The 214121-nt window shown below is 41.6% G+C and overlaps 2 protein-coding genes across 8 annotated transcripts; one reads left to right on the plus strand and one right to left on the minus strand.

Moving 5' to 3' along the window:
- Positions 1 to 8556: 8556 nt before the first annotated feature.
- On the minus strand, positions 8557 to 53940 carry zcrb1 (zinc finger CCHC-type and RNA binding motif 1). Of its 4 annotated transcripts, XM_052030500.1 has the most exons (10): positions 53764 to 53900; positions 44339 to 44496; positions 37891 to 38009; positions 33221 to 33249; positions 21467 to 21578; positions 21250 to 21357; positions 18949 to 19058; positions 18783 to 18864; positions 10048 to 10175; positions 8557 to 8639 (listed from the first exon to the last, which is right to left on the minus strand). In XM_052030500.1, the coding sequence occupies exons 3-10, from the start codon at positions 37972 to 37974 to the stop codon at positions 8612 to 8614; spliced, it is 681 nt and encodes a 226-aa protein (XP_051886460.1). In that variant the 5' UTR covers positions 37975 to 38009; positions 44339 to 44496; positions 53764 to 53900; the 3' UTR covers positions 8557 to 8611. The 4 variants fall into 4 exon arrangements, with proteins under 4 accessions (XP_051886460.1, XP_051886459.1, XP_051886462.1 ...); XM_052030499.1 differs by lacking the exon at positions 44339 to 44496 and having other exon boundaries at positions 53809 to 53913; XM_052030502.1 differs by lacking the exon at positions 53764 to 53900 and having other exon boundaries at positions 44339 to 44504.
- Positions 53935 to 179491, plus strand: pphln1 (periphilin 1). Of its 4 annotated transcripts, none has more exons than XM_052030497.1 (10): positions 53935 to 54059; positions 56443 to 56543; positions 60118 to 60315; positions 75382 to 75443; positions 100599 to 100637; positions 115826 to 116013; positions 132197 to 132276; positions 133001 to 133120; positions 135498 to 135635; positions 177722 to 179491. In XM_052030497.1, exons 2-10 carry the CDS (start codon positions 56466 to 56468, stop codon positions 177914 to 177916), a joined length of 1098 nt encoding a protein of 365 aa, XP_051886457.1. In that variant the 5' UTR covers positions 53935 to 54059; positions 56443 to 56465; the 3' UTR covers positions 177917 to 179491. The 4 variants fall into 4 exon arrangements, with proteins under 4 accessions (XP_051886457.1, XP_051886455.1, XP_051886458.1 ...); XM_052030495.1 differs by lacking the exon at positions 53935 to 54059 and adding an exon at positions 54384 to 54460; XM_052030496.1 differs by lacking the exon at positions 53935 to 54059 and adding an exon at positions 54438 to 54516.
- The last annotated feature ends 34630 nt before the right edge of the window (positions 179492 to 214121 follow it).

Consider the following 214121-nt stretch of genomic DNA (forward strand, 5'->3'; position numbering starts at 1 on the left):
GTATAAGATGCTGGGACACTGGACTCACTATAAAGTATTGAAGAGAGGGGGCACTGAGCAGCTGCCCCCCAGTGGTATGTCAGTTAGGGCTGGCAAATAAATCGCAACTGCATTATTTGAATAAGCTCATGATGGAAAAAGCTAAGTGATTGTATTTTTATACTTTATTGTGAGGTGATATTTTAATTGATTTATTTCTTTGAGTACAATTACACTTCAAGTATTTGAGGTATTTAAATATATTTAAAGAGTTTTTAAAAACCTCTGCACTAGGGAGTTTTACAAAAACTTGAAAACCCTTTGACATGGATGAGCTTGCAAAGGCCATCAGAGCATTCAGGGATGGGGCCTTGCAGTACACTGCCCGAGGCTGACTCTCAGCTCAGAACCCATGCTGCCTCATGGGATGCTTCTTGGGTTCAGAGGGTCAGCTCATTCCTCCTTTGCATTCCAGAAAACTAAGCTTGGGGCTGGGGGGAATAAGGGTGGTGGGGAGGAGCTCTGTTGTCATTGCGTCTGGGCAGTAGGCCAGGTTTAGGATGACCTGGACCAGTTGAAAAGAATACCCAAGTTCTGATCAGTAAAAGGGAAGTAATCGTGAAAGGTAGTGGCTGCAGAGACCCAGAGTTCACTCTGCAAAAAGAATTTTAATCTTGCACATCTCTAGCTAATGCATAGGAGTATTTTTTAGCTTCTACATATTTACATATTTGACTGTTGCATGAGGAACACTGACTTGTACATCACATCTCATTTTACAAATCAATTTGAGATAGAGATTTTTGTTTTCAAACAGCATAGTGTAGAAGAGCTGACAGCTTACTTGCTGAGTAACATAATGAATCAGAGATTTTGCCCAGAGCAACATGGCAGCTGGCAATTCACAGAGATATGACTTAACTAATGATTCAGAAGTCTGTTTTCCACAAAAATGAAGCTAAAATATGCGTCTAATAGATTATAATGCATTACAGAACAGGTTGTCAAATCAGATTTATAAAGGCTAATGTGTCAATGCATGAACAAATAGAAAAACCTTTTTATTAATTTATGGTAACAAAAACATTACTGGCAACTAAATATTGCATGTCTTCAGAAACAGGAAGGGCAATAGAGGCGGAGGAGTGTTGGAGAGATCCAGTAGTTGGAGATGACAATGGGAAAATGGGCATAATTAACGAAGATAGAATTATTCCAATTGAAAAAGCACATTAATAGGTATACACAACAAACCACCACCTAATATTGGAAATGAGTTGGATGAATATGCAAATTTAACAAACACCCAGAGGGTATAAAATAATGAAATGTGATTTCAACTAAACCGCAAAAGAGGTAGGAGAGAAGTTACAGGGAATGGAGTAGTTGCAATATGTGCAGGATTCCCTCCTTCCGGAGTCTATAAGCATATATTCACCAGAGTTTAGAAGAATGAGAGGGGATCTCATAGAGATGCCCGAGTTTTAACAAACTAGAAATACTAAATGCAGGAAGATATTCCAAATGGCAGGAAAGACCAGGACCAGGGGTTACAATCCAAGTACAAAGGAGACACATGAGACTGTACATGCTGGGATCTGGGGAAGTTTCTTCTTCCAGACAATGAACCCGTGGAATTCTTTACTATGAAAAGCAGTGAAAGCATATTAAGAAGTCACACACAACAGAAAAAAAGACAAGGAATATGGAAAGAAGATGCAAAACAGAAAATGGCGAAGAGTGGCCACAAAATGATCATAAAATAGAAAATATGGTAGAGAAATACAAATTAAAAGAAAGTTAGCTTGAGGATAGTATACAGTGGGATGTACATTATAAAACTCAAGTGACAACTGCATATAAAAAATAGAAATATAAAAGAATGTTCCAAATCTTATTGATCTGGGCCCACTGCCTTCCTCAATCTGTATCTATCTGGTGTGGACAGGGTGTTGCCAGGTTGAATTGTCCAGGATTACACAAGTGTGGCCCGAGTGACAGCAGGCTTCCAACTGCTGTGGCACCTCACCAAACCAGAGTTCCACCGCTGCGGAACGAGCTGTCAGTAAGTTTGGTAGTTCAACGTTTGATAAGATATTTACAGAGGTCTACGGCTCGTTTCCATTTACTAGCAACTTATTTTTCTTAGTATTTGCCAGGAAGACTACGATGGTGTACATGAGATTCAAAGAGATTAAAAAGATATGGATTATATACATGCGCTTTAGAATTAGGCAAGACACAGCACAGATGGTATTATATAAATAAAATTTCAATGGAGAAGGGAATTTGAATGGCAGGCAGCTCATGTGGTTGCCAGATTTAAAAGGGACATGAATAAGTCAATTTTCCTAACATCTGGGGCAGGAAAAAAAATGTAATGTTCACTCAAATGCAAAAGCATTCAAGAAAATATAATAGCACGGATTTCAAAAGGGCAGATCATGCTTGACAAACACTAAGTTCAATGCAATTATTCAATATTTAAATTTTTAAATGGCCATTGATAGAGAGACTACATCACAAGATCACAAGACAAGGGAGCAGAAGTAGGCCATTCGGCCCATCGAGTCTACTCCAAAGAAAAGGGGAAAAAGAAAAAAAGAAATGAGAAAGAAATGAGAAGTGGGGGGAAAAGTCTGCTCCATGAACAAAAAAAACTATTCTAACCCCAATTTCCGGCCTTATCCCCATATCCCTTGATACCTTGACTAATTAGATATCTATCTCCTCCTTAAACACCTCCAATGATCTGGCCTCCACTGCTGTACGTGGCAAGGAATTCCATAAATTCACTACCCTCAGGCTAAAGACATTTCTCATCTCTGTTTTAAACCTGTACCCTTTAGTTCTAAGATTGTGCCCTCTGGTCCTGGACTCATCCACCGAGGGAAACAGCTTGGCCACATCTACTCTGTCCAGTCCTTTCAACATTTTAAATGTTTCTATGAGGTCTCCTCTCATTCTTCTGTACTCCAGTGAGTACAGTCCAAGAGCCAACAAATGCTCATCATATGTAAGCCCTCTCATTCCTGGAATCATCCTCGTAAATCTCCTCTGAACCCTCTCCAACATCAGCACATCCTTCCTAAGATATGGGGCCCAAAACTGTACACAATATTCCAAATGAGGCCTCACTTAGTGCCCCGTAGAGCCTCATCAACACTTCCTTACTTTTATACACTATACCTCTCGAAATGAATGCCAACATAGCATTTGCTTTCCTTACCGCCGATCCGACCTGGTGGTTAACCTTTAGGGTATCCTGCACGAGTACCCCCAAGTCCCTTTGTACTTCTGTACTTTGAATTTTCTCCCCTTCTAGATAACAATCTGCCCGTTTGTTTCTGTTTCCAAAGTGTACGACTGCACATTTCTTAACATTGAATCTTGTCTGCCCATTCTCCTAAACTATCTAGGTCTCTCTGCAACCTTCCTGTCTCCTCAATACTCCCTACTCCTCCACGTATCTTGGTGTCATCTGCAAACTTAGCCATAAAACCATTTACTCCATCATCCAAATCGTTAATGTACAGAGTAAAAAGAAGTGGCCCCAACACCCACCCTTGAGGAACACTAGTAACAAGTAGCCAACCAGAACAGGATCCTTTTATTCCCACCCTTTGCTTTCTGCCAACCAGCCAATGCTCCTCCCGTTCTGTTATCCTACCTGTACTTCCATGACCTCTCATGGCCTCTTGTGCGGCACCTTTGCCGAAGGCCTTTTGAAAGTCTAAGTACACAACATCTACCACCTCTCCCTTATCCACCCTGCCTGAGAGTTCCTCAAAAAACTCTAATAGGTTGGTCAGGCAGGATCTTCCCTTCATGAAACCATGTTGGCTTGGACCTATCTTGCCTTGCACCTCTAGGTATTCCATAACCTCATCCTTGAGGATCAATTCTAATAACTTTCCCACCACTGATGTCAGACTAATAGGTCTGTAATTTCCTTTATGCTGCCTCCCACCTTTCTTATACAGCGGAACTACATTTGCAACTCTCCAGTTCTCCGGAACCATGCAGGAGTATATCGATTCCTGGAAAATTATCACCAGTGCCTCTGCAATCTCTAAAGCCACCTCCTTCAGAACCCGGGGATGCACCTCATCCAGTCCGGGAGACTTATCAGTCTTTAGTCCATTTAGCTTTCCTAGCACCTTCTCTCTAGTAATCTTAACTGAACTCAGTTCCATTCCTTGAGACCCCTGACTATCCAGTATATTGCTGATGTCCTCCACAGTGAAGACTGATGCAAAATACTCATTTAGTTCCTCTGCCATCTCTTTATCATCCATTATAATCTCTCCCGCACCATTATCAATTGGTCCTATATCAACCCATGTCTCTCTTTTACTCCTCATATATTTAAAAAACTCTTAGTATCCTTTCAAATGTTATCTGCCAACTTCCTTTCATAATTCATCTTTTCTTTCCTAATGACCTTCTTAGTTTCTTTCTGCAGGTCTTTAAAAGTTTCCCAGTCTTCTGTTTTCCCACTAATTCTTGCTTTCTTGTACGCCCTCCCTTTTGCTCTTATTTTAGCCTTAACCTCTCTCATTATCCACATTTGTGCCTTTTTTCCATTCAAAACCTTTTTTCTTGGAATATATCCATCCTGCATTTTCCTTATTTCTTGTAGAAATTCCATCCATTTCTGCTCTGCCATCCCTCCAGCCAGCTTACTCTTCCAATCAATTTGGGCCAGCTCCTCTCTCATACCACTGTAATTTCCTTTGTTCTACTGAAATATCGATACACCAGTTATCAGCTTCTCCTCAAATTTGAAACTGAACTCAATCATATTGTGATCACTAGTTCTTAATGGTTCCTTTACCTTTAGTTCCCCAATCACTCCTGGTTCGTTACACAGCACCCAATCCAAAACAGCCGATCCCCTGGTGGGCTCATCAACAAGTTGCTCCAAAAAGCCGTCCCGCAGACATTCCACAAACTCATTCTCCTGAGATCTACTGCCTTGCTGGATTTCCCAGTCCACCTTCATGTTAAAATCTCCCATAATTATCTTAATGTTGTCACTCTGACATGCTTTTTCTATTTCTAACTGCAACTTGTAGTCCACATTCTGACTGCTGTTAGGGGGCCTATATATAACTGCTACTATTGTCCTTTTACCCTTGCTATTTCTTGGCTCCACCCATAAGGATTCCACCTCTTCTGACCCAATGTCCTTCCTTTCTATTGATTTTATATCATTACTAACCATCATGGCCACACCACCCCCTCTGCCTACCCGCCTATCCTTCCTGTACAGTGTACCCCTGGACATTTAGTTCCCAATCACATCCATCATAAAGCCATGACTCGGTGATTGCCACAGTGTCGTATTTATTAATCTGTAGTTGTGCCTCTAGGTCATCCACTTTATTCCTAAAGCTACGTGCATTTAAATATAGTACATTTAGTTCAGTATCTGCTACTGATTTTATTGTACTTCTATTGATCAGCAAATTATCCTGACTTTTCACCTGCCTGTCCTTCTTGCCATCCTCACTGCACGCTGTCTTGGACTTGTTTCTATAAACCTCCTTCCTTACCCCAACATCTTGTATCCTAACATCCTGGTTTCCATCCCCCATAACAAACACATGACCAAGGTCAGAGTACATGGAGAGAGAGGACAGGGAAAAAAAGACTTGATAAAACAGAAATGGGGATTAGGGGTTAAAGGTCGTTAAACTGCTTAAGTTGCAAAGTGATCTTCCACATGCATCAGTGCTGGAACCACCAATGTTCATTAACAACAGAATTTGGACGTGAAACAGGAAACACCATTTGCGGACTACTTCAAACTGAGGTGGTGGGTGGCTTAGATTACAATAATCAATGCAAAGGAGCACTACAACAGAACAGAAAGATGTTGATAAACTTGCAGAATGGCCAAGTGAACTTCAATGTAGTTAAGTGTGAGGTGGTACATTTAAGCAAGAAGAAACAGAAAACTACTTAAGTGTTTAAATGATAGAGAAACATGGGGGGGAGGTGGTTACAGGTTCTCAAATCATGAGCGGTGAAGTAGAGAGACTAAAAAATGAAGGCACTGAGGCTTGTTACTAGTGTGATACAATTGAGAAACAATGTTATGCCAAATTTGCACAAAATGTTGGTTAGAACAGATCTGATTCATTTTATAAAAAAATAGTTTTGGAGAAGATGCAAACAATTTACATGACGCCACCATATCAAAATTAAACCTATAAGAAAGATGGAATACAAAGGAGGTCGCTTCTACAAAGAGGGAAAACTGAGGGGAGACCTGATGTTACAATTCAGTTTGATAGGGTAAATTTAGAGATCTGTTTTCATTTTCAGGAGCGACCAGAACTACAGAACAAGAGTATAATTGATCTAAACGATGGATAGAATGTGGAAATCACTGTCATGAATGGAGGAGGAAAAATAATAGCAAAAAAAAACTGCTGGAAGAACTCAGCAGGTCAAGTAGCATCTGTGGAGGCAGAGATGGTCAATGTTTTGGATTGAGACCCTGCATCAGGACTGAGAGTGAAGAGGGAAGATGGCCAGTAGATAGTACTGAGAAAGAGGGGTGTGACAGAGGCTGATAGGTGGGGTGGGGGGGGGGGGGGTGGTTGGAAACATGATGGGTAGATGGAACCAAGTGGGGATGTGGGAGGGGGAGTGCGGAAACAGGCTAGTAGGCGATAGCTGGAAGCATGAAAAGCTGGGTGGGGGGAGGATAGAGACAGAGGCTGGTAGGTAACAGGTGGAACCAGTTGAGAGAGAAATGATGGGCAGATACAACCAGGTGGGGGAGGGTGATGATTCTAGGTAAGGGGGGGGGGGTGGGGGATGAGATGTGAAAAGTGAACAGAGAACCCAAGTGGATTGGTGGGAGAGTGAAAGGAACATGGGGAAGTGGGCTACCTGAAATTTGAAAATTCAATTTTCAGACCATTGGTTTGTAGGCTACCCAAGTGGATGTGAGGTGTTGTTTGTCTAGTTTGCATTTGGCCTCACCATGGCAGTGGAGAAGGCCATGGACTGACGGGTTGGTGTGGGAATGGGAAGGAGAGCTGAAATGACATGTAACCAGAAGCCCAAGATGGCCGTCTGCAAAACAGTCACCCATTCTATGCTCGGTCTTACCATGGTACAGAAGGCTGCATCACAAGCACCAAATGCCTTAGACCAGATCAGAGGTGGTGCATGTGAATCTCTGCCTTGCCTTTTATGTCCATGGAAGGTGGTGAGGGAGCAGGGTCAAGTGTTGCACCTCCTGTGGTTGCAGGGGAAAGTGCCGGGGGTGGGGAGCAGTGGTTGAAGGGATTAGCAGACCAGGGAGTCATGGAAAGAGTGGTTCCTGCCGAAAGTCGAAAGAGGCAGGGAAAAGAGGGGAGGATGTGGCTGGTGGTGGGATCCCATTAGAGCTGGTAGAAGTGGCGAAAGACGGTATGCTGGATGCAGGGGCAGGTGGGGTGAAAGGTGAGGACCAGGGAAACTCTCTCTTTGCTTAGTCTCGGTAGAGAGGGTACAAGAACAGATGTGTGCTAATGGAAGAAGTGCGCTAGTGGAAGAAGTGCATGTGAGGGTTCCATCAACTGTGGCAGAGGGGAAGCCATGTCCCCTGATGAAGAAAAATAAGATATTATTGGAGTGAGATAAACAAGTGTGGGATGAGGCACGTGTTCAATGTGAACATTGAGCATTGATCTCATGGGTCAAATGACAGGTTACTGCAAATATTATGTACTACATCCAAGGTACTCGGGTTATAGCCAGATCATGAAGATCGATGTCAGGCTTTTCCAATCTCTGTTAATCTAAGTGCTAATCTCTGCTAAACTAACACCTCTGCAATGACAGAATCAAACTCAATGTCCAATCCCTTGTACAAATTCTGACCAGCCAGAGCAACAGCAACGTGGACACTCTAAGAGACTGATGTATAAACAACAGATAATTCAGTAACACAAGAAACAAAATGCTCAAAACACACCATCTCAGGATTTTACCCACAAGTGCACAAAATGTTACACATGTACCTTGCATGTAAATATGATAAATGTAATTGGAGACTCAACAATGGTGTCTTTTATTCATTTTTGATTCACGAATCAGATAGAAGCATCTGGAAATTTACTACACTTGGCTAATTTATTGGACACACATGCCCAGGCTCATTTCAGTGAATGATCAAAACAGACCTGCTCTGTGCTAAATTGTTAACTTTTTTTTTGTTCATTTCTTCTAATTACATCTGGAGTTCTGAAAATGGTAAAACTATAAACCGAGTGGTTCAGAACACCAGGTGAAGATTACAACAGAAGCTTAAGAGAGTCAGTGGAATTTGGAGTAGCTGCCAAAAGGAGGCTGGAGAGGTCAAATTCAGAGCCCATCTGCTCTGAAGATAAAGGCATGACCTGGACCCTGAGGATTAAGACATAGGTTTAAGACCACCAGATAGTAAATTCTGCAAATTATTGGTCCTTGCTAAATACATATTAAATGACAAATTGTGAAAAGATAGACACCATCAGTGACAGTTGCACAAGACAATTAAGATGTCACTTAAATTGAACAACAGACAAAATAAAGTCATTTACCAGTTCTGTTTATTCTTTATTCACATATACTAGTTGATCTTCCACACCTAAGCTCTTGGGAACTTGGATGATGCACTGTTTAACAAAGACAGAATCAGTACATCAAGTGATACATTTTGTTTTTGTGCTGCTGAGATATGTTTAAACCAGTATGTCCCTTTAAGACCAGAGGATCAAGGCTCATGTCCTTCTGGGCTGCTTAAATGCACACGAGATCATTGCTGGGATCTTGTAAAGTTGAAATTACTATTACCATTAATTAGCATACATGTCCAGCTTCAGATACAAATGGCTATTGCAGGTAAAGTAACAACAAACAATTTTTTTGAAAAATTAAACACTGAAAATTAAAATAGGAAAAACCACTAAATAAGAATACATGTGCAAATAAAATAGCTTTTAGGGACAGCCTGAGGGCTTATGAGGTGTAAGTGTTCAATACACAGTTATTCAAACACCACTGATTTAAGTCCACAAGGCTCAATTGATACAAGACATTGGGTGAGGTTAGAATTTAATGACCGATGGAGGTTGCATGCAACTTTCCAGTACCTGGTCCGAAACAGGACAGAAGAGCTTTTCTTTTGCAATTCTAATTAAAATCAAAAGGTCTCAAAGCTTTCTTATGAGATAGTTGCACCAGACATGCAACGAAAATGAAAGTTGCCATTAAATAAAACAATATGAACAACTTCTTACAGGTTCAAAGAAATGAATATTAAAAAAGGAAAAATTTTCAATGAACCTGAGTTCACTGTGTGATCTTTTGAAATGAAATTACAATGACCTCAGACATTACAGTTATTGATAACTGCACACCAGACTGAATGAACTATTCACATGGTAAGAGGCTTTGAAGTTGCTTTTACCGACCCTTATATAACATTTATGATGCAAGCAAGATTTTAGGCTAATAAACTATTATTGGACAACAATACCTTTCTGCACAATTTTTTTAAAAAACTGCCATTTCAAATGTGAATTAATTCCCACTTTTATTTCTGAAGTGGGAATGATGTCATGTCTGAAACAACTCTGTTTCATTCACATTGGCAGAATTTTGTAAAGTGTATTCTTAGAGGGAATAAACAACAATTTTGCATTAGACAGCAACAAAGGCTTCCATGATTGTGATCTTTACAATGAGATTCAACCCATAAAAGTGACATTACTATTAACATTTGGCTACCACACACAAAAACATGTTCGTTTATCTGTACTTGCTGTGAAGCATTAAGATATGGAAGCTGTTGGCATGCTTCATAATAATCTTCTCACTATGAATATAGGAAGTATTAAAAAGAAAAAAAAATCAAAAATTCCAAAATGCATCAAAATATTCAGTCCATATATTTGCGATGGTCGCAAGTACCCAAGAAGCCTTGAATTCTGGTCTAATTAACCTGGACCATTTAAACACCCTTTCTCCATTTAAATATGTGTCTAACCCTCACTGTAATGAAAAACAATCTAGTCACTCAACTCCTCTTCATCGCTGAAGTATGCACTTTTTTTTATCCGTGGGCGCTTTGACAGTTCAGATGTTGAACATTCACTTGCGTCACCAGCTGTCTGTTTACGTCTGAGTTCTTCCTCCTCAATTTTTGCTTGCTGTTGAGAACAAGTATTAATATATTATTAGGATACTTACATTACTCACTTATTTAGTGGCACTACCTTGCAAGACATGGATATGCTCTAATTCAAGACACTTATATTGTGAGTCAAGCACTAAATATTACACAGTATCTGTTGTCAGTGAGTGTACCCTTAACTCACCGTAAACCAACATGAATTAAAAATTGACCAAAATGTTTCACCAGAGCATGCCTTGAGGAACCAAGGAGCTCTACAACAAACTTTTAAAAGTGACAGTAATTGGACTGCATTGTCCAGGAAGCAGCCGTGTGAACAGATTTTCCAATGCTGATCTCTTGTCTGAACTTAATTTTACAACAGGCTAATGAGCTAATCCATTGCGTGGGCAGCCCTGTAGTGTAGCGGTTAGCGTGATGCTATTACAGCGCCAGCAACCCGGGTTCAACTCCGGCTGCTGTCTGTAAGGAGCTTGTACGTTCTCTCTGTGTGTCTGCATGGGTTTCCTCCGGGAGCTCCAGTTTCCTCCCACATTCCAAAGATGTACGGGTTAGGAAGTTGTGGGCATGCTATGTTGGCGCCAGAAGAGTGGCAACACTTGCGGGCTGCCCCAGAACACTCTACGCAAAAGATGCATTTCACTGTGTTTCGATGTACATGTGACTAATAAATATCTACGTACTGTATCTAACAGTAAGGCTCAGACAGCACATCTCAAGTCCTTCCTCTCAGAATATAGCGACAATCTTTGTAAGCTCTTTCATAAAGACACCAAAAATAATTAAAAGGGGATTTAAATAATTAAAAAACACATTAATTTAAAACTCTAATGAAACAATTAAAAACAAGCAAACAAAATAAGTCAAACAGTTAACTTTTTCCACTGGTTCAATGATCTGCTTCAAATGGATAGGATTATCATTCCTTCACTTGTTCTCTCTAGCATTAGGATGAAGGCCTGGACCCCCTCTTCAGTGAGTTACTTCTCCATGACAAGTCTCAATATAAAGACCGGCAATGGAGCAGCCAGTCAGATGTGACAGCTTACTTCACTCACTGTAATCATAGAATAATGTGCTCAAGCCTGAATGGAAAAAACTGACAACATCTCAGTCCCGATGTATGGTCTTGACCCAAAATGCCGACTATCCCTCTACCTCCACAGATGCTGCCTGGCCTGCCATGTTCCTCCAACAGTGTGTCTTTTTTGCTCCAGATTCCAGCCTCTTGTGTCTCCAATATCTCAGTCAGAACGTCTATGACTCATTCATCAGCTCTTAAGCCAAGGCATTTCAACCCAATTATAAAACTGGCATTTACCACATAAATATGGCATGTTGCCTGCAGACATTTTGTCCACAAAAAGCATGCTAAACCTATCTGATTACTGCCCAACAGTCTCATCCAGGCAACAGAATATTGGAATGAAGGATCAGAGTATTTGTCTTCAGCCAAGAAAAAAAATCTTGGGAGCTGGTAGACATAGCTTTGCACAAATTAGCTGCCACATATCTGACAATGGATTGAAAAAATCCATTGTTTTTATTATTAGCAGCATGTTTATTATTATTATTAGCATATTATTAGCAACATGTTGAGAGAACTCTTCATCAATATCTATTTTAGCAACTTTCATTTCAGGTTCTGTCAGAACAATTTCTGAGACAATACGTCAAAACATAAACAGATGAGAAACCAACAGGACTTGTGGATTAGGATGCCAGTATGCAGACAGTGCAAAAGAAATTCACTAGGACATTGCCTGGAATGGAGGGCTGTAGTTAGAAGGAGAGATTGGATAGGTTGAGTTTATTCTCACTGGAATATAGGAGGCTGAGGGATGACTTTGTTGAGGTTTATAAAATTATGAGCAGCATGGATGTGATAGTCAGAATCTTTTTCCCAGTATGGGGGAATCTAGAAGTGGAGGACACAGGTTTGAGATGAGAGGGGTGAAACCTAATGGAGATCTGGGAGTAAGTTTTTCACACAGAGGGTGGTGAATATCTGGAATGAACTGTAAAAGGAAGTAGCGAAGGCAGGTATAATTACAAAGTTTAAAAGGCATTTGGACAGGTACTTGGATAGGAAAAGCATAGATGGATACAGCTCTAATGAGAGCAAAAGGGATTAGTGTAGATAGGCATCATGGTTGGCATGGACAAGGTGGGCTGAGGGGCCCCGTTTCTGTAGTGTGTGTTTCTATGATTCAATGAATTGATTATCCTTGTTGTATATTTTATTTCCACCTACATGGAGAAAAGACCAAAAATGTATTCCAAAAAAAATGACCAAATAAACCCGTTCATTTGCTATTTTCTTGCTGAAGAATTTGCACATGAATAAAATGTAGATTTATATAAGCCAGTCAGTGCCAACGTAAGGAAAGGAAACAAGAATTGATCATCTGGCCTCAAGTACCAGCTCTGCCACTCAACAAGATCACTGTCGACCTTTTACTGACACACGCTACTTTTCTACACTGAACCGATTCTTTAAGATCCAAAAATCTATCAATCTTTGTCTTCCGAAGCCTTCTTAGGTACTCTCTGGTTGAAGAAATTTCTTCTCATCTGTGTTAAATGGCCAGCTGTTATTTTGAGACTAAGTCTTGATGTAATAAAACGCAACCAGGGGAAATGTTATTCTTGCATCACCTTATCAAGCCCTGTAAAGATTTTCTGTGGTTTCGAGAAAGTGTGACATCTGAAGTGTGATGTGGGCTACAGGCCATAAATATTTCCCTTCTGTTACAAATTTATGGAAGTAGATTACTTTAATAAAGTTAGATGTATCAAAAGGAAGTGTTATAGCTTTGGAAAACTGATGTACTAAGTGGGATTGGGCGGGATGGGGAGGTTAGTAGAATTTAATTAATTAGAATAAGGAATATATAGTAGCAACACATTTTAAAACTAAATTTCAATAAGATCAAAATGTACAGAAAGATGATGACAAAGAATTATCTCAAGTAATCATGCAAGCACTCTCTGTTGAAATAACAAAGTAAGCAGCAAAGAGAGGGAGGATGTGTACATGGACTTTCCTGATTAGTAGTTTACCAGCACAGCCAGGAAGTGAGCAGCCTGGGCAATGAACTTAAGGTGAGGTGGTTCTAGTGCAGCAGGATACCCAGCGTCTGACCTGCTCTTGCATTCATTGTGATTATGTGGCTGCTACAATTAAGTTTCTAGTTAATGGTCAATGCTTCACCACTGCCCCCCCTCCTCAAAATGCTCAGTGATGGGAAACCCATTGAATGTCAAGAAATTGATGGATAAACTCTCTTTTACTGGAGATGGCCATTGCCTGGCACGTAAACAGTGAATGTTATTTTTCATTTATTAGCCCATGACTGAATGTTACCTTGGTGTTACTGTATGCAAGTACAGACAGCTTCAGTTTCTGAAAAGTTGCAAATACAATCAAACATTGTGCAATAAGCTAACATCATGACTCCTAACACTGTGATGGAAGATGTAGCAAATTATGAAGCAGCTGAAGATGACTGCCCTGAGCAACTCCTGCGGTATCATCCTGGGGTTATGATTATTGGCCACAAACACCCACAGCCCTCTTTCATTGTGCAATGTACAACTTCACAGTGGAGTGTTTCCCTTTAATGTCTTCACTGACTTGCTCTACCAATGCTTCACTTCTGCATTCAACTCCTCTTGTAATAATGGCCAGCATACCATTTGGCTTCCCAATTGCTGGCATTATCTGCATAATAACAACAATATTGCTCAATCTTGCACAATTTTAAAAAATACCTGCTTTTCTGTATGTGCACCAAAGTGGATAACTTCAGATTTTTCCCACATTGATATCAGATTTGCCATGTTCTTGTTTGTTTACTCAACTTGTATTATCCCCTTAAAACCTTTGTACATCTTCCTGCACATTCAAAATTTCACCTAGTTATGTATTATCAACAGACTTGGAAGTACAATGTTTGGTCCCCTCAGCAGAGGGTTGATATATCCTGTGAACAGCTGGAGTCCAAGCATTGATCTCTACAATACCCCACTCATCACACCCAGCCAACCAGAGAAAGATCCATTTATTCTCAACCACGTCTGCAGTTTTCTCCAGTTCCATTTATTCCCAATCTTTGCTTTCTATCTTATAACCAGTTTTCAAAGTCAGTATATTACCCTCAATTACCTCAGTTCTAATCTTCTTGACCAACTTCCTGTGTGAAACCTCTATTGAAAACCTTTTGAAAATCTAAATACCCCATTTTCATTGATTCCTCCTTATACATTCCAACAGTTGCACTCTCAAAGAATTCCAGTAGATCAGTTAAACATGACTTTTCTTTCATAAATCCATGTTGACTCTGCTCAATTATTCTTTTCAAGGTGCTCTATTAATTCATCCTTTTCCTGGACTCTCATACCACCCCACCACTGACACTGGCTAACAAGTTAGTAGTTTCTTACTCTCTCCCTCCCTTCCTTCCTTCCTAAAGTGGGGTGATATTTGCCTCCAATCTACGGAGACAATTTCAGAATATGTACAATTTTGTATGATGATAAGCAGAGTATTCACCATTGCTATAGCCACTTCTGTGATATAGGTCATTGGGTCCTTAGGATTCATTTGCTTTTAGTTTCACCAATTTCTCTAGTTATGTTTCCTTACTTATTGCCTTCAGTACTTTGTTCTCACTAGATTCTTGTTTTCTCATGCTTCTGGAAGGTTTTTGAAATGTTAGCTCTATTTCTGACCTACTCAGCATTTCCAGTATTTTCTCTTTTTAACTTCAGATGTCCAACATCTACAGTTTTCTTTGCTTTTTACGTAGTGGTAAAAGGCTGATTTTAGAGGAAACGATGAAGGCAAATAACAGAAAATTTGAAAATATAGTGAAGGTGGATAGTATTAAACTTCAGGAAGGCAACCTAGAGAATAGGAAAATAGTGCAGCAAATGCTATTTAATGTAGTAAAGTAAGAAGTGATGCATTTTGGCATGAAAACTAAAATGGCATAATTTTCAAGGAGGTACAGAAGCAGAGACAACTCAGTGATACAGATATGAATCTTTGAAGGTTTACAGGACAATTTCATAAGGGTGTTAAAAAAGTAAACTTGGCTCATAAAAGGCCCTGAATAAATAAGGAAGGAAGTTATGCTAAGCCTTTATAATTTACTGGTTAGATCCCAACTGGACAACTATATCCAATTATGGACCACTGAAGGGGTATGGAGAAGATTTATTCGAATGGTACCAGGTATGTGAGACTTCAGTTATATAGAGAGAATAGAAAATCAGCAGCTGTTTTCTTCAAAATTGATTAAAAAGTACTTTCAAACTGTGCTTAGTAACAACGTTCAATTTGGGTTCCACATTTCATTACAGCCTTCCAAATGAATTAAAAATAAATCTGAATTCAGAATATACCCCAACACATTACTGGCAGACCTTACTCATTATTATCACTAAATTGGCCATCTAAAACACACTAGTCAGTGCCTTAGTGCACACCAAGTCCCATTCACTCAAGACCCTGTTATTGCTGACTTTAACTGGGTCATGACAAACAAAGTCTTGGCGCAAAGACTTGCACCTCCCTCTCACTAATCTTCTCTAACCTTTCAAACGTAATCTCCAATTCTGGCATCTTCAGTATCCTGGATTTTAATTTCTCCATTAACTATGGGACTAAACTCTCGATTTCACTTCTTAAAGATCTGTCATTTCCTTATGTGACCAAGTGTCAACTCTGTTTGATATAGCTGAATGATATACTGTAGGCACCAGAAGCTCAGCAGGTAAAATCAAGGTTGCACTGAAGTCCAGAACTGGAGAGGAGAGATCTGGGAGGCTCCTGGAGGTTTGAAATGAGAGGGAGGTGCAAGACCATGGAGGGATTTGTTATCTCAAAACTGAGCCAAAGCTGTTGTAGGTCAGGATGCATAGCACTGAGGAGTGAACAGTTGTATCAATGATGTAAATTAGGCTGTTTTGGTTCACTGAGGAGTAAGAAGGCTGACCAAGGAAACATGGGAGAAAAATAATCTGGGAAATAGCAGAAGCATGTACGAGTTTCATTTGCAGTTGAGGAGGTGCAAGGGTAATGTTACAGATGTGGCAGAAGGATATCTCAGAGCCAGAAGCAGCTCAGATCAAATTCAAGTTTCTAATTATCTGTTTTGTCCTCAATTGTCGGGAAAGGGAGTGGTTGGTGGCCCATGGAAAGAATTCATGGCAGAAAGCCAACTATACCTAAAATCTTCCCAATATTTTATTTAGAGATATTTCTGCTCACAGTACTGAATGAATCAAAGCAGCAGATAGCAGACAGACCACATCCTTACATTCCATTGATGCATATGCTCCCATCCTTGCCTCTTCCCAATTGAACAGAAATGCCACAGAAAAAAAACAATTCAGGAAGAATCTAGATTGTGATTACCCACAGCGAAAACTCAAACACTCAAATACATTTTATTGCCCAGCCCAGCCCAACCTCGCCTCACCTCATCACTCTGAGAATTTTAGCTTTGCCCAAGCCTGTTATTTTCAGGGTATGACCATTCCTAACATTTATTAAGCATTCTTGAAATAATAATGACTACTTTCTTGAACTGAAGTTGTCATTTCTGGTGAAGGTACAGCCACAGGGCTGTTGAGGTATGGAGTTGCAGTATTTTGACACAGTGATTAAGTGACGGCAAAATATTTCCAAGGCAGAATGAGATTTGTAGAATCTGCAGCTGGTGGCATTACAATGGGTTTGCTGCCCTTGCCCTTGTATGCTTGAGATCAAGACTTTAGAATATGTTGTTGGTGTGAATGCAGTTAATGTTTAGGGGAGAGGATGAGATGCCAATCAAGCCAGCTGTTTTTACCCTCGATGGTATCGAGTGTCTGGAGAGTTGTTGCAGCTGCATTCATCCAGACAAGTCGAGATTTCATCCCCTCTTGACTCTGCCTATTAGATGGTGTTTCATTTGCTACCTTCCAATCTGTGGGAACTATTCTACAAGCCATTGAATTTTGGAAGATGACAATCAGTGCATCCAGTACCTCCACAGCCACCTCTTTCAGAACCTAAACATGTAGATCATCAGGTCCTGTGGGTTTATCACCTTTCAGTGTCATTGATTTCTCCAACATTTCTTTTTTAACTAACACTAATTTCTCTGAGAACCCCACAGACTCCAGAACTGCAATCCTCCACTATTCTCAGGAAGCTTTCTGTGTCTTCCATCAATTCAGACTCAAAATATTTCTTTAATTCCTTGACAAATTTCCTCATCCCCCCAATATAATTTCTCCACAACCATAAAATATCATAATATGAATTAGGAAGAGGAGGTGGCAACTCAGCCATTTGCGTCTGCTACATCATTTATAAAGATCTGATCTGCATTCCAGTCTATCCACAGTAACCTTTCACTCATTACTTATTAAAATCTATCAACCGCTGCCTTAAGAATAGACTTTGCTTCCACTGCCCTCTGCAGAAGAAGGTTTGAAAGATTCATGACCCTCAGAAAAAAAACGGCACCTCCTTTCGGACTTAAATGAGCGACCCCTTATTTTTAATCACTGATTCCCCTAGTTATAGATTCTCCCATGAGGAAAATATCTTGCCATGTTCATCTTGTTAAAACCCTTTATAATCTTGTATGTTTCAATCACATCCCCTCTCCCTCTTCTAAACTCCAATAGATACAAGTATTTAACTTTTCCTCAAAAGACAGCAGCCCATTCTATTAGTTCAGAGAACCTCCTCTGAACTGCTTCCATTGCATTAACATCCTTTCTCAAATAAGGAAACCAGTACAATGCACAATATCCCAGGTGAGATCTCACCAATGCCCAATATAACGAAATCAGAACTTCAGCTAGCACTAAATAACATTCTGTTAGCTTTCCTAATTACAGCAAAAAATTGTGGAAATGAAGCCCTGGTTTGTATAAAGTGGGGGTGGGAAAAGAGGTGGGGGATGGGAAGGCAGCTGTGGTCGGGGGGGGGGGTGGGGGGGTGGAAGTGAGGCAGGCAGCAGAGAAGTATTGTGGGGGACACAGGGTAACAAGGGAGAGGAGAGGCAAAGGCACAAGAGGCGAGGATGTGAGAGGCAAGAGCAATGTGAGAAAGAAGGGGCGAAAAGGCCTCTCCATTTGTTCTTGTCCTAAACCTTAGTCAGCAGTGATTTAGTGTTAGGGAAGGAACCACGAGAAGACCCTAAATCAAAAAAAAAACTTGTGGCTAAATTCAGTTCATATTTTAACAGAGCTTCAGTTAGTGTTTAATTTCCTTATCAATCTTTAATAAAGAACAAACCACTAAATAGGACTGTATGAGCTTTATGACTTATGACATTTCATTTTTGCTACAACTATCTTGCAAAGTATATCCAATTAATCTTGCATCATAGCACTATGGGAATCAATACTGCATCCTGAACACAAAGAGATCAATAACAACATAATTCAATTACAAACAGTGGCAGAACAATAGTGCTCCAAAAGCTTTTATGTCAAGCTGGAAAATGATAAACCTATTCACCAAGAATGAAACAAATGTTTACAATCTTAATTTTAGGAGCCACTGTACCTTCTTCAAAACATTTTATAATTAGAGTGAATTCTCAGAATGTAATACCTGGACAGCAATGGCTTGGCTTAAGCTGTCAAGAGCAGGGTCTTCTCCTTCATCTTCACTTTCTTCCTCCTCTTCCTCTTCACTGAAATGCAGAAATATCCTTTGAGGCTGTCATCCTTAAACTAGGCAGTTTTTTGAAAAGCAGTCAATAACATGAAATACGCACATTTCTTCTGGTTCACTGACTTTTTTCTTTTTCTTCTTCTCTTTCTTTTTGGGGGGCTCTCGCTCTCCAAGCATATTTTTTGGACAAGCATAGCTCAAATGACCATATTCCTGTAGTTAGAAAAAATAAAATTACAAGTTAAGAGTTATGACAACTGTTTGACTCTACTCTTCAACATTTTAATATTCTATAGGTGCTTTTGTTCAATGCTCATAGCGAAGAAAATTTGGTTCATTACTTCTTTTTGCCACTGGATCAAAGCTACGTTGGCTAGTTCACTTTATAAGCCACTGCCCAATGCCAACTCATTTCATTTAATCAGATTTCACTGCTGAGATTTTGGATATTTGAGATTGCTAAATTAAAAAAGCACATTAAATTTTCTACTTTTGCTGCAACTCTAGTTGATCTGGTTAAGAAGAATGCATATTGCTCAACAATAGGAGGCTATAATAATGTAGCTGTTGGAGGGAAGCTGAGGATCAAGCTCAATGTAAATAATAATAAATGTCAAGTAGGGGGATGTTCATCCATGTGAATATTAAAAAAGCCCTGTGTATTTTCTACAGAAGATGCAAGTACGACTATAATGCACTACATCAATTTTGCAAACTATCCCAATTATTTTTAATTGGTATTTTATTTGCAGTGGAGATTAAATAAATGGTTACATTAACTTATCCTCCCACCCAAAGCCCAAACTTTTTTCATTATTTGATTTAAATATTTAAATTATCTAAGGGATCACTAGCAGAACTAACTGAAAATGTTCAGATATTTTAAGCTAAAATAGCTCATTTAAAAAAAAGATCTTGCTGAATGCCTCATTCAAAAGTTCCCATGTAAGAAGAAAAGTACTTCATTGTGATTAAAGAACTCAGGGGGCAACAAAATTAGTGCAGGAAATCTTGGAGTGGAAGATGCAATAGTCCAGACTAGTTTAGGTTATTGGTGTTCACATAGTGGAGGAAAACAAGACAGTAGTTTCCAGGTGCAATTCTAATTTGCCCTGTTTCTCCTGAGCTTTGCTTCACTAGTACCTTGGTGACAGTTGGCATCAAGATACATAAAAAGGTACAAATCTTTGCATATTTATTTACTAGTTATGTACCGATCAAAAGTTAGGATCTGTATATTTAGGTGCAGGTGAATTTTCAAGCTCTGTGATGAGTCTCAATTACTTCTGAACACCAATGGATGTGTATTTAATTTTACAAATGTTGGATTGTCAATTCTAAAGAATTCAATTCTTACTGGAAATTAATTTTAAACATTTTCCTTTTAAATCATGTCCCTCAACCCCAACCTCCCTTTTATTTTGCTTTCATTACTTTACATTGAATAGTTAACAGTTCCTCCTTTAAACTCTGCCACAATAAAAATTCTTCATTGTAACCTTGCTTGCCTATAAATGCTGCAGTTCTCCTGCATAGATTATGCTATAAATGAAACTCTAGTGACCCAAAAGCCCACAAGAAGTCTGTGGGAAGCTGTATGATTAATCAATGATGAGAACGATCCTTCTGCTGCTGCCTGAAAACTGGGGCAATGCATCTTGCAGAACATGACATTTTTTTTTGCTGTTTCACATCAGATCTGATTTTTCTGTGTACTTCTCTCTGCTCCTCTGTGCAACCACACAATTCCCCACTCATAGTTATGATCATTGAAAAAAATTCATTTTTATTACTGTACCTTTCCTTCAACTTTATCACTAACAACTCCCCCTCATCCCTCTTCCCCCCCCACACACACACCCCTGAGCAATTGCCCACAAGATTGGAATACCAGGACTTGGGTTTAAAAAATATTCTGAAACCAATAGCGAGAAATGACAAGGTTGTGGCTATTGCCATCATGAGCAGGATCAGTGAACTTAACCTTGAAGGTGAATTTTTTTTACATTGCCTTTTGAACTTTTGATGGCAATTATTTTTGGACTATTTGGCATTGACATAGATTACGTATATAATGTAGATCATGTAGTGCAGCATAAATGGGACAATGCAGTAATGAGTGAATTTCAGGAAGAGGTTGGAAATGTTTTTGCTTTAGGACAGATTAATGGTAGCAATGGGTTTGGGTTTTAGGTTTCTCAGTAAATTGTGCCTGGAATTCATGTGGTTCAACCAAAGATTTAATAAAAGCTTTTTTTTAAAGATTTCATTTTATGATGACGGATCTGGGTAATTTAATAGCTTTTTCCTAAGGTTTTTTTTGTGGTGATACAATCCTATCAGCAGAACCTAGGAAATATTAACATTTATTGCATATTTTTCATTCAAAATATTTTGTACTCACTCCACATTCGTAACATCTGGATTTGTCAGTATAATTGCGCCTTCTGATGAATTCAGATGCTCTGCCATTGTCGACTGCAATGCTCGCCTTCACTGTTCTGCCAAACAACTGCAGTACAATAAAAAAAAACTTGAAAAGTTGTGTTGAAGACAAGCAACTTATTGTTCATTGAAAATGAAACAAAAAAGAATTGATTAAAAAAAAGTTTCCAGCTCACTTGCTTGTTATTCAATGCCCTAGTACAGTTATATGCTGATTCTCTGTCGAGGAACAGAACAAATGCCACACCTTTGCTTTTCCTGGAATCCTTGTCCCTCAGTACTGTAACTCTGCAAAAATAAAGAAAGCAATTGTCAACCTAAATAAAATCTAAGCCAACTGTTACTAAATTTGAAAATTCTTCACATAAGGCAATATAAATGATAAAAATGCATCACAGTGGGCATCACAGACATAACCAACACTTAATCACAGTTCCTAAAAGGCCTAAATGGTGGTGTTGCATCATCTTTTGCTGACGTCCTTCAGGTAAAGGAATCTAACCTTTGTTAGGTAAGAAGTTCCAAGATTTGGATTTAGTGACAATGAAAAAATGGCAAATGCCCTTCACGGTGGCTGCAGGTTTGTGAAATGCAGTCAGAGTAGCTGAGACGAGTAACTGCTGCGTATTTTGTCAAACATGCAAACTGCAGCCACAGAACACTGATGGTGAAGGAATGAGGTTTAGGATGGTGGATGGGTTGTGCAGGGTTAATTTGTCCTACATGTTGTCATGCTTCAAATTATTCGAGGCACGGTCAGCTAGACAAGTGGAGGGTATTCCATCATGTTCCTGACATGCCTTGTAGATGGAGGAAAAAAAATGGAGTGCCAGGATACGAGTCACTCACTGCACCATACCCAGCTTCTGACCTGCTCTTATTGCTGTACTATTGTGTGGCCTGTCAAGTTAACTTGGCCTCTTTTCTGGTCAACAGCAAACCCCAGGATGATGTCAGCAGGAGACTTGGCAGGGGAAGGCGATAAGACTCTCTCGTTTGAGATATCATTGCCTGGAACTCGCATGGCCCAAATGTTATTTGCCTGGAACCTGTCTTCAGGTCCTGCTGCAAGGAGGGATGGATTACTTTATTTTCTTGGTTCCTAAATAAAATGGAACATTGTCCATTAGCAGGATCATAGAGATATACAGCATAGAAACAGGCCCTTAGGCCATCGAGCCTGCACCAACCATTAACCACCGATTTAGACTAATTCAAAACGACTTTCATTTTTTAAGTTCTCCCTACGTTCTCAGTTGAGAATAATCCCACTTATTACCCGAGGGTGGAAGGAGATTGTTAATGAAGTAGCTGAAGATTACAGGGACCAGGACTCTGCCTCCAAATATTGTTGCAGCAATACCCTGGGACTGGGAGAATTGATATCCAAGAAATACGATTTATTTTTATGCAACATGCGACCACAATCGCTGAAATCTTTTAGCCCTAGTACAAATTGATTTCCATTTCACCAGCACAGCTTGGTGGCCTGTCAAATTCTCCCTAAGTATTGATTCTTCTCACTTCACCTCTGGAATTCAGCTCTTTGGTTTACTGATGTCCTTCTGGGAAGGAAATCTGTCATTGTTACCTGGTTGAACCTATTTCAGAGTATAGTTCCACAGCAAAGTTGTTGAACTCTTAATTGTTCTCTGAAATGGCCTAGAATGTCATTAAATTGTTTCAAAAATCAATGAAACCACCCAGCACTGACAAGGGCATGGCAAAGTCAGTCCCAGGATATTGCTGCAGCAATATTTGGGGCAGACTCCTGGGCTGAGTAATCTTCAGCTGCTTCATTAACACTATATCTTCATGATTCCATGAATGAACACTTGTAAAGTCTTCCTCATGAATGTCTGAAGACTCTTGTCTAAATCAGGAGAGTGATCCCACATAGTCATAACTTACTCACAGAATCAAACATTACAGCAAGTGTGCTACAGTCTTAGCCATGTGCTGTCTCACCAGATGAAGTGGAATGCACAATTGCATTCTAACAGCTTATAACCTTGTGGCCTAATGTTATAACCAAGCCAGAGGACCAATCCTGGTTGAAGGGCTGCCTGCAAAGAACACCATGTGTTCTTAAAAATGTAGTGTCGGGCTGGTGAAGCTGCAACATGGGACTACATACATGGTGAGCTCATCAACCCTACATTCAACACATTGGGTCGTAGATCTCAAGTCACCTCACTTCAATTCGTGAATGATGGTGGACAATTAAACAGCTAATAGGAGGTGGAGGATCCAACCTCCCATACTGATGGTGCAGCTAGCACATGAGGACTAAAGACACTGCTGAAGCATTTGCAGTCACCATCAGCCAAAAGTAGAAGATTCATTTCTACTTCCAAGGTCCCCACCATCAGAAAAGCTAGCCTTTAGCCAATTTGATTCAATCCTTGTGACTGAGAAATGTCTGAGAGCACGGAATACAGCAAAAGCTATAGGGTCATGTATTAAAGAGCATGTGCGCTTGAACCAGCTCTAGACAAGCTTTCCTAAACAGCTGGCAGTAAACCACCAATGGGGAAAATTGTCTAAATGTGTCCTGTCCACAAAAAGGCAAAAGAAGTTCAATCAAACTTCTTCTCAATCATCGGGATGATAGAATGTGTCATCAACTGTGTTATTGAGCAGCACTTACCAAAATCTCCTAATACTTAGTGTGTTTTTTTTTGCCAGTACCATTCAGTTACCAACATCAAATGTTAGAGAGCTCTGAGTGGCTGATATAGTATAAGCATATCCTATACCTCAGGGGGCTGTATTAATACAATATGACATACAATTAATTCATAAATCTAGAAATAATAACTGAGCAGATCCAAAAATCACATCTCTTTCCTGTTACATGCATATTTCATCTCTCACAAGCCGGGCCTAGTAAGTTCACATTCCGTGCAGGGAAATCATTGAGCTGTGGGGAGATCAAAAGTGTTGCATGGTCTCTCTCTCACCACAGTACCAGACCAAGGGTTTGGCAGAATATTCTTGATCTGCTGTTTTAGGTATGGAGGTAATTTAATACCTTTAAGGTAATTTATCAGTTCTCCACAGCCCTAGAAAGTTGCTCAATCGTCCTAATGTTCCTGTTGACCAGCTCCAAGGTTTTACCTGCCACATTTCCCGTTGGATGACCATTGTTGCAGATGCCGTCATGAGGGGACTACAGCTTGAATTAAGTTGCATCAGTACTGGCAAGGTCATCAATATGTAATGTTAACTCCACCTTTCTCTCCATAGATGCTGCCCATGCTGCTGAATATTTCCAGCATTCTCTTATACTTCAGATTTCCAGCGATTTTGCTCTCATGGTTCCAGCATTGTTTCTTTTCTCTACTCTGTTCTCATTCGTCTTCTATTTACACATCCAGACAGATCTGATGCAAATTAACAAGCCTCTCTCAGTTGGCACCATCACCATTTGTGTCATTCAGCCGCACTGTCACCCTCCATGCAGATATTCTCTTTGTTCGCTCCACCCTCCCCATTTTCTTTCTCACAGTTTCTCCATTCTGTTATATCTACTCTGATGATGAGACTTTTCATACTAGCACCTGAGGTGCCTTCTCCCTTAACCAGTTTTCTCCATACCATAAATGACAGGGTTCTCAACCGTAACAACTAATTTTCTGCACACCTGCTCTCAAACCTTTTCCTTCCACCCAGAAGAACGATGGGACTGCCCTAGTCCTCCACTGCCACGCCAATAGCCTTCACATTCACTGGATCATCCTGTGTAATTTCAGGCCACGTCCAACAGAATTCCATCACCAGATGTCTGATGCAGGGTTTCAACCCAAAATTTCGACAATTCATTGATGGAGGACCTTTATAACTCTCAGCCTTAGAGATCAGTGGAGGCTACAATCACTGAATTATTTTCAAAGCTGAGATCTACAGATTTTTCATCTACTGAAGAGTCAAGGATTATGGGGAACAGGCTGGAAAGTGGAGCTCAGGACAAGATTAGCTCAGCCATGATCTTAGATAGGTTGAGCACACTCAAGGGGCCATATGCCAACTGCTGCTTCTATTTCTTACTTCATGTTCTCGTCTGAGAGCATTTTCGCCTGAGATTATTGGTTGAAGCTTCACTTTTGACACTACAGTGTGGTTTAAGGGATTGCTCCATAGTTTAGTTCAAAATTAGGAAAGAACTGCACAGTAAACCCTTGATATTCTGGATAACACATTGCCTCAAGTACGAACAGAAGTTTAGCCAACTGTTTGTACTTGAGGCACTTGGCTAATCAAATCTGGATATGCAACAGAAAGCTTTTGTATTAATATAACACTTTGAGCAATCCCAGTGTCTGACAGTTAATCAAGTACTTTTGATGAATAGCATGTGATGCAATTTAGGTAACAGGCATAATTCTACAAAAACCCTTTTCATTTTAATGTCTTTGCAGCAAGAAAGTCCACTGCCCTTTTGCCAAGTCAAAAGGAGGAAGATAGGCTACCTAACAATTTGGCCGATGAATGGAAACCACAAATCGAACTCAAGTCAATTGGTGCATGGCAGTGGAGTCAGAAAACAGCCCAGTGCATAAGCAACAAATGTTGCCACAGTCGTTCCACGTCCACGCACCAAAAGTACCATGCAGCATAATCTACTTCCTGTGGGCCTCAGCCTGTGCACTCCTGTAGCTCCTCCTGTGCAACATCCATGACTTGCCTTCTCTGGACTGTTGGCAGAATTCTCCCAGTGGTTTAAGAGAATGCTGAATTCCTTGTTGGACCACATCACCACATTAAACACATTAAAAACAAAACCAGACAGACCACCTGGCATCAGCCTCAGCACCAGATTTAGATTTGGCAAAGTTCGTCTTGGCCCGCTCAACCACATAGTCCTCTTCAAAAGCATTTGGAGGAACAAGTGAAGTAACAGTCATATTTGACAAATCATCCCAATCATACCTCAAAAATACTGATATATTGTGTTTCAAGGTCAAAATAATCCACTGAAATGGTGGCAGAGTGGCACATATTTGGGGTGGGAATGGCTCTGGGATTCTTCAACATTGATTGTGGACTCTATGAAGCCTCATTCTACTCAAACACTGACAAAAGAACCTCCTCCTGATCAACAGCAACAACTATTGATCAGCTGACAAATCAGCATTCCTAAGATGCAGGCAGCAGATAGTTGGGTGATCACCAGGAAAGGTAGAGGGAGCAGGCAGACAAGGCAAGATTGCCCTGTGGCTATTCGCCTCAGCAACGAGTATACCTCTTTGGATACTGCTGGGGGGGGTGGGTGGGGGAGGCGAAATGACCTATCAGGACACAGCAGCAGCAGCAGCAGCCAGGTCAGTGGCACTGTGACTGGCTCTGAGGCTCAGCGGGGAAAGATGAAGTCAGGCAGAGCAATAGTGATAAGACTCGACAGTTAGGGGGACAGACAGGAGATTCTGTGGCTGTAAAAGAGACGCCAGGACAGCGTGTTGCCTCCAAGGTGCCAGGGTCAAAGATGTCTTGGAGCAGCTGTAGAATATTCTCAAGGGGGAGCAGCCAGAGCTCATGGTGCACGTTGGCACCAGCGATATAGGTAGAATGGGGGATGAGGTCCTGCACTGGCTGAAAAGCAGGACCTCAAAGTTAGTAATCTCTGGATTACTCCTGGGTCCAAGGTTCCCTGACCTTGCCATCCTTGTCCTTCCTTCTTACTGGAAGATTCTGGTCCTGTACTCTGTGCAGTTGGTCTTTAAACACCTTCCACATGTCAGACGTGGACTTGCTCTTGCTAACCCATGTTAGTTAGGGCAGGAATAGAAGGATGGAACAGATGAATGCATCACTTAGGAGCTGGGGCAGGGTTTCAGGTTCTTGAATCATTGGAACCTCTTCTGAGGCACGGGTTGCACCTTAACTGGAGGGGAACTAATATCCCACTTGGGAGGGTTTAAACCAGTTTGGCAGGGGGATAGCACTGGGTCAGAAAGTGGAAGGTAGATATTATGACCAGTAAGTCAGTAAAGGAGGACAGGCAGAAACAAGGAAATAGACACGATGGAATGGACGGATTGAAGTGTGTTTATTTTGATGCAAGGAGTATTAAAGGTAAGGGTGATGAACATGGAGCATTGATCATAGTACATGAAACTATGATGTTGTGACCATTAGAGACTTGGTTGAGAGAAGGATGGGACTGGATGCTTAATGTTCCAGGGTTGCACTCAGAGAGGACATAATGGAGGGCTCGTCCACTGAATCTATATAACTGAAAAACAAGAAAGGTGCAGTCACTCTGATGGGATTATACTACAGACTCCCTGCCCCCCTGCCAGTAGCCACAGGGACACTGAGGGACAGATATGGAGACAGATTAAGGAAAGGTGCAAAAAACAACAGGGTTGTTGTGGGTGACTTCAACTTCCCCAATTTAGACTGGGACCTTCTTAGTGCAAGTGGTGTAGACAGGGCAGAATTTGTTAGGTGCATCCAGGAGGGTTATAGTCCAATGAGAGGAGGGGCCATACTGGACCTGGTGTTGGGAAATGAGCCTGGCCAGGTGACTGATCTTTCAGTGGGAGAACACTTAGGAAATAGTGATCTCAGTTCGTAAAGTTTTAAGATAGCTACAAGGATAAGTATGGACTTTGCAGGAGAGTATTAAATTAGGGCAGGGCAAATTACGAGAGTATTAGGCAGGAACTAGGGAAGTCCACATCTGACATGTGGAAGGTGTTTAAAGACCAACTGCACAGAGTACAGGACCCGTATGTTCCAGTAAGGAGGAAGGAAAAGGGTGGCAAGATCAGGGAACCTTGGATTATGAGAGAAGGTGAATTTGTTAAGAAGAAAAAGTATTCAAGGTTTAGGAAGCTAAAATCCTACAGGGCCCTTGAGGATTATAAAGCTAGAAAATAACTCAAGAAGGGAATTAGGAGATCCAAGAGGGACAATGAAAAGTCCTTGGCAAGTAAGATTAAAAAGAGTTCCAAGGCATACATATATCAAGAGCAAGAGGATAACTAGGGAGATGGTTGGACCACTCAAGGACAAAAGAAGGAACATGTGCTTGGAGGCAGATGATGTGGGCGAGGTCCTAAATGAGTACTTTGCTTTGGTACTTACCAAGTAGAAGGACATAGAGGATAGGGGGATCAGTACAGGGCATGCTGATATGCCAGGGCATTTTGAGATAAAGAAACAGGTAGTGTTGGGTCTCTTGAAGAATGATAAGGTGGATATGTCTCCAGATCCTGATGGTATATACCCCAGATTATTGAGAGAGGCAAGCGATGAGATTGCTGGGGCCTTGACCAAGACCTTTGGGTCCTCTCTAGCTACAGGTGAGATTCCAGAAGATTGGTGAGTGGCTAATGTTGTTCCATTGCTCAAGAAGGGAAATAGGGATAATCCTGGAAACTCTAGACCAGTGAGTCTCACATCAGTGGTAGGGAAACTACTAGAGAGGATTCTTAGGGATAGGATTTCTGAGAATTTGGAAAAACATGGCCTAATTAGAACAGTCAGAATGGCTTTGTGCAGGGCAGGTCAGGTCAGGTCTTACTAACTTGATTGAGCTTTTCGAGGAGGTGATGAAGGTGATTGATGAAGGCAGAGCAGTGGATGTTGTCTTCATGGATTTTAGTAAGGTGTTTGACAAGATCCCATGGTAGGCTCATCCAGAAGATTCAGATGCATGGGATCCATGGTGATTTGGCCATTTGGATTCGGAATTGGCTTGCCCATAGAATACAGAGGGTAATGGTCAATTGGACTTATTCTGGTTGGAGGTCTGTGACCAGTGGTGTTCTGCAGGGATCCGTTCTGGGGCCTCTGCTGTTTGTGACATACATAAATGACTTGGATGAAACCGTGTATGGGTGGGTTAGTAAGTTCGCAGACGATACAAAGATCAGTGGCGTTGTGGATTGTGTAGAAAATTGCCAAAGGATACAGTGGGATATAGGTCCATTGCAGATATGGGCGGAGAAATGGCAGATGAAGTTTAATTCAGCCAAGTGAGGTGTCGCACTTTGGGAAATCAAATGTAAGGGAACAGTACACTGATAATGGTAGCACCCTGAACAGTGTTGATGTACAGAGGGATCTTTGGGGTCCTCCAAGTCCATAGCTCCCTGAAAGCGGCTGCACAAGTTGATCACAAGACAAGGGAGCAGCAGAAGCAGGCCATTCGGCCCATCGAGTCTGCTCCAAGGAAAGGGAAATAGAAATGAGAAATGGGGAATGGGGGAAGAAAAAAAAACTATTCTAATCCCAATTTCCAGCCTTATCCCCATATCCCTTGATATCCTGACTATTTTGATATCTATCTATCTCCTCCTTGAGCGCCCCCACTGATCTGGCCTCCACTGCTGTATGTGGCAAGGAGTTCCACAAATTCACCACCCTCTGGCTAAAGAAATTTTTCCTCATCTCTGTTTTGAAACTGTACCCTCTAAATAGGGTGGTAAAGGCGGCAAATGGCATGTTTGCCTTTATTAGTCAAGGCACTTATGTTGCAGCTTTATAAAACTCTGGTAAGGCCACATCTGGAGTATTGCATTCAATTCTAGTCACCTCATTTTCAGAAGAATGTGGAGGCTTTGGAGAGGGTGCAGAAGAGGTTATCCAGGATGCTGCCTGGTTTAGAGCACACGTGCTATAAGAGAGGCTGGACAAACTTGGTTTTGTTTTCTCTGGAGCAGCAGCAGCTGAGGGGCGACCTGACAGAAGTATATAACATTATGAGAGGCATAGATAGACAGCTGGTATCTTTTTCCCAGGGTTGAAATGTCTAACGCTAGAGGGCATGCATTTGAAGTGAGTGGGGGTAAGTTCAAAGGAGACGTGCAAGGCAAGTTTTTTTCTTACACAAAGAGTGGTGGGTGCCTGGAATGCACTGCCAGGGGTGGTAGTGGAGGCAGATAAAATAGTGAGGTTAAAGAGGCTCTTAGATAAGCACATGAATATGCAGAGGATGGGGGGATATGAACCTTGTGTAGGCAGTAGGATTAGTTTAATTAGGCATTTAATTACTAGATTAATTAGTTCAGCACAACGTCGTGGGCTGAAGGGCTTGTTCCTGTGCTGTACTGCTCTATGTTCTAAAAAGCCCTTGGAAGAAACAAACAAGAAAGCAAGGGCAAAAAATGCATTCTGGTAGGGAGACTTCTGTGTCCATCACCAAGGGTGCCTCTGTATCACCACTACTAAGATCTGAAGGACAATTTTCAGATTAAGTTGAGAACCAACACAAGGAATAAATCTACTTCATCTCATTCTCATCAATCTACCCGTGACAGGTGCATCTGTTAATGACAGTGTTGGAAGCAGTGAGCCCTACTCTTGAAGGAATCAAATCTTCACAATGAATACAGTCTCTGTTATGTTTTGAAACCCTATCATTGTGTGAAATGGGAAAGCAGCTCAAAACTGGGCACTTGTTGTAAGACAAGTTCGTAAGGTCTTTAAGGGCAAGGACTCTGGACACAGTCTTTGGAGTTAAAATGATTTATTTTAATGGGACAGGATGAATGGGAACAGTCGCACACTTACACACATGCACACGGGTGACCGCAGACGTGGGGGAAATCGCAACAAGGGTGAGATGCACACACACACACGACAAACTGGTTACAAATGATCAAGGAGAAAACAATACAATGCCTGACCCCTCGACCTCAGTGCAAGCATCAGCTCTACGCCACCGGGAATCTACTTAGGACGCTCCTAACCCTTGTGGAAGTGCACACTCTTACCGATGGTCTCTTCAGCGTTGTTTCACGATTCCTGGAGCAATCAAAAGAGAGAGAGCCACGCACATGTGGCATTCTTTATAGTGCTGGAGGGCTGGGTGGTCCAGCCTAGGTAATTCAAACAAGCCAATAGCTCAGGGTCAGGTACAAAGGTGTTTACAAAGGCCAATGGTCAAGTATGCACGCTAATGGGTGGGTGGGGCCAGACCTTGATTGACAGTGGTGTGGCTTTTGACCATGTGGTCAATGGTGTCACGTGACAGCCATGACCCTTCACAGTACAGCACCTTGATGTGTTGTGGGCAGCATAATTCTATTCCAACACAATGTTACCTCTTGGTCCAGCACATCCTTCATCTACCATTCCCTTCAAACCTGGAAACCAGTACCCCTTGGGCAAAGAAATTTTCTCAATAGCAATTTCATTTCCTTTATAGAATGAAACTGATTTCGCCTCCCTCAATGTTAAATTCCAATTTTTCATAAAGCCATCCCTGTAGAAATGATAAACATCTGCAGGCTATGTGCAAATCAGCAGTGGTCCACTAACAATACCAGCCCACTGTGGCTTATCTGCCATTGTTGAGAGTGTTAGAAATATGACTTTACAGTGTCTGAATGCATGATATATTTGAGGTGAATCTGCTCAAACAAAAATTGGGAGTTTTTTTGGGTTATATATTTGTCCCAATGATACAATGAATAAAACTTTTAGACATCACACTTAACCTGTAAGCTTGAAATGTAGGTTATTCTTTAGGCTAAATAATTTTATTCTAAATTAAATTATATAAATTTATGTCACGGACGGAAGCCATTAGATCTTCACCAGTGAAAGAGCTATTCTGGTTAATCCCACTTTCCAGTCACAAGCTCTCTGGGTTACACCATCTCAAATGCTTAAAAACAGAAAATGCCGATTCCAGCATTTTTTGTTTTTGCTTTATATTTCCAATATCTGTATTTTTAAATTTTTATTTACTTCAAATGCTTACTCTTGTTTTTTAAAAAAATCTGACATACAGTATATACCTCCACCAGCCTTTCAAAGAGCAAACTCTAACACCCCACCCCCTCCCATGAACCTGGTGAAAAAAGTTATTTCTCAGATCTCATCAAATCCTCCTACCTTAAATTTATGTTCCCTACTTACTGACCTCTCTGATAAACAAAACATGTCTTTTTTGTTCATCGCTGCAAGGTGACTCAATTTTAGATAGATGAATTAAGTTTCTACTCAGCCCCCTAACCAATCTTTCTTCATAAATAAACTTTTTGATCCTGGCAACCTTTTTGTCCTTTTCTGTGAATTCTCTTAAGTGCTATCATGTTCTCTCCATGTGGTAACCATAACTCTATCCAATAGGCTAACTGTGTCCTAAGAGCTTAATATAACTGTTCTATCATGTCCTCCATGACGTTAGTCTATGCCTTGGTCAAAAAAGGAAAGTATCACACAAGGAGTAATAAGACGTCCCTGGATATGCACTCATAGGTTTCTCTGCTCTTCTACACTTCTCAATATCCCATTGTGCATACCCTTCCCTGTCTGTCCTCCTTACATGTAGCACAAAAGTTGTTCAGCCTAGAAAAATCTGATACATTTTTTGCTCCCTTAATTGGTCAATCATTCTGCTCATTTTGATATAATTTGCAAACTTCTTAATAATGAGTGCAATATTTAAATTCAAGCCATTCACGTACACTGTGAATGGCAAGGGAGAGCCCTGAAGAAACACCAATTTACAGATTCATCAAATTAGTTGATTTTTCTCATGAGGCAGAATAGTTTCCAGTACTATGACATTTTTCATTGGCTTTGTCTAGTGCTGGAATGTAATACTTAACATTGAAATAACTGAGAGTATGCTAAAAATGCTTTTGGGCTGACTAATACTGAGCATGGTATTCATGGTAACAACTTCGTATCTAAAAAGTATGAACATCAGATTCCACTTAAGTAGTAGAAACTCAATTCTAAATGTAGGATCACTCTCTTCCATTGGCAGAGTTTTCTTTTAAGTATCAGTTAGATTAATTTCAGTTCAAAGTGCCAGAGTGAAGACTTTCTGAACGTCAACACCGTTTACAGACTGAGACTTTTCCATAATTTTGGTATCTCTTGTAAATATCAATCAATTTGATTTATTTTAAAATGAAAACTGAAACTTACTGCATAAAAATTTCAACAAAATTGGTTTCACTTACTTTACAACTGTGCCATACTTGGAAAAAATCTGAAAGGGAAAGGGTCATGAATTAAAATTGGATACACTCAACAAAAATAAAAGTTGTGCACATATTGGTAGGTCTAGTAATGATGCTCATGATGAAACAACAGCGACTGTTGATGTGGCAAAGTCAGAGTTTTCATCTGATTGGAACAAATAAAGCAATCAATTGTAATTTTTGGTACCCTGGCAACCCTAAACACGTAATTCTCAGGGAAACTGGGGAGCAACTATAAACATCAATTCAAGCTGATAGTTAAGAACAACCAGGAAATTCTGAATAAATATAAAATTCACGGTTGAGCAACTCTCCTTTAGGAACCTCATGTTGTCATTACTCAAGATATCAAAGGTTCTAAACCCCTGTGTGTAATAATCTTAAAGTAAGTCACATCAATTCAAAATAATTCTGATCAATGAAAACTACTGTACTTGAAATAACACAACAATTGCACAAGGTCTGCTCTGAGTCAGCTTCACTGATTCAGAATGCTCTTAATTGCCCAGTGATTATCTACTAGAGAGCAATGAATAGATATGCATGGACTTCAGGCCAGAATAACTTCAGACTTAGCTCTGTTTTCCTCCATGATTGAAAAATCTACTGACATGGGGAACAAACTTGTATTTGTCTGGTGTCTTTCATGACCTCAGATGACCCAAAGTAAAATTCAATGAGATGCTACAGGACTGTTGACTCCATTGTAATGCAGGAAATGTAGTAATGTGCACACACCAAGCACCTCTTACTAGTAATGGGATAAAGAAATGGATCATTTATTTTACTGATCCTTATTGAGACACGAGTATTAGTTCAAATTCTCCCAATTATATCTGCAGACATGTGCACTTGATAGGCAGATGGGAAGTTATCCTGACATCTTATCTGAAAGTTGACACCTTTAACAATGAAGAGTCTTTTCAGTATCACGTTTGTATGAGGAGATTGGGTTCGTTGGGCCTACAGTCTCTAGAGTATAGAAGAATGAGAGGGAGTCTTGTAGAAACCTATGAAATTTAAAGGGATCAGTCCAATGAGATATAAGGATATTCTGATGGCTGAAGAGTCCAGAATCTGGGGTCAAAGTCTCAGGATACGGTAAATGTGATTTTGTAACCAAGATCAGAGAAAATTCTTCACCCAGAGGATGGTGAACCTGTGGCATTATCTACCACAGAAGGCAATGGAGATCAAGTCACTAAATCTATTCAAGCAGAAGGTAGAGATAATTCTACCAAAGCAAATGGGATGAAGGCAGAACAGGTTACTGAAGTGGATGATTAGCCATTATCATGTTAAATGGTGTGCAGGTCTGAAGGGCCCAATGGCCTACTCCTGCTTCTTTTTTTTTAAAAAAATGTCCCTATGTTTCAACTTCTGACTGTGGCAGCACTTCAGCATCTGTGCTGGGAAAAGGTTGAACTATAGTAGGATATCCATCACATGCTAACTTCCATGAGAAATGTTGACATGGTAATCAATAACGGAAAGAACTTGCTAACGTATGTGCCCAAGTTCTAGGTATTTTTATATTTGCCTAGAAAACCATTCTAACAGTGAAATATACTCACTGGTCCAGCTATTCTTGTCATTTTAAGCAAGTTGTTTACGAAAAGAGCATTCTATTAATCAATGACTATAATAAAGTGAAGTGCTGATGGCTTCCACTTCCACCACTGGTGCATGAGATCTAATGGAAGTGATGAATCAAATGTCAAAGTACATTTGTACCAATAAGCTCAGCCTCAGATGCAGGATAGTAACATACATGATTCCTATTGTATGTTCAAGCACTTACAAAATAAGGTTATTTTTACAAACATGTGATACAGAAAATTTATTTTTACAAAAATAAAACTCACATTCCTTAAGCTCAATTTTGTCTCAAAAACAGACATTCCTGACTTACAGAGGGTTTACATTCCAGGATAACACTATATTAAGTAAAAATTCATAAATCCTAAAAGGCATTGCCCATTAGTTGCAATGGAAAAACTCTGGTTGCATTTCAGAGGTCAAGAATCAGTTAACACAATAATCTTAAATACAGAAAAGTAATTTTATTCACAATTAAATCTCAGATTACATAATAGATAAAAGGATAAAAATAATAAAATTTTAAATAATGCACCTTTTCAGGGTACCAATCAAGGAAAAGTACAAGATTTTGAGGGGTCTTGACTGGTTGGACACAGACTCTTGTGCAGGAATCTAGAACTAAAGGCTCAGCCATTTAAGATATACAAGGGCAAGACTTTTTCCCTCAGAGGGATGCAAGTTTTTAGAACTTGCTTCCATAAAGAGCAATGAAGCATGACTACCTTTGGGGCAGAAAATTGAGAAGCAAAGGAGTAAAGCGTCACTTTGAGGAGCCAAACAGTCTATACCCACTCTTAATTCAAATATTCATATTCAAACAGTAGCGGTGGCTATGCACATGGAGGTGGCAGCAGGGAACATGAGAGGCAGAGTCGGCTGGTCTACAGAGGATGATGGTGGTCGTGGTGAACCTGAACTTGCTGGAGTTTGTGATGTTGAGAACAAAAGTAACTGCTCCTAGGTGATTGCTGAATGAGATCTAAAGGAAGTGTCAGTGGATGTATGGAGTACTGTTTCTTTATCTGACAATACTCCTTAGAGCAAAACAAAGCATTCACCATCATGCGGCCACTTCTTACACTGTGTTCCTTATAGAGATTGCCATCTTGGGAAGGTGGCTTTCTCCATGTAGCAGAACCCATCCATAGTCTTTTGGCATTGAGCTGGTTTGATAGTGATGGTGATGACGCTTTGTCAATGGCTTGCTGTTCATCCTGTGGTCTCTGTTGCTCAAATTCCATCAGATACTCACTTGTGAACTCTTTGCCATGCAATTCCAGCACCTCTTCCGAATGATCCTGGTATACTTCTTCAAACGCAGCCACATTTGCCAACTTTGGAAACTCATGGGAGTCGTGCATACTTGCTGACCATTCATTCATCATTCATTGTTGTAAGGGTTACATCATCCCAAGGCTATCTTGATATTGTACCAATTCCAACCTTCCAAAATGTTGGATTTGTTATTGTTGTTCAACTCCAAAATGACAAAGAACATAGTACAGCACAAGAACAGTCCCTTCAGCCCACGATGTTGTGCCAAACTGATAAACTAATCTCTTCTGCCTACACAATGTCCATAACCCTCCATTCTCTGCATATTCATGTGCCTAAGAACTCTTAAAAGTCTCCATTGTATCTGCCTCCACCACCACCCCTAACAGTGCATTTCAGGCACCCACCACTATCTGTGAAACAAAACCTGCCCCGCACATCTCCTTTGAACTTACCCCCTCTCACCTCAAATGCATGCCCTCTAATAGACATTTTGACCCTGGGAAAAGGATATTATAGTAAGCCTCGAAAACAATAATGGCACCCTCATCCATGGTTGTAAAAATAAAGTGGTGAGGGGGTTGCAAAGCCACAACTTAGATGTTAGTCAGATGACCAGGAGCATTGTCGATGATGATCAAAGTTCTGTTGTTCAGGTTATGTGATTTGTGTCTCAAGTATTTTTTTGAAGAAGTAACCAAGAAAATTGATGAGGGTAGTGGATGTTGTCCATATGGCCTTTAGCAAGGCCTTTGACAAGATCCTGCATGGAAGGCTTGTCTGGAAGGTTGTATCACATGGGATCCCGGGACAGCTAGCTAAGTGGATGCATAAATGGCTTAATGGCAAGAAGCTGAGCGTGATGGTGGAAGGTTGTTTTTTGGTCTGGAGGCCTGTGACCGATGGTGTGCCACAGGGATCAGTGCTGGGCCCATTGTTGTTCATCATTTATATAAACAATTTAGATAAGAATATACAAGGCATGGTTATTAAGTTTGCAGATGACACTCCCAGGAAAGGGACTAGTGGGGTCTTCCGAAGTGTGAAAGTCAGCAAGTCAAATAAGTGAAAACGACAATAAAGCAATTTAAGTAGAATGCTGCTAACTAACAATTTCATCACAGAATAAGATAAAATAAACTTTCAATGCAAAACGTGCACATGCTGGAAAACTGAAATGTTGACCATTTCTCTCTCCATGGATGCTACTTAACCCAAGTATCTCCAGCCTTTTGTTTTTCTTGCCTGCTGGATGGTTCCACAAAAAAAAATGTGCCTTAAGCCAATTCCCATTAAATCAAACTGACAAAATAGTTTGAAATAAGAGTTATCTCAACCATGTGATAATCATATTCATTGAAATATATAAGTTTTTTAACCTATTTAAGAATTGGTCCCCAACCTCACATCATCTGACATGGTTCCAAGTCAGAATTCTGACCAAAATACCAGTTTGATAAACTCCATATTTGCAAATTATGCTGTCATGCTTGTTGTTGAACGCTGGCTTATCTACAAAGCTTAAATCAGAAGTATGATTGAGGGATGTAGTTATATTACTCAAGATATTAGGTTTTTGTTGATTAGCACTTCTGCCACCAAACAATACTCTTTTCATCAATAGTGCAGGGTGATTGCACAAAATATTGCAGGAGTTAAAAAGTATAATTATTTTTGCATTTGTTTAAGAAAGTATTCTTGTAGTGAAGAACACTGTTCAGTATATAACATACTTCCCAACACATCCATTCAGCAGTGATAATAAGTTTTACCTTGTGCAGATCACTATTTGTCAGTGAAAATGGCAAATTTGATACATATACTGTGCTTTTGCTTGGTGCCAGACCCCCACTCATTTTCTTTTCATTTGAAATTCTTCCTTCACATGTAACTACAAGAGAAAGAAAAATGACAATGGAAGATGTAAATTTGATTTATGTTTGATCTCATGTCAGTAGAAGAGTACAAGAGAAGAGAAATATTCAAGTGCATGCATCTATACACACATAATACTCAATATATTTAGAAGCAAGTAATTGAAGCTTTTTCACAGGATCAATGGTATGTAAAACACTGAAAACTGTCTTTAGACATGCAAAAGCTTACACAATAACGAGACAAAGTTTTGAACAGCAGCTAATACATAAATCATCTTTGTTTATTGAATGTAGAATTGAAACATACTAAAATAGAATCAAATTTAGATCAATCAGGGAATTGAATTTAGGAGCCGAGGTATTTTTGCAGCTATATAGGTCCCTGGTCAGACCCCACTTGGAGTATTGTGCTCAGTTCTGGTCACCTCACTACAGGAAAGATGTGGAAGCCATAGAGAGGGTGCAGAGGAGATTTACAAGGATGCTGCCTGGAATGCGGAGCATGCCTTATGAAAGCAGGTTGAGGGAACTCGGCCTTTTCTCCTTGGAGAGATGGAGGATGGGGGGGGGGGGGGACGACCTGATTGAGGTGTATAAGATGATGAGGTATTGATAGGGTAGATAGTCAGAGGCTTTTCCCCAGGGCTGAAGTGATGGCCACAGGAGGACATAGGTTTAAGGTGCTGGGGAGTAGATATAGAGGAGATGTCAGGGGTAAGTTTTTTACTCCCAGAGTGGTGCGTGCGTGGAATGGACTGCCGGAAACGGTGGTGGAGGCTGATATGATAGGGTCTTTCAAGAGACTGTTAAATAGGTATATGGAGCTGAGTAAAATAGAGGGCTATGGGTAAGCCTAGTAATTTCTAGGGTGGGTGGGGACATGTTCGGCACGGCTTTGTGGGCCGAAGGGCCTGAATTGTGCTGTAATTGTTCTATGTTCTTCTATGTTCTACAAAAGTGTATTAACTAGATTTTATGGATAAAACTTCTTTTATCCATAAAAGGATCTTGACTTCCTCATTCTCTCAACTAAATTAAAAATTACCCAAGGTCACAAAAAGCTTGAATTGAGACATTAGTAAAGATAAAACTTCTGCACAAAAATTTCAGGTATTCTTCATGTTTCACAGTATCACATGGAAATAAATTGTCAATACTTTGTGTTATCTTTGGAAGCATTTTTTTCCAATTATAAGGTTAAAAGCAACCAGAACCTATCTTTCAGAATTAGGATTTTTAATGATTAAAAAGGCAAAAAAGTCAGAGTCGTTCAGCAGGATTGATGGAATTGTTCTGAGATCTGACATGGACTCAATCGGTCGAATGGCCTCCTTCTATGTCATTAGCAAAATTGACAAAGTTGGTGTACCAAACATGTTAAATTTCTCCTTTCCAAACCTAACAATGAATTTACTTTTAACGTGATCACTGTCAGTAAATGCAACATTTACTCAAAAGCCTGACTTGCAGTTCTCGAACATACAATTTCAGAAAACAATCTTAAATTCAGTCAAGAAATTCTCTACTTTTCTGCCTCAAGCTCTTTACAAATCATGAAAATTAAAGTATCCTATTAAATCAAAGGTGTTTTTGCTACAATCCTTACTGGTCACTGAGTTATTGGGATAGTCAAATAAAGCCTTCAGATATCATATCTCATACACATTTTCTTTCACTTGAGTTAAAGACCCTTTCTAGATATTGTCTGACCCAATGTAAGGCATTTTGCATTCTCAACACTGAATTTGATCTGTCAGTCAAATATCTACATATCCTCCTGTAGTTTTTCTTAGTTCAGCTTTTGCTTTCAAAAATATCTTGATAAAATGATGCATATTCGGCTTGTCATGAATGAAGCCCATGGAGTACTAGATATAACAGGGAGTACAAAATATAATAGCAACATGGACAGAAAATTGGCTATATGACAAGAAACAAATTATCAATGAAAGCTTCAAAAACAAAATCAGTATAGAGAGAAGTGTAGAGTGGTGTTCTCCAGAGTTCAGCACATGGATTACTGCTTTTATTAATATATATATACACACACATATATCCATGCGTATGCATCCTACCTTCTAGTGCTTGGACCATGGCCTTCTATGCTTAGGTGATTCAAGTGCTCATCCAGATACTTCTCAAATGTTCTCAATGACTCTGCTTCCTTAACTCTCTCCAGCAGTGTATTCCAGGTGAAAAAGGTTCCCCTCAGTACCCCTCTAAATCTCTTATCCCTTTACCCTGAATTTCTGTCCGCTTTTTTTTTTCTACCTCTGACATGGGGAAAAGTTTCCTGCTGTCTACCCTATCTATACCTCTCATAATTTCATATACCTCAAACATGTCTCCTCTTAACCTCCTCCACTTCAGGGAAAACAGATTGAGCCTCTTCAGTTTCTCTCATAACTGAAACATTCCATCCTAGGCAACATCCTGGTGAATCTCCTCTGCACCCTCACCAGCGTTATCACATCTTTTCTATAGTGTGGTACCAGAACTGTATGCACTACTCCAGCCGAGCTCTGACCAATGTTTTATAAAGTTGGAGCACAACTTCCCTGTTCTGGTATTCAATGTCCTGACTAATGAAGGCCAGCTTTCCACATACCTTCTGAACAACTCTATCCACCTCGGCTGCCACATTCAAGGATCTTTGGACTTGTACATCAAGTCTCTCTGTTCCTCAATCCTCCTTTGGACCCTAACATTCATGGTGTACGTCCTGGCCTCATTAGTACTCTCAAAATCCATCACCTCACATTTATCTAGATTAACCTCCATCTGCTATTTCTCATCTCATTTCACCTACAAATTGATATCACCTTGAAGCCTCAGACTACCCTCCCCACTATCAACTCCATCAATCTTAGTGTTATTTGTGAGATTACTGACCATGACTCCTACATCCACATCATTCACATATATTTCAAACAAGGGTCCCAGCACCGATCCCTGTGGAACACACTAATCATAGGCATCCAATCACAAAAACAGCACTCTACTATCACACTCTGCCTCCTATTGCCAAGCCAATTTTGGATTCAATTTACCAACTTGTCCTGGGTCCCATGGCTCCTAACCTTTTGGACCAGCCTCTTAAGCGAGACCTTGTCAAAGGCCTTACTGAAGTCCATGTAAACCACATCTATTGCACTGTATCAATACACTTTGTTACCTCTTCAAAAAATTGAATTAAACTGATCATACAGGACCTCCCCTTGACTAAGCCATGCTGGCTATCTCTGGTTGGTCCCTGCCTTTCTACGTGATTAGTAATAGTGTCCCTCAATATTTTTCCAGTAATTTCCATACTACTGAGGTTAGGCTCACAGTTCTGTCATTACCAGGCTTTTTCCTGCTACCCTTCTTGAAAAGGGGACCACACTTGCCGACACCTGGTACCTCACTTGTGGCTAGTGAAGATTTAAAAATCTCATTCAAAACTATCCATCCTAGTAATAGATCAAGAAGATCAATAGGCTGGTCAAATGAATGGATGCATAGTAGAAGGTTTAATGCTGAGAATTGTGAAGTGTTACACTTTGTTAGGAAGAATGATGAGAGACAATTCTGAATGGGATAAAGGAGAGAGTTCTAGTGATAAGTGTGCATAAATGGTTAGAAGTGACAAAGCAGTATGGGAAAACAGTTAAAAAAGAAAGCATATGGGATGCCAAGGTTTATGAAGAGGGTCACAGGGAACTTGAGTAAGAAGTCATAAAATACTGTTATGACTTCTTATTCATTTAAACTTCAGAGAATACAGTCCTGGTCTATTCAATATCTCTCAAATGGCAAGCATACCATCCCTGGAACCATTGTTGTAAATTTTCACTGCACTCCATCTATGACAAGTGTATCCTTTCTTTGGAAAAGGAAACATAAATTGTATTTAGTACTCCACAAGTATGATCTCACCAACTTTATTTAAGTGTGTTAAGGCTTCCTTACTCCTTTATCCAGACCTTCTGCAATAAAGGCTAACACTTAGTCGTTTGTTGCATTAGCTTTCAACAACTTGTGTTCAAGCTTGTCTTCTTTGAACATCAATATGAGTCAATCTCTCATGAATTAACTTTTCTCTTTGGTGCATGAAAATGGATGACCTCCAGTTTTTCTAGATTATATTCCATCTGCATGGTTCTTGCTTATTCACTCAACCTGTCTATATCCACTTGAAGCCTCTTTGCATCCTCCTCCGTATTCACAAATCCAGCTAGTTTAGTACCATCAACAAACTTGGAATTTGACTCCCTCGGTCAAACTGTTAATATAAATTGTGAAAAGCTGGGGCCCCCAGCACCAGTTCCCATGGTACCACAGCTAGGTACATCCTGCTAATCTGAGAATAGTCTATATAACACCCACTCTTTGGTTTCTCAACAATAACCAATACGTCAGCTTGTTAACCCCAATCACATGTGCTCGAACGTCATTGATCAACCTCCTGTGTGGGATCTTGTTGAATGCCTTCCATAAATCCAAATATACCACATTCATCAATTCCCCCTTATCAATTCTACTAGTGTCATCCTCAAAGAACTTCTGCCATTTTGTCAAACATGATTTACTTTTCATCAAGAGCAAGAGGATAACTAGGGAGAGCATAGGACCAATTAAGGATAAAGAAGGGAACATGTGCTTGGAGGTGGAGGATGTGGGCAAGGTCCTACATGAGTACTTTGGGTCGGTATTCACCAAGGAGAAGAACATGGAGGATAGTGATATCAGTGTGGGCCATGCTAATACACTATAGGGCATTTTGACATAAAGGAAGAAGTGGTGTTTGGTCTCTTGAAGAACGTTAAGTTGGATAAGTCCCCAAGGCCTGATGTGATATACCCCAGGTTATTGAGAGAGGCAAGAGATGAGATTGCTGGGACTTTGACCAAGACCATCTTGTCCACTATAGCCACAGGCGAGGTCCTGGTGGACTGGTGAATAGTTAATGTTGTTCCTTTGTTCAAGAAGGGAAATAGGCGTAATGCTGGAAATTATAGACCAGTGAGTCTCACGTCAGTGTTACTGTTAGGATAACTAGGGAGAGCATAGGACCAATAAAGGATAAAGAAGGGAACATGTGCTTGGAAGCTGTAGGAGAGGATACTTAGGGCGAGGATTTATGAGATTATGGCCTAATTAGGGACTGTCAGCATGGCTTTGAGTGGGGCAGGTCACATCTTACTAACTTGATTGAGTTTGTCAATGAGGTGACGAAGGCGATTAATGAAGGTAAAGCAGTCTACATGGATTTTAGTAAGACATTCGACAAGGTCCCTTATGATTGGCTCATCCAGAAGATTCAGATGCATGGGATCCATGGTGACTTGGCCGTTTGGATTCAGAATTGGCTTGCCCATAGAAGACAGAGGGTAGCAGTTGATGGGTCTTATTCTGGCTGGAGGCCCATGACTAGTGGTGTTCCACAGGGATCCATACTGGGACTTTGTGATAAATATAAATGACTTGGATGAAAATGTGGATGGGTGGGTTAATAAGTTTGCAGATGACACAAAGATTGGTGGTGTTGTGGATAGTGTAGTAGGTTGCCAAAGGATACAGCAGGATATAAATCAATTGCAGATATAGGCGGAGAAATAGCAGATGGAGTTTAATCCGGCCAAGTGTGAGGTGTTACACATTTGGGAATCAAATGTAAATGAAAAGTACACAGTTAACGGCAGGAATCTTAACAGAGTTGATATATAGAAAGATCTTGGGGTGCAAGTCCATAACTCCCTGAAAGTGGCCGCACAAGTTGATAGAGTGGTAAAGGCGGCATATGGCTTGCTTGCCTTTATTAGTTAAGGCACTGAGTTCAAGAGTCAGGAAATTATGGTGCAGCTTTATAAAACTCTGGTTAGCTCTGTTTACATTTGATCTCCCAAAGTGCAACACCTCACACTTGGCCGGATTAAACTCCATCTGCCATTCTCTGCAACTGATCTACATCTCGCTGTATCCTTTGGCAATCTCCTACACTATCCACAATGCCACCAATCTTTGTAGCGACTGTGAACTTACCAAACCACCCATCCACATATTCATCCAAATCACTTTTATGTATCACAAACAGTAGAGGTCCCAGTATGGTTCCCTGCGGAACACCACTAATCATGGACCCCCAGGCAGAATAAATCCCATCAACCACTACTCTCTATCTTCTTTGGGCAAGCCAATTCTGAATACAAATGGCCAAGTCACCGTGGATCCCATGCATCCTATTTATTCACTTTGTTAAATGAAGATGAATAGAAGCAAGAATTGGGCCATTTATCGCCTCATGCATACTCAGTAAGATCATGGCAGCTCTTTCACCTCAGGGCAACTTTTGTACACTAACCTCATATCGCTTGATTTCCATAATATTTAAAATAGTATCAACCTCCACAGGCCTTGAATCAAAAATTCCAAAGATTCATCACCCTCTTGGTGAGGAAATTTCTTCTCATCTGTGTTCTGAATGGATGACCCCTTATTTTAAGACTGCTATCCCTGGTTCTGGATATATTAGTCAAGGAAAACATCATTTGTACATCTATCCTGAGAAGCACAAAAAGAATTTTGTACACATCAGTTTTTCATTTTCTCTTTTCATAGAACAAACCTGCCATTGTAAAGATCAATTTGGAGAATCTTCGTTGCACTCTCTTTATTGCGAAAAAAAAACTTTCTTGGGTAGGGAGACCAGAGTTAATCATAATATTCCCCATACAATCTCACCAGAGCACCAAGTAATTGGATCAGCAAGTTTTGACTCTCACTCAAATCATCTTGCAATACATGTCAACATATTGTTTGCCTTCTTACCTGCTGGCTGAATTTGCATATTAACTTTATGCCTTCTTGTACAAGGATCCCCAGGTGTCCCTGAACACCAATACCTTTAAACTTCTCACCATTTCAAAAATATCCTGCCTTTCTATTTATTTCTGAAGTGAATGACCTCAGATTCTCCACACATTATAGTCCATCTGCCATGTCCTTGTCTATTCAATTAGCCTGCCCATATCGCTCTCCCTCCCCCACACATTGTCCTCACAGCCTACATTGCCACCTAGCTTTGTATCATCTGCAAAATACTTACATTGATTCTTTCTTTATTTTCAATACAAGCCTTTTTAGAGGAACTCATGTGGTTCTTGCTATGTGTGCAATTGGCCGTTGTGTTTCCCTACATAGTAACAGTGGTCGTCTTTCAGCTGTACTTTTTTTAAAATTTACTTCACAACATGAAAAGTGCTACCTTTCTTTCATTTAGCACTCAATAGTCATTAATGCTTCACCTTCATTTGAAAAGATTATTTATGCCTCCTAAATCAGTTCAGTATTTAGCTATCCTTTTTATGAGCTCCTGACACCCTTCATCCCTTCCTCAAAAAGTTTCCAAATGTATTCATCACTGGAGCTACCAGATTCCTGTCATGGTTTAAATTAAGCTATTGTATTTGCTTGCAAAAAATACTAGAACTGAGTGAATACAAGCAATTTATATTCCCATTTTGATGAGAATGTGAAACAAAAGCTACCAGCTTTAGCAGGAAAACTTAAATTCACTATTAAAGCGCCCCTATCAATCAACGTCCACAGAAATCTCAATTGTACTCAATTATTCACTCCATATTTAAAAACAGAAAATACAGGAAAAACACCAGCATGTCAGGCAGCATCTGTGAAAATAGAAGCAAAGTTAAGGTTTCAAGTTGAAGACCATCAGAACTACTAAAGTTAGAAAACATGTTAATTTTAAGCTGCAAGGGGGTGCAGCAGGGGTGTTGGGCGAGGGCAGGGGATAGATAAAACAAAGGGAATATCTCTGATGGTAAGGTTTGGGTTACCCAGGAGAATCCTTTGTTTGCATTGCTGTCTTGTTAATAGATTAATGACAGCAGATATGAGAGAGAGAGACAGGGAGTGAACATAGAGACATGTAAAGCTGAGAAATACAGGTTGGAGCTGTTGCTAAAACTCAAAACCAAAAGGAGAATGCTGGAAAGGCAGCATCTGTGGAGAGAAAAACTGGGTTAATAATACAGATAGCTTTGCAGCAGAACTGACCAGTTCTGGTACAAACAGGCAAAGACAGTGATCTGAAAATGTTGTGTTCAAAATTGAGTAATTGAGAACTACAATGTGTCTACAAGGAAGATAAAGCTTAAATTGGGCTCCAATCATCCCAAAGGTTGCAACGTGCCACAGTAACAAATCACCCACAGCTTGGTAAGGAGAGACTGCCTATGAGGGCCTGCCTAGACCTAGTCTGTCTCATTTCCTCCTGTTGGATATGATGGAAGCTGCTCTCTTTCTCTCTGTTTTGTTGCACAGCTCTCCCAACTGTGGTAACAAGCTCAAAAGACAATAACCATCAGAAACACACCTCCTGCTGGATGTATTTTTTTTAGTGTTCAGACTGGAAGATCTAAAGTTCTATAATGAATCAGTGTTCTGTGCAGTTGCACTAAGTGGGGTAACCGTAGGTAGTTAGAATATTTTAAACCATTTTCACTAAATTTTAGGATGACATAAAAGAAGGGAAAAGATGCCCATATGACATCAGAAATAATGAAAACAATTAAAGAGTCCCAAGGAATTCAAGTCTTTTCCAGAAGAGACGAAAAGGTGAGAAGACAATACAAAAATAGGTGAAGTTGTGGAGAGTGTAGAAGGATGCCAAAGGATACAGTGGGATATAGATCAGTTGCAGATATGGGTGGAGAAATGGCAGATGGAGTTTAATCTGGGCAAGTGTGAGGTGTTGCACTTTAGGAGGTCAAATATAAGGGGAATATACACAGTAAATAGCAGGACCCTTAACAGGACAGATGTGCAAAGGGGTCTTGGGATCCAAGTCCAATGCTCCCTGAAAATGGCAACACAAGTAGATTGGGTGGTAAAGGTGGCATATGGCATTCTTGCCTTCATGAGTTGGGCCGTTGAGTACAAGATCAGGAAGTCCTGTTGCAGTTGTATAAAATTTTAGTTAGGCCACATTTGGAGCATTGTATTCAGTTCTGGTAGCCCCATTACAGGAAGGATGTGGAGGCTTTAGAAAGGGTATAGAGGAGGTTCTCCAGGATGCTGCCTGGATTAGAAAGTATTAACTATAAGGAGAGGTCGGACAGATTTGGATTGTTTTTACTGGAGCATCTGAGGCTGAGGAGAGATCTGATATAAGTTTATAAAATTATGTGAGTCTCTTTTCCGGGGTAGAAATGTCAAATAATAGATGGCATAGCTTTAAAGTGGGGGGGGGGGGAGAAGAGTTTAAGGGAGGTATGTGGGGTAATTTTCTTTTTTTTTGTTTTACACAAAGCCTGGAACACACTGCCAGGGGTTATGGTGGAAGCAGACACGATAGTGGCATTTAGACAGACACATGAACATGAAGGGAATAGAGGGATTTGGATCATGTGCAGGCAGATGGAATTAGTTTCATGTGGCATCATGGTTGGCATAGACATCGTGGGCTGAAGGGCCTGTTCCTGTGCAGTACTGTTCCATGTATGTTTTATGTTGAGGCATAGCCTGGCAAGTCTTCAACATTATAAAAAAGGACTACTCTGAATATGACTGACAACCTCTTTGCCTTGTATATTACTTTAATTATTCTACCCTCATTGTAATCTCTTCATAAAGTTATACGTTAGTCAGGTATTAAATGTCTTTAGTTAATCTACGCCTTTCTAAACTACTTATTCTTGCTATCCCTAATTTTCTTGGAATACCTTTCTCACTACTTAAGTTAGGCTAACTGACCTGCAGTTATACAGGCTTTCCCATTTAAACAGTGGTAACACATCAGAAACATTCCAGTTCTCCAGCACTTCCCTCTAGTCAAACCACTAGTTGGAGTGTGCACTATTCATTCCTTGCTTCTTTTAAACCTTGGAATCATTTCACCTGTGCCCATAAATGCATCCTCTTCTTAAAATACCAGACCCTTCAATGTGTCCTCTCTTTCCAGGTCTATCACTTCCCGCACTTGACTTTCTTCTTCATTGCTGATGCCTACATCACACTCCTCTTCTATGAACACAGCAAAGTATTCATTCAGAATGCCACAAAAGCTGAGTAAAATAGAGGGCTATGGGTAAGCCTAGTAATTTCTAGGGCAGTGACATGTTCGGCACAGCTTTGTGGGCCGAAGGGCCTGAATTGTGCTGTAATTGTTCTATGTTCTAAACATCTTTCATCCCTGTACACAGGCTTTATGTTGATCTCTAGAAGAACCTACCCCTTCCTTTATAATCCTCTTGTCAAGTATTTATAAAACATCTTTTGGCTTTCTTTGATTTTACCTGCCTTTTTTTATGCAGCCTTTTTGCTTTCCCAACTTTAAGGCTCTTCCAGGTTTTCTGTAATGCTCAGCTTTCAGCATCAATTAGTCTGTACATTTTGTGGGTTTCCTCACACATCCCAAAGATGTGTGGGTTGGTAGTTTAGTTGGCCACTGTAAATTGCCAAAGATGTGTGGGTTGGTAGTTTAGTTGGCCACTGTAAATTGCCCCTAGTGTGTGGATGAGTGTTAGAATAGGGGAGGCAGGGGAGAGGGGGTGGGTGTCAGGGGAAGTTGATAGGAAGGTAAGGAGAATACAATGGGAGAAGTGTAGGATTAACGTGAACTGTGGTTGATGGTTGCTGGGGTCTCTATGGGCCTATTCCACCATCAGTCTCCGCTTTATAAAGCGCTTCCTCCAGATTCCTGTGCATTTATGAACTTGGCATAAAGATGACAACTTTAGTTCTTGTAGCAACACAGGAGGCCATTCAATCTAACAGACCCATGCCAAGTCCTAGTGGAGTATCCCGTTCTCTTTATTTCCCCGAGCGTTTAAAAGAGGTAGATCTCAGAAACTGCTGGTGAGCTTCACTTACTGGGAGCCTAAAAGAAGCACATTTGCAAATTGTTAGTTAACAGTTGATTGGCTAATTAGCTAATTGACAGCAGCCAATAAAAAGTTAGGGTCAAGCAGAGAGGCCATTTTGGAGTGAGCCAGTGTAAGAGTAGAGAGCTGAGGCTTTGGCACGAAAGGGCAGAGCAAGTGTCCCAGGTGTTGGGAGAGTGAGCAACTTTTTAAAAAAGCTTCAGTGAGAAGACACAGGTAAGAACAGGTAAAGTTTTATTTTGTTGTTGATCCTAAGTCCTTGATTCAGTGTAGGCAGGATGGCATTGGAATGGTCCTCCTGCAAGATGTGGGAAGTCAGGGAACCTCATGGTCTCCTTGATGACTACATCTATGGGACCAGGTCAAGGAACTGGATGTTCAGTTGGATGTACTCAGGATCATCCAAGAGGCTGAGGGCTTCATAGATGAGAGCTTTAATGAGGTGGTCACACCCAAGGTACAGGCTTCAGATAGATGGGTTATCACCAGGAGAAGTGAAGGCAGTAGGCAGTCAGTGCAGGGTTCCCCTGTAGCCATTCCCCTCACTAACAGGTATACCTCTTTAGAGTCACAGAGTGCTACAGCACAGAAACAAGCCCTTTGACCCATCTAGTCCATGCTGGCCTGGTTTTCTGCCTAGTCCCATCTACCCAGACCATAGACCTCCATATCTCACTCAATCATGTACTTATCCAAACTTCTCTTAAATGTTACAATTGAACCCACATCCACCACTTCCACTGGTAGCTCGTTCCACACTCTGAGTGAAGTAGTTCCCCTTCAGATTCCCCTTAAATATTTCACTTTTCACCCTAAACCTATGACCTTTAGTTCGAGTCTCACCCAATCTGAAGGGAAAAAGCCTGCATATATTCACCCTTTCTATACCCCTTGTAATTTTGTATACCTCCAAGATCTCCCTCATTCTCCTGCACTCCAGGAAATAAAGTCCTAACCTATTCAACCTATCCCTGTAATTTAGGTCCTCAAATCCTGGCAACATCCATGTAAATTTTCTCTGCACTTTTTCAAGCTTATTGATTGTCTTTCCTGTAGGTAGGTGACCAGAACTGCACACAATACTCCAAATTCAGCCTCACCAACGTCTTATACCACTTCAACATAACATCCCAAGTTCTGTACTCATTGCCCTGATTTATGAAGGCCAATGTGCCAAAAGCTCTATTTACAACCCTATCTAACTGTGATGCCACTTTCAAGGAATTATGGATCTGCATTCCCAGGTCCCTTAGTTCTACAGCACACCTCAGTGCCCTACCATTCACTGTGTAAGTCTTAAACCTGGTTTGTCCTCCCAAAGTGCATCACCTCACACTTGTCTGCATTAAATTCCATCTATTTTTCAGCCCATTTTCCCAGCTGGTCCAGATCACTTTGCAAGCTTTGATAGCCTTCCTTATTGTCCACTACACCCCCCAATCTTGGTGTCACCCACAAATTTACTGATCCAGTTTACCACATTATCATCTAAATCATTAATATAGATAACAACAGACTCAGCATCGATCCCTGTGGCACACCACTAGTCACAGGCCTCCAGTCAGAGAGACAACCATCTACTACCACTCTCTGGCTTCTCCTGCTAAGCCAATGTTGAATCCAATTGACGACTTCATCCTGAATGCCAAGCGACTTAACCTTCTGGAATAGCCTCCCGTGCGAGACTTTGTCAAAGGCCTTACTAAAGTCCATGTAGACAACGTCCACTGCCTTCCTTTTATCAACCTTCCCAGTAACCACCTCAAAAAACTCTATTAGATTGGTTAGGCATGACCTGCCATGCACAAAGTCATGTCGACTATCCCTAATATGGCCCTGTCTATCCAAATACTTGTATATCCTGTCCCTCAGAATACCTTCCAATAAGTTACCCACGAATGATGTCAGGTTCACATGGCCTATAATTTCCCAGCTTATTCTTAGAACTTTCCTTAAACAACAGAACAACATTAGCTATCCTCCAGCCCTCTGGCACTTCACCTGTGGCTAAGGATATTTTAAATATCGCTGCCAGGGCCCCTGCAATTTCTGCACCAGCCTCCCACAAGGTCCAAGGGGACACCTCGTCAGACCCTGGGGATTTATCCACCTTAATTTGCCTCTTTGGATACTATTGAGGGGAATGTTCTTTGGGGCTAGCAGCAGTAGTTGGGTCTCTGGCACTGTGACTGGCTCTGAGGCTCAGAGGGAGAGGGCACAGACAGGAGATTCTGTGGCTGCAGAACTGATGCCAGGATGGTATGTTGCCTCCTGGGTGCCAGGTCAAGGACGTCTCTGAGCAGCTGCAGAAAATTTGAGGGGCAGGGTGAACAGCCAGGTGTTGCTGTACATGTTGGTGCAAATGACATGGGCAGAACAAGGGATGAAGTCCTGCAGAATGAGTATAGGGAGTTAGGAAGGAAATTAAAATGCAGGACCTCAATAGCGAGTCCAGGAATAGAAAGATAGGCCAGATGAATGTGTGGCTGAAGAGCTGGTGCAAGTATTCAGGTTATTGGATCATTGGGATCTCTTCTGGGACAGAGATGACTGGTACAAGAGGGAGGGCTGCTTATGTGTGGAGCCGCAGGAGGTGGCTGAGATGTTGAATGTCTAGTTCTCGTGTTCACTAAAGAGAATATCATGGGTGCCAAAGAAGTGAGGGTAATAAGTAGTAATGTCTTGGATCATATACTTATTACGAGGAAGAAGGTATTTGCAGCCTTGAAGCGCATGAAGTGGACAAATCTCCAGGATCTGACCAAGTACATGCCAGGACCTTAGGATGACAGGGAAGAAATCAGAGTCCCTTGTAGAGTTGTTTGCTTTGTCATTAGCCACCCCCCCAGTCTTCTGAAACCTCGCCAGTGCCTAATGTTCTATTGTTCGAGAAGGGTAGCAAGGATGGGCCAGGGAACTAAAGGCTAGTGAGCCTGACTCCAGTTGTAGTGAAGTTACTAGAGGGAATTCTGAGGGACCAGATCCATCATCACTTGAATAGTCGAGGCCTGATCAGGAATAGTCAGCATGTTTTTGCGCATGGGAGGTCATGTCTGATGAATCTGAGTTTTTTTTGGAGGTATTAAAAGGAATAGACAGCAGCAGATGTTGTGTATGTGGACTTTAAGGACTTTGACAAGGTCCTGCATGGCAGGCTGATCTGGAAGGTTGGGTTGCATGGGATTCAGGAGGAGCTAGTGAGGTGTATTCAGAATTGGCTCGATGGGAAGCAGAGGGTGATGGTTGAAGGTCGATTCTCTGACTGGAGGCCTGTGACTAGTGGGGTACCACGGGTCAGTGTTGGGACCTCTGCTGTTCATTAGGTAAATGATTTGGAAATTAATGTACATGGCACAATTAGCAAGTTTGCTGGTGATACCAAATTGGGGGGTTTGGTTGATAATGAAGCATGTTACAATGAATTGCAAAGAGATCTTGATCAGTTAGGGAGATGAGCTGAGGAATGGCAAATAGATTTCAACTTGGGTAAGTGTGAGGTGATGCACTTTGGACAGTCAAACCAAGGTAGAACTTGTACAGTGAATGGCAGGGCACTGATGTGTTGTGGAACAGAGGGACCTGGGAGTACAAGTGCACAGTTTGCTAAAGTGGCTGTGCAAATAGACAGTAGTGAAGAAGGCATTTAGCATGCTGGCCATCATCAGTCCGGGCATCGAGTTTCAGAGTAGGGACATTATGTTGCAGTTACAAGTTGGTGGTGAAGCTGCACCTGGAGTATTGTGTACAATTTTGATCACCCTATGGGAAAGACATTGCCAAGTGTGCAGAAGAGGTTTGAGGATGCTGCCTGGATTAAAGGGCCTGAGTTATAGGGAGAGGTTGGCCAAGTTGGATCTTTATTCCTTGGAGTGTAGGAGAATGAGGGGTGACCTCAATTTATAAAATCTTGAGGGGTTTGAATAAGGTGGACAGTCATAATCTTTTCCCCAGGGTTGGGAAATCCATAACTGGAAAGCACAGATTTTAGAGACCCCAGAGGTAACTTCTTTACACAGAGGGTAGTGGGTACCTGGAATGAACTGCAAGAGGAAGTGGTTGAGGTGGGCACAATTGCAAGATTTAAAAGGCATTTGCATAGGTACATAGCAGGGAGGGGCTTGGAGGATTATGGGCTGTATTACTTTATGAAATCCTGCAATTTATTCTGTCTCACATCCCCATCATCATCCCTTTGATTCTTTACGGAGTCTTTTACAGTTGCCAAATTAGCCTACTCATGACTTTGGAACATGAGCAGAAATCAGCAGAGAAAATCCACACGTTCGTGGAGAGAACATGCAAATTCTGCACAGATGACACCTGAGGTCAGAACTGAACACGAACTGGAACTGAGAGGAAGCAGCACTAACTGCTGCACCATTGAGCCAATCTGCCCAATAATAGATAGCACAAAAACAAATTTAATAACTTTACAACGCAAATCCACTCCCTCCCACCCCATTTCAGCTTAACCTGTATTGTGATACATTACCTAAAATACTGGAAATACTAAGCAGGGATATGAAGCATACGTGGAGGGGGAGAGACAGGATTAACGTTTCAGGTTGGTACCCTATCAAAACTATAATGATTTACGGTCACCAGTCTGAAACGTTAAACCCGTTTCTCTCCCCTGTGATGACGCCCCACCTGCTGAATATCTCTAGCGTGTTCTGCTTTTATTTCATACTTCCAACCTGTGCAGTTTGTTGTTTTGCCTTGTAATATCTGGAAATCCCTTACGAACCGTGTGTCAATATCCCGACTTGGATAATACATGGACTTTGACAATTCCTTTCTCTTAAAGTGGCCCCCGATTTCTTTCAGTATCTCCCACAACCACCACCCGGCCCCATTATAACCTCTCAGGATGGAAGGATACGGAGCGAAGTATTACACCGAGAGATACGGATTTCAGACTCCTCACCTGATCCCCGACGTTCCCGCACTAACTGGCTGCACACATCGCCGACATATCAGGACAACCGCTCGGCCGCCATGTTGTTAGCAGGATGTCCCCGCCTCCGTCCCCCCCCCCCCCCCGGTGTCCCGCGAGATTTGAAGTTGGCTTGGCAACCGCTTCAGCGGAGGAAACCCTCTCCTCCGACCGCCCGTTTCAAGCGAAGGGTGAGGCGCTGCTACCCTCACCCCCGCGCTGACTCGCACCCACAGTCGCACGTAAGTTCCAACACCCCGCCATTTTATGATTCCAACCGAGTGGCGGTGGGATGGGGCGGGAAAAGAGGGCCGGGCTTGTTCCGCTGTCACACTCAAGTGAGTCCGACCGACCGACCGTCCGGGGACGGGAAGGAAACACCAAAGGGAAACCGAGGGAAAACTGCGCCCACGGCAACCGGGCGTCCTCCCCGGCCGGCGACGCAGGGGATTGGTTGGGGCGGCTCTGCGCGGGAGGGGGCGATGACGTCAGGCGCGGGTCCGGGCGTAGGCCCCGCCCCGCCTCGCCGAGGACGGTTGAGGCGTTTGAAAAGGCGCGGAGGGAAGGTCACGCGCGAGCCGCCCCCCCCCCCCCCTCCCCGCGAGCACGCGCCCTCCCTCCCTCCCTCCCCACCCAATGCGAGGTAAGGGCGGGTGTGGTGGTTGCCCCAGCAACGGGCCGCGCTTCACTGGGCGGCCGGTGAGTGGCAAGGCCGAATAGCTGTCGGGCCGACGTGCGGTCGCGGTGGAAGGGGGGGAGGAGGGTCATTCCGTTTGCTTTTCCTCTTCCTTTGGTCAGCGCGGGTACTGGTGCTCGGGGGAGTGGAGGTGAGGTGGCGGGGGGGGGGGGGATGTCTGTTAGGGGTTGGAGGGAGCGGTGGTGCCTCTGGGTTGTTGTTTCCAGGCCGCGTCGCCTTGTTCTGTTTGACAGAACATAGAAAACCTACAGCACAATTCAGGCCCTTCGGCCCACAGAGCTGTGCCGAATATGTCCCTACCCTAGAAATTACTAGGCTTACCCATAGGCCTCTATTTTTCTCAGCTCCATGTACATATCTAACAGTCTCTTGAAAGACCCTATCGTATCCGCCTCCACCGCCGTTTCTGGCAGCTCATTTCACGCACTCACCACTCTCTGAGTAAAAAACTTACCCCTGACATCTCCTCTATATCTACTCCCCAGCACCTTAAACCTATGTCCTCTTGTGGCCACCAATTCAGCCCTGGGGAAAATCCTCTGACTATCTACCCTATCAATACCTCTCATCATCTTATATACCTCTATCAGGTTCCCCCTCATCCTCCATCACTTCAAGGAGAAAAGGCCGAGTTCCCTCAACCTGCTTTCATAAGGCATGCTCCCCAATCCTGGTAACGTCCTTGTAAATCTCCTCTGCACTCTTTCTATGGCTTCCACATCCTTCCTGTAGTGAGGTGACCAGAACTGAGCACAGTACTCCAAGTGGGGTCTGCAACAATACTTCCTGGTTCCTTAATTCAATTCCCCGATTGATGAAGGACAATACACCATATGCCGCCTTAACCACAGAGTCAACCTGCACAGCCGCTTTGAGCATCCTATGGACTCGGACCCCAAGATCCCTCTGATCCTTGCTTGTTGTATATGTCGTTGCCCGATGTTTAGAGCAGAGCGCCAGTTCCCAGGGCACCAATGCTCAAGACGAGAGGGCATGGCTTTAAGGTTATGGGTGGAAGGTTCAGGGGAGATGTCAGGGGGAGGTTTTTCACCAAGAGTGGTTGGTGCATTGGAATGCACTGTCTAGGGTGGTGGTGGAGGCAGATACACTGGACAGGTTCAAGAGTTTGTTGGATAGGCACATGGAGGAATGTGAGATAGAGGGATATGCGGGAGGAAAGAGATAGTGTGAGGGTGGTTTGATGGATGGCACAACATGGTGGGCCGAAGGGCCTGTTTTGTGCTGTATGATTCTATGGTTCAAGTTTGGCTCGCCCTCGATTGCCGGAATATAGGACAAGGGGGAAGCCAATATATAGGAGGGAAAAGCAGAGCAGTGATAGGTGGGCAAAAGGGGAGGAGGAGTGGACACAAGGTGGTAGGACATAAGAGCAGAATTAATCCATTCGGTCCATCAAGTCTGCTCTGCAATTCAATCATGGCTGATTTATTTTTCCCTCTCAGCTGCAATTTCCTGCCTTCTCCCGTAACCTTTGACGCCTTCACTCATCAAGAACCTATCAGCCCCTGCTTTAAATATACCCAATGACTTGGCCTCCATAGCCGTCTGTGGCAATGGATTCCACAGCTTCACCACCCTCTGGCTAAAGAAATTGCTCCTCATCTCTGTTCTATAGGGATGCCTTTCTATTTCTGAGGTTGTGTCCTCTGGTCCTAGACTCCTACCACTGGAAACATCCTCTCCATCTCCATTCTATGCAGGCCTTTCAATGTTTGGTAGGTTTCAATGAGATTTCTGCAATATTGCAGTTGAGTAAGGGTGAATTGATGGTACTCAACTGTCAACCTTGCAACTTCCCATCGTGTGAAAAGTCAGCATAATATTCCTGCAATAAAAAAAAAGGAAAATTAAATAATGTTTGTCAGTTGTTCAGTTCTTGCCACTGATTACCTATTTTTCTTTTGCAGTTAAGCATCACATAGAAGAGGATATGTGGTCTGAGTCACGATCACAGTGTGGTGAAAGAAATCAGCGAGGCCATTTCCATCCTGGAAGACCACACAATGCAGTATGTTTAATTCTAATTGGGCTGTCTTTTTCACCTATCTGCCTTAGGCATGTCAGCATCAAGTTTTTAGATTTGGTAAATATTGATGCATTTATTCCACAGAGGCATCAATTGAGTGCGTTATTAAATCATAGAAAATTTACAATATGATCATTTGGCACATTGTGTTCATGGCAGTTGAAAGAATACTTCCTAGCCTCATTCCACCTTCTGGCACTCGATCTGTAGCTGTGCAAGTATCCATCCAAGTACTTTCTAAATGCATTAAGGATTTCTACTTCTACTACCCTTTTTGGGCAGTAAAATCCTTTCCATGAAAATGTTTTCCTCATTTACTCTTCTACTCTTTCTACCAATTCATTTAAATCTATGCCTATTATGCTTCTACTAAGCGAAATGGGTCCTTTTTTGTTCTAGGCCTCTCATAATTTTAGTTGTGAGGGAATGCTTAACCTCAATTAAGTCTGCCGTCACCCATTCTCTGTTCCAAAAAAAAATTAACCTTAACTTGCCTTTTTTCTTTTTTAACGTCTTCAGTTTTCTCATCGTGACACATCCTAGTTTATCTCCTCTGCATCCACTCCAGTGCGTTAATGTACGAACAGAACTGAATGCAGTATTTGAGATGTAGTCTAACTGTGGTACACAGTTATAGTTTTAAACTCTCAGCTTCCACTTTCTGTGTCTTGGGTAATAAAGGAAAGCATCCCATGTGCCTTTTCAACCATCTGATTTGAATGTTACCTGCAAAAATCCACAAATACATGCTTAAAAGTTACTTTGTCCCACATCTGCTTGATATCCTCCCATGTATTTGCTTCTCTTGCCTTGCTATACTTCCCCAGATGCATATTTGATACTTGTCTGGATTATGTTCCATTTACCTATTTTGCCTATTTTATGCATCCAGATCATCCACATTGTCTTGCAAGTGTAAAGCTCTCTTGATTTCTGTCAATCACATGGCCAATTTCAGCAGAGGGAGATTGCTTGACCCTATGAACTCAATAGACTGACCTACTGACAGCCTTCTGGTCACCAAAAACCTAGGTCACACATTACCCTGTGCTTTGTTCTTGGATATTTACACTTTTTCTCCCATCTCTTCTCAGTTGTATCATTGACTTAAATTGGCCATCTTACTGAATCTGGGATCAGCTTGTTCTTATATAACCATGTTCTCAGAACAATTTCAGTTAGAGGAAGACAATAAATACCAGCCTCGTCAATGATGTTCACATTCAGAAACTATTACTTTTTCAAAAGGAATTAAGGGAACACTGCCTTGAATTTAACAATACTTAGCTGATAAATCATTATTGTTGGAGATGCTATCAATTACGGGTAATTCTATCTTTGTATTTGCAGCAGCTATCTTGGCCCCCCCAACCCCTCTCCCCCCACCCCCCCTCCCCAGTCTCAATGAACGGTTATTCTTCAAGTCTCCAAGTCATCGTATACTTAAAGGTTATATTCCTAAGACACAATTCTTCATAGAAACCTTGTTGCGGTAATGTTTTCTGTGCTGAAGTGTACTTTGAGAAGAATGCTGATCAAGAAATGACTGGAATTGGAAAAGTCTAGTGAGCAAATCCTTTGCATACATCATGGATAGAATGCAAGAAAAGAGAGGCCAAAAGCTAAGCGATGGAACTGGACAAGAGATTAAAGTTTTAAGTGAGCAACTTATAAAACTGAGAATTTATAATGAACATCAATCATTTTTTTTCTTGAAATGATATCCAAGTTTAAATATGAACAATTTGATTACAAATTGACTGAGATGCAAGGAAAACATTAATAAAAAATTAAGTGAATGAATCTATGATGTTTTACTCATCTCCAGTAGTTTTTGTCTGTGTGAGGGAGATGCTGGTTTGTTCCTTGCAAACTTGCTAGCCCTTTCTTTCGCCCCGCCCCACTGACCCCTACACCCCCTCCCTTAACCTCTAGATTTAGTGCTGCCTGTTTTAATGGGAAGGGAAGACCAAAGTCTATCACTGGGTTAGATAAATCCTTAACTTACCTATCCAGTTGTAACAAAGATGTGTGTACCTTGCAACATCTCTCAGCTTGGGACCTTCCTGTTTTCAGGTCCATGTCTGTGTTCCACCAATAATTTATTTTAAAGAATCTGTACTGCCCTTTCCAAAGCCACGGTGACATTGTTAAGATTGCTGTCCAGTACCAGGTTGTAACCCAGTGTGTAAAAAGAACTCTTCTAATAAACCATGAACTCTCAGCAAACCTTTAAAAGTCATTGCAATTTAATTGGTTAGATACCTATTCAATCTTATTTGCTCTAATATTTCTTGTAAACTAGAGATTGCAAATTGTAGACATGTATGTACAGATTTGCTCAATGCATGCTGGTGCTAAATGAAAAGTTTGACTAAACCCCAGTCACAATGATAGGCTTTTTCGGAAACTAGTCGCCAATGAAACTAATGCTGTTATAAATGACCTGATTGATCATTCTGTGTATAGCGAGGAAGATTGTCTAAGTCTATGGCAGAATGTAGATCAGTTGGAAAGTTGGGTGGAGTATTGCCAGATAGAATTTAATCCTGACAAGTGCAAGGCGATGCATTTTAGGAAGTCAAATAGGTGTAGGACATGTATAGTAAATGGTAGGGCACTAAGTAATGTTGATGATCAGAGATCTAGTGTTCTAAGTTCATAGTTCTCTGGAAGTGGGTATGTTTGCTTTGATAGGTGAGACTATAAATGTAAAAGTTGGGACATCATGTTGCAACTTCATAAAATACTGGTTAGGCTGCAGTTGATCAGATTGCACAGGAGATTCACCAGGATGTTGCCTGGATTGGAGACTGTAGTTATGGGGAGAGATTGGATAGGGTGAGCTTGTTTTTCCTGGTGTGATGGAGGAAGAAGGTGACCTGATAGAGCTGCAGAAAAATTATAAGGGGAATAGAAGGGGTTAATACTTAAAATCTTTTCCCCATGGTAGGGGGAATCAAAAGCAAGAGGGCATAGTTTTAGGCTGGGAAGTTGTTTAAGGGAGATCTGACGGGAAAGGTTTTCATACAGGTAGTGGTTGATATCTGGAACGTGCTTTCAGAGGAGGTGGTGTAATCAGATACAATTAGATATAAAAGTTTTTAAGACATTTAAGTAGGCAAGGCATACAAGGCATACAAGGCAAGCGGAATGAGCGTAGAATGACAAATAGGTTGGTATGGATGTGGTGGGTGGAAGTGTCCATTTCTGTGCGATACAATTCTATGACTCCACAGTATAGCACTAACCCATGCAGAATAGCAAAGATCCTTATTCAGTCTGTGGTATGTGAAGATTGTTTGGCAGGGAAAATAAACAGATCTTGGTTTCTGATTGCTGACCAGTAACTGTGCTTTGAAAGTAGCTGAGCAACAGGAACTGATACAGTACCATCCACTGTGGAATAGTTTGTCAGCAGTAAGTATTATTTAAAACCTTCATTCATTGCATTAATTCACGGCAAGACTGTTTTGATTAACCACTGTTCTATGAAATATTACAATACTTTTAAGCAAAAGAAACACAACTTAAGGACATTTTGGTATTCTGGCAGGAATTTCAAAGAGCAGTGCAAGTAATGCAGAGGCGGCAGGATTACGACCGTGGTGGTGGTGGTGGAGGAGGCAGAGGTGCCACCAGCCGTGATTATAATCATTACACTCATTCCGATGATTATCGAGGATATTCTGCTGACAACCGTGATTCTGGACATGGCCGACGATTTGGTCCACCACTCAAAACTGGCTCATGGGTAAAGATAACTTTTTTCAAGCAAATAAAAATCTGTGCTTAAAACGAAAGAACATTAAGAATTTAGCTTGTGCAATCTAGAATATTAGCAATATGAAACAAGATCCTTTTGGCCCATTATGTCTATGCTGACTAAGGAAGAGCAACCCAGCTGAGTTCTATGGTCCTGCACTTGAGCTGTAGCCCTGATTTGTGCTGTTCCATGCTAGTTTAACTTTTTTGTTTTGTTCTGACTGCAGACTCTTTAGTTTTGATGCAACCTATTCAGTTTGCAGAGTTACCTGTTCTAGAACCAATACTGATGACCTGGTGTTGTGAGAAAGGTTCCTTTGGTATCTTAAAGATAAAGGTCTGGACACACAGTGTTTGTAATTTAAAAATGGTTTATTGACAAAGACAAACGCAGGGACAGAATGAATGGGAACAGATGCACACTCACGCACTCTCAAGCAGGAGATCACGAATGTGGAGGGAACACGACAGAGGTGAGGTGTACACACACACACACACACACACACACACACACACACACACACACACACACACACACACACACACACACACACACACACACACACACACACACACAACTACTCTACTGTCCAGGTGCCTTACAGGGACATTCACCAAATAGCAAACTGGTCCGTAATGTCTCAAATTAATTGAAAGTGATTTCAAGTCAACAGCCCAATGGTTTGAGCTCCATTCCAATGCTAACCTTCATCTACACTCTGACCAAACGCAATCATCTACTGCATTCAGTGCTCCGAGTGTGGCCTCCTCTACATTGGTGAGACCAAATGCAGACTAGGTGACCATTTTGCAGAACACCTGGGAGCTGCCTGTAACTGCAACCTGCATCTTTCTGTTGCCAGTCACTTCAACTCCCCCTCCCACACTATCACTGATATGTCAGTCCTCGGCCTCCACTGCCAGGAGAATTCCAAGTGCAAACTGGAGGAACAGCATCTCATTTTCCGTCTTGGAACCTTGCAGCCTAACGGCATGAATACTGAATTTTCCCACTTTAGGTAATTTCCCCCCCCCCCCCCCCCCCACCAAAAACATGCTGCTTCTCTTCTTCCCTTTCTTAGCCCCTTTTTTTTCTCCCTTGTTACCTTTTACCCATCCCCCGGTGGATCTGCTTTCCCCTCCTCCCCTGCTATCTCTTACCTGCATCTACCTATCACCACTCTGTGCCCACCCTACCTCCCCTTTTTTGCCCACCTTTCACTGCTCTGCTTTTCCCTCCCATATATTGGGCTTCCCCTTTTCCTATCTTCAGTCCTGAAGAAGGGTCCTGACCTGAAACATTGACTGCCTGCTTTTCTCCACGGATGCTGCCTGGTCTGCTGAGTTCCTCCAGCGTCATCATGTTTTCATCTAAATTCCAGCATCTGCAATCCTTTGTTTCTCTTCACCTACACTCAGTTGCCCCTTGACCCTTCTGATATCAAATAAATTTAAATTATTTCTTACTTGTATGGTGTACCGCAAGCGGCTTCAATACAGGTAATAACAATAATTAAAACATGTATGCTTTTAAAACACAAACAATTCAACAAAAACATACCTGACTAAGTTGCTATTTTAGCAAGTAAGTTGGGCTAATTCATATTTGGGAAGACCATCCTCAAAATAAATAACCAGAGAAAGAGGCTTTCAATTAATTCCACCACCCTAGTATAATACTCCTACAACTTCTTTTTCTTGTATTTATCCAAATTCTTTTTGAAGGCAGCTATAAGAACATAGGGGGCCTTTTGGCCTGCCATGTTTGTGCCAACCATTATGCCAGTCTAAACTCATCCCATCAGCCTGCATGTGGTCTTATCCCTACATTCCCTGCCTGTTCATATGCCTTGTCTAAATGCTTCTTAAGTTTCTGTCTCCAACACCTCCCCTGTCAGCATGTTCCAGCTAACACTTTGTGTTTATTTTTTTAAAAAACCTTGCCTCATAAATCTCATATCTAATAAACCTCTATCAGAGCTCCCCTCAGCCTCAGATGCTCCAGAGAAAACAATCCAAGTTTGTTCAACCTATCCTTGTAGAGATAATCTTAATCCAGGCAGCATCCTGGTAAACCTCTTCTGCACTCTCCCCAAAGCTTCCTCATCCTGTAATGGGGAATCCAGAACTACACACAATACTCCAAATGCGGCCTAACCAACATTTTATACAGCTGCGACATGACTTCCTGGCTTTTATACTCAACACCCTGACTGATGAAGGCAAATGTGCCAAATGTCGTCTTCACCACTATTTAACTGTGTTGCCACTTGCAGGGTGCAATGCACTTGCAGGGTGCAATGCACTTGCACCACAAGATCCCTCTGTACATCAGTGCTCTTAAGGGTCCTGCCATTTACTGTATTCTTGTACATTTGACACCCAAAATGCTACACTTGTCTGGATTAAACTCCATCTGCCATTTCTCTGCCCATGTTTCCAGCTGGTCTATATCCTGCTGTATCCTTTGACAACCTTCCTCACTATCCATAGCTCTACCAATTTTTGTGTTGTCTGCAAATTTACTAATCAGCCCAGACAACACAAACAACAGAGGTCCTACCACTGATCCCTGCGGGATACCACTGGTCACAGACCTCCAATCAGAATAATGCCCTTCCACCACTATCCTCTCGCTTCTATGGTCAAGACAATTTTGAATCCAATCTACCAAATCTCCGTGGATCCCAACCTCAATCTGTGTGCTTGGTGGTAATCCATCAATTGCAGCCATTTGAGTGAAACTTTCTGTACCATCTATGAAGTCTTCAAGTGTGATCAGAATTGGACACAGTACTCCAGCTGAGACTGAACCAGCATCTTGTATGGCTATGATGTAACTCTTGGGTCAATCCTCCATTTATAAAGCCCAGGATTATTTTTGTGTTCCATTAGTTCTGCTCTTAGATACTTGCACATTCTGGGTTATTGGAATTATTTGCTTTTTATGTCCCCTTAAAAGATTTGCACAAACACTCACTTTTTAAAATAATGTAACTTGGCATGTATTGTCTCTGCTTTACCTGCTGTGATGTTATACCGCATGATATTCTTTTCATCTGTCAGTCTGTTCTCTTGAAGTTGTTTATTATCTTCCACGTTGTGTACTACATTGCCAAATTCTGTATTATCTCTAAGTTTCAAAATTGCACTCTATAACCACCAACCCTCATCCCTTATCTTCAACCCAGGAATGGAATCTTTAAAAAAGAACCTTAGGAGAGGTCCTCTGACTTGAGATGGAAAACAAAAACAGCCACTTGTCCTGTTTTCTATCCCTTGAACAATTTTTATATTCGTGCTGCTAGTCATTTTTCTATCAGCATTAATTTTATGAACAAATCTAATATGTGGTACTTTTTATATTGTCTTTTTTGGAATGTACTGCATGTACATCATCAATTGGACCATCTTCGTCCATTTTTTCTGTTTTCATATTCAAAATAAAATCAAGTTGGTCGAGCACTATTTGCCTTTAAAATATCCCTGCTGGTTTTCCTTTATTAATACTTGCTTGTCTATGTGGCTGTTAATATTCTTACAGGACTGATGTTAAACTGACTAGGCTTTTCCTTTTATTTTGAGCAGTAGTATAGTGTTACAACTGAGAAAGAAAGCAACTTAGTTTTTGGAGAGAAGGTGGGGGAGGGATGTAGAACAAAAGCGTCTGTGACAGGATAAGGTGAATGGGGGAAGTTATCAGCTCATTAAGCTTTTATATATGTAATTAATTTATTATAATTGCACATTATAAATTACATATAATTAATATGTAATTTATTAAGCTATTATATATGTAATAATAGATGATGCAACCTACCTGGCAGGTTTGACTTGTGCATGTAGAAGGGAGGGTGAGCATCCAGAGGTTCTGGTGTACATTGGCACCAATGACATGGCTAGAAATGACATGAAGAGGTCCTTTGCAGTGAGTATAGGGAGGTAGGAAAGAAGCTGACAAGCAGGACCTCGAAGGTAGTAATCTCTGGATTACTCCCAGTGCCATGTGCTAGTCAGGCAGGAATAAAAAGATAGGACAGATGAATGTGTAGCTGAGGAGCTGGTGCAGAAGGCAGGTTTTCAGGTTCTTGGATCATTGGAACCTCTTCTGGGACAGGGCGACCCTTATAAGAGGGATGGGTTGCACCTCAACTGGAGAGGAACTAATATCCTGGCAGGGAAGTTTGCTGGTGCAACTGTGGAGGGTTTGAATTAGTTTGGCAGGGGGATAGGACTCAGAGCATCAGGTCAGAAAGTGGAGGGATTGAGAAGAAGGTAGATGTCATGACCAGTAAATCTGTAAGGAGGAACTGGCAGGAGCAAGGTAAAATAGACACGATGAGATGGACTGGTTGAAGTGTGTTTATTTTAATGCCAGGAGTATTAATGGAGAGGTTGATGAACTTGAAGCGTGGAAGTACATGGAACTGTGATGTTTAATGTTTCAGGGGTTTGATCTTTAGAAAAGATAGAGGGAGATTTTTAAAAAAAAGGGAAAGCTGCACTATTCATTGGGGACAGTGTCACAGTTGCACAGTGGGGACATGATGGAGGGCTCATCCACTGAGTCTGTATGGTTGAACTCAGGAATAGGAGGGGTGCAGTTGCTCTGGTGGGACTGTGATGCAGCCCCCCCCCCCCCCCCCCCCCCCAATGGCCACTGGGACGTTGAGGAACATATATGGAAGCAGGTTAGGGAAAGGTGCAAAAACAAAGGGGACATCTTTGTGTGGAGCCACAGGAGATGGGCAAGGTCCTTGATGAATATTTCTCCTCTGTTTTTACTGTGGAGAAAGACATGAAGTCTTCAGAACTAGGAAAAGTAAATGGGGAGGTCTTGGGGCTAGTCAACATTACAGTAGAAGAGGTGCTGGATGTCTTAAAAGGTATGGAGGTAGACAAATCTCCAGTGCCTGACCATGTATATCCAAGAACATTGTGGGAGGCTAGAGAAGAAATTGCAGGAGCTCTTGCTGAGATATTTGCATCATCATTAGCCATGGGTGAGGTGCTGGTAGACTGGAGGGTACTGGATGTTGCGCCTTATGTAAGAAAGGTGGCAAAGAAAAACCTGGGAACTTGTAGGTCAGTAAGTCTAACATCTGTGGTAGGTAAGTTACTGGAGAGGATTCTGAGGGATAAGATAAACTTGCATCTGGAGAGACAGGGGTTAATTAAGGGTAGGCAGCATGGCTTTGTGCATAGGAGATCTTGTCTTATGAATTTGGTTGTGTTTTTTTAATGATGTGACCAAGAAAGTCAGTGAGGGCCGTAGATGTGGTTTGTATGGACTTCGGTAAGGCCCTTGGTAAGGTTCCACATAGGCTGCTCTGGAAGGTGAGAATCATGGAATCCAGGGAGAGCTGGCTAATTGGATACACAATTGGCTTGATGGTAGAAAGCAGAGGGTGATGGTGGAAGGTTATTTCTTAGACCGTGACTAATGGTGTGCCTCGGGTAGGTGTTGGGCCCATTGTTGTTTGTCATATATATATATTAATAATTTGGATAAGAATGTATAAGGCATGGTTAGTAAATTTCCAGATGACACTAAAGTAGGTGCTATAGTGGACACTGAAAAGGTTATTAAAAATTACACAGGGATCTTGATCAGCTGAGTGCTGAGGAATGGCAAATGGAATTTAATTTGGATAAGTGCAAGGTGTTGCATTTTGGAAAGACAGATCCAGGTAGAACTTGCACAGTGAGTGGCAGGGCCTTGGGGAGTGTTGTAGAACAGAGGGACCTTGGAGTACAAGTACTTGGTTCACCGAAAGTGGAATCACAGGTAAACAAAGTGATGAAGAAGGCTTTTGGCACACTGGCCTTCATAAGTCGGGGCATTGAGTATAAAAGTCAGGTGAGGCTAGTGAGGCTACACTGGAGTATTGTGTTCAGTTTTGGTCACCTTGCTATAGGAAAGAGTGCAGAAAAGATCTACAAGGATGTTGCCAGGACTTGAGCGACTGAGTTATAAAGAGAGGTTAGACAGGCTAGGACTTTATTCCTTGGAGCATAGAGACTGAGAGGTGATCTTAGAGGTGTATAAAATCATGGGGGGCACAGATAGGGTGAATGCAGGGTTGGGGAATTGAGAACTAAAAGGCATGGGTTTAAGGTGAGATGGGGAAAGATTTAATAGGAAGTTGAGGGGCAACTTTTTTTTAAACACAAAGCACGGTATGTATGTGGAATGAGCTGCTAGATGAAGTGGTTGAGGCAGGTACAATAACAACTTTTAAAAGACAATTACATGGAAAGGAAAGGTTTGGAAGGTTATGGGCCAAAAGCTGCCAAATGGGATTAGCTTGGATGGGGTATTTTAGTCGGCGTGGACCAGTTGGACCGAAGGGCCTGTTTCCATGCTGTATGACTCTATTTACAATTTTTAGTACTTTTGAGTTACCCTTGTAACAGAGGAGGATTTAAAAGATGCTGGCAGCTCTTCTAGCCTGACTTCCTCTGGCAGGTTCAGGGGAATCCTGTTTGTTCTAGTTGCCTTATCTACTAGATTATGTACTGATTATTAATTTTTAGCTTGCGCAGTATTGCAGCAGTTTCTGTACTTGTAATAGCCTTGCATTCTGCAGCCACCATAAGATCTTGATTTTGGTTCCTAATTTCTCGAGCCACTCTACTGATGTCTTTTGCTGTTTATAGGCTTGTAGAAAGTAGTAGCTAATCTATTCTCACTATCATCTTCTTGCTTTTAATTTCTCTTTTCACTCGTTTGTGCCTGAAGTCTTGAAACAGTGGTCATTAAGCAGACATCTGTCATTCCATCCCTTTTTCAATGTTTCATTCTGCTCTCATTTTTTTTCTTATCCAGGAAGCTCTGGCTTTGCCTTTCCTCCTTTTTGGCATTGTGAGAATATAGTTGGATTGATCCTAATCCATCTTCTCTGTAAAGGTGCATATTGCATGTCTGTTTGTCTCTAAGTCCAATTTGCCTAATTCTAATTTGAGATCCTCTCCAGTAGTTACCCTACCATTAATGTAAGGCTCACTGGCCTATAATTTGCTGGATTATCGCTATTGCCCTTAGACAAACAATACTAGCTACCCTCCAGTCCTCTGGGACCTTGCCTGTGGCTAGTGAGGATACAGAGATCTGTCAAGATTCCAGCAATCTCCTCTGCCTCTCTTTATAACCCAAAATAGATCCCATCAGACCCTGGGGACTTATCCACCTTAATGTTCTTCAATAGACCCAACACCTTTTTGATAGCGACATGTCCTAGAATATCAGCACACACCACACTAATCTCACTACCCTCCATGTCCTTCTGCTTCGTCAATACAATGCAAAGTACTCGTTTGGTACCTTGCCTACTTCCTCTGGCTCCAGATGTAAATTCCATCCTTTGTCCTTGAGTGGTGCTACCATCTTGTTTTTAACATCTGTATAAAGTGTCTTGAGTTTTTCTTAATCTTACTCACCAAGGACATCTCATGGCCCCTTTTGAGCCTTCCAATTCTTTGTTTGAGTTCTTTCTTTCTTCCTTTATATCCCTTTTCAAGAGGTGGTGCCTCAAGAAGGTGGCATCCATCACTAAGGACCCTCACCATCTGGGATGTGTCCTTTTCTTGTTATTTCCATCAGTGAGGATGTACAGGAGCCTGAAGACCTACACTCAACGATTCAGGAACAGCTTCTTCCCCTCCGCCATCAGATTTCTGAATGGTCCATAAACACTACTTCGTTATTCCTTTTTTTGCACTATTTACCTTGTAATTTATAGTAATTTTTGTCTTTGCACTACTGCTGCTGCTGCAAACAAACAAATTTCTCGACATACAAGTCGGTGATAATAATTCTGATTCTTAAGGGGACTGTCTGATTTCAGGCTCCTAAACCTTGCATATGTTTTTTTTCTTTTTGACTAAATTTACAACATCTGTCATCATCCAAGGTTCCTGAACCTTTCCTTCTCATTGGAACATGCTGGTTCTGAATTCTGATCAGTTGGTCTTTAAATGATGTGGATTTGCCTAATAACAGCTACTCCCAACCTACTCTCTTCAGTTCCTGCCCAATAATGTTGTAACTTGTCTTCCCCAAATTTAGCATTCCCACCCCCATCTCCACCAACCCCCACCACCCGAGGTCCAGACTTGCCTTTTTCCATAACTATCTTGAAATTTAAGGAGTTGCTCCAAAAATGCTTTCCCACTGAAACTGTATTCACCTGGCCAGGCTCATTTCCCAATAAAAAGTTCACTATGGCCCCTTCCCTGGTTGGACTATCTACATTCTGTTTCAAGAACTTGTTGGATGAACCTAATAAATTCTGCCCCATCTAAGCCTTTTGCGCCAAGGAAATCCCAGTCAATTTTGGGGAAATTAACGTCACCCATGGTGTTGCTTTTACATTTTTCCATAATCTGCCTACATATCTGTTCCTCTCTTTCCTGCTGGCTATTGGGAGGCCTGTAGTATGACACCATCATAGTGATGGCACATTTATTATTACTGAGCTCCACCCATATGCCTCAGTGTATGAGCAGTAATGCAACTCCCTCACCTCTTTTGTATCCCTCTTTATCACATCTGGAACATCGAAACCCTAGAAGTTTGAGCTGGCTGTCCTGGCACTCTCTCAACCAAGTCTCTGGAATGGCCGCAGCATTATAGTTCCATGTACTAATTCAGGCTCTTAAATTCATCTGCCTTGCCCATAATTCTCCCTGCATTGAAATAAACACATCTCTTCCCATTAGTCCCACCATGTTCATTAACTTGGCCCTGTCTGTCCTCCTTATCAGATTTACTTGTCCTTGCCCTATCTTCCCCTCAATCCCTCCACCTGCTGTCTTGCTGCTCTGGTTCCCACTTCCCTGCCATGCTATCTTAAACCCTCTAAGTGGCACTAGTAAATCTCCCTTAAAGGTTATTAGCACCCCTCTGGTTTTGGTGCAATCTGTCCTTCTACAGGTCCTACTGGCCTTGGAAGAGAGCCTAATGACCCATGTACCTGAAACCCTCCCCTTTGGCCTAGCTCCTTAACCACACATTTGACTGTACTGTCTTTCTATTTGTTGCCTCGCTAGCATGTTGCACAGGGAGTAATCCTGAGATTACAAACCTAGAGATCCTGTGTATTAACTTTCTACCTAACTCACTAAATTCTCTTTGCAGGACCTCCTCTCTCTTCCTTCCTGTGTCATTAGTACCGGTATGGACCACATCTGCTGGCTGCTCGCTCTTCCCTTTCAGAATGTCCTGTGCCTTCTCGGAGATAACCTTGACCCTGGCACCAGGGAGGCAACCCTTGATCCTGGGGTGTCACTCGTGGCCACAGAAACTCTTGTCTGTGCCCTTGACTAAAGGGTCCCCGATCACTATTGCTCACCTAGACTTTGCCCTACCTTGCTGTACAACAGAGCCAGTTGTTGTGCCACTGATCTGGCTGCTGCTGTTGTTTTCCCTGTAGAGGCTATCCCTTCCAACACTATCTAAAATGGGAGACTTGTTTGAGAAGAGGACTGCCTCTCAAGGGAAGTTTTTTTTCCCTCAGACTTTAGAATTTAATAATATAATGGAAGCTCATCAGTATGTATGAGTGTGCATAAGTTAGGCATTTGTAACCTGGGAAATAATGAAAAACTAGAGCCTGTCTTTGACCCATTAGAGAACTTCTAGCGCTTTTGTTGAAATTCCTGAATACCTTGAACAGAATATTAAACCTCCTTTGTTACCTTTTTTAATGTGAGCTGGTTTGGAATTCTCACAGTAATGCCATTTTCATAGAAACATACATCATCGAAATGGGCCCTTGTCTATGTCAACCGTGATGACTATCTATACTAATCTCATCCTCTACTTTCCTGTCCAAATGCCATTCACTGCCACCTCTGGCAGCTTGTTCCAAATATTAACCACCCACTGGAAAAACCCTACCCCTCAGATCTCCTGGGGAAGTGATATAAGCAGATATGGCAGCAACATTTAAGAGGCATTTAAATAGACACATGAACAGGCAGGGGAAAAGAGATGCAAACCATTTGGGGGCCAATGGGATTAGTTAAATTGACATGATGGCTGGTGCAGACATATTCAAATCATGATCGATGCTTGGTGTCAAGGAAGCTTCTGTAACTCGTTCATTCTGGGCAAGGTGGACACCCTAGAATCTTGATGTTGGCACTGCTCCAAGGGTTAGATATTGAAGGATAATTGGAATTGGTTTATTATTGTCACGTATACTGAGGTACAGTGGAAAAACTTGTCTTGCATACCATTCATACAGATGAACTCATTACACAGTGCATTGATGTAGTATAAGGTAAAACAATACAGAATTCAGAATAAAGTGTAACAGCTACAGAGAACATGCAGTGCAGGTAGGCAATAAGATGCAAGGTCATAACGAGGTAGATTGTGATGTCAAGAGTCCATTTTATCAGATTAGGGAACTGTTCAATAGTCTTATAACAGTGGGATAGAAGTTGTTCTTGAGCCTGGTGGTATGTGCTTTCAGGCTTTTGTATCTTCTGCCCAATGGGAGGGGGGCAAAGAGAGAATGTCTGGGGTGGGTGCGGGTCTTTGATTATGCTGGCTGCTTGTTGATTCCCTGTTGATTCAACTAGAAGAGCTGAACGCTGCAACAGTAAGAGCCATTGCACTTCAGGGTGCTAGATAAAATTTCATCTGTCTCCTCAAAATGAGATTCTACTTCATCAATCAAGGGTACTGTCTGGTAGCAAAAGGATTTCCATACTTTGTAGCCTGCTACATCCTGCATAACATAACCCAAGGGAGAATCCATCCTTACTTGAGGGACTACAACAAAAGGAGGAGGAGAAAGAAGGCGAGACCAGAGAGGAGAGAAGCAATATCAGGCACAATAAATGCCAGTGGGTGAGAACAATAAGATGTGGTATTGGAAGGAGGCCCTCCCTGGATGTGCAATAAGAGATCATGTAATTGCCTGCCAATTCTTCTGAAAACTGTGGTTTCATCCAGGCAAAGTTACTGCCATTTATTTTCAAAGGATGAAGGCCCATGGCAGCACGTCACCGCCGTGGCCACCGTTCTGTTCAACACTAGTGAACCTCTCAAATGCTGCCAGATGATATGTGACATTATTGTTATAGAACAAGTTTTCAAGAATGCCATGCAAGGCTGTATGTTACTGGCAGGGGTTTGTAATCAGTGATGGCATTATTGTGTCCTTGATGTAAAACTAAGTTGTGAAGTATAGAAATGAGCAAGTCTTACCTTCAAAGTGGTCAGTGCTGCAATTGTCTTGTTTACAAAAGGTCTTCAGGAGATTTAGCACAAGGCTCATTATAATTGACCAATGGTTGTTTCCGGTCAGCAAGAAAGTCATCATCTTGGATGCACCCACCTAAGTTGTGATCTCACCTCATGATGAGATTTACCCAGTGAATGATGTTAGTAATGAGTAAGACTTGCAGGATCATCTCATGAATGCTCTTGCGGTGGCCCAAGAAGGAGCATACCATCATGGGATTAAGTTAGTTCCTTTAACAACTCTTTAGCATTTTAGTCGATTTTATTAGATAATCAGTTCTGGAGGCATTTTCCTCGATAGATGTCTGTGCACGGCTGCAATGTCCCATGCCAATTGTTTGCCAATAAGGTGGCTCACGAGATTCCTTCCAAGCAAGTTTATTCTAGCTATAAGCATAAAAGTGATCAATTAAATGTCCAATCTCCTTACTGAATATAAGCAATAAACCAATAAATGCGATATTGATGTATGAAAAGATCTACACAAAGCCCTTTGTATCTGCCGCTGCTAGTTGTGTCTGGAAGCACCAGTCCATGCTATTGAGTTCTATACCAAGCAGTCTGGGGGTGCGGTGGGGGGGGTGGCGGTGGGTGGTGATGAACTATAGGCTGATCAAGTCACTGTGACAGTGTTACTCCTTACTGTTTGCAATGGTGAAAATAACTATTATTGTACTTTGAGCATCAGTATTTTACATGAGCCATTCTGATGTACGTTTTCAAATGAACATTGTAGTAAGTTGAATGGCATGTGCTACATGCTGGGGAAGCTACTTGATACTGCTTGGATCCATGGCAAGATTAACCATTTGCTAATCAAGCTGCAGATTGCTTTGGCTGCATTAACTGTGAAAGCTGAGATTTTTTACTTCAGCTTCATCTGTAAATATGCACGTGAAGACTTGCCAACTCTGATTAAACGACATTTCATTTTCACTGCAGGATTGGTGTGTTTCACTCACCATTCATCTACACAAATTGCCATGAGGTGCTGTGACCTTGCATCCTCAATAACAAGGGATCTTTCTTAATATTGCATTCTTCAGTACTGAAACAGGGGCCTCTCCTTGGCCAATGTGACCAACGAATGCCTAAGGGTTTGTTCCTTGACTATACAGTATCACAAATGTGCATATAAACTACCCTGATTTTGGATAAAAATGCTGCGTAGGAGAACCTCCTTGTTGCTTGAGGGTGTTGACAAGAATAAACTATTATTTGCCTTTTCCTGAATGTTGCAGCTGAAGACAAACTGGCAAAAATGTTCTGTGTATTGGACCTCTAATGTATTTGGACAGTCATGTTTTTCTAGCATTATTTATATTTTATGGACTGTAATTCCTGGATGCAGCTTGATCACCAGACTCAGCTATGGCTAGCATTATGGCCTAGGGACTCAATATCCCCATCTCTCTTACCTGTTCCTTTCCTTCTCCCTTTTCTCCCCTCTTTACCCCCCCGACACCTCCATCCATGCCATTTGTCTTACTGCGCTCTCAGCAATGCCAGCCAGAACAACACTTTTCACAACAACGTCTCACCATGAAACGAAGCCCTTTAAGATTGGAGCCCTGGGATACTTGCTGTATATCTCAATGCTGGCAGCCATACAAAATACCGTGATCTGGGCTACTTCCCTTGTAATATTGTCAAGATGAAATGCACTGTAACACTACAATCTTGATTTGAAACCATAATCCCATTGACCTGGTCCTAATGCATCAGGACAAATTGGCATAGGTGAATGCGCAATAGTTTAATTGTCAAAAATATTTTTCATCAAAAAGTATATTTGTAAACATTTAAGTTTCTCCTATTTCAAGACCCTGTGGTTCGGTATTGGAGATACCAGTTTCATTCTTTTGAGTTGTTAGTATACAATGGAGGATAGTTATCGAATCCTGGTAGTTTGTGAACCAGGGCTAGGGATCTTAAAGAGGCGTGAAATCATCCATGCTTCTGCACTGGAGAAGCATAACCAGACCTTTTAAAAAATCAATTGTATTGAGCCATAATACATCAGTGGACCCCCACCCCCCCACCACCCTCTAATATATTGTTGACTGTTCTTAATGAGTCATGCATAACAAGATTGACCATTTGGCTGCTGTATTTGAGGACCAAGTATCTGTCAGTTAATGCCATCTTTGCCTATGCAACTTTTGGGGGAGAGAAAGCAGATATTATGTTTACTTGCAATCATTGTTAGTAAAAAAAAAAGGTTCTGAATATTTCCAAATGTAGCATTGCTGCCATAAGACATTTCAGTTAGAGCCTAGAACATAGAACAATTACGGCACAATTCAGGCCCTTCGGCCCACAAAGCTGTGCCGAATATGTCCCTACCCTAGAAATTACTAGGCTTACCCATAGCCCTCTATCTTACTCAGCTCCATATACCTATCTAACAGTCTCTTGAAAGACCCTATCGTATCAGCCTCCACCACCGTTTCCGGCAGCCCATTCCACGCACTCACCACTCTCTGAGTAAAAAACTTACCCCTGACATCTCCTCTATATCTACTCCCCAGCACCTTAAACCTATGTCCTCTTGTGGCCACCAATTCAGCCCTGGTGAAAAGCCTCTGACTATCTACCCTATCAATACCTCTCATCATCTTATACACCTCTATCAGGTCCCCCCTCATCGTCCGTCTCTCCAAGGAGAAAAGGCCGAGTTCCCTCAACCTGCTTTCATAAGGCATGGTCCGCATTCCAGGCAGCATTCTTGTAAATCTCCTCTGCACCCTTTCTATGGCTTCCACATCTTTCCTGTAGTGAGGCGACCAGAACTGAGCACAATACTCCAAGTGGGGTCTGACCAGGGACGTATATAGCTGCAACAATACCTCTTGGCTCCTAAATTCAATTCCCCGATTGATGAAGGACAATACACCAAATGCCTTCTTAACCACAGGGTCAACCTGCACAGCCGCTTTGAGCGTCCTATGGACTCGGACCCCAAGATCCCTCTGATCCTCCACACTGCCAAGAGTCCTACCATTAATACTATATTCCGCCAACATATTGGTGTTTGGTGTTCTTAGATTAAAACGTAATAGTAGGTCTTGGTTATTCTGCACGTTTGTTGCACTGTCAATTTCTTAATTCTTGCCATCTATTTTTCTTCATTGTTAGGGCTCAAGCCTGTGCAGAGAAACTGCAAGTTTGTTTTACTCTTTTCTCCTCCCTGTTTAATAGTACAATCTGATTATTTTTAGAATCTGTTCCTGGGGATACTCAACCAGACTGAGAGACTGGCAGGCTATCAGGTGGTAAGCCTGATAGCCTGTGCAGTGATAGAGGAAAGAGATTGTAATTTGGCTGATAATTAGTGGCTTAGCCTATTTACGGATGGAGGAGAATGATGAAATGAACTGCTGAGGTATTCCATATATTTAAAAAATTGAGCCATCTATAAAAGCGAAATGGAAAGAAATAGGAAATTATTATTCAAGAGATGATCACATGAGTGAGAGGTTACTGGCTGGGGAAGATGTCAGATTGCAGAAGTGGTTTGCTGATGGAGTCTGACTGCTTGAAAGGTTCAAATGTTAGGAGGAAGTATACCGTCCGCTAGCTGGAAGAAAGAAAAAAGATCTTAGGGCCATGGTATCATTGAAATATTTAATGAGACATCATCCACATGAGCGGGTGATGGGTTGGATTGTGGCTTGAAACTTCCCATCTGATGAAAATTCACTTTTTGGGGATGTTGTTAGGTGCCCCTAGTTGGTATCACTCCAGAACATTCTAGATTTTTAAAATCTTTATTTTCTCTTCATAAAATTTATTCAGGGTGATGAAAATTCCAGATGGCCCAGAGATGAACATTCAGGAAGTAGGCAAGCTGACTACAGGTAGGTCAATTAAGGCAGTGGTTGTATTAATTTGTCCTGCAGTCAACAACAGAGGCTGATTTGAGAAACTGTAAATGTCAGTAATGGGTTTACATAAGCATAAAAATAGTTCTTGGTTTTGTAAGGCCCTTCTTGATGATTTGGTAGGTGTGGGAATTTCTTGCAAACAAGATATGCAGTTTGTGGGGGGAAAAAAACATGTTTCATTTTGTTGGATGATGGGGAAAAAACAGAGACATTTCAGACTGTAAATGTTAGAGACTCAAAAAAAGTGGATTTATCAAAAGTATTCAAGGTCACTAAATGACATCTCAATACTACAAATAACTTGTTTTGGTCTCTGTTCCCTAAAGGCCCCTTAACTACCAGATTAACATCATCGCACAATACTAAGACGATTTTCTCGTTGGCTCCTTAACATCCAGGTTGAGAAAACCATCTCTCCACATTCCTTAAATATGTCCTCTGCACTATTACTCTTTCTTTAGAGGTGACAGAAAGTAACAAAGGAATGCCCTGTCTGGATGTGTTGTTATTGCCACATTGCCCAATGGTTGCCTCTTGTTAAAATTGTACAAGTTGTTGCTGAGGCCACCAGGAGTACTGTGCGTAGTTTTGGTCCCCATATCTAAGAAAACACTGGAGTCAGTTAAAAAGACATTTACTGGGCTAATTCCTGGGATGATGGGATTGTACTACCAAGAGAAGTTAAAACAGGTTGGTTCTGCATTCTCTGGCGTTTAGAGTTTTGGGGTGATCTTATTTGAAGCATGTAAAATCCTAAGGGATCATGACAGGGTAGAGGACGAGATGTTTTCACTCGTGGGTGAGTCTTGAATGAGGGAATATAGTTTCAAGATAAGGGGCCATTTAAAACCAAATGTGTAGAACTGTCTTCTCAGAGGTGGTGAATCTCCAGAATTCTGCAGAGAGCTGTGGTGGTTAGCTCCTTCAGAAGTATTTAACATTGAGGTAGATCAATTTCTGAAGGTTCAGGAGATTAAGGACTCTGGCGATCTGGCACAGAGGGGGAATTGAGTCCTGAGATAGATCAACCGTGATCATACTGAATGACAGGGCAGACTTGAGGGGCACAATGGCCTACTCTTGCTACTACCTTCTTTTGTTCTCAGACTCCAACACCTGGCTTTGAGTCTGGGTGGGGAAATAGAAGCAATGACAATCCATCTTGGCATCACCTGGCTTTGCTCTTTAGTTGCTAAGATCACATGGCAAGAGGCTGCTGTGTGAATCAGGCTAGGCACTTAAACTATAAATGCTTCTGCAATGTACGCATTAGAAGCAGCATGTTTGGTATCTCTCTGGTGAAGGTGCCAAACTCTGTTCCATAGTGGGAGAGAAGAACTGAGGCACCACATTTACATACCTATCTGGAGACTGATTACTGCTGTTCACTGGCTGTTGACTTTGACTAAATTTTATAGACACTTTCGGTGTGCATGTGGTTTCTGGTAAGTAGAATTAACACAACTGGAAGAGAGAAGGACCTCGTAACTTTGAATGCTTTTACATTTTCATTTCTTCAAATGTCTACTTAGGAAATTTTTTTCCCTCAACCATTTCCATTAATTAGGTTTCAACGTTTCTATTTTTGTCTTTATTGAAATGGTTATCTGACTAAAGAAGATAAATGCCTGTAAAATTAACATTGATGAAATAGTCCAAGTGACATGTAACAGTGATGAACAAAATCAATAACAATGATAGCTTCCTTAAGATTAATGAACCAAAAAAGGCTGACTGCCATCAAGAGTCACACCATCCATCTTCTGGGCATTGTGTAGTATAAAGATTAGGTTATTGAATCTGCTTTTCACCCTCATGATATAATGAATATGGAACAAAAACAATGTTATGGAAATGCACTGTATTCTGTTAATTGAAAATTAATAGAGAGTTACTTTTAAAATTTCTTGTGTGTGGGATTTCTTGGTTTAAATGATGAGAGCGAAAAGAAAGCTTATCATTAAACTTGCAGATGCCAGACTGCTTACTCCACATCACTTTTACAGGCCTCACTGTAACCACATAGTGTTTGAAGATAAGTGCTTCCACAGGCTCTGGGTCAGTGAGGTGCTGTTACAGAGATGCACTGTGAACCTTAAAGCCAACTTCCATCCATTGGACTGTTACTGCCAATATCAACTTTGTAGTTTCCTTCAACTTTTGCAGTTTTACATCTTTATATACAAGTGATTTTGACTTGAATCTAGGAACCATGTTGCTGGTGATTTTAAAAAAGAAATGACTCTGTGGTTGACAAGAAAAAAAAAATTGGGCTGCAGACTAATATTACTTGGACAGAATAGTTAGAAATGGAATTCAGTCTGGAATTCTATATGTACTGCATTTGGTGAAGGCAAATAAGGCATGGAAATGCACAGTTAAGAGTCATGTTTTTAGAGGAACAGAATGCGCAACCATAGATCCCTGAAGCTAGTATGACAGGTAGATAAAGAGCATGAATCCCGGATGGTATGTTGCCTCCCAGGTGCCAGGGTCCGGGATGTCACTGATCAGTTCCACATGATTCTTGAGCGGGAGGGAGAACAGCCAGAAGTTGTGGTCCATATTGGCACCAATGACATAGGTAGGAAGGGGGATGAGGTCCTGAAGAGTGAGTTCAGGGAGCTAGGCAGAAAATTGAGGAACAGGACCTCAAGGGTAGCAATCTCGGGATTGCTGCCAGTGCCACGTGATAGTGAAGGCAGGAATAGGAGGAGATGGCAGATAAATGCGTGGCTGAGAAGCTGGTGCAGGAGGGAGGGTTTTAGATTTCTGGATCATTGGGATCTCGGGAAGGTGGGACCTGTACAGAGAGGACGGGTTACACCCGAACCAGAAGGGGGCCAATATCCTTGCGGCAAGATTTGCTAGGGTGGTTCGGGAGGGTTTAAACTAGTTTGTGAGGGGGAAGGGAACTGGAGGAGTAGATCAGAGGAAGAAGGGAATGGGGAAAAGTTAGATCAAACAGGTAGAGAGGCTTTGAGGAAGGAGAAGCAGAATACAGGCTATAAAAGTAGTAAGGTAGATGGACTGAAGTGTGTTTACTTAAATGCAAGAAGTGTCAGGAATAAGGGGGATGAACTGAGGGCTTGGATAAGTATGGGGGACTATGATATTGTGGCTATTACAAAGACATGGCTGTCACCAGGGCAGGAATGGATATTAAATATTCCTCATTTTCAGTGTTTTAAAAGGGATAGGGAGGGGGGGAGAAGAGGAGGAGGGGTGGCGATACTGGTCAGGGACACTCTTACAGCTGTGGAAAAGATGGATGTTGTAGAAGGATCATCTCTAGAGTCCGTATGGGTGGAATTAAGGAACAGGAAAGGAGCAGTTACTCTACTAGGAGTATTCTATAGGCCACCCGGTAGCAGTAGAGATATAGAGGAGCAGATTGGCAGGCAGTGTTTGCAGAGAAGCAAAAATAACAGGGTTGTTATAATGGGAGACTTCAACTTCCCAAATATAGACTGGAACCTGCTTAGTGCCAAAGGTTTAGATGGGACGGAATTTGTTAAATGTGTCCAGGAGGGATTCCTGACGCAGTATGTTGACAGGCCGACTAGAGGGAATGCCATGTTAGATCTAGTTTTAGGAAATGAACCGGGACAGGTGAAGGATCTATTGGTGGGTGAGCATTTGGGGGACAGTGACCATTGCTCCATAACCTTTAAAATTGTCATGGACAGGGACAGGTGCAGAGAGGACAAGAGGTTTTTCAATTGGGGAAGGGCGAACTATGAGGCTATAAGGAGAGAACTTGGGAGTGTAAATTGGGATGTCCTTTTTGAAGGAAAATGTACCATGGAGATGTGGTCGATGTTCAGGGATCTTATGCAGGATGTTAGGGATAAATATGTCCCAGTGAGGCAGAGAAGGAATGGCAGGGTGAAGGAACTGTGGGTGATGAGAGAGGTAGAATGACTAGTTAGGGAGAAGAAGGTAGCATATGTGAGGTATAAGCAGCAAGGTTCAGACAGGGCCCGTGAGGAATATAGGGTAGCGAGGAAGGAACTTAAGAAAGGGCTGAGGAGAGCTAGAAGGGGACATGAAAAGGCTTTGGCTAGTAGGGTTAAGGAAAATCCCAAGGCCCTTTTCAAGTACGTGAAGGGTAGGAGGATGGCAAGGGTAAAGGTAGGTCCGATTAAGGACAAAGATGGGAGAATTTGCCTGGAGGCGGCGGAAGTGAGAGAAGTTCTCAATGAGTACTTCTCTTCGGTATTCACCAGGGAGAGGGGTCTTGATGACGCGGAAGGGAGTGCTGGTAGGGGTAATGTTTTCGAGGTTGTTGATATCGAGAGAGGATATGTTGAAGTTGTTAAATAATATTAAGACAGATAAATCTCCAGGGCCTGACGGGATTTTCCCCAGGCTGCTTCGAGAGGCTAGGGAGGAGATTGTTGAACCGCTGGTAAGGATCTTTGAGTCCTCGTTGTCCACGGGGATGGTGCCAGAGGATTGGAGGGTTGTGAATGTTGTCCCCTTGTTCAAAAAAGGTAATAGGGATAGGCCAGGGAATTATAGACCGGTGAGTCTCACGTCTGTGATGGGTAAGCTGTTAGAAAGGATTCTAAGGGATAGGATTTATGAACACCTAGAGAATCATGGACTGATTAGGGACAGCCAGCATGGCTTTGTGAAGGGAAGATCTTGCCTCACAAGCCTGATAGAGTTCTTTGAGGAGGTGACCAGGAAGATTGATGAGGGCAGTGTGGTGGATGTGGTTTACATGGATTTTAGTAAGGTGTTTGATAAGGTTCCTCATGGTAGGCTTCTTCAGAAGGTCAGAGACCAAGGGATCCAAGGAAGCCTGGCTGTGTGGATTAGGATTTGGCTTTCATGTAGAAAGCAGAGGGTTGTGGTGGAAGGAGTGCCCTCGGATTGGAAGGCAGTGACTAGTGGTGTCCCGCAGGGATCGGTTCTGGGACCTCTACTTTTTGTGATATTTATAGATGACTTAGATGAGGGGGTGGAGGGCTGGGTTAGTAAGTTTGCGGATGACACTAAGATAGGCGGTGTTGTGGATAGTGTGGAGGGCTGTCGGAGCTTACAGAGGGATATTGATAAGAGGCAGAGCTGGGCTGACAAGTGGCAGATGGAGTTCAATCCGGAGAAGTGTGAGGTGGTACACTTTGGAAGGACAAACTCCAGGGCAGAGTACTGGGTGAATGGCAAGGTACTTGGCAGTGTGGAGGAGCAGAGGGATCTGGGGGTTCATATTCACAGTTCATTGAAAGTTGCCTCACAGGTGGAAAGAGCAGTTAAGAAGGCCAGTGGGATGTTGGCTTTCATAAGTCACGGGACTGAGTTTAAGAGCCGCGAGGTGATGATGCAGCTTCACAAAACTCTAGTTAGGCCACACTTAGAGTACTGTGTTCAGTTCTGGTCGCCTCATTATAGGAAGGATGTGGAGGCGTTGGAGAGGGTGCAGAGGAGATTTACCAGGATGCTGCCTGGATTAGAGAGTATTGAATATGAGGAGAGGCTTAAGGTGCTAGGGCTTTATTCACTGGAAAGGAGGAGGATGAGAGGAGACATGATAGAGGTATATAAAATACCGAGAGGAATAGATAGAGTAGACAGTCAGCGCCTCCTTCCCAGGGCACCAATGCTCAAGACGAGAGGGCATGGCTTTAAGGTTATGGGTGGGAGGTTCAGGGGCGATGTCAGGGGGAGGTTTTTTGCCCAGAGAGTGGTTGGTGCATGGAATGCACTGCCTGGGGTGGTGGTGGAGGCAGATACATTGAACAGGTTCAAGAGCTTGTTGGGTAGGCATATGGAGGAGTGTGGGATGGGGGGATATGCGGGAGGAAGGGGTTAGGTAGTGTGAGGGTGGTTTGATGGACAGCACAACATGGTGGGCTGAAGGGCCTGTTTTGTGCTGTATGGTTCTATGGAAATGATAAATTGGGATTCTATCTTTCATTTGAGCCATAAAGTTTGTTTGCATTGTGTTATGTGTCCTTTCTGTTGTGCTTATAGGCAAATGGCTTTGGCAAGTGAGAGGACTATATTGTTGCACCTTGTAAGCTTCCTTCCAGCACCACTCCCACATCAATGATATATTCACTTTCATTGTGACTTTTGAGACCTGCTATACACAAGAATCATGTTCTGCAAATTTCTATATTCCCACCAAATTCGCAAGCATTCATATTTGTAGTTGCCCTGAGCCTAAAGGATCCTAGCTTTTCTTCCCACTAATCTGTTTTGCATTCACCTTGGAGTTCCCAACATTTTTTCCTGCTTTGTTCCCAAAATTTTAATTGCTTCTGTAACCTGAGTCAAGATTCTAGTTGCATTTGGTGATGTTTTAACATTGGTACTATTTTCCACCAATCATCAAGGTGATACGCAAACAGCTCTTTTCAATTATGTTTATAACGTTATAAATGCTGGTACAAATTGTATCTGTACATGAAATATAAATAGCCTGTACAAGAATGCATTTGTTTGTAAAATGCAAATTACGTAAAACCTTGCAAAACAAAAACATTTTTCAAGTCAGTAAATTTAAATTGTTTACATTTTTAATCTTTTATTTTGGCCAAACAATAACACAGGAAAAGAAACCTTCAATAATGCAGTTATAAATTAATATATCATGCATTTAATCCCCTTGATAGAGGACATCATGAATAAATAAAGGCACACAATTTTTGATTTTTTTGAGAGAGTATCATAAACACCAATGAATATGAGGTTTGTCTTTTTCGCTCACCAATAGTGATATTAACCGTATCTATTATTTGAGATAAGCCAACTTCTCTTTTTAAAAATAATACCACCTCATCAGAATCAGGTTTATTATCACTGGCATATGTGCTGAAATGTGTTGTTTTGTGGCAGCAGTACAGTGCAAGTCATACAGACAAAAATTATTAAGTCACAAAACTAAATAAATAACGCAAAAGAGGAATAATGAAGTAGTGTTCATGGGTTCATGGACCATTCAGAAATCTGATAGCGGAGGGGAAGAAGGTCTTCCTGAAATATTGAGTGTGGGTCTTCAAGTTCCTGTACCACCTCCCCGATGGTAGTAACGTGAGGAGAGCATGTCCCGCGTGGTGAGGGTCCTTAATGATGGATGCCGGCTTCTCAAGGTGCTGCCTCTTGAAGATGTCCTCGATGGCGGGGGGGTTGTGCCCATGATGGAGCTGGCTGAGTCTACAACCCTCTGCAGCTTCTTTCGATCCTGCACATTGGAGCCTTCGTACCATGTGGTGATGCAACCAGTCAGTATGCTCTCCACTGTACATCTGTAGAAATTTGCAAGAGTCTTTGGTGACATACCAAATCTCCTCAAACTCCAATGAAGTAAAGCCACTGGCGTGCCTTCTTTGTGATTGCATCAATGTGTTGAACTCAAGATAAATCCTCATATGTTGATGCCCAGGAACTTGAAGCTGCTCACCCTTTCCACCGCTGACCCCTCAAATGAAGACTGGTGTGTGTTCTCCCGACTTCCCACAATCAATTCCTCGGTCTTACTGACATTGAGTGCGAGGTTGTTGTTGCGACGCCACCCAACCAGCCGGTCTACCTCACTCCTGTATGCCTCCTCATTGCCATCTGAGATTCTGCCAACAACAGTGATGTCATTGGCGAATTTATAGATGGCATTTGAGCTGTGCCTAGCCACATAGTCATGAGTGTAGAGAGAGTAGAGCAGTGGGCTAAGCACGCATCCTTGAGGTGTGCCTGTGTTGATTGCGAGGAGGAGATGTTACTACCGACCTGCATTGACTCTGATCTTCCGATAAGGAAGTCGAGGATCCAGTTGCAGAGGGGGGGTACAGAGGCCCAGGTTTTGAAGCTTGTTGATTAGTACTGAGGGGAATGATGTTGTTGAATGCCGAGCTGTAGTCGATAAACAGCAGCCTGACATTTGTCTTGCTGTTGTCTAGGTACTCATGTTTATTCATATCAGTACTTTAGCTGCACAGATGAGATCTTTCTGTTTCATTAGCATTTATCTTTTATTCATTTGCAGGATGTATACATCATTGGCAATGCCAGCATTTATTGACCATCCCTAACTAGCTCACCACCATCTTCTTAATGATAGAAATAGAGCCAGAGTTGTTGAATGACATGATACACCTAAGTTCGAATGCTGGGTGAATTGCAGAAAATCATTAAGTGGTGGAGTTCCATTGTGCCTGCTCCCTGCGTGTTTTATAGTAAGGTAGCAGATTAGAGGGATGTTACTTATGGAGTAATCTGCATTTTGTAGATGGTATGACACTATAGCCATGCCTTCATGTGATGGAAGAAGTGAATGCTTAGAAAGGCGGATTGTTTGACCTGCATTATGTTTGGGTGTATTTGGAGTTGCACTCATCCAGATAAGTGGCAAGCCTCCTGTTTTGCTAATGGTAGAAAAGAAAGGCTTTGGGGAGTCAGGAGGTGAGCCACTTGCTGAAAAATACCCAGATTGCTTTTGTGGGTCATGATATTTATGTAGTCGAGACAATTAAATTTCTTGTCAGTTGGGATCCCCAGGATGTTGATGAGGCAATTGGCTCTGGTACTGTTATTGAACATCAAGCTTATGGAATCATAGCAAATGAATGGCATGTAAAGAGGCCATTTGGCCCATTTGAGTTTCTGCCATCTAAAAAAAGCCACCTAGTTTTATCTCACTTTCCAGCAATCAGTCCATGGCCTTGCAGGTCATGGCTTTTCAAGTACACCTCCAGATGCTGATTAAATGTGATGTTTTTTGCCTCTGCTATCCTGAGTTAATGGTGCACACATGCAGGTGGAAATTGCCTTATGATTAACATCATCTCAGGAAGAATAAAGTCAAATAGTGTCCCTACTTATCTATGTATGATTAAACCTGCTGCATGCATGGAAGTCATTTGATTTAGCTTGGCTCTGATGCATTCATTTCTGCACCAAATTCCTCACCGTCTGCATTGCTTTTGATGCATCTGAAAAATCACCATATGGACAAATTATTAAGGATGTCTGGAACTGAAGGAGAGTTTAAGATGAGTAGAGTCTTGAAAGTTGGTTGATGACGAGGAGGCATACATGAGTGAGATAAACTGGCTGGTTGAGTGGTGTCGCAACAACAACCGCGCACTCAACGTCAGCAAGACCAAGGAATTGATTGTGGACTTCAGGAAGGAGAAGTTGGGAGAACAAACACCAGTCTTCATTGAGGAGTTAGTGGTGGAAAGGGTGAGCAGTTTCGAGTTCCTGGGCATCAACATCTCAGAGGACTTATCTTGGGTCCAACACATTGATGCAATCATGAAGAAGGCACGCCAGTGGCTCTACTTCATTGGGTGTTTGAGGAGATTTGGTAGACGGTTGATGTTTTGATTTTAATTTTTCAAAAGTTCATAGGTTCCATTATGTTGGGATAATGCAAATGTAACTCCTTTATTCAAAAAGGGAGGGGGACAGAAATTGGAAAACTAGAGACTAGTTAGCTTAACATCAATCATAAGAAAAATGTTAGAAGCTGTTATTAAAATCATTATAACAGAGCACTTGGGGAAAAATGCAAGGCAAAGAGGCAAAGTCATAGTGTTGTGAAAGGGAAATCGCATATGACCCATTTGTTGTAGTTATTTGACGAAGTAATATGCGTGTGGATGTAGGGGATCCAGCATACATACTTGAATTTTAGCAGACATTTGATAAGGTGTTGCAGCTAAGGTTATTGTAGAAAATAAAAGATCATGTTTTTGGAGATAACCTGTCGATATGGATTGATATTGCTGCTTGACTGTTGAGCCCTTCCAGCAGATTGTCTTTTTTTGCTCCAGGTTCCAGCATCTGCAGTGTCTTGTCTCCTATAGATTGAAGATTGGTTGGCTGTCGGGAAATGGAGTAGGCATAAAATGTGTCTTTTGTTGGTTGGCAAGATATACTGAGTGTTACAATGTACAACCACAGTAATTGGTGCTGGGTCTGCAATGTTTTACAATCAATACAATAAACTGGATGAAAATATTGAAGATATGGTTGTTAAATTTGCTGATTAAATAGAGAGTTAGAAAAGTCATTTGTAAGGAGGTCTTAAGGCAGCTATAATATGTAATGTGTGTGGCCAAAGTTCCAACAAATTAAGTTTAATGTGGGAAAATGATATTTATTTTTGCCAAAATGACAAATCAAGAAACCTGTCATCAAAATGGTGAAAAGTTGCAGACCTCTGTGATGCAGAGAGATCTATATGTCCTTGATTCACAAAACATTGAAAGTAGACTAATTAGGAAAATTGTTCTGGTTTATTGTGAGGAACATTGAATACAGAACTAGGGAGGTTATGCTTCAATTGTATAGATAAAATCTTGGTGACATCACATGTGGAGCACTGTGTACAGTATTGGTCTCAACGTATTAGAAGCAGTTCGGAGAAGTTTTACTAGAATCTGACTGGAATGGCATAGTTGTCTTATGAAAAGATTTGGACTAGCTAGACTTGTATCTGCTGGAGTGTAGAAGAGGTGGAGGCAGCTTGATTTTTGTTTTTGAGGCATCCTGCAGATTTAAGACGAGTGACAAAGGTTTTTCTCTTTTTGGAATGTTCTTCCTTTGGAGGGCAAGGGAAGAAGCAGTCTTTGAATATTTTTAAAGGCAGAGTCGGATAGAAAGGAGGGGAGGTGAAAGGTTACTGTGGTTAGATGTGAATGTTTATCTGAAAATACAACCAGAATAGCTGTGATTTTATGGAGTCAGGGAGGAAGCTCAAGGAGTTGAGTGGCACATTCCTGTTCCTTATCATATGTTCATATAAGCATTACAAAAAACCATAGTATATGTTCTTTGCTGCTTTTTCTAAGTAAGAAAGGTTATAATGCAACTTCCAGTTGATTTGAAGAGTAATTGTAAATCTCAGATTTGCTTTTGAAACTTCTGAGATCAGAGTTTACGCATGTATTCCGGTCTTTGTTTAGCACAGTGGGACCACAACCTTCACCTACTTTGACTCAACTTTGAATCCATCCTAGAGAGATGAAATAGCAGGATTTATTAAAAAGTTGTTTTTAGTAGATAGTTCTTCTCTTCCAGTCACCACCACCCCCCAAATAAAAATCAAATGCATTCTTCAGGAAAGGTCCCTATTTTAAAGTTTTTTTTTCATCCTCTGTGTCCTCTATTTCTCATTTTAATGAGAATTAGACAATCCTATCAAATCTTATCTCTATCATCTTGCTGCTGGTGTTGCAGTGCTTCCAGTGGTTTTAACTTGTAACCTGCATTGGCAGTTTCCATTATAAATGTAGGCATGAAAAGTTATTTAAACAAAAAGACAGTGCCTGTGGATATAACACCTTTAATGTTATACTTTAGTTATAAAAAACTTAATAATCTTGATTACTCATGGTCAAATAATGTGCTATGACAGCTTTCCTCTAACCTTTCTCAACGGGGGGAAGGAAACGGGGATAAAAGTATTGGTCAGAAATTCACTTATATTGTTTTTCTTTTTACACGGTAAACTGGTTGAAATTTTTTTAAACTTTCTTGAAGTAAAGCACAATATTGACCATTTCTGGGTTGGTTCATGCTGGTTGTTTAACATGTTTCATTCAGGATATTTTACCAGTCTATTTTGGAGTAGTCTTGTGTCACTGATTCCATGTTAGGACTGACTGAAATGAGGAATTTTCTTTTGGTACATCGTGGGACAACTTAGGGCAAATTAGTTCTGATGAAGGATCTTGACCCAAAACGTTGGCTGTTTATTTCCTTCCATTGATGTTGCCTGACCTGCTGAGTTCCTCCAGCATTTTGTGTGTGTTATTCCAGAACCTGCAGAATTTCTTGTGTGTTGGGGTAAATTCTCCCAATTTTTTTTTGTTGAGTATTTTGAGGATAAATGTTTCTTCTCAACATGGCATTGGATGTGTATCATTGCCTGATAAGTTCTTTGCACCCTTCTGCCTTGTGTCCCAAGAAAATCTTGCTGGTCCATCCAAGCTCTGACCTCCCAATCATTTTTGTTGACCTAGCCATCTTGGGCTGAAACTTGGATCTTCTGAGCCCTGGAACCTGGTAATCACCCATCCTCTGATCTTCTGGAACCCCATTGGAGGCTTTGATCTCTGGATTCCTTCCTCCCCCATCATTAATTATCTTTAGACCTGTTTCCTTGGATGCAATCCTGAGCCTCTCTCTGATCTAAGAGTGAGATCCTCTCCCTCCTGAGTGTAGTATGACTGACTGTCCTGGCAGCTACCCCACCCTTCCCAAACCAACCTCTCCCCAACCTTTACAAATCCAGTTTTTATTAGTGTAACAAAGGCATGTTCAATAAAATATTGAGGTGTGCCTACAATATTTTAGTCTATTCCCTATGGATCTATAGCATTAATAATATATTTAATTTTGAATTTGCATACTAGGCAAACAATATAGGACTATTTTCTGCTTTTGACCAGTTTTTTTGTTGAGAGCTAATCACATTGTTGAGCTTTCTATGTGTGAATTTTAGAAATATTTTTGTATTGATTCCCAAGAAAATATACTGAGAGTTTTTCCTGATGCTCTTTAAAATGATTGGCTGCATCTCCCAGAGCTGTCCTGTAACTGTAAGCATTTGCTGCCTTTTCCACTTGGAAGTTTGACATTCCAGCTTCATTGCCAATCTTCCAAATTGCTGGACACCAGTGATGGAGACCTTAGCTTAGTGTGTCTGTTAAAATTGGCTGCATTTGCTCAATACAAGCCCACCCCTGTTGAGGTCAAATTTGCCTATGTTGACTGGTGTAATTTTTTTTATGAATTCGAGAGCAGTTTCCCCTGTTAGCCCATGTGAAAGTTTATTTTACAAAAGATTCCTACAAGTGTCAATGACTTGGAACAGGATCAGATCCCTGCAGGCTTATCACACTACAGCACTCACCACTTTAGCTGTCTCCAGCAAGGGTTTCAATTTCAGTCACTAGAGACTTGGAGGTAAAACAGTTAATCATTTGCTGTTGGGGTGCACAAATAGCAATATAGTCTGCAGGCCAGGGATCAGTGTAATTGGCTGGGGCTTGTGAATTGAGCTTTGTTTGCTTCAGTGTCAGGATTTATAAAGGACTGATTAATACACAAGTTTTGGGTGATCGAAACAAAAGTTCTTTCTTAAAGGTGCGTGCCTGCTGCCTGTAAAATTGAGTGGCACACTATGCTTTTGCTGTAGTACAACGGAGGGTTTTGGATTGCCAGCACTGTGACAGCTTTGCAAATTGGTGAACCTAGGAGTGAGGATACCATTGTATCTCTGCTAGCTGTCAAAGCAATCCCATCTATCCCATTCCCCTGTTTCTTTCCCTGCAACATATTCTCTCACATTAACACTTGTCATTCTCCTACCACCAGCTAAACCAGGAAAGTTTACAGTAACCAATTAACCTAATAATTAGTATGACTTTGGGATGTGGGAGGAAACTGGAGCACCCAGTGGGAACCCATGCAGTCACAAAGAGAGAGTGCAAACTCCACATGGACAGTGCCAGAGGTCAGAATTGAATCTGGTTGCTGGAGCTGTTGGATAGCAGTATTATCTGCAGTCGATTGTGTAGCCCATCATCTGAGAACTGATATCCTCTTGGAAGATTATCTTGTGCTGATAGAAGTCTGGTTCAAGGGAAATCTCCAGCATATGCTCTCATTCTTCAGGTTACTTGTGATTGCTCTATAAAATGATGTAGGACCTGAATTCACCATTGGAGGGCACTGAGAACCTGGAAAGTAAATTGGATCGCAAGTGTAAAGCCTTTGATACTGATCCAAGGTTTAGTGCACTTTCCTTTCACTTCAGATGTATGTTAATTATATAAACCTACGGTATTAAAATGGGCCCTGGCTTTATTTTGCTATAGTTGTGTATTGTGATGGATTAAGTACTGAATGCATTCCAGGTATCTGTTTGATGATGTGCAGCATAATCTCTATGAAAAGTTTGAAAATGATGTTTAAAAGGCCATTTGTTTTTCATCCTTTTTAGGAAACTTTTGTGGCACCAGCAGCTATTTGATGTCAAGTGCTAATGTGTTCTGAAGCTGCATCAGTCAGAAATGACCAAAAACAGCTTGATAATTCTCCATTCCCTTCAACTTCCCAAAGATATTCACTTTTTCGTTTCAGGCAGTCAGTAGGCACTAAGTGCTTGCATGCATCTTTTCCATGTTAATTTTTATTTAGCTGTAGTCAATATGTGTATACTTGTAACTAGGACTTGCAGTCAGCGTTGGAACCCTGGTTAGATTATTGATCTCCTGCTTAAATTATATACAAGCATAGAGAATGGGAGTAGGCTATTTGGCCCTTTTGATCCTGCTCCTTCATTCAGTGTCACATGGATTTCAAACCTTTTCTCAAAATGAAATGTTGTTACTTCAAGGAACCTGCTCTTGGTTCGAGCACAGTTTGATTCTTCTTTCTACTCTGAGGCTGCAGACTATTAATTCCTAACTGAGGCAAAATTCACTTTTGGCATTGATTAAGAGAATATACAAAATGACCAGATTCATTTCTGAGATGTTGTCCTGTGATGAGAGATACTCAGAATAGTTTATAATCACTGAAAGAATGAAAGTTGAACTCATTGAATCAGACAAGGTTGGTATTGGTTTATTATTGTCACTTGTACTGAGGTACAGTGCAAAACTTGTCTTGCATACTGATTGTACAGATCAATTCATTACACAGTGCAATTACATTGAGTTAGTCAGAGTGCATTGAGGTAGTACAGGTAAAAACAATAACAGTACAGAGTAAAGTGTCACAGCTACAGAGAAAGTGTAGTGCAGGTAGACAATAAGGTGCAAGGTCATAACGAGGTAGATTGTGAGGTCAAGAGTCCATCTCACCATATAAGGGAACCGTTCAATAGTCTTATCACAGTGGGATAGAAGCTGCCCTTGAGCCTGGTGGTATGTGCACTCAGGCTCCTGTATCTTCTGCCTGATGGGAGACGAGAGGAGAGGAGACAATGATCTGGGTGGGTGAGGCCTTTGATTATGCTGGCTGCTTCATCAAGGCAGTGAGAGGTATAGACAGAGTCCATAGAGGGGAAGCTGGTTTCCGTGACATGCTGGGCTATGTCCATGATTCTCTGCAGTTTCTTGCGGTCCTGGACAGAGCAGTTGCCATACCAAACTGTGATGCATCCAAATAGGATGCTTTCTATGGTGCACCAATAAAAGTTGGTGAGTGTCAAAGGGGACATACTGAATTTCTTTAGCCTCCTGAGGAAGTAGAGGCGCTGGTGAGCTTTCTTGGCCATGGCATCCACGTGATTGGACCAGGACAGGCTATTGGTGATGATCACTCCCAGGAACTTGAAGGTCTCAACCCTCTCGACTTCAGCACCATTGATGTAGACAGGTGCATGTACACTGCCCCCTCTCCTGAAGTTTTGTTGACATTGAGGGAAAGATTGTTGTCATGACACCATGTCACTAAGCTCTCTGTCTCCTTCCTGTATCCCGAATCTTCATTATTTGAGATATGGCCTGCTATGGTGATATCACCTGCAAACTTGTAGATGAAGTTGAGCAGAATCTGGTCACGCAGTCATGAGTAGAAAGGAAGTAGTGTAGAGGGCTAAGGACGCAGCCTTGTGGGGCACCAGTGTTGAGAATAATCGTGCTGGAGATATTGCTGCCTATCCCAACTGCGGTCTGTTGGTCAGAAAGTCAAGGATCTAGTTATAGAGGGAGGTGTTGAGTCCCAGGTCTCGGAGTTTAGTGACGAGTTTGCTTAGAATTTTTGTATTGAAGGCAGACCTGTAGTCAATAAACAATAGTCTAATGTACGTAGGTGTCTTTACTGTCCAGATGCTTCAGAGCTGAGTGTAGGGCCAGGGAGCTTGAGTCCGCTGTAGACCTGTTTCGGCAATAGGTGAATTGCAGTGGATTGAGGTTGTCTGGGAGGCTGGAGTTGATGCGTGCCATGACCAGCCTCTTGATAGAGCAGATGCAAAGAAGTTGTGTTCTCTGGTTGAAGACTCTGGAATGAGGGGACCAAAGGATGATACAAAGCTGGTTGGCATTATGGGTTGAGGAGGAGGATACAGAGAGCCCGGGAGAATGTAGACAGGCAAGGGCATTATGGATAGAAAAATGAAGTCATCCATTTTGTTGGAAAAAAATGGAAACACTATTATAAGTGGTGAGAGATTGCTGTTCAAAGAGACCTGTGTGCCTTGTATGTAAATTACAGAAAATTAGTATGCTGCTACAGCAAACAATTAGCAAGGTATCCAGTATATTGGCCTTTATTGCACAAGAATTTGAGAGCAAGTAAAATTGTAATACAGCAATAGTATAGGGCCCAGATGAGACTGCACCTTGAATCCACACCAAACATCAAGCACCCATTTATGCTAATCCTACTTTATTCCCATTTTAGACTTCACACATTCTCATCAAATCCACAGATTCTACCACTCACCTACACATTGGGGGTAGGGGCCAATTAACTTACCAATCCACATGGCTTTGGGATGTGGGAGGAAATAGGAGCACCCAGAGGAAACCCACACATTTAGGGAAAACGTAGCACCAGGAGTCAGGATTGAACTTGGGTCACTGGAGCTGTGGGGGAGCAGCTCTACCTGCTGCGTCCATGTGCCACCCATTCCATTCTGGGTCTTTGTCATCGTGAGTTTTGTTGCACCAATCCAGGAAAGTGATAAAATTTGATCACATGAAGCCCAGCTTTGAATTTCTGGATTTTTTATTTCATCTTTTACATGTAGTTCAAAACATCTCTCAACAAGTAAATGGTAAAGGTTTAATAGCAGTGAAGCTGAAAGTTATACCTGATGTGGTTCAAATATAGAAGGTAGGGGAGAGGTTTCTGGTAAGGGGAAATTTAGAAAGTTAAAGAGAGAAGAAAATGGTTAATGATGACCAGGAAGCAAAGTAAAATATGTAAATGTCGGAAATCTGAAAAGAAAGCTAAATATTGGAAATACTCAATAGACTACACAGCATCTGTGGGAGAGAAATAATGTTCCTGCTAAAATAAAAACAAAATGCTGGAAATACTCAACAGGTCAGACTGCATCTGTGGGAGGGGAAACAGAGTTGATGTTTCTGGTCGAAGACCTTTCATCGGAACTAAGTAAGTTAGCTGGAGGAACTCAGCAAGTCAGGCAGCATCTGTGTGGGTGTTTGGGTTGGGTTGGGGGGGGGGTGGGGGGGAAGGTCAACTCTGGATCAGGTCAACTCTGCAAAGGGAAAGGAAATCTCGGGGATGGACCATGTAAATGTGAGAGCAGGGTGGAAATTGGCAGCAAAGGTGATAACATTTGAGTTTTCTATGCATGCAGGATGTGGCACCAATGCAGTCACCATTGTATTGTAGAGGTTGGGATAGTGGTCCCAAATACACCTGGACCAAGGACTGTTCCACGAATCCAACAAAAAGAAAGGCATCACTCGGGCCCATGCAAGTTCCCATAGCTGTGTCTTCAGTCTGAAGAAAGTCAGTGGAATTGAAGGAGAAACTGAGTGCAAGGACAAATTCTGTCAGTTGAATGAGTATAAAATGAGTTAGGGAAGGTGAATGTGAAAATAGTTGGTGTGGACTCAGTGGGCCGAAGGACCTGCTTCCATGCAGTATTTCTCTATGCCTCTATGATTATGGTAGTAGGGATTTCAACTTGCCCAGTGTTAACTATGGTTGCCTGAATGTGAAAGGCTTTGAGTGGATAGAATTTTTAAAGTCCATCCAGAACAGATTTTTAAGGGTGCAGATAGTCCTAGTAGAGAATGGGCATAACTAGTCCTAATCTTAGGGAATTTACTAGGCAAGTGGTGGAAAACTCAGTGTGAGAATGTTTTGGGAATGGTGACCATAACTGGCATTATGATCGTAACTGGCATCCTGATGGAAGTTTCTAAGATTGAGGGGCATAAATAGAGTAGACAGCCAGTATCTTTTTCCCAGGGTCGGAATGTCTAATACCAGAGGGCACGCATTTAAGGTGAGAGGAGGTATGTTCAAAGGAGATATGCAGGGCAAGTTGTTTTATTTTTAAAAGCACAGTGGGGGGTGTGTGGCATGCACTGCCAGGGGTGGTAGTGAAGGCAAGTATGATTGAGGCATTTAAGAGGTTCTTAGATAGGCACATGAATGTGCAGAGAACAGAGGGATATGGACATTGTGTGGGCAGAAAGGATTAGTTTTGTTAGGCTTTTAATTACTAATTTAATTAGTTCGGCACAACGTAATGGGCTGAAGGGCCTGTTCCTGTGTTGTGCTGTTCTGTGTTCTTATTCCAAGTTTCAACGTTGTTCTGGAAAGGGATAAGGACATTCTGGAAATTAAGCACTTAAATGAAAGTACTGGAAATACTCAGCAAGTAAGGAAGCATCTGCGAAAAGAAAAAACAGTTAACATTTCAGGTCATAGACCCTTTGTTTTCTGATTTTCATTCATTTGGAAACTAAGGTCCTGAATTGGGGTAAGGCCAATTTGAATACTGCAAGACAGAAACTGGGAAAAATAGACTGGGAGCAACTACTTGCAAGTAAGTCTACATCCAACAAGTGGGAGTCATTCAAAAGTAAAATATTGTGAGTTTTGTAATAGGGTGAAAAGCAAGGACAGCGTCCAAAAAACTCTGCATTTCAAGGGTTATAGAGAACTGAAAATGGGGGAGCTACTTCAGGAATATAGAAAGTATAGCAGGGTTCTTAAGAGATGGAGCACAAAATATCACTGGTGGACAAGGTTCAGGAAAATCCTAAAGCATTTGTATGTATACCAGGGAAAGAGCCTGTTAGGGAGCAAAGGGGCAATCTGATGCAGTGCCAGAGATGTAGGTGAGAATATTTCTCAGAGACGTGAGAGACTGCAGATGCTGGAATCTGGAGCAAAAGAAAATTGCTGGAGGAACTCAGTGGGTCAGGCAGCATCTACGGAGGGAAAGAAATGTTTGATGTTCTGGGTCAAGATTCTGCATCAAGACTGAGATTGTAGAGGGAGGATAGCCAGTATAGTGGGGAGAGGGGAAGTGGTGAGGCAGGGGCCAGTAGGGGATGTTGGACAGCTGGAGCCAGGTGGGGTGGAGTTGGATTGGGAAGATAAGTGGATATGTTGCATCTGTATTTGCTAAAGAGAAGGACATTGTAGTTGGAGAATTTAGTAAGGGGCAGGAAGAGGGATAGCGCATTCTAGAACATATCAATAAAATTCAGGATGTATTAGGTGTCTTTGCAGGCTTAAAGGTATATAAATCCCCAGGCCTTGAGATGCATCCCAGACTGCTCCAGGAGGCAAGAGAGGAGATTGCTGCGGCTCTGATAGATTTTTTTTAAATCTTCGCTGGTCACAGGTGAGGTGCCAGATGTCTGGAGGACCACAATTCTGGTATCTTTTTTCAAGAGGGGCAGCAGGAATAAGCCAGGTAATTACAGGCCCATGAATCTTAGGTCAGTGGTAAGGAAGTTTTTTTTTACAGCACAGTAACAGGCCCTTCCGGCCCAATGAGCCCGCACTGCCCAATTATACCCATGTTAACTTACTAACCCATAAGTTTTTGGAATGTGGGAGGAAACCAGAGTACCTGGAGGAAACCCACGCAGTCATGGGGAGAATGGACAAATTTACAGACAGCGGCGGAAAGTGAACCCTGATCGCTGGTGCTGTAATAAGCGTTATGCTAACCGCTACACTACTATGCTGCCCCCATTGGGGGAAAAAATCTGAGGGACTGAATTAATCTGCATTTGGAAGAGCAGGGATTAATCAAAGATAGTCAACCTGATTTTGTTAGGGAGAAATCCTGTGTAACGTATAAGTGAATTTTTCCAAGAGTTACCAAAAATCTATTGATGATGGCAGTGTGGTTGATGTACTCTCCATGAACTTCAGCAATGCCTTTGATGGGGTCCCACATGGCAAACTGGTCCAAAATGTTAAAGCTCATGGGATTCAAGGCAAGTTGGCAAATTAGATCCAAAATGGGCTACGTGATAGGAGGGAGAGGATGATGGTAGAGGGTTATGAGGTGCTGGGACCTTTACTATTTATTGCATACATAACAAAGTAATTATGAATGTAGGAGGTATGATTCAGTAAGTTTGCAGATGACAAGAAAGTTGGTAATGTTAGTCTTAGGCCAGAGGATGATATTGATCATTTGGTAAAATGGGCAGAGCAATGGCAGATGGAATTTTATCCTGATAAAATACCCACTAAATGCAACCCCTCACACTTGGCCGGATTAAACGCCATTGGCCATCTCTCCACCCATATCTGCAGCTGACCTATATCCCACTGTATCTTTTGGCAGTCTTCTACACTATCCACAATGCCACCAACCTTTGTATCATCTGCAAACTTACCCACCCATCCACATTTTCATCCAAGTCATTTATATACCTCACAAACAGCAGAGGTCCCAGTATGGATCCCTGCAGAACACTACTAGTCACAAATCTCCAGCCAGAATAAGTCCCATCGACCACTACCCTCTGTATTTTATGGGCAAGCCAATCCTGAATCTAGACGGCTAAGTCACTGTGAATCCTATGCATTTTTAATCTTCTCGATGAGCCTACCATGTGGCACCTTATCAAACGCCTTACACAAATCCATGTAGACAACATCCATTGCTCTACCTTCACCAAACACCTTTGTCACTTTCTCAAAAAAACTCAATCAAGTTAGTAAGACATGACTTGTCCTGCACAAAGCCATGCTGACTGTCCCTAATTAAGGAATGGTTTTCCAAATGCTCATAAATCCTATCCCTAAGAATCCTCTCCAATAGCTTCCCTACCACTGACATGAGATTCACCAGTCTATAGTTTCCAGGATTATCCCTATTTCCCTTCTTGAGGAATGAAACAACATTAGCTGCTCAGCAGTCCTCCGGGATCTTGCCTGTGGCTAGAGAGGACAAAATGATGTTGTTCAAGGCCTCAGCAATCTCATCTCTTGCCTCTCCCAATAACCAGTGGTATATCCCATCAGGCCCTGGGGAGTTATCAACCTTAACGTATTTTTTAGGAGACCCAACACTATCTCTTTCTTCATCTCAAAATACCCTAAAGTATTAGCACATTCCACATTGATCTCACTATCCTTCATGTCCTTCTCCTTGGTAAATACCAATGCAAAGTACTCACTTAGGACCTCGCCCACATCCTCTGATCCCAAGTACATTCCCACCTTTATCCTTGAGTGGTCCTACCTCTTGATGTATGTATAAAATGTCTTGGGATTCTCTTTAATCCTATCTGCCAAGGACTTTTCATGGACCTTCCTGGCTCTCCTAATTCCCTTGAGTTCTTTTCTAGCTTCTTTTATAATTGTTTGACTTGTAGCTTTCTAAGCCTTTACATATGCTTCTTTTTCCTTCTTGACTAAATTCACCACTTCTCTGGTAATTCAAGGTTCGGTTCCCTTACATTACCATCCTTGTCCTTCCTTACTGGAGCATACCTATCCTGTACTCTGTGCAGTTGGTCTTTAAATGTCCTCCACAAGTCAGATGTGGACTTGTCTAGAAACAGCTGTTCCCAGTTAACTCTCCCTAGTTCCTGACTAATCCTTTTGTAATTTGCCCTGCCCCCAATTTAATACTTCCCTGCAAGGTCCATACTTACTGTTATTCATTGCTATCTTAAAACTTAGGGAGTTGAGATCACAGTTTCCTAAATGTTCTCCCACTGAAAGGTCAGTCACCTGGCCAGGCTCATTTCCTAATACCAGGTCCAGTATGGCCCCTCCTTTAATTGGACCATCGACATACTGATTTAAGAAACCCTCTTGAATGCACCTAACACTTTCTGCCCCATCTAAACCTCTTGCACTAAGGATCTACTGGGGAAATTGAAGTCACCCACCACAATAACCCTGTTGTTTTTGCTCCTTTCCCTCATGGTGGCTATTGGGGGGCTCTGTAGTATAATCCCATCAGAGTAATTGCACCTTTATTTTGAGTTCTACCCTGCTCAGTGGATGAGCCCTCTGTTATGACCCTTCTGAGTGCAGCTGTGATACTGTCACTGATTAATAGACCAACTCCCCCAACCCTTTTACCTCCCTCTCCATCTTCTCTAAAATATTGAAACCCTGGAACTTTAAGCATCGAGTCCTGTCCCTCTCTCAATCAAGTCTCTGTAATGGCCACAACATCATAATTCCCTGTACTGATCCATGCTCTTAAGTTCATCACCCTTGCCCTAGTGCTTCCAGCATTAAAATAAACATACTTCAATCCGTCTGTCCCATTATGCCTATTACTCCTGTCTATCTTTCCTTACAGACTTACTGGTCATGACGTCTACCTTCCTCTCAATCCCTCCACTTTTTGACCTGGTGCTCTGGTTCCCATCCCCCTGCCAAACTAGTTCAAATTCTCCTGAGTAGCATCAGCAAACTTCCCTGCCAGGGTATTGCTTCTCTTTCAATTAAGGTGCAACATGTCCTCCTTGTATAGGTCGCCCCTGTTCCAGAAGAGGGATCACCTTAATGATCCAAGAACCTGAAACCCTGCCCACTGTACCAGTTCCTCAGCCGTGCATTCATCTGAAGTCACATATAGGCTAGACCAGGAAAGGGTAGCTGCTTTCCTCCACTGAAGCACCTGAGTGAACCACGAGTTTATACAACAAACTGGTGTTCTTTGTTTTTTACATTCCAGTTTATCATTGCTTTTAAACTCCACAGCTGCTGTGATGGGATTTGAATTCCAGTCTGTAGGTTGCTAGGTCAGTAGTTTTACTGCTGTGCCACCACTTTACTGTGGTCAACTGAGTGGCTTGCTTGACCAATTTGGAGAGCAGATAAGGGTCAACAACATCGCTGTGGGTCTGCAGTCAGACACTGCCAAACCTGGGCAGTAACAGTGGCAGAGCATTTAGTGCTCCTACCTCACAGGTCTAAAAACCCAGGTTTGATCCTGACCTCGGGTGCTGTTTGTGTGGATTTTCAACATAATCTCTATGACAGTGATAGTTTCCTTTGGATGCTCTGGCGTCCTTCTACATTCCAAAGATATGCAGATGGGTTACTTATTCAGAACTTCCCCCTTATTAATAGCAAATAGAGAGATCTCGTGGGCATGTGTGCGAGAGAACAAATTGCATGGGTACAGGGAAGTTAGAGGGGAAATGGAACTAAAGGGATCGCTCGATTGATGTTGATGAACCAGATTGGATTTCATGGGCACTGTTGCTAGTCATAACTTTTTTTTCCAATATTACTTCATTAAATATAACTTCCCCAGCTGCCATGTTGAGATGTGAGCTCTTAGAGCCGAAGAAATAAAAAGAGTATTGAAAATTTGGCCTATTGAGCCTGCTACACCATTCTACATTCATAACTTCCTTTATGTTTTCTTGTCCTGTCCCTGTATCTCTTGATTCCTCTATTCAAAAATCTATTGATCTGTTTTAATGCATTCAATGACTGAACCTCCACAGCCCTTGGGTAAAGACATCCAAAGATTCACCTTTTGAGTAATTTCTCCTCATTTCAGTTGTTAATGATGTCCAATTTATTTTCCGACTCCAAGCACTAGTTCTGGATTGCATGGAAAGGGAAACATTTTCATGTATCTGTAGAGCCCTGTAAGAATTTTGCACATTTCAATGGGGCCATCTCTCATTTTTCTGTAGTTTAAAGAGTAGCCTGGCCTGCTCTATCTCTCCTTGTACAGCAATCCTGCCATCCCAGGATCTACTCTGTGAGACCTCACTTGCATTCTTTATAAAGGAAGTATATTTGAGATGAGACAAAAAAATATACACTTCTTCAGGTTGAGATCTCACAAAGGTCCTCTTGTCATTTATACATTAGTCCTGGCATTTCTGATATTTGTCAGACTTGCCTCTTCAGTTTAATTTTGCAGTCCAAAATGGTTAATGGTGGGAGCTTGTAACATTGGGTGCCTTCGACAGATTATAAACAATCAATTTGAAGGTTTGTGAAAGGAACAGCATTTTCCGAACTAGGAAGTGTAAATTGGTAATGAATTCAGTGTCAAATTGGGTACAGAATGCAAAATAAAAAGTAAAGATTGGATTTGCAAGAGGTAATGTTTTTAAACAAGGCATTAAAAGATCTTTTGAAAGATGTCACTAATTTAATGTTGAAGCAATGATACCCCATGTCTGTAGAAGCTAGTTTTCAGTGCCAGAAATTGTTCTGCAATGAAGGCTTATAACATTTTAAAATTGAAAAGTGGACAGAAATGGTCAAGCTCTAAGTGGGTGAATGAAAGTCAAATCAAACGCAGAAGGAGAAATCTATAGAAAGAGAGACAAATGGGACAAAGGTAAAGTAATTTAAAACAAAATTATGTATCACTGCAGGGGGATGAGACCCCATACTGGAAACTTTCACCTCAATTTAGTGACAGATTTACTTATTAACAATGAAGTGTACAACAGCTGCTGTCCCTGGCCTGTCTTACCTAAATGGAGATGAATGAGTCTTAGGTGTGGATTTACTTCACTTTTATGCCATTACCTGGCAACATTTGTGAATGTAAATCAAGTACCATAACAATTCAAATTAAAATTTGCTGCTTATTAAACATACCTTTTAAGCCTTTTGTCATTTGTTGCTGGTATCAAGAACTAACTTGCTCCAGCTGGTCTCTGTTTTATTGCACAAGAATCTATAACTCTAAATGAGAGTGCCCGCAACTACAGTTCCAATTTCATTGTCGGTCACCTGAATGGCCTTCAAAAGTAAGTTGTTGATTTGGTACAAGTTCATGAATTGGGTCAGTTTTGTCTAACAGATTGAATAAGAGCTATATGCTGGCAACAACTTGCTTCTGATGCATTACCATTGGATTTAAGCATGGGTATTAGAGTTCAAAGATTAGTATCCCAGCCAAATGCTTTGACTCAAACTATCCCAATAAAGCCATCCCAATCCAGACTTTTGAGGCGAAACATTGACAATTCCTTCCCCCCACCCCACACGGCCCCATCGATGCTGCTCAGCCTGTTGAGTTCCTCCAGCAGTTTGTTTGTTGCTCTAATAAATAGCATTTGCTTTTTGATAAAATTATGCATCACCACTGTTCTTTATTAATGTATTACTAGAATCTTCCGGACGTTCACGAGTCCTGATATAGAAAATAAACAGGTTTGATGCTGGGTATTTTTTTTATTTGAACTGTGTTTCTTATAGGGGAGTCAAGACAAAGAGATGTGCTGCTGGTGGTAACAGGTAGGCTGTGGATTTTGCAATTTTAAAAGTTCTCCTCTCCATTATCCTCACTTTCAACAGCAAGTGTGAAAAAGTTGTCACTCAGACCATTTAATTAGTTGGGTCTATCTCTTCCCCCACCACATCTGTGCCCCAAATTCACCTTTCTCTAGTATCCTTCCTGTCTTCCCCCTTGCATTTTCCAAGCTTGTCCTCTTTCAGCCCAAAGTCCACTAAACTGATAACTATCTTTTCTTGATTTTGTTGGTGAGCTGATATTATTAACAACTTACATTCCTCAAGCTCTGGCCACTCCTCTTCAAATCTTGTGTCATCAGCTCATCTAAATTAATCAATCCTTGGCATCTTTCATGCAAGTTACTAATCCATTTCCCATGTCCCTTTCCTTTCCAAAGTCCTTTTATGTGGTGCCTTCTCTCAAATATTTGGCTTCCTGTCTCTTTAAGTTTCCATCCTGCTAGAGTACCAAAATTGTCCCTGCCACCGTAACTGCTGTGATACCTATATTTTGAACAGCATCCTGTGTGATTGTAATAAAGATGACGTCCCTCTTGTCCTTATTAACTGGTTTATGGCCTTTTGATTTGGTAGATCACACCATTTCCTCGAATGCCTCTCCATTACTGTCCAGCTGGGTGGGAGCAAGTACAATTGGTTCCATTCTTCTCCAGTTGCGGCCAGAGAATCACCTGCATTGTTTTCTCTGGCCACTTCTGCACTTTTTCTTGTAGGGTCTCCCAAGAATATATAGCCAGATCCTTTCTGGTCCTCATCTACATGCTGTCCCTCAGCAGCAACATACAGAAGTATTGTCAGTTTACATGATTATGGTGAAAACATTAAGTTCAACTGCCATCAGTCTAGAACTGCTCGTGTGACACTCTGTGCTGGCTGGACAGGAATTTTCTTTACCTAAATGTTGCAGAGTCTGAAACCATTTTCTGAACCCTGGTTGTCAAGTGTATCTTTCTGGCACTTGTGTGAAACTACACCAAACTGATCACAGCCTTTTGTGTTATATTTGATTACAAATCTGAAACATAACCAACTTTATTTATTTCCACCTCTTTAATTTTGTCTGTGTCTCTCCTTAACTTTGCTGATGCTGAAAGCTTAATCTCTGCTTTTGTGTACTTGAGATGACTATTTCAATACACTCCTAACTAACCTCTCTTGTTCTCTTTGCAAACTTGAGGTCATCTCAAACTACTGCCATGTCCTTTCTCTCACCCATAAACCTATGTTGGCTTCTTATAGGGAAACACATTCATTACTTCTCATTCTTCAGATCCTTCAAGGCCTTGAACCTTATTTTGGCTCTTCTCCTTTAGCCTTGATAGCTTTTGAGTGATCTGATCCCCTCTAGTTCTGGCCTCTTGATTGTTGTTGAATTTAATTGTTCCAACTACATGGCAACAAAGGACATGGCTTTAGGGTGAAAGGGGAAAAGTTTAGGTGGAACATTAGGGGGAACTTCTTCGCTCAAAGAGTGGTGGGAGTATGGAATGGGCTGCCAGCTGATGTAGTAAATGCGGGCTCACTCTTGAGTTTTAAGAATAAATTGGATAGATACATTGGACGGGAGAGGTCTGGAAGGTTATGGACTGGGTGCAGGTAAATGGGACTAGCGGAATACCGTTTCGGCACAGACTAGAAGGGCCGAATGGCCTGTTTTCGGTGCTGTAGTGTTCTATGGTTCCACCAAGCTCTTAAGTTCTGGAATTCCCTCTCAAATCTTCTCCACTCTTTTTCTTGCCTCCTTTAACACAGTGCTTAAAACTTATCAACTAATCACCTTTTATAGCTTGGTGTCAATTTCTATTTGATAACGGTCTTGTGAAGTGCTTTGGGACTTCTTTGCAAAACCACTGCTTGTTGATGTTATTTGATCGCGTAAGCAATTTTTTCCTTGTGAAATCTGCAGGCAGTAGTAGTTACCAATTTAAGTTAATTTAGTGGCCTTTTTAAGATACCGCTCTCCCTCATTATGTTACCTGTTCGTCCTTTTTCAAATGTTTGGATATGTAATTTTTTCTGCTGTTGATTGAAAATAAATGTCCAGAGGTTTTTTATTAAATTTTGTCTAGAAATTTGATCTGGTAATTGTGCCTTTTTAAGTGCTGTGTGATTGAAATTTGATTATTTTGCGTAGGAAGTCATGAAAACAGTTATTTTTAAGAGCACTTTAGGTTTGTTACCTGTTGACTAGGAGACTGCTGCTATTTAACATGACTTTGGGAGAGGTGAACTGGCATTTCTGGATTTACTACCTTTTTAGCAAGAGTGTTTCAGTAGCACTTCTACTGAATGTAATGCTTGAGCTGAATCTTCAAGACCAACATTGGAAACAGGACTGGCGTGCCCAGAAATATCAAGAGAAGTGTAGAAGGGTTCATGTCTGTGGAGTAATGCTCCTATGTCCAGCTTTCTGGATGATGATGTATCAGTGGGCTAAAGTTCATTGATTTAATGCTGAAAGAGTCCTGTGTATTTCATTCGGCAAATCTACAGCCACCCACAGCTTAGCCTGGAGAAGTCAAATTTACTAAACAGCCTGCTAGCTTCTGACAGCTGTGGCTGACCTGTGCCACATTTGTCAGTTTGCTGTGTACCTCCTCATGAAGGTGGTCACTAATGTTCTGCTTGATCAGAAGGGAGATTTTCTTCTTTGCCTTCAATAGATTGCCCTCAGGTTGAGTGAGCAAGTGACCTTGAAAGCATTGTTCATTTTCTGATGGTGCAGGTAAAAGACACGAGACATTTTTCTTATATTTAGAACTTGGACCTCCATGTCAATCATAGAACAGAGAACAGTACAGCACAGGAACAAGCCCTTTGGCCCACAATGTTGTGCAGAACTAATTAAACACCTAATTAAACTAATACCTTCTGCCTATACAATATCACTCCATTCTTTGCATATTCATGTGCCAATCTAAGAGCCTCTTAAATGTCTCTATCATATTTACCTCCACTATTATTCCTGGCAGCACATTCCAAGCACCCACCACTCTCTGTAACAAAAAAAACTTGTCCTGGACATCTCCTTTGAACCTACCCCCTCTCTATTTAAATGCATGCCCTCTAGTATTCGATATTTCGGCTCTGGGAAAAAGATACTGGCTGTCTATTTATGTCTCTCATAATTTTATAAACTTCTATCAGATCTCCCCTCAGCCTCCGCTGCTCCAGAGAAAACAACCCAAGTTTGTCCAACCTCTCTACAGCACATGCCCTCTAATCCAGGCAGCATCCTGGTAAACCTCTTCTGTACCCTTTCCAAAGCTTCCATATCCTTCCTATAATGGGGTGACTAGAATTGAATGCAATACTCCAGATGCGGCCTTACCAGAGTTTTATAAAGCTGCAACATAACCTCTTGACTCTTGAACTCAGTGCCTTGACTAATAAAGGCAAGCATGCCATATGCTGCCTTTACCACTCTATCAACCTGTGAAGCAACTTTCAGGGAGCTATGGCCTTGGACCCCAAGATCTCTCTGTACTTCAACAGTATTCAGGATCTTGCCATTAACTGTGTACTGTCCTTTTACATTTGCTGTCTCACACTTGGCCGGATTAAACTCTATCTGCCGTTTCTCTGCCCATGTCTGCAACTGATCTCTCTCCTGCTGTATCCTTTGGCAATCTCCTACACTATCCACAATGCCACCAATCTTTGTCTTGTCTTCAAACTTACTAACACACCCATCCACGTTTTGATCCAAGTCATATATATCACAAACAGCAGAGGCCCCAGTATGAATGACCTCCAGCCAGAATAAGTCCCAACGACCACTACCCTGTGTCTTCTATGGGTAAGCCAATTCTGAATCCCAATGGCCAAGTCACCGTGGATCCCATGTATCTTAATCTTCTGGATGAGCCTACCATGAGGGACCTTGTCAAATGCCTTACTAAAACCCATATAGACAATAACCACATCTCTACTTTCATCGATCACCTTCGTCATCACCTCAAAACTCAAGTTGGTAAGATATGACTTGCCCAGCACAAAACCATGCTGACTATCCCTAATTAGGCCATAGTTTTCCAAATGTTCATAAATCCTCTCCCTAAGAATCCTCTATTTCTCTCCTTGAACAACGGAATAACGTAAATTAGTTTATTATTGTCACAATGTACAGAGGTACAGTGAAAAACTTTGTTCTGCATGCCATCTGTACAGATCATTTCATCACATCAGTACATTGAGGTAGTACAAGGGAAAACAATAACCAAATGCAGAATGAAGTGTTACAGAGTGCAGTGCAGATAGACAATAAAGTGCAAGACCATAATGAGGCAGATTGTGATGTCAAGAGTCCATCTTATCATACAAGATGTCTGTTCAATAGTCTTATAACAGCGGGATAGAAACTGTCCTTGAGCCTGGTGGTACGTGCTTTCAGGATTTTGTATCTTTTGCCCAATGGGAGGAGGGAGAAGAGAGAATGTCTGGAGTAGGAAGGGTCTTTGATTATGTTGCCCGCTTTACTGAGAAGTGTAGACAGAGTCCATGGAGGGGAAGCTGATTTTTGTGATGTGCTGAGCTGTGTCCACAACTCTGCAGTTTCTTGGTGGTCTTGGGCAGAACAGTTGCCATACCAAGCTGTGATGCATCCAGATAGGATGCTTGCTATAGTGCATCGTTAAAAGTTGGTGATAATCAACGAAGTGCTGAATTTCTTTAGCCTCCTGAGTAAGTAGAGGTGCTGATGTGCTTTCTTGGCCATAGCGTCTACGTGGTTGGACCAGCAAAGGCTATTGGTGATGTTTACTCCTAGGAACTTGAAGTTCTCAACATTAGCTGCTCAAGGCCCCACGAATCTCCTTTCTTTGCTCTTGCCTCTCTCAATAACCTGGGGACTTATCCACTTAAATGAGACCCAATGCTACCTCCTTCTTTATCTCAAAATGCCCTTGGCATATTAGTACACTCCACACTGATCTTACCATCCTGCACATCCTTCTCAGTAAATACCAATGCAAAATACTTACTTAGGACCTCGGCCATGTGATCATAAGAGCTATCACTCTCTGAATCTTCAATTCATGATTGACTATAACAAGAAAATTCTCATGGTCAGTGGTGTGTAATCAGGGAGTTTGTGTGGCTCTTTTATTCTTGGTCTTTTACCATTGCAAACAAAGAGCTAGACTGGGGGTATAAGGTCTCACAAATGAACATATGAATTATGAGCAGGAGTAGACCACTCGACCCTTCAAGCCTGCTTTGTCATTTGACAAGATCATAACTGACCTATTTTTTCTTGTGTGTCTATCAACACCCCACTGATTCTCCTGCCAAGCATCTACACAAGGGGCAATTTGCAGTAGCCAATTAACCTACCTTTTAATGTGTTGGGAGGAAAAAACCAAAGTACCCTGAGGAGACTCATGCAGTCACAGGGTGAATATGCCAACTTGACACAGCAGCTGAAGTCGATGTCGAACCCTGGGTACTGGAGGTATGCAGCAGCATTCTAACATTGTTAGCTTGCCTAATTACTTGGTATACCTGCAAACCAGCCTTTTGTGCATTATACATTAGGACAGCCAGTACCCTCTGCATCACAGAGCTCTGCAGTCTCTCACTATTTAGATAATATGATAATTTCACATTTCCCACATTATGCTCCATTTGTCACATCTTTGCTTCTCAGTTAAACTATCTATATCTCTTTGTAGCTTCCTTGCGTCTCCTTGTCAACATACTTTCCAACCTATTTTCAAATTTCACAGCCATATATTGTAAGAAGTGAGGCTTCAGCACTTATCCCTAAGCCGTACCGCTCAGTACATCTTGTCACCCTCCCTCCCTTTCTTGTTAGCCAGCCAATTATACCAATCCATGCTAACATATTACCTCCTAGGCCGCTTCCTCATTAGTATAGTGGTTGGTATCCTCGCCTGTCACGCAATTCCTCGACGGGAGACGGCTTGCTGTTTCTAAAGTTAACTGGAAATACAAGAGAAATTCTAGGGCAGGCATGGTAGTGTAGCGGTTAGTATAACACTATTACATTGCCAGCGACCTGGGTTCAATTTCAGACGCTGTCTGTAAGGAGTTTGTACGTTCTCCCTGTGTCTGCGTGGGTTTCCTCCCACATTCCAAAGATGTATAGGTTAGGAAGTTGTGGGCATGCTATGTTGGTGCTGGAAGCGTGGCGACATTTGTGGGCTGCCCCTAGAACACTACGCAGAAGATGCATTTCACTGTGTTTTTTGATATACATGTGACTAATAAAGATATCTTATTTTTCACCACCTTATCAAATGCTGTCTGGAAATCCATTGCTTCCCTTTAAGCCACATGTTACTTATTCAAAGTTGTCCAGTAAATTGGTCAGACATAATTTCCTTCTCACAAAACGACATTGACTTTGCCTGATTACCATGAATTTTAGAACATCTTTAATAATGGCTTCTAACATTTTCCCTATAAATCTATAATCACACATGGATCATGATAGCAAGGTCAGACCAATGGAGCCAAAGCCTCACTAAGCAATTCTGAAAATGAGGACTGCAACTTTTTGGCCACTCAGCCATCTTTATGATTAATTTCACAACTGCAGATCAATGATGGCAGCTTCACTGAGTTTGCACCCTGATATAACAAAGGCTTGAAGATGAAACTAATGAAAAAATTAAACATTTCATCTATGCCTTGTCTTCATCAAATATACCTAATGAGCAATTATCCTCCACTTAGACAATGCATAAATATTGAGACACTGTGTTATGGAAACATATTATTTTCAAGTCATCTGATTCTTGGTTTCTTTGTGAGTTGTAGATGTTCACTTAGCCATCAGAGCACTTTCATCTCTCAATTTCCATGTAATGTTGCCATGCCTGACCCTAATCCTAAAAGATCTGCCACTGATAAAAAGGAGGGAGGAAATTTCATAGAAAATAGACAATCAGAGGAACTGCCAATATGCCAGCTCCATAGTACTGATCACATTTTGCTATGTGCCAGGTATCACATTACCTCTGCAACCTTTGTATCTCCTTGATGAACTGTAATGGAAAGATAACTTGGGAATTAGCACACATTGAAATAATGGGTAAATTCCACAGTGTGCTTACTTCAAAACACATTCAGTCAGTTAGGGAACAAAAAAAAGGTTGCTCAGAAGGAGACCACTGCAGCATCACGCTCGATCTTTTGGAAGGTGCCTCAGTCATTCAGTCTGTGCTTCCTATGGAAGTCATGATGCTGGAATAATTTAAATAAAATATTTTAATGCACATACATGGCAAGACAATAATGGCAGACTGAATGTTCTGCCCATGACTTCATTATATTTCCTGGCCCCATTGCTTGGCTTTTGTGAGCACTTTCCAGCAAGGTTTGCCAGTCCTATTGCTAATGAAGTATTTACCCCTGCCCCTGTAACTGCAACCAGGATGGTGGAAGCCTACTGCCTTAGAGTTGTGTGGAGTATGGATGTTCATGGTGGAAGCCTACTGCCTTAGAGTTGTGTAGAGTATAGATGTTCATGGTTGGTTCCCTGCAAGGGCTTGTTGTTGAATACAGGTTTCAGCAAGAGGAGTTGTAATTTAGAGTAGCTCAGTTGGGAAAGAATGGTGGGAAGCAAAAAACTGATTTAGTGCACTTTCCTGCTGCACTGTGCTTATGGAATTCTGATGCTTCAGAGCATACAATGCGATGGGTATCTGCTGAGACCTAAAGCAGAGCGGCCATCAAAGCTTCTCAACCAGTGTCAATGTTGACAACCAACTCCTGCATGGTAACAGCATCTTTCCAGTATTCTTGCAGAGAAGTAATCTGCTCCCAAATGACAGCAGTTAGTTCCTGAGCAACATCTCTGTGTTGTGATTGGAATGTCCTAAGTCTGTTACCTCACTTCACACTCAGGATACATTCCCAAGAACAGGAGAGCTAATGGAATCACTGCTAAAAGGGGTCATTGAAGCATTATGTTGAGAGACATGAATGAATGAAAATGACCATGCTGCTGAGCTGGAGACCTGGCTCAAACGCCTTTCCTCCCGTCTGCTGTGTTGGCTAAGCCAGAAACCTGCTTCCATGTGCTGTGTTGTCATGAACTTGGTATGAACCCCTGCCTACTGCTGGCCCTCTCACATTGACAGATTACCCCATGGCTCATCTGAGGAGTAGTGCTGCTGCTAAGCGCTGAGATGTGGGCCTCGGGGCTGCACCCTTGCTGTTAAGGCGAGTGCAGGCCAGCACTGGGGATTGACAGTAACTTCGCTATGTATTGACAGACTGCCCAGGTCATATGGTCTCCCTCATCACCTGATGTTGGTTGAGGTGAAGTTATTGTCTCCCTACGTCTTGGTTTGGCTGCTCAGCTCTCCCCAGACCGGAGATGTCTCTATGATAACGAGCTCAATGGCCGGTGATTGCCATTTGAAAGGAGGTTCTAGTACAAAAGTAAGGAGATTTTGCTGAGATTATGCAGGGCTTTTGCGAGTCCTCATTTGGAATACAATGTGCATTTTTGAGCATTGTCCCAAAAAAAGAATATTGGAGTCGGGCAATTATACATTCCCTAGATTGATTCCTGAGAAGACATTGCACGTATTCTTAAGAATTTAAAAGCATGGAAGGTGACCTCCTTGAAACATACAAGATTGAGAGAAGTTTTGGCCTGATAGATGCCAAGAGGCTGTGTCCTCTGGCTGGAGTATCTAGAACTACTTCAGAGGGCTGTGGTGCTTCGTGGTCTTGTATTTTCAAAGCTGAGTGACAGAATTTGAGATAGTAAGTGAATCATAGGGATTGGGTCGGAAAATGGACAAGGTACAGGATCATGCATAATCTCATGATTATTTGCCCAGGTTTGAGTAGATCTTCTCTCCTTCTGTTTCTCGATTTCTCGTTTGTGGTGTATGTGTTTGTCTATCTAAGTTGATGTGAGGATTGTGAGAGTTATGACTTATGGCAGCATAAGTTGGGTAAGGTTCCAGATGTTAGAGCACTCACCTTGATAAATCTTGTCAGGTTATGGAAATGTCTTCCAGCTTTGCATCCTGCTGTAGGGCAAATCAGACTGGAATGTCACTTAAAAGATAATGAGGAGGCATCAGCTAACATGACTCTTATGCTAGCAATCCTGCTGTTGAAGACCTGACGTCAATTAATACAGGAGAGTGTGCAAAGTTGGGGGAGTTATAGTTGGGATCGCGGCAGTTTGTCATTTATGGTAGCATGGGACTCTCCAGATATACTGTAATTTTCATGAGGTTGGTGATTTGACAGTGCTACTGAGCTGCACCAGCATGAATAGGAGCAGTTTAACACACTGCAAAAGATTAGCACTAATATCTAGGAGTATTCCAATTTCTCAGCAGTTGTCTAAAAGCAAAGTATTGCAGATCCTGGAAAGTTTAAATGAAAACAAGAATTGCTGGAAATGCTGAGCAGCTTGGTGCATCTGCAAAAAGAGAAACAGAGTTAACAATTCAGGATGATAACCTTTTATCAGACCTGATAAAAGACAGCAGCCCAGAAACTTTCTTTCTCCACACGACTTGCTCAGTTTTTGCGGCGTCTTCTGTTTTATTTCTGGTCATCCTCAAAACAGTGGCATAAGTGTATTTAAAAGAGTAGTTATCACTAATTACTGGTAACTATTTACCAAGTTCTGCTATCTTTAATATTTTCCCTGATGGAGATATGTCATAATACACATTTTTAGCATGGCCATTCTTCAAACAGAGCTACTGAAGTATTTGTCAAACCACAGAGAAAATAATTCACCACATTGATGGAGCTAATTAAAACAACTGATTATTTTTCCATAACAAAATTAGTGAAGATTTGTAATAACTTGGAAGTTGCTAAGTTGATTAATAAATAACGGAAGCTCAGATCGGTAAATTTGAGCTGGTTAAGAATGTTCTACAAATTAAAATAAATAAATCTCATCTCTTCAGCTAAGGATAGTCATTGGGTACTGAATGGAAATGTTATCAAGTTTAAAGCGATTTAAAATAAATCATAATTATTAATCCACACCTGGAAAATTTCAAACAATAAGAGAGAGATGGGGGTGGGGAGAGAGAAACTTCAATACAAATGCAAATTAATCACTATTTTTCCTTCCTGCTAGTCCTTATTGAATATAATTGCATAACTATTTTGAAGTTGGTTTTAGGTATGAAGTGTTTTCCTTATAATGTGCTTATAGATATGCCTTCAGCAACATTTGTTTCTTGTTTTGTGTTAAAGAAGTGCATACCTGACTTATGTTTATCAGGGCTTAAATCAGAAAGTAGTCTTTATGGTTCTTAAGAAAGTGGCAAGGGAAACTTAACCCTCTTACTATTTAATGCATTCCCAAATTGCTCAATTAAATCTCCAAGAGGTGTAGCTCTTCAACTTTGAAACAAAATGACATTAATGCCAATTCATTTTTTTCACAATTATTTATGATGTCCAGATCATGACCACAGAATGCATGGTTGATAACACAATGAACAAACCTTCAGTCATAAAATACAGTCAAGATAAATTGGTCTCATAAAGCCTACTCCTCATTTTGTGATGAGATGCAGGTGCAACTGAAGGTCATACAAAACCAGATACCTAGCAATCACTGTAAAGGAGTACAAAAAAAGATAAATGCATTTATTTATTGATTATTTGCTGTTCTGTTGATAAAATTATACTGATAGAGAAAACAAGCTTCATATTTATGAAGATGAATAGAGCTATCAATCTATATGAAACAATATGAAACAAAAAATCTGATTTGAATGTAGAGTTCAAATAAAATGCAGGATTTTTTTAATATAAATGCACCATATTCTTTGGGATTGCCACTGATCCTGCTTACAGTGGGGTCTATACTAGAGTGGAAGTTCCAAAATATTCAACGCAGCAGTTGAAATACCAGCTTTTTATTCTATATTGCTGAGATACAGAAGTATCTTTTGTATGATTGTCATGAAATTTAAGCTGATTCATAAAAAGTGCATTTTTGGTTTCACTGCTTATCATTGACATATTTTCCTTTGTGCCATCACCATAGAAAACATCTTTCCATGACTTTGCAATTATATGGTTAAGTGAAGATCTTGAAACATGTAAAATGCTTCCATATTTTTGAAGAATTCAAGTTCTCTTTACTTCATGCATTGCAATCTTAGTTTGTGCAAAAAGAGAATCAAATGCTTGGCCCTTCCTATTGCAGCACTCATTGTTTCTTAGGGAGTTCTGAGATTTTTGCCTCCACTATGCTATCTGGAAGTTTATTATACAATACGATTGGCATTTGTATATGAAAAAGAACTTACTATTATTATTCTTAAAGTTGTCTTTTATAGTTTTACTACGTTCCCTGGTTCTACGTCTATAGTTTAATTTTAAGTAATAGAATAAATTAAGGGTGACACAATGGTGCAAATAGAGGAGCTGCTGCCTAACAGGTCCAGTGACCCAAGTTCAATCCTCACCTCGGGTACTGTCTCTGTGGAGTTTGGGCATTCTCCCTTTGACCACATGGGTTTCCTCTGGGTGCTCAGGTTTCTTCCCATGTCCCAAAGGCCTGCAGGTTGGTAGGTTAATTGCTCCTCGTGTGTAGGTGAGTTGTAGAGTCTGGGGTAGTTCATGGGAATAGGAATAAAAAAAGGATTAATGTAGGATTAGTGTAAACGGTTAATAGTTTGGCCTGGACTCGGTAGGTTAAAGGGCCTGTTTCTATGCTGTATCTCTCTATAATTCTATATTCCAAGTTGATAGCTGCTCAGTATGTTGGTTGTCAAATTAGTCTATGCTTCATAGTCTCTTTCAGGCATCATCCTGGTAAATTTATCCCTGGCGTCATTTAATGTGCTCACATAGTCCAAAAAAGAAAATTCAACCACAGCGCTTTGGATACCACTGAAGTAGTTTTATAATTTTGTGCATTAAATTTCATTTACCACCATTCTGTCTTTCTGCCTGTTTTATCCACACATTCTATGATTTCTGAATCAGTACATCCTTCCCACCTTCCATTTCCCTTAATGTTTTTGGTTAACAAAAATCTAACTGTCAGAAATATAAAATTAACTGTGGGTATCGCTTCGATTGCTGTTTGCAGAAAGGTGGTCCAAATTTCTGCTTTTTGCACGTGTTGTTTTGCATGTTTTTCCTATCATAAAGACTGCCTCAAATTTTTAGACCATTCCCCTTTGTTGTGGACTCCCCCCAAGTTAATTTCTTTTGATCCAGGGCCTCGTCCCTAAATGTCAGATTGTCCCTTTTGCCTCCACAGATGCTGCTTGACTCCCTGAATTCTTTCAGCATTCTGATTTTGTTCCAGATTCCAGCATCTGAGTCTCTTTTGCCTTAATTTCTTTCTACTCAATGAGTTCTTCTTACCCTTAAACACTGGGTTAAATCATCCTGTAATCTTCAGAATTATAAGGCATACGATCACAATTTGTATCAGTAGTCCTTTGTTTTGTAAACCAGGCATCATCCTGGTAAATTCATCCTCCATTTTCTTCAAGGCTAACATGTGTCTCCTAAGGGGTAGTAATCACTTCTCCATACTCTATGTAACCGCAGGGCTTTGTGTAACTGAAATACCTTATACTCCATGTATCATAGTCCTCTAATTATAAGAGAGTTTAGATAACATATAAAATTGCTTAATGAAAACAGTTGTGGAAACAGGATGGACAGGAGCAACTAACATTCCATTGATAAGATATCTTTATTAATCACATGTACATCGAAACACACAGTGAAATGCATCTTTTGTGTAGAGTGTTCTGGGGGAAACCTGCAAGTGTCGCCACGATTCCGGCGCCAACATAGCATGCCCACAACTTCCTAACCCGTACGTCTTTGGAATGTGGGAGGAAACCGGAGCACCCGGAGGAAACCATGCAGACATGGGGAGAATGTACAAGCTCCTTACAAAACAGTGGCCGGAATTGAATCCTGGCTACACTACTGTGCCTGCCTGATGGAAATCGTATGTTGACACAGCTGAATGATAGGTAACTATAGTTTTTAAAGAAGTGAGAAGTATGACGGAAAAAAAAAGGAGGATCCCCAAAGATCAGTGGCCTTTTGTAATGAGGCCTAACCCAAAATAAAAGCCCAGGTATTTCTATATGGGACAAAGCTATTTTCCTTGCCTGGCCTCCAATCCACATTGGGTCTAACTCTGTCTTTTCAAAGGTGTTACCTTCCTTCATTGTTATGCTGGGACACTTTGGAGCTGCTTTACCTGAGAAAAATAATTCTTACCCCTCTCCTGGCCTCTTGGAGCCACTTCTCATGGCTTTGAAGGGAATAATAGTTCAGTTCTTGGGTAAGCCATAAGAAGCTCTCAGAATCAAGAGTCAATTGACAGAACAAAGTTCATCAGGCTTGGACTGTTGTTTCAAAGTGTAGAACAAGCATATCTCTACTACGACAATTAAATTAGACTGCATTGATTTAAAAAAAAGCTAAAGCTTGTTTGGTGGTTGTGGTGGTGGCACATGGACTGTCACGGGTCAGCTGCTTTATCAAATTTAAAATTTCACAGTTGCAACAAGACAGGTGCTTGCTGTGCAACCATTTTGTCACAGCTAACATCTCCTTTAACTTGCCTTTTACGTTCATTTTGATTACAGATCTGTGAAGCATTTTCGGGTGTTACACTTTTGTTAGACTCAAAGAAGTCTAAGTTACTGTTTTGTGTACACCCAACTTTCAGCCTTAATTGTAATTCAGTAGAACAGATTGTAAGCTAAGAAAGCAACCCATGTGCAACAAAACCATTGATTCCTTACCAAGAGAAAACTTTTACTGAATGTATGAGGATAGAAGGCATAAAACAGATTCAGGAAGTGAAACATTAAAGGGAAAGGCAAAATCGATTAGAAGCTTGAATGAAAAAGTATTGTTTTTGGTGGCTCCAACAAATGCAATGCATTCAAAGGAGTTAAAAAATGTGGGTGAAAATCTGAAAAATTATTTCAAGAATGTTTGGGGTTCAAGGAATTGAGTTCCTTTTTATTTGATAGCTGTACCACAGTAAAATCCACAATTTCTTTCTGGACATTTCTTTCAATAGTAACAGACTGCTTTCAGTCTAAGTACAAATAAACCACATTCATAATTTATATCACCCAAGTATTTCATTGTTTTTGTATCGGGTATTATTTCTACCATAGAGAATCAAAACAAAATCAGTTTGTTGTTTCTTCTCCTGATTGTTGTCCAGTGACCCCATGTTAGAAAATGGGTCACTGAAACATCATAGTGAGATAGTTGAGACTCGCACATTTTAAATGACTGCTTGTGATCCTCTGTGAAACTAAAGAAATTCTCCAACAGTAGGATTGTTGGGCAAAGTTGGAAGGAGCGAAAGTTTGTTCTTGGTATAACTTTTGATTTTAATATATCTGCTTCATTAAATGAAAGCCAATTTTAAGTATTTTTGGGTTGCAGATACGGAGTCATAGAGACATATAGCAGAAAACTGGCCCTTTAGCCAACTGAGTCTGCACCGATCACTTATACTAATCCTATCTCAATCCCATTTTGTTTATATTACCATATTTTATATTTTGTTTATATTACCATACCCCTCTGATTCTACCACTCACCTACATACCAGGGGTAATTTATAGTGGCTAATTAACCTATCAATCCATTCATCTTTAGGATCTTGGAGGTAATCAGAGCACCCAGAGGAAACCTACATAGTCTCAGGGAGAATGTGCTAACTCCATACAAACAGCACTCGAGGTCAGGAGTGAACCCAGGTCTCTGGCACTATAAAGCAGTGAGTTTGCTAGTTGTGCCACTGTTCCACCTCATATGTGGCTAGAGATTTGATTTGGAGAAAGCAAAACCATTTTTGGAAACTTGGTATTAATTATAATGAATTTTCTCACAGTAAATCATGGTATATGTATTTCAATAATATAGAGCAGTGGCGAAAATGTCAGGACAGTTGGGAAGCAGTTACAAATAAGCAATGTAACATTTAGAGGATATACTTGTTTTATGAAATAACTTGAATGTATTCTGTGGACAAACAATTTCTATCCTGAAAGATTTACTTACATTGACTATTCTCAAAATGCTGTGTGAGTTTGACTTTTATTTTCTAATCTTTAAATTAAAGCAATATGGAAGTTGTAAAGAATAGTTACAGTAACAAAGTCTTCTAAGAGAGATATTTGGTATTCCAACAGGGATAACTTCAGAAGAAAGAACTTCTATTCCTCCCAACATGCAAGAGAGCGTTCGCCTCATAAAAGGGAAACTTCTTACTACAGACGAGAATCTCCTCCCAGCCACTCTGGATCAAGCATCAGCAGCAGAAGCTATTCCCCGGAAAAAGGCAAGCAGCCACCATCCTACCAGTCCCAATTCAATAGAAGTAAGTATAATTTGGAAAGAAAGATCACTTTCATTTGCAAAGAAAGCATTTTTAAATGAACTAATAGAAAGCTCATTGAATGATTTAAAGCTAAATAGAAGCTGAGTAAGATAATAAAATAGTTGATTATGAAATAATTTACTAGTCATTTTATTAATTTTCACCCCCTCCACATTCCACCCCATGGTCTCGAAGTCATATTTTTATTTACTTTAGAGGAACTTCTACTTTGTAAGATTGTTTTAAAGTGTGTTTGGTTGCCTTAAATCTCTGGCGACTGCAGCTCCCAGCGGTTCTGAAAGTTCAGAAAATAGTATTTTAAGTGCTGTAGAATTATTACTAAATGAGAAACATTTTACTGGGGAAACTATCAATGTAAAATGCACAAGTGCTGACTTTCATACTAAGTAACACAAGTCAGATTCTTCCATTGCACATCATTCAGAAAATGTTGCTTTTGTTTGTTCCTCTCTTCGTCCAGATTTATGTCACCAAGTTATCAGGCCAGTTTACAGCTCTGCCCCAGGGGAATCAGCGAGATGCATTGGAAGATATTGTTATTGCCCTGCTGGATATCAGTCGAAACCTCTGCTTTCACTTGGCAGGCCTGATGAGTGTCAATTAAAATAGCAGTGTCTGACTTGGGCAGAAAGAAATGCTTTCCACTGCTTACAAAGGCAGTAATGATTTTCTAAAATTCTTTTCTAACATTCTTTTCTAAAAAAGTGGTGCTGTAGTTGTAAAGCTATGGAACCAATAACCCACGGGACTGAAGATCCATCACCCTCTTCCTCTCCATCTGCCTATCACTCACACAGTCCCCCCACTGGTTTCCCTCCCTACCTCCCTCTCTTTATTCCCTGTCCCACCATCCTCACCTATCAGATTCCATCATCTTCAGCCCTTTGTCACTTCCACCTATCACCTCCAAGCTTCTGACGTCATTCTTGCCCTCAACTGCCTATCACCCCCCCTCACCTGGATCCACCTATCACCTGCCAGCTCGTGCTCTACCCCTTCCCCCCCACCTTTATATACTGGCTGTCTCCCCTCTTTCCTTGCAGTCCAGATGAAGAGTCTCAACTCAAAACAACTGACCATTTCCCTCCATAGATGCTGTCTGACCCGCCGAGTTCCTCCAGATTCCAGCATCTGCAGTCTCTTGTGTCTCATAGCACCCGTCTATTGTTATTGTCGTGTAGTTACATTTTGTAAAGAGATTTCATTTTAATGAAATCTTTATTACTTAAGTTTGAGAACTTAAGAATCAGTCAATTTCCCTATAATTGGTTTCTTCATAAATTTTCATGGCACTTTTTAGTTTTTTTATGTTGAGTTGGATTTTGATATAATTTATTTAAACATAAGGTGATAATTTTACAAAGGCAAAAGCTTCTTCTATCAGAGGGTTTAGATCATAAGCCTTAGGAAGTTATGGGACAGGGATTGATGTTTACTGTACAGTAATCCCCTGATCAGTCCTTGTCTATCCAAATTTCCTCTGGTAGTCGCCCACTATTTCTTGGAGGCTTTTTGTGTCATCTGTGATGATAGACACAAAATATTTCTTTAATTTTTATGTAACTTCCTGTTCCTCCTGTCTATTCTTTATGTTTTACATATAGAAGTTTTTACAATTTGTACAATTTGTCTTTGTTTATTGCTAATCTACTCTTGAATTCCCTTTTCTTGTCAATGCCTTGGTTCTCTTTTTGCTAAATTCTTAAATTTTCCCAGTCCTCAGGCTTAGTGATTTGTTTTGCAATGTTTATCAGCCTTTCCCTTACCTTCTGTCTTTATGTTTTTTAATAGCCAAAGCTGGACTATTTTGCCAGGGTATTTTTTCCTTAATTGGATATGGATTACTTGGTAAACTATGTAAATCTTTAGAAGTTGGCCATTGCTGGTTTACAGTCATACTTTTTAACATAATTTCCCAATTTACCATACCTAACCCATGCCTTATGCTTTGCCTTATTTGGATTTAAGATTACATATAATTAGAAGAAATCAGTAACATTTCTGTCACTGGATAGCATTAAGGTGCACTAGAAGATACAAATGTTGGTGCTGGTGCCATTCACTATATTGAACCTTTGTCCCACACTGAATAAAACTTGTTGCCTGGCCATTGCATGTTTTTCTTTTGCAAAATATGCTACTTATCATCTTTGCCTGAGGCTGGGAAAACCTTATAATCCACAAGTTCAATTGGGTGCTGTCGTGGGGGTGCACACTATTGAGTCAGGGAATTGGCAAATTGCTTAGAATAGCAAAAGGGATGAGGATTTGGCAGTGTGCTGGGGATTTGGGAGAATGTTGACTTGTGGTATGCCAGAGAATTGAGGTGGGGAGGGGCAAGGGTGGGCTGTTTGATAGGGGTTGGGGAATTGGGAGATAACGGTGTTCAGGTGGAAGGGAGAGGGGCTTGGTGGTCGGGATCAACAGCAAAGGAGCGAGGGAAAATCACTGGATTTGTTGAGGATGGGAGGGGAGGTGGGGTGTGATTCCAGCAGATTATGAGAGTGACCAGGAGATTGGCAGGTTATACAGGAGAGATACAAGGGGTATGGTGGGAGTGTCCATGAATGTAGATAATTTACTTGCTTCTCTTTCAGGCCTTCCATTCAGGACTATATTGTGATGAATGTGGTGTCCTGGGAGTGCCTTATAACTGGTGCCCCAGGACCACGTGATGCAGTTTCAAAATGCCAAAATGAGGATTGCATGAGGAATGAGGTCATCCCATGCATTCCTGAGATGGAAATTGCATCATAAGGGTGATTGATGCCAGGCAGTAACCGGATGAATTTTATAAGTGACATGTAATGACTGAAATGGTCATTGTTGTGCTTCAATCCAGAAATAATTTAATTTCCTAATTGCATTACAATAAAAAGAACAGTGCTATGCAATTGAATTTTCTGGCAATGATATCATTCACGGAACAGTATTATAAGTGTATAGATCAATTGAAGCTGCTCCTTTGTATTTTTGAAAATTGTGGTTGATGTTGTGCAGGTTCCTCTGAATCATTGGAACATCAATAGTTATCAACTTATTCTTTCATGGAAACCCATTAGTCATTCTTTCAACTTGAGCCGCTATAAAAAGTATGATCTAAGTCTTATACATGTTTTCATCATGTGGCACTCAACTGGCACATGGAAAATGAAATTTTCTATTTTGCTTGTGTCCTGTTGGATTTTGTTTTTGAGGAGGTATAAGAACAGAAAGTGGTAATTTATCCAGATTTTCAAAAGGGTTTTGACAAAGTACCCCATTATAATGAATAAAATTGAAGAATGTGGAGTCAGGAGGTAAGTGGCAGAATGAATTGCTAGCTGGTTTCAGGACAAAAAATAAAGAGAGGGAGTAAAATTTGGCTATTCACAGTGGAAGGGTCAGTGTTGCATTCCATTGCTATTCAATACTTACATTAATATCTTGGATTCTAGAATCACAGTATTTCTGTATTTTCTGATGATACCTAGTTTTGAGAAGTGGGGTGGCGATTCAAGTTAAACATGGCTGAATGCAAAGTTGTACATTTTGCTTGGAAGAAAAGGGAGGTCACTTATGGTGTGGGGGGGGGGGGAGGAGTTGCAGGGATGGCTGGAGATAGAAGAACCTCAGACTACATACACACCAATCACTGAAAGTTGTGTCACTGGTGAGCAGTGACTCAGGTACACAGTTTATTTCTAGAAGGATAGAATTGAAAAGAAGAAACATTGTTCAAACCTATATTAAAGTATAGATTGATCACACAGAGTAGAGATTACAATTGTGGGATATGGCTGTCCAGGATGCAGAAAAGATTTTATGAGAATGATGTTGAAAAGAATGTCTGGACTGGATCTCCTTTCTCTTGAAAAAAGAAGCTGTGGGGTGACCTGGTGTAGATCATTAAAATGATAAAAGATTTTGACCAATTGGATACAGAGAAAATGTTTCCACATGGGGAAAAACACTACTAGAGACCATTAATATAAGATAGTCTTCAAGAAATTACTTGGGGAGTTCAGAAAACTCTGTATGGTGAGAATGTGGAACTTAGTACGAACTAGGGAATGGTTGAAGTGAATAGTGTAGATGCATTTTAAAGGAGGCTGAACAATCAAGGAAGATGGGAATAGAGGATTACAATAAAACATTTAGTTGAGGAAACTTGGAAGAAGGCTTTAGTAAAGTTCTCTCTTTTCAGTTCATATATATCTCTCCAAATTTACATACCAAGCACTCCAGTTTAGCTAACATTTTCTGATAACTAAATCTCTTCATCACTAGCGATATCTTCTTTCATCCCCTCTTCTGATATTGTCACATCCTTCCTTTGGCCTTCTCTGTTTTCCTCCATAAGCCTTAATTCCCCTCTAGTTTCAACATTTATCTCAACTTTGAAAAATTTAGATTCAGCATCTTTAGATTTCTGAGGTAGAGTAATACTAAGATTCACAACCCTCTCAGAGAAGAGATTCCTTCTCATAGAAGTTTTAGCCTGAGATTATGTTTCTTTGTTCAAGAATGTTCCTGTTCCTTACTATAAACATTAGCCATTGATTCCTCATTACACTTAAGATGGTTTAAATGAGCATTTGAAATGCCATGACATAGAATACCACAGGCCAATTGCTGGAAGAGGGGAAATAGTATAAATACGTCATTGATGGTTAGTATGGACACTGACCTGTTTCCATGCTGTACCATTCTATCTATATAACTCTCTATTTTTAACACCTGCTGATGAACTGCATTATTGATATCCAAATCCTGAATATCTTTAATAATTGAATTAGGTAGATACATTTATTGTAATTAATATCCTAGGGCGAGGGTGTGAAAATTGCAGTTCTGGAACTGCAATTAGCCCTTCAAGACGTGTGGCACTCAGCTGTAAATGATTGAACTCCCTTTAGTCACCAGTCTTTTTGTGCATAACACCACACATGCCATCCCTGTAGCCCTGCAAGGTCTGCTTCATTTGGCTAGTTGCATAGTAACTTGCATAGCTGTATGTTTACCAGCAATTTCTGGGAATCCCTAGAACAGCCCACAATCCTGTAAAGTAGTGACCTTTGATATCTTAAAGAAGGAACATATAGAGACCAGGAGGAGAGCTGTGGAGGCCGAAAAACCTGAATAGAATTTGACTCTTTCACCACATCCGCAACAAGCACTGTTGTTTACCCAGGTCCCACTCTAAAGCCCAGCTTGGGACCAGAGATTGGCTGGTGGCATACACCTATAACTGTATAACACTGGAGTACAGTGAGTGCAGTACTTTTGGTTACATATCTGTCACTGTATAATGGGTACACATTCTACATTGGCTGATGATATAAAGGTGGATGCCAGTGTGGATTGTGAGGACAAGTGCAGAGAGGTAAAGTGAATAGGCAAGGACATGGCACATGGAATAATGTGAAGATGGAATAACTAGGAAAACAAAGATCCAACCATCAGTCACATCTTGCCCTTTCTCCCTCATCCACCGCCCCCCCCCCCCCCCAGCCCCCTTGCCTTTCTGCAGAGACCACTCTCTTCGTGACTCCCTGGTCCACTCATTCCTCACTGTCCCCTGGCACTTACCCCTGAAACTGTAGGAGGTGTAAAACCTGCCCCTTCTCCTCCTCTCTCACTACAATCCAGTACTTAAACAATCTTTTCAGGTCAGGCAGAAATTTACACGCACCTTCTTCAACATGGTCTGCTGCATTTGGTGCTTGCAATGTAGCCTCCTCTACTTCCTCTTGAAACCAAGCATAGAGTAGGCGACTGTTTTGTGGATCGTCTGTGTTCTGTCCACACAGCCATCTTGAGCTTCCAGTTGCACGTCATTTTCTTCCCATTCCCACACCAACCTGTCTGTCCTCTGCCTTCTCCATTGCTACAGAGAGGCCAAATGCAAATTGGAAGGACAATACCTCATATTCTGCTTGGGTGGCTGACAACCCAATGGTATGAACATTGAATTTCAAGTAACTCACACACCTGGTGTACTTTCCCACACACATTCACACATCCATCTAGTTTTCCCTTTTTTTCACTTCCCCCATTCCCCACCCCCACCCACCCCTGCCTCTCATACTGTTAGATACTGGCAATCTTTCCTCCTCCTTCTCGGTTTGAAGCAGGGTCTCGACCTGAAATGTCAACTTACCTCTTATGCCACTACAGATGCTGTTTGACCCGCTGGGTTCTTATAGCGTTATGATTTTTAGTCCAGTTTCCAGCATCTGCAGTCTTTTATCTTCAAAGAACAAAGTATATTTTTAATGCTGTTAATGTTGACAGCATTCTATTGTTCGCAAATCACTGAAAGTTACTGAAAATGCAGGTTCAGTAAGCCACGGAGAAGGCAAATTGTATGTTGGCCTTCATTCCAAGAGGATTTGACTACACGAGTAAAGACTTCTTACTGCAATTATGCTGATGGGACTGCTCCTGGAATACTGGAATATGCTTGCTAAAAAGGGAGTACAATTAAAGTTCAGTGATAGGAGTGGTAAGGACATAGCAAGGAGAATCCTGGAGATAGCAGAGTGGCACTGGTTACATAGGCCTAAAATAGAGTATGTGTCTCATGAACCACCTTGGGAGTGGTTCAGAATGTAAATGTGCCCCACACTGAAAGAAGTTGTGCATGACAGATCTTAAAATAATAACTCCTGTTAGTCAGTTGTTGAAATAGAGGTTACATTTATTGTGGCTCATAGGATATTGTGATTTTTGACTGATTTTGGAGAAAATGACGCTTGTCCTTGGGGTTGTTTGTGAGATCTTTATAATGTATGCTTTATGTTAGATCTTTATAATTAAAGCTATCTGCTTGATTTTTCAACAATACGTTTTATATTTTCATTACCATATATGTTTTGTTTTGCAAATTGAACTTGTTTACTACTTTGAGACTGAGCAACTCTGTGTCTGGGTCATCACACAAACTGTTTCATATTCTGTTTTAAGTACCTCTTGTCTCAATGAAATGGTTCTTTTTAATGTTTCAACTCCTCCTTTCTTCTCCCTGGCTCTTAACAAGTGCTCTGCCTGTAATTGTTTCAAGCACCACACTTTATTGGCACATTCTACATAGCTGTATACTTTGGCTTCTGGTTATCTGTCTCTTTCAAACATAACAATGAAGTTTCGGCTTGCGCCCTGACTTTCACAGACTGTTTTGAACATTGTCCTAATTACATACAATCTTTGCAATTAAAGTTATTTTTTTAAATAACTCATGTTGCCAAAAAAGCAGCAAGTCTGAGGATCGGGATGTTCAGCAAAAGTGTTAATTAAGTGAGGGAAAGTAGAATACAAAGGTAGGCTTGTGAAAAACAAAAACAGATTGTGAGAGCTCCTATGGAGATGCAATAACCCCACTGACTCCTGCAAATCTCTGTGACCTCTCAAAATGGAGGAGCATTCAGGATAGGATTGAGAACCATGAATCAGACACACATTCAGGCCCTGCACTAGTGCAGAAGAGTAGCCTAATTATCCATCTCAAAACTGGAATGGAAGCAAGTTCAACTCAATTCCCAGTGACTGAAGAAGAAGAATATTGTTGGAATGAATTACTAAGGAAGTGGATTGAGCAGAATTAGCATGGATTTTTGAAAGAAAAGTCATATTCGATAAATTTGTTGGAATCTTCAAATTGTAACTTCCAGAATAGGTAAGGGTAAACTAGTTAAGACGGTGTATTCAGACCTGGAGTGTCTTTGATAAGATGCCACATGAGATTATTAAACAAAATTAGCTCATGTGGTTTTGTGGCCATCTACTGGCTTGGATTGATGGTTGGCTAATGGACAGTAAAAAGAAAGTATAAATAAGGTTGAATTCGACTGTGAGGTTAATTTGGATGAAGGGATTAAGTGTATTATATCCAAGTTATCTAATGGTACAGAGCAGGGTGGCAGAATTAAATGTCAAGAGGTTGTAGTGTGACTTCAGGGAGATAAGTGAATGACAACATGGCAAGTGGGAATATAACGTGAAAATCTGAGGCCAACCACTTTGGCAGAAAAGATATAAAGGCAGAGTATTATTTAAATAGTAAAAGATTGAAAGGAGCTGGGTGTCTTTGCAAATGCATCAGGGTAGAACAAACAATTGGGAAGGCAAACGATGTGTTGGCTTTTATTGCAAGAGAATCTGAGTGCCAAAGCTTCCTAGTGCTCTTGATGTGATGCCCTGGTAAGACTGCATCTGGAATATCATGTAGCTCTGGTCTCCTTACCTTCAGGAATGTTTATGAGTACATTGAAGATCACCAGATTGACTCCTGGGATAGTGAATTTGTCATCTGAGGAGAGATGAAGCAGATTAGACCTGTCTCGTGATAGAAGTTTGAGAAGTGACCTCATTCAAATGTGCAAAATTCTTTCAGGGCTTGACTAGATAGATGCAGAGTTGATCTTTCCTCTGGCTAGAATGTCCAGAACCAGGATTCACAGTCTCAAAGTATTCAGGGCAGATGTGGTAAGATTTTGTCTTCACACGGTTTAATGAATCTTTGGAATCCACTTCCTAAGGAAGCTGTGAAAGTCACTGAGTTTATTCAAAACAGAGACTGATAGATTTTAACACTGACGTAAAAGATCAGTCAAGATCTTACTGGACGGCAGAACAGACACGAGAGGCTGAATGGCCTACTCCTGCTCTTGTTTCCTATTTTCTTACGTTATTTTGCTTTGCTTCTTGATCATGTGCCACATTAATAGAGTTAGTGTGTTGTAGTTGATTTAACAAAATTTTAAACACTGTTCTATAATAGTAACAATACTAAAACAACATGTCATGTCAGAAATGGTCTTTAATAAGCCTATACGCTTTTAACATGATAGTATTTGTTTAATCTAAATTTTACAATGTTGTGACATTAATCATGAGTAATAACATCTGGTGTCTACATTCTTCTTGTAATCCTGTGGATGTGGAACTGAACTTAATCACGAAGCAAGAGCTCTGCACAGCAAGACCTTTTATTCTGAGGGCTGCAGTTCTCTGCAGATAATTGTTCTAAGAGAGGTGTCACATGACATTGCTTAACAACATAGCAGCCTTAAAGCAATAGCCGCCTTTTACTAAAAATACCAAATAGGCTAAAGGACAAGTTGATACTCGGGACACAATTATAGGCAAGGCATGGTGATATGCAAAAAGTTATAGGTCCTTTTATTTTTTAACAACAGTAAACTTTGCTGTGCACTGATGCTTGTGCAGCCTTGTTAGTCTCTTACACTTTCTTCAAATTCATTTCCTCCCATTTCAACTTCTTGTGTCCTGTGTTGCTTCAGAAAGGGAGATTGTTCAGGCCTCTGCCCAAACTGTTGCAGTGATTTTTGGCTCCATCCTATGGAGAAGCACAGAACTGCAGATGCCATCAATGTGAAATAAAAAAAAGAAAATTCTGAATTTATTCAGCAGGTCAGGCCGCATCTATGGAATGAGAAACTCATGAGTTTCAGGTTGATTACTTTTTGATAAGATCAGGAAAATTTTGAAATCATATGTGTTTCAGCTTGGAGAGACAGATGTGATCAGGTTTAGGCTAAGAGAGTGTAAATGACCAAAGTGGTGGTAGGGTCAGTTGAGAGATTTGTTAATTGCTGTGGAACTGTTTGGAGAATATCATAGAATTATACAGCACAGAAACAGACTCTTTTGCCCACCTCATCCATGCCAAACATGATGTGTCCACCTCGTCCATGCCAAACATGATGCTTATCTGTGCTAATTCCATTAGGCTCATATCCTGCATTAGGCTCATGTCCCTCTATGCTTTTCCTTTCTAAGTCCCTGTCCAAATGCCTTTTAAATGTAATTGTATCTGCCTCTACCACCTCCTCCGGCTGCTCATTCCAGATAACCTCCACTCTCTGTGTGAAAAACTTATCCTTTCGATCTCCTTTAAATTTCTTTCCCCTCAGTTTGAACCTGTGACCTAGACTGTCTTGGCCTTGGAAAAAGACTCTGACTCTCTATCCTATCTATGTCCCTCATAATTTTATAAATCTCCATAAGGTCACCCGTTAGCCTCCAACATTCCAGTGAGAATAAACCCTGCCTATCCAATCTGTCCTGATAACTATAGCCCTCCATTTCAAGCAACATCTTGGTAAATGTCTCCTGCACTCTCTCTATGGCTACCACTTCCTTCCTGTAGTGCTTCAGCGTGAATTATCTTTGTATCTGCATTATCTGTGTTTTTGCATGATCCTTAGAGGTGCTTCCCTTCAGTAAGCTGGATAACCAGAGTTGATGGTACCTGTAGTTACTGTCAACTGGGAATGATTCCGATCTTCCCTGAATTTTAGCTAGTATAGGTAGTGGAGTTTAACCTGTACATGAAAATGTGTGGCATAGGATACTCCTTTCATAGAGTACAAAAATTAGGACTTTGTCAATGTAGCAATTGGGTGAAGGAAAGAAGGGCTTATCTGTTTTTCTACTTAAAAAGTTAGTCCGCTAGAAACTGATTTGTGGATAGAGAACGACTGAATGACAGTCAGGTAGACAAAAAAAGAGCAGGTAAGCAGATCAGGACATCTTGCTCTTTAACCAGTATTTGGTTGAATACTGGAGTACTTCCCAAGATAATGCAGACAAAGCCAAGATCATAGCATTGATCTGCTGTACAGGGAGGGATGGAGAAGGATCAAGAGAGCATCAGCTATAGGTGTTTTAAAATTAGAAGAATAGACATGTCTCTGTGTTCACAAATATGATTCTGGGTGGTATGTTGCCTCTATACTGCAAGGATCAATGGTGTCACTGAGTAGGTGCTGAGCATTCTGGAGGGGGAGCAGCCAGAGATTGTGATCCATGTCAGAACCAATGACATAGGTAGAAAAAGGAGCAACATCCTGCAGACAGGTTTTAAAGGGTTCAGAAGGAGACTAACCAGCGGGACCTCAATGTTTGTGATCTCTAAGCAACTTCTGGTGCCACCTGCCAGTGAGTGTAGAAGAAAAAGGAGAATAGCACATGAATGCAAGGCTAGAGAGAAAGTGTGGGAGAGAGGGCCCTCCCTCCCATACTTTCTCTCCAGCCTGGGGACCTTCTGGGGAAGGTGATATTTGTACAGGTCACAGAAAGACCAAGGTCCTCGCCGATAGATTTGTTGGTGCTGTTGCAAAAGTTTTAAACTACCTTGGCACAGGGATAGGCAGTCAGGCATAGATCTGAAAAGAAATCAGAATTAGAAATGGAGGAAGAAAATGAATGAAAGGATATGGAAGCTACCTGGCTCTGCTTAGTGGAAAATATATGGATACAAGGAGTTTTGCAAATAAAGGCAGATGAGCTGAAGGCCCTGATAGACATGTAATATTTTAGGTATTATTGAAACATGGCTCAAAGAGAGGCAGGACTGGGGAATGAACATTCCTGTTTACAGAGTTTTTAGACCCTGGGGTTTCTGCTGGAGCTCTGCTGTCAGGTGCCTATGAAGCTGTTCTTTTCCCTTGACGAATGGTGGAGCTTCCAATCCAGGAATGCCTTATGTTTGAGAAATAAAGAACTGCAGATGCTGGAATCCTCCAACATCATCGTGTTTTTCAGCGCCTTATGTTTACTGTTGATTAGTTCCTCAATATCCGTGTCATTCTCATCAAACCTCTCCTGATTCTTCTTTGTGGAGCAACCAAGAGTCTCTTGAGAGCTGCTACTTATGGCAAACCAGGGCAGTTCACAAATGATGGACGCTGTAGTTTCTTTAGGCTAGGAGTTGATGGATTATCTATGAGGCACTTTCTGAGGAGAGCTGCCTTCGTATAGTCTCTGAGATCTTCAACACGGATCTTGCAGCAATGCTTCTGTTGATGCTGATGTTTTGGGGTCAGGCTGAAGGAGGTAATGGAACCAAATAGGCATCGGTCAATCCAGAACTGTTGTGCTCTGGGTGATGCGAACATTCTGCAGTCTCTCGCTTAGACGATCAGATAATCATTAGGGCCAGTGCTTGAATGAGTGTGTTGGCGTGACATCTTGTGCTTGTCATTCTGATGAAACGGGATCAAGCATTTTGTCAAGAAGCGGATCCTGTTAGAGTTGGTCTTCCCTACTCCTTCCTTGCCGATCATACCTTTCCAGAGAGTTCGGTCCCTTCCAACCCTAGCAAGGAGGATCACTTTGTCCCTGTTTAGGATGTAGACCTGAAATTTTTCAAGGTCAGAGTAGAAGACCTCCTTAGCCTCATCAGAAGCTTCCAGGGTTGAGGTTCTTGCACTGATAATGGTTCCATTTAGGGTGAGCTGAAGGGCTTTAAGACACTTGCTGAATCAGCAGGGAAAGTTACCACACTTCTGATTAGCCTTTTCTTGATGACAAAGTTCACTCCATGAAGATGGCATTCCTCTTCTGTGTTCCCCTCCAGAAAAAGATGTACCCACTGTCTTGTTCATTAAACTGGGCATCTGCTGTCTGGCATGTCTCATTCAGTGCAGTGATGTCATTGTTAAAGCATCTGTTTTCCCAAGCTATGATAGCAGAACAGCATTCAGGTCTATTATTGATGGCTTTTTGCATGGGCATCCTGGTGTTCCAAATCCAAACTTCATATTTTGCAGTGGAAGTTGCTTGTGCATGGTTTCTACTGACATGGATAGCTGTTCTACACCAGGTATTGCACAGGCCTCACAGACCAAGATCTTGATCCAGTGACAAGGTGACCCAGCTTGACTGGAGATGGACTCTGTTGCATGGGTAATGATGCTCATAAATCTGCAGATCATGCAGAACTTGGTACTGAGCAGAATGGTGAGGATGATGGTACTAGACTGCAAGAAGGTACAGAAAGATTGGTTGAATGGACAGACTATGGCACATGAAATTTATCACAGGTTTTGAAGGATGTGAAGATCCAATGGTGTGTAGAAAACCCAGACCTGGGCCTCAACACCTCCCTTTGCAACTGGATCCTTGACTTCCTGACCAACAGACTGCAACCAGTAAGGATAGGCAGCAACACCTTTGCCACAATTATTCTCAACACTGGTGCCCCACAAGGCTGCATCCTCAGCCACTTACTCTACTCCCTATACACACGACAGTGTGGCCAGATTCTGCTCTAACTCCATCTACAAGTTTGCAGATGATAAGACCCGTAATGGGCCAAACTCCAAATAACGATGTCAGAGTACAGAAAGAAGATTAGAGAGCCTAATGACATGGAGTCATGACAACAACCTTTCCCTCAATGTCAGCAAAGCAAAAGAGCTGGTCAATGACTTCAGGTAGGGAGGAGCGTTGCACATGCTCCTGTTTACATCAACAGTGCTGAGGTTGAGAGGGTTGAGAACTTCAAGTTCTCAGGAGTGAACGTCGCCAATAGCCTGTCCTGGTCCAACCACGTAGACGCCACAGCCAAGAAAGCTCACCAGTGCCTCTACTTCCTCAGGAGGCTAAAGAAATTTGGCATGTTCCCTTTGACCCTTACCAATTTTTATAGATGCACCATAGAAAGCATCCTATCTGAATGCATCATGGCTTGGTATGGCAACTGCTCTGCCTGCAAGAAACTGTAGCTCAGCACATCACAGAAACTAGCCTCCCCTCCATAGACTCTGTCAACTCTTCTTGCTGCCTCAGTGAAGCAGCCAGCATAATCAAAGACCCCACCCACTTTTGACATTTTCTCTTCTTCCCCCCTTCCATTGGGCAGAAGATACAAATGCCTGAAAGCACATACCACCAGCCTCAAGGACAGCTTCTATCCCGCTGTTATAAGACTACTGAACGGTTCCCTAGTATGATAAGATGGACTCTTGATCTCGCAATCTACCTCGTTATGACCTTGCACCTTATTGTCTGCCTGCACTGCACTTTCTCTGTAACTGTAATACTTTATTCCGCACTCTGTTATTGTTTTACCTTATACTACCTCAATGCACTTTTGTAATTAATTGATCTGTATGAACGGTATACAATACAAGTTTTTTTTTACTGTACCTCAGTATATGTGACAATGATAAACAAATTTACAAAGTTAAAGGATTTAGTGGAATGATCTCTTGAGAATCAGAAATTTCAATAATATAGACTCACTGGAGAAATGGCTAGTAGTGCAAAGGTGATTGATGAAAATTCAAAGTCATCCATTATCTAGATAAAATGAGTAAGGAGAAACAATTTCCAGGGTATAAGATACAAAAAAATCAGAGTCTTTCCTCCAACAATGCTGGGATAAGCAGACTGGGCATGTACTGGATCACTGAACCTCATCTCTTCCAGGTGTTCATGGTTCAGTTGCTGTTGGTTAATTAAGTTCATCATTTGTTGTCAATATTTTCTTTAAGAAAAGGAGGCTGCTGCATGACTAATCAGGGTGTTTGTAACTTATTATTAGACTGCTTGTAACTCTCATTCAAATTCTAGAATTATAATCTTCCTGTAACCTTGGAACCAGAAAACAATTGGACGAGGAAATTTCAAGTCAAAGAGGTCTTTAGGCATTTGTTGCTTTCTAATAGTTTAATTAAGTTGTAATAATTAAGTTCTGGCTTATGATGCTGTTGTATGAAAGGCCAGGGGTCAGATGCCAGTGACAACACTACTGACCCCCATGGTCGGATGATAGCATTGCCTATCAGGGCGGAAGCTGCACCACTGTCAATCAAGGGTCCGGCTCCGCCCCACCCATTAAAGAGCACACCTGAGGATTGGCTCGTAATCCACCTTTGTTCTTGACCCTGAATCATTGGCTTGTTTCACCTGAGCGGGCTCCACCCCGCTACAGCCCTGTAAAAGATGGTACACATGGGCTCTCTTCCTCTTTTTCCGATTGCTGCTGGGGTCAAGACCACAGGTGAGAGGGTGCACTTCCACAGGGGTCTAGGAGTGTCCTGAGTAGATTCCCAGTAGCGTAGAGTCGTTGTTTGCCCTGATTCAGGGGGTCCAGACAACGTATTTGTTCGTTCCCTGATCGTTTGTACTAGTTCGTTGTGTGTGTGTGAGTGAGCGTGTGTGCACTTTGCCCCTGTTGTGACTCCCCCCACATTTCGTGATCACCCTAGTGCGAGTGTGCATTTGTTCCTTCACATTCTGTTCCCGCGTCGGTCTTTGTGAATAAAATCCTCCTTTTAAAGTACAAAGACTGTGTCCAGATACCTTTATCTTTAAGATACCAAAAGAACCTTTCTGATAACAGATGCTTAAATTAAGTAATTACAGTTTTAATGATTTAGTTTCTTTCTAAATGTTTCCATTATATTTGACTGTCAAAATCTATTGTATTTGCTTTTTTTCCAGATATAGTTTAAGAATAGCCTCGAGTTTATGGCCTGCAGCTAAAGAACTGCATTCATTGATGATAACCAAAATAAAACACACACAAAGATTGAGCAGGCACTGGAGAGTTGAGTTTTTTTAAAGCTCATTCTGACTTGCCTGTCATGCTAACACCAGCGGTAGGGGAATCTGATACATGCACAATAGCAGAGTCATCAAGAAGGCTGACCCGTTGTTCAGAGCTGCAGAATTCTCAGGCAGGAAACCATATTTAAAAAGTATCAACGATAATTTCCCTCTTAATTGTTTACAGAAAGCAAAGGATGTATACATGGGTTAAAGTGGAATCTGGAGTGCCATAAACTATTTCAAAAAATATTATCCTGTAAACCTGTGAATGGTGGGAATAACACATCACATATTTGTTTTTCAGTGTCAGAAAGGTTGTTAAACTGGAATTATGGCATTAATGTTACATAAATTTCAGTTCCAGAGCCTGCAGCAGTACACCTGAGGCATTGGCTATCATTAAAAGGCCCTTCCATACTTGCATGCTTAACTGTTTATGTGAGAACTTGCTATCAGTGTTCTCCAAAATGATGGCAATTTTACTGTCGTTTTGACCACAAATTGTAGGCCAAATGTTTCTGGTGCAAGAGGTACATTTCTTTCTACTTAAGGACCAATTATCATGACTACTTTTATTTCTTATGTTATTCTTGTTTGCAATTTGAAAGCAATGATAATATATATTTGTGCTTCCAGAAGTGAAACCTTTATCACATGAGTTCAAACAATACAACCTAGTCTTTACATATTGCTGCAGTTACCTCTGTCAGGATAGGTAATAGTTTTAATAAAGAGGATTCAATAAACTTAAGCCATTTTATGCTTAAAGACTTGATCTGTAATCAACATTTATTTAATGCTGCTCTTGTATTCCCAGATAAGGAAAGGTCTATTTGTACCTTGATCCCTTCAAGAGATGCATCTCCATCTATTTCAATACCACCAGCTTCTTCAAAGGTAAGTGCACTTTTATAATTACATTTACATCATTCAACATTCACCATGAAAGAATGCGCTGTGAAAGAATAAGTAATGTAATTTATGAAATATCTATCAAATAATTTAATCTATTACAAAGGAATGAACGTCCAAGTTACTCAACAAATTCCTTACTAAATACAATACTGCAATTTGTGTTAATGAGAGATAATGGAAAAGTATTTTGCCTCTATGACCATGAAGCAGCGTTTACATAACTAAGATTAAAAACCGCACATGGGAATTTATAATAGAAGTGTAACAATGTAGATGGAGTTTTTTTTGATCTGTAATGGGGAGTGAATCGGTCCTACTTGTCCTCATTCAATAATTCTCCTTCTCTTATCTCACCACCTGAACATTGCTGCCAGGCCAGAGAACTCATATTTAACCCTGCAGGAGATTGCTTAAATTTTGAATAATGTTGTAACTGATAGTTTTGCTACTTTCCTAAATTCTATATTTTTAAAAAAATCTTCCTTCCAAAAGAAAGGACTGGATTGTTTGTAATTTGGAGGATATAATTTATAAGTCTACTTTACTCATTTGACAGTAAGCAAGCAGCTAGCATTGTTTGCTTCTGTAGAACAAAATCTTTTGGCCCGTGATTTATGCATTTCTTGGTGAAGAGTGCGGGAAGAGAGAACACCAAATATAACTGAAATTAGACATTCAGAAGTAACTTGCTGCTTTATTTCATTAGAGTGCAAACTTTGAAAAAGGCAGCAAGACATCTGATAACTTGAATAAAGAAATTGTGAATGACTGGAGTTCTGAACAGCAGCAGATTCCAGAACTAGAAATAACTGAACATTGTACGGGTGTAAGTATACCAATGAACAGTTTTTGCTACAGAGTCTAAGCTTTTGTTCAGTTTTACTTAGTTAAATTTATATACACATTTGAAGCCCAAGTGATTTTCATAACTTAACTTCCCACCACATCTCTCCCATTTTTTAGCATCTTCTCTTCTTCTATGCGCTTTGTATTTTGCGTTTTTTCTGCCTCTCACATTGGGTACTTACTTCCTAGGACATCTTTATCATCAAGATCTCTTAATCTCTGTACTGAATGATTCGTCTTCCTCTGTGATTGCAGCCTGCAATGAAATTTCCTGTCTAATCCTTAGTCCGTTCAATTTCTTGGCGTCTTGTTATTATTAAGTGTTTTAATTCTCTGTCTGCAGCCATAATCTTGATGAATGCTGGAGCAGGCCCATTGGATTGATGCTCTTATTTCATAAGTTCTTAACCAGAGCCATTCACTTGACCCCATATGCAGCCTCACTTCCAAAGCCTTCATCATCACTAAGATGATCTTTGACCTCATCTCCTTCAGCATCCCTAGCAATTACTCATAGCAGATTTATGACACAAAAGGCACAGAAGGAGACCATTTAGTCCATTGTGAACATGTCAGTTGAGAGACTGCTAGCTAGCCTAATCTCATTTTGCAGCATTAGGTCTGTATCCCTGCAGATCACAACTTTTAACGTACATATTCTAAGTAGTGTTTAACTGTGATGGTTTCTGGCTCTACCATCATCAAATTAGGTCTTTTGCCTCATCTTCCCTCTAATCCAAACAATTGCTTTAAATTATTGTCCCCCTGGTTTCTACCCCCTCTTTGAACGAAAAAAATTACTTCCTGTTTACACTGTCTTGGCCCCCCTTGATTTTAAACACTTCAGTTAAGTCTCCCCTCATCTTCCTCCGTCCCTTATACAAATTTTCCTTCGAGCCACCGTTTATTTTGGTCCTGGGGATGTCTTCTTCTTAAATCCCTTCTGCACCTGCAGTGCAGACACATCTTTCCTTTAGGAACTACATGCAGAACTCAAAATGTGGCTGAGATACTGTTATATGCAGTTCTAGCCAAAACCCCTCTGCTCTAAAATAATGTGTTTTGACTACTACAGGAGGACATCCTACTTCCCTTTTTACCACCTCCTTGATGAGATGTGCTCCATTCAAGCTGCTATATCCTTGCATTTCCTCCTATTCTTTGATTCTCTGAGTTTTTTGATTTTCTTCTTTTTCCCTTTGCTTCACCATAAGTTGATAGAGGCTCTAGACTGATCCTTCCCTCTTTAAAAATGTGATCAACGTAACTCTTTATCAGTTCTCAACCCTCACCGTGGAAAAGCAAAAGCAAAAAAACTGCAGGTGTTAGAAATCTGAAATAATGCTAGTGGTACTCAACAATATTTCTCCACAGTTGCTGCCTGGTAACTAAAGGTGCTGCTGCACTTTTTGTGTTTAATTGCTCTCATTTTAGATTGGAATTAGTCACTGTAAGGGACGCTTTGCTGAATTAAAGTTGCCATGCGAATGCCAATGTTTGGGATCTGTACAGTCATGCCATTCTGTGATTTTATTTTCTAGTTTCAGCTCATTTTATTTGCTCCAAATCTGCACAAACTGCAAATTATTTCTAACACCAGCAATTACTTTATACTCATCCCTTAGAAAACTCTCTACGCTAGTTGAATCTGTCTGTAAATTAATCTAATTTGAAGCATGTACAAATAAATCTCAATGGTATTTTTAACTGCCTATTTCTGCATTGTCATTTAATAAAAAGCCAATGCAAAGTTATGTCATGATTCCTAGATGTCCTTTCTAACTAGATATTTGAACTTCTGTTGTTTTTGATTTTCTTAACCCCTACTGTCAGCACTCTTGTCAATTAAAATATCATACAATGTACATATAATCACTGTTATTTTTTACTTGTGTGTATTACTTAAATGCCGTTTGGATTTTATGTCTTTTCTATTATGACTGATCCTTATTTACAAGGTGTACAATAAAGAAAATGCTGTTGGACAGCAATATCATTTTACTCCCGTAGGCATTTATCCAGAGGTACTGCAGCACAGCACAATGTTATGGCATCAATACAGTCATGCATATAGCTCAGAGCTGAAGTAGTCTCACCAGTCTCCAATGGTCACTCACAGCTGATGGGATGCTACTGCGTATTTCCATTTATGTACCTTCCAATACTCAACAAGTATACCAAGTAGGTTGGGTTCTATAAACTCACTAATTAATCCATTTGAGTTGCCTTCAATGTTTTAATTTATTGAGTAAACTGAAGGGGTTTTCATTTCCAGCTAATACATGCTCTTCATACAGTCTGTCATTCACAGATAAAATGTAAAGGTACTAGAAACATTTTTCTACTTTTTATTTTAGGATACTATTCAGATGTTATTACCAGATAAATTGGATGATCCAGAGATGAATGCACCGGGTGCTATTGACATTATAGACCTGAGTCAAACAGATCATCGCTCTAGAACGATTGCTGAAAAAGCCAAGGAGATTGAAGAGGTTAGCATTTTAATTTTAAGTCAGGGAAAAAAAAACTTCCATTGTGGTTTTATCAACTTGAATGCAGGCAGGATAAAGGTGGTGCTGCCATTTAAAATTCAAGTTTGCATTAATGCCTTGTCATTTTTATACTGAGCACGTGTACTACTTGTACACATATACTACTCTTTCTTCCAATCATCAGGCCTCTAACTAAGGTTACTGAACTTCATTGGCCATGATTCCATATGCTCCATCTTCTCTCACCCTGTCGCCATTTGTTTGAGTGTATATCTGGACAATTACTATGAATAAGTTGTTGATCATCCAAGATGAACAAGTATCTCCTGTGTCTGCGTGGGTTTCCTCCGGGTGCTCCGGTTTCCTCCCACATTCCAAAGACGTACAGGTAGGTTAATATGGGTTTAAAATGGGCAGCATGGACTCGTTGGGCCAGGAGGGCCTGTTACCATGCTGTAAATAAAATTTTTTAAAAAATTAAGATTTAAATCATAAATTGAATGAAGCCTTATTCTTGATTCACTAGTCAATTGATATGTAGAGAATCATCTTCAAACATAATCACCATACTGCAAAATGTCTATTAGATGGAGGGTGCACAGGAGATCACGACAGATCCTGAATAAATGTAATGTTATAAAGACAGATAAGAAAAGCAGTAGCTTCATAGACTGAAAGGAAACAGCAATGGATATGATTGTTATGGTATGTAAAATGGTATAGGTTATAAAGCCAGGTTATTACAGAGATTAAGGTAGTACAGGTCCTCCCCTGTTTACAAAGACCTGACTTCTATGCAGCCCGTACATATGAACAAGCATTTGGGAGACTGGCAGGATAGATTAAATCGCTGCTGCTGGGCTGCAGGGATTTTCTGCTGTGTGGGAACTCAGCTCACAGCCACATTTCCGACTTGTGAACTTTGATTACGAACAGTTCACAGAAGTGGAACACTGTCATAACCTGTGGAGGACTGGTAGGAGTTAGAGGCCTAAGTTTAATTTAGTGAAAGTAAATTTGAATGTCTAATCTTTGGAACAGTGGAGAAAAATATTAGAAACACTTGAAGTATACCTGTGTGACAGATGTGAGGATAGCAAATAAGAGTTTCTACTTGAAAACTGGCCTTCTCTCATTTTTTATTGCTTGCATTCCTGTATTACTGGAAGGCACAGTGACACAAAATTTAACACGAGTTCTTCACAGCTCCAGGAACCCAGATTTGATCCTGACATGTGTGCTCTGTTGGTGGAGTTTGCGTGTTCTTTAACTGACTAAATTTCCACTGGGTATTGCAATTTCCTCACGGTTAACCAGCTACTGTAAATTGGTTTATTATCATCACATGTACCAAGGTACAGTGAAAAACATTGTTTTGTGTGCCATCCATACAGATCATTTCATCATATCAGTGCATTGACATAGTGCAAGGGAAAACAATGACAGAATGCAGAATAAAGTGCTACAGCTACAGAGAAAGTGCAGTGCAGGTAGACAGTAAAGTGCAAGGTCATATTGAGGTAGATTGTGAGGTCAAGAGTCCATCTTATCACACTAGGGAACTGTTCAATAGTCTTATAACAGCAGGATAGAAGCTGTCCTTAAGCCTGGCAGTACGTGCTTTCAGGCATTTGTATCTTCTGCCTGATGGGAGGGGAGCAAAAAGAGAATGTCCAGGGTGGTGGGGTCTATGATTATGTAGACTACTTTACCGAGGCACCCGGAAGTGTAGACGGGGTCAGTGGAGAGGAGGCTGGTTTCCGTGATGTGCTGAGCTGCGTTCACAACTCTTTGCAGTTTCTTGTCTCAGGCAGAGCAGTTGCCATACCAAGCCATGATGCATCCGGATAGGATGCTTTCTGTGGTGCATCTATAAAAATTGGGACATGCAGGGACATGCCAAATTTCTTTAGCCTCCTGACGAAGTAGAGGCACTGATGGACTTTCTTGTCTGTAGTGTCTATATGGTTGGACCAGGACAGGCTATTGGTAATGGTCACTCCTAGGAACTTGAAGCTCTCAACCCTCTCGACCTCAGTACTGTTTATGTAAACAGGAGTATGCGCACTTACCCCTTTCCTGAAGTCAATGACCAGCTCTTTTGTTTTGTGTCAGGGGTCATGACACCATGCCACTGGGCTCTCTATCTCCTTCCTGTACTCTGACTCATCGTTATTTGAGACTCAGCCCACTACATTGATGTCATCTGCAAACTTGTACATAGAGTTAGAGCAGAATCTGGCCACGTAGTCGTGAATGTATAAGGAATAAAATTGCAGGTTGATGACGCAGCCCTGTGGGGCACTAGAGTTGAGATAATCGAGGCAGAGGTGTTGCAGCCTTACTGATTCCAATCTGTTGGTCAGGAAGTCAAGGATCCAGTTGCAAGGGGAAGTGTTGAGTCCCAGGTCTGAGAGTTTGGAGATGAGTTTGCTTGGAATTATAGCATTGAAGGCGGAGCTGTAGTCAATAAATAGTAATCTGACATAGGTATCTTTACTGTCCAGATGCTCCAGAGATGAGTGTAGGGCCAGGGAGATGGCATCCGTCCTGGACATGTTTCAGCAGTAGGCGAATTGCAGTGGGTCGAGGTTGTCTGGGAGGCTGGAGATGATGTGTGACCAGCCTATTAAAGCACTTCATGGTGGTGTATGACAGAGCCACCAGGCGGTAGTTATCAAGGCATGTTACCTTATTTTTCTTTGGTACTGAGATGATAGTGGTCTTCTTAAAGCAGGAGCTGCATGGATGCTTTGGGTCAAATGGTAACAGTTAAGTTCCAATACTTCCCATTAGAACTTACTAGATATTGAACTAGCTTCTAAGTGCAAAGCTATATGGTTAGCTTAGTTCAAAACAAGATTTGTAGGAGTTCTTATGAGATCGTGTCACCATCCCTACAATACGCTGGTGTAATGTTCCTAAATTACGATGCATGAGAGAATTAATTTCTGTCTGATCTCCTATTAACAACATAGATAAGATGGTTAACTCAGCAGAGCAGAAATTGAACGTCTGATAATTTCAATAAAACATTTTTTAAAAAGGGCAGTGGGAATACAATTTGTATTCTAGATCTTCTAAACATAATTGCAGGGTGTCAGAATTTAGTTTAGATTAGCCTATGGGGGAGGTAATTTGTGCTTCAAACTCCCATGCTACCAGCTAAAAATATTTTATTCAATGAAAAGCTCAAATAGTTTGCTGTGCTAATTTATTTCTTTTTGTAAATAGGATCTTTAGAGAAATTTTAAATAGTTTTTAATCTATTAATTATCATGTGAATCCAAGCAATTTGCATTCCCTTTGTATGGATATACTTGCTGATAGATAATACGTGCTGAATAGCAAACCAGCTACAAAGACTTTTAAGATATTTATTTAAGTCACATGTGCATCGAAACTCTCAGTGAAATGCGTCTGTTTGCGTTACTGAGAATGTGCTGGGGGCAGCCCGCAAGTGTCGCCACGCTTCCGGCGCCAACATAGCATGTCCACAACTTCCTCACCCGTACATCTTTAGAATGTGGGAGGAAACCGTAGCACCTGGAGGAAACCCACGCAGACACGGGGAGAATGTGGAAACTCCTAGCAGACAGCGGCGGGAATTGAACCCGGGTCGCTGACGCTGTAAAAGTGTTATGCTAACCGTTACACTACCATGCCGCCCTATTTAGGAATGAGCTGGTAATAATGAAGAACTCTTTAGATGTGCAGCCAAATTAAACTTTCCATACATTCATCAATTTTCAATGGAAACAAAAAATTACTGTTGTTTGAAATAGGGAGGAGCACTTCTTTAACTTTTTGGGAATGTTCCATGTTTACACAAATGCAGTCGAAGGTAACATGGACGTACAAACATACATGCACACACACTTGAATTACCTTTCAGAACAAAATGTATGATGAAAACTGTTGAAGAACAGCAAACAGACTCACAAAGGAAGACTGAAGACTTAATTTTTGAAAATGGATTCAATATAGTTCCAGTGTTTTCAAGAACATTTCATTTTATACCTGGCGATTTTACTTCATGGCATATAACCTAAACTGAATACTTCAGTGTCACTACACATTGTAATTAATGTGCTTTGCTCGTGTCAGTGATTTCTGGAGACTTATGTATATATTATTGTAGCAGTTCTATGGGACAATACAGTTTCACAAAAAAACATTCATGTAAAATTCAGTATTTCTCTGGAAAATCCTCATAAGGTATATTTCAGTAACACTTTATTTTAACAAAGGTGTGGAAACTTTGTACCCCAGCATTGATTCTTTTTATCTATTAGCAGGTTTCAAATATAGTGACAATTAACTTGATCTAAAAATCTTGCAATCTCTTGGTCATTTGCCATTTTGTTTTCATTTTATTCATGGAGTTTTAAAATAGACATTGAAGTATTATTTAACAATTTACAGTTGGTCGCTATGTTGACCTAAATTAAAACTGTAAAATATTGTAATGGCAACTTTATTACTATAGATTCATTTTGCTAGAATTGAAACATTTATCAACATCGATTTCTGTTTTTACAGTTCATTGTTATGAATGAGCATGTAGCTGAGAAGGTTTTATACTGTTTTAAAGAAAAATTATAGCAAGCCATTGTATGGCATAGCCTTTAATTATCATGCAGATCTCTAGTGGTTTGCTCATTGTTCATCTCAGGTTTGGACCACAGTTTATGTTTAGCTTTCTAACTAATGCACCGAGTTGGGAAATATAGGTAACTGCAATTATTTTTAAATGGCTGAGATCAATTAGAGTTATAGTTGCTTGTGAATGTAATTGTCCAAGTCAATTAATTTCTATGTTTAAAAGAAAGTATTTAATCTCACAGATATGTGGTTGATGTAAGCCTATTTTGTTTCAACTTTTACCAATTCTTACTTGGCATTTCATATCTAGAGGAAGGATATCCTGTGGAACATGCAGTCCACCACATAATGTATTTGACTATTAAATTATGGTTATGTCCCCTTGAAGTGACAGGATATAATTGCTGGAAATTATGAATGTTTATGTCATGTTGCAGTTGAGCTTGGAATGTTAATGATGTTGTTTCCGTCAGAAAGTTGCTTGTGAAGCAGACATAAGGCGGCTACTAAGCAATGTAGGTTAAGTGAGTAGGCAAAGGTCTGGCAAATGAAGTATAAAGTAGGGAAATGTGAAATTGTCCACTAAATTGTGAGAGTTTGCAGAGCTGTGAGATGCAGAGGGTTCTGGGTAACCTCTGCTATGTATGTACATCCAGATTTATCCACCTTAATGCGCTTCAAGACCGCCAACACTTTCTCTTTCCTGATGTTGATGTGTTTCAGGACATCGTTGTTCTCTAGCTTCCTTGTCCTTTGCCACAATAAATACAGATGAGTGTTCATTTAAGACCTTGCCCATCTCTTGTGGCTCCACACATAGATTACCACACAGCCGTAAGGAGACCTCCTATCTCCCTAGCTACCCTGGGGACCAAGGCTGTCCAGGTGACACAATGTATTCAAAGCTATCTAGTGAAAAGATGAATGAGGGTAGTGAGAGAGAAAATGTGCATGCTCTTAACTGTGAGATGCAGGAACAGTAGTTACTGGAAATCTGAAACAAAGTTTTTTAGACTAAGTATATAAATTGAATGTAGATATAATTTGATTTTTACTTCTCATTCAATCATTCGATCATAAAGATACAATTGAAAACTACCATACCATACAATCATATTTCTGCATTCTACGTGTGAAGTGCAGGCATTAATTACAGTGTCATGAAATGTGTGTGTGTACTCCTGCAGGAAATGATTAATTTCTCTAATTGCTGTATTTAAATGAGTTTGACAGCAGGAAATAATCTCTCTAAATAGAATACTTAGCTGGAACTTGTCTAATAAAACTGCCAGTTTTTTAAAAATTTCAGATAAACTTATAAAGAGGCAGAAGTAAAAATGGATCACTGCTAACTTTAGCAGAAACAGAATATTTAAGAAGTTGAAATATCGATGTGCAGTATAACTGAGAATGAATACCAAGTTCAGTTGTGTTCAACAAAACAAGGGCTTAGAAATTTGTTCTCACAACGAGAAAAATACTGCTATGCAGTTGAAAATAAATTTAACCTGGAGTGCTGCAAAATTGCAATCATTTTTGGTCATCTTAGCATTCTGTCAGAAATTTGTCCTCTGATTTTTCCATCAGAATTTTTGTTTGAATTTGAAATGTGACTCCAGCATGCAATTTGCTATAATTATGTCGGCAGTTGTGTAGGCCCATTTTGTTTGCTTTCAGCATGACTTTCAAACTCACTGGTCTGAGAAATGACAGTCTTTGTGTACTCACGGAACAACCAGCATTTTCTAATACTGTTTCTTATGAAATTGTGTTTTTCAAATGGGTCAATTACATTCAAATTGCTTTTTTTCCAGGTTGTGCTGTATCCTGTAGCCTCATTGCTTATTCTACACACTGCTCACATTTAAGATTGAGCCTTCCTAGCACCTTCAGCCACATATCTGGATCTGACACTTACTTCCATTAGGCACTATTGTTCCTTTGGAATGTAGGTTTCAGATTTACTACATGCAGCCATGGAAACTACATGGAAGGATGAATAGAAAGGTTCATCATTGTAGACTTTATCCACCCATGGTTTACAGGGACCGAAATAGTAATTCCCTAATGGTACATATGTTTTTTTTTAAAGCACTGATCCTGATCTTGCCAGCAACTTCATACCATTGCTGTTGAGAATTTCAGTTATGTGTACTGAACTAGGGAAACATCACAGTCTGACTACTGAAACCCACATTAGAAGATCATAACCTTTCATGCTGCACTATTTTAACACCCCCAAACTGGAGCAGTTTAGGCTTCTTCCAAACTATATTATGATGCAGTTCTAATTACACCTAGTTGTGAGTTGCAGGTCTATATAATTTTTTCTGGTAAGACTGTGCTCAACACCCTCGGGAAAATTGCATTGTGTTACCTAAAAGTCTTAAGCTCCTTCTAGTTAGAATGTGACATTGCATTTATTTTCTCTTGCTGAAGGTTCTTTCAAACTTGCATCAATCCTTGTCTGACACTGTCCAAGAAGATTTTGTCCATCTAAATCAAATTTCAATTGATAATGTATGCAGGCGTTCCACGGAAGGGTCTGTCAAGATTTGGAAGGCTGTTGGATAATTGCTGTCCCACAGTCATGCAATATGGTACTGGAACCTGATTTTTGTTGGTTGGACAGGTCATCATTCTAATCAACATCACCAAAAATGGATTAAATAACCAATTATGTAACAAATCTCCCATTCTCATCTCCAGATCTGCCTTTGTTATCTTGACAGTTATTTTTATGCATTCTCACCATAAGAATGTCATCCAAAATTATGCTAAATTGCACCAAGCTGTAATCTGGACTCACAGATGAAGGGTTTCAACCCAAATCGTTGACTGTCCATTTCCCTCCATAGAGGCATTGAGCTCCTCCACAATCTTCTGTGTTGCTTTATAAACATAAGTTAGCCAACAAAACTGTACTGATGCTGACAATACATATAATATTTATGATGCTCCCAGGTGACCACCCTGCCAATCCTTTTAATAGTGCAGAATGGTAACTTGGTAATGGTGCAAAATAATCACTAGCTCATATGGAATTATGTCCCATGGAGTTGGTGTGATCTGAACAGGAGAGTATTACGATGTAGCAGTGAAACAAGCTGCTACATCCTACTATAGAAGGACTTATTTTTCTGTTTCCCTCCCACCTGTTTTTAAAACTCAAGCTGTAAATAACTACATCAGTTGTAGAGGATATTTCAGGAACACAAAAGGAAAATTGAGATTCTTTTTCACCAAGATCAGAGTGGGGATTTTGAAATAACTGCCTAAAACAATAGGGGTAAACTGAAGGTTCTCCATAAAAGAATGAGAAGTTAAGTTCAGAATAGGCAAATTATTTATAAACACTGATTAGAATGCTAATCTAATATTAAAATTAGAATTTTAAAAGTTATTTGGTTTGTTGACTACCATACTCTACCAAGCTATGCCAATGGTTAAGCAGTTCAGTCCTTTAAGAAAGCATATAATAAACATTCCCAAGATAGATTGTCCAATCTACCTTGTGTAGTCATCAGACTTGTGGTGATGTATTGACTCATTCTTTCAGGATGGCTCCTCAAATTTTGCATGTGCAAGTTTTATTCAAATGACTAAGCATATGTTATGCCACTGAGCCTGTTAATTGGGGGCAGGGGGAAAAACAAATCAAAAACAAATGCAAACTGATCAAGCCAAAGAAAACTGAATAAAACTGTCACTCAGGGCCACTTTCTAGTGTTTTAGTTGGCTGTGAAATGTGAGATTAAAAGGCAAATATTTACAGATTGTGAAGTGGGAAAGCAATTGTCTGTTGAGGGCACTTATATTCAGCACCAGATAACTTCTATATTATAGAACTGTTTTGGATAATTACATGGTATAAAAATATATATCTTTAATTTTAGTGCTTTAATACCTATGTTTTCAAAAGGATATGTCAGGAACACAAAAGGGGAATTGATTTTTTTACACTTAAGGTGATGAAGATTTTTGGTACTAACTGCCTAAAAGTTCAAGGAGGCAGAACCCTTACTCCATTTTTAAAAACTTGAACATCTATTAAGAGCCATTACCTACAAGGGTCTGGACCAAAAGTTGGAAAATGTGTTTAGTCTGGGAGCTCTTTGTCGACCAGCATGGATAGAATTAGACAAATTAAATTTCTATGATAATCTAGGCTGGTAGTTGAGTGCAGCCCCAAGAAGGAGTTCTGGAATGATCAAGGTAGCATTTTCTGATTGAACCTTCAAATTGTTCAGGTATTTGCAAAATACCTCATCGTAGTTTAAAGGAGAATGAGAAATTTTCCCTGCGTCTTGGCCATGATTCCTTTATCAACCAGAAAATGTGTCATTCTTTTCATTGCATCTTGCTTTGTGTAAATTGGCTGCTTTGTACATTTATATAACAGAGTTAAAAAGTAATTAGAATCGTCGACTACCTTATCTATGCCCCTCATGATTTTGTGTACCTTCAGCCTTCCTCGCTCCAGGGAAAACAGTCCCAGCCTATCCAGTCTCTCCAAGTAACTCAAGCAGTCCAGTCCTGGCAACATCCTTGTGAATCTTTTCTGTACCCTCTCTAGCTTAATCACATCTTTCCTGTTGCTAGCAAACAAATGCTGGGTCAGCCAAAATAAAATTTCTTTAACAATGCCTTGATTTGTATAAGGTTGGGAACTTTGATACACAACAATGATGTTTTCTTGTCATTTTTGGCAATGCATTCACTTGTGAGCATACTCTTGCTTTTCTGAGTGTCAAAAGATCAAACCATCACAACAGGATCTCAAATGATAACCTTGAATCAATTATGGCTCTAGCAATGTCAAAAATCTTAACATTATGAAATTGGATATACCAGTCCTTAGAAAACATCTGCTGGTAAATTTGTGTTATTTTAAAACTTTAAATGTAATTCAATTTGTAAAGCAGTGAATAGTTCAAATTCAACATTGAGATGCTGGGTAGATCCAAAACCTAGATTTTTATTAAGTAACAAAGAATACAAAAAAATTCAAGCAAAATATGCACCTAAAAATGCTGACTTTTTATGTAAACCACTATTAACTTATTATTTGCTAGCAACTTCAATAGAAAAGACTGTTGATAAATCTCTGGTACTTGTGCCATTATACACATGAGTAAAATTCCTATGCTTTTGCATGGTTAAAATAAGATATTCTGGGAGTAAATGGTCCCCAAAGTGAATCTGGCCCACCTGCACTATCCCCATTTCTGCTCCCAAAAGGTTGTGCACCATTGATTTGCAATTATTGAATATGTCAAAAAGCATTAAATATAGTTAACCTTTCTCCTGCTTTTTAAAAAGCTAATGATAAAGAAAATATTACATGTGAGAATTAAGCATCCTGTTTTGTCACTCTTGAGATTTGAAAACTGTAACATGTAAGGCTGGGATGCGGCATGGGAAAGCCAGTGGAGGTTTCTGGAAGTGGAAGCACTTGGAAAGGTAGTTTTGGCATCGGTATGCTAAGTGCAAATGACAACAGAATCTAGAGGAGCAGGCAATTGATGTTTGTATTTGGCAGTACAGGGAAAATCCCAAGTAATGAAAGCTGAAGTGAAGAGCAGATTGGGTTGCTAGCTATGGGAAGAAGGAAGTAGAATCTGCATTTGTTTAGTATTCTAATAAATCATCAAAATATTCCAAATGTAATTGAGTACAAGGATTGGGATATCATGTTACGGCTGTTGTTATTGTGAGCAGTTCTGGTCACCTAGCTATAGGAAGGATGTGATTAAGCTAGAGAGGGTGCAGTAAAGATTCACATGGATGTTGCCAGGACTGGGCTGCTTGGGTTATAAGGATAGGCTGGGACTGTTTTCCCTGGAGTGTAGGAGGCTGAGGGGTGACCTTATAAAGGTATATATAATCATGAGGGGCATGGATAAGGTGGATGGTCATAGTCTTTTTCGCAGAGTAGGGGAGTCTAAAACTAGAGGGCACAGGTTTAAGGTGAGAGAGGAAAGATTTAAAGGGAACCTGAGAAGCAAATTTTTCACACAGGTGGTGGTGACTATATAGAATGAGCTGCCAGAGGAAGTGGTAGAGGTGGGTACAATTCCAAAGTTTCAAAGACATTCAGCTGGGTACATGGATAGGAAAGGTTTAAAGGGATATGGGCCAAATGAGACTAGCTCAGGTAGGCACTTGGTCAGCATGAACGAGTTGGGCTGAAGAGCCTGTTTCCATTCTGTATAACTCTATGACTCTGAGACATGGTTATGAACTGGCAGCTCGAGGCCTGGATTAATCCTGACCTCAAGTGCTGTCTGTTTTGAGTTTGCACATTCTTCCTGTGACCACATGGGTTTCCTCCCACATCTCAAAGATGAGCAGGTTGGTAGGTTAATTGGCCACTGTATATGACCCCTGGTATGTAGGTGCATGGGAGAATCTGAGAGGAGTTGATGAAAATGTGGGGAGACTAAAAAATGGGATTAATGTAGGATTGGTATAAATGGGTGGATGATTGTTGGCACAGACTCAGTGGGCTGATGGGCCTTCTTCCGTGCTGCATGACCCTATGAATGTATTGCTGTAATTGACGGCACAGTGGCACAGCTCCTAGAGCTGCTGCCTCACAGTACCAAAGATTTGGGTTTGATCCTGACCTCCTGTGCTGTCTGTGTGGAGTTTGCACAGTATCTCTGTGAATTTCCCACAGTACTCCAGTTTCCTTCCATATCCCAAAGACATGCAGGCTGGTAGGTTAATTGGACACTAATGTGGAGGAATCTGAGAGGAGTTGATGGAATGTGAAGAGATTACTGGGAAAACTAATGGGTAATGGGACTACTCTGTGAACTGGTACAGACTTGGCTAAAATGACCTCCTTCTATGTCGTAAGGAAAAATGGAAAAATACGTGGGAAGTGAGCTGATTTCTTTAGTGGTATATGCAGAGAAGCTTGTCAGAGCATTACAGGTTAGTAAATTCAAATTCAACACAGTCACTAATTCTGGGTTGGCAGAAAATCAATCAACGAGCAATAGGTTTTTCTTTGTCCCTACAAAAGTCAGGGAATCTGCTCAAATAAAAGCATAAGCTTCCACAGAATAGGGTCTCTAATCACAACTGTTCAGAAAGTGCTATCTGGCAACTAAGAAAATGAGATAGATAGATCATCTTACTGCTGTTTGGCTAATTCAAGGAATATGTAGTACAGAATCTTCATACAATCATAGATCATACAGTACAGAAACAGCCCCATTCCATGCCAACTGTGATATCTGTCTACACTAATTCCATTTGCCTCTATTAGCCCCGTATCCCTCTATTCCTTTCCTATCCAAGTACATCTCCAAATGCCTTTTAAACGTGGTAATTATATCTGTCTCTACCACTCCCTCTGGCAGCTCGATCTATCTAACCACCACCGTCTATGGAAAAACTTACCCCTCAGATCTCCTTTAAACTTACCCCCCTCACCTTAAACCTGTGCTCTCTAGCTCTAGACTCCCCTGCCCTGGGAAAAAGACTTAACTATCTTATGTGTCCCTTATAATTTTATAAACCTCTAAAAGGTTGCCCCTCTCTCTCCTATGTTTCAGTGAGAACAAACCCAGCCTATCCAAACTCTCCTTATAAGTAAAGCCCTTTATTCCAGGCAAAATCCTGGTGAATTTCTTCTGCACTTTATCTAATGCTACCACATGCTTGCTTGTAGTGTTGTGACCAAAACTGTACCCTGTAGTCCAAGTGCAGCCTGACCAATGTTTTCTACAGCTGCAACATGATATCCCAACTCTTACACTCAGTGCCTCGACCTTTTAAAGGAAGCATGCCAAACACCTTCTTTACTACCCTCTCTACCTGTGTCGCTGTTTTCAGGGAAGTATGAACTTGCACCCCAAGGTCCCTCTGTACCTCAATGCTCCAGAGGTCCCTGCCACTTGCTGTATATGTTCTGTTAATATTTGATGTCTCAAAATGCATTACTTCACGCTTACCTAGATAAAATTCCATCTGCGATTCCATTTTATCCGTATCTTCACAAAAGAGTGGGTTGATATTGTTGTGGTTAAGGAGAACAAGTGTGAAGTATTGGATGAGAAAAACAATGAAAGAGGAATTATTTAAGATCGGATTGGGTGGCACGGGCTCATTGGACCGGAAGGGCCTGTTACTGTGCTGTTTAAATAAAGTTCTAAAAGTTTTAAATCTTTCAAAGTGGATAATTGATCAACTCAGTCTTCAGCCAATTCAGTTCACTCTGTGATGTCAAGAGATGGAGGAGAGCAATAGAGCTATGAGTCTATACGACATCCCAGCTGTAATACTGAAGATCTTTAGCACTAGCTGTACTTCTAGCCAAGCTATTCCAGTACAGTTACAATGCTGGCATCAACCCAACAGTGAGCTGCTTGCCTAGATATGTCCTGTTCATAAAAGGCAGGGCATATCCACTCTGGTGAATTACCACCCAATCACTCTACTCTCAATTTTCAGAAGAGTGATGGAAGATGGAATAGTGCACCAAAAATCTATTCACCAATGTCCTGTTTGGATTTCCTCTGGAAATGAAAATATTGAAACTCCCAATGCTGAAAATCTGAAACAAAATCAGAAAATGTTGGAAACACTCAGCAGGTCAGGAAGCATCTGTGGAAAGAGAACTAGAGTTAATGTTTCAGCTCTGGGACTGTATTAGAACTAGGAAGGAGGAAAACAAGTTATTTTTCAGTAGGAGAGAAAGTGGGGGAGGGATGAGGAGAACAAGGGGAATATTGGGATAGTCAGCATGGTGTTATTTATGAGAAATCCTGTGTCACTAATTTAATCGAATTTTTTAAGGGATTTCCTGGACTGGAGCATTTCAATTATAAGAAGAGATTGCATAGGCCGAATTTGCTTTCCCTGGGGTAGAGAGAATGTGAGGGGACCTGACAGTATACAAAATTATGAGAGGCATAGAAAGGGTAGATAGTAAGAAATGTTTGCCCATGCTGGGGTGTCTGAGACGAGAGCAGAGATTTAAGGTGAGAGACAGGAGGTTCAGAGGGGATCTGAGGGGACCTTTTTTTTTCACACTGAGAATGGTTGAAATCTGGAATGTGCTGCCTGAGGAGGTGGTGGAGGCAGGTACTTCTGTGATATTTAAGATGTATCTAGGTGAGCACTTAAATCGCCACAGTATAGAAAGCTGTATGCAATAGATAGGATAGTATGGATGTGTGCAACAGTTGGCACAGACATGTGGGTTGCTGTATTACTCTATGACTCTGTCTTTTGATAAGGTGAGTCCAAGTAAGTTAATATGGGTAGTTACAAGGCTATTATGCTTTTTTGTTTATGTAATATGTTGATAATGGTAAGGCTGTGGGACATGCTCAACAGGCCACATTATATGAATAGAATAAGGAAAACTGAGCAAAAATGATGACAAGCAGAAATAGCCAGTTCTGATACAGAAATTATGAGGCACGGTAGTGTAGTGGTTAGCATAACGCTACTACAGTGCCAGCGACCTGGGTTCAATTCCCACCACTGTCTGTAAGGAGTTTGTATGTTCTCTCCATTTGTCTGCGTGCGTTTCCTCCGGGTGCTCCGGTTTCCTCCCACATTCCAAAGATGCACAGGTTAGGAGTTGTGGACATGCTATGTTGGCGCCAGAATAGTGGTGACACTTGCGGGCTGCCCCCAGCACATTCTCAGTATCGCAAAAAGATGCATTTCACTTTGTGTTTTGATGCACATGTGACTAATAAATAAATATCTTATTACTTGAAATCAGATTGTTTGTATTCAATAATGCAGTATTATTCCATCCAAACCACCTGGATTTTTTTTTGGGGCTTGCTTGAATTCTTTTTGTTGTTGTTTTATCTCTGCCATATCTCTTCCCTACATTCCTTTTATCCCCTTGTTGTCACACCCACTCACTTTCTCTTCTTGGTCCTTTCCAACCCAATTGTGTCACTTGCTCTGTCACTTTCCACTGTCATGATCCTTCCCTAGTACTCCTTGTTGTCTTTGGTAAACTTTAATACTTCACCACTCGTCTCTGCTGCTGCTTTGGTATTCCCTTGCTCCGCTGTGTGTCCTCGGTACTTCCTCGGTCCTCCATGTCTCCGGTGCTCCCTCACTTTTACTGTCTCTTGTGCACTGTTTTTCTCACTGTGTCTGGCACTGTTTCTCACATTCACCAATGACCTTGTTGACTCCCACTTCTTTTTAAAGCATACAGCTTCGTTCAGATTGGTCAGGAGAAAGCCCCTGTACTTATGTGGTCTGATCCATAATCAACACATGCACCTCGACCTTATGGAGCCAACAAAGTTGAAGGGAAGCAACGTGGGCTGGATGTTGTGCACCAAGTTTGTAAAGCAATGGCACTTAAATGCTATTTATTGCCTGGCATAAAACAACATACCTGCCAACCCACTGCTCTTTTATTATATTTAAATATATTTTTTGAAACATAGTATAGAGGATAGTAGAAGACACACACAGAGTTGTAGAATCCAGGACGGATTCTTGTCACAGTACGTTGACAGGCCGACTAGAGATAATGCCATATTAGATCTAATATTAGGTAATGAACCAGGTCAGGTGACAGATCTCTCAGTGGGTGGGCATTTGGGGGACAGTGACCACCACTCCCTAAGCTTTAGCATTGTCATGGACAAGGATAGGAGCAAAGAGGACAGGAAGATATTGAATTGGGGAAGGGCAAATTATGACGCTATAAGGCTAGAACTTGCAAGAGTAAATTGGGATGATATTTTTGAAGGGAAATGTACTATGGGGATGTGGTCATTGTTCAGGGATCTCTTGGAGGATGTTAGGGATAAATTTGTCCCGGTGAGGCAGATCAAGAATGGCAGGGTGAAGGAACCATGGGTGACAAGAGAGGTGGAACAACTAGTTAGGAGGATGAAGGAAGCATACATACGGTGTAGGCAGCAAAGATCAGGGTTCATGAGGAATATAGGGTAGCAAGGAAGGAAAAAGAAGGGGCTGAGGAGAGCATGAAGGGGACATGAAAAGGCCTTGGCGAGTAGGGTTAAGGAAAATCCCAAGGCTTTTCTCACATATGTGAAGAGCAGAAGAGTGGCGAGAGTAAAGGTAGGACCGATTAGAGACAAAGGTGGGAAGATGTGCCTGGAAGCTGTGGAAGTGGGTGAGGTTCTCAATGAATACTTCTCTTCAGTATTCACCAAGGAGAGGGGCCTTGATGGCGCTGAGGACAGTGTTTGTAAGGTTAATGTACTAGAGCATGTAGATATCAAGAGAGAGGTTGTGTTGGAGCTGTTAGAAAATATTAGGACAGATAAGTACCCGGGGCCTGACGGAATATTCCCCAGGCTGCTCCGCGAGGTGAGGGAGGAGATTGCTGAACCGTTGGCTAGGATCGAGTCCTCGTTGTCCACAGGGATGGTACTGGAGGACTGGAGGGTGGCAAATGTTGTCCCTTTATTCAAAAAAGACCAGTGAGCCTTACATCTGTGGGGGCAAGCTGTTGGAAAGGATTCTTAGAGATAGGATCTGTGAGCATTTAGAGAATCATGGATTGTTTAGGGACAGCCAGCATGGCTTTTTGAAGGGCACAAGCCTGATAGGATTCTTTGAGGAGGTGAACAGGCAAATAGATGAGGGTAGTGCAGTAGATGTGGTCTACATGGATTTTAGTAAGGCATTTGACAAGGTTCCACATGGTAGGCTTCTTCAGAAGGTCAGAGGGCATGGGATCCAGGGAGGCTTGGCCGTAGAAAGCAGAGGGTTGTGATGGAGGGAGTGCATTCAGATTGGAGGGCTGTGACTGGCGGTGTCCCACAAGGATCGGTTCTGGGACCTCTACTTTTCGTGATATTTATTAATGACTTGGATGAGGGGGTAGAAGGGTGGGTTAGCAAGTTTGCAGATGACACCAAGGTCGGTGGTGTGAATAGTTTGGAGGACTGTCGAAGCTTGCAGAGGGATATTGATAGGATGCAGAGCTGGGCTGAGAAGTGGCAGATGGAGTTCAATCTGGAGAAGTGTGAGGTGGTACACTTTGGAAGAACAAACTCCAAGACGGAGCAGAAAGTTAATGGCAGGATTCTGGGTAGTGTGGAGGAGCAGAGGGATCTGGGGGTTCATATCCACAGATCACTGAAAGTTGCCTCACAGGTGGATAGGGTAGTTAAGAAAGCTTATGGAATGTTAGCTTTCATAGATCGTGGGATCGAGTTTAAGAGCCGCGAGGTAATGATGCAGCTTTACAAAACTCTGGTTAGACCACACTTGGAGTACTGTGTCCATTTCTGGTAGCCTCATTATAGGAAGGATGTGGATGTGTTGGAAAGGGTGCAGAGGAGAGTTACCGGGATGCTGCCTGGTTTGGAGAGTATGGATTATGAGGAGAGACTAAGGGAGCTGGGGCTTTACTCTTTGGAGAGAAGGAGGATGAGGGGAGACATGATAAAGGTGTACAAAATATTAAGAGGAATAGATAGAGTAGACAGCCAGTGCCTCTTTCCCAGGGCACCAATGCTCAATACAAGAGGACATGGCTTTAAAGTAATGGGTGGGAAGTTCAAGGGAGCTATCAGAGGGAGGTTTTTACCCAGAGAGTGGTTGGGGCACGGAATGTGCTGCTTGGGGTGGTGGTGGAGGCAGGTAAGTTGGTCAAATTCAAGAGATTGTTAGATAAGCATATGGAGGAATTTAGGGGGATATATGGGAGGAAGGGGTTAGATAGTCTTAGGCGTGGTTTAAATGTTGGCACAACATGGTGGGCCAAAGGGCCTGTATTGTGCTGTACTGTTCTATGGTTTATCAATAACCTAAATTTATGTAGAGACCATAACAAGCAAAATGTTCAAGGATGCTTTATGGCCATGCTTCCCTGAATGTGACCTGATGAAGCTGCCGTTCTTATTATGCTCCTGGTTCACAATAGCCGGTTCCCTCAATGCTATCAATGGACAGGAAACTGCACCCCCTCCCCCCATTAGGAGTCTCAAAAATGGATGCACTGCATAGATAAGTATTCCAGCATTGCTTTTCAATGCCTGACTGACACCCAGTCCAAGAGATCTGACAGTGCCAGCAGACTGGCTGTCACCAACTCAGATGAGCAGTGGGTAGCCATTGAATTCATAAGAGTTATGCAGCACAGAAACAGGACCTCTGCACTGACCATCAAACACTCACTTACATTAAACCTATTTTATTCTTCCCACATTCTCATCAACTCCCCCTGGAATATACCACTGATCTACACACTAGGGGGAATTATCAGTGCCCAATTTACCTACAAACCCACATGTCTTTGGGATGTGGGAGGAAACCAGAGGTCATGTTTGAAGCCTGATTGCTGTAAGTGTGAGCCAGCAGCACTACTGGCTGCTGCCTTACAGAAAAAAACAGATTTACTGATTAGTTCTGAAATGGATCCTCTGGGACAGCCTCACGAAATAGTTTCACCTGTCGAGCAATGATGGAAATAAAAGTTAAAATTGCTGACCAGACCCTTGGATTTTGTCATTATCATTAACAGCTGATTGTTGGAGCAGGCCTTACACATATTCCCGCTGAGTATTGTGCATTGGCATGAGGCTACACTAACTTTGAACTCCACACCTTTATAATAGATTATTAATAGTCTCCTGAAGGACTGACATCTGAACATCCAAAGACAAACTACCATCCTGGCCACAGGCCTCCAAATAAACAGCTTTAGTTACATAAAACTTTAGCCAGGCTGCACTGGAGTATTCTGTGCAGTTCTGGTTACCCCATTACAGGAAGGATGTAGAGACTGTGAAAAGGGTGCAGAAGAGGTTTACCAGGATGCTGCCTGGATTAGAGGGTCTGAGCTATAAGGAAAGGTTGGACAAACTTGGGTTGTTCTCTCTAGAGCGTCAGAGCCTGAGGGGGAGATATGACAGATTTTTAAAATTATGAGAGGCACAAATAGGGTAGACAGTCTGAGTCTTTTCCCCAGGGTAGAATGTCAAACACCAGAGGACATGATCTTAAGGTTAGAGGGGGCAAGTTTTTTCTGCAGAGAGTGGTAGGTGCCTGGAATGGGTTACCAGTGGTAGAAGTGGAAGCAGGCAGTTTGGTGGAGCTTAAGAGGCTTTTAGATAGAGACATGAATATGAAGAGAATAGAGAGATATGGGTGATACACAACAGGAGGACATTTAGTGAAAATTGGCATTCAGATCAGTGCAACATAGTGGGCTGAATGGCCTGTCCAGAGCTGTACTGTTCTGTGTTCGAATTTGCATTCCCTTGTTAACTGCTGCCTATAGTCTTGGAACCCATACTTCATTCAGACTCATGAGTTCATTGAATCTGCAGATGACATGTCACCCACAGCACGGATGTCCCATCTGTAGAATAGGCAACACACTCCTCCTTCTGTTAAAGAACTTAATTTCCAACACCAGCAGCTGCACTTAAGGCTTTCAGCTGTCTTGCAGGGACCGCATACATCTTAACCATATCAGAATTGGTGATGGATGGCTTAAGGTGAATGTGTTTTTTTGGGCCACCCCAGCAATGCTGAATGCAGCTGTAGTTTTGACACTCAGAAGGTCAGCTACGTCATCTGCGAATACTCTTCTTCAGCCAACCAGTCTTATTGACCATTCTATCCTTTGTACATTGTTATATTATGACAGGTAGAGAGGGAAAGAAATGCTGGGAGAGAATTACAGAACTTTTAGCCTTGGCAGCTGAAGGTACAGTAATTCCTGGTGGAGTGTAGGAAAGGTCAGAAGTGGTAGAGTGAAGGTGTCTTGGATATTTAAAAAGCTGGGTGGAAATTATAGTCATTTTTGTGAAAACGAGGCAGTGTACCACTGTTTTTAATGGTTAAGACTGATTTTAACAACGTGTTTTTGTTCCTTTCTCACAAAAAATTGCTCTGCACTAATCTTTAATAATTGATGGTATTTTCGGTAAATCAGTAAAATGTTTTTTTGTTTTTCATTGCTGCAATTTTTTATTAGAACATAGAACATAGAAAACCTACAGCACAATTCAGGCCCTTCGGCCCACAAAGCTGTGCCGAACATGTCCCTACATGTCCCTATTTTTGGCATTGTGCTTAATTTTTAATTATTAGTTGTTTTAATGTTTCGTATTTTCTGATGACATTTTTGAAACATGAGATTGGTTCTTCCACTGGATAGGGCTGAAGGTGCTTTGTGCATTTTTGAATGTTTTATTAACTGTAGTTGTGACTCACATTTGATGTTGACAAGCAGAAGCTGTTTAAAAATGTTAGCAGCGGTGATGATTGTTACTTCAGAGCATGTCTTCTTAGATTAATTTTAAAGACTTTAGTGCTGTTTTTTGACATGAAGCTGAATGATTTTTGTACAGCAATAATGTGAAGACAAATTATTGTCTTCAACATTTGAAGTCTGATCAATGGTACAACCATTAAAATTTGATCACTAAGTTATGTCTTGACCACGTGTCAGAGCTGCTAAAACAGAGCATTATTTTCCTACATACTGGGATTTATTTGCTAGCTGAAGAATATACTGACTTGGGGGAAAAACATAAAAGTCATTCAAGGTGATAAGGAAATATTGCTAAAACAATCCAGTTTTACCTTACCTAAGGATGTAATAAATATTTTTCATAAAAGATGGTATTTTAAATTTTATAACTTGAAAACCATGTGAATGTGATTTATGCAGAATTTTTAAGGAATATTCTCTTGTTTCCTTGCTATGATGGTGTTGCCTTTCTCATTCTGAGTGATTGTAATTCCATTACAGTGAATAATTCATTAAGAACAATATAAATTTAAAATAATTAATTAACTGTTATAAGATGCAAACCATGCAGATTGGCAAATGCAGAGGAAGTGTGTGAGAGGTATAACCAAAGAAGAAGATGGGAAAATAGGTACAGAATCAAAAAAATAATTAAAACCAGTAGCAACCCAAACCTTCTGCAGTACAGAGAAAAAAGGACAGTGAGTACATTGGAACACTACCACCTGCATGTTCCTCTCCATCACCTTTATATGGAACTATTGTTGCTGTGCCTTGATAATCACTAATGGGTCTCCCAGAACTCCACCTCTGGCACTTTGAGAGTATCTTCACCAGACTGACTAGAGCAGTACAAGAAAGTGGCTCACTGCTATCTTCTCGAGGACTGTTAGGAATCATACAATCATACAGCATGGAAACAGGCCACTCAGCCCAACCCATCCATGTCAATCAATGGGCACCCTTCTGTATTAAACCCATCCCCCAGCACTTGAGCCATAACCCTCTATGCCTAAGCTATTTAAGAGCTCATCTAGTCATTCTTAAATGCTGTCAGTGACCCAGCTTCATTTAGTCTCTCAGGCAGTGCATTCTAGGTACTCACCACTCTCTGGGTGAAGAAGGTTCTCATATCCCCTCAAAATCTCTTCCCTCTTGCCCTAACCCTGTGTCCTCTAGTTTTATCTGCCTCTGCAATGGGGAAATATTTCCTGCAGTCTATCTATACCCTTTATAATTTTATATACCTCAGTCATGTCCCCTCTTAACCTCTCATCTCCAGGGAGAACAGGAGTATCCTCTCCAGTCTCTCCTCGGGCAGCAACTCATGCTGTTGTTAGTGTTGCCCCAATTCATAAATAGATGTTTTTAAAACAGATACAAAGAGAAAAGCTCAGGAAAAAAGGGTGGAAGAATTAAATACCATGGAGATGATATTTGTATCGTCAGGGATTGCTTCCAAGAGCAGCATGTTACAGAATCTACTGGGGATTTGGTCATGTGTAATGAGGTGGGATTAATAAGAGATACGATTTTCTGGTTCAGGATCCCTACAAAGTAGTGATCACAATATGGCAGAAGTCCAGAAGTTTGAGGATGAAGACCCTAGGTCCAAAATCAGTGTCCTCAACTTAAATAAGTGCAGTTGCCTAGAGTGGTAGAGTTGACCAGAGTGGATTGAGCAAATAGGTCAGTGGATGAGCAGTGGCAGATATTTGAGCAGCTAGTTCATAACAGTCAGCAGAAACTTATCCCAACTAGAAAGAGGGATTCCATGAGGTCGATGAATCCATGGTTAACACAAAAGGTCAAGGAAAATAGTAAATTGAAAACTAGAGCTTACAAAGTGGTAAGGACTACGGGAAGACCGGACGTCTGGGAATTTTTCAGGAACCAGCAGCATGAGATTAAAATGCCAATGAAGAAGGGTAAAATTGATTTTGAGCAAAAACTGTTAAGCAATCTCAAACAACAAGATCTGATGAAGGGTCTCGGCCCAAAACTACAACCTTTTCTTTCCTTCCATGGATGCTACCTGACCTACTCAGTTCCTTCAGCACTTTTTGTGTATAACTTCAACACATATGTGTGTAGAAATATATGTGAAAGGGAAGAGGGTAGCTAAGGTTGGTGTGGGACCAGAGAGGATGAGACTGGGGAATTAGTAACGGGAAACAAGGAAATAAAACCCATACTTTGCATCTGCCTTCATAGTGGAGGGCACTGCAAATATCTCAAAGATAACAGATGGACTAGCTTCAAGTAGCGGTTCTTGGCCCTCAGTTATTTCCTACTTATATTATGAAGAAGAGGACAGAGTGTAAGGTACCTAAGTTTGCTAATGACACTGAAATAGGTGGGAGGGCATGTTGCAATGTGTATTTTCAGACTTTGGAACAGGAGATGAACAGATTGAGTTCGTGGGTAAAAACTTGACAATTGGAGCTTAATGCAGGGCAAGTGCAAGGCTCTGCTCTTCAGTAAGGCCAATCAAAAGACAGACTATTATTTAAATGGAGAGAGATTGCACATGAATGGAATACAGGGGGATCTAAGTGTTGTTGTGTATGAATCACCAGAACTTACCAGGCAGGTGCAGCATATAGTTAGGAAGACAAATGGCACATTTGCCTTTGCTGCAAGCGTATTGAAGTTTAGAATCAGGAAGTATTATTTTCTGATGAAGATACGTTAGCTATTTCTCTGACCATGGATGCTATCTGACTTGCTGAGATTTCCATCATTTTCTGTTTTTTATGATTGAAGTATTGTTACAATTGTACAGTGTTATTGAGGCCACCCCTGGAGTACCGTATACAATTTTGATCCCCTTATTTAGGAGAGGATGTACTAGCATTGGAGACAGTCAAAAAGAGATTCACCAAGCTAATTCCTGGAGTGAGAAAGTTGCCCAACCATAAGCAGCTGAAGTAGGCGTATCTATATTCTTTGGAATTGAGAACAATGAGAAATTTACAGTAGAATAACAAGGTAGGTGTTGAGATGTTTCCACTAATGGGAGAGTGTGGAATAAGGGGACATAGTTACAAGATAATAGGGTAGACATTTACAATTGAAATGCATAGGAATTTCCTGCAGTATACTCACAGCAAAGTAATCATACCCTGTTTTTGTTTCTAAATTCCCTCATTTGAACCTCATAGAATATTATTCGCTTCACTTACTCCTCTCTCCTTGTACAGGTGACCTCTGGTGCACTTCTCAAGGGAACTCTCTTCCATCGTCAGTATTCATGGTTAGAGTATAAGATGTCCTCAGGTCTCCTGAAATATCTGGCAGTCACCCAATACTGCCAGTGCCCTCTAGACCTGCATTTTTATGACCACCTCTCAAAACTGCTATTCATATAGCATTCAACCTCCTGAATGGACCAAAGTGACATCAGCTGTTGCTCAAGCTCAAAAACCTGGAACTCAAGCTCCTTAAGCTCGCAACATTTCCCACTCTATTTGTTATCCAGGACAGGGGAAGCCCCTTGGAGTTCCCTTGGGGCACAGGATGTACATTCCTTAGGTCTGAGGTGCCCTCTCATGCCTCAATTTATTAAATTAACTCACTAAACAAAAATAAGTACCAGAATAGTATTGTTTTCTTCCAACATGCTGAATTCCCTCTTCTGAATTTTGTAGTTTGTAGAAGCAACAATTCAAGGACTTAAACTCTGCTTCCCACCTCCTCATAGACACTTGCACATGTAAGGAAGAGGTCAGCACCCCATGGCACATCACCACACTCGTACATTTGTCTGACTTCTGTACCAATCGTGTAGAATGTGGCATGCAGTTCCAGAGCAGATCTTCTTTGGTCTGGTTCACTAGTTATGGGGAAGCTCATTGCCAGGATGGATTCTTTTCTCTCTTTCCATAGTAAATCTATCTGTTTCCACAGATGCTGCCTGACATGCCCGGTGTTTCCAATATTTTCTGTTTTTACTTCATTGCCATGGTGTTAGGGTTCTGAAAATGCTGCATATCAGAGAAGCTGAAGTACAGGATGCATAATTTACTGTTTCTTCATATCTTTGAAAATTAATATGAGAATGCCCAGGTGGTTGGTTACAGGGCCTTGATCAGCAAATACAAAACAAAACAATGTAAAACTGCATAACCAAAGTAACAAAATACAACAAAAAAGGAAAATGAATCAAATTGGCCATCGCTGTACTATGACTGCATTTTGAGAATTCTGCCCTGTACCATTTCTCAAAAACAAGCTTCATTCAAGCGCCAGAGTACATGGAAGAGCTACAGAGTTTTTTCCTGGTGAGAAAGGTTTCAGTTGAAAGAAAAAAGCAGACTGGTCTTAGGCACATCATCCTGGAAAATAAACGTTTGACAGATGATCTGATGCAGGCATAAGGTGCAGTATATAGTAGAATAGCTTTTTCTGGAATGTCATTTTTATTTAAACTATCGGAGTAACAGGAGAGACATGGGTTCAAAAGTAATATTATTATCACCATTGTATGGTTTAATATAGCATTTTATAGTAAGAATAAAATGCTGAAAATAGAATCATGGATTCTTGTACAATCTAGTTGTCCTGTAAACTTCTCTTGAACTTAAACAAGAAGCTTGCTCATGGTGGATGATTTCTTTTTTTTACAATTGCAATGGTGGTAACACCTTCCTGTGTGGCCTGTGCACTTAATAATAAAATTATGTCTATACTGTAACTGCAGAATTAACCTAAGCAAATTAAATCTGTTCCAGTTCATCTGTGTCCTTCCTGTTACGGGTGGGACAAGAAGTCTTCCATGACAGAGATGGAGTTTTAGGATACGAGTTTGTTATTTTAGTCTTTTTATGAATGAGGCGAACAATAGTTGTAAAAAGCTATTTTTGCTCCAGTGTGGAAAAGTCTGATTTATTAAGAGCTGAATGATTACTATGTTGATTTTATCTGTTTCTGTTAATCTTTCGAATCTATGAGTGTTGTAATTTAGTTGAAAATTTAATAAATGAGGAAGCATTGTTGTCTTCCAGCACATCTGCTTTGTAGCAGACTATTAGAACAAGACCACACACAAAGTCGTCTCTTACGGCCAGCATGATGGTTTAGGATGCTGTTATTACGTATAGACTGGCTAGATTCTTCCTAAATATGCTCTGAAAGATGATATCTTTCTGCTGTATTCAGATAAGTTTCTTGTCATGTCTGATGTTCTGTAACAAAAAACACTCCACATGCAGGGTCTTGACCTGAACCATTGAACATCCCTTTCCCTCCACATATGCTGCTTGATTCACTGAGTTCCTCCGGCAGTTTGTTGGTTGCTCCAGATTCTAGCATCTGCAGTCTCTTGTGTCTCCGATTCCTTCTCCTATTTGTATTGTTGCAGATTCATGTTTACCCATTCTTTTCAGAATTATCTTCTTCTCCTTAAGAAGTTCCTTGGGATGGAGGATGACTTGCTTCCACCACAGTGTTGTGATTTTTGAAATGGCTGATACGGTCATTGGAGGAACTGCAGACTCTACTACAAATGGTACAGGAGGTGGCTGATCAAGCAAGTGGATTGGTGGTTTGTAAGGTGGTGAAACCATCAGCAGTGCCTTGCAGTTCGGCCTCAAACTGTGCATACTGCAGCTAGACTACTGAGGTTCAAGTGTAGTCCCTGCAGGTTGAACAGTTTCCCATTAGATGTGAAGATTAACTCCATTCCTGCAGGAAGTTTGTTGGAGGTGAGGTGCAACATTGCAATGAGAAAGACTGAGAAAATTATAGGAGCAAGGTGCAGCCATGTTTGACAGGGGTCTTCACTGAGGTTGGCTCTGTTGAAGGCCCGTTGATTAGTATCATGGCTTGTATGCCATCATGGAACAAACACAAAATGAAGAAGAATTTCTGTGGCACACAAATTTCAGGAGCAAGTTCCACAGTCCTTTGTGATTAATAAATTCAACAGCTTTAGTGAGGTCAGAAAAGAGCACAGAAATTAGTGGCTGATGCTGCTCCGTTATTTCTCGGAGTAACACTGTGAAGATCATGTCCATTGTACCTGCTATATGTGGTTGAAGAAGTGGTTGGTTAAGAATATTTGATAGACTGGAGTAAATCTATTGTTTTAAGTTCATTTGAATATTTAATATTTCAGTTTGTTTTTTTCTAATTCAGTATTTTTATAGTTATATTAATTTTAATAGCATTGGAATGTTTTTGAATATTTCTAACTTTTAAGGAATCTTTAGATTCATTCTTTTTATTTATCCTGTTTATTTTGAATTCTGAAATGACTTTGCTGTTCTGTTTGGAAATTATTCAGAACGCTACAAAATTGCAAATAACTCCTTAATGAGAATATACCTTCTAAATAAAAGGTTTCTGCTTATTTGGCAAAAATGTTTTGAACCACTTTTAGCCTTTGATCTTGGACTTTATTTCCTCTTGGTGCTCCAGTTTCCTCCCACATCCCAAAGACGTGTGGGTTGGTAAGTAAATTGCCTGTATTGTGCAGTTGAGTGATAGAATCTTGGGGAGAGCGAACTGTTGATGGAATTGTGGGGAGAACGAAATGGGATTAGTGCAGGATTACTGTAAGTGAGTACGTAATGGTCAGTGTGGACTCCGTGGCCAAAGTGCCTGTTTCTGTGCCGTATGGCTGTGATGTCATTTGATGCTGAAAGTGCAACATGTGCTGCTCACAGTCAAGCATGCTGAATTTGCTGGCATGTGACGAATGTCTAAAGCTGATGAGCAAATACCAACTTGAAGTTACACCTCTGTTCCCTTGGTTCAACTAACCTCTTAACGCTAAACAAGCCACTTAATAAAGTATGTGTAGAATAATAGACCAGGTACAGGTTACGAAACATGTTTTTAATGCATTGCAGTGAGACCTTGTCTAACTGCACCATCACTGCATTCTAAGAATCAAATGAAAGATAGTTTCTGACACCAAAGCACTTGAAAAAGCTATCTGACCAAGTCTGATATCATATCTCAATCAGAGGTACCTCCAATGGCTTTGTCATTTGTATTAGATGGTCAGTTGTCATAATCATAAGGTCTTCCTGTGTGACTAATTTGCAGATGCTTCAAAATTATTGGACTGACCTAAGTATAGAATTTTGTAGCCGTTGGCTAGGGAGCTCTTGGAAATATTATGAACAGTGTTGTAGCAAGCTGAGAGGAAGTGTATACCAATAGGCCATATGGAGGAATGACTGAATCAGGGAATCAAAGAGATGAGAAAAAAAGAACAGGTAAGTGCATCAGGCTTCACGAGTTAATGCTTTGTGAACCTCATAAACTGGTCTTGTGTTATATCATTGGATTACCTATGTCATTGGTTGCAATTATAGTGTAGTACTTCAGCAAAGTAACTGTTTACATCGTCTTTCAAGGGTGATAGTTACCTTGCTAGCATCATTTTTGCATCAGTGGAAAGCGGTTCTGGTTCTGGGACTATAATTTTGCAAAACAGCAAGCATCCAAAATCTGAAAGTATATTGCATTAATTTGGCAACATACCAGTGTTTTTTTGCTGCTAAATACTCATTCTTTGAGCACATCTTCAACTGTCTGACAATTCAAATAATCCACTTATGTGAAATAGGGCTCTTCAGAACTAGAACATTATTTATTTAATCTATAGTACATTTTAAAAGGCACTTAAGGTTCATCCAGGGTGTTTTGTTCAGATAATGAATAATACCTTGGTAGTAAAAGCAGCATTCAGGCATCTTATGAAAGGTGAAAGAAATGGTTGTACTATGAATGCCTTCTGTACAAAGCAAAAGTTCATAAATTCACCCAGTGTCCCACCTAAGTGACAATTATCCATGATGATAGTATACTTTGGTGTTTGAGTGCTGAGAAAACAAGAATAGTCCACTTCATCAGATCTGTCCAGCCAAACTCCCCTGGATGAATTATTGGAATAGGAATTATGGTCCTTCATAATCCATGAGAACAGATGCCACTGTGGGCCACCACACTCTGCTTTAGCTAAGCTCAGATGGCAGAGCTGTCTACAAACTTGGAACTCTCCTGGTCTTAAGCTGGCACTTGCAGATCAGTTGTCCATCAGAGGGCTTTGGTGATTTTTGTTTTTGTTGATTTCATTGCAACAAAAATTTGGATAGAATCTACAACAGATGGCAGACATCAGTTCATCAACATGTGACAAAGGTGAAAATTAACTCAATCTCACTTCAAATCTAAAACCCGTGAAATTGCCAATGCGAGCTTTAACATACAGAAAACAACAAGTAACCTGTTTCTTTCTCAAAACACTAGATTATCATCTAATTGATTTGTAATCATCATTTTAACTGTTAAATAGTTTGATTTTTATTCTTTTGAGTCACATTTGTTTTTGTAAGCTGTGATTTTATAAAATTGAGCAATTTACACAATGGTATGATGATAACTGTAAACCATTGAAGTTAAGCTGCTGCAGTTCAAGGTGTTGATTAAATCTTTCCTATTGAATGACATTCCCATAATGTGTAATATTTTTTCAATAGATAGTATCAGTGTTGATAAATTACTTTGAGTATAGTTATGGCTGGATGGGTTATGTTGACATTATTATCGTTGTTTTATTTAATTTGAAATCTCTTAATAATACTGTGTAACGGTTGCTACCGCGGAATGAACACAAGACACTAGTCGTAGAGTTTCAGAACAGAATTGGTTTATTTTCCCGCCTTGCGTGGGCCTTTTAAGCGAGCCTGTTCCCGCCCACTCAAAACGGCAATGACGTATACGCCACGTCATCAAACCTTTCCCGCACGCGGGTTCTCCCTGTTGCTCGGGGAAGATGAAGGCCCACCGCCATCTTGGGCCTCGCCGCTTCAACGACGCGCAACCTGACTGCTGAGCCGATTCGCTTGCTTGGACAGCCGTGACCGCCAAGAACACCTTTCCCACCTCTGCCAACTGTATTCCCATCTTCGTGATTTCAGCCTCACGATCAACCCGGCCAAGTGCCAATTCGGGCTTGACTCTATCGATTTCCTCGGCCACAGAATCACCAGCGACGGAGCAACACCCCTACCTGCCAAGGTGGACGCTATCCGCCATTTTGCCCGCCCCAACACGGTCAAAGGCCTACAGGAATTCCTGGGGATGGTCAACTTTTACCATCGGTTCATCCCTGCAGCAGCCCGTATCCTGCACCCTTTGTTCTCGCTGATGGCTGGTAAGGGCAAGGACATCGCCTGGAACAACGAGGCTGCGGCTGCCTTTGTTAAGGCCAAGGACACCCTGGCAAACGCCACGATGCTTGTACACCCTAGGACAGACGTCCCAACCGCCCTCACGGTGGGGTACTGGAACAACTAATCGAAGGCAGTTGGCAACCCTTGGCATTTTTCAGCAGGCACCTTAGACCACCTGAACTGAAATACAGCACTTTTGATCGGGAACTTCTAGCGCTGTACCTCGCGGTCCGGCATTTCCGGTACTTTTTGGAAGGCAGGCTTTTCACCGCCTTCACTGACCATAAGCCTTTGTCCTTCGCCTTCTCCAAAGCCTCTGATCCCTGGTCAGCTCGTCAGCAGAGACATTTGTCCTGCATTTCCAAATTCACAATGGATGTCCAACATGTCTCCGGGAAGGACAATGTCGTTGCTGACGCACTTTCCAGACCAACCATCCACAGCCTGTCCCTGGGTATCGACTACAAGGCCCTGGCTGACGCACAGCAAGCCGACGACAAACTGCCCAGCTACAAAACCGCAATCTTGGGCCTGCAACTCCAAGATTTCTGAGTTGGTCCGGGTCAGCAGACCCTCCTTTGCGACATCGCAACAGGTCAACCCCGCCCTATAGTTCCTGCAGCCTGGCGGAAACGCGTCTTCGATTCGATACATGGGTTGGCACACCCGTCCATCAGATCAACTGTCCGGCTGGTCGCCAGCAAGTTCATCTGGCATGGCCTGCGCAAACAGGTCAGGGAGTGGGCCAGGACTTGTCAGCACTGCCAGACATCGAAAATCCAACGACACACCAAGGTCCCGCCACAGCAGTTCGAGCCTACCTGTAGAAGGTTCGACCACATCCACGTCGACCTCGTAGGCCCTCTGCTGGTTTCAAGAGGGGCCCAGTACCTGCTTACCATTGTTGACCGGTTCATGAGGTGGCCAGAGGCAACCGCTCTATCTGACATCACGACTGATTCCTGTGCCCGGGCACTGCTCACAACTTGGATCTCACGTTTTGGTGCTCCAGCCCACATCACTTCAGACAGAGGCACCCAACTTACCTCTGGCCTCTGGTCTGCATTAGCAAACATGCTGGGGACGCAGCTGCACACCACCACGGCCTACCACCCTCAATCAAACAGGTTAGTGGAACGTTTCCACTACCATCTGAAATCCGCCCTGATGGCCCGCCTGCAGGGTCCTAACTGGGTCGACGAACTGCCTTGGGTCCTGCTCGGCATACGCACTGCCCCCAAAGAAGACCTCCACACTTCGTCAGCTGAACTTGTGTACGGAGCGCCCCTGGTCGTCCCAGGGGATTTCATACCCTCCCTTCGGGACCAAGGGGAACAACCCATGGCAGTCGTGCAACGACTGTGCGAGAGGCTCGGCAACTTGGCCCCGATTCCCACTTCGCAGCACGGTCAAGCCCCGTCCTGTAAGCCCAAAGAACTACGAGACTGTAGGTTTGTTTTCGTTCGCAGGGGCACACCTTGGGCACCGTTGCAACGACCATATGAGGGGCCGTTCCGAATCATCAGGAATAATGGGTCCATCTTTATTTTGGACACTGGGGGCAGGGAGCAGGTCTTCACGACGGACCGCCTCAAACCGGCCCATTTAGATCTACAACAACCAGTCGAAGTTCCAGCACCGTGACGCAGAGGCCAACCTCCTAAGCAGCGGCTAACACAGCCCACGGACCTTGGGGACCGTATCGCTGGTTCTGGGGGGGGGGGGGGTTGTATAGCGACTCACTGTTCGAGCAAGCGAACCGGCTCGGCGGTTGGGTCGCGTGTCGTTGAAGCGGTGAGGCCCAAGATGGCAGTGGGCCTTCATCTTCCCCAAGCGACAGGGAGAACCCGCGCGCGGGAAAGGTTTGATGACGTGGCATATACGTCATTGCCGTTTTGAGTGGGCGGGAACAGGCTCTCTTAAAAGGCCCGCACAAGGCGGGAAAATAAACCAGTTCTGTTCTGAAACTCTACGACTAGTGTCTTGTGTTCATTCTGTAGTAGCAGCCACTACAACTGAACAAAAGCAAACCATGTGGAATTGGGTGGAACAGTCTGTTTGAATCCCATTCTTTAACATCGTAGAATCTGAATTTAATTCCAGCCCAGAAGAAGAAAATCCCTCTTTTGCTATTTCTCCCTTTTGAGTTGAATTCATAATAATTCATCAGCATTAAAATATCTCTTGAGCTGATAGTTAACTTGTGGGTAACTCTGTATAATTTTTGGAGAAAGGTACACTGGTCAGAGATGATACCAGGCATAAGAGATCTTGGTTACGAGACAAGGTTAGAACAGCTAGGGGTGTATTAAAGGAGGATTTGATGAATGTGTTCAAAATAATAAAAAGAAAACAAAGCAGGTCAACATAGATCTTTTGATGTGCCAATATTATAGATTCTGACATATTTAAATTATCAATAATAATAATGCCAAATGTGAGAGCTTGCTTAAAAACACCAGTTTATCTTTATTGCTATTATTTTCTTTTAGGCTCTGATTTTAACAAGTAATCTCTTTTTCCAATCTAAGATAATACAATACTGTAGTCAGAATGGTTGTACAAAGATGCAACAGAGCCGATATTAAATTACTGAGGAACAACTCAATTATTACTGAATCCTCATTGGAAAAAAAAGCATGATTAATACATCACTGTAAACTGTGAGACTAGACTGAGATGATGAGGGAAGCTGATCAAGATAGAGCTCAACTGAGTTTTGGATATTAAGGGAATCAAGGGGTCTGGGGTTAACAAGTGAAAATAAAATATGTGTTTATTTTTGCATTCTTACTGTCTCTTTCTGAAATGTCACTGCCTCAACTTCTCCTTCTGATACAAATGTCCCAGTTTCTGTGTCTGTCTTGCAATTCATCCGACCTTCTACAGAATGCAGTAGCAGAAGGCGAGGGATCGAATGGCCTACTTCTGCTTCTGCTTTTTATGGTCTTGTGTTCTGAAAGCTGCTAAGTCAGTTGAATTTTCACTGCAATATTGTAAGCTCAATCAATTTTTGGTCAAATTATTTGTTCTAAGGATTTTTTTCACAAAGATATTTAGCTTAAAAGACAAGATGAGTGGGAGGTCTGCAGACCGACAGATGTGTAGGAAGAAATTTCAGAACGACCAGGAGCAAGGAGTTGCGTGAATTGTATGACATGCACAGAGAATGGGGCACTTATGTTAAGAGGAGAGGTTGAGGGAATGACATGCCCGGAAGAGAGATGTCAAGAAAGCAAAAATAAATAGATTGAAAGACGATAAATAATGATAACTGAGCCCTGCAGTGAGTGAAAGAAAAACAAATATACTTGAAGGCAAGAGACAGTTAAATAATGAGAGGCAAACACAAAAAGTTTTACTTCTGTCCTTGAACAGCTGTCGGATGAGTAAATCAAGATTCATGGCAAGATCTTGGAAAATGTAAACCACTTCTCATATCTCAGGAGCCACCTCTCCATAATGACATAAATATTGAAATTGACAACAACACAAGCAAATGCAAGCAGGAGGAGGCCACTCGGCCCCTCAAGCCTGCCCTGCCATTCAGTATGATTATGGCTGATTGGTGCTGGCTTCAATTCCTCTTCTGTGTCAATTGACCAGGAGTGCCTTCAGTGCACCAGCACAGCCTTTGGTCACTTGCAGAAATGGATGTTTGAAGGTCAGGGCTTGAGACCTGGCATAATTCTCGTAGTCCACCAGATTGTGGTGATCTCTGCTGTCCGTTATACTTTGGAGACTTGAACTACCTACAGCAGATATCTCAAGACACTGCTGAGATACCACCAAAGCTGTATCCGTAAAATCCTCCACTTTATTGTATGTGAACCAATATTAATGTGGCCTCTCCCAGGCCAATATCCCGAGCCTTGAAACCCTAATTATGTTCAGAAGGATGCATTGCACAGGCCACATCATGTGTGCCCAACACCAGACTTGCAAAATATTTTGAATGCTGTTAGGGAAAGAGATTTCTGGGCAGCCTAAGGAAAAGATTCAAAGATGTGCTCCTAGTCTCCTTGAAACAATGCAACATCCCTACCGATTCCTAGGAATCCTTGGCTCATAACCGCTCAAAATGGAGAAGGAGTATTTGAGATAGTATTGAGAACTTTGAGCCCATGCATTGGGAATACAGACACCCAATAAACTTTGAAAGGTACCATACTACCTCACAAACTACCCATCCTTCAGGCACCTCCTGCCCCATTTGTGGAAGAGTTTGCAATTCCCACAATAGCTTTGTCAGCCACTTCAGAACCCACCCAACTCAAGTGATCCTTGATCCTGCGGCACTGTCAAAGAAGTGGTCGTCTAGATCTGGAATTTACAGTTAGTGATGAAGCTATAATGCTCACTGCTGATCGCATAGGAAACTGTCCACTGAAGTTCAACAATCTGTGGCTTGGAATTTACCTTTCCCAATTATGTCATTGCTAGTGCTGGGGGTTCCTTGGTATCCAGCAAATCAAGGATTGTGAGCATCCATTAAAAAAATTATGACGTACAGGAAATCTAAGAAAATTATTAATTGGTATTTTAAACATCTAACAGAGTGCAGAATGAAGATAGGGACATGTACAAAATTAACATTGAGGCTGGAATATATTCCATGTTATTTTTGTGCTGCTTAAAATAAAAAGAATTTTGAAATAATTATCTGAGGGAATGACAATCCACATATTTTTCTTTGGACCAGGAAATATGTGAGCAGTAATAATAGTTCAGTATGCCATTTCAAAACTCATGCAATGAAGTGCAGTATTTTAATGATATACAGCAAATATAGTTGTTAAATATCTAGCATTCTTATCAATTCACATTATTCTGGGAGAAGTTTGCAAAACCACTTGCCCTTGTGGAAGAGCAAACAGTCACTGACAACTACTTCTGAACATGCGCAGACAAATAGCTTTCAGTTTCTTATTGCAATTACAGTGAATGGTGAAAGTCTTATACCTGCAGAATTATGGAGTATCTCTGTTTTCAGGATTGTTGGTTTTGTTGTTTAAAATCTTGACTTAATTATAAATGTTTTTAGTTAAATATCTTCTTCAAATTTAATAATAAGCCAGTTGACGTCTATTGAGAAGGAAGATCATGGCAAACAAATTCTTCACAGTTTCTTTGAACAAATAAGAAACATGGTTGACAAAAACGATCCATAGCCATATATTTAGAGTCATAGTAATACAGCGCAGGAACAGGTCCTTTAGCCCATCATGACCACACTGACTATCAAGTACCCATCTACTACCAGCACTTGGTGCATAGTGTTCTGTTCCTTGACAATTCAAGTCCTCGTCCAGATACTTTTTAAATGTTGTGAGAGTACCTGCCTCCATCACCTTCTCAGGCAGTGTGTTCTAGATTGCAACCACCCACTGGGTGGAAAAAGAAATCCTGGGATCCCCTCTAACCCTCTTACTCCTCACCTCTGATTTGGGGAAAAGCTTCTCACTGTCCACCCTATCTGTGCTCCTCTTGGTTTTGTATATCCCTCAGCCTCCAAGAAACGTATCCTTTTCAGTCTCTTCTCGTAACTGCATCCATCCCAGGCAATATCCTGCTAAACCTCCTCTGCACCCTCTCCAGTGCAATCATGTCCTTTCTATTGTCTGGCAACCAGAAATGCACACAGTACTCCAAATGTATTCTAAAGATGTCCCATGACCTCCATACTCTTAATTTCTGTGCGCTAACTAATAAAGTCAGCATCCCATGTGCCTTCTTCATCATCTTACCTACCTGCGCTGCATCCTTTAGAAATCCATGGCTTGAACAGAGGGACCTAGGTGTACCTCAATACTTGCTAGGGCCCTCCCATTCCATCTGTACGTACCTCACAGTTACTGGGATTAAGTACCATCTGCCATTACTCTGCTCAACTTATCAAGAGATGAATGTTGTTTGGTAAGGTAAAATCAAAATCTTGTTTCAAAAATCTTTAAGACACACAGAAAATCCAAAGAAGGAAAATGCACTTGGAAAGGAAGAGAATAATATGACACAAATATTTACCATTCTCTGTCACTCCCCAAATGCATTTCAATCTTTTCATATCCCGAAGTTTTGTAATTTTCTGACTAAGATCCTTTCACCTTTGAGAATATCATTTCTTGTACATGAAACAAATGGTATCATTTTATAGCTACTGTATTCTCATAAACATTTTTCTTTTAAACATGCTTTCAAATGCAAAGATGCTAAAATATCTTTGTGCTTTTATTTTAACTAAGAATTTTTAAATGATGAGCTGTAAGTTTATAAAAGCTGCATTTATAAAAGAATCCAATTTGCAGACACAACTATTTTAGAAGCATTTAAAGGCAGCTGGAAGTTCTTGTGGCTATTAACTAAAATAATTTAAATATTTAGAATAACAGTGCTCTTGATTCTATTTTAAAAATAATTGTTGGGATGCTTTCCAGTGTCGAGAAGAAAATGTCTTAAATGACTTCCACAACAGACTGCCAGCTCTGCTGGCAGATACACTTTGAGTTTGTTGTTCTAATTATATTTTAGTTGTTAATTCTGGTAAGCCACAGTACGAATAGTTACTTTAAGTTTAAAGCATGTGGTTTGATTGACAAATAACAGCAAATAGGCTGTTATTTTATTCCAGAATAAATTCACTCCAGCGACAAATAAAACATTTGTCTTTTGAAAGGAAAGAAATGTCTGTAACAAGAAGAGATGGATTAGATATTTTGTGACTAACAGAAGCAATCAAGGCAAATTTAACTTGCATGAATATTAAAGCAGGAGATACTGGAAAAGTACCTAAATAACTTGTTCAGTAGGTTGTAGCTAACAAACAACAATCTTAACACAGTAATGATTTACACAAGAGTTGTTTTGAGATGCAAGGTTAGCCAAGAAAGAGCATTACTATTGTTTATTTCTTTAATTTCTTAACTTTAATGAAGGATTTCAAAGCTTTTTGTAAATGCAATGTCTTTCAGAGTTTGTTAACTGCATTTTTTATTGTATCCTAATTAAATGTTTATTTTTTCTGAAACTGTAAGTTCTTCAGGAAATGAAAAGATCATGTTTTCAAAACAAAATGTACAGTGACTATTTGCACTGCCACTGGACAAGAACACAACAATTCTAGTACTGTTCACCAGGGAAAACCAAGTACTGTTTGGTAGTGAAGCAGTTTGTGATTCAAAATAATGCAGTGTGTGTGGTCTAAGATAAAGGATTACTTTTTATTTGAAAACACAAAAGACTGCAGATGCTGGGATGTGGAGCAAAAAACAAACTGCTGGAGGAATTCAGCAGGTCAGGCAGTATGTATGGAGGGAAATCGAGAAATAAGTCCAGGTGAAGGGTCTTGACCGACTGTCCATTTCCCTCTACAAATGCTGTCTGACCCACTGAGTTCCTACAGCAGTGTGATTTTCACTTTTTACTTGTTGCTTGATAATTCATAATATTGCAGATATCATATGGAGTTATAACACATCAACTTTGTTAACCTTTGCTTTTTATTTTACTCCATAAACTGATTAAGTAAATGTATTCATTTTTGATAGTCTTTGTAATTTGGATTCCACATTTGAGACCATTTATTCTTTTCCTGTCACCTGAGTTGAGCCTTTATCTGGGTAAAGTCTAGGTAATGTTCTTGCAAGTCTTGGGATCAGTCAGAAAACCTGTGTAACTGTGTTTCACTTATCAGATGTACTCTCATGCCCTCATGTAATTTTAATGAGAAGCAGAAGAAGAAACATTTTATTAAGCAGTGACTTAGATTATAAATATAACAGGTTTAATAATCATTCAATGAATAAATGAAGAGCCAAAACAGCATATGACAGACAGCTAAGTGATCTCACAGCCAATGGATTGGACTGAAGCTCTACAGTACAACCACATGTAATCGGGAAAGGTGGTGGACAGATAAACATAGTGAATTGGTAAATTAACTTGGTTTATTATTGTCACATGTACCAAGATACAGTGAAAAACTATGTTTTGCATGCCATCCATACAGATCATTTCATCACATCAGTGCATTGAGGTACTACAAGGGAAAACAATAATAGAATGCAGAATAAATAAAGTGTTACAGTTACAGAAAAAGTGCGGTGCAAGTGGACAATAAGATGCAAGGCCATGACAAGGTAGATTGTGAGGTCAACAGTCCATCTTAACATACTAGGGAACCGTTCAGTAGTCTTATAACAGTGGGATAGAAGCTGTCCTTGAGCCTGGTGGTACATGCCTTAAGGCTTTTTAATCTTCTGCCTGAAGGGAGTGGGACAAAGAGAGAATGTCTGGGGTGGGTGGGGTCTTTGATTATATTGGCTGCTTTACCGAGACAGCAGGAAGTGTAGACAGAGTCCACGGAGGGGAGGCTGGTTTCCGTGATGTGCTGAGCTGTGTCCACAACTCCCTGCAGTTTCTTGCGGTCTTGGGCGAGCAGTTGCCATACCGAGCTGTGATGCATCCAGATAGGGTGCTTTCTGTGGTGCATCTATAAAAATTGGTGAGGGTCAAAGGGGACATATAGAATTTCTTTAGCCTCCCGACGAAGTAGAGGCACTGGTGCGTTTTCTTGGCCGTGGCGTCTACATGATGATGTTCACTCCCAGGAACCTGAAGCTCTCAACCCTCTCCACCTCAGCACCACAGATGTAAACAGGAGCATGTGCACTGCCCTCCTTCTTGTCATCAATGACCAGCTCTTTTGTTTTGCTGACATTGAGGGAAGCGCTGTTGTCATGACACCAGGCTCTCTATCTCCTTCCTGTACTCTGACATCGTTATTTGAGATTCAGCCCACTATCTTGGTGTCATTTGCAAACTTACAAATGGAGTTAGAGCAGAATCTGGCCATGCAGCCATGTGTGTATAGGGAGTAGAGTAGGGGGCTGAGGACGCAGCCTTGTGGGGCACCAGTGTTGAGGATAATTGTGGCAGCGGTGTTGCTGCCTATCCTTACTGGTTGCGGTCTGTTGGTCAGGAAGTCAAGGATCTAGTTGCAAAGGGAGGTGTTCCAAGAACATCAATGCTGACAGGGCTCACCAGATGTATGCAAAGGAAAAGGATGAGGCATTCATTATCTAGTATAGCCAGAAGTGGCAAGTGGATAACCTATATTGGCTTACTCCTGAGATCCTCATCATCACAGAAGCTAATTTGATTCACTGAGTGATATCAAGAAACGGCTGAGAGCAATCGATACAGCAGAGGCTAAGAGACCAGACAGTATTCCAGCTCTAGTACTGAAGATCTGCTCTCCAGAGCTAGCTGTACTCTAGCCAATTTATTCCAGTACTGTAACACCACTGACATCTACCTGACAATGTGAAAAATTGCTGTTTGTAAAACACAGGACAAATCCAATCTGGCGAATTACCAGCCAGTCCATCTACTCTTAGTGTAGTGGTTAGCGTAACGCAATACAGCGCCAGCGACCCGGGTTCAATTCCAGCCACTATCTGTAAGGAGTTTGTATGTCCTCCCCGTGTCTGCATGGGTTTCCTCCAGGTGCTCTGGTTTCCTCCCACTTTCCAAAGACGTACAGGTTAGGAAGTTGTGGGCATGCTATGTTGGCGCCAGAAGCGCGGCGACACTTGCGGGTGCCCCCAGAACACTCTACGCAAAAGATGCATTTTGCTGTGTGTTTCGATGTACTTGTGACTAATAAAGATATCTTAATCATCAGCAATGTGATGGAAGCTGTTGTCAACAGTGCTATCAAACAGCACTTTCATACAAGTAACTGGCTGACCAGTGCCTGGTTAGGGTTATACCAGGACCACTCATCCCCCCAAACTTCATCATAGCCTTGGTCCAAAGGTGGACCAAAGATTTAAATTCCAGAGGTGAACTGAGAGTGACTGTCCTTGATATCAAGACAATATTTAACTGTGTGTAGCATTAAAGTTGTGGATAGTGAGGAAGATTGTCAAATTCAACAAGATGTTGACCAGCTAGAAATATGGGCAGAGAAGTGGCAGATGGAGTTTAATCCAGACAAGTCTGAGGTGTTGCACTTTGGGAGATCAAATGTAAGAGGAAAATATACAGTAAATGGCAGGACCCTTGATGTACAGAGAGATCTTGGGGTGCAAGTCCATAGCTCCCTGAAAGTGGCAACACAGGTGGATAGGGTGGTAAAGAAGGCATATGACAAGCTTGCCTTTATCAGTCAGGGCATTGAGTATAAAAGTTGGGAAGTCATGTTGCAGCTGTATAAAACTTTGGGTAGGCCATATTTGGAGAATTGTGTGCATTTCTGGTTGCTACATTACAAGAATGGTGTGGAGGCTTTGGAGAGGGTACAGAAGAGGTTTAGAAGGATTAGAGAGTATTAGCTATAAGGATAACAAACTTGGATTGTTTGCTCTGAAGTGCTGGAGGCTGAGGGGAGACCTAATAGAAGTATATAAAATTATGAGAGGCATAGATATTGGTATTAGTATTGGTATTGGTTTATTATTGTCACTTGTACCAAGGTACAGTGAAAAACTTGTCTTGCATACCGATCGTACAGGTCAATTCATTACACAGTGCAGTTACATTGAGTTAGTACAGAGTGCATTGAGGTAGTACAGGTAAAAACAATAATAGTACAGAGTAAAGTGTCACATCTACAGAGAAAGTGCAGTGCAGGTAGACAATAAGGTGCAAGGTCACAACAAGGTAGATTGTGAGGTCAGATAGGGTAGATAGAGTCTTTGTCCATAGGTGGAAATGTCAAATACTAGATGACGTAACTTTAAGGTAAGAGGGAGAAAGTTGAAGGGAGATTTACGGGGCAAATTTTTTTTACACAGTAGTAGGTGCCTGGAACACTTTGCCAGGGGTGGTGGTGGAAGCAGGTATGATAGCAACATTTAAGAGACACTTAAGACAGGCACATGAACAGGCAGGCAGTGGACGGGTCTAGACCACGTGCAGGCAGCTGGGATTAGTTTGAATTAGCATCATGGTCTGCACAGACATGGTGAGCTGAAGGGCCTGTTCCTGCGTTGTACTGATCTATGTTCTAAAGCAGACCAGTAAAACTGAGATCAGTGGGGGATCAAAGGAAAAACACATCAGTAGTTGGAGTCATCCTTGTATAAAGGAAGGTGGTTGTTGGAGGTAAACCATCACAGCCCCAGGTTATCACACTGCAGGAGTTCCTCAGGGCAATGTCCTGGACCTGACCACCTCCAACTGCTTCACTAATAACATTACTTCCATCAAATGTCAGAAGTGACGATGTTTGCAGAAGAATGCGCAATGTTCAATTCCATTCGATGCTCCTCAGCAAATGAAGCAGCCCATGCCTGTATACAGCAAGAGCTAGACAATGACGAGTGTGGTCTGATAAATGGCAACTAACATTCACACCACAGAAGTACCAGGCCATGACCATCTCCAACAAGTCTGACCACTTACCCTTGACATCCAGTGACATTACCATTGTTTAATTCCACCACCATCGATATCTATGGGGTCACCACTGACCAGAATTTCAACCAGACCAGCAACATAAATGCCATAGTACAAAAGCAGATTGGATGCTGGGTATCCTGTGGCAAGTGACTCACCTCCCTGACACCCAAAGGCCTTTTCCCCCATCTACAAGCATAGATCAGGAGTATGATGGAATGCTCCTTATTTGCCTGGGTGAATGCCGACTGCCAACAACAAAGCAGCTTGACACCATTCCGGTCAAAGCAGTCTGCTTCATTGGCACCCCATCATACCCCAAACATTCATTCCCTCCACTACCGGCACACAGTAGTTGCAGCGGGCAACATCTACTAAATGCAATGCAATTACTTGCCCACACTACTCCAGCAGCACCTCTCAAACCCATGACCTCTACCACCAAGAAGAACAAGGACAGAAGCCATATGCAGGTTTCCCTCCAGGTTACTCATCACCCTGACTTGGAAGTACATTGCCAATTCTTCATTATCTCTGGGTCTACATCCTGTGATTTCCCTCTCCAATAGCACTGGGAGAGGACATTCACCAGAAGTGCTGGAGTGCTTCAAGAAGGCAACTCAACCAATCTTCTCAAGGCAATCAGGAATGGGCAATAAATGCTGGCCTTGGCAGTGCTTAAAGATCCTGAAAATTATTTTTAAAAAATGAGTTGCAAACTGTTCATTTATAATGTTTATAGGCAGTCCTTGGACTATGCTATTTCTACGGTCTGAAGCAACAATTTTGGTATGCCTGGAATGCATTTTTAATACTACACAGTGCTGATAATGCATTTACAGGGTCTCCTTATTTTTCTGTAAGGCAGAACCATATTTACCTCTGGCTAGCATTCCTTAGAGACCGTGGCAATGTTTTCTTCACAGGTCTGCTCATTTCTGACTTCCATGTCTGCACATTTAAATGAGAGCCATTGAAGAGCTGGCGGTCAGATATCGATATCTGATTTACCACTCCATAGACAAACTCAATAAATCACGTGTACTGAGTTGAGGAACTGAGTGCACTTCATTTGAATAGAATCACCGACCTTGATTAAAAAGATGTTTTCAATTAATATCTAGTAATTAAAGTTATTTTCTGGTAAATTTATTTTTAGTGTATTTAAATAGTTAGATCCTTTTGAACAGTTTTTTTATGTGTCCCTTATTATTAGAGACATTTAAGAGCAGTTAAAAAGGCCTTTGACAGCTACAAGCTTCATGTGACAGTTGCAGTAGCCAGTCCTTAATGCCAAATATTAGCTGTCCCAGCTGCAGGAAATGTGTAGGGAGTGAGCACAGGCAGCTGATCAGACTGATGAATGGTCATCAAACTGAAATGTTAACTCTGTTTTCTCTTTCCAAGGTGCATCTTTAACAAGTGCTTGAATTTTAAAAGGCATTGCAACCTTAAAGGAGCATTTGTATGCTTCTGGCTTCTTCGAAATAAACATTTACTCTGCAAAATATAGAGTACTTTAATTAAAAAGTGCTGTATAAAATTACATGTCATACCCATTTTTATTGTAAATGTAGTTCTAAAACTTACTAAATTATGTCACACTAAACTAATAAATCAATTTTGCTAATAATTTATTGTTTTACTTTCAGGTTTATAGGCAAGACTGTGAAACTTTTGGCATGGTTGTTCAAATGCTCATTGACAAAGACCCATCGTTGGAAAGCACAATACAATTTGCACTAAGAGAAAACTTGCGTGAGATAGAAGAACGTTGCATTGAGGAACTCAAAAGGTTCATCACCCAGTATGATTCTGCTCCTGGAGAGCACACAGCAAGCTTATAATTCCAAGACTTGGGCCCCTGATAATTTCTCTGCTTTTGTTCAAAGTCCATTTTATATCAACTGTAATCAATTACTTAATGTCTATTTTCTGAAACTAGCAACACAAGCTTATGCTGGTGTAAATTGAGTCCATCTGCTGTTTGAATATATTTAAACTTATAATCTTTAAGCTCAAGTGCAAGGTATATGTTTAATATGTTTGGTGGACGATGAAACAAATCTATACTGACCTCAGGAATATTTTCCTTATATAATGGTATCCATAATTGGAGTGTATCTCTGAGATCAGTATGGGTAGATTCAAAAAATGAATTTTTTGGTGTATGTAAACCATGTTATATATTTCCAATGGAAAGCCTTAAAGGAATATCCCAGGCTCAGGTTCCACAGTTGGGTCTTATTGTTTATGCAACTTTGTCAATGGCCCAGTTGGTTAGAAAAAGGATTTGACTTTATTTAGAAACAGAAAACCTACAGCACAATACAGGCCCTTCGGCCCACAAAGCTGTGCCGAACATGTCCCTACCCTAGAAATTACTGGGCTTACCCATAGCCCTCTATTTTTCTCAGCTCCATGTACCTATCCAAAAGTCCTTCAAAAGACCCTATCGTTTCCACCTCCACCACCATTGCCGGCAGCCCATTCCACGCACTCACCAGTCTGAGTAAAAAAACTTATCCCTGACGTCTCCTCTGTACCTACTCCCCAGTACCTTAAACCTGTGTCCTCTTGTGGCAACCATTTAAATCGCACTTTGTGGGAGCTAACAACTTCTGTGTTATTTCTATGGCTGTGTGCTGAAATGTTAAATGAGAGAAGAAAAAAATGAGTTCCCCTGATGACTCATTTGATAACATGCTGCTCAGTTTGGTTGTGAGCTGTACAAAGCTGGAGGAACCCTTAATTTGTCTTCTGGTGGTTGGCTGGAACAGCAGTGGAGAGATTATATTTGCCCTCAGTACCTTGAACAGCAGAGAAACAAATCAGGATTCTTCTCTATGACTATTTACACTCATGATCCGATGTGTGTAGATGCCCAGTGAATCAGATCAGATCAAGGATACCAAGTGACATGTGACATTTGCTATCGGGGAATGGACATGAAGAATGGGCCCTGGTGTAGGATGTATGAGGGCACTTGGTGTTCACAAGGAAACACTAAGGAAAGTCACCACTTAAAATAAGTAGAAAAATTCCACAATGAGAAAGGTGCTGTAAATTCAGATTCTAGTATATTCCTTTAAGTGAATTTTTATATTCATAGCTATACTTTCCCCAATCTGCTTACATTTTTGAGTTGTCTGCGTCAATTAGAAAGATGATCAATGGCCAGACAAGATATTAGCCACGTAATACCAAATAAACAGTGTTAAGAGGGGAATCGCACCATAAGGGATAATCTTCTGCTGTACTGTGGAGAAATTGAACATAACATAAAAGACATTAGAAATTGCATCAGTCTAAACTGCGGCTTAGTATTTTCCTTAGCAGTATTATGTTTTGGATTTCTGTGTAGTAAATGCTTTTACTTGTAATTAAAGTAATGAAATGAAAAGATTAAATATTGAACTAAAGGGATTCTGCTTTTACTGTTGAAGTGAATGAGAGAGGGGTTGTTGTAGGAAAGACTAACTTTGATTCAGTGATGACAGGAGGCCATACATTTCCTAACACGTCATTGATAAGGCGAGATCATTCCTTCTGTTTACATGCTGCAGGGAACAAAGCATTGTGATACCGATTCAAAAGTATGTTCAAGCAGTTTAATGGTGTGTGAAAGTTCAAATTGTCTCTTCATCTGTGCAATTTATATCAAATATCATTGTTGGAATGAAAGCCCCTTTTTTCCCAAATGTAGAATTCCTTTGCAGTATGCATGCTGGCAGCCACAGACCATAATGTGGCAGATTGACAGATGACTGGTATGAAAAAAGATATCCTCTTCTAACTTTTGATTTACAATGCATTTGGTACAGAACGAAACTTGGTCTGTGCCTGTTTTCCTAATTTGCTTGTGAACAATTAAAGGAGGCAGTGAGCAGAGATTACAGGATACGTTTGGTTTTGTATGCAACATTTTTTAAATTGGTAAATTGGTTTATTATTGTCACATGTACCGAGGTACAGTGAAAAACTTGTCTTGCATACTGCCCATACAGATAATTTCGTTACATCAGTGCATTGAGGTAGTACATGGAAAAACAATAACAGAATGCAGAATTAAGTGTTATAGTTACAGAGAAAGTGCAGTGCAGATAGACAATAAGGTGCAAGGCCATAATGAGGTAGACTGTGAGGTCAAGAGTCCATCTTATCGTACTAGGGGACCGTTCAAGAGTCTTATAACAGCAGGATAGAAACTGTTCTTGAGCCTGGTGGTATGTGCTTTTAGGCTTTTGTATCTTCTGCCTGATGGGAGGGGGGGAGAAGAGAGAATGTCCGGCAATCCTTTCAGTTTATTGGAAAGCTCTGGAATGGTGTGTCATAGCATTTCCTTCCTGGTTTATTCCATTGATGCATCTTTGAGATGATTTTTGTTGCCTACCATTCAAGGTTGCTACAACATCCATATCTCATGGATACACCAATCTTTCATGCCATTAGAGTATGCTGCTGTTCTAAGCTGAGATAAAGACTAGCATGTGTTTGATCACGAGATAGAGTCACCATCTGCTGTGCCGTGAGATCAATGGCATAAAACAATCAAGGTCCATTTTGTGAGGTCATGGCAAAAGTTCTGGAATGACATGTCTTGGTTCTCCTCCCACCCTCTGAATCAATTTTAGTCTTCAGTCCCTCCAGTCCAATTAGTTATCAGCAGCTCTTCAAAGCACCTCATTGGTGAAGGATCTGGAGTGACTGATAAATAATAAAAGCAGCGGATTCAGTCATTCAGTTCAACTCAGCTTCCAAATGGAATTCACCATGGTAGAGGTTGGTAAGAATTTGAGTGCTTAAAATCAGCTGTTGCTTAGGATAACATTTGGGCAGGTTCTCTGAAATACCTTGATCCTCTATCCACAGATATTTTTTCTGCAGAATCCTCCCATTCATTGTGCTGGGTATTATTCTAAGATCATCGTATTACCAAAGCTAGGAATGATGAAAACTATTGTCAGTGCTATTACATTGCACCTACTCAACAGTAACCTGCTCACTGCTGCTCATTGTAGGTTTCAGCAGGACCATTTGGCTCCAGGCTACATTACAGGACTAATAAGGACTTAAAAGCTGAATTCAAGATGTGTGCTGAGATACTGTCCTTGGCATCAAGACAACAGTTTATTAAATGCGGCATCAAGGTGGCCTGTTAAACTGAAGTCAGTAGGCATCAAGGCATAGGTGTCATGCCCTGCACAAATGAAGATTGTTGTGGTTATTGAAGGGCAACCATCTGTGTCTCTGTATGATTCTGGGATTTCCTCAGGCCTAAGCATCTTCAGCTCCCTCACCAATGATCTTCCTTTCGTCTTAAAATCAAGAGCTGCTGACGTTTGTAGAACCTTCAGTTCTGTTCAGCTACCTGAGGAAGTGAGGCAGTCTGTGCCTGCATGCAGCAAAACCCAGGCAACATTTGCGTAACAACACACATGTAACATGCTCAATGACTACTGACCAGTGGCTCTGACATCTGCCATCATGAAGTGCTTTGAGAGGTTGGTCATGGCACGCAGCAGCTCCAGCCTACCAGGCAACCTGGACCCACTGCAATTCGTCTATCGGCAAAACAGCTCTACAGTGGATGCCATCTCCCTGGCCCTACACTCAGCTCTGGAGCATCTGGACAGTAAAGACACATACATTAGACTGTTGTTTATTGACTACAGCTCTGCCTTCAATACAATAATTCCAAGCAAGCTTGTCACCAAACTCCGAGACCTAGGACTCAACACCTCCCTCTGTAACTGGATCCTTGATTTTCTAACAAACAGACCGCAATCAGTGAGGATAGGCAGCAATACCTCCGGCACGATTATTCTCAACACTGGTGCCCCACAAGGCTGCGTCCTCAGCCCTCTACTCCCTATACACTCACGATTGTGCGGCCAGATTCTGCTCTAACTCCATCTACAAGTTTACAGATGATACAACCGTTGTAGGCTGTATCTCAAACAGCGATGAGTCAGAGTACAGGAAGGAGATAGAGAGCTTAGTGGAATGGTGTCATGACAACAACTTTTCCCTCAATGTCAACAAAACTAAAGAGCTGGTCATTGACTTCAGGAAAGGGGGCAGTGTACACGCACCTGTGTACATCAATGGTGCTGAGATCCAGAGGGTTGAGAGCTTCAAGTTCCTGGGAGTGAACATCACCAACAGCCTGTCCTGGTCAAATCGCGTAGATGCCACAGCCAAGAAAGCTCACCAGCGCCTCTACTTCCTCAGGAGGCTAAAGAAATTTGGTTTGTCCCCTTTGACTCTCACCAACTTTTACAGATGCACCATAGAAAGCATCCTAGCTGGATGTATCACGGCTTGGTATGGCAACTGCTCTGCCCAAGACCGCAAGAAGCTGCAGAGAGTTGTGGACACAGCCCAGCGCATCACAGACACCAGCCTCCCCTCCTTGGACTCTGTCTTTACCTCTCGTTGTCTTGGTGTAGCAGCCAGCATAATCAAAGACCCCACCCACCCAGGACATTCTCTCTTCTCTCCTCTTCCATCAGGTAGAAGATACAGGAGCCTGAGGGCACGTACCACCAGACTTCAGGACAGCTTCTACCCCACTGTGATAAGACTATTGAATGGTTCCCTTATACGATGAGATGGACTATGACTTCACGATCTACCTTGTTGTGACCTTGCACCTTATTGCACTGCACTTTCTCTGTAGCTGTGACACTTCACTCTGTACTGTTATTGTTTTTACCTGTACTACATCAATGCACTCTGTACTAACTCAATGTAACTGCACTGTGTAATGAATTGATCTGTATGATTGGTTTCTAAAACAAGCTTTTCACTATACCTCGCTACAAGTGACAATAGTAAACCAATACCAATACCAATACCACACAAGACGCAGGAGGAACTCAGCAGGCCGGGCAGCATCTATGCTCGATCCCGAAGCATTGACTGTTCATTTCCCTCCACAGATGCTGCCTGACCTGCTGAGTTCCTCCAGCATCTTGTGTGTGTTTCTCCAGACTCCAGCATCTGCGGAATCTCTTGTGCCAACATACACGTGCACTTTCATAAGTGGCAAGTAACATCTGTACCAGTCAAGGGTCAGGCAATGACAATTTCCAGGAAAAAAAAGCCTAACCAGGTACCTTATGCATTTAATTGCACTGTTGCATTCCTCTACAGCAGAACATCACACTTGATTGGCAGCCATCCAGCACCCTAAAAATTTGGTCCCTCTACCACCAACAGGATGGCTGCAGTGTTCATCATCTACAAGATGCATTATAGTTACTTGTTGGGTCTCCTCTGGGACATCCCGGACCTAATGATCTGTCACTAGAACTGGCAGGGCAAAAGATGCCACCACCTATGGGTTTTCCTCCAGATCACACCATCCGGCCCTGGAAATAGAAGTATTTTCTGCAAGAGGACTGCCTGTGGTTCTAGAAGCTGGCTCACCACTACCTCCTTAAGGACAATTGAGAATGGACACAATAAATGCTGGAGGACTCAGTGGGTGGACTGATGCAGGGTTTTGACCAGAAACGTCGACAGTCCCTTTTATCCCACAGATGCTGCTCGACCCGCTGAGTTCCTCCAGATTCCAGCATCTGCAGTCTCTTGTGTCTGCAATAAATGCTGGGCTTACCAGTGTCATGCACATCTCACTTAAAGAATATTAAACCGACCTGTGAACTGCTACCTTGATGATAAGCTGTTGGAGTGCCTACCTATCTTTGATTTGTCTCAACAGAGGGTTGCTCCGGAACTGTTCTTGGACAGGTGTCTGCCAAAGTGCAGCCAACATGTTTTGATGGGTTCTAATGGCAGCACACTTTGCCGTTGTGGATTGGTCCAGAGAATGCCACACACTGACAACTGTCCCTTGAAGGTATGAAGGTGGCTCCTAGCACTTCACACCATATGACGCTGCTGTGGCGTAACTTGGCTGAGCCACCTGAATAAAATAAAATAAACTCAGTAACCCAAATTAATTAGATTCCAGCTTGCTTAACTAAAAGAGAGGTGGATAAAAGAACAAAGAGGTTGCCTGGCAGAATTGCTTTGTGCTGATAACTGGGTATCAAAAATAAATGTTACTGCTGTTTGATGTGACTTCCATGGCTTAGGTTTGCACAAATATTGATACGTTTAAAAGAAATTTATACTTTGCATAAAAAATCTGCCCTCTGTTGGAACACCAATAGCTGTGTTGCAGTTAACCTCAGCAACACTGGACAGAGCTGAAAAATTAAATCATCCCTGAATCTGAAGAACATTCATTGAGTCTAATGGAGTGACAAACATTCTGAAGTTTGGGTGAGGACAAGATCTAATTCAGTCCTGTTGCTTCAACTGCACAGTCGCATTATCTTGGCACATGCAGGAGTATTATTTGCGTCCTTGGAGGACTGCCAATGTTTGTGATGTTAGAATACAGGAATCGGTAGCTGAAGGAGAATGGGACGTAAAATTAAGCATGGAGATTCATTGTATGAATATGTTGTACCACAGAGTGGCAGGACTTGAACACGGATTCTTAATTTCACCTGGACCATCAGAGGATTAGCAATATGATACTCAAGAGAAGAAATATGTTTCTGGAAATGAGACCACAATGTGAAGCTGCAATGCAGTCATTGGCAAATGCTTTTCTGTTAATGCAACATTCTAGTCTTGAAACTTAAAGTTGTTTTCTCTGATAATTATACTAATAGTATCAAAGGTAAAGTACTGAGGAATGTTTGGATGTTTTGCTTGGCATCTTTTAAAAATTATCTTAATTCCATACATAGAATGATCTTGATAATTTCTCTGATCAACTGAAAATGATCTCTACATCTCTTGATCAAAATACCGAAAGGTCAATTTGATTTGCAGTTATGTCAAATGATTATTTTTCATTGTGTTGTGTTTGATGGGAGTATTTCAAAAGGAGAAATTATGTTCACAGGCAAGAATTTCAAAGTGTGATGGAAAATGACCTGAGAGGGAGTCATTGGTAGAAGGAACTTTACCGTTCCAGGATACACTGCTTACCGTTCCCTCCTCTATCAATTACACTGTCACTTGTTTGCCTGGCTTCCTGTCTCAACTTCTCCAGCTTTGGATGTCCCACTTCTGGTCAATTCACATTCGCATCAAATTTCGTGCTGTCACTAATGTGGCATCTTAAACATGAGACTTTTTTTTGGATTAGGAGTTGTGTGCAAGTGCATAGAGTGCACAAATGGTGGCATACATAGTGATTAGCACGTGATATGCATCATAGAAGAACTGAAAAATTATTTGCTTTCCAGTAGATGTTTTGGTGATTATTAAAAGACAACCTCAGGAGATATTTATTTTATTGCATAGCTTGTCTCTGTTCTATATTATGTAAACTACTGAGAAATAACCTTTCTGGTGTAACTAGAAGTCCCTGCTGTAAACGTAACATTTGTAATGCTCCTTTTATTTACAAAAATCTTTCTGACCAGTCTCCAGAGTTCCACTAAGTTTATTGCAGGAGGCGATATGAGTAAGGATTTAAATTGTCTGCATTGGTTATAGTCTCATCAAAAGATGCAAAGAGCAGTCCAGTTTATCCCACTGCTCTCTGCATTCTCCATTTCCCAGCTTATTTTTTCTCCATGTGTTGATCCAATTCCCTTTAGAAAGCTGCTATTAAATATGTATCAAGCAGTGTATTATAAATTTAAATCATGTATGGCTTAAGAGTTTTTTTACTTGTATCTCCTCAGATGTGCAGTCTCTGATTATTTGATCCTTCAGCCACTGGTAGCATCTTGTCTTTGTTCTAACTAAATCTTTCGTGATTTTAAACTCTTTCAAACCTCATTTTAGTCTTTCATGCCAAAGAGGGAACAACCCATCTCCAGCCCATAACTGTCATAGAGCATAGAACAGTACAGCACAGGAACAGGCCCTTCAGCCCACCATGTTGTGCCAAACTAATTAAACTTGTAATTAAAAGCCAACTAAACTAGTCCCTTCTACCTACACATGGTCCACGTCCCTCCATTCTCTTCACATTCATGTGCTTATCTAAGAGCCCCTTGAACGCCTCTATCGTATCTGCCTCCACTACCACTCCTGGCAGCCCATTTCAGGCACCCATGACTCTCTGTGTAACAAATGTGCCCTGCACATCTCCTTTGAACTTTCCCTCTCTCACCTTAAACGCATGTCCTCTACTATGAGACATTTTGACCCTGGGAAAAAGATACCAGCTGTCTATCTATGCCTCTCATAATCTTATAAACCACTATCAGGTCTCCCCTCAGCCTCTGCTGCTCCAAAGAAGACAATCTTAATTCATCTTAATTCTCCATCCCTAGAACCATTCCAATAAATCTGTTCTGAATTGCCTCCATATCATCCCTAATGTGTGATGCCCAGGACTGGGAAACATGCATCAGAAGGGGCTGAACTTGTACCACCTCCTGACTTTTGAGAAACCCAGAATACTTTATTAACTGCTTTCTTAACTTGTCCTGTCACCTGCAAAGATTTGTGTATAAACTTTCTCAGGTTACTTCTTCTTCCAGCCCCTTTAAAATTGCACTATTTAGAATGTATCGTATTTCCTCATTAACCCACCAAAATTTATCACCTCATACTTTTCTGCAATGAATTTCATCTGCCTTGACTAAAGTTTGTATCAAATGAAACTGATCAGGCTTCCTAGGCTCTTGACTTATCTGTATTGGGTTACATTAGACTAGCCATTGCACGTTTTAGGAACAATTTCAGTTACTTTGCAAAATAACAAGGTGGTTGTAAGTGTATTGTTAGAGAGGCAGAGAGCTTCCTCAGGTGAATAAATGGATAATGGCCTCATTATATCTTATGTTAGTCAGTGAAGGTACAAATCGAAGGTTTCGTGTTAGTGGACCTGGCAGAGCACCCTTAAAGCAGCAGGTGAAAGGTCAACTCTGTTATCCTCTCCATAGATACCGAATATTTCCAGCATTAGACTTATTTACCTGTGAGCAAATTACACAATAAGCAAAACAAGCTTCCAGCTAAAATATTGGAAGGATTAAAGTCATTCAGTTACCGACACAACCTCCTTTCCATGGCCTTCGATTCCATCCCTGTCCCCATTCAGAGCTGTTGTGTTTTATTTGGCCTTGAGATGAACTTAGAACATAGAATATTGCAGCATATTACAGGCACTTCAGCCCACAATGTTGTGCCAACATTTTATCCTGCTCTAAGATCTATCTAACCCTTCCCTCCCACATAGCCCCCCATTTCTCTATCATTCATGTGTCTATCTAAGAGTCTCTTATATGTCCCTAATGTATCTTCCCCCACAACCTCTGCTGGCAGTGCGTTCCACGCACCCACCACTCTCTGTATAAAAAGCTTACCCCTGACATCCCCCTTATACCCTCCTCCAATCACCTTAAAATTATGCCCCCTTGTGATAGCCATTATCGCCCTGGGAAAAAGTCTCTGACTGTCCACTCGATCTATGCCTCTTGTCATCTTGTGCACCTCTATCAAGCCACCTCTCATCCTCCTTCTTTTGATCACCAGGAACCCAGCTCTGAGTCTGGCAATGACAATATTGATTGAAGCCATTTTTTTGCAAATCTAAAGTTTATTTAGTTGTCTAAGGAGATCTAAAAGAAATGTATTCAGTGATAGCAACTTCGTGTCCCAGTGCAGAAACCTGAGCACGCAGTCCTGGTTGACATTTTGTCATACTGAGGGAGTGAAGCATTGTTAAAGGTGCAGTCTTTTAGATGAGACTTCAAAAGAAATTTCCTCTCAGGCATACATTCCTGAAGAAAGCAAGTTCTCCCTAATATCCTGTGGCATTGAGGTTACAATTAGATCAGCCCATGATCTCATTCAAGGGGGGAGCAGGTTTATGATCACATTCAAGGGGGGAGCAAGTGACCTACTCCTGCTCCTAATTGGTATGTTCACATATACAGCAACTTGCTGAAATTATCACAGTGGGAACAAAGACTGAGATAATGTGTTGTGTAGCATAAATACTTAGCAATATTGAAGAAAAACATTTATAAAATCCATACGTCAGTAGAAAATGTTTCTCAGCAATCTTTGAGCTTGAAAAAAATCATAATTATTTTGATAATTTTATCCTGCGTAATATTGCTGTGAGACATTATTATATGTTAGCATCTATTTTTCTGTAATTTTTTTCTAAAATGTACTTTTAAAGTGAAACACAGTCCGTTAGCTGATTAACATCAGGTTGTTGGTTCTGAATAAAATTAGCTTTCAAACTAATCTCCTTTGTAAAACTTTTATGCTGATATAAAAGAGGTGTACAAATTTTTCTGGAATGGATAATGACTTCAAACTAAAAGATTTTGAATAAGTCAAAGGATTATGTTAGTAATGGATGTTTGTACCATTGTGTAACGGGAGGAAGCAGCCTGAACATCCATCTGTCAGTCCCTCTCAGTGTCTTTATTTCAATGAGCTCAGTTCTTCCTTCCAAACCTCAGTTAACATAGGCCAATGTCACTCAATTGTCTAAGTACAAGGCAATCACCCCATGATTCAACACCTCACTCACACCAAGTGCATCCTTTTTTGGATGTGGAGACCAAATTTGTGCACAGTACTCCAGCTGTGGTCTCATCAGTGTCCAGTACAACTGCAGCAAGATTGCCTTTTCGACACCAAAATTCTTGGAATAAGTATTTGCCTTCCCAATTGCTTGCTGTGTCTGCAGGTTCAGTTTCTGTGTTTGATGAACCAGCACGGCAATCCCTCCACAATATAAATAACATTCATTTTTCTTACCAACGTGCATAATTTTACATTTATCCACATACATTTCATGGAACATAGAACAGCAGAGCACAGTACAGGCCCTTCGGCCCACAATGTTGTGCCAACATTTTATTCTGCTCTAAGATCTATCTAACCCTTCCCTCCCACATAGCCCTCCATTTCTCTATCATTCATGTGTCTATCTAAGAGTCTCTTAAATGTCCCTAATGTATCTGCCTCCACAACCTCTGCCGGCAGTGCGTTCCATGCACCCACCACTCTCTGTGTAAAAAATTTACCCCTGACAACCCCCTCGTAGCTTCCTCCAATCACCTTATAATTATGCCCCCTCGTGTTAGCCATTTTAGCCCTGGGAAAAATTATCTGACTGTCCACTTGATCTATGCCTCTTATCATCTTGTACACCTCTATCAGGTCACCTCTCACCCTCCTTCTCTCCAAACAGAAAAGCCCTAGCTCATTCAACCTATCCTTATAAGACATGCTCTCCAATCCAGGCAGCATCCTGGTAAACCTCCTCTGCACCCTCTCTAAAGCTTCCACTTCCTTCCTAAAATGAGGCGGCCAGAACTGAACACAATACTCCCAAGTGTGGTCTAACCAGAGTTCTATAGAGCTGCAACATTACCTAGTGGCTCTTGAACTCAATATCCTGACTACTGAAGGCCAACACACCATACATCTTCTTAACAACCCTATCGACCTGCGCAGCAACCTTGAGGGATCTACGGACATTGACCCCAAAATCCCTCTGTTAGAACCATAGAACCATAGAACACTACAGCACAGAAAACAGGCCATTCGGCCCTTCTAGTCTGTGCCGAAATGGTATTCCTCTAGTCCCATTTACCTGCACCCAGTCCATAACCCTCCAGACCTCTCCCATCCATGTATCTATCCAATTTATTCTTAAAAATTAAGTGAGCCCGCATTTATTACATAAGATGGCAGCCCATTCCACACTTTCACCACTCTTTGAGTAAAGAAATTCCCCCTAATCTCCCCCCTAAACCTTTCCCTTTCACCCTAAAGCCATGTCCTCTCGTACTTATCTCTCCTAATCTAGGTGGAAAGAGCCTACTCGCATTAACTCTGTCTATACCCCTCATAATTTTGTAAACCTCTATCAAATCTCCCCTCATTCTTCTACGCTCCAAGGAATAAAGTCCTAACCTGTTCAATCTTTCCCTGTAACTCAACTCCTGAAGACCCGGCAACATTCTAGTAAATCTCCTCTGCACTCTTTCAATCTTACTGATATCCTTCCTATAGTTAGGTGACCAGAACTGCACACAATACTCCAAATTTGGCTTCACCAATGTCTTATACAACCTCACCATAACATCCCAACTCGAGTATAGGAGTATATAAATACTTTGATTTATGAATGCCAGGATGCCAAAAGCCTTTTTTACAACCCTGTCTACCTGCGACGACACTTTCAGGGAATTATGTATCTGAACTCCCAGATCCCTTTGTTCCTCCGCACTCCTCAGCGCCCTACCATTTACTGTTTATGTCCTACCTTAATTTGTCCTTCCAAAATGCAACACCTCACACTTGTCTGCATTAAATTCCATCTGCCATTTTCTGGACCATTTTTCCAGTTGATTCAGATCCCTCTGCAAGCTTTGAAAGCCTTCCTCGCTGTCCACAACGCCTCCAATCTTAGTATCATCAGCAAACTTGCTGATCCAATTTACCACATCATCATCTAGATCATTGATATAGACAACAAACAACAATGGCCCCAGCACAGATCCCTGAGGCACACCACTAGTCACAGGCCTCCAGTCTGAGAAACAATCATCCACTACCACTCTCTGTCTTCTCCCACACAGCCAATTTCGAATCCAGTTTACAACCTTTCCATGGATACCTAGTGTCTGAACCTTCTGAACTAACCTCCCATGTGGGACCTTATCAAAGGCCTTACTAAAGTCCATGTCGACAACATCCACAGCCTTTCCTTCATCTACTTTCTTGGTAACCTCCTCAAAAAACTCTACAAGATTCGTTAAACACGATCTACCACGCACAAAGCCATGCTGACTATCCTTAACCAGCCCTTGGCTGTCCAATTACTTGTATATCCGATCTCTCAGAACACCTTCCTATAATTTACCTACTACTGATGTCAGGCTCACTAGCCTGTAATTACCTGGTTTACTTTTAGAGCCTTTTTTAAACAACGGAACAACATGAGCTACATTCCAGTCCTCCGGCACCACACCCGTGGCTAAGGACATTTTAAATCTATCTGTCAGGGTCCCTGCAATTCCTACACTAGTGTCTCTCAAGGACCGAGGAAATATCTTGCCAGGCCTGGAGGATTTATCTACCTTTATTCGCTGTAACTCAGCAAGCACCTCCTCCTCTTTAATCTCTATATGTTCCATGACACTATTGCTTGTTTCCCTTCCTTCCATATCCACTATGTCAGTTTCCTGAGTAAATACTGATGCAAAAAACTGTTTAAGATCTCCCCCATCTCCTGAGGCTCCACACATAGACGACCACTCTGATCTTCTAGGGCAGTGGTTTTCAACCTTTTTCATGCTACAGCCCCCCAGAACATGTCCTTGTTAGATGGCGGACCCCCAAAGCCCACAAAATCAAACAATCGATAATTCATGCATACAACACTTAAATTACTGCACATAGGCCCTATTGAAATAGTGACTACTTCAATCACCGATAATTACCAGCGGTGTCTTTCAGTGTTCAATTCAATGTGAATGTTGTGCCTGTTTTGCACTGCAGAGTTTGTCCAAATGCGGCGGTATGTGTGACAAACATATGCGTATGTCATCCTCAATATTCAGTCTTGATCTGTATTTGGTTTTCATGGCAGAAAATGCTACTTCACACAAGTAAGTGGTTGCAAATGGTAACAGAACATTGACGGCTTTGCCGGACAGCAGTGGATACTCCTGGGAACATGATATCCAGAATGACAACAGTGACATTCGGTTGAACTGCAAGCGCAAAGTCCTGTCAGATGACAGTTCAGCCAATTCTTCTTGTTTACATCCAGTTAAATCAGTAAGCATGCATTCAAACGGATTTCGAATCCAATCAAACATGCTCGTGTCATTGTCACCGAAATACCATGGAAATAATGTGATAGCCGTTGAATATGGTTCAAAACAGTGCTCACAATGGCCTCTGTCTTAGTCTCATTCACTGTCAGAAAGTCAGCCAGCAATGGAAACATATCATAGACGCCTTGCTCGCATCTTCCCTTCCAGATACGGAGTTTTTTCTGGAAGGCATTGATTTTATCATGCGTTTTCAGAACATTTGAGCCAGGTCCTTGCAATGATAGATATAAGCTGTTCAAAATGTTGAAAATACTGCAAGATAAGCTAATCTGGCAACCCATGTCTCATCTGTCAAGAACTGTGCCAATGATCCGTTATGCTCATTTAGAAAAATGAGCAGTTCATCTCGCAATTCATATACACGCTGCACAATGCGGCCTCGTGACAGCCATCTGATTTCTGTATGTAACAACAAATGCTTATGCTCGGCTTCCATTTCACGACATATGTTTTCAAACAAACGATGACTGAGCAGCCTGACTTTGATAAAGTTAACGATTTTAATACACATGGAAAACACATCCACAAGATTTTCATCCATATCCATTGCAGCCAAAGCCTCACGGTGAATCATGCAGTGGGTTGCTGCTACATGTGGAGCTACTTCTTTCACTCGTGTGACTAGACCCGACTTCCGTCCCGTCATTGCGGCACCACCATCTGTTCATACTCCAATACACTGTGTCCACGCCAATGCCGATTGTACAAAAAAAGTGTCAAGCACACGGAAAAGTTCTTCACCGGTTGTACGCCCTGGGAGCGCCTTGTAAAACAAAAAGTCTTCCAAAGCCTCTCCTTCCCAGCAATATCGAACATAAACTAACAACCGCGCAGCACTGGCAACATCAGTACTTTCATCGAGCTGATTCGCAAATCTGACTTGCTGAAGACGTGCTGTCAGCTTGCTCTGTATATCTTCCGCCATATCGCCAGTTCTTCTGCTTACTATGTTATCAGACAGTGGAATGGCTTTCAGTTTTTGACTGGATTCTTTTCCCAGTACAACTTCGCACATATCTACTGCTGCAGGCAGTATAAGCTCTTCTCCATTTGTGTGAGGTTTTCTGGAACGTGTTATTCTTAATGCTACCAAATATGATGTGCGAAGAACCTTCTCATTTACAGTGGTGCAGGCTGTCATTTTGCCTTTCTGCTTGAGGTACAGCTCCTTTTGCCACTCAAAATATTCCTTTGGCTTACTGGCAACATCTGGATGCACTGTTGTTAAATGACGCTTCAATTTCACTGGTTTCATTGCATCATTGGACAGTGTTTGGAAACACACAACACAGAGAGGTTGGTCCGCATTTGTCCCCACTGCGATGAAGCCATATGAAATGTATTCTGGATCGTACTTGCGTTGTTTTCTCTTTCGGTCACCCTTATCCCCTTCGTCCTCAGAATCTTCCGGTTTCTGGTCAGCTTTTCCATAGAACCATAGAACAATACAGCACACCATGTTGTGCTGCCCTTCAAACCACACCTGACTATCTAACCCCTGTTACGAACCAGCAACAAAAGAAACACACAGAGTCATGGTTCAGTGTTAAAAACTACTTTATTAATAGCTACTTATGATAATAAGAAAAATAAAAGTAAAAATGTTAGATTGTTAGAAGTAAAAATGTTAGATCGTAAACATTAACCCCAAAGACTAAACTCGTAGTGTGTGTGTGGCAAATTCCCAAACTCCAAGTCCAGGAATGGTTCTTAAAGTTCCAGTCAGCAAGCCGTAAGGTGAAACGTGAGCAAAGGCTTCTTCAACAACCACCGTTGACTGAAGACAAAACATAGATGGAGAGAAAATAGAGAGTAATTATGAAATCCAAATGTTCCACGATGGAACCCAAATGACACCTCAGTGTTTACTCAAACTGTGGCCGTCCACACAAATACATGTTTCCTTCTACAGGTCAACAACAAAGTGAACTCCACTGCTTTGTTCTGAATTATCTGCCACCCCAAAAAGCATCCGAGACGTGGTTGTCCACACAAATACCTGTTTCCCTCTACAGGTTAACGACAAAGTGGACTCCACCGGATTACTCCAAAAATCCATACGTGGATTGTAGTGACAGACAGTTACTGTTTTTCATCCATCGATAGAGACTAGCAGGCTGCTGTCTCTCTCTCTTTCTCTCTCCCTTCCAACTGACTTCGACTGACTGCTTCAAAAACGTCATTACATCCATAAAGCACGCCAACACACACACAGACACACACACAGACACACACACAGACACACACCACTATGCTCTATTAAGATAAAGGGACATTCACCAATAGTAACCTAGTCCATAACACCCCTTCCTCCCACATATCCCTCCATCTTAAATTCCTCCATGTGCTTATCTAACAATCTCTTGAACTTGTCCAATGTATCAGCCTCCACCACCACCCCAGGCAGTGCATTCCAATGCACCAACCACTCTCTGGGTGAAAAACCTTCCTCTGACATCTCCCTTGAACTTCCCACCCAATACCTTAAAGCCATGTCCTCTTGTTTTGAGCATTGGCACCCTGGGAAAGAGGCGCTGGCTGTCTACTCTACCTATTCCTCTCAATATCTTATATACCTCTATCATGTCTCCCCTCATCCTCCTTCTCTCCAATGAGTAAAGCCCTAGCTCCTTTAGTCTCTCCTCATAATCCATACTCTCTAATCCAGGCAGCATCCTGGTAAATCTCCTCTGCACCCTTTCCAACGCTTCCACATCCTTCCTATAATGAGGTGACCAGAACCGGACACAGTACTCCAAGTGTGGCCTAACCAGAGTTTTGTAAAGCTGCATCATCACTTCGCGGCTCTTAAACTCGATCCCCCGACTTATGGAAGCTAACATTCCATAAGCTTTCTTAACTACCATGTCCACCTGTGAGGTGACTTTCAGTGATCTGTGGATATGAACCCCCAGATCCCTCTGCTCCTCCACACTGCCCAGAATCCTGCCATTTACCCTGTGCTCCGCCTTGGAGTTTGTCCTTCCAAAGTGTACCACCTCACACTTCTCTGGATTGAACTCCATCTGCCACTTGTCAGCCCAGCTCTGCATCCTATCAATATCCCTCTGCAAGCTTCGACAGCCCTCCACACTATCCACAACACCACCAATCTTTGTGTCATCTGCAAACTTGCTAACCCACCCTTCCACCCCCTCATCTAAGTTATTAATAAATATCACAAAAAGTAGAGGTCCCAGAACCGATCCCTGCGGGACACCACTAGTCACAGCCCTCCAATCCGAATGCACTCCCTCCACCACAATCCTCTGCTTTCTACAGGCAAGCCAATTCTGAATCCACACAGCCAAGCTTCCCTGGATCCCTTGGCATCTGACCTACTGAAGAAGCCTACCATGCAGAACGTTGTCAAACGCCTTACTAAAATCCATGTAGACCACATCCACTGCACTACCCTCATCAATCTTCCTGGTCACCTCCTCAAAGAACCCTATCAGGCTTGTGAGGCAAGATCTTCCCTTCACAAATCCATGCTGGCTGTCCCTAATCAGTCCATGATTCTCTAAATGCTCGTAGATCCTATCTCTTAGAATCCTTTCCAACAGCTTACCCACCACAGACGTAAGGCTCACTGGTCTGTAATTCCCTGGACTATCCCTACTACCTCTTTTGAATAAGGGGACAACATTTGCCACCCTCCAATCCTCCGGTACCATCCCCGTGGACAACGAGGACTCAAAGATCCTAACCAACGGTTCAGCAATCTCCTCCCTCGCCTCACGAAGCAGCCTGGGGAATATTCCGTCAGGCCCCAGGGACTTATCTGTCCTAATATTTTCTAACAACTCCAACACATCCTCTCTCTTAATATCTACATACTCTAGAACATTACCCTCACCAACACTGTCCTCAGCATCATCAAGACCCCTCTCCTTGGTGAATACTGAAGAGAAGTATTCATTGAGAACCTCACCCACTTCCACAGCTTCCAGGCACATCCTCCCACCTTTGTCTTTAATCAGACCTACCTTTACTCTCATCATCCTGCTGCTCTTCACATACGAGAAAAAAGCCTTGGGATTCTCCTTAACCCTACTCGCCAAAGCCTTTTCATGTCCCCTTCTCGCTTTCCTCAGCCTTTCTTAAGTTCCTTCCTTGCTACTCTATATTCCTCACGAGCCCTGTCTGATCCTTGATGCTTACACCTTATGTATGCTGCCTTCTTCTTCCTAACTAGTTGTTCCACCTCTCTCGTCACCCACGGTTCCTTCACCCTGCCATTCCTTTCTGCCTCACTGGGACAAATTTGTCCCTAACATCCTACAAACGATCGCCGAACATCAACCACATCTCCATGGTACATTTCCCTTCAAAAATGTCACCCCAATTTACACTCCCAAGTTTTCGCCTTATAGCCTCATAATTCGCCTTTCCCCAATTAAATAGCTCCCCGTCCTCTTTGCTCTTCAGAAATTTCTCCATACTCAGCAATACACGCTGGACAGTTTAATTACTATTACTGATAAACAGAATTATCAAAACTAATGTAAAATTTACAAGCTTGCGCACTTTTCGTTTAACAGTGATGTCACTGTGGCGTAAATGCACGGTAAGTAAGCAATATTATTAAGGCACACCAACAATGTCACTCAGTCTCGCTAACACTACAGTGCACAACAGAATAGTAGTGAGTAGTGAACACTACTGACTACTCTGACTACATAAATCGAATATTAAGCGGCAGCTTACCAGTAGGGAACACCATCTAATTCTCTAAGATTTTCGCCTAAAACGGATAGAACAGATGTAGCCGATTTTCTGAATAGTGGAAAACTGGAGCAAGAAAGTAAGCTACGTCTTTGTAACAGGTCGCTTTTCCATTTTTTTCTTGGCTTGCTCGCGGACCACCTGGCAACCCGCCACGGACCCCCAGGGTCCGCAGACCACATGTTGAAAACCTTTGTTCTATGGGACCAGTTTTGTCCCTTACTATCCTTTTACTCTTAGTATATACTTGTAGAAACCCTTTGGGTTTACCTTCATATTATCTGCCAAAGCAACCTCATGTCTTCTTTTTGCCTTCCTGATTTCCTTTTTCAGTATTTTCTTACATTTTCTATACTCTTCAAGTACCTCATTTGTTCCCAGTTACCTATACCTGCTATACATCTCTCTTTTTCTTAACCAGATCACCAATATCCCTTGAAAACCAAGGTTCCCTGTGCTTGTTAACTTTGCCTTTAATCCTGACAGGAACATGCAAACTCTGCACTCTCAAAATTTCGCCTTTGAAGGTCTTCCACTTACTGGACACATCCTTGCCAGAAAACAACTTATCCAAATCCACTCTTCCTAGATCCTTTCTCATTTCCACAAAATTGGCCTTTCTCCAATTTAGAACCTCAATTCGAGGACCAGACCTGTCCTTATCCATAATTAACTTGAAACTAATGACATCATGGTCACTGGACCCAAAATGTTCACCTGCACATATTTCTGTCACCTGACCTGTCTGGTTCCGTAATAGGAGATCAAGTATTGCATTCTCTCTTGTTGGTACCTCTATATATTGATTTAGAAAACTTTCCTGAACACACTTGACAAATTCCAAGCCATCCAGCCCTTTCACAGTGTGGGAGTCCCAGTCAATATGTGGAAAGTTAAAATCCCCTTCTATTACAACTTTCTGTTTCTTACATTGGTCTGCTATCTCACTACAGATTTGTTCCTCCAATTCTCTCTGACTATTGGGCGGTCTATACTACAACCCTATTAGTGTGGCCACACCTTTCCTGTTCCTCAGCTCCACCCATATGGCCTCAGTAGACGAGCCCTCCGGGCTGTCCTGTCTACACACAGCTGTGATATTTTCCCTGACTAGTAATACCACTCCTCCCCCTTTCATCCCTCCCCCTCTATCACGTCTGAAACAACGGAAGCCCGGAACATTAAGCTGCCAGTCCTGCCCCTCCTGCAACCAGGTCTCACTAATAGCAATAATGTCGTAATCCCACGTGCACTCCACGCCCTAAGCTCATCTGCCTTACCTACAATACTCCTTGCATTGAAATAGATGCACCTGAGAACATTTCTATCATGTACAAACCATTGATTTCTGTCTATACCTGCAGTCCTCGCATTACCTTTTTCTTCCTCCACCTCACTATCTGCTCTAACACTCCGGTTCCCCTCCCCCCTAGTTTAAACCCCCCAGAGCAGCACTAGCAAACCTACCCGCAAGTATGTTAGTCCCCCTCCAATTCAGGTGCAAACCATCCTGTTGGAACAGGTCCCACCTGCCCTGGAACAAAGCCCAATTGTCCAGAAACATGAAACCCTCCCTCCTGCACCATCTCCTTAGCCACGTATTTAGCTGCATGATCCTCCTATTTCTAGCCTCACTAGCTCATGGCACAGGTAGCAATCCTGAGATTGCAGCCTTGGAGGTCCTGTCCTTCAACTTTGCACCTAATTCTCTAAACTCTCTTTGCAGGACCTCCTCCTCCTTCCTATCCACGTCATTGGTCCCTACGTGGACCACGACAGCTGGCTGCTCACCCTCCCTCCTGAGAATATCGAGAACTTTATCTGAGATATCGCGGACCCTGGCACCAGGGAGGCAACAGACCATCCGGGATTCTCGATCCCTCCCACAGAACCTCCTATCTGTCCCCTTAATTATCGAATCCCCTATCACTACTGCTCTCCTCTTTTCCTTCCTTCCTTTCTGAGCTGAGGGTCCCGCCTCGGTGCCAGAGACATGACCACTACAACTTGTCCCTGGTAGGTCGTCCCCACCAGCAGTATCCAAAACGGTATACTTATTGTTGATGGGAACGGCCACAGGAGTGCTCTGTTCTTTCTGTCTATACCCCTTCCCTCTCCTGACACTCACCCAGCTACCTGCCTCCTGACTTTTAGGGGTGACTATCTCCCTGAAACTCCTGTCTATGTCTCCCTGCGCCTCTGCCTCACGAATGATCTGAAGTTCATCCAGATCCTGCTCCAGTTCTCTAACACGGTTTGTCAGGAGCTGCAGCTGGATGCACCTTTTACAGGTGTAGTCATCAGGGACAAGTGTGCTGTCCCTGACTTCCCACATACTGCATACAGAGCACACGACTGCCCTAACTGCAGCCTTCATTACCTACTCCTAAGTTAATTAAATTAAAGGAACTTACCTGGCCTTACCTCTCTGGGTGCAAGCTCTTCCTCAGCCTTTGGCAAGCAAAGCCTCTCGAGCCAAAGCCTCAGAGCTCCGCTCACTCACTGGCCGATCCTTTTCAGTTACCCTTCCTTATATTTGTCCCTGCCGATTATCTCAAGTACTCACTCCCTCTAATTAACCAATCAACACTCTGCTTTAAATACTCAGCCCCTACCTGTTAGAGACACACTGCTCCAACTGCTCCCGGGCCGATCCTGTAAGGGAAAAGCCCGCGCAAAAATACACAACTTTTTAAAAACTCAGCCTCCGCAACTGCTAAGAGTCTTGCCATGAACCTTGTATTCTGCCTTCAAATATGATCTCCTGAAGTGTATCGCTTCACACTTTTCCAGGTTGAACTCTATCTCCATTCACCTTCTTTCTACCCACTTTGACATCTACCAACTCTGAATCCTCCTCACAACTTACTTCCCTGTGCGGTTTTGTATTACAGCAAATCTGGTGCATAGCTGAGGGCCCAGTATAGATCATTATGGCACCCCAACAGTAACAGACCGTAGGGTCCACTTAACAATTTAGAAGCCTCGCCTGCACCACTTGTACCATTCTGTACATTGGGAAGGCTTTTCACATCAGCATGGTTCCCAGTTCCTTGCAGACACCTGTCATGCAATCTTGCCTCCTGCTAGTGGAGTCCCTCACTGCGGCCACAGGCACTGTAAACTGGTGAACTAAGCCACAGAGATGCCACCCAGGCATTGAAGATTAATTTCACAATTGGGAACTCTTCTTCACATTTTTGTATGATGTGTTTTTAAAAATTGTGAATTAATTTTTTGTATTTTCTCCTTTGTTTCCCTCTTAGTCTATTTTTTTTCTTTTCCTCTCTGGACGTAGTTTGCCATTGCCTTCAACCAGTTTTAATTACACTCCCTTTCTCATTATTAGATAAGACAAGATTTCTTTATCAGTCACATGTACATCGAAACACACAGTGAAATGCATCTTTTGCGTAGAGTGTTCTGGGGCAGCCCACAAGTGTCGCCACGTTTCCAGCGCCAACATAGCATGGCCACAGCTTCCTAACCCGTACGTCTCTGGAATGTGCGACGAAACCAGAGCACCTGGAGGAAACCCATGTAGACACAGGGAGAACGTACAAACTCCTTACAGACAGCGGCGGGAATTGAACCTGGGTCGCTGGCGCTGTAAAGTGTTACGCTAACCGCTACACTACTGTGCCTGCCTAGCACTGCTAATTAGCACTGCTAATTTCAGAATCCTTCAATCTCATTAGGTGGTTAAGAGTCCAAATCAATGGGTGGGAAACAGACAGCTTCCCCATCAAGTCTGGAGTCAGGCAGGGCTGCCCTCTCTCCTCCGTCTTGTTCGTGTGCTGTATAGAACCCTTTGCCGAATCCATCAGGAAGGACGAGAGCATCAGTGGGGTGACGTTGCCGGGCAGTGGGGTCACCCAGGTGAAAACCTCCCTGTACATGGACGACGTTGCCATCTTCTGCTAGGACCCAAGGTCAGTTTGGAGATTGATCAGCATCTGCGACCAGTTTGAGTTGGCATCAGGGGCCAGAGTCAACCGTGCTAAGAGCAAGGCCATGCTCTTCGGCAACTGGCCCGACCAATCCAACATCCCCTTCACCATCAGGCCTGACTATCTGCTGGGGATCTGGTTCGGAGGGGCTGGGGCATGCAGCAAAAGTTGGCGGGAGCGGATTGGGAAGCAGAAACTGAACTGTGGGAACAGCGCTCCCTATCGATAACTGGGAAGGACTTGGTCATCAGGTGTGAGGTGCTCTCAGGGCTGCTGTACTTGGCGCAGGTGTGGCCTGTTCCTCGCTCCTCCGGCTTGGAAACCACCCGTGCCTTCTTCCGGTTCATCTGGGGATCCAAGATGGAGCGGGTCCGACAGGTCACCGTGCACAAGTCCCTGGACAATGGGGGTAAAGGTGTCCCCAGTGTCGCCCTCCTCCTGATGACCACCTTCGTCTGTGGCTGCATCAGGCTGTGCGTGGGACCCAAGTACGTGGGCACCAAGTGTCACTACGTGCCGAGATTCTATCTGTCCCTGCTGTTGTGAAGGATGGGCCTGGCCCCGTGGCCACACAACGTCCCAGTCAGCTGGACGCTGCCGCGCTACCTGTCCTTTGTGGAAAAGTTCTTCCAGACCAACACCTTTGACCATAAGTCCCATCAGGCAGTGGTCAGCACGGAACATCCTGCAGACACTGCAGGAGAAGGTCTCAATGGATACTGTGGGGTGGTTCCCAGAGCAGACTGTCCAGACCATCTGGCAGAATGCCCCATCGCTAGAACTCACCAACAAGCACCAAGACCTCGCTTGGCTGGGGGTGAGAGGGGCCCTCCCAGTCAGATCCTTCCTGCATGGTCGGACCATCAGTCCCAGTGCACACTGCCCCCAGGAGGACAGCGCTGGGGATGACATGGTCGCCCACTTCTTTGCGGGCTGTGGGTTTGCGAGGAGGGTGTGGCGAAAGATGCAAGGGTCCTTGTCACGGTTCATCCCCGGCAGCTGCGTAACAGAGAATTCTCTGATCTACAGGCTGTTCCCGGGGACACACATAGAGATGGACATCAACTGCTGCTGGAAGGTCATCAACTCGGTGAGAGATGCCCTTTGGTCTCCCCGAAACTTGTTGGTCTCCCAGCACTGCGAGATGTCCGTAAGGGAATGCTGCCGACTGGTACGTGCCCAGGCTGCAGGAGTATGTACTGAGGGACACACTGAAGCTGGGTGCAGCCAATGCAAGGGCTCGGTGGGGAAGGACAACAGTTTGGGGTTCTTCTGCCACTGGAGACGGAGGGGTGGGGTCAGGCGAGAAAGCCCCTTGAATGTTGTAAATACGAGACTAGGTATCACCCCAGGGAGCCACACGTGTGGCATCAGTGCTGTGTTTTTTATATTAAAAGGTAACACTAATGATTGATCTGTACAAGAAAGTAAAGGTTTGCATGGTTTTATAATTGTATATAGTTTGTCTTTTATTATGAATAAAGTTTATTTTGGAATTTAAAAAAATTAGGTGGTTAAGAGGTAAACTTCACCGATATCCCAGATGGTGTGCGAGGGTCACAGTGGTGTTTCCATCTCACACTTCCAATGATCTGCAGGGAAAAATATGATCAACATAAAGCGGCCATTTCAGAATCAGTATCAGTTTTGTTGTCACTGACTTTTATGTTGTGAAATGTGTTGTTTTGCAGCAGCAGTGCAGTGCAAAGACATGAAATTATTATAAATCACTAAATAAATCACTAAACAAACAAACAAACAAACAAACAAACAAATAAATAAATAGATAAATAAATAAATAAACAGATAGATAGATAGAAAGATAGATAGATAGATAGATAGATAAATAAGTAAGTAAGTAAGTAAGTAAGTAAGTAAGTAGTGCACCAAAAAAAAAGGAATAACGAGGTAGTGTTCTTGGGTTCATGGACTGTCCTATCATTGAGCGTGGGACTTCAGGCTCCTGTACCTCCTCCCCGATGGCGGTAATGAGAAGAGTCTGTCCTGAGTGGTGAGGGTCCTTAGTGATGGATGCTGCCTTCTTGAGGCACTGCCTCTTGAAGATGTCCTCAATGGTGGGGAGGGTTGTGCCCGTGATGGAGCTGGCTGAGTCTACAACCCTCTGCAGCCTCTTGTGATCCTGTGCATTGAAGCCTCCATACCAGGCGGTGATACAACCAGTCAGAATGTTCTCCACCGTACATCTGTAGAAATTTGCAAGAGTCTTTGGTGACATACCAAATCTCCTGATGAAGTAGAGCTGCTGGCGTGGCTTCTTCTTGATTGCATCAATGTGTTGGGCCCAGGATAGATCCTCCAAGATGCTGGTACCCAGGAACTTGAAGTTGCTCACCCTTTCCACCGCTGACCCCTCAATGAGGGCTAGTGTGTGTTCTCCTGACTCCCCCTTCCTGAAGTCCACATCTATTCCTCGACCTTGCTGACGTTGAGTGGAAGGTTGTTGTGACACCACTTAACCAGCCGATCTATCTCACTCCTGTACAGCTCCTCATTGCCATCTGAGATTCTGCCAACAACAGTGGTGTCATCGGTGAATTTATAGATGCCGTTTGAGCTGTGCCAAGCCACACAGTCACGAGTGTAGAGAGAGTAGACCAGTGGGCTAAGCACGCATCCTTGTGATGCAGAACATAGAACAGTACAGCACAGAACAGGCCCTTTGGCCCACAATGTTGTGCCGACATAGCTAATCCCTCCTACCCACAGAATGCCCATATCCCTCTATTTTCCTCTCATTCATGTGCCATCCAACCCCCTCTTAGAAGCCCCCAGTGAATTTGCCTCCACCACCCTATCAGGCAACGCATTCCAGGCATCCACCACTCTCTCAGTAAAAAACGTACCCCTCACGTCTGTTCTGAACGTACCCCTCTCACCTTAAATGCATGCTCTGTGATGTGCCTGTGTTGATTGTGTTAGCAGTCAGCACATCTAAACGTAGAATGGGAGAGCACTGTTCTAAGTAGTTTATAAATTGGGTAATGTTTTCAACTGCAGGAGCTCTGATTGCAGGGTAAATTTGCAGACATGACATCACCCAAAATCCTAAAGAAATAAAATGCTGTATTTCCCACAGAAACTGCTCCCTGCTCTGTGCAAATGGTTTCACCCTTTCTGCTTATGGGAACCAAGAAAGGACTCATTGATAACTAACTGATGATATCCAGTGACAATAAAGTGACCATAAACATGCTTCATAGAACATAGAGCAGCACAGCACTGGACAGGCCATTTGGCCCACGATGTTGTGCCGACCTTGATGCCGATTTATACTAAATGTCCTCCTCCTGTGTATCATCCACATCCCTCCATTCCCTTCATATTCATGTGTCTGTCTAAAAGCTTCTTAAACTCCAGGGCAACAATGGCTAACACGAGGGGATATAATTTTAAGGTGATTGGAGGAATGTATAAGGGGGATGTCAGGGGTAAGTTTTTTACACAGAGAGTGGTGGGTGCGTGGAATGTGGGGGCAGATACATTAGGGACATTTAAGAGACTCTTAGATAGACACATAAATGATAGAGAAATGGGGGGCTATGTGGAGGGAAGGGTTAGATAGATCTTAAGAGCAGGATAAAATGTCGGCACAACGTTGTGGGCCGAAGGGCCTGTACTGTGCTGTAGTGTTCTATATTCTATGTTCACCAAACTGCCTGCTTTCACCACTACCCCTGGTAACCCATTCCAGGCACCGACCACTCTCTGTGTAAAAAACTTGCCTCTTACGTCACCTTTAAACTTCCTCTGTTCAACCTTAAAAGCATGTCCTCCAGTGTTTGACATTTCTACCCTGGGGAACAGATTCTGACTGTCTACCCTATCTATGCCTTTTATAATTTTAAAAAACTCCCCTCAGCATCTGACACTCCAGGGAGAACAACCCAAGTTTGTCCAACCTTTCCTTATAGCTCATACCCTCTAATCCAGGCAGCATCCTGGTGAACCTCTTCTGTACCCTCCCCACCCTCTCCACATCCTTCCTGTAACGAGGTGACCAGAACTGCACACAATACTCTATGATTCAGGAGAATCTAACATCCAATTACATATTCAAATAGACATTGCATTCTGTTTTAAATTCCAAATACTGGAAGCCTCCAAATAATTTCACTGGAATTTTCACTGTATTAAACAATGCTTTGTTCCTTTTTCTTTTCCTCTCCCCAACCAAGTTATGTGCATCAGTCAGTGAGGTTAGAGCTCCAAGTAAATCCTACTGGCCTTAATTCCTGGTTTGAACATGCGCTGGGGAATCCCGTTAGGAGCTTGGTGCTTGGTGATGAAGGAGCATATGGAATGTGCACAAACAACTGCCATTGTCTTTACAATAGTTGGATAACGTCACATCAGTTGGACAACACAACATCACACAGGCTAACAGTTTAATGCAGCTTACATCCATTCTGTTACAATCACTCCAGATTCTTTTTCAGAACCAGGTTTATTATCACTGACATGTGCCGTGAAATTTGTTGTTTTGCGCCAGCAGTACAGTGCAAGACATAAAAATTACTGTAAGCTGATAGAGGTATATAAAATTATGAGAGGCATAGATGGGGTAGATAGTCAGTCTTTCTTCCAGGTAGAAAAGTCAAATACTAGAGGACAAAGCTTTAAGGTGAGAGGGGGAAAGTTTTAAAGTTTTGTTTTACACAGTGTGGTAAGTTCCTGGAACACACTGCTGGGGAATGAGGTGGTGGAAGTAGACACGATAGTGGCATTTAAGAGGCATTGAGGGGGGCAGATGAATATTCTGGGAATGGAGGGATATGGATCATGTGCAGGCAGATAGGTTTAGTTTAATTGGGCATCATGCTGGCACAGACATTGTGGGCCAAAGGGCCTGTTCCTGTGCTGTACTGTTCTAAGCAAGTTACCAATAAATAAAAAATAAATAGGTAAATAAATAAGTAGTGCAAAAGAGGAACAACGAGGTATGGACCATTCAGAAATCTGATGGCGGAGGGGGAGAAGCTGTTCCTGAAATGTTGAGTGTAGGTCTTCAGGCTCCTGTACCTCCTGCCGATGGTAGTAATGAGAAAAGGGCATGTCTTATGAGGATAGGTTGAGTGAGCGAGGGCTTTTCTCCTTGGAGAGGAGGAGGGTGAGAGGTGACTTGATAGAGGTGTACAAGATGATAAGAGGCATAGATCGAGTGGACAGTCAGAGACTTTTTCCCAGGGTGACAATGGCTAACACGAGGGGACATAATTTTAAGGCCATTGGTGGAAGATAGAAGAGGGATGTCAGGGGTAAGTTTTTTACACAGAGAGTGGTGGGTGCGTGGAACACACTGCCGGCAGAGGTTGTGGAGGCAGATACATTAGGGACATTTAAGAAACTCTTAGATAGACACATGAATGATAGAGAAATGGAGGGCTATGTGGGATGGAAGGGTTAGATAGATTTTAGAGCAGGATAAAGTGTTAGCACAATGTTGTGGGCCAAAGGGCCTGTACTGTGCTGTAATGTTCTATGTTCTATGTTCTGGCATGACCAGTTCAGAGTTCAGCATTTGTAGTTTACCCTGATAATCTGTTTCCATTTAGAGAGGTTTGGGAGTAGGTCAGCTTCCGTGGTTTCGTCATTAAGTTCATAAAAGTGCAGAGTACCATACATGCTATTTTATTTCAGCTTTGTTATACTAACCAGGCAGACCAGCAGCTGAAACAATCCCTCCCCTTTCAGTTGCTTTGGATTTCTCAGGCTACCTGCTATACTTGCGTTCTCATCATTGCTGGGTTCAAACAGCTGGCATTTGTGTCAGCTGTTTTTCAACCTCCCTGCATCTTCTATTGGCAAAGAAACCTTTTCTTGACAATGATCTCCCACCAAGTAATTAGCAGTTCCTAACATGTACTGTCTGTGATATCACGTCAGTCATTACAATGAACCTAAACAAGGGAAAATGGTTCAGGATATGATTTGTGGCAGATTAACACTAACAAGCAAAACATTGCAGGGTTCTGCCTGTCTGCCAGATTTGGAGCTGAAATTAGCAATTACTACATTTATCCACTAAATTGTGGAAAGCTGGCCCTTCACGGTCCACAGTCTGGACGTGCTTTATACTTGTGAGCGCCAACACTTCCACCCCGTCAGCTGAACGAAGTGCAGCCCAGCCTCCCTGCTATGGCCGATGGCACCGTTAAGAAAGTCATAAAACATTTCTTCTCCTCTTCATCTTCAGGGTGCTTCACGTCAACAGACAACTTCCAGGACTTGCCATCTTTTGACCACAAGGGACTGAAGACCACGCCGTCATCTGTAGGGTATTCTCGTTTAATACAATTCATAGAGTGGAAAACAAATTAAGAGGGAAAAGGAAATGGCGTAAGAGTCTACAGTTGGGGGATAAGGTAGGGCATTCCACCAATTTACGAAGAATGTAACTCTTTCCATCAGGTTTCACCCTATTCTTTACATCTACTGATGAGATTTTAGATCATTACAGCACACAGGTGTGGTCTTCTAGTCCACAAATATGTGTTCAAAGGATGGTAGCAACTTCCTTCACACATAAAATTGTAAGTTTGTTTAAGATTATGTTTATATCTGAAATTGTTCTGCAATTCCTTGAATTGGGTTTCAAAAGTTTGCCTTCAGTTTCCCGTTTAAAATCCCTGGGTGGTGTTGGATCATGACTAAAGCAAGTTACTGCATGGAGCTGGTCAGCCAAATCTCTCTTGACTCAGATGGTTAGATCAGACCAAACGGACAGGTACATGTGGTGTTACTTAATACCAACAGCTACTGAATAAATGTGAGCGTTAAATGAGTGGGTCATAAAGGGGGAAATGATTTCAATTCCAGGCTGTATTTAAACACAACTGCTGAATGAAAGGACCATACAAAGCAGGAACAGGTGTGGGCTGCTCCACTATTCAATAGGTTCATGACTGAGGCAACATTCTTTAATCAGTTTTCCGACCTTGATTCCCGTATTGATTGGAAACTTACTCATCACAGCTTTAAATGTACCTCAGGAGTCTGCCCCTGCAGTTTACATTGGAAAGGGAGTTCCAAAGACTCTGACAGTTGAAATTCTTTCTCATCTCTCTCTTTAAGGGTGTCCCATTATTTGCAGCCCATGTCCTTTGATTCTGGACTCTCTCAGGAGGGGTTTACAGCCTGTCAACATCTACCCTGCCTGTGAATGTTAAATATTTCAGTAAGATTGCCTCTCGTTCTTCTAAACTCCAAGGAATTCCATCCTGTTTAATCTTTCGTCGGAGCACAACGTGTCCAAACCTGAGGTCATCTCCGTGAACCTTCTCTGAACCACCTGCATGAAATGATCCTTAAACAGGGGCACTGGAACAGTTCACGGTGCTGTCGTTGTGGGCCCACTCGTGCCTCGTACAGTTGCAGTCAGACTTCACAACTTTGAGATGAGGGCCAGCATTTCATTAGCCCTCACACAAAACGCCGGAGGAACTCAGTGGGTCAGGCGGCATATCCATGGAGGGAAGCGGACAGCTTCGGTGTGAGTATTTCCATTTCATTAGCCATCCCCATGACCCGCAGCACACGCGTGCCTGCCTCCCATGCTTTGTGCACAAGGACCCCGGATCCCCTGTGCTGCAGCTTCCCACAGATTTTCCCCATTTTACTCATACGCGTTACTTTAGCTCTTCCTTCCAAGATGAATAACTTCATGTTTTCCCACATTGTAACCAATCTGCCCTCTCACCTAACCCGTCAAAACTCACTGTAAAACTGTTTGTATCCTCCTTGTAACTTCCCTTCGCACCTACTTTAGTTCTAGCCACGGAATTGTCTACCGTACATTTGCGTCATTGTAACAGCTGTGGTCCCAGCGCTGGTCCCTGGGATATCCCACTGGTAGCCAACATGAGAACGACCCCCTTATCCCTAACCGCTGCTCCCTGTCCATTAGCAACTCCTCTATCCATGCCTGTACACTACCTTCAACACCCTGGGCTTCTCTCTGTGTGAGGGACCTTGCTGAACACCTTCTAGAAGCCCAAGTACGACGCACCTTCGGAGTCCCCTCTATCCACTCTGGTCACGACTTTCTCAGAAAGCTCAGCCGGGTGTGACATCCCTTTCATGGAGCCATGCTGACTCTGTTTAGATCACGGTACTCCAAATAGAACATAGTACAGCACAGTACAGGTCCTTCGGCCCACCATGTTGTGCCAACCTATATAAACTTTATCCACATTTAACCTATCCCCCTCTCTATTTCACCTCCCATAACCCTCTGTTTCTCTTTCATCCATGTGCCTATCTAAGACTCTCTTAAATTACCCTATCGTATCGGCCTCTACCACCACTCCCAGCAGTGCATTCCAGGCACCCACCACTCTCTGTGTAAAAAACCTACCTCTGACATCTCTTCTAAACTTCCATCCACGCACTTTAAACGGGTGACCTCTAGTATTGGTCATTGCCGCCCTGGGGAAAAGATGCTGGCTGTCCACTCTGTCTATGCCTCTCATAATCTTATACATCTCTATCAAGTTGCCTTTCATCCTGCGTTGCTCCAAAGTGCAAAGCTCTAGCTCGCTCAACCTTTCCTCATAAGACGTGTTCTCTAATCCAGGCAGCATCCTGGTAAATCTCCTCTGCATCCTCTCTAAAGCTTCCACATCCTTCCTATAATGAGGTGACCAGAACTGAACACAATATTCTACGTGTGGTCTAATGAGAGTTTTACAGAGCTGCAACATTACCTCGCAGCTCTTGAACTCAGTCCCCTGACTAATGAAGGCCAACACACCATACGCCTTCTTAACCAGCCTATCAACTTGCGCGGCAACCTTGAGGGATCTATGGATGTGGACCCCAAGATCCCTCTGTTCCTCCACACTGCTAAGAATCCTGCTATTAACCATGTACTCTGTCTTCAAGTTTAATCTTCCAAAATGTATCATTTCACACTTCTCCGATTGAACTCCATCTGCCACTTCTCTGCCCAACTTTGCATCCTGTCAATATCCCGTTGCAACCTATGACAACCTTCTTCACTATCTGCTGCACCACCAACCTTCATGTCACCTGCAAACTTACCAACCCACCCCTCCACTTCCTCATCCAAGTCATTTACAAAAAATCACAAAGAGCAGGGGTCCCAGACATATCCCTGCGGAACACCGCTGGTCACCGACCTCCAGGCAGAATACTCTCCATCTACTACCACCCTCTGCCTTCTGTGGGCAAGCCAATTACGAATCCACACAGCCAATTTTCCATGGATCCTATACCTCATGACTTTCTGGATGAGCCTGCCATGGGGAACCTTGTCAAATGCCTTGCTAAAATCCACATATACCACATCCACCCTACTACCTTCATCAATTTGTCTTGTCACTTCCTCAAAAAACTCTATTGGGTTTGTGAGACATGACCTGCCCTTCACAAAGCCATGTTGACTATCCCTAATAAGACTATGCTTCCCCTGATGTTCATAAATCTTATTCCCAAGAATCCACTCCAATAATTTGCCCACCACTGATGTAAGACTCACTGGTCTATAATTCCCGGCATTATCCCCTTTACCTTTCTTGGACAATGGAATGATGTTTGCCATCTTCCAATCCTCCAGTACCACTCCTGTGGCCAGGGAGGACTCAAAGATCATCGTTAACACTCCAGCAATCTCTTCCTTCACTAACTATAGTAACCCGGGGTATATCCTATCTGACCCCAGGGATTTATCTATCGTAATGCTTTTCTGTAGCTCCAACACTGCTTCTTTCTTAACCTTGACATGCTCCAACACACTTGCCTGTTCTACGCTAACCTCACATTTGTCCCTCTCCCTGGTGAACTGTGCTGTCGTTACTTAAAACAAACACCATAGAACAGTACAACATAGGAACAGGGCCTTCGGCCCACCATGTCTGTACTGACCATGATGCCAAACTAATTCCATCTGCTTGCATGTCATCCATATCCCTCCATTAAGCACCACTATAATGTCTGATTCCACCCTGATCCCAGGCAGCACATTCCAGGAATCCACCACCCTCTGTGTTAAAAAAACTTGCCCCACACATCGCCTTCAAATTTTCCTCCTCTCACCTTAAAGCTATGCCCTCCAGTATTTAACATTTCCATCCTGGGAGAAAGACTCTATCTATCCTAATTATACATCTCATAATTTTATAAACATCTATCAGGTCCCCCTCAGCCAGAGAAAACAATCCACGTTTGTCCAACCTCTTCTTATAGCTAATACTCTCTGAATGCAACTTTTATACAACTTCCTGACTTTTATACTCAATGCTTCTTTAATATTTGATTCCAAAATTTTGTCTACAACAGATATCTTTATTAGTCACATGTACATTGAAACACACAGTGAAATACATCTTTTGCTTAGAGTGTTCTGGGGGCAGCCCGCAAGTGTCCCCACACTTCTGGCGCCAACATAACATGCCCACAACTTCTTAACCCGTACGTCTTTGGAATGCGGGAGGAAACCGGAGCACCCGGAGGAAATCCATGCAGACACGGGGAGAACGTACAAAATCCTAACAGACAGCAGCCGGAATTGAACCTGGGTCGCTGGCAATGTAATAGCGTGATGCTAACCACTACACCACCGTGCCTGATTTTTAGGCTAATAGGATGATGATTGCCCATTTTTCTTGCCTTCCTTTCTTTTTGTATAAGGGTAATCGGCAGTTTTTTAATCCACCATCGATTCTCCAGAATCCAAGGATTTTCAGCAGATTACACACAATCAACGTATCCACTTAGCTTGATGGCCACTTCTTTTAGGGTCCTGGGATGTAAGCCACCCTGGCCAGGGACCTTATTGCCTTTAGACTCACTAGTCTGCTATTCTCTAGTGATGGTGACAGGGATCTAGTTACTCCCCAGCGTTATTTGGTATCAGTGTAGCACTGTAAACACTGATGCAAAATATCTGTTTAACCTCTCTGACATCTCCTTGTTTCCCATAACCATTCCCCCAGCCTCATTCTCCAGAGGGCCAGTGTTCACCCACTTCCTTTACATACTTAAAGAAACTCTTGTCTGTTTTTACAGTCTATTTTCTTGCTTTGGCCTCTCTTGCTGGATTCTGAATTTATGCTAGTCTTCAGCTCTACCTTTGCCTCCTGATACGTTTCCTCTTTCAACTTAATACCCTCTTTAACCTTCTTGGCCAACTCTGGTTGGTTCCCCGAGTATCTTTTCTCCCGACTTTTCTGCTATTCCATAAATGTAAGCTGAACTGATGATCAGAATCTCACTGCAGGAGGTTGTATTTGACATTGTAGAATGTTGCAGGAGAGTCTGTTGGTGGTGCTCGATGGACTAAGTCATAAACTTGGCTTTGGTCCAGGCACTTCTCAATCTATTATTTACCACCCTTTAATAAGTCTTTTACAATACTGGCACAAGTTTAATCTTGATCTTTAACTGTTAAAGTGACCACCAGATCTAAAGCCTCTGTTAATGGGAAAGGTATTGGAGACCTTTGGAAGCTATTTCTAATCTGGATAGAAAGTTTGACCGGAGCTTTGCCGAATTCAAGTCTATTTTAAAAGACTTTGAAGACAAACAAAATACTTTTATCTAGGAGAATGCCAAAAAAATGCAATTAATTGCTGAACTCGACCAAGCTGGTAAAGAGAGAGATGCCAAACTCCATTCACTTGAAAAAGCCTTAATTACGACCAAGCAAAACCTGGAAAAGCAACCACAGAGATCATCGACCTGGAAGGACGCAGCAGGAGGAAAAATTTAAGGATCATCAGTTTTCCAGAGAACACCGAGACTGGTAACCCTACGGAATTCTTTTCTAATCTTTGGTCGATGTGTTTGGTTCTGAAATGTTCCCTGTTCAGCCCATTCTGGATAGGGCTCACAGAGCATTAAGATCTAAAACCTGCTCCGGATAAAAACCTCGGGCAGTAATACTGAGATTCCATTATGTCAGCGTCAGGGAACTCCTGATTCGTACTGTTCGTAGACGTGGAATGATTCAATTAAACAATGGAAGTTTTGAATAGTTGAAGATTACACCCCAGAAGTTATGAAAGAAAGGCTGACCTACAAACCAATTATGGCTCGTCTCTATCAAAGCAGTTATCATCCTGCATTATTATTCCCAGCAAGGTTGAGAATTTCATTACCTAATAAATCTTGCAAATGGTTTTAAATCCATCCAAGAAGCTGAGGAATTTCTTTGAATTAGCTTTTAATTTTAGAAGCTAAGAAATGCGGAACAGACATGGTGTTTTTCCTTTGATTTACTACCTACTTGTTTTATTATCCAATTAATTTTTAGATTTAAACTTTTCTTTTTTCTTCTTTTAATATTTTTAATGTTTTGTTTTAATAATAATTAACAATTTAACAAAATGACTGATCGTTTGCTTTCTTTTCGAATGTTGCAGATTGCAGTGAGGGCAAAGCCTGCAGTTTGTCTGTTAGCCTGGTAAATAACAGATTCTGGGTTAATGCAGGTGAGTAAAATCTGGTTGGTGCGTGATTAGAAAGAATGACTGTTTTTCAGATTAAAAAGACTCCAAATCGACCGCAGACAAATCTGCCTTATTCTGGGGAGTTTTACGCTTGAAAAATGTAACAGGTTCTATGAAATATACAATTGAAAAATGTTTCAGTTGCTCTGTTCTGCATTAACTTTGATTTTCAACTGCATGACACATTTGTGGAGCTGTGTAAGCAAATTTCCAGTTGTACAAACCTTAGGGGTGTTATTGGAGGAATAATTAATGTGGAATTAATGTTGCTGGGAGTTTGGTAGTGATATAGGTGGTGTGGTGGTTCAACTTGATGCATTGTCATCATTCTGGATGGCAGCATCATCGCAAGCAATGTTGAGCAAAAACTTTACCCCATACCTTCTATAGCATCAATATTACATCAGAGCACAGGTGGTGGTACATTGATTCTTCACTCAGGTTGATGACTATGAAAGTCTTCTGCTCCATACTTCTCACCGAATGGGCTCAAGCAGCGGAATGTTCTGTTTCCCATCCTGTTCTGAAATAATGTAGTGTTTAATTTTGGACCTTTACAAATGGGAAGTGTGAGTGATTCTCAATTAGCAGGGAAGCAGGCACGGTAGTGTAGCGGTTAGCGTAACGCTTACAGCGCCAGCAACCTGGGTTCAATTCCCACCACTGTAAGGAGTTTGTACGTTCTCCCCCTGTCTGCATGGGTTTCCTCCAGGCACTCTGGTTTCCTCCCACATTCCAAAAAAGACGTATGGGTTAGGAAGTTGTGGGCATGCTATGTTGGCGCCAGAAGTGTAGTGACACTTTTTTTTATTTACAGCATGGTAACAGGCCCTTCCGGCCCAACGAGTCTGCACCGCCCATTTTAAACCCCCAAGTTAACCTACCCGTACGTCTTTAGAATGTGGGAGGAAACCAGAGCACCCAGAGGAAACCCACGCAGGCACGGGAGAACGCACAAACTCCTTACAGACAGCGACGGGAATCGAACCCCGATCGCTGGCGCTGTAATAGCGTTGCGCTAAC

This window comes from Pristis pectinata, chromosome 15 (genome assembly GCF_009764475.1).
Source record: "Pristis pectinata isolate sPriPec2 chromosome 15, sPriPec2.1.pri, whole genome shotgun sequence".
Classification (NCBI taxonomy): Eukaryota; Metazoa; Chordata; class Chondrichthyes; order Rhinopristiformes; family Pristidae; genus Pristis; species Pristis pectinata.

Excerpts from the sequence above, each read along its gene's own strand:
- zcrb1 (XM_052030499.1), bottom strand. The coding sequence starts at position 37,974 with ATGAGTGGGGGTCTGGCACCAAGCAAAAGCACAGTATATGTATCAAAT. Across the intron at positions 33,250-37,890 it reads CAAATAGTGATCTGCACAAG|ATTTTTTCCAAGTATGGCAC; the intron begins GTAAAACTTATT and ends TTTCCCTTTCAG. Across the intron at positions 19,059-21,249 it reads CCAGATGTTACGAATGTGGA|GAATATGGTCATTTGAGCTA; the intron begins GTGAGTACAAAA and ends TTCTAACTACAG.
- pphln1 (XM_052030495.1), top strand. Across the intron at positions 56,544-60,117 it reads CTGGAAGACCACACAATGCA|GAATTTCAAAGAGCAGTGCA; the intron begins GTATGTTTAATT and ends GTATTCTGGCAG. Across the intron at positions 60,316-75,381 it reads CACTCAAAACTGGCTCATGG|GGTGATGAAAATTCCAGATG; the intron begins GTAAAGATAACT and ends AAATTTATTCAG.